Raw genomic sequence first — 224,937 nt, 5'->3', positions numbered from 1 at the left:
CTGCACCTTGCACCCACCCCACACATGCTCCGGCACCCCCGTACACACCCCTGCACCCTGCACCCACCCCCTCACACGCTTCTGCATCGTGCACCCCCCACACACGCTCCTGACCCCCACGTGCAGGTCACTGCCCCCCCCAAGTGAGGCATCACCAGCCCCGCCCCCACCGGCACCTGAAACTGCCCCCGCCCCCAAGGTACCTGACCCGGCGCCTCTTCCCCTCCAGGCTGTGACACGGAGCCGCCCCGCCCCCACAGGCAGCCTGCGGGGCCCAGGGAACCCCCCGCCCCCCGGGCCGTGACGTCACCCGCCCCGCCCCCAGGCCGCCCTCCCAGCACCCTGGTCCGTGACGTCACCAGCCCCGCCCTCCCAGCACCCCGGCCCGTGACGTCACCAGCCCCGCCCTCCCAGCACCCCGGCCCGTGACGTCACCCGTCCCCCCCAGGCCGCCCTCCCAGGACCCTGGTCCGTGACGTCACCAGCCCCGCCCTCCCAGCACCCCGGCCCGTGACGTCACCAGCCCCGCCCTCCCAGCACCCTGGTTCGTGACGTCATCAGCGCCGCCCTCCCAAGTTCCCCCGATCCGTGACGTCAAAGCCCCGCCCCCATCAACACCGCCGAGCCCTCCCCCCCCGCCACACCTCAACTCAACTCCTCAGGCCCCGCCCGGGAGGAACCGGAAGCGGAAGCCGCGGCGCGGCGAGCCCCGACGCCAACGGCCCCCTCAGAACGCGCGCCTCGGCGCCCGGCGCATGCGCACTACGCAGGGGACGGGACCTCGCGCTGCCTGGGGCGCAGGCGCAATGACCGCGGGGGCGGCTCCCGGCCCGGCCTCTGCCCGTCGCGCGGCGTCCGACGCTGCTGCGGGCTCCGCCCCGAGCGCCCGGCGCATGCGCAGTAGCGCGGCTGAGGCCACTGCCCGGTGCGCAGCCCGCCCGGGCTGGAACCTCCCCCGGGCAGCTGCGCCCCGCGCGACGGTGTCTCCTGCTGGCCCCGCCCTGGCCCAATGCGCGCGCCAGGCCGCCCGCCCATTGGCCCCCGGCCGCGTGCGGATTAAATTTTGCTCCGTGCACCCGGGCACGTGCGGATGTGCACCACCCGCAGCCCAGCACGGCACCTGGTCCGCTCCTGGGGGGCTGCCCCCCGTGCACAGCGTAGGGCAGGCTGCTTCCAAAGTGTAATCCCTGGAGAGCGCGTAAAACGCTTCCAGGCGGGGGGCTGCGGGACCTCTGCTCCGGTGTGCCAGAGTCGCCACAGCTAACCAAATTATGGCTAAAAAACCACACACGGTCTAGCAGCATGTTATAGACTAACCAACCATGTAGATCAGTGGTTCTGAAACTTTTTAAGACCGAGGAACTTGTGAGGTTCATTCCCCGAGCCTCCACCCATGTTCCCCCATGGCTGTCAAGCTCAGCTCAGCTGAAGAAGTCTTACGTAAGAATGGCCGGACTGAGTCAGACTAAAGATCCATCCAGACCAGTCTCCTGTTGGCCGACAGCCGCCAATGCCAGGTGCCCCGAGGGAGGGAACAGAACAGGGAACCATCTAGTGTTTCCTCCTGTCACCCATTTCCAGACAAACAGAGGCTAGGGACAAGATGTGGAGAAATTGGAAAGGGTACAGAGAAGAGCGACAAGAATGATTAAAGGTTTAGAGAACATGACCTATGAAGCCAGGCTTCATGAACTGGGCTTGTTTAGTTTGGAAAAAAGAAGATTAAGGGGGGACATGATAGCGGTTTTCAAATATCTAAAAGGGTGTCACAAGGAGGAAGGAGAAAATTTGTTCCTCTTGGTTTCTGAGGACAGGACAAGGAGTAATGGGCTTAAAGTGCAGCAGGGGAGGTTTAGATTGGACATTAGGAAAAAGTTCCTGTCAGGGTGGTCAAATATTGGAATAAATTGCCAAGGGAGGTGGTGGAATCTCCCTCTGGAGATATTTAAGAACAGGTTAGATAGACATCTGTCAGGGATGGTGTAGATGGAGCTTGGTCCTGCCTTGAGGGCGGGGGGCTGGACTCAATGACCTCTCGAGGTCCCTTCCAGTCCTATTATTCTATGATTCTATGACGCCCTCCCTGCCCATCCTGGCTAGTAGCCATTGAAAGACTGCCATGAATTTATCTACTACTTTTTTGACCTCTGTTAAAGTCCTGGTCTTCACAACATCCTCCAGCAAGGAGTTCCACCGGTTTGCTGTGCACTGTGTGAAGAAAAACTTCCTTTGGTTTGTTTGTTTTAAACCTGCTGCCTATTCATTTCATTGGGTTATTCCCCTCCCCCCCCCCAATTGTTATGTGATGGGAACAAAGTCAATCACTTTTCCTTATTCACTTTCTCCACACCTGTCATGATTTTATAGACCTCGCTCCTACCCCCCCTTGTTCTCCTCTTTTCTAAGATGAAAAGTCTCAGTCTTTTTAATCTCTCTTCATCACAAGACTGCTCTTTGTCCAGGAATTAGGACGCTTTTCCTACTTGGGTCATCATGGACCGGCCTTTTTCCTGTAGTGTCTTACTTTGTTTTTTCTTTCCTGTTTATCAGAGCAGCTATTCTCTGGCCCAGTTTGTGCGTGTTTTATTTGCGCCTGGTTTCATGGCAGCTGTCATAGGACTCAGCCCTGCCGGATGTTGAGCAATCTGGCCCAGAGCCCTTCAGTCACTTTCAGCGCCTGCTTAACTTTCAGCGCACGAGAAGTCAGGGGATGACTTTTTCTGCGGAGTAAGCGCTGTAGGAAGAACTTTCCTGGAGCAGGGCCAGCATGCTCCGAACCGGACGAATGTTTTGAATGTGCAGATTGCATGGATGTGGGCTTGGCCGGCTAGGGGGAAAAGGTGTCCTTTGTTAGGGGCGGGTGCTGTTTATTTTGCTTTCCAGCGTAGTGTGTGTGTTATTGTTTCGTTTTCTTCGCAGGTGCAAGTGGCTGCGTTTCTAATGTAATCCAGTACATCCTCTAATGTCATTACTATTAATATTATTTAACCAGTGATTTTCCCCCCCAGAAGAGTGCACGTGTATTGTTATTGATTGGCTTAGGGTTTTTTTCCCCATTGCTTTCCTGTGAATAAATGTCGCACCAGTGAGCTGCCATATATGTATAAAACCGAACGGTCTGTATATACTTTTATTTTCCTTTTGAGGGTAACCTAGATGGCACACATTTCAGTGTGCAGCGTTAAAAACACTAAAACCTATGGCTACGTTTACACTGTGCTGTTTTGCCCAAGAAATATGCAAATGAGGCGGTGTGGAATATCACCGTGCCTCATTTGCATAATTAATGAGCAGCCGCTTTTTGCGCAAGAGGCTTTTCAGGAAGAACGGCTTTTGCGCAAGAGGGGGTTTTTGCACAAAAGCCTCTTGCGCAAAAAGCAGCCCACTCAATTATGCAAATGAGTGGCGATATTCCATGCTTCGCCTCATTTGCATATGTAGACATAACCTTTATGTGCCCACAAGAAGCACAGCACAGCCTCACCCACCAAGATGTCCTGTAAACCGAATACTTGGGTGGCCCGCCAGGAGAGATTGAAATGCTGTCCGGCCGATTAGCAGAGCGCCCACAGCAGGCAGCAAGTGTTTCCACAGGTGGTGCACATCCACACATGCCTCGGTGCGCAGAACAAAATTTATTCTACACGCGGATGGAAACTTTAGAGCGGGGCTACTCAACTTTGGAAGCCCTGGGGACCACAATGATACTCATAGCACATAGCGAGGGCCGCAACGTAAGTGTGGTTGCATGGACATGCAAATATATATGCAAATATATACAAATAGCTTTTTCACACTGACGGGCAGGAATACAAGATGAAGGCAAGACTACACAACACGCAGGCCCCAATCAAGGCACTTCTGCTGATATTAATGCAATATTGACCCAATTTCCACCCACATGACAGCACTGCTAATGAGCAATGACAGTCCAGGAATTGAACTGCTAAAACGCATCTCAAGAGGAGACCGTGATCTTGACGACTTTTTCGATTTGGCACCGCGGGCCGTAGGCAGCCAGCGGGCCATGGGCCGAGCAGCCTGGTTGGAGACTAAGAAAGATACTGATGAAAACTGAATTTACATGTTTATTCCACGCCTATGCAAACATTCCTAAGGAACGCTAAAGTAGAAACTCCATACGTACGGGGGAAGGGAGGGGGGAAGGGGGCGAATACCGTTCCGGGGGGAGGGAGGGAGAATTCACAAGCCCACACACCCAAGCGACTCTCCCGGCCCGCAGCTGTCATTGTGTGTAATCCTCCGTGGGGTGGAGCCCCGGGACCACGGTGGCCCCGGGAGACACGTGGAAGGCGGGGGGGACCACGTAGGGCGGCCCCGGGATGCAGTTCTCGATGGGCTGCAGCGGGAGGCGGGCCCGGACGTGGTCGGCCTGCAGCTCGATGAGCGAGCGCAGCATGTCTGTCTGCTCCCGGAGCAGGGCGATCATCTCCTGCTGCCCGTTCCGCCGGTCCTCGCTGTCCCTCTGCATTTTGTCGTTGATCATCACCCGCCAGGCCCGCTGCTCCCGCTCCGAGGCGCGGGTGGCCCGCAGCACCTCCTGGAACATGTCCTCCCGCGTCCTCTTCTTCCTCCTCCGCTCCTGGCTCGGGGTCTCCTCGGGGGGGTCGGGGAACGCCTGGAAGGCCACGTTTGCCGCTGCTAGAGAAACAACGCACAGGGGCACCCGCCAGTCAGAGCGGGGCCTCCCCTGGAGAGGAGCAAGCGGCCGGGGCAACACCCGCTCGTCCTCTTGGGACTCCGAGCCGGGCTTGGGGGCGAGACAATGAGGGGGTAACGCCAGGGCAGGAGTACCAGCGGAGCCGGCTACTGTACTGCTTCCCACTGCCGGGAGCGAGGCCAGCCCATCCCTCAGGCCTGAGGGCAAGGCAACCTCCAGGCGGCGTGGCCAGGCGGCCGCACAGCTGCTCCGTGAACCCCGCCCAGGGGCTCAGGGCTCCGCCCACAGAGCGGCCTGGCTGGGGGAGGGCACTTCTCCCTCAACGACTCCCTGATGACGACAGAGCAGCATGTCTCTCCTACCCAACAGGGACAGCTCAGGGCCCCCCATCCAGAAGGGATGGGGATGCATTGGAAACAGGGTTGCCAACCCCCAGAAATTTCACTGCCGGACAAAATGGGAAAAATGTACGGACAGATGCATTTTTTTTGACCGACATAATTTCTAGACTATCTTAAGATGACGTCAATGGCCCGAAATGAAAAGTCATCGTTGTCATTCACACATCGGAAGAACAGGATGCTATGTGACTCGCTTTCATTGAGTTAGTCGTGGTCCTGGAAGTTTTCCATTTTGGGATCGGACATCTGAACACGGACAACTAAACAACTCAAACGTCCAATTTCCCCTGCTCCGCAGGAAAATGGCGGAAGCAGCACAGAATAAATGTAATTGCTATAGAAGAATTGGTGTTTTTTTATATTTTATTGCACTTTTATGAAATGTATGGACACCTAAATTTTTTTTTACGGACTTTACGGACATGTCCAATTTCGGCTCATTTTTTATGGACTGTCTGTAACTTTAATGACGGTTGGCAACACTGATTGAAAAGGGTCCAGCGGAGGGCGACCAAAATGATGCTGGAGCACATAACCTAGGAGGAGAGGCTGAGGGAGTTGGGTCTGTTTAGTCTGCAGAAGCGAAGAGTGAGGGGGGATTTGGGAGCAGCCTTCAACTTCCTGAAGGGGGGTTCCAAAGAGGATGGAGAGAGGCTGTTCTCAGTGGTGGCAGAACAAGGAGCAATGGGCTCAAGTTGAGGTCCAGGTTGGAGATTAGGAAAAACTCTTCCCCGAGGAGGGTGGGAAGCACGGGGGTGGGTTACCTAGTGAGGGGTGGAGTCCCCATCCCTACGGGTGTTTCAGTCCCAGCTCGACCAAGCCTTGGCTGGGATGATGGAGTTGGGGTTGATCCTGCTTTGGGCAGGGGGCTGGACTTGATGACTCCTGATGTCTCTGCCCACCCTGGGATTCTATGATTCACAGCTTTTGATGTGGAAATGTGAATATCAAAGGCAGGGAATTTGCCTTTGTTGTGCATTAAGCAGTTAATATCTTTATTCAAGCCTAAGCTGAGGTCCAGGTTGGACATTAGGACAAACGATCTCCCGAGGCGGGTGGGGAAGCGCTGGGACGGGTTCCCTAGGGAGGGGGTGGAGTCTCCATCCCTAGAGGTGTGTCAGTCCTGACCTGAGCAGAGCCGGGACTGGTGCTGCGTTGGGCCGGGGGCCGGCCCCGATGCCTCCCGAGCTCTCTGCCCGCCCGGGGGTTCTACTTACCGGAGGTCCCCTCCCCTGCGTCAGGCTCCCCAGGGCTGGACTGCTGGGAATGACTCGAGTGCTCGGGCGTCAAGAAGAGGTCCTGGCTCGCCGCACCGACGGTCACCCCGGCCGCCTGGCCCCCGTACTCCTCCTCCTCCTCATCCTCCTCCTTGATCAGCACCTCGATCTCCGGGTTCATCCCGCCGGCCTGGCAATCCAGCCCCCCCAAAGTATCCACCGCGTGCTTGGCCGGCGAGGTGGCTTCGCCGTCCAGGATGGCGTGCAGCTCCTTGTAGAAGCGGCAGGTCTGCGGCTCCGCCCCGGCCCGGGCGTTGGCCTCCTTGGCCTTCTGGTAGGCCTGCCGCAGCTCCTTGATCTTCACGCGACACTGCTGCGGGTCCCGGTCGTAGCCCTTCTCCTCCATGCCCCGGGCGATCTGGCTGTAGATGTCGAAGTTCCGCCGGCTGTTGCGCAGCTGGGCCTGCACCCCCTCCTGCCCCCACAGGCTCAGGAGGTCCACCACCTCCGGCGTGCTCCAGGCCGGCGCCCGCCTGCCGCGGGGCGCCGGCATGCTCTGGCGCGCAGGGGCTGGGGGAGCAAAGCAGAAGAGAGTGGTCAAACCCTCCCAGGGCTGACCCGGGGCCCGCTGGGCAGCAGGGTTCCACGCCAGGGGCTGGTGGGGCGCCGGGGGACTCCAGAGCTGGTGTTGACCCCGGCGCTGGCGCCCGAGGGGGACCGGCTAGCCTGGCGCAGCGGCTGAGTTACAGCGGTGGGAAGAACGCTGCCGGGTAGACACCTCTCGGGTTGCCAGCTGTCCGGTACACTCCCGTCTTTGGACTCTGTGTCCGGTAAAGAAATTGTGAAAATACCGGTATTTTCTAATTCAGTAAGTTTTTTGGCTCGGCACCCAATGGAAGCCTGTTCGGGACACAGGCAATTAAACAGGCTGTGACGTCTCTCTGGTTATTCCCCAGCGCAATTTTTTTTTTTTGCTCGATAAATTTTCGTCGGGTATTTTTTTTTAAACCATCTGGCAACCCTAGAGGGCTGTATCAGAGGCGGCAGCAGCCCCTGTCCGGGGGTGGGGGGAGAGCTGAACTCCCAGACCCAGCGGGCGCCAGGACCGAGCCGGGCTGCCCTGCTGCTAACACACTTTAAATGCAGAGCTACAGCGGGAGTAGCTCCAGGACCCGGCGGGAGCCAGGACCGAGCCGGGTTGCCCTGCTGCTAACATACTTTAAATGCAGAGCCGCAGCGGGGGTAGCTCCGGGACCTGGCGGGCGCCAGGACTGAGCCGGGCTGCTGGCCAGCCTGCTAAAAATGTACTGACGGGGGGGTGGGGAGGGGGGCAGTTTTGTCACTAGCATTAACCTGTCAGCTTTTGCTTCTCGGTTCATCGACTCCTCTATTACATCCCTAGGCGCCCTGTGTCATTCCCAGTCTGGAGCAGTCCCCAGCCCGGATCCTGCTAAATCGGTGAACCGGTTAATGGTTAGGTCAGCTTAACGTTTCACCGATGAACGGGGATTTTACACCCCTCGGGCGCACCACACCTCCGAATCTGGATCCTGCCTCTACGTCCCCTTTGCACACTCCCAGGGCCGCAAAGCCAGGCAGGAATTTCCGGCAGCGAACGGGACAGGACTGGGGTGGGGGAAAGCCAGGGCTGAGATGTGCCTTGGAGCTACGACGGGGCGGGACGCGGCAGAACGGACGGCTCTCGCTCATGGCTCATGTACGGGAGTCGAGACTTTTTCCTTCCCTCGCCGGACGGTTCCTGCGCCTCGCCCGTGCGCGTACCTTTCAGGATTTCTCTTTCCTGGGAGGCCGGGGGATCCCACGGCCCTCCCCCTCGTGCCAGCTGGGCAATCAGCGTGGTGCTGGAGGGGAACAGCCTGGGAGCACACAGGAGACTTTTCAGGGCCTCCGAGTCGGTGCTAGGATGAAAAAGAAGGCTCAGCAGTAGCCACTGTGAGAGGGAGGGGGAAGAGAGGAAAGCCACCCCCCACATCCCAGGCCATGCAGCATCAAAAAAATCAAGTCAAGGGACTCCGGCTCCTGCTGCCCACATGATGAGTCCAGGACAGGAAGGCAACCCCCACTGCCATCATGCCAATCCTTCCCCCCCCCATTAATCTACCGCTCCCTTTTATCCATAAGATTGCCGGGTCCCCAAAAGCACAGGGCCTGGGGTGGCCGCCCTGAATTGTCCTATGGCTAGTCAATCCCTGACTCAGTTCTGCTAGCAGATCAGCACAGCTGCAGTTGATTTAGAGGGTCTGGGGAAGACATGCTCAATCGATGGGAGAGGATCTTCCATCGATTTGTACACTTCACCTCTCTGAGACGTATAAGGGAAGTGGACAGAAGCATGTCTCCTGCTGACACAGTGCAGCGTCGGCGGTGGGGTAAGCTTAGGCACCGTGGTACGAGGATCTAACTATGTCAACTTCAGTTGCTTTTTTCACGAAAGTGAAGTTGCATAAGCTGTACCAATTTACCGCAGTTGTGTAGGCCAGAACTTGGTATTATTTAGACCATCCCTGAGAGATGTGTGTCCAACCTGCTCTTAAATGTCTGCAGCGAAGGAGATTTCACAACCTCCCGAGGCAATTCAGTCCAGCGTTTCATCACCCTGACAGTTACGTTTTTCCTGATGTTCAACTAAACCTCCCTTGCTGCACTTTAACCGCATTGTTTTCCAAGGTTAAGTAGAGAAAAAATTCTCACTCCTCCTTTTAACAAACTTTAACATACTTGAAAATTGTTCTTTGCCCCACTCGGTCTTCTCTTCCCCAGAATAACCAAACTCAATTCTTTCAATCTTTCCGAACCTTCAACTGCAGCAAGGGAGGTTGAGGTTGGACATGAGGAAAAACTTCCTGCCTGTCGGGGTGGTGAAACACTGGAATAAGTTGCCTAGGGGGGTTGTAGAATCTCTATCACTGCAGATATTTAAGAGCAGGTTAGACAGACACCTGTCAGGGATGATCTAGACCAGTGCTTATCAACCAGCCGTACAAGGACCCTTCGGGGTACTCAAGAGAAGTCTGGGGGGTATGTCAACACTAACTGAAATTTGGAGAAAACTGTTCTTGTGTGGTATGATCCCGTAAGTCATGTTTTCTAGACTTTTAATCGATTTTGTGGCTGTTCTCTAGACTTTCTCCAATTTGTCCCTATCTTCCCTGAAACGTGGTGCCCAGAACTGGACATACTAGGCCGTCATTCCCCACGCAACAGTTGTGCGCTTGGTTCTTCCTCCCCAAGCGGAGCGCTTGGCATTTGTCCTCAGACCAGACGCCGGCGGAACCTGCTCCCTCTGCCCTTCCAGCTTGACTCGGAACCACTGAGAACTCCTCTCCCCGAACCGTTTTCCAATCAGTTATGAAGCCCCCGGCCTCTGCGTTGTAATTCCCTAGTTGGGTTATGGGAATGTGACACGAGGCATTATTTAAAGGGTGACTAAAGATGAGATAAATCATCGCCCGTCATCCACAGAGCTTGTCCAAAGAAACTGTATTTGGTTGATTGAAATCTATAAGGGGCCACAGGGCTCCTCGTCGCTTTTGTATGTGGTTGGTTTGCCAGGCTTGGTTCCTGACACACCCCTACTGACTGTTACTTGCCCCCTTACTACTCTCTAGGGCTACGTTTACACTGCAGTGTTGCGCAAAAACTCAGAGAACGTCCACACGACAAGCACGTTCTTGTGCAAGAAAAAGTACAGTAAATCGTCAGAAGCAAGAGTTATTCCTCTTTCTAGGAGGAATAAGCCTTTTTGCGCAAGAGCTCTTGTGCAATAAGGGACGTGTGGCTAAAATGGCCATCAGAGCTTTCTTGCGCAAGAGAACAGCCACACGGCCATGACAAAAGAGAGGATTGTGCAGCACTTTAAAGACTAACAAGATGGTTTATTAACTGATGAGCTTTCGTGGGCCAGACCCACTTCCAGACCTAATAAACTCTCTTGTTAGTCTTTAAAATGCTACACAGTCCTGTCTTTTGTTTCAGCAAGATCAGACTAACGCGGCCACATCTCTATTACTATTCCACACTGCCATCGACGCACCCTTGTGCAAGAATGTTTTGCGCAAGAAGCGTGCAATGTAGACGTAGCTATTATCTTTTGGCTCCTGCAGACAAGGCGACCTCTGTGCGTGTACACGAGGGATTAAGGTGACACCTTTCTCTGATCGTTTCAGAGGGGCAGCCGTGTTCACGTCTGCACAGCGTCGCGCCCATTTCGAAATACATTCAAAATAACGGGCTTCTGAGTCCTGCAAACCTCGCTGCACGAGGATGAAGGAAGACGCCGGAGTAGCCCTTTACTTGGAAATGAGCACCGTGTAGGCAGCGCCAAATTTCGAAATAAGCTACGCAATTTGCCCAGCTCAAAGTGTGCAGCTTATTTTGAGCTACACGGTAATGTGTTGACGTACCCTAACCCAAAAAAATTTAAAAAACAACGACTAGTCCTGCAGCACCTTAGAGACAAAGAACACGTCGTGAGTTTTGGGAGCACGACCCACTTCAGTTTCATCGGCAGAAGCGGGCTCATAATTCCACAAAAGCTCACAACCCCATCTACACGTTTTGTTAACCTCTAAGGTGCTACAGGACGATTCGTTGCTTTTTAAGACCTTCCTCTGAGCAGTCTGCCACCCCATCAAATGCTTAAGCGGCCCTCTGTGTGCAAACGTTTAACTTTTCTCAGAGGTGGCTGGTTATTTCGAAATCTGGACTCCTGCTCTCCATGAGGCACAAAGCTTAATTCGAAATAGCAGTGGCGTGGAGTCATTCAAAGCCAGTACACCCCGGTACTTCCTAGGGCTCTGAGTCGAGGTCGCGTGTCCGCAGTAAGAGCCTGCCACGGACTCACTTTGAGGCTCGCCAGTAGCGTGGACATGCTATTTCAGTGTTGCTGTTTCACGAGTTACAGCCACTCCCGGACTTACGAACACACCCACTTACGACCATCCGTACTTACGACCAACCTCCCGTTATAATTTTTTCGAGTTGAGAACCACGTACATCAAGTTTTTCGAACAGCGCAGGCAGCGCATTTAAGGGTATTTCCGACTTTCCACCAAATGGAGTTACGACCAGGTGGTCGGAACGTAACCCATTCGTAAGTCGGGGACTGCCTGTATTTCGAAATAATTTCCTACCGTAGACAACCCTTTAGCAACAACCAGTCCCGTCTCCCCCACACACACACCCCTCCCATCAGGGGACCGTTCAGCAGCTGCGGGTTTCATCTGCCCAGAACGGAACGTGTGCGAACAGACGGAACGGGAACCAGATTTGAATCACAACTGGTTTCTTTCTCCCCGAACCTGAATTGAACTAGGGAGGGGGGGAAAGACAGTTACCAGTGGGAAAAAAGTTTCAGCAACTTTGCAGCTCAGAATTTGACCGAATACAACGAAAGCTGCTCTGATGTCGCTTTCGCGCTAGAAGGAGACAGAACAACACCCAGGCCTGCCCTGGGGGAAGGAGAAGAGAAAGAGGAACCCCACGAGAACAGGGAGGGAGGGGGCGGGGGGAAGGGCTTCCTAGACCCAGAAATCAACAATAACTCCTCAAGCCCCGGGAAAAAATTTGCTTAATTGTTAGACGGGCCTCCGCTCACCCATCCCCAACCCCGAGGGCGAGCGCCGCCCTGCCACTGCCACACCTGGCAAAGGCACCGCCCCCCCAGATTCAGTTCCCCATTCGAGAAGGCTGCAGCGCTGCCCAGTCTGGGGCGCGGCCTGGCCGCCAAGCCCTCCTGGGGGGTCCTGGAGACCCCCGTACCCAGCCCCACCCTCCACTCCCGGCGGCGCCTGGGGTTGGACCGAATCCGGATCGGACCAGCCCCAGTCTGCGCCCGAGCCACGGCTCCCCAGCCAGGAGCCTGTGTTTAAACACAAACTGGGCACAAGGGATGTGTGTGTGTGTGTGTGTGGGGGGGGGGGTTCCTTGTAAATTCTCAACTTTTTTGGGGGGCTTTGCCCTCCCCCCCGCTGGATCGACCACTGCGGGAGGTGGGGGTTCACCGGCTGCTGGGCAGGGCAGCTCCTCAGCCCTTCCCACCCCTCTGCCCCCTGCTCTGCCTTCCCCGGCCAGGCTGCCCTGGCTCCCACAGTCTCCCCACATCCCCCCTTCCGCACCCAGTGACCCCCTCCCAACCTTCCCTCTATTTCAGCCTCTGTCCCCACATCTCTCCACATCGCCCCATCCCCTCTTCCGCACAACCCCCACCCTCCGCCCCGGCCCACCCGGCCCCCACCCTCCCTTTTCCCTCTCCGCCACCCCCCCCGCTCATCTCCCCTCCGTTCCCCATCGCCTCCTGCCCCGTAATTGCCCCTGCACTCCCCGATCTCCCCACATTGCCCCATCCCCTCTTCCGCACAACCCCCCCGCCCTGCCCCCATCCCCCACATCCCCCCCGCCCTGCCCCCATCCCCCACGTCCCCCCTTTTCCCTCCCCACCCCCCCGCTCGTCTCCCCTCCATTCCCCATCGCCTCCTGCCCTGTAATTGCCCCTGCTCTCCCCGATCTCCCCACATCTCTTTCCGCACAACCCCCACCCCCTTCCCCATCTCACCCTCCCACATCCCCTCCCCCCACTTCCCCCTTTTCCCTCCCCGCTACCCCCCCATCTCCCCATCGCCTCCTGCCCCATACTTGCCCCTGCTCTCCCCGATCTCCCCCCACCCCCTTCCCCATCCCACCCTCCCACATCCCCTCCCCCCACTTCCCCCTTTTCCCTCCCCGCCCCCCCCATCTCCCCATCGCCTCCTGCCCCATACCTGCGCCTGCTCTCCCCGATCTCCCCCCACCCCCTTCCCCATCTCACCCTCCCACATCCCCTCCCCCCACTTCTCCCCTTTTCCCTCCCCGCTACCCCCCCATCTCCCCATCGCCTCCTGCCCCATACCTGCCCCTGCGCTCCCCGATCTCCCCCACCCCCTTCCCCTTCCTACCCTCCCACATCCCCTCCCCCCACTTCCCCCCTTTTCCCTCCCCGCCCCCCCATCTCCCCATCGCCTCCTGCCCCATACCTGCCCCTGCGCTCCCCAATCTCCCCCACCCCCTTCCCCTTCCTACCCTCCCACATCCCCTCCCCCCACTTCCCCCCTTTTCCCTCCCCGCTACCCCCCCTCATCTCCCCATCGCCTCCTGCCCCATACCTGCCCCTGCGCTCCCCGATCTCCCCCCAGCCCCTTCCCCATCCCACCCTCCCACATCCCCGCCTCCCCCTTTTCCCTCCCCGCCCCCCCACTCATCTCCCCCCATTCCAGCCGCCTGCCCCATAATTGCCCCTGCTCACCCCACATCGCCCCTCCCCCTCCTGCCCCCCAAATCCCTCCCTAGCCCCCCCCCGCACGCAACGGGCCGGGCTGGGGGTCTCTTACCCGCCCCCCAAGCGCTGGGGCCGCGGCCGGCCGGCGCGGGGCGCTGCGCGGGGAGCGGCTCCCGGGGAGCCGCGGGTCCCTGCCGGAGACTCCCCCTCCCGGCTGCAGCCCGAGCGGAGCCAGGCCCGGAACCCGCGATGTAGCCAGCCCCTCCGGAGCGCTGCACCCAGCCCCGCTCCGCCGCCCCATTGGCGCCCGCGCCCGCCCGTCCCCGCGCCCCGCGCCCCCATTGGCCGGCCCCCGCAGGGCCCGCCCCCTCATTGACACATCCCCGTTCCAAACGGGGGGGCCCCCACTTCCTCCCGGGGCGGCCGAGAGGCGCGTTCCCCGCGCGCTGATTGGCCCGGCGCGGAGGACGAGGCGGGGGGGAGGGCTGTGATTGGACGCCAGAGCAAGCCCCCCCCTCCTTTGTTAGGCTGGGCCACGTGGGGCGCGCGGGGGGGGGGTGCCTTGGAGCCCACCCCTGGTATAGACGCGATAGATCGACCCCCGCTGGATCGATTCGCTGCCCGTCGGCCCGGGGCGCCGTGTAGACGCTCAATCAGAGTGGGGGTGGAACTGGGTCCCCAGGCTGGGGGGTGCACCCAGAGGGGCAGAACAGGCACTAGCTCCCTGGGGACCCTGTGCCGCGAGAGGGGGGGTCCCCCAGGCCCGGATCAGGGGCGCCGCACAAGGGAGAGGGGAGAACGCATTGGGGCACCCTGAACGGGCTTTAGGGCTGGCTCTAAGCCGTGGGGGGCGATGCCCCCCGTGGGGCAGCAGGCTGGGGGCGAGCGAGTGAGGACTGCGTCCACAGGTGCCGTGCAGTGGCCCTGCCGGGGAGGGGACAGACCAGCCTTTTCTCGGACCATGTCGCGCTCTGGGGGCCCCCAGAGGAAGGGTCGGCCTCACCCCAGCTAGACCCACGAGAGATTTTGCTCTCCTTCCCGGAGTTCCTCTCGCTTTTCCGCCTGCCTGTCTCCAGTCTCCCCTGCCCTCTTCGCGATTTTACACCTCCCAGGGGCAGTCAGGAGCCTGGAGAGACGACTCCCCCAGCCCGGGCCAGTGGTGCCGATGTGATGACCCCCAGAATGCTCTGGACACCCCCAGGAACTTTAGTGGGGCCTCTGATTAGCCCTCAGTTGGAGTCTTGTGTCTAGTTCTGGGCCCCACATTTCTGGGCAGCTGTGGAGGAATTGGAGAGGGTCCGGAGAAGAGCAACAAAAACGATGCAAGGTCTAGAGAACAGGAGCTAGGAGGGAAGAATTGGGCTTGTTTAGTTTGGAAAAGAGAAGACTGAGGGGGGACACGAGAGCCGTTTTCAGGTATCTAAAAGGGCATCACAGGGAGGAGGAAAAATTGTTCTCCTTGGGCTCTGAGGACAGGACAAGAAGCAATGGGCTTAAACTGCAGCAAGGGAGGTTCAGGTTGGACATTAGGAAAAAGTTCCTGCATGTCAGGGTGGTGAAACACTGGAATAAATTGCCTAGCGGGGTTGTGGAGTCTTCATCCCTATTGAGGACAGGGTCAGAATTCAAAATGATCTGGACAAACTGGAGAAATGGGCGGAGGTAAACAGGATGAAGTTTAATAAAGACAAATGCAAAGTGCTCCACTTGGGAAGGAACAATCAGTTTCACACACACAGAATGGGAAGCGACTGTCTGGGAAGGAGTCCGGCAGAAAGGGATCTAGGGGTTATAGTGGACCACAAGCTGAATAGGAGTCAGCAGTGTGATGCTGTTGCAAAGAAAGCAAACAGGATTCTGGGCTGCATTAACAGGTGTGTTGTGAGCAAGACACGAGGAGTCATTCTTCCGCTCTGCTCTGCGCTGGTTAGGCCTCAGTTGGAGTATTGTGTCCAGTTCTGGGCACCGCATTTCAAGAAGGATGTGGAGAAATTGGAGAGGGTCCAGAGAGGAGCAACAAGAATGATGAAAGGTCTAGAGAACAGGAGCTAGGAGGGACGGCTGAAAGAATTGGGCTTGTTTAGTTTAGAAAAGAGAAGACTGAGGGGGGACATGAGAGCGGTTTTCAGGTATCTAAAAGGGTGTCACAAGGAGGAGGGAGAAAACTTGTTCATCTTGGCCTCTGAGGATAGAACAAGAAGCAATGGGCTGAAACTGCAACAAGGGAGGTTTAGGTTGGACATGAGGAAAAAGTTCCTACCTGTCAGGGTGGTGAAACACTGGAATAAATTGCCCAGGGAGGTTGTGGAATCCCCGTCTCTGGAGATATTGAAGAGCAGGTTAGATAAATGTCTATCAGGGATGGTCTAGACAGTATGGCTGCATCTAGACTGGCATAATTTTGCAGAAATACTTTTAATGGAAAAGTTTTCCATGAAAAGTATTTGCACAAAAGTATCGTGCCCAGTATAGACGCGCTTTTGCACGAGAAAGCTCCGTTGGCCATTTTAGCCATGGGGCTTTCTTGCGCAAAAAATGAAGGTGCCTGTCTACACTGGCCCTCTTGCGCAGGTATTCTTGTGTAAGAGGGCTTGTCCCTGAGCGGGAGTGTCAAAGTATTTGCGCAAGAAGCCCTGAATTCTTACAGGATCCCCACTTCTTGCAAAGTCCTGGTTCTCCAGCACTGGGGCTGCCGCACGCCGACCAGGCCCCGGAGAATCCCTGGGCACAGCTCTCCAGCCATAGGTCCGTCTCAGCTGCAGGAGGGGAGATCTGAGGCAGACATAGGGGGCGTTGGGAGGGGCTGGGGGATAGCCTCCGGACACCCAGAAAGAGAAGGTGACCCTAGTGGGAAGGTCTGAGGGGGGAGGGGCTCCTCAGTGATTGGCCACATCTCCCGGTTTTATCCATTGGCTGGAATCGCCTGAAGTCCTAGGCCTGGTCCTCACCGATTGGTGGCTGCCCGGCTCGCCTGTAGGGTTGCCAGATGGATTAAAAATACCGGACACAAATTTGTCAAGCAAAAAGAAAAAAAGGGGCCAGGGAGGAATCAGGGAGGGTTCGGGAGCTCCTCCAGGCCCTGGTGCTCCCAGCAGCCGGCGCGAGCTATGGAAAGAAGCAGGCTAAAAATAAAACCTCTAAAAATAAAACCTCAGCACAGCCATTGGGGAGGGGGGGTGAGTCAAACTCATTCACAATTTGGCTGGTAGTGAAGAGAGATTGCTCTCAGAACAGCCCCCCTCCACGACACAGACCTGGGGCCGCCGCACCGACTGCCGATGGGTGGTTGGAGCCTGGATGTCGCATTCATTAGCTGCCTGGGAAGGGGGCAGTTCCTTGCTGGAAAGGAAGAGCAGCACCGTAGGGCTAGCAGGGCCCGCAAGGCACTGGATTAGCCCTCCTAGTCGCTAGTGAAATCTTATAAGGACGTCAGAATGGCCCGATGGGGTCAGAGCAAAGGTCCATCCAGCTCAGTGTCACGTCTGCCCACAGTGCCCCAGAGGGAGGGAACACAACAGGGAATCCTCATGTGATCCCTCCCGTCGCCCATTTCCAGACAAACCGAGGCTAGGGACACCTACAGACATTGATGAACTTATCCTCTGTGAATTTATCTAGTCCTTTTTTGAACCCTGTTAAAGTCCTGGACTTCACAACATCCTCTGGCGAGGAGTTCCACAGGTTAACTGTGCACCACGTGAAGAAAAATGTCCTTTTGTTTGTTTTACACCTGCCGTCTATTAATTTGGTGACCTCCTATTAATTTGTGTTATGGGAACAAGTAAATAACTTTTCCTTATTCACTTCTCTGATTTTGGCTGCCTTTGCTGTCCCGCTTCAAAAGCAGACGGCCGCTCGCAGACATGTCTGCCAGCAAATAACTAGTAACCAATGACAACGGGCAAAAAGATAGGAGCGAGCAGCCTCTGCGCTCAAACATCCCCTCTCCTTTGCGTCCGTTACGTTTCCATAAACGTCATCCCATCCCGGATAAAACAAGGCCGCAGCGGCAGCGTGTGTCTGTGGGCGGTGCACATCCGCACACGCCCCGGTGCGCAGAACAAAATTTATTCTGTGTGTGGATGGAATCAATGAGAAGGAACGCTGCTCTCCCCCCGGGTGCAGCAACAGAGAGAGCTGGCTTCCGAGGGCGGCTGGAGCACACAAGTTCTACTCGTCTGGGGTGCGATGGGGAACATGGGGAGGGTCTCTCTGCTTCTAAATGGAGAGTTTAGGTCAAACTTAGCCACAGGAGGGTGATTTTTTTTTCCCTAAGCGAGCCCGCACCACCAAGCCCGTTCTGCGGTTTTTAAGAGCTCTGACAGTCGATTACGGTGCCCCTGCTTTTCCCGAGGAGTAACGCTACATTCGACCTGGCATGGGCGACTGGACGGTAGAGCAGCCGCAGCGCTGGGGAATTCAACACCCTTGGCCTCCAGTAGGTGTCCCATAGTGCCCCCTTGTGACCGCTCTGGCCAGCTCTTTCAACTCCGCTGCTCTCCCGGGTGCACAGGGAAAGCCCCGGGAAAGTTTGAATTCCTTTTCCCGTGGGGCCAGGAGGGACGTTAGGAAGTGTGCAGTTCGGTCCTCGTGCGGCCCACAGTGATTTTGTCGATTACACGATTAACTAATAATCGGCTCGGCATTGAAAAGTGCTAGGAAGCCGGCAGCCTGACGTTTTTGTGGGGCTGTTTTCCTGCCAGAAAGGGGGAAATCACCTTTTCTTCTGCTCCTCTCTGTCTCCAGAGGCTCTGCCCTATCAGCTGAGCTTTCTGATCTGGAAGGCAGAGAGGGAAGGTAAGTCCTGCCGGTATTTTCCTACGACCACGATTCGTTACGCTCTCCGGCTTCGTGTTCGGAAAAAGCTTCCGGCGGCTCGTGACTGGCGTGGTTTGGCCCGTGTCCTCGTGGCAAAATGGGAAGGGTGCCAGCCCAAGAGACAGTGGAAGCTCAGCTGGCCGGGGTGGAAAGTGCCACTGAACTCAAGCTAGGAGGGGGGGGGGGTCCGTGTGTCCGGGCAGGAAGGACATTGGGGTGAGCAGCGGGGTTTCCTATAAGCTGGCTGCTCGGGCGGCCGCTCAGGAGAGATTCAGGTGTCTCCCAGCTGATTAGCAGAGCGCCCTCAGTGGGCAGTGTGTGTGTCTCCTGGTGGTGCACATCCACACAGGCCTCGGTGCACGCAACAAAATTTATTCCACACACAGATGAAAAAAGGCAGCGGGAACACCGGTGAGCAGCCGAGTCCGTGCCTGGGTTAACTCTGCAGTGAGGACAGGGCTTAACCCTCTCCCCCTGTCTCTCTCTTCCTCCTCTCCCAGTGCAGGCCACTCCGAATCCAGACCTAGCGAACCCCTTGTCGCCTCTTGTCCAGGGACGAGACTGTGATGAACCAAAGCCACATGGACTTCGGCAGGGACAGGTTTCACCCTGCTGCCTGTGTGCTGGGCTGCAAGGCCTTCACTGCGGGGAGATGTTACCGGGGAGGAGAGGTGGGGGGCAGACAGCCGTGGGTCATGGGCATTGCCAAAGGGTCTGTGATACAGGAGGGAGCGTTAATCCTTTCCCCAGAAGGGGATCTGGGCTCTGCAGCGTGCCGGGGCGCAGTCCTGGGCCCTCACCTCCCCTAAGGCCATGCTGGACCTGCCTTGTACCTCCAGTCACATCGGGGCATATCTGGATTGCGAAGGGGAGCGAGTCACGTTTTACGAGGGTACAGCCGCCGGCGGGAAAACCCGTCTTTACTTTCCCACCTTCCGCTTTCGCCGGGACGCCTGTTCCCTTCTTTGGGAGCCGGCCCGTACAGGAGCCGTCCACCCAGCCTCCCTGGCTCGGGTGCAGATTTCCAGGAGAGATGGGTTGGTATCCCTCTCGGGAGGAGCAAGCCCAGAAGCAAAGCAGAGCTGTGGAAAAGAGGCATTTGACAGCTGTGTCAGGACACGGCCAGCCTGGAGCAGATGCAATGTGCCAGGCCCTGTATACGCACGAGATGGGCGCAAAGATCTGTTTTTTAACACGGTGTGGAGTGATTTTTTCCCCTGGACGCGGCGCTTTCGGGACGTGCTGGCGTGTTTCCAACTTTTCGACACCAACTCCTGGGCTAGAAACTTGCCTGTAGTCTGAGCGGCGCGTCCCTCGCCAGCGGTCTGCCCCCAGGGACGCCCAGGAAAACACCCAGTGCCAGGAAACTCGCACTCAGATGGGGAGGGAAAGTCTGGTCTGAGTCGCCCTCACCGTGGCTACGTCTACACCACGAGTTTTCTCGGCACAATATATGCTAATGAGGGACTCATTTGCATGAGCCGCGGTCTCATTTGCATATTTTCTGCCAATCCATTTTTGCGCCGGTGGGTTTTGCGCACAAACAAGCCGTGGGAACGTTTCCTTCTTGCACAAACCCCCCCCTTTTCCCGCAAGATCCTTACGCCCCAAAAAAGGAGGGAAAAGGGTTTTGTGCAAAAAGGAAACCCACGGCTTGTTTTTGAGCGCCACCTCCCCTCACCCCGTTCAAAGACGGATCGGCAGAAAACATGCAAATGAGACTGCGGCTCATGCAAATGAGTCCCTCCTTAGCATATTTTGTGCTGAGAAAAAACTCGTCCTGGAGACGCAGCCTGAGGGTCGTTTCGCAAAGTCCTCCGGGCTTGATTTATGCGTCTAACAACCAGAGGGACGGCCCCTCCCTCCCCCAGCTCAGTGCCCCCGGTTTGCTCTTGCGTCGCTGGGATGCGGTCGCATCGGGGGGCCACGGTTCACAGAGTAAAGTTAATTTCTGGCTTCTGCTCTTTCCTGCCCGGCGGGGCCTGCGCGATCCGTCCGGCCCTGCCTGGAAACGCTTGGCAGGCCCCCTTCCCGCCCTGAGCGAGAAAAGCAGCGGGGTCCCTCTTAGCGAGCGCTCCCCGGGCCAAGGCCTGAGCCCGAGAAATCCCCGAAGCAACTGGCACTTTCTCCAGCAGCGCCCCCCCGTGAGAAATAAGCCGGTGCCCCCCGGCTGTCGGACACGGGGAGCGGCCAGCTCCCATGATCCCCGGCGGTAACGTGGGCCAGTACCGCCCCCCGTGGGCTGGCAGGAACGTGGGCGGGCAAGCGGCGGAAAGCCGGAGTCCCTGGGAGGTGCCCTCTCCCCACCCCGGGAGCCCTCCTAGCAGAAGGGAAGGTGGATTTTTTTGGGGGGGGTCTCAAGGCCAGGCAGACCCTGGGGGGGCGAGGAGTGGAAGTCAGGACTCAGCCCCGGCTGCTATTGGATTCCACAGGGGTGGGGCAGGGTGAGCCAGGAGACCCCCCCCACAATAAAGGGGGCCCATGCCCCCCACTTCCCTCTGTGCAGAGGTCAGGGGTGGGGGGGCGGATGCAGCCCCGAAGGCTCAGGCCCCCCTCCCCAGCATTGGGGAGCCCATGTTGTTGCTCGGGGGAGGGGCAGGGGCTGGAGCCCACAAAATCTACCAGCCCCCCCCAGGTTGTGGGGTACCAGGGGGATGTGGGGAGCGTCTGTCTCCTTCTCAGTCTGGGGCCACGTCGGGGGGGGTCTTTTATTTTTTTATTTTTGCTTCGCACTTGTGCGCGGCCCCCAACTGATTTTTCTGTGGGTCTGTGCCCCCCCCAAAAAAAGCCCCCCCCCCGGCAGAGTTACTGGTTTCTAACGTTCCCCTAAAGTTGGGGAGAAGTGTCCCGCTCTGAGCCTCCCCAGACCCCCCCCATGCTCAGGTCTCTTTTTCTGGTGCCTGGATGTACGGCGGGCGCTAGGACCCAGCGGCCCCGGGCGGGCGGCCCGTCGGGGCTCCCTTTGTCCCTGGGCGCAGCCTGACTCCCGGCCTGGGCAGCGGCCACTGCGCATGCGCCGGGCTCCCCGCAGCACCGCCGGGAGGGGGAGTCGCCCGCAGGGTCCCGCTGCTCCCCGGGAGCCGCTCCCCGCGCAGCGCCCCCCCCAGCCGGCTCCGGCCCCAGCGCTTGGGGGGCAGGTAAGAGACACCCCTCTGCATGGGGGGGTGCAGATAAGGGGGTTGGGGGAGCAAGGGGGTGCAGGGGCAGGGTGGGGGGCAGGAGGGGGGGTGCAGGGGGCACTGAAGGGGCGGGGCGATGCGGGGGGGTCAGAGTTGACTTTTGGGGTGGGTGGGAGCAGGGCTGCATTAAAGGGGAACTGGGGGGGCACTGGGAGGAAAGGGGGGGCTGTCAGAGAAAGAACAGCCCAGCTGCGGAAGGGAGAGGCACAGGGAGCCGGGGTGGGGGGATACCTGGGCAGCTCCCCCCCATGGGGCAGGAGGGGCGGCCCCACCCTGCCGCCAGAGGGGAATTTGTCAGCCCCCCAGGCTTTGGGGGCAGGTGGGGGCTTTGCCTGGGGGCTGGGCAGCTCCAGGTCCAAAACCCAGCCCGCCCCCCGCACACACTCCCTGCTCCGGATGTGTTATCTCGCTATAGAAATAAGTTTTTCCTGCCGGGCGGCAGAATGACATCATCACGCTCGCTGGCCGCGAAAGCCCCCGGGGGGGGGACTGGGGAGCATGGGGCACGGCCCCCCTGGTTTTAGCAAAGCAACCTCGCCTCAGCTGCTTATCAATAGACTAGGGACACAACCTAGCTGGGGCCACCGTAAGGAGGGTGCGGTACCGGCTGGAGAACCCGAGAGTCGTTATGAATGATTCTCAATCCTGCTGGAAGAGCATAACGAGTGGGGTTCCGCAGGGGTCTGTTCTGGGACCGGCTCTGATCAGTATCTTCAGCAACGATTTAGATATCGGCATAGAAAGGACGCTTATTAAGTTTGCCGATGATCCCACGCTGGGAGGGGTTGCGAGGGCTTTGTAGGACAGGTCAGAATTCAGACTGATCTGGACAAACCGGAGAAATGGGCGGAGGGAAACAGGATGAAGTTGAATAAGGACAAATGCAAAGTGCCCCACTTAGGAAGGGACAATCCATGTCACACACACACAGAACGGGAAGCGACGAGTCCGGCAGAAAGGGATCTAGGGGTCAGAGTGGACCGCCAGCGAAATAGGGGTCAACAGGGCGACGTTGTGGCAAAAAAAGCAAACCCTGCTTCCGGGATTATTTGTCACCTGCAAAGTGGGTTGTGCCCACGAAGGCTCATGACAATATTTATATTTCTGTTAGTCTCTATGGTGCTAGAGGGCCATTGGTTTTTATGATGCTGGGCAGCGTGAACGGGCGTGTTGTGAGCAAGACCGGAAAAGTCGTTCTTCCGCTCTGCGCTGGTTAGGCCTCCGTTGGGGTCTTGGGTCCAGTTCTGGGCACCGCTTTCCAGGAAAGATGTGGAGACATCGGAGAGGGTCCAGAGAAGAGCAACAAGAAAGACGCAAAGTCGAGAGAACAGGAGCTAGGAGGGAAGGCTGAAGGAATTGGGTTTGTTTAGTTGAGAAAAGAGAAGATTGAGGGGGACACAAGAGCTGGTTTCAGGTATCTAAAAGGGTGTGAAGGAGGAGGGAGGAAAATTGTTCCCCTTGGCCTCTGAGGATAGAGCAAGAAGCAATGGGCTGACACTGCAGCAAGGGAGGGTGAGGTTGGACGTGAGGAAAAACTCTCTGCCTGTCAGAGGGGTGACATGCTGGGATAAGTTGCCTGGAGGGAGTGTGATATTGAAGAGCAGGGAGGGAGCATGGGGGGGGGCAGGGACTCCAGTGGACCCTTCTGTAACCTGACCCCCCCTCCTCTCTCGCCCCGACAGGCTGAGGGGTCCCGGCCCCGTGTGTCTCCCCGTCGGCCCAGGGACAGGGCCGGGCGATGGCTGGGATGGAGCCGGTTCAGGTAGGGGGCTTGAGGAAGGGATGGGGGGGGTCTGTATTTCAGTGTGTGTGGGGGGGGACGCACAAGGAGGAGGCGGGGGGGACAAACCTGCGGGGGCACATTCACACAGGGGCTGACTTTCTGCCCAGCTCCACAGGTCAGGAGTGGGGGGGGAACGTTCCCCCATTTCAAACCCTGCCCCATCCCCGGGCAGGGCTGGGAAGCTGGCCAGACTCCCCGGGCGGAGCTGGCCCCCCCTGGGGGGGGCAGAGGCTGCTGGGAACGGCCCAGGGACGCTGTCGGGGTCCCTGCCCCCCGGCTCAGAGCTCCGCTTCCCGGGGCAGCCTGGGGCCGGCAGGCGTGTGGGGTGGGAGCAGCCTGGCTCTGCTGGGGGGGCACAAGGAGCTCCCCCCTCACCTCCCCCATCTCCCTGGCTGCTCCCTCCCCTCCCCCCCCCGGTGTCGGGCTGAGCGGGGCTGTTGCCGTTGCAGGGGCCGGTGGCCTTCGAGGAGGTGGCCGTGTATTTCACCCCGGGGCAGGGGGCGCTGCTGGGCCCGGCGCAGAGAGCCCTCTACCGGGCCGTCATGCAGGAGAACTACGAGACGGTGACCTCGCTGGGTACGGCCCCCCCCCCCCCCCGCGGGATCCGGGGCCGGAAGGGGGGGGAGTCCGACTCGGTTCCTCCCTGGGGAGGAGGGGGGCGGGGCCCAGAGCTCCAGGGAGAGACACTTTCCTCTCCGAGCCCCGCGAACGGGACCGGGGAGCGAAACCCACCGGCCACGCTCAGCCGCCCCCGTCCCCGCGGCTCTGCCGGAGCTCGGAGCAGGGCCCGGCCCCGCCTGTGTTATCGCCCCGGAGCCGCCCTCAGCTCCCTTCCTGGGGCTCGCTCCGTCCTTGGGGGGGCTCCGCCGGCTGGAACCGGGCAGGAGTTCGGCACTCGAGGTGGGCGTCCGTCAGCAAGTCCCCCGGGTCTGTCTGTCCAGAGATCTCCCGGGGAGGGCGGGAAAACTCCCTGTCCCAGGGTCTGCTGCTCCTCCGGGGAACATTCCCTGTGACTCTCCCCATGCACCCTGACTTGGCCCGGTTTCACCCCCTGCGCAGGGTTCCCCGTCCCCAAACCCGAGCTGATCATCCAGCTGGAGCGAGGGGAGGAGCCGTGGGTGCCGGATCTCCAGGCCGACGCGGGAGGGGAGACCCCGAGAGGCGCCCGCCCAGGTGAGGAGCCGCGGAAACAGAGGGAGATAATCAGGCAAGTGGTGGGAAAAGCCAGGACTCCCCAAAACGTGCGAGGAACAAGGGCCCCTCGGTTCTGCCCCGTCTCGCCCAGGCCAGGGCGGCCGTCGGCCGGTGCCGTAGCCTCCGGGCAAATCTCAGCCCTGCCTCCTCCCCATCCCGTTCGCTGTGGGGAATTTCCTCTTTGGCGGAGTGTTTGGGTGGGGTGCGGAGGCAGAACCCAAAGTCTTCTCAGCAGAGACCTTGGGGAGTTTTCTCCCTTTGCTGTTCCCCTCTCGGTTCGTTCTGCCCTGTCTGGGCCGTGACTCTCCTCTGGGTTCTGTCTCTCCCAGCAGGCGGCGGGGCAGGGAATTGGATCAAGGAGGAGAATGAGCAGCCGGAAGGTCCTTGGAAAGTGGAACCACAGGAGATATTTTTGGGAGGAGCCGGAGGGAGTTTTCCTCTGTCCTTGGAAGAGGGAAATGCCTGGGGAGAGCTACACGGGGCAGAGAGGCAGGCGGGAAACTCTCCGGAGAAGAAACCGGATGTATCCACTCAACAAGGACGCCAGACGTCCCCCGTCCCACAGACGAGTCCCGGCGAAGAGAAATATCACCCAGGGGAGAGGCCGTATCAATGCCTGGAGTGCGGGAACCGTTTTCACGCGCGCTCAGCACTTCTTGCACACCAGGAAACGCACGGAGACGAGAGACCCTATAAGTGCCCGGAGTGCGGGAAGGGTTTTGGGAAGAGCTCCACCCTTTTTACGCACCAGCTCATTCACACCGGAGAGAGGCCGTACCAGTGCCAGGAGTGCGGGAAAGGGTTTATCCAAAGAGCCAAGCTGATCGTGCACCAGCGGACCCACACGGGGGAGAGGCCCTATCAATGCGAGCAGTGCGAGAAAAGATTTAGCAATAGTTCCGCCCTTTTCACGCACCAGCAAACCCACACGACCGAGGGGTGTTTTAAATGCCTTGAGTGCGGGAAGAGCTTCACACACCGAGTCCGGCTGATCGCCCACCAGCGAAGCCACACGGGGGAGGTACCCTACAAGTGCCAAGAGTGCGGGAAAAGTTTCAGCAAGAGCTCCGCCTTTTTTACGCACCAGCGAACCCACACGGGGGAGAGACCTTACGAATGCCCGGAGTGCGGGAAAAGCTTTCGACAGACGGCGGCACTCAACGTACACCAGCGAACCCACACGGGAGAGAGGCCCTATAAATGCCAGGAGTGCGGGAAAGGTTTTAGTCAAAGGTCGGTGCTTTTTCAGCATCAGCGCACCCACACGGGGGAGAGGCCGTATCAATGCCTGGAGTGTGGGAAGAGCTTCATCGCGAGATCGGTCCTGACCAACCACCAGAAAATCCACACCGGGGAGAAACCACACGAGTGCGTGGATTGCGGGAAAGCGTTCCGGGTGAAGTCCAAACTCAGCGCGCACGAGAGGATCCACACCGGGGAGAGGCCGTACGCATGCGCGGGCTGCGGGAAAGGTTTCCGGGTGAAATCCAAACTTCGTGAGCATGAGAGAATCCACACGGGGGAGAAGCCGCACGCATGCGCGGGGTGCGGGAAAGCGTTCCGGGTGAAATCCAAACTTCGCGCGCACGAGAAAACGCACGAGAGAAAACCCATCAGTGTCTGGGCTGGGGAAAAGCTTTCCGTCCGCGCTCAGACCTTGTTAAACGTGGGGGAGCCCGCAAGCGAGCGATCCTATCAATGCCGGGAGTGCGGGAAAAGCTTCAAGAAGAGCTCGTCCCTTGCCAATCACGGGAGAATCCACACGCGCGCGAGACCCTAGGAGCAGCCGGGCTGCAGGAGACGGTGCGATTGGACTTCACGGCTCCGTGACCCACCCAGCGGCCAGAGCTGGGGCCCCGGGGAGCTCCCTGCGCTGCGCCCGGAGCACCCGGCCCCCCCGGGGAAGGAACCTCGGAGCTGTTCGTAGCGTGGGAAATTTTCCCGGGGGCGCTCACGCCGTGTGGGACATCAGAGACTCCCCCCACGGCAGGGAAATTCTCACGGGGCTCCGGCTTGCACTGGCCAGCGAGACAGACCCCCCCCCCCTTGTCCCCGCGCCCAGAAGGGGCGTTTGGCTCCCAGCTGCCCCTGGCTGGGGTGAGGTTCCAGCAGCAGCCGGGCAGGGACCCTCTGGCTCTGCCTGGCCTCAGCAAACCCCCGGCCGAGGGGGAGATGCCCCCAGTAGGCGCTCTCCCCCACCCCCTGCTGCAGCCCTGCTACTGGGACACGGGGGGGGGCAGAAACTCCCCCAAACGCTGCCTCTGCCTGGCTGAAGTCCCCCCCTTCCTTCCCCTCCCAGCTGGCACAGGCAGCTGCTCCGCCCCCCCTTTCTTTAGTTCCCCTTTCCAGAGCGAGGGTTAGTGGCACTAAGTCCCCGTTCCCGGACACCCTCCCATGGCTGCAGGCCCGGCTGCCAGGCACGTGGCGGTCTGAGCCGTGTCTCTCTCATGCACTGGCCCTCAGCCGCCTCTCGCCGAGCTGCCGCGGGGAGTGGGAAGTAACAGGGGGTCTGGGCTGCTTGCGTGGGGCGGGGTGAGTCCTGCCCCCACCCGCCTCTGCTCAGAGCAACCTCTGCCCGACTCGCGAGGGGGGGTGTCTCCTTTTCCCCTTCCACCTCTCCCTCCCCTGCACCCCAGTGTCCTTTGCCCACCACGCCTAGGAACCCGGCTTTGGTGCGTCTGCCCCTCCGCCAGGCCCCTGCGTGCTAGAGAGGAATCCCTGCGGGGCTGGGGGATGCAGAGGGACTCCACAGCAGAGACTGGGGTATATCTGCAGCCCGGCAGGGGCAGATCCGGAGCCAGTCGGCTGGGTGGCCTGGCCGGCTCTCCGCACGGAGGGGATTGGCGCTGGGTCTCAGCTGGCGCCAGACCCCAGGTGCAGAGGAGGTGGCTGCCCCCACAGAGGAGCCTCCAGACCTGTGTCCCGCAAGGGGAAGCGGCGCTGGGGTCCGTTACGCTGAGCGGTTAGAAGGGGCGTGTGGCCGCCGGGGGCTTGGGAATTGGTTTGCTGCTTTGGGACTCTGCCGTGTGGCTTGGTTAGTGTTTTCTTTTGTGTCAATAAAAATCTCAGAGCTCTGCCATTGTCCTTAGCGCCCGTGGCCTGGCCACGCGCCCAAGATCTGTTCCTGGCGCAGAACCGTCAGTCTCCTCCCTGAACGAGGACACAAAGATAAAATCTTGGGTGGTCGTTGGGTCGCTCTAACAAAGTAGCTCCCGTCTCTTCAGGTCGACACATCACAGCTTCAACCTCTGGGGAAGGTGGCATTTGGCATTTTTCCCGCTGAATCCAGGGCTATGTCTAGACTGCAGGCTTCTTTCGAAAGAGCCTCTTTCGAAAGCATCTTTCGAAAGAGCCTCTTTCGAAAGATCGCGTCTAGACTGCAGGCGGATCTTTCGAAAGAGAAATCCGCTTTTTCGAAAGAGAGCACCCAGCGAGTCTGGATGCTCTCTTTCGAAGACGGCCTCTTTACATTGAAGAACGCCTTCCTTCGAAAGAGGAACTTTCGAAAGAAGGCGTTCTTCCTCGTGAAACGAGGTTTACCGCCATTGAAAGAAAAGCCGCGTTCTTTCGAAATAATTTTGAAAGAACGCGGCTTGAGTCTGGACGCAGGGGAAGTTTTTTCGGGAAAAGGCTACTTTTCCCGAAAAAACCCCTGAGTCTGGACACGGCCCAGGTCATTTGTAGATAGGAAATGTTTAGTTAGATTTGCCTTACTGGCCTCTTTCTTTAGTGCGGCAATGCTTAAAGCGCTGTCTGTGAATCGTAACGTTTTCTGGGATCTCCCTTCATGAATGGGGAGGTGGCGCCTGGCTCACCGTGCTTTGTCATTTTCCCTTTTGTAGAAGGCTGTTCCGCCCTGTACTTTGATACTCAGTTACTCTGGGTGGCTGTGTCTACACTGGCGCGTTCTTGCGCGAAAACGGCCGCTCTTGCGCGAAAACATACCGCCTGTCTACACTGGCCGCGTGTTCTTGCACAAGTAAACTGACGTTATGCTGTAGAAAATCAGGACTTCTTGCGCGAGAACTCTGACGCTCCTGCTCAGGAAGAAGCCATCCTGTGCAAGAGCTCTTCCAGAAGAGGCCAGTGTAGACAGGCAACACGAATTTCTGGCGCAAGAAGCCCTGATGGTTAAAATGGCCATCGGAGCTTTCTTGCACAAGAGAGCATCTACACTGGCATGGATGCTCTTGTGCAAAAGCACATGGCAGTGTAGATGCGCTCTTGTAGAAGAGTTTTTGCACAAGAACTCTTCCGCAAAAGAGTTCTTGCGCAAGAAGCTGCCAGTATAGACGTAGCCCGTGTGTCTAGACTATACCTCTATCGACAGAGGGATGTAGATTAGGCACATCGAAATTGCTAATGAAGCAGGGATTTAAATATCCCACGCTTCATTAGCATAAACATGGCTGCCACTTTTTTCGGGGGGAAAAAAGGCCGTCTAGACGCAGATTTGTCGAAAATAAACCCTTTTTCGAAAGATCCTTTGTTCCTCAAAAAATGAGGTTTACAGGATCTTTCGAAAAAGGGTTTATTTTCGACACATCCGCGTCTAGACGGCCTTTTTTTTTCCCCGAAAAAACTCCATAAAAAAAAAAAGCAGAGGCCATGTTTATGCTAATGAAGCACAGGATATTTAAATCCCTGTGTTGTTAGCAATTGCGACATGCTTGATTTAGAATCATAGAATCCTAGGACTGGAAGGGACCTCGAGAGGTCATCGAGTCCAGCCCCCCGCCCTCAAGGCAGGACCACGCTCCGTCTACACCATCCCTGACAGATGTCTATCTAACCTGTTCTTAAATATCTCCAGAGAGGGAGATTCCACCACCTCCCTTGGCAATTTATTCCAATATTTGACCACCCTGACAGTTAGGAATTTTTTCCTAATGTCCAATCTAAACCTCCCCTGCTGCACTTTAAGCCCATTACTCCTTGTCCTGTCTTCAGAAACCAAGAGGAACAAATTTTCTCCTTCCTCCTTGTGACACCCTTTTAGATATTTGAAAACCGCTCTCATGTCCCCCCTTAATCTTCTTTTTTCCAAACTAAACAAGCCCAGTTCATGAAGCCTGGCTTCATAGGTCATGTTCTCTAGACCTTTAATCATTCTTGTCGCTCTTCTCTGTACCCTTTCCAATTTCTCCACATCTTTCTTGAAATGTGGCGCCCAGAACTGGACACAGTACTCCAGCTGAGGCCTAACTAGTGCAGAGTAGAGCGGCAGAATGACTTCACGAGTTTTGCTCGCAACACACCTGTTGATACATCTATCGGCAGAGGGATGCAGTCTAGACATAGCCTCTGAGAGGATGGACTTCACAGTCATGGGGGACTTCCCAAATATTCCAGAGTGGTTTTGGGTTCCCCCTTCCTTGGCGTTTGCCGTGAGACTTTCCTGTCCTTAGAACAGGGCCCAGGACGTGTCTAGTGCCAGACACGCCGAGGGCGAGTGCCGGGGCCCGGCTCCGAGAGCCAGAGGCTGAAATGGGGAAGGAAGTTCCTGACTGAGGTTGGGGAGACGGTGGGTGGGTGGACGGGGCCTTGCAAGGGCACCGTTGGCTCTGGGGAGCCAGAGAGCTGAGAACGGTGAGCTCGGTGCACCTGTCCCACGAGGGCCGGGTGGACGCGAGAAGGCGGCCGGCGGTGCCCCGAGAGGCCTGACGCGGGGCCGGTGTCGACGTCTCCCCGTGGCTGAGGTAGGAGGCCGGGCAAAGGCCCCTCTTGTGGGCCGTGAGCGACTTCCCTCCTGGCTTTAACTCCTGCCCCTGTCCCTGGGGCCTGTGTGGGGCTGGCGCAGCATGGGGAGCGGGGGAGTAGGATTTTATTGGGGGCTCTGAAAAGAAGAAAGGGAAATGTAGTTTCTCACCCCCCCTTTGCTTGAATAATGGGGGGAAGGGGAGTGGTCTGTAAGGGACCCCCCCCAGGCTGTCTGACTGTCACCCATTGGCACAGCCGGAGGGTAGGGGGAGCTGTCTGGCTGTCACCCATTGACACAGCCAGAGGGTAGGGGGAGCTGTCTGTCTGTCACCCATTGACACAGCCGGGGGTAGGGGGAGCTGTCTGGCTGTCACCCATTGATACAGCCGGGGGTAGGTGGAGCTGTCTGGCTGTCACCCATTGACACAGCCGGGGATTAGGGGAGCTGTCTGGCTGTCACCCATTGACACAGCCGGGGCTTGGGGGAGCTATCTGGCTGTCACCCAATGACACAGCCGGGGGTAGGTGGAGCTGTCTGGCTGTCATCCATTGACACAGCCGGGGCTTGGGGGAGCTGTGTGGCTGTCACCCATTGACACAGCTGGGGGTAGGAGGAGCTGTCTGGCTGTCACCCATTGACACAGCCGGGGGTAGGTGGAGCTGTCTGGCTGTCACCCATTGACACAGCCAGGGGTAGGGGGAGCTGTCTGGCTGTCACCCATTGACACAGCTGGGGGTTGGGGGAGCTGTCTGGCTGTCACCCATTGACACAGCTGGGGGTTGGGGGAGCTGTCTGGCTGTCACCCATTGACACAGCTGGGGGTTGGGGGAGCTGTCTGGCTGTCACCCATTGACACAGTCAGGGGTAGGGGGAGCTGTGTGGCTGTCACCCATTGACACAGCCGGGGGTAGGGGGAGCTGTCTGGCTGTCACCCATTGACACAGTCAGGGGTAGGGGGAGCTGTCTGGCTGTCACCCATTGACACAGCTGGGGGTTGGGGGAGCTGTCTGGCTGTCACCCATTGACACAGCTGGGGGTAGGAGGAGCTGTCTGGCTGTCACCCATTGACACAGCCGGGGGTAGGTGGAGCTGTCTGGCTGTCACCCATTGACACAGCCGGGAGTTGGGGGAGCTGTGTGGCTGTCACCCATTGACACAGCCGGGGGTAGGTGGAGCTGTCTGGCTGTCACCCATTGATACAGCCGGGGGTAGGTGGAGCTGTGTGGCTGTCACCCATTGATACAGCCGGGGGTAGGTGGAGCTGTCTGGCTGTCACCCATTGATACAGCCGGGGGTAGGTGGAGCTGTGTGGCTGTCACCCATTGACACAGCCAGGGGTAGGGGGAGCTGTCTGGCTGTCACCCATTGACACAGCCGGCGGTTGGGGGAGCTGTCTGGCTGTCACCCATTGACACAGCCAGGGGTAGGGGGAGCTGTCTGGCTGTCACCCATTGACACAGCCGGGGCTTGGGGGAGCTGTCTGGCTGTCACCCGTTGACACAGCCGGGGCTTGGGGGAGCTGTCTGGCTGTCACCCATTGACACAGCCGGGCCTTGGGGGAGCTGTCTGGCTGTCACCCATTGACACAGCCGGGGCTTGGGGGAGTTGTCTGGCTGTGACCCATTGACACAGCCAGGGAAAAGGCTGGTGTCACCCTATGGCCATGCTACCCTGGGTGTTGCATGCCAGTTGCAAGAGGGCTGTGAGGGTGGGGGAGGTGGAAGCCCCTGGAGGGGGGGGGGGGGCTATTTCGCCACACGCTGCAGGCTCCAGCGGGGCTGTTTTCTCGGGGTGCCCGGACCAGGACGCTCCTTGCCACCCTGCCTGAGTACGAGGGGGACGTGCTTTTGGGGAGCTGGGTGTCACCCGTCACCCCCAGCCCTTTAGTTCCCCCCAACGCTGCTCCCCCGCAGATGGGGGTGGGCGACCAGTCGCGGTTCCTCTTGGTTGCCGTTGTCTCACAAATGGGGTTTGTTTCGCCCAGGCTGGGTGCGACGCCGGGGGAGCGCACAGAAGGGAGAGGGGCCCCCCACAGCAGGGCCCCCTTGCCCCGGCCTCACTGAGGGGGCAGCGAGCCCCCCAGGGGTCCTGTGGGGCTGCACAGGGACGGAAGGGGGGTGAGCCGGGGAGCCCGCACCAGAGAGTCCCCTCCCCCCCCGGGGAGTGGATCCACATTGGGCCCCGGGCTGCCCCCCCTTAAACTCGGTGGATAAGAAACCAGGCCTAGGAGGGACGCGGGGGGAGAGGCGGCGCTAGGACCCAGCGGCGGCCGCGGGCGGGGCGGGCCGGGAGCCGGGGCTGCCGTCGGGAGGGGGAGTCGCCCGCAGGGTCCCGCTGCTCCCCGGGAGCCGCTCCCCGCGCAGCGCCCCCCCCGGCCGGCCCCGGCCCCAGCGCTTGGGGGGCGGGTAAGAGACACCCCCAGGGCGCAGGGGGAGGGTTATGGGGCTGGAGGGAGGGGAGATGAGCGGGGGGGGGCGCCAGAGCAGCCTGGCTGGGGGAGGGCGGGGGGGGCAGACACAAGGCAGCCCCCCCGCCCCATAGAGAGGGGGAGGGGCTGCCCCACCCCGCAGCCAGCCGGGAATTTTCTCCCCCCCCGCCCTGGAAACTGGTCGGACCGGCCGGGCAGAGGCGGCGGGGGGGGGGCCCTGGGCTTTGCAGTGACAAGGCCAATACCCGCCCCCCCGCCCAGATCTCACCGCCCCCCAGCTGCTGGGTCCAGCCCCTGCCCCCCCCCGCTCCTTCCCAGCCTTTCCGCGTGCCCCTGGGGGGGAGGGGCTGTGGGGGTGTCGGGGGCGTCTGGCTGCAGGGAGCGAGCTGGGGGGCAGGGACCCCAGTGGCCCCTTCTGTGACCGGCCCCCTCTCGCCCCGACAGGCTGAGGGGTCCCGGCCCCGAGTGTCTCCCCGTGGGGCCAGGCCATGGCTGGGATGGAGCCGGCTCAGGTAAGGGGGTGACCGGGGAGGGGGCTGGGGGGTCTGTAGTTCAGTGGGGGGCAGGGTTGGTACAAATCGGCGGGGACACGTTCACACAGGGGCTGACTTTCTGCCCAGCCCCACAGCCCGGGCATGAGGCTGTGAGAGGGGGACGTTCCCCCATTTCTAACCTGGCACCCCCCCCCCGAGCAGGGCTGGGAAGCTGCCAGACTCCCCCGGGTGGAGCCAGCCACCCCGGGAGGGGCAGAAGCTGCTGGGAATGATCCAGGGACGCTGTCGGGGTCCCTGCCCCCCGGCTCAGAGCTCCGCTTCCCGGGGCAGCCTGGGCTGGCAGACGTGTGGGGCGGGAGCAGCCCAGCTCTGCTGGGCGGGGGGGGGGGCAAAAGGAGCTCCCTCCTCCTCCCCCCACATCCTCCTGGCTGCTCTGAGCTGGGGGGCTGCTCCCCCCGTGTCCGGCCGGGCGGGGGCTGAGTGGGGCTGTTGCCGTTGCAGGGGCCGGTGGCCTTCGAGGAGGTGGCCGTGTATTTCACCCCGGGGCAGGGGGCGCTGCTGGGCCCGGCGCAGAGAGCCCTCTACCGGGCCGTCATGCAGGAGAACTACGAGACGGTGACCTCGCTGGGTACGGCCCCCCCCCCCCGCGGGATCCGGGGCCGGAAGGGGGGGGAGTCCGACTCGGTTCCTCCCTGGGGAGGAGGGGGACGGGGCCCTGAGCTCCAGGGAGAGACACTTTCCTCTCCGACCCCCGCGAACGGGACCGGGGAGCGAAACCCACCGGCCACGCTCAGCCGCCCCCGTCCCCGCGGCTCTGCCGGAGCTCGGAGCAGGGCCCGGCCCCGCCTGTGTTATCGCCCCCGGAGCCGCCCTCAGCTCCCTTCCTGGGGCTCGCTCCGTCCTTGGGGGGGCTCGGCCGGCTGGAACCGGGCAGGAGTTCAGCAGCCGAGCTGGGCGTCCGTCAGCAAGTCCCCCGGTGTCCGTCTGTCCTGAGATCTCCCGGGGAGGGCGGGAAAACTCCCTGCCCCGGGGTCTGCTGCTCCCCCGGGGAACGTTCCCTGTGACTCTCCCCATGCACCCTGACTTGGCCCGGTTTCACCCCCTGCGCAGGGTTCCCCGCCCCCAAACCCGAGCTGATCGCCCGGCTGGAGCGAGGGGAGGAGCCGTGGGTGCCGGATCTCCAGGCCGACGCGGGAGGGGAGACCCCGAGAGGTGCCCGCCCAGGTGAGCAACGAGGGAAACTGAGGCAGACGCGTCTGTCCGGGGAAGGGAGAAGCTGGGTCCTGCAGAACGGCCTGCGAGCGAGAGCCCTCGGTTTGGGCCCCTCTCGCCCAGGCCGGCGCTGCCGCCAGCAGATCCCATAACCTCAAAGCAAAGCTCAGCCCTGCTTCCCCTCCCCCGTCCCGTTGGCTGTCGGGAATTTTCCCCCCCGGGGCGTGTCTGGGTGGGGGCAGGCTGAGCCCAGAGTCGCCCCCTCCCCACCAGACCTTGTGTCGTGTTTTCCCTCGTGGCTGGTCCCCTCTCTGCCCTTTCCCCCGGCACACTCAGTGACTCCTGCCTGGGTTCTGTCTCCCCAGCAGGCAGCGGGGCCGAGGGTGAGAACAAGAAGGAGAATCGGCAGCAGGAAGGTCCTGGGGGCGTGGAACCGCCAGAGACGTTCTTGGGAGGAGCCGGAGGGAGTTTTCCCCCGGGCGTGGCAGCGGGACGTGCCCGGGGAGCGCGACACGGGGCTGGGAGGCAGAAGACACCGGATGGATCCGTTCCAGGTGGAGGAGGATTGAAAGATGTCAAGGAAACGACAATCCGGCCGGCACGTCCCAAGGACGAGAAATCGTACAAATGCCCCGAGTGTGGGAAAACGTTCCGCCGGAGCCCAGCCCTCATGAACCATAGGGCAGTCCATAGACGAGACAGACCCAATAAATGCCTGGAGTGTGGGAAGAGTTTTGTGGACCAAGCGGGGCTTATGAAACACCAGACCATGCACACCGGAGAGAGACCCTATCGGTGCGGGGAGTGTGGGAAAGCCTTTTTTCGGAATTCCGAACTGAACGTGCATAAGCGAGTTCACACCGGCGAGAGACCCTTTAAATGCCTGGCGTGCGGGAAAAGTTTCACCCGCAATTCACAACTTGTCGCGCATCAGCATACTCACACCCGGGAGAAACCGTACAAATGCCTGGAGTGTGGGGAAAGTTTTATTCGGAACTCACGCTTCATTGTCCATCAGCGCAGCCACGCGGGAGAGAAGCCGTACAAGTGCCTGCAGTGTGAGAAAAGTTTTAAAAAAAGTTCCTCTCTCATTAAACATCGGAGAATCCACACCGGAGAAAGACCCTATAAGTGTCTTGTGTGCGGGAAAGATTTTATTTGCCGTTCGCACCTGAATACGCACCAAAGAATCCACACGGGTGACAGACCCTATCAATGCCATGATTGTGGGGAAAAGTTTGCGGAGAGATCAAAACTTACAGCTCATGAGAGAATGCACACAGGCGAGAGACCCTATAAGTGCGTGGACTGCGGGCGGAGCTTCATTCGGAAATCACACCTCCTTATACACCAGAGCACGCACACCGGAGAGAGACGCTTTAAATGTCTCGAGTGTGGCAGGAGCTTCATTCGGAAATCACACTTTATTATACACCAGCGCGTGCACACCGGAGAGAGGCCCTTTCAGTGTCTTGAGTGTGGGAAAAGCTTCATTCGGAAGTCCAATCTTGTTATACATCGGAGAAAGCACACGGCAGAGAGACCCTTTCAATGTCAGGAGTGTGGGAAAAGTTTTATTCAGAACTCCGTCCTCATTGCGCACCAGCGAATCCACACGGGAGAAGCCCCGTATAAATGCCAGGATTGTGGGAAAACTTTTAGGGGAAGATCTGTCCTTCTTCACCACCGGAGAATCCACACCGGAGAAAGACTCTATAAGTGCCTGGAGTGTGGGAAAGATTTCATTTTCCCCTCGCAGCTCACTGCACATCAGAAGATCCACACAAAGGACAAACCGTATCTATGCCACAAGTGTGGGAAAAGCTTTCTGCAGAGGATGTATCTTGCCAATCATGAGAAAATCCACACAGGAGAGAGACCCCATAAGTGCATGCACTGCGGGAAAGGCTTCACTTGGAAATCTAACCTTCTTATCCACCAGCGTGTGCACACCGGAGAGAGACCCTTTCAGTGCCGGGAGTGCGGGAAAAGCTTCATTTGTAACTCCGCACTTATTGTGCATCAGCAAACCCACACAGGAGAGAAACCTTATCCGTGCCCGGAGTGTGGGAAAAGTTTTCGGGGGAAGTCGGATCTTGCTAGGCACCGACGCACCCACACGGGGGAGAGACCCTATAGTTGCCTCGCATGTGGAAAGGGCTTTAAACAGCTCTCCGCCCTGATTGAACACAGGAGAATCCACACCGGAGAGAAGCCGTACACATGCCCGGAGTGCGGGAAGAGTTTCCGTTGGAAAGCAACCCTTAACACGCATCAGAGAACCCACACGGGCGAGGAACCCCACAGGTGCTCGGTCTGTGGGAAATCCTTCAGCCACCGCTCGAGCCTTATTCAGCATGGGAGAATCCACACCGGGGAGAGGCCTTACACGTGCCCGGAGTGCGGGAAGGGCTACAAGGCTCGCTCGGAGCTCACCAAACACAGGAGGATCCACACCGGGGAGAGGCCTCACCCGTGCCCCGAGTGCGGGAAGAAATTCAGGACCAGCTCGATGCTGTCCAAACATCGGAGAATCCACACACGCAAGAGACCCTAGGAGCAGCCTGGTTGCAGGAGACCGTTCGACTGGACTTCACAGCGGCAAGATATGGGGCAGGGGGGGGGGCTCCCTGTGCTGCTCCCGGAGCACCCGGCCCCCCCAGGGAAGGAACCTCGGAGCCGTTCACAGGGCGGGAAAATCTCCTGGTGGCGCTCACGCTGTATGGGACATCAGAGACTCCCCCTACAGCAGGGAAATTCTCGTGAGGTCCCAGGGAGACAGACCCCCCCCACGTCCCCGCGCCCAGCAGGGGCGCTTGGCTCCCAGCTGCCCCTGGATGGGGGGGAGGCCTGAGCAAGGACCCTCTGGCTCTGCCTGGCCTCAGCAAACCCCCGGCAGGGGGGAGCCCCCCCCCAGCTGCCTCTGCCTGCCTGAAGTTCCCCCCTGTCCACCTGCCCCACCTTCCTCCAGCCCCTGGGCCGGGCTCCCCGCTGCCCTAGAGCTGCTCCCGGCAGGGGGGTGGCCCTGGGGCCGGGTTGGGGGGTGTCCCTGCGGGCTCTGGGGTCGCTCACTTTCTTATTCACGTGGCGTGCCAGGACGTGGCACCGCATGACTGTGTTTGACTCCCCGGGGCGTGTGGTTTCTGTGTCCTCCTTAGCGGCTCTGGCTTGGGTTTGCCAGCCCGGAGGGGCTCTCCTGTGGGCTCCCTCTGGGGCCGCTTCCGAGCCCCCTTTTCTCCCCCAATAAAATGGCGTCTGGTTTCTAGGATCGCCCCGCCAGTGTGATTTCCCATGGGGGCGGGTGGGTCTCCTTTCCCGGGGGTGACGGGAGTATCCCTCTGCCGTTGCCCCCCAAGGAGGGGGATATGTGGGGGCTGGAGGGATTCCCGGGGGCCGTGCGCCCCGGCGCTGATCTCGGGGTCTGTGTTGGCAGTAAGGGGGGGCCTGGCCCGGGGGGGGGTTGGAGGGCCTGACGCTGCCAGATCCGGCATTGGGGGGCTCCGGGGTGTCTCAGCCCCTCGTGTGACATCACAGGACCCCCCTCCCCCGGTCTCTCCCATGGGCTGCCTCAGGTACCCCTGCCCGGCCCGCTGGCTGGCGTGGGACCCTCCTTGCCCCCCCAGTCTGTGTGGGGAGCCAGGGGGCTGGAGTCTGGTTCTGTGGGGCTGGTGAATTTTTCGACATGCCCAAGTGTCTGTCTGAGGCCCCAGCCCCGAGCCGCCGCCCCCCGCCGGTCCAGGGACAATGGCCGGGCAGGGTGGGGCCGGTTCCGAGATGACCTCCCTTTGGGGTTCCCCGATGCTCCCCAAATCCCCTGCCGGCCCCCGGCTCTTCTAATACTCATCATCTGTGTCTAATCCGCCTGCGTTGACGCATCTGCCTCCCTCCGCCCCCCCAGCCGAGGGAGGACCCCGGCTCGCCCAGAGCGGCCGGCCCCCCACCGGCTGCCCCGTGTGAGCGGCAGGCCCTGACCCCCACCCTGTCCCCCTGGGGGGGTTCTGTGCTGGGCAGCCCCACTCGGAGCCCTCCCCCACTCGCCTGCTCCCAGAGCCCAGCCCCCTCCTGGCTGGGCGACCCCCCCACGTCGCCCCAGCGCCCTCTGCCCTGTGGGGTCAGAGCCCCTGGACCCAATGATGAGGTGCTGCCAGCTTTGGGGTCCAGCCCCTCTCCATGGGCAGCTGCTGACCCCCTTGGCTTCGCTGGGGCCCAGAGCAGGGTGGGGGGCAGGCCTGGGACTGAGAGCGGAGCCCCGGGCGGCAGCTGGGACCCCTCGGTGAGGGGCGGGAACAGCTGGGAACACCTGAAAAATGTGGGGGTGCAGCAGCCACTCCCCCCCAGTTCCCCACAACTCTGGCTCCAGACTCTTCTGCCTCGCATCCGTCAGCGCGGTGTCCCGACCCCCCCCCCCCAGTGCCTGCACCTATGGCTCCTGCCCCACATCCCTCAGCGCAGCCTCCTCCTGACATCCCCCCCTAGTTCCCACCTCGCTGGCTCCTGCCCCACGTCCCACAGGCCCTGGGGGCGGAAAGGCAGGTTTTACAGGATACCTGCCCCCCCCATCAGAGCCAGGCTGCCCCCCCCCACCTGCCTTCCCGACCCACCCTGCTCCTTCCCAGCCGCACCCAGACCCGTCCTGCGCTGGGGTGGTACACACTGGGGGGGGGGGTTTGCTTCCAGCCTGCCTCAGTTTCCTGCCTGCGCTGCCCTTTGGGGTTCATCCCTCTGGGCTCCCCACGCTCCTGGGCTGCCCTTCCCCCTCCCCTCCTTTCCCCCCCTCTCGCTCCCTCCCCAAGTCCCCTCTCTGCTGTTTAATAGGAACCTGGAGCCGTTAGCCCCCCTCATCTGCAGAAGTGGGGTGGGGTCCCCGGTAGCTCGTGATCCCAGCTACGGCCTCCTCCCCCCAGACGTCTGTGGGCGCAGCTCTGGCCCCGACAGCCCCCTCCGCCGGCCGGACCCCAACGGGCCCCTGGAAGCGGGAGAAAAGGGAGGCACCTCTCTTCCCACCCACCCCCCTCTGTCCGAACGCCCCAGGAATTGCCCCTACCCCTTGGAGGCAGGGTGACCCAGCCAGAGAGAGACCCCCGCTCCGCCTCCAGCCCTAGGCCTGACGGGGAGGTGACAGGGGGCTGGGCTCCCCCCCCCCCCGGCAGCAGCCTCCCCAGGAATTGAAATGGGGGGTTTCGAATTTACAGGGGGGGTGTCAGGGCCGATGAGGGGGGAGACCCGAGGGTGAAGGTGGCCTGTATGGCACCATGGTTCACAAAGCTGGGGGGGTGTTGGGGAAATTCGGGGGGGGGTGTTGGGGAAATTCGGGGGGTAGGGAAATTCAGGAGCAGTTTGGGGGAAATTCGGGGGGGGTTGGGGAAAATCAGGGGGTGTACACCCCCATGGGGGGGAGGGGACTCCCGCAAGCCAGGGAAGGGTCCGCCGACCGGCCCTGGGGAGGGTCGGGTTTTGTGGAGCCCCGGACAGGGCCGTGGCCCCCGGAGCTGTCCAGCGTGGGGGGCCCCCGAGGGCCCGGCCGCGGGGCTGTGTGCGGGGGGGAGGGGGACGGGCTCTCGGCTGGGAACAGGCCGAGCGGGGCGGCGCTAGGACCCAGCGGCGGCCGCGGGCGGGGCGGGCCGGGAGCCGGGGCTGCCGTCGGGAGGGGGAGTCGCCCGCAGGGTCCCGCTGCTCCCCGGGAGCCGCTCCCCGCGCAGCGCCCCCCCCCGGCCGGCCCCGGCCCCAGCGCTTGGGGGGCAGGTAAGAGACACCCCCAGGGCGCAGGGGGAGGGTTATGGGGCTGGAGGGAGGGGAGATGAGCGGGGGGGGCGCCAGAGCAGCCTGGCTGGGGGCAGACACAAGGCAGCCCCCCCGCCCCATAGAGAGGGGGAGGGGCTGCCCCACCCCGCAGCCAGCCGGGAATTTTCTCCCCCCCCCCCCCGCCCTGGAAACTGGTCGGACCGGCCGGGCAGAGGCGGCGGCGGGGGGGGGGCCCTGGGCTTTGCAGTGACAAGGCCAATACCCGCCCCCCCCCGCCCAGATCTCACCGCCCCCCAGCTGCTGGGTCCAGCCCCTGCCCCCCCCCCCGCTCCTTCCCAGCCTTTCCGCGTGCCCCTGGGGGGGAGGGGCTGTGGGGGTGTTGGGGCGTCTGGCTGCAGGGAGCGAGCTGGGGGGCAGGGACCCCAGTGGCCCCTTCTGTGACCGGCCCCCTCTCGCCCCGACAGGCTGAGGGGTCCCGGCCCCGAGTGTCTCCCCGTCGGGCCATGGCTGGGATGGAGCCGGCTCAGGTAAGGGGGTGACCGGGGAGGGGGCTGGGGGGTCTGTAGTTCAGTGGGGGGCAGGGGGTACAAACCTGCGGGGACACGTTCACACAGGGGCTGACTTTCTGCCCAGCCCCATGGGCCAGGGGTAGGGGAGGGGACGTTCCCCCATTTCTGACCCTGCAAACTCCCCCCGGGCAGGGCTGGGAAGCTGCCCAGACTCCCCGGGCCGGAGCCGGCCCCCCAGGCGGGGCAGAGGCTGCTGGGAACGGCCCAGGGACGCTGTCGGGGTCCCTGCCCCCCGGCTCAGAGCTCCGCTTCCCGGGGCAGCCTGGGGCAGGGGGGGGGGCACAAGGAGCTGCTCCCTCCCCCCCACATCCTCCTGGCTGCTCTGAGCTGGGGGGGCTGCTCCCCCCGTGTCCGGCCGGGTGGGGGCTGAGCGGGGCTATTGCCGTTGCAGGGGCCGGTGGCCTTCGAGGAGGTGGCCGTGTATTTCACCCCGGGGCAGGGGGCGCTGCTGGGCCCGGCGCAGAGAGCCCTCTACCGGGCCGTCATGCAGGAGAACTACGAGACGGTGACCTCGCTGGGTACGGCCGCCCCCCCCCCCGCGGGATCCGGGGCCGGAAGGGGGGGGAGTCCGACTCGGTTCCTCCCTGGGGCGGAGGGGGGCGGGGCCCAGAGCTCCAGGGAGAGACACTTTCCTCTCCGACCCCCGCGAACGGGACGGGGGGGGGGGGTCAGAGACCCCTTGATTGCTCCTTATGGGGCCTGACAGTCTAGCCAGCTTTCTATCCACCTCACGATCCGTGTATCCCACCCAGACTCCCTTCGCTCGCTGGCAAGAATATTGTGGGAGACCGTATCAAAAGCCTTGCCAAAGTCAAGGTCTATCACATCCACCGACTTTCCCACGTCCACCGAGCCAGTTACCTCGTCAGAGAAGCTAATCAGATTGGTCAGGCATGACTTGCCCTTTGTGAATCCATGCTGACTATTCCTGATCACTTTCCCCTCTTCCAAGTGCCTCAAAATGGATTCCTTAAGGATCCCTTCCAGGAACCGAGGTCAGACTGACCGGCCTATAGTTCCCTGGATCGTCCTTCTCCCCTTTTTTGAAGCTGGGCACTACATTTGCCTTTTTCAGTCATCCACGATTTCTCCCGATCTCCACGACTTTTCACAGAGAATAGCCAAAGGCTCCGCAATGACATTTGCCAGCTCCCTCCGCCCCCTCAGATGCATTAAATCCGGGCCTATCGATTTGTGTACGTTTAGCTTTTCTAAATAGTTCTGAACCTGTTCTTTCCCCACCGAGGGCTGGTCACCTCCTCCCCATGCTGCGCTGCCTAGTGCATTTCTCTGGGAGCTAAGCGCCTCTGTGAAGACAGAGGCAAAGAAATCATGAGTGGTGTGGAGAAAGTGACTAAGGAAAAGTGATTGACTTGTTCCCGTAATAGAAGAACTAGGGGCCACCGAATGAAACTAATGGGCAGCAGTTTTAAAAGAAATACAAGGACGTTCTTCTTCACACAGCGTGTAGTCAACCTGTGGAACTCCTCGCCGGAGGAGGCTGAGAAGGCTAGGACTAGAACAGGGTTTAAAAGAGAACTAGATACATTTATGCAGGTTAAGTCCATCAATGACTATTAGCCAGGCTGGGTAAGGAGTGGTGTCCCCAGCCTCTGTGTGTCTGATGGACGGCAGGAGAGACATCGCTTGGTTGTTTCCTGTTCGGTTCACTCCCTCCGGGGCACCGGGTGCTAGACAGGGCACTGGGCTGGACAGACCTTTGGTCCGACCCTTATGTTGCAGCCCTCAGCTTGCTGCAAGGCTGGTCAGGGAGCGTGGGGGACCCTTACGGGACGGGGGAGGTAACCTCGTGATCGATGAGGGGAACAGCTGAGTTGTGGCCTTGCTCTCTTGTCGGGGAGGGCTCTAGCTTCTGCGGGCGCGGACGGAGAGAGACACACCCGCGTCCTCGTGTTTTCTGCGTCTCCCAAGCGGTTTGAGTTGGCCCCGACCCCTGTGGGAGCAGGTTAAAGGCAGGGAGTGCTCTTCATGACGGACACTCTCCCCCGCGCCCTGACTTTGCCCGATTTCCCCCCTGCGCAGGGCTCCCCGGTCCCAAACCCGAGCTGATCGCCCGGCTGGAGCGAGGGGAGGAGCCGTGGGTGCCGGATCTCCAGGCCGACGCGGGAGGAGACAGCCCAAGAGGCACCTGCCCAGGTGAGGAACGAGGGAAACTGAGGCAGAAACATCCGGCCAGGGAAGGAAAAAAACATGGGCTCCCGAAAGGTGCTGCGAGCAAGAGCCCTCAGTTCTGCCCCCACCTCGCCCAGGTCAGCCAGTGTCGTAGCATCAAGGCACATATCATGAGGGCAGGGGACTGGACTCGATGCCCTCTCGAGGTCCCTTCCTGTCCTAGTGTTCTCGGATTCCCCCGTTCCTGCTCACTGCCACAAATTTCCTCCCTGACTTCACGTCCCTGCGAGTGTTTGGGTGGGATGTGCAAGCAGGATTCAGCGTTGCCGCCTCCCCCCCAGTCGCTGTTTTGTTCCCCCTCCTTGCTCTTCCCCTTCCCGACCCTTCCTCCCCCCCGGCACGCTCTGTGACTCCTGGCTTTTTCTGTCTCTCCCGGCAGGCGGCAGGGCTGGGGATAAGCTCAAGGAGGAGACTCAGCAGCAGGAAAGCCCTGGGGGCGCGGAACCGCCGGAGACGTGCCCAAACAGAGCTGAAGGGAGTTTTTCCCTGGCCTTGGAAGAAGGAAAGGCCTGGGGAGAGCCGCACGGGGCAGAGAGGCAGCCGGAAAACTGTCCCAGGAAGAGACCGGCTGGATCCGTTCCACGCGGCAGAGGGCTGAAGGATGCCGAGGAAAGCGCAGCGCAGCCGAAAGAAATTAAACCCTACAGGTGCCTTGAGTGCGGGAAAAGCTTCCGTTTCCCTTCCAAGTTGATTACGCACCGGAGGACCCACACGGGCGAGAAACCCTACCAGTGCCCAGCCTGCGGGAAAAGCTTCCGTTGTAAGCGAGCGCGTGTTGTGCACCAGAGACTGCACACAGGAGAGAAACCCTACACATGCTGTAAGTGTGGGAAAGGCTTTACTGCCAGTTCCTACCTTACTAACCACGAAAAGACTCACGCCAGAACAAGGCCTTATCAATGCCTGGAGTGCGGGAAGAGTTTCCACGTGAAATCGCTCCTTCATGCCCATCAGAAAACCCACACCGGGGAGAAACCCCAGAAATGCCTGGAGTGCGGGAAGGGCTTCTTGCGGAAGTCGCAACTTCTTATCCATCAGCGAGTGCACACGGGAGAGAGACCCTTTCAGTGCCTTGAATGTGGGAAAAGCTTTGTCCGAAACCCGCATCTTATTAGACATCAACAGATCCACGCAGGAGAGAGACCGTATAAATGCCTGGAGTGCGGGAAACAGTTTTTGTACAACGCGTCCCTCACTCAGCACAGGAGAATTCACACTGGCGAAAGACCCTATACATGCCACGAGTGCGGGAAAGGTTTTATAAACCATTCATCCCTTATTATACATGGGCGAATCCACACAGGAGAGAGACTGTATACGTGCCTGGAGTGCGGGAAACAGTTTTTGTACAAAGCGTCCCTCGCTCAGCACAGGAGAATCCACACTGGTGAAAGACCCTATACATGCCACGAGTGCGGGAAAGGTTTTATAGACCATTCATCCCTTATTAAACATGGGCGAATCCACACAGGAGAGAGACCCTATACATGCCAAACATGTGGGAAAGGTTTTACTGCAAGCTCATCCCTTACGAGGCACAGAAGTATTCACACCGGAAAAAGACCGTATACATGCCTGGAGTGTGGGAAAAGCTTCCGTGTGAAATGCATCCTCAGTGCACACCAGAAAACCCACACCGGAGAAAAACCTGAGAAATGCTTGACCTGTGGGAAGTGCTTCCGCTGGAATTCACAACTTAGTACACACCAGACAGTGCACACAGGAGAGACGCCCTTTAGGTGCCTCGAGTGTGGGAAAAGTTTTATAAGAAAGTCGTCCCTTATTAGACACGGGGAAATCCACACGGGGGAAAGTCCGCATGGATGCCCGGAATGTGGGAAAATCTACGCTTCTAAATCGTCCTTTATTAGACATCTGAAGAGCCACACAGGAGAGAAAGCGCATAAATGCCTGGAGTGCGGGAAATCTTTCATTTATCGCTCAGACCTTACTAAACATGGAAGAATCCACGCACGAGACGGCGGGAAACGCTTCAGGGAGAGCTCGGCACGCACCAAACGTGAGAGAATCCACAAGCGGGCGAGACCCTAGGAGCAGCCTGGGGAAGGCGGTGATCGTAGGGACTTCTGTCTGCTGTGATGTGCAAGATGCTTAATGATGCAGTCGGGGCAGTAGAGAGAACTGTGCCAAATACAGCTGTCTGTACATGCAAGTCTCACAAACAGCGGAGGCTTTTGGGGGTAAAAGAAGAAATCAGATCTACCTAAGTGCCGCTCGCCCACTGAAAGCCGGGTCTTAACAATCCAGGAAATGAAACTGCCTCAAAATGGTTAAACACACGGCCCAACGGAAGACACTCGACTTCCCTGCAGATACCAAAGACTTAGCCCCTTCGCAGTAAAGACTCTAATCCGAATTCCATGCCCATCAGGCTGGCGGATGCTGCGCTTTTAATTTATAAGCCTATGTGAATTTATAGGCACGGAGTTTCTGACTAGCAGCTAATGCATTGTGGTAAGCTAACTGGAGAAATAAATTACACCCCCTCAGGGAAATGCAGTGGAGTGTTTGGGAGAAAAGACGCAGTGGGCAAAGCGTTATTCAAACAATAGTAAAGTTTAAAGCGAAACCTTTTAAATAGTTACAATCTAAAAATTCAACGTCTTTCTCGCCGTTTTGTCGCCTAAACAAACAAAGTGGCCATTGTAAATAGTTCATCCTGTAACGAGCTGTCCTGAAAAGGAAAAGAACGGAAGGAAAATACAAAGCAGAGCGGATAGGCTGGTGCGTGCCGGGAAAACAGGCGACCAGCTTCCCAGTCAATTTGTGGACACGTCTTCTGGCAGGTCGTGGGGCCCGGAGAAGTCTGAGGAGGCGCCGTCGTCGCGACTCCAAATAGCTTTTGTGTTTATTCCTCCACGCCAGCGTGGGGACTGAGGAGTTCCCAGCCCTGCACTGAACGCCTGATGCTGCCCTTCTCAGCAGCTTGGTTTTAATTTGAATCCGAAAGAGACTCAGGTGCGTGACCAACTCGCTTGTGGCGATGAATCCAGGGATTAAAGAGGCGAGGCAACGCGTCCGGCTCTGGATGCATCCACCAGGCCTCTTTTACAGGCCAATCCCCGTGTAAACCCAGAACCGTGGGAGGTTTCGACTCTTCGGCTTCCTGGATCTGCTTCCAGCGCCCTGTACGATTTGTTACAATTACTCGTCTGTGTTTTGACCGGGCTGTGTGTTGTGTCATGTGACCAAACTGTGTTTTGTGGCACTGGGTTGCCAACAACAGTTGTTGTTGTTGTTTTTTTTGTTTTTGTTTCCCATAACGTGCATATGAACAATGTCAATATGCCTGTGGCGATACGGAAGCTCTAACACCGCAGCGCGTGTCCCGATAAACCGCAGCCGCGGTTCCGTTTTCGGAGAGATCTGTTCTGTAGTTGCCCGCGGTGGCGGCGTGTCCTTGTAACTGTGCCATGGCAAAAGTCAGCGTGGCCCCGTTGAAACGCAGAGACGGTGCCGCATTCTTTAACAGCAGGGCTGTTGCGTCAGCGTCGGGTTAGTCGTACCAACCTTTTGTAAAGGGCAGCAAAATCTCTGGTCAGTGTGTGTGTGATTCTGCCACAAGAATCGTAAACAAACGTTCTCTTTAATTGCAGTTGGGCTGCTGGTTTTTATTTTCTAATTCATGGGTTCCCAAACTGGGGGGGGATGAAGAAATTCCAGGGGGGGCACGAGGCGTCCCGGTCCCATTAAGTTTTCTTTTCTTTTTTTTTTTTTTTTTTTTTGGGCTCAACAAGTTTTGCTGCTATTTTGGGGGGGAAGAGGGGGCGTGAGGGTTTTTCAAAAATCAAAAGGGGGGGGGCTGATGCCGAAAAGTTTGGGACCACTCTTCTAATTGAAAAAAGTACAAAAGGGAACTTCCCCCTCCACCCCGGATGTAACAGGGAAACAGGACGGGGGCTTGGCTGGGTTTTAGAACTTGTTGGCACTTGGAACTCCAGCTGCCGGGGAATTCCCGGGCCCTGCTTGGGCGGGGCCGAACGATCCCGGCTCTCGCCACCGGCCGTGGGGACTAGTTGTTGTGCTTAAAAGAAGCACTCGGGATCTTTTTCAGGGGGATAAGGCAACACGCCACATGTATTGACCATCCATAGATCAATCAATACTTATCAAATGCATATGACACCTCACACTCACGCACTCTCACACACACACACAAACACACTCCGTCTTGTTGTTACCAAAAGTTGCTCCCCCTAACTGCACTGGCCAGGAGAGTTAGATGGGGGAGGGGGGGAGCCGGGCTTCTGCTGATCCAGATCGATGCTCCCATGTTGACAAGACGAAAACCCGGGGTCCCTCTGCAGGATGCCTCCTATTTATCCCTCTCATGCAGCCAATTAGTCATCACCTCGCCTTTCCTAATGCTGCTCCAGAGAGAGTTCTTCCAAGGGCAGCACTTGCTGCTGGACTCCCAAGGCATCTGTCTGTCCAGTCTTCTTAATGAGCTCACTTTGCAGGTATTGTCTTGGGTCTGGCTCCCAGACCTTCTCCACCCTTGCAACTGCTGCTGGAGGGGCTCCCCTTTCAGTCTTCCCTCACACCTCATTCATTTCAACAGGGCAATCGAGGAAAGGGGAGAGCTCAAAAGACATTTTTTCTTACCAGATCTATGTACCTTAATACAAAGTTCTAGGAGAAATGTTCCAGAGATTCTATAAGAACACTTAACAGAGATATATCTAAAAGGACAAGATCTTCACACAAAATATCATATTACAGGGATTTATCTACCACGGAGCTGGGAGCCCAGCTGATGGCAGAACCCAAGCAGAGGTGGGAGCAGAGCATGGCTGGATGGTTTCCCCCTTCCCCCAGGCTGGCCCAGGTCCCATCATGCCTCACTCCCAGATTTGCCTCCCTGCTTTGCCCCAGGGCATGCGCTCCCCAATTCGGGGACCCCTGGACCAGGGCGGACTGGCCCAGCAGGATACTGGGAATTGCCAGCTGCCAGAGGAGGAGGGGGATTGTGACAGGGCGCAGCAGCCCCACACTTTAAATTCCCCGGCGCCGCGCACTGTCCCTCCCTCGGGGCACGGTGGGGCCAAGGGAGCGCCTGTGCGGGGCGCTCAAACGCTGCGCAACAGCTGAGAGGGGAGACGCCTGGGGGTGGCGTGACATCACGGCCCGGGACTTTAAAACCGCCCGGCACGGAGTTGCACCACGCGGCCCAGCTCCAGGCTCGGCACGTGGTCCAGAGCCCCGGAAGGAGCTGAGGCCAGGGCTGTGGGGACTGCTGGAGCCCGACCACAGACTCCAGCCCTGCAAACTGGAAGGCAGAAGGTGGGGGAGGGAAAGGGGGAAAATAAGGGGAAGGGGCTTTGTCCTGAGGGGAGGGGCAGAGCAGGAGAAGAAAGGGGAAAGGCACCAAGGGATGGGGTGGGGGAGACACAAATCCCAGGGGGCCAAGTGCAGACAATGAGGAAAAGGGGGGGAGGGGAGGTGTCAGTGGGAGGGGGACAAGGTGATGCTAGGAGAGGGGAAGGGCATTGGGGGCTAGAGGGGGAGGTGCTGGGTGAAGGTTTGAAAGAAGGGGTGGGTATGAGGAATACGGGGATGGAGCAAGGCATGTGTGAGGGCACAGAGGGGCAGGAGGGGAACGGGGGCAGAGGGTGGTGAGGGGGTGGGCATCAGGGAAAAAGAGAGCAAAGGGGACGGGGGCAGTGAGGGAAGGGGAGGCACCAGGAGGGTGCAGGGCTAAGGGAAGGGGGAGGTGCCAGGGGATTCTGGGGTGAAGCAGAAGGGCAGACACCTGCAGGGGAGGGACCAGCACCAGAGGACAGAGGCAGGGCAGGTGTGTAGAGGGAGGTGTTAGGAGAGAGGATGAGGGGGGAGCTCACATGATCAGAGTGGGGCTACTGGAGGAGTGGGCACAGGGGGGAGAGAAGGGCTGGGGGAGGGGGGCAGGTCGCAGGAGGGCTGAGGACAGTGAGAAGAGCAGGAGTCAGGACAGCAGAGGAGGGTGAGGGGTTGGGGGGCAGCAGGCACCAGGGGAGCTGATGGAGCGGGGGGGAGGAGACATGGCAGCAGAGGGAAAGGGTCGAGGTTTATAAGATATTTATTAATAACTTGGGTGGCACATCTAAACAAGCCACATGACCTCAGTGCTGGTGCACAACACAAAATTCATTCTGCTCATGGGAGGAAACTCTTAAAGGGGACACTTCCCTCAGCCTCTCCGCCCCCCCCCAGTTAATGTCACACACATTGGGGTTATGCAATTGCAGGACAGTTGCATGAGGGGGGTTTGGTGGGGGCCAAACTAATCCCTGTTGGTAGGAGGATGGTGGGAAAAGTCCTTAGAGAGGGGTCACATGTGTCCATCTTGCCCCAACAGTGTTACCTCCAGAGGCCTGGCTAATGGGAGTCAAGGGGTGTGGCTAATGGGAGTCAAGGGGTGTGGCTAATGGGAGTCAAGAGGTGTGGCTAATGGGAGTCAGGGGCGTGGTTAACAGGAGGCCAGGAGTGTGGCTAATGGTAAATTAGAGTAAATTAAAAAACAATTCTTGGATGTGAAAAAGTGGGCCATTCTCAACCGATTTCCAGGGCCTGTTTTGATTGCCAGCCTGCCCCTGCCCCTCCCCCTCTCGGAACCCTTTGGGCCCCCTCCCCCGCCGCACGACTGTGGTGCAGGGGACGTGTCGCACGCCCCTGCCTCATTAGTGCACGGCCCGACGTTCCCAGGACTGCGCCCCTGTCCGGGCCCTTCCCTGAAGTCCTGCCCCCCACTTGCTCCATCCCCGCTTCCTTCCCTCTCTCTCCATGCCCTCCCTCGCTTTCAGCAGGTTGGGCGGGGAGATGGGGGCGGGGGTGACATCCCAGAGTTTCTGCCCCCCCTCCGTGGCTGTCCGGGAGGGGGCCGGGGCGCAGGGCTGAGCGGGGCTGTTGCCGTTGCAGGGGCCGGTGGCCTTCGAGGAGGTGGCCGTGTATTTCACCCCGGGGCGGGCAGGACCAGTCGGGGTCAGCTTGTGTGCTTTTCTGGTACCGCGATGGCCACGCGAGGTGGTGGGCGTGGGCCTGTCCGGAGGAGGGGGGTGCGCTGGGATTTGACTCTCTCGGGCGGGAGAAGGGGGGGGGGCTGGTTGCAGGTTTCACGCCGATAGTGAGCTCCACGTGCAAAACTCGCGCAAACCAGCCAAACGCGGCGGGCGCTAGGACCCAGCGGCCCCGGGCGGCGCGGCCCGTCGGGGCTCCCTTTGTCCCTGAGCGCAGCCTGGCTCCCGGCCCGGGCCGCGGCCACTGCGCATGCGCCGGGCTCCCCGCAGCTCCGCCGGGAGGGGGAGTCGCCCGCAGGGTCCCGCTGCTCCCCGGGAGCCGCTCCCCGCGCAGCGCCCCCCCCGGCCGGCCCCGGCCCCAGCGCTTGGGGGGCGGGTAAGAGACCCCCCTCTGCATGGGGGGGGCAGGCTGGTGCATCTGGGGGGGCTGAAAGGGGAGGGGGATGCAGGGGGCACAGGAAGGGGGCGGGACGATGGGGGGAGACTTATGGGGGGCAGGGCTGCATGAAAGGGGAGCTCTGCATGGGGGGCGCACAGGGGGCAAAGGGGGGCGCTCCGTGTCTCTGGGGGGCTCAGAGCTGCTGCCCAGCAAGGGGCCAGGCCGAGGTTAGGGGGCAGGAGCCAGGAGGGGAAAAGGGGGGAGGGTCCCTGCACCTCCCCCCAGAGCGCCTGGCTGCAGGGAGGGAGCCTGGGGGGGGGGGGCAGGGACTCCAGTGGCCTCTTCTGTAACCTGCCCCCCCACCCCGCCCCTCTTGCCCCGACAGACTGAGGGGTCCCGGCCCCATTGGGACAGGGTCAGGACCAGGCCATGGCTGGGATGGAGCCGGCTCAGGTAGGGGGCTTGAGGAAGGGGATGGGGGGGGATCTGTAGTTAAGTGAGGGGAGGAAACACACTAGGGGGGCCGAGAGGGGGACAAACCTTCGGGGACACGTTCACGCAGGAGCTGACTTTCTGCCCAGCCCCACAGCCCGTGGGCGGGGGGGGGGGGGAGGAACGTTCCCCCATTTCCTACCCTGCAACCTCCCCCCGGCAGGGCCGGGAAACTGCCCAGACTCCCCGTCTCCCACCCGCCGCCCCCCCATGTTTGGCTGGGCTGAGTGGGGCTGTTGCCGTTGCAGGGGCCGGTGGCCTTCGAGGAGGTGGCCGTGTATTTCACCCCGGGGCAGGGGGCGCTGCTGGGCCCGGCGCAGAGAGCCCTCTACCGGGCCGTCATGCAGGAGAACTACGAGACGGTGACCTCGCTGGGTACGGCCCCCCCCCCGCGGGATCCGGGGCCGGAAGGGGGGGGAGTCCGACTCGGTTCCTCCCTGGGGAGGAGGGGGGCGGGGCCCAGAGCTCCAGGGAGAGACACTTTCCTCTCCGACCCCCGCGAACGGGACCGGGGAGCGAAACCCACCGGCCACGCTCAGCCGCCCCCGTCCCCGCGGCTCTGCCGGAGCTCGGAGCAGGGCCCGGCCCCGCCTGTGTTATCGCCCCGGAGCCGCCCTCAGCTCCCTTCCTGGGGCTCGCTCCGTCCTTGGGAGGGCTCTCGTCCAGGGCTACTCCACTTCGGAAGCCCCCGGGCCCACAGTGATACGCACGGCGCATGCCGAGGGCTGCCACTGAAGTGCGGTGGCCTGTACGTGCGAATATATATGCAAATATATGCAAATAGCTTCTTTCCCACTGACGGGCATGAATACAAAGACGAAGGCGGGACCACGCGACACGCAGGCCCCACGTAAGTCAGTTCTGAGGATAGAAATAAATTGCAATATCGACCCGATTGCCACGTGGAACGAGCAACGACAGCCCCGGAATTTAGAGCATAAGAACATAAGAACGGCCGTACTGGGTCGGACCAAAGGTCCATCTAGCCCAGTATCCTGTCTGCCGACAGCGGCCAGCACCAGGTGCCCCAGAGAGGGTGGACCGAAGACAATGATCAAGTGATTTGTCTCCTGCCAGCCCTCTCCAGCCTCTGACAAACAGAGGCCAAGGACACCATTTTATCCCCTGGCTAATAGCCTTTTATGGACCTAACCTCCATGAATTTATCCAGCTTCTCTTTAAATGCTGTTCTAGTCCTAGCCTTCACAGCCTCCTCCGGCGAGGAGTTCCACAGGTTGACTGTGCACTGTCTGAAGAAGAACTTTCTTTTATTAGTTTTAAACCTGCTACCCAGTAACTTAATTAATTTAACTACTAAAACGCATCTCGACCGAAGACCGTTCTATTGACTCCTTTTTTGTTTTGGCTCCCACCTCGCTCCATCCTTGGGGGGGCTCGGCCGGCTGAAAACGGGCAGGAGTTTAGCACCGGAGCTGGGCGTCTGTCAGCGAGTCCCCCGGTGTCCGTCTGTCCTGAGATCTCCTGGGGAAAATGGGAAAACTCCCTGCTCCTGGGGTCTGTTGCTCCCCAGGACTCTGAGTTAGCTCGATCCCATAGAGGGGCAGGTCCCGTGTGCCAAATCCTTTCCCTGTGCTCCCCACGCCCTGACTTGGCCTGGTTTCACCCCCTGCGCAGGGTTCCCCGTCCCCAAACCCGAGCTGATCGCCCGGCTGGAGCGAGGGGAGGAGCCGTGGGTGCCGGATCTCCAGGCCAACGAGGAGGGGGAGAGCCCGAGAGGCACCCACACAGGTGAGCAATGAGGGAAACTGAGGCAGAAGCATCTGGCGAGAGAAGGAAAAAGCCGGGACTCCCCTCAAGATGCCTTTGGTTCTGCTGTGTCTCACCCTGGCCTCGGCTTCCCTGGGTGGGATGTGGGGGCAGGCTCAAAGTCCCTTTGCCCTCCCCAGCGATCCTTGGGAGCTGGGCACTGGGGCGGCTGCTCAGGAGAGATTCAAAGGCCGCCGAGCTGGTTAGCAGAGCGCCCACCGCCAGGTTTTGTGGTTCGATTGGTGGTGCACATCCGCACGGCCTCGGTGCAAATAATATTATTCTGCACATGGATGGAAAAGCTTAGAGGGAACACTGGTCCCCGACAGTCACCTGGTTTTGTTTTCCCTTTTTCTAGTCCCCTTTCCGACTTGTCTCCTGCCGGCACACTCAGTGACTCCTGCCTGGGTTCTGTCTCCCCCAGCAGGCGACGGGGCCGGGGGTGAGAACAAGGAGGAGGATCGGCAGCAGGAAGGCCCTGGGGGCGTGGAACCGCCGGAGCCGTTCTCGGGACGAGCCGGAGGGAGCTTTCCCCCGGGCGTGGCAGCGGGACGTGAGCGACACGGGGCCGGGGGGCAGCAGACCCGGGACGGATCCGCGCTGTGCGGTGCAGAGGGGAAGGGGGCCGGGAACGGCGCGGCTCCATCGTCAGTCCTCACCGAAGGGAAGCCCTACAAGTGCCGGGAGTGCGGGAAAAGCTTCCGCTGCAGTTCCAGCCTCCTCATGCACCGGCAGATCCACACCGGCGACAGGGCGGTCAAGTGCCTGGCCTGCGGGAAGGGCTTCAGCCAGACGGCCACGCTGGTCATCCACCAGCGCAGCCACACCGGGGAGAGGCCGTACCCGTGCCCGGTGTGCGGGAAATCCTTCATGGACAGCACCTCCCTGATCAAACACGGGCGCATCCACACCGGGGAGAGGCCCTACAAGTGCCAGGAGTGCGGGAAAGGCTTCCTCGCCAACTCGGTGCTCACCATCCACCGGCGCATCCACACCGGGGAGAGGCCCTACCCGTGCCTGGTGTGCGGGAAAAGTTTCATGGAGAGCTCCTCCCTGCGGAACCACGGGCGCATCCACACGGGGGAGAGGCCCTATCGGTGCCACGCCTGCGGGCTGAGCTTCCGCCTGAAATCCACCCTGAACTCGCACCAGAAAACCCACACGGGCGAGAAGCCCTACGCCTGCCCGGCCTGCGGGAAATCCTTCCTCTCCAGGTCCACCTTCCGCGTCCACTGCAAAACCCACACGGGGGAGCGGCCCCACCGGTGCGCGGCCTGCGGGAAGGGCTTCATTCAGAAATCCGAGCTCACGATCCACGAGCGGCTGCACACCGGGGAGAGCCCCTTCCGGTGCCGGGACTGCGGGAAGAGCTTCCGCAAGAGCTCCTGGCTCACCCAGCACGAGCGAGTCCACGCGGTGAAGAGGGACGCTGAGCAGAGCTGGGGCGCGGGGGGGCTCCCTGCGCCGCGCCCAGAGCACCCGGCCCCGGCCAGCCCCCCCGGGGAAGGAACCACGCAGCCGTTCGCAGCGTGGGAAATTCTCCCGGGGGCGCTCACGCCGTGTGGGACATCAGAGACTCCTCCCACGGCAGAGAAATTCTCGCGGGGCCCCGACGAGGGCCGGCCAGGTAGACAGACCCCCCCTTGTCCCCACGCCCAGCAGGGGCATTTGGCTCCCAGCTGCCCCTGGCTGGGGTGAGGCTCCAGCAGCAGCCGGACAGGGACCCTCTGGCTCCACCTGACCTCAGCAAACCCCCGGCAGACGCTGGAGATGGAAGGGTGGGGGTTGGGGGCTGGAGCTATCGAATGTTCGGAGCACGGGGGTAGAGAGGGGGCTGCCTCCCCTCAGTGCCCCACCTCTGCCCCGTCTCCCTCGGCTTTCCCCCAGGCCTTGAGATGTCCTCCCTGCTCTGCTTTAGCAGCGTTGCCTAGTGGCTTTAGCATTGGGTCTCAGGGTGTGTCTAAATGACACCCCTCTGTCGGCAGAGGGATGTAGATTAGCCCCGTCGAAAGTGCAAAGGAAGCTGGGATCGAACATGCAAATATCCCGCACTTCATTTGCATAATGGCGGCTGCCGCTTTTTGTTCGAAACGGGGCTTTTAAAAAAAAAAACAACCCGGCAGTTTAGATCCTGTAAACTTCATTTTTTGAGGAGCACGAGATCTTTTGAGAAAGGGTTTTATTTTTGACAGATCCCCGTCTAAACTGCTGGGGCGGGGGGGGGGGTTCAAAAAAGCCCCATTTCGGAAAAAAGCCGCCGTTATGCAAATGAAGGGTGGGACATTTGCATGTTCGATGTGCCTAATCGACATCTCTCTGCTGACAGAGGGGTGTTGTTTAGACACCCCCTCGGGGCCTCCGCCCAGCTCCCGACTCTGCCGGCAGCGTGTTCGGTGTTCTCAGACCCATCAGTGCCTTCCAGAATCCATGGGGCAGTCGCCTAGCAGCCCCCCCGAGCGTCTGTCTCTTTCATTCCTGGGCCATTCCCTCCTGCCCCCGAAACTTCCCCGGCCCTCTCCTGACAGCGCGGCCCCTGCCCACGGCCCGAAGCGTTTCTCCATTTCTCCTCCCCCTTTACGGGCGTCGCTTCCCGCCGCCTCCTCGGCCCACCGGTGTGGGAAGCCGGCTCGGCTCCTCCGTCCCTGGAGGGGGAACTGACACGAGCCACCAAGCGGAGTCTCAAATCCCCCCCCCAGCCTCCTTCCCTGGCAGCTGGATTCTTCCAGCCGGTCTGGAGATGGGACGTTTGGGGCTTCATGTGGGGGGGGCTGGAGGGTTCCCTCTTTCTTTTGTGCCGCGGCTGCTGCTTGCCCTGTAGGGATGGGCCCGGCCGGAGAACGGGGCCGGGCTGACGAGAGCACAGGCTGAAGGAGGCGCGTAACGGTCCTCTCCGGGTGTGGGTTCGACGGGAGGAACGGGAAAAGGGGTTTTCCGCCCCGGAGACGGGGGCGGGTGGAAATATTAGCCGCATGGCCGGAGAGGCCTGGCTGGGCAGACAGAGAAGGACTCGGTCGCATGAGAGTCGAATTCGAAACGTGTTGGAGCAGCGCTGGGGGAGATGTTTTTTCGTGCCTCGCGCTCAGGGATGCGACGGGTTCGCTGGTCAGCCTCACCCGCCGGGCGTAGGGCTTACTGGTTCCGGTTAACCACTGGGGGTCGGATCAGCGCCCTGCCTGACGTGGGTCAGGGGCTGCTGCAGCCCCACGGAGCCCACGGCAGGCGGGGGCTCTTCCAGTCGCCCAGAGCAGCCCCTGTCCGCAGCGGGTCCGGGTGCACGCCTGCCAGCCCTCAGGAACGAGAGCCCAGGAGATCCGGGTATCCTCCAGTCGGCATCGACTTTGGGTCTGGGATCCGGAGGGCCCCGCAAAGCCGCACGCATCCCCTCTCTAGCCGTGGGTGCCCGAAGACGGTCCCCCGGCAAACGCCCCGGTAAGCCTGATGCTTTAGCAAGGAACCGGTTCACCATGGGCCTCCCCCTCTAGCGCCCTGCAGAGTGGCCGACACCCCCGGGGCATTTTCACCGATGCCGGTTTTAGGTCCGTGCAGGGCCCTTTCGCACCGGGGAGACCCAACCCCCCAGCACCACAGTCCCAGTCGCTGCCTGGACCCCCCGGCTGTGGATTCGGGACTGTCCCCCTAAATTCTCCAAGGACTTTTTGCAACCCCAAGATCCCCAGCTCCGTGGTGGAGCAGCCTCGGGTTTTTGCACTCGGGTCTGGCGGCGGGTGGGGCTTTTCACCAAGTCTTTCTCTCCTCTGCGGGGAGGTTTTAGGGTAGTGGAGACGAACAGGCTCGCGGGGTGTGTTTGGGAGAGGTGTGAAACGCCAGGTGGCCGGCAGGTGCTGCGTCCGACCCTTCGGGACGGGTAGAACTGTTGGTGTCCGGGCAGGTGCTGGCGACGTTGTCTGCGAACGCTGAAAGGCTGCTGGTGTCTCGCCATCGCTGGGAAGAGGCAGCCGGGCAAATGCGTCTCTCCTGGACCGTGGGCAACTTCTGCCCCCAACCTTTAACGCCTTCCCCTTTGCTGGGCCCATGTGTGGGGCTGGAGCAGCCACATGTAGGGCTGAGATGCACAGGGCCGGCCATCGGAAGGGGAGTGGGGGGGGGGACGATGCTGGTTTTACTTCTTGCCTTGAAAAGAATAAACTTGAATTTAGTTTCTCAAACTCCCCGTGTCCCTAGCCTTGAAGGAAGGGGGGGGGGAGGGAGGGGAGAGGTCTTCCGTGTTCTCTGAGGCTGTCTCCATCTACGCAGTGGGGAAAAGTCTGGTATCATTGGGGGGGGGGGGTATTTTTTTGTATTTGTTTTCCTTCTCTTTCCCGTCCCACCTCTCTTCCTGCAGTTTATGGGCCTATCGGCACAGCAAAGATAAAGCCGAAATAAGCTGCGCCACTCGAGCAACGTCAATTGCGTCGCTTCCGTCAAAATACAGTAATTCCTCATTTAACACATGCCGGCTTAACGCGTTTCCGCACTAGCACGATTTTTTTTTAGGGAACGTTTTTTGAATAACACAATCGTTTTTCGAAATAACACAAAAATCATCAAGTGGCGGACTACTTTGTGCGGCTCTGTAAGTTGGCGAAAACAGTGGTAATACGCACGAGTGGATGAATACACGTGGTCACAGCGCTCCTCTGCTCACTCACATGTGTATCTTTGTGTTGTAACAAACCGCGGTGACTTGTGTTGCTAGATAGCGAATGCTGACTTTGACCACCCAGCACCAACAAAAAATTGACTTTGCCACCACCACCTGAAATGCAACCCCCATCAGAGGTGTAGGTTGGACATTAGGAAAAAGTTCCCAACTGTCAGGGTGGTGAAACACTGGAATAAATTGCCCAGGGAGGTTGTGGAGTCCCCATCTCTGGAGAGATTGAAGAGTAGGTTAGATAAATGTCTATCAGGGATGGTCTAGACAGTATTTGGTCCTGCCTTGAGGGTGGGGGTCTGGACTCGATGACTCTCGAGGTCCCTTCCCGTCCTAGTATTCTATGATCTTTTCCATTATTTTGAATGGGAAAATTGACCCCACAAAGCACGTTTTCGCTTAGCACGAACATTTTCAGAAACGCATGTAGTGTTAAATGAGGAATTACTGAATTTGTTCCTATTTGTTTTCCTTCTCTTTCCCTCTCCACCCCCTCTGTTCCTGCTGTTTACGGGCCCGCCGGCACAGCAAACTGAAGCCGAAAGAAGTGGCACCACATGAGCGATGTCAATTGCGTAGCTGCCGACAAAACAGCTTGCTTTGGCTGTTGGCGCTGTCGACACAGCAGGAAGTCGGAGAGAAAGTGCCCTCTTCCTCCGACTCCCCTGACTCCTCGTACGATGACAGTTAAGGCGGCGGAGTAAGAATTCCTCCCGCTTGCCGTTATTTCGACACGATGTTGAACTAACGGCTTGCTGTGTCGACGCGGACTGTGTTATGTCAGAAAAAACGTCAACGTTATTCCAAACCGACGCTGCTGCAGTTTTTCCCGTTACAGGCTACCACCCCTCTGAGACGTTAAGACCACACTGGGCACCTATTTGAGAGCTGATTTTTGTGCATCTCTTTGCAACAATTTTATATTTCCGAGCCACCTCCACCTCTTAGAGCAGTGTTGCTTAAACTTTTTAAGACTGAGGAACGCCAAACAATACTTTTTTTTTTTTTGGGTGAGGAACGCAATGTTGAGGGGGGGAAAAAAAAGGTCGCCTGCCCCTTTAAGGGCGCCATTTTGAGCTCTGCTGTTCTCTGGGGCACACCTCTGACTGCCTCGGGGCACGCTGGTGTGCCTCCGAACCCAGTTTAAGAAACACTGCCTTAGAGCGATCACAAGTCTTGCTGATTCTTCTGCCTGACTCCGTGTTCCTTAATTTGTCTGCATCTCCACATCCCAGCCAGGCTGTTTAGCTCTGTGTCCTCCCCGGTTGGTGATCGCCGTCGCGGGCGAGTTTATACAGGGGTCAGACAGCAGTGGAATGGCTGGAAATTCACTAGCCCGCTACATTCCAGGGCCGTAAGCCAGGCGTGGTTATTGGTGGGCACGTTATCCTTTGGCTTTTCATCCCACCGTGTGGTTTGATTGATTCTGTATGGGCTGTTTTCCACGGGAAGGTTTCCCCGTTTTTATGTGGCTGCCACGATACAGCTGTTTTCCGCGCCTCTCGGGGGCTTTGCCAAAATCCATTTCCCTCTGATACTATTCATAGTACAGGTGGAACCTCTCTAGTCCGGCACACTCTAGTCCAGCACTCTCTAGTCCGGCACTCTCTAGTCCGGCACTCTCTTGTCCGGCACGCTCTAGTCCGGCACGCTCTAGTCTGGCACGCGCTAGTCCGCCACTCTCTAGTCCGGCACGCGCTAGTCCGGCACGCGCTAGTCCGCCACACTCTAGTCCGCCACGCTCTAGTCCGCCACGCTCTAGTCCGGCACTCTCTAGTCCGGCACGCTCTAGTCTGGCACGCTCTAGTCCGGCACGCTCTAGTCCGCCACGCTCTAGTCCGGCACGCTCTAGTCCGGCACTCTCTAGTCCGGCACTCTCTAGTCTGGCACTCTCTAGTCCGCCACTCTCTAGTCCGGCACACTCTAGTCCGGCACTCTCTAGTCTGGCACTCTCTAGTCTGGCACACTCTAGTCCAGCACTCGGCTCATTCAACTGGGCAGCTTCCGTTGTTTGGCTCCCCCCGGGGACTTGCTCCTGCAATTGGCCTGATAGTTAGTGACCTGGGTGTGGGTGGGCGAGGGGCCCTTAGCATAGGGAGCAGGGATAAAGCGGGCCACGCTGCCCCATGGTCGGTGTCCCGGTGCTCCGTGCGACGCTTGGGTTGGATTTTGTGTTCTCCAGGCTGTATAGGAAGGGAGCGAGGCGCGGGAGGCCAGGAAAGCGTTCAGGGAGCTATGGGGCGTCTGCCCCTGTGTCTGCTGATCCGCTTTGGTTGCAGCAGAGGCCGGGAGGGAGGCCGTAGGAAGAACATCAGAGCGGCCAGTGCCAGGTGTCCCAGAGGGAATCGTCAAGCAATCCCTCCCCTGTCGCCCATTTCCAGACAAACAGGGGCTAGGGCATCATTCCTGCCCATCCTGGCTAATTAGGGCCACTGTTGGACCTAACCTCTATGAATCTATCTAGCTCTTTTTGAACCCTGTTAAAATCCTGCCCTTCACAACCCCCTCCGGCGAGGAGTTCCACAGGTTGGCTGTGCGCTGTATGAAGGAAAAAAACGTCCTTTGGTTTGTTTTAAAGCTGCTGCCGGTTCATTATGTCTGGTGGCCCCTCGTTCTTACACGGTGGGACTCAGTCACTAATTAACTAAACAAGGTGGGGTTTTCCCTTCGTCGGCGTGCATGGATATTACGCCCTGGAGAAGGCAGGGCTAGAGCAAAACCAATCCAAGGGCGCGAGGGCCAGAAGAGGCTCCTGGGTAGCACGGCGACGGGCGGGAGTGGCTGTGGGCAGGGGCAGATAAAGCGAAGCCAGGCGGCCGGCCGCCATGCACCGCCCAGGGTACCACACGGGCCCACGTCTGCAGAGCAGCAAGGCCCCCCCCACAAGATTCCAGCCACTTTTGCATCTATCCCCCTGGTCACAGGTAGTCAGCAACAATGTCTCCTTGCCCCCTCCAGCGTTGAGTGTGACACACACACACACACACACTCAGCGCTGTGTGACACACACACACCCAGCGCTGTCACACACACACACACACACACACATACCCCCCCAGCGCTGTGTCACACACACACACACACACACACACACACACACACCCAGCGCTGTGTCACACACACACACACACACACACACACCCAGCGCTGTGTGACACACCCCCACACACCCCCAGCGCTGTGACACACACACACACCCAGCACTGTGTGACACACACACACACACACACACCCAGCGCTGTGTGACACACACCCACACACCCCCAGCGCTGTGTGACACACACACACACCCAGCGCTGTCACACACACACACACACCCAGCGCTGTGTGACACACACCCACACACCCCCAGCGCTGTGTGACACACACACACACACCCAGCGCTGTGTCACACACACACCCAGCGCTGTGTGACACACACACACACACACACCCCCAGCACTGTGTGACACACACACACACACCCAGCGCTGTGTGACACACACACACACACACCCAGCGCTGTGTGACACACACACACACCCAGCGCTGTGTCTCACACACACACACACACCGCCCCAGCGCTGTGTCACACACACACACACCCAGCGCTGTCACACACACACACACATCCAGCGCTGTGTCTCACACACACACACACACATACCCAGCGCTGTGTCACACACACACACACACCCAGCGCTGTGTCTCACACACACACACACACACCCACACAGCGCTGTGTCACTCACACACACACACACACCCCCAGCGCTGTGACACACACACACACACACACACACACACACACACCCAGCGCTGTGTCACACACACACACACACATACCCAGCGCTGTGTCACACACACACACACACACACACACCCAGCGCTGTGTCACACACACACACACACACACACACCCAGCGCTGTGTCACACACACACACACACATACCCAGCGCTGTGTCACACACACACACACACACACACACACACACACACACACACACACACCCAGCTTTAGCTCCTCTGAAAGCAAAGGGACTTAAACACATGCCAAAATATTACATACGCCTAAGGCTGTACTTTCTTGTATGGGCACGAGCCGCTGAAGCTGGAAAGTGACGTTTCTGGGAACCCAAGAGACAACAGATGAATAAATCACAGTAGCAAAATATTAATGGTCGTAACTTTATTTCCTGTTTTTCCAAATCTTTGAAAAGAATCACACCTCACTGGGGTCTTTCTCATGAGATTTGGAATTGGATCTATAAAGTCAGGATTTGCCACGGACAAACAGTGCCCGAAACATTAGACCTTTGATCAAGGGGGTTCTTTGGGATCTTTTTGTTGTTTGTTTTAAAAATACTTGGGAGATCTCTTTAGCGTCAAGTTTGATAATACCGAAATCAATATTCGTTATTTAACAGCGAGTTTGCAGAAATTTCCAATGTGTAGCCTTTGAAAAACAACTGCACGTTTCTAACTTTATTTCATGGTACTTTTCGTAGCACTTTTAACGAGAGAGGTTTGGACATTTTGCCCCATGAAGATTAATTTCCAAACGAAACCTGAAAATAAAAAATAGAACCACGAAGTGCTATATAGTTATAGAAAAATTTTGAAATGGGAAACATCCACATTTTTGTTACAAAAAATGAAACTTGTCATTCCAATTGGGACTTCAGCAGAAAATCTTGTTTCAAATTTGTTAGTGAAACGTTTCAGTGCCAAATGATATTTTTAACAGGCTCGTTTCTAAAAGTTGATTTACGTTTTTTTTTTAAATGTGGACATTTCCCCAGAGGAGAAAAAGATTTTTTTTTAAATTTTACCCACACGGGAATCATCATTTTTCCTCCAAAATGTACCCTTTCAATTAGATGATGTTGCAGGAAAAGTTCACACCCATTTTTGGCCAGATTTACGTACGACGATTTCCACGTACAACCTTTCTGCTCCCCCACATTTCATTCCATATAAAAGCGATGCCTCTGTTGAACGCAGTGTTCACGCTGGGGAGTTTTCATTTCTTACCGTTTTTAATTACAGGATGGAAAGACTGCCTTGCAGATGCAGGTAATAAATGTTCCCATTTTCCCAAACCCCACACCCCATCTCTGCTTGTGGTTCCTAATGTCCTGTTTGCTTTCTTCCACTGCTGCTGCACACAAAAATGGAGGGTCTGAACTCGCTCTGTGCTGGCTTCTGCAGTGACAGGCCCCCAAAACTTCTGCCTCTGGGTCTAGGCTCTGCTGGATCCCTTTATGCACCTAGGTGACTCTCTCCCCCCTAAGTCCCCATGCAAGCCAGGAGTCAGGGCAGACGGCCTATCTGGTAGGTGGGTTCAGAGGCCCCCTAGCTAGGTGTAGAACAGTTCCCGGAACATCAGAGTGGACAGACTGGGTCAGACCAACAGTCGATCCAGCCCGAGTCCTGTCCATGAATCGATCTAACTCTTTTTTTCAACCCTGTTAAAGTCCTGGTCTTCACATCCTCTGGCGAGGAGTTCCACAGGTTGATGGTGTGCTGAGTGGAGAAAACCTTCCTTTGGTTTGTTTTAGACCTGCTCCCCGTTAATTTCATTAGGTGACCCCTCATTCTAATACTGTGGGAATAAGTAAATAACGTTGTCTTGTTCACTTTCTCCACACCAGGCACGATTTTATAGACTTCTAGCCTAACTTCCCTTGAGTCTCCTCTTTTCCAAGCTAAAAAGTCCCCATCTTTTTAATCTCGCTTCACCTGGGCCCCGTTCCAAACCCCTCAGCATTCTTGGTGCCCTTTTCTGAACCTTTTCCAATGCCAAGAGAGCTTTTTTGAGACGAGGGGACCACAGCTGTATGTAGGACTCCAGATGTGGGTGTCCCGTGGTTTTATCTAGAGGCAATAAGATCTTCTCCACCTTATTCTCTATCCCGTTTTTAATGATTCCTAAAGTCCTGTTTGCTTTTCTGACGGCCGCTGTGCACGGAGTGGGTGTTTTCATACTCCTAAGGTTCCCGCGCTGAGTGTAATCCCCTCTCTGGAGCTAGGGTTCTCCCATCACACTGGGGGGCCTCGGGACTGAATGTCCCCCTCTGAGCCCTGCCCCTAGCGCTCTGCTTTCCTCTGCAGCGGATGTGACCCTGGATCCCGACACCGCAAACCCCTACTTGATCTTGTCGGCGGATCGGAAGAGCGTGCGCGTGGCAGACACTGACCAGAAGCCGCCCACCCACCCGAAAAGATTCGTTTACTCGCCCTGCGTGCTGGGCCAGGAGGGTTTCACCCAGGGGCGACACTCCTGGGGGGTGGACGTGGGGAGGAGGGGGGGCTGGGCCGTGGGGGTGGCCAGAGAGCCCGTGATCATGGGGGAAGGCGAGGTGAGCATGAAGCCCGACGCCGGCATCTGGGCCATCGAGCGACAGTGGTGGGGTAAGTCCTGGGCTCTCACTAACTCCAAGACACCCCTGGAACTAAGTCGGAACCCGCAGAGGATCCGGGTTTCTCTGGACTACGAGGCGGGGCTGGTGGAATTTTTCGATGCCGACCAGGCAAAATCGTTCTATGTTTTCTCCCCGGCCTCTTTTGGGGGGGAGCGACTCTTCCCTTTCTTCCGGGTCGGCGGGGGGGCGGTGCAGCTCAGACTGTGTCCGTGAACGCGGGAAGTCCTCCCCGGGGGGCTCTCGCTCTCCTAAAGAGCTCGCCAAGCTTGCGAGTGGCACCCCCAATACCTGCAGTTTTCAGTCACACGGATGGTTTTTCTATTATTGCCACACCTTTGTTTAAACAGCTTCATCGTCGCCAGGCTGGCGATGGACTTTTTGGGTGTAAAAAGAACAAAAATAATAAAGCGCCGTCAAACTTACCACAAAAATTCAGTTTTTGCCAGATTTCAGTGGTGCGGACGTACCCCCTGGACTTCTCGCGAGTCCCCCAAGGGTCCTCGTAGCCCTGGTTGAGAAACAGGGTCCTGGCCGGCGCGGGGGGGGGAGACTCAGCAAGGACACAGTCGGGAACGCTCTGTGGCCGGGGACGAGTCGGGGACACTGTCCCACCTCCAGTCTGAGAGCCCCAGTGCTCTTAAGGAGGATGAAAGTCTCAAGGGAAAAGAGCATTTAACGGGAGCAGAGGGAAACCATCCCGTAGTTGGGACCCTCCTCCCAGAGGATGTTGCGGTATCCTCTCGCACTGAGGATACCTCTGAGGGGGAGGGAATGCCAGCTAGGAAGAGGCAGGTGTTAGTAGTGGGTGATTCGATCGTTAGAAACATAGATAGTTGGGTTTGTGACGACCGGAAGAACCGTATGGTCACTTGCCTGCCTGGTGCGAAGGTTGCGGATCTCTCGAGGCATCTAGACAGACTTGTGTGTAGTGCTGGGGAGGAGCCGGTGGTCGTGGTACATGTAGGTACCAGTGACGTAGGGAAGGGTAGGAGAGATGTCCTGGAGGCCAAATTTAGGCTGCTAGGAAAGAGACTAGACTATCCCTGATAGACATTTATCTAACGTACTCTTCAATATCTCCACAGGCAACCTCCCTGGGCAATTTATTCCAGTGTTTGACCACCCTGACAGTTGGGAACAGCCCGGCTGCATCTACATTGGCAGGATTTTGCGCAAAATCTTGCCGCCTGTCTACACTGGCCGCGAGAATTTGCGTAAGAACACTGACTTTGTACTGTACGAAACCAGTGCTTCTTGTGCAAGAGGGCCAGTGTAGACAGCCGCGTTAATTTCTTGCGCAAGCAAGCACGGCCATCGGAGCTTTCTTGTACAAAAGAGCATCTACACTGGCGCGGATGCTTATGCGCAAAAGATATCTTTTGCGCAAAAGCATCCGTGCCAGTGTAGACGCTCTTTTGAGCAAATACTTTTAACAGAAAAAGTTTTCCGTGAAAAGTATTTGTGCAAAATCATGCCAGGCCTAACACAGGTGAGGGGTCTAGAACCCAATCTCACCTTCTCCAAACAACTTCTGTCTGGTTCCAAGAAACCAGCCACAGATCCCTGGTCAATTTACACTCTGGACTTTACCCACAAATCTCGCTGGGCCAATCCTTTAACATCTAACATCTAAAGCTTTATTACCACAAGAAAGAAAAGCCTGAGAGTGAGGTTGCTAAAGTATCCTACGTTACATGCACCGAATCTCCCAGTTCTCGAGGCAGGCTCTAGCAGAGATGTTACAGCTGCTGGCTTAAAAGTCCTTGGTGCACATCCTATGCCAGGATGGGTCCACAGTTCTTCCCGGCTTGTGATTCCGTGCGAGGCCGCATCTGGAGTCAGGAGCAGATCTGAAGACCAAGATGGAATCGGCCACATGGCCTATCTATCCCTCCTTCCTGGTCTCTTCTTGGCTGCAGCAGGTCACCTGGCCAGCGGCCTATCCCTGTGTCCCCCGCTAGTAGCCCTTAGGTGTCAGTCCCCATTCTTGAGGTGTGTCGTAGGCCTATGGAGGGCAATTGTTCCATGGAGCCTTGCTCCTTAGCATGTCCATAGGCCAAGCTCTGCCCATAGCTCAATCACATACAGAGAAACATTCAGTATGCACACAAAGCACATGCTTATAACTCCACACACAGACATTATACAGGTATATGAATAGCAGATAGAGAAGCAGTAGAAAGTAAGCTTTCATTTGACACCTCACATGGCCCCCTTTGCACCAACCTTTGGGGCAAACACCCCACCCCCATAGGTGCAGCAGCGATCTGGCTGCTTCCCTTACAATCCAGTCACATGACAGCCAGTCAGGCTAAGGGCTGACATGCCAGGTTACCGCACTGGAGAGAAAAGTGGGGCAGCGAACGGGCACGACGGAGGCAGTTCTCCTCAGCAGGGCGTGGAGGAAGTTCACTGTGAGAACGGTTGCTCCTGGCAGGATTCGTTTGTGCCCGGATGCCTGGCAGGAGATAATGCAAGGCCGTAACCCACAGATCATGAGAAGCACTTTGCGATTATGAGAAGCGATGCTTATCTCCCAGTCTCACTAGGCGCCGTCAGCAATTTCGGGGCGGTTCGCCCGCCCGGCTCGATAAAAGGCCGGCAGCGAAACGAGGGGCTCACTGGTGGACTCCCGCTGCATTCGGACATGGACGGGTTCCGTGAGTGACACTTCTCCTTGGGCTTGTTACAGTGAGGCGGGTCCCAACCTTCCTCCTGGCGCATCTTCCCGTCTTCTGCCTCTTTCGCTCGTGTCTCTTTCTCTTCTTCTTCCTTCCTTCCACACTCATGACCGACCGTCCCCCGGCGTCTCCGCCCCTCTCACCGGCGAGGTCCCAGAAAAGCAACGCCGTGTCCAGGGAACTTTTTTGGGAAAAAAAAACATTCAAAAGACCAGCTGGGCCCTTCCGCCATCCCTGCCACCCTCGTTCTAGGAGGAAGAAGGGACGGCGTGACAGAGCGCTCTGTTTCAAAATTTGGCCCCGTATAGACGCACCAAATTTCAGAAAAGCCTCTTCCATAAGTCAATCGGAAAAAGATCCATAAGAACGTAAGAACGGCCGTACTGGGTCAGACCAAAGGTCCATCTAGCCCAGTAGCCTGTCTGCTGACAGTGGCCAGCACCAGGTGCCCCAGAGAGGATGGACCGAAGACAATGATCAAACGATTTGTCTCCTGCCATCCCTCTCCAGCCTCTGACAAACAGAGGCCAGGGACACCATTTCGATCCCCTGGCTAATAGCCTTTTATGGACCTAACCTCCATGAAATTATCTAGTTCCTCTTTAAACTCTATTATAGTCTGGCGAGGAGTTCCACAGGTTGACTACACGCTGTGTGAAGAAGAACTTTCTTTTATTAGTTTTAAATCTGCTACCCATTAATTTCATTTGGTGTCCTCTAGTTCTTCATATGGGACCTGTTCCAAACCCCTAATCATTTCAGTTGCCCTTTTCTGAACCCTTTGGCTGCGTCTAGACTGGCCAGATTTTGCGGAAATGCTTTAAAGTATTTCCGCAAAAGAGCGTCTAGATTGGCATGGGTGCATTTGTGCAAAAAGTGCTTTTGCGCAAAAGCATCCGTGGCCAGTCTAGACGTAATTTTGCGCAAGAAAGCCCCGATCACCATTTTCGCCATCGGGGCTTTTTTGCGCAAGACAGTCCTCCCCTGTCTACACTGGCCCTCTTGCGCAAATACATTTGAGGAATAGGGCTTATCTCTGAGCGGGAGCATCATAGTATTTGTGTAAGAACACTGACAATCTTACATGAGGTCGTCAGTGTTCTTGCACAAATTCAAACGGCCAGGGTAGACAGCTGGCAAGTTTTTGCGCAAAAGCGCAAAATCTTACCAGTTTAGATGCACCCTTTATGTTTACGGAATGGAAAAGTGTTTGAGATTTTTAAGACCTTTCCTCCAAAACTCAAGTCCTGATGCAAGTCCTATGCTTTCAGGGAGGTCTTAGAAACACTTTCTGTGCGTTACTGCAGGTGGTTTTACTCCCGGAGTATGTTGAATGCCCTGTGTATTCTCCCCTTTTGGGAATGTGGATGGGAAAGACAGAAAGATGGTTTGGTGGTTTTTTTGTTACTGTACATTGGGTGACTGTTTCCACCTGCCACCGTTAAACGGTGGGGTGTACTTCACAGCCGAAGACCTCACCAAAAGTGCATTGAAAGGGCTACAAAACCGGAGCGAGGAGGGAAGGCTGACAAAACCTGGGTTTGTTTAGTCTGGGGATGTGATTTTTCAAGGACGTAAAAGATTCTTACAAGGACAAGGGAGAAAATGGGACAATATGGGAAAAATTTACGGACCGACAGAATTTTTTAGGGACATAATTTTTACACTCTCTTAAGATGGCATAGATGGGCAAAAAGTGAAAAGTCATCACTGTCCCTCACACATCACTAGAACAATATGCAATTCAACATGCCACTTAACTCGCTTTCATTTAGTGAGTCATGGTCCCGGACGTTTTCCCTTTTGGGATCGTTCAGCCAAACACAGACAACTCGACAACTCAAACGTCCGCTGTCCGCTGCTCCGCCGTAACATGGCAGACGCAGCACAGTAGAAATGTAATTGCTCTGGAAGAATTGCTGGTTTTTGAAATTGCCTTGCACTTTTACAAAATTTACGGACACCTACATTTTCTTACGGATGTTATGGACACGTCCAATTTCGGATCCTTTTTTATGGACCATCCGTAAATTTACTGGCGGTTGGCAACGCTGCCCCCTGTCCTGAGTCCTGCACACATACCCGGCCCTGAGCCATGCTGGAGAAACACTGTCATGTTCAGCCGTGGTTTGCCGGCTGCTTGTGTCTGATTGTCCCCACTTGCCCGGGGGTTTAATATCCCAACGTCCATGTGGAAGGCAGGGCGCTGTCAGTCGATGGTCAGGGCAGTGCGTGGTGTGTGTGTGTGCGCGTGTGTGTTATACACCCGAGTCTTCAACTGCTAGGATCGAGATTCCTACGCAGCAGGCAGCCTAGGGAAGGCTGACGGATGCCCCAAAGGGTCTGTCCAGTGGAGGCGACAGGACCCAAACGCCCAGCTCTCCCTCACTGTGTCTGCCCCTATGACCGGCTGGAGTTCCTTTAGTTGTGTCTGGTTCTTTTCCGTTAAAAGCATTTGCGGAAAATCATGCCAGTCTAGACGTAGCCTTACAGGTTTCTTAAAGAAGCTTACAAATCATATGGTTACAATGGCTATTGCTCTATTTCTTAACTGCTAGCAAATATAGATCTTAAAAAGTGGTTACAAAGGAAATAAAGATAGAAGGAAAATAACGGTACCAAGTGACAACTTAATCTTTAAAGAGCTCTAAGTCTATGTGTACACTAAGGACACATCCAGGTACAACTTTTACCCCCTTCTGTGCCTCTCGACTCCAGCGGGTCAGGCCAGGGCTGGTCCCTCAATTCCTAGGAAAGACGAATCCAAGGTGGGCGTCCCCGTGGAACCTCGGGAAGCCAATCGCCTAACCCGACCAGCAGATAGATGGTAGATTGACGCTCAGAGTGAGTGTGCTGCTGGGCCCATCTTGATACCCATAGGGGCCCATATCCTCTTTCTTATCTAAGATGCCAAATTGTGTTGGTCCGTTTTTGTGACACCAGTTCTTACAAGTATCAGAGGGGGAGCCGTGTTAGTCTGAATCTGCAAAAGCGGCGAGGAGTCCTGTGGCACCTTATAGACTCACTGAAGTGTAGGAGCATAAGCTTTCGTGGGCAAAGACCCGCTTCGTCAGATGCAAGGTGCCACAGGACTCCACGCCGCTTTTGCAGCTCTTACAAGGGAGTTTCAAGTAATTTACGCTTGTAAGAGAAAAATAACCGAATTAGGAATACTGGACATTCTTTACAGGGCAGGAGATTCCTCTCCCCCGGGCGAGTGTGTGATCGTATCAATATGGGTTTCAGTCAAGGGCAGTCCTCGGCAGCCTCCTGGTCAGTAATTAACTCGATCAGCCTCTTCTCTCTGCTTACAGTTGTCCAGGGTCACTGTGAGCTAGCATATCCGGGCCTCTTGTCAAGGCTTCGAAGACTATGCTGCTTTTACTTCTCTCTGCACCCCGTGTGTGTTTCCAGGCAAGAAAGATGGATGTTACGGGGGGAGATGTTGGGGGGGGTTCCTGTCTGGCTACAGGCGCCTGTCCCTCGGGCGGGACCGAGGAGTGATAGACCCACGGCAGGTGGAGCTGCCCAATCTCAGAAAATCAGTCTGCTTCACCCATGGGTGTTGTCTGTTTTCTTTTCTTTGATGGGTTTTTCTCCACTTTTGTCTGCAGCGCTGCTTCTGCTCTTCCTCCTGGCGGCCTTCCCGGGCTCGCAGAGTCTCCCTCTCCTGCGCCACGACTGGTTGGACTGCTTCGTGGACACCGACTACGAGAAGCTGGTGGAACTGGCCAAAAACGGCTTGAAGGGCAAGTGCTCCAAGAAAGTGGTGATCGTTGGGGCCGGCATCGGTGGCCTCACGGCTGCCAAGCTGCTGAATGACGCAGGCTGCCAGGTAATTGTAACGACCGAGGGGAGCCAGACACAGGCCGGGGCTCCTCTGGAACAGCCCTAGGGGGCTTTTCAGGACTGGAAATGATGCTGACGAGCAGAACCAAGTGGGCTTAAGTAAACAGGGTGAACTGAGCAAGAAAGACAGACGCTCGGAACAATTGCCTGAAATACTGTTAATGATCCGAATAGGCTGTATTTACAGGGGTGTTATTTTGCATTAAAAGAATAGTGATTTATCTCCAACACGGCATGGAAAATAAGCAAAAAAGTTGTTTATGGGGATAGATAGATAGAGGGAGTGTGGGGGAATAGATAGAGAGGGTGTGTGGGGATAGATAGATAGATAGATAGATAGATAGATAGATAGATAGATAGATAGATAGATAGATAGATAGATAGATAGATAGATAGATAGAGGAGGGTAGGGGGATAGATAGATAGAGGGTGTGTGTGGGAATAGATAGATAGAGGGTGTGTGTGGGAATAGATAGAGAGGGTGTGTGGGGATAGATAGATAGATAGAGGAGGGTAGGGGGATAGATAGACAGAGGGTGTGTGTGGGAATAGATAGATAGAGGGTATGTGGGGGAACAGATAGAGGGTGTGTGTGGAGATAGAGGGTATGTGGGGGAATAGAGAGATAGAGGGTATGTGTGGGAATAGATAGAGGGTGTGTGTGGGGATAGACAGACAGAGGGTGTGTGGGGAATAGATAGATAGAGGGTATGTGTGGGAATAGATAGAGGGTGTGTGGGGGGATAGAGAGATAGAGGGTGTGTGGGGATAGATAGATAGAGGGTATGTGTGGGAATAGATAGAGGGTGTGTGTGGAGAAAGAGAGATAGAGGGTGTGTGGGGATAGATAGATAGAGGGTATGTGTGGGAATAGACAGAGGGTGTGTGGGGGGATAGAGAGATAGAGGGTGTGTGGGGATAGATAGATAGAGGGTATGTGTGGGAATAGATAGAGGGTGTGTGTGGAGATAGAGAGATAGAGGGTGTGTGGGGATAGATAGATAGAGGGTATGTGTGGAGATAGATAGATAGAGGGTATGTGTGGAGATAGAGAGATAGAGGGTATGTGTGGGAATAGACAGAGGGTGTGTGGGGGGATAGATAGAGGGTGTGTGGGGGGATAGATAGAGGGTGTGTGGGGATAGAGAGATTTTATGGAAAAGAAAGAAAGGTTATTTTGATTGCTCAACAAAACGTCCATTTTCTTAAAGTGAAGGTGGTTAGCGAAAGCCAGGGCGTAGCTGTGTGGACGTGTGATCACCCGACCTGTGTTGTATCCTTAGATCACGATCCTGGAAGCCAGTAACCGGGTCGGAGGACGCATCTTGACCCACCGAGAAGGCGGCTGGTATGCGGAGCTGGGAGCCATGCGTCTGCCCACAGAGCACAGGTAATGTACGGTTTCCTGTTGTAGCCTGTCAAGTGACTTTCCTACCATGCTCACAATATGTTTGTGTTGATTTCGATTAATTCGGGAGGAGTTAAAATCTCGAATGCAAGAAATCTTCTACCAGCTTCCCTCAGCATTCCCGCAGCTCCTTTGCGTTAGCTGGACCGCTGTCTGCGTTCAGGTGTGATACACGAGGCCTTATGTCGGCCCAAGTTTGTGAAGGCTGCTAACGCTAACACCGCAGCGCTCAGCTCCTTGGAGGAGGGCTTGGCCATTAACCCACCTGGGTGCCGTACAGAAGGGTTACCAGGTAGGGTTAAAGAAAAAAAACCCCAAACTGGACACACTTGATCGGGGGAGGGACCGGCTGAGAGAGGAGCAGGGCTGGTTGGGAGGAAGGAGGGGGGCCGGAAAGCCGAACTTGGGAGTGGGGGGCTCCCCACGCCGATTGCGGGCCCCCCTCTCCCAGCCACTCCCTCGCCCCGGCCAGGCTTCCATCCGGCACCCAGCCGGCGAACCAGAAAACACCGGACATTGCACGTGTCTGCTATTTTCTGATTTTTTTTTACTGGAGAAAGGGCCCGAAAACTGGGCACCTGGCGACCCCTAGTGATGCAACATGTCAGCCAATACCATGAACCAGTAAGAGAAGGGCCGGTTATTGTGGTGGATTAAGTGCAAAAATAGAGTCAGTGGCTTCTGAACTAGCTACGTCTGCTGCTGCCTCCGTGTCTGCCCTCAGATAAGATGATCAACATCGCTGGGTTGCTTTGATCACTGCTAAAATGGGAATTATGCAACACACAAAAGAAAGAGCTACAGAAAGTTGTGACCAAGTCAAGATCAGTCCAATGCTTTACAGGACAAAAGTCATGAGAAAACGAATGCATTTAAAAAGCACGATCCCATGTTTCTGTTAGTCTGTAACCGACAGTTGTATTAGTGAAATGTTGTTAAGCTTGCTTGATTTTTCTTCATGATCATGGGCGGGGGCGTGGAAGGCTGGTGGCTGCGTCTAGACTGGCATGATTTTCCAGAAATGCTTTTAACAGCGACTAGTCCTGCAGCACGTTGGAGATGAGCAAAAGCTGTCGCTGGGATCCTGCACAGCCCGCTCCCTCAGATGACTGGAGTGAAGGGGTCCAGGTTGCCAAATAAATAGCAGAGAAAGAGGGAAAAATAGGGGGGGGGAATTGCCAGCCTGTCCACGCTAAATGAAGCGGATGGCGCGGGTTCAGAGTGCTCTGAGGTGCCCGGTGCTTGGCTCTGTACGTCTGTCAGACACGGACTGTAGCGGGTCACCCCGTTATTCCCTAGACCGGCTGCCCCCCCCACACCCTCGGACACACCCGAAACAGGGAGTGGCTCTCCCAGTGCAAGAAGTAATTTCCCATTCTGGTATTCCCCCTCCCTTCCCATCACTGTTGGAGACTAGCCACGCCCTGCGTTCACACTCCCATCTCTGTACCTTTCCTTTTTTTTTTCCGTACGGCCTCTGAGGAAGTGAGTTGTCGCTCACGAAAGCGTCTGCCCTGCTCGGTGTGTTGCTCTTTGTAATCCCGCTGGACTCCTTGTGGCTGTTGGGGAGAGAGACTCCCCCGGCGGCCGCTCGGATACCTCCCTTTTGACGCTTTCTCGCTCCTTCAGGATCGTGCGCGAATTCATCCGCCAGTTCAATCTTTTGCTGAGCACGTTCTACAGCAGCCACAACAACGCCTGGTATCTGGTGAACAACGTCCGGGCCAGGCATATCGACGTGGAGAAAAATCCCGACATCTTGAACTACCCGGTGCGTCCGGAGGAGAAGGGCAAATCCGCCATCGAGCTTTATAATCAGACGCTGGACAGGGTACGGACTCGGGCATGGGGGTTATGTCAAAAGCCAGCCTGCACTCAGAGACTCGGTCTACACGACGAGTTTCCTGGGCAAAAAATATGCTAACGAGGGACTTATTTGCATGAGTTGCAATCTCATTTGCATATTTTCTGCCGATCTGTTTTTGCACTGGGGATTTTTGCGCAAAAACAAGCCGACGGGATGTTTTCTTTTTGTGCAAACCCCTCTTTACAAATGAGTCCCTCATTAGCATAATTTTTGCCACGAAAACTTGTCGTGTAGATGTCGCCTTCCTAGGATGGTGGCCTTAAACCCAAAGCTGCCCCCATCCACACACAAAACCTGCCAGTTGACGTACCCTTCAACCCAGGGCTGGGGTCATAGGCCTAACCGAGGGTGTGTTGTAGCTACGGGTCTGTGTTTGGTTGAGTTAATGTAACCACCAGTGGGCAGATCTGAACCTGGAACCACTGGAGCTTAGTGTACGACAGTGTTTCTTAAACTGTGTGCCGCGGAGAACAACAGAATTCAAAATGGCCACCCTTAAAGGGGCAGGTGACTTTTTTTTTTTTTTGCTCAATAACTTTCCCCCGACTCTTTTTCTTCTGAATAACTTCCCCCCCCCACCCTTTTCCCCCCAACCTCTTTTTTTTTCCTTAACAAAAAATCCTTGGTGTTCCCCATTAAAAAAAAATTTTATTTGGTGTTCCTCGGTCTTAAAAAGTTTAAGAAACACTGTTGTAGGAGCTTCTACAGCTTCAGCGATAAAGCCAGCTGGCTCTCTGAGTAGGTTGTGGAGCTGCCTTGTTCTTATCGCCCACCTATCATAGCCGCCGCACGGCTGGTATGGTTTTGGTTGGGTTAAAGGCACGTGGCTAATTTTGAAAATCCCAGAACTCTCCTCGCTGCCTTTTCCGACACTGGTTTCAAAATCTGGCGCCTTTTCTCACTGCGAGGATGTGTCTACACTACCGCCAAGGTCTTCTCCGCTGAGAGTTCACCCACCAGCATAATTAAGCCACCCTGTGCTGCCTACAGATCACTGTCCACACCTGTGCTTATGTTAGTTTTTTCACCTCCTGGACTGACAAAAGTTTGATCAATTAAAGCTCTAGTGTAGCTGTACCCAGTGTTCCCCGTAAGCTGAGCACTTGGACGGCCACTCAGGAGAGTTTCAAATGCCGCCCAGCTGATTAGCACAGTGCCCACCGCCTGCAATGTGAGTTTCTCCGGGTGGTGCACATCTTCACCTGCCTTGGTGCAAGTCACAAAATTTATTCTGCACATAGATGAGGGCCCATGAGAGGGAATGTTGGACATAGCCTTGACCTAGTCACTGTATTGTTTATAAAACCAGACTGAAAGCAAGCTTGGTCATTTGGAGAACTGCGGGAATGGAAAACAAACAAAAAAATATCCCTCCCGTCTCCAGACCTTATGGACAACTCTTTCACCGGAGCTGTTGTGTTATGGCTTGTGGCGATAGCTGTGTTTTATGAAGAGAGATTAAAGAGACGGGGGCTTTTCAGCGTAGAAAAGAGGGGACTCATGGGGAGGATTCGATCGAGGTCTATAAAATCATGACGGATTTGGAGAAAGTGAACAAGGAAAAGTTATTTACGTGTGCTCATAATATACGAAATACGAGGTCACCAAATGAAATTAATCGGTGGTATTAAAGTAAGTATAAAGAAGTGTTTCTTTATGCAGCGCACAGCCAACCTGTGGAACTCCTAGCCACAAGAAGGCGAGGACTTTAACAGGGTTCAAAAAAGAGCTAGATACATTCATGGAGGCCAGGTCCAGCAATACTGTGGGCTAGATGGCCCATTGGTCTGACACAATGTGGCCATTCTCATGTTCTTATGGCACATGTCCCAGGATGGTGGCAAATCGGGAATACCGCCGATCTGCCAAGGGGCAGCCCCGGCTGTGGTTCACACGACTGCTTTCTTGCTTGCCCCCCAGGTGACCACAGACTGCAAAGTTTTGAAAGAGAAATACGACTCCTTTTCCACCAAGGTAAGTGATGCCAGCCGGCACTTTGTGCCTCACTCCCCAAAGCCGCGTGGGTCATCACAGGGCCTAGCTTACCTTCCCCAGTGGTATCCCGGGTTTGTTTGAGACCGAGGAAGGCTGGGAGTAGAAATGAGAGAGCTAGAAACAAAGGGTTACAAGACCCCCCCAAAAAAGCATACCATGCAACACTGAGTGTACCGTCCAACGGCACACCCGCTACCATGATCTCTGCCAGCCAGATCCCTCTGCTGCAGATATTGGCCAAACTACACAGTCCCTATGAGAAAGGACAAACGGACACAAATCAGACATTAGAAAGGGTCGCGCGCACACACCTGGGGGTGGGAGACATTTTAGCCTGCTGGAGCCCTCATCCGTGCATTTAAAAATAGCCGTTCTTCCACAAAGGAGCGTCCCCAGCCAACCACACAGAGGCCGTGTCCAGACTCAGGGGTTTTTTCGGGAAAAGTAGCCTTTTCCCGAAAAAACTTCCCCTGCGTCCAGACTCAAGCCGCGTTCTTTCGAAATTATTTCGAAAGAACGCGGCTTTTCTTTCGATGGCGGTAAACCTCAATTTACGAGGAAGAATGCCTTCTTTCGAAAGTTCCTCTTTCGAAAGAAGGCGTTCTTCAATGTAAAGAGGCCGTCTTCGAAAGAGAGCATCCAGACTCGCTGGGTGCTCTCTTTCGAAAAAGCAGATTTCTCTTTCGAAAGATCCGCCTGCAGTCTAGACGCGATCTTTTGAAAGAGGCTCTTTCGAAAGATGCTTTCGAAAGAGCCTCTTTCGAAAGAAGCCTGCAGTCTAAACATAGCCAGAGAGAGAGGGCGCAAAATTGATATTCATCTGTAAAGTTTATACTTCAACAAAGTCGTTCGTCTGCAAATTTGGGCTGGATCCAAGACAGGAGCTGGATGTCCCATTATAAAGCCAGCCCTCCCTGCATTTCACCCCACTTTTGTACATCAGAAGCTAAGCCTCTGGCCACTTAATTACCCTCATTAGCACCTGAAGAAGTGCGTTTTGCCCACGAAAGCTCATGATAATAACTAGATTTGTGTTAGTCTCTCAGGCTAACACTGCAGGCGTCTTGCACAAGAAGCTTTTTGCGGAAGAGCTCTTCCACAAACACTGCTTGCACAAGAGTGCATCCAGACTGCCAAAGCGCATCGGAAAAGCCATGCGCCTTTGCGCAAAAGCGCATCCGGACTGCGTGGACGCTCTCGCACAAGAAAGCACTGATGCTTTCACAGGGCCCCTGGGTTTCTTCTGATAGGCTGTTTTTGCGCAAAACCCCCTGTTTCCCATCCACACACACCTTTTGGCGCAAGAGCTCTTGCACAAAAAGGCGCTATTCCTTGTAGAAAGAGGAATACTTACCCTGGAAAAAAAAAACCTCTGTCCTGTCGATTCACTGTCAATTTTCAAAACACACTTGAGGTATGGACACTCTGCGGGTTTTTGCACAAAAACCCTGCAGTGTAGACAGCCTACAGAGCTACAGGACTCATGCCTTAAAAATCTGCTAGCGTTCTTTGACAGGGGTCAACAAACATGTGGACCAGGGGGATCCCGTGGATGTAGTGAACTTAGATTTCCAGAAAGCCAAAGGCTCTTAAGTAAAGTAAGTTGTCATGGGATAAGAGGGAAGGTCCTTTTATGGACTGAGAACTGGTTAAAAGACAGGAAACAAAGGGTAGGGATAAATGGTCAGTTTTCTGAAAGGAGAGAGGTAACTAGTGGTGTCCTCCAAGGGTCAGTCCTGGGACCAGTCCTTTTCACCTTCTTCACCCCTAGAGAAAGGGGTAAACAGTGAGGAGGCAAAATGTGCAGATGAAACCAAACGGCTCAAGAGAGTTAACACCAAAGCCAACTGCGAAGAGTTTCAAAAAGATTCTCCCCAAACTAAGCAGTTGGGCAACAAAAAGGCAAATGAAATTGAATGTTGAACAATGTAAAGTCCTGCCCATTGGAAAACATCCCAACGAGACATGCAATATGAGGGGGACTTTTCTGCAGATGCCGTACATGGTCCTCTTCATCGATAAGTATTCGGTCACGCGGCACACCATTAACCTGTGGAACTCCTCGCCAGAGGAGGTTGTGGAGACCAGGCCTTGAACAGGGTTAAAAAAAAAGCTAGATACATGTTAGCCAGGATAGGTAGGGACAGTGGCCCTGGCCTCTGTCTGAAAATGGACGACAGGGGAGAAATCACGTAATGATTCCCTGTTCTGTTCACTCCCTCTGGGGCACCTGGCGTTGACGACTATGGCCGTTCTAATATTCTTATGTTTTTCTTATGTAAGTAGCCCATAAGATGTTTTTATTATCATTAAAAATGAGTCGCCCCCTCTGGCAGCTACACTGAGGAGGAGATTAACCCTCTTCTAGCGTTTGACTTAGACCCCCAAGTTGAAAACCAAAGGCCTTAGAGACTCACAAATCTATACAGGCTCATGAGCTTTTGTGGGCAAAACCCGCTTCCTCAGATGAGTTGGAAGGGAAATAATGGAACCCGAGAGAGGTATCTAGCCGCAGAAGCGTCTGTCAAGGGTAGGACCCGTGTTGATGCGACTGATGAAGTGGGAGAGATGAGTCCCATTCATCGTGTTCGATGTGAATGTGCGGATGTTAAAGGCAGGGGAAATTGGCTGTGTAATGCGCCCGCCCGGGTATTCTGGCCCAGGGTCGCCGGGTCAAACTTGTAGATGAATTTCCGTTCCACAGTCTCTCTCTGTAATGGGTGTGTGACATCCTTCTTGTAGAAGGATAGTTACTTAGTTGGCCAGGTGTGAGATTCGAGACGTTTGCAAAGCGTTTTTGCGTCCATGGCTGGGACATCTACCTGACAGATCCCAAATAATTCCTGTGTGTGTCGGAACTGAAATCCTGGCCTTTCAACCCTGCCTCTCTTCCCGACCAGGAATATTTGATTAAAGAAGGCAACTTAAGTCGAGGAGCCGTTAACATGATCGGCGACCTGATGGATTTAGACGGCGGCTTTCACCTGTCTTTCCTTGACTCGGTCATGGGCCATGTGACGTTCCAGCAAGGGTAAGCCAAAGCAAAATCTTTCCTCCCTGGCTGCAGAGGAGGAGGAACATGTATCTCGAAGCAGGCACCAGGGAGCAGAGCTTCCTTAGTGGATGTCTCTAGCCATGCCGGGCAGGGGACACGCTCACGAGGCATAACTGAAAGTGGCCATCAGGGGGCTCTCGTGGGGAATTCAGTCATGAACTTCAGACCGAGAGTGTCTGTAATACCGATGCGGGTCCCCCGCTCTGGTCTGTTAAGGGAACCTTTGGGTTAATATGCAGCAGGTTGAAAGCAAACCAAAGGAAGTTTTTCTTCAGGCAGCATGTCATTAACCTGTGGAACTCCTCGCTGCAGGATGCTGTGACGGCCAGGACTTTAACAAGGTTCAAAAAAGCACTGGGATAGGTCCATCAAGATGGGCCAGGCTAGTATCCCTAGTTTCTGTGTGTCAGAGCCTGGGAATGGGCACCAGGGGAGGGATCACGTGAGGATCTTACTTCCTTCCACTTTTCTCTTGGGTCAGTCCACTCCCTGGCCCTGAATTCCTTGGAGGCAGGGTGGTCCCGCCTGGGGTTAAACCATTCTGTGTTTCTCCACCCCTCGTTTAACTCTCCCCCATAAAGAAAGCAGGCAGGGAATTTCTATCCAATTCAAAGTTCCACCCTCTATCTCGAGTGGTTCTCCGGGCCCTCTGGCCAACACCTTTGCTAGGTACTTGCGTTAACCCCTTAGTCACCGGGTGCTAGTCAGCTCTCCCCCTATTCATGTCTAGGAAGGAGTCCGGCAGAAAGGGATCATAGTGGACCACAAGCTGAATAGGAGTCAGCAGTGTGATGCTGTTGCAAAAAAAGCAAACCTGATTCTGGGCTGCATTGACAGCTGTGTTGTGAGCAAGACACGAGAAGTCATTCTTCCGCTCTACTCTGCGCTGGTTAGGCCTCAGTTGGAGTCTTGTGTCCAGTTCTGGGCTCCGCATTTCAAGAAAGATGTGGAGAAATTGGAGAGGGTCCAGAGAAGAGCGACAAGAATGATTAAAGGTCGAGAGAACATGAGCTATGAGGGAAGGCTGGAGGAATTGGGTTTGTTTAGTTTAGAAAAGAGAAGACTGAGGCGGGACATGAGAGCAGTTTTCAGGTATCTAAAAGGGTGTGACGAGGAGGAGGGAGAAAACTTGTTCACCTTGGCCTCTGAGGATAGAACAAGAAGCAATGGGCTTAAACTGCAGCAAGGGAGGTTTAGGTTGGACATTAGGAAAAACCTCCTAACTGTCGGGTGGTGAAACACTGGAATAAATTGCCCAGGGAGGTTGTGAATCCCCATCTGTGGAGATATTGAAGAGCAGGTTAGATAAATGTCTATCAGGGATGGACTAGACAGTATTTGGTCCTGCCATGACTCTCGAGGTCCCTTCCAGTCCTAGTGTTCTAGGATTCTATGACACCATCTCTTAGCTAGACCCGCTCATTCGAACCCTGGAAGACCAACAGCGGCCACTTTGCTCTTCCTCTGTAGTGCAGACGTACCCTCAGAGACCTGCAATTCTTCCACCGCCCTCTTCCCTCCATTCCTCCCTCATCTTTTCTTTCAGGCTTGACGAGATCGTGAATGGCTTCGATCAACTCCCAGAAGCGTTCTATCGGTATATCAAACCGAAGGCAGACATCCAATTCCAGGCCCTGGTGGTGAACATAACACAAGACGGCAAAGAAGTGAAGGTGTTCTACCGCAATCCAAGTACCTCTGTGCCCACGTTGAAGACGGCCGACTACGTCCTGGTGGCCACCGCGGCCAAAGCCATCCGGCTCATTAAGTTCTCCCCGCCTCTGTCATCCAACAAGACCCGGGCCCTGCGCTCCCTCCACTTCTCGAAGGACGTGAAGATTTTTCTGGCCTGCCAGGAGCGTTTCTGGGAGAAGGACGGGATCTTCGGCGGGAAGTCGATCACGGACCACCCGGCCCGAAACATCTACTACCCCAGCCACAATTTCTCCAACGGGGTGGGGGTGGTGCTGGCGTCCTACACAGGGGATGACGACGCAGACTTCTTCAACTCCCTCAGCGAGGAGAAGAGCGTGGACCTGGTGCGCGAGGACCTGGCCAAGATCCACAATCTCAACAAGAGCTACGTCCAGACGGTCTGCGACAAACACGTGGTCAAGAAATGGGGCGAGGACGAGTATTCCATGGGCGCCTACGTCTCCTTGACCCCCTACCAGTTCACCGACTTCGCCGCGGCGCTGTACCAGAACGAAGGGAGGGTCTACTTCGCCGGGGAGTACACCGCCCAGCCGCACGGCTGGATCGACACAGCCATGAAAGGCAGCATCCGGGCAGCCAGAGACATCCACGAGGCCATGGGCGCGACCCACGGCTGGCCCCGGGGCGAGAGGAAGGGAAATTAAGTGCTGTAACGGGGAGGAGGGAAGGGGAGACCGAGCAGGGAATTAAAAACCGTGCTGCTGATCCTCGAGCGACATTGTTCTGATTACTGGCGAGTAGCCACGTGGCGCCTTAGAGACTGACAGACATCGGTCCGTCCGTCTGTCTGTTATGTTCTCGCAATCTTTTTCAGGGGAGAAGGCAACTTGCTGTGTTTATTGGGAATACAGCAGAGAAGCAGTTAGCATCTGGTTCATAAACACACGCACACACGTGCGCTCGCACGCACACGCACACACGTGCGCTCACACACACACACGTGCGCTTGCACACGCACACATGTGCACTCGCACACGCACACATGTGCACTCGCACATGCACACATACGTGCGCTCGCACACACACCCCCTACAGATGGTGCGTAGTTACCCGTCCGTCATGACTCACGTCAGACTTACTGGCCAGGCCAGGCTGACTGCAGGACCTGTCCCTCTCCCTTGGCGGGGTCTCTCCCTCTCTCCGTGGTTCGTCAGTGCTGCCAGTTCAATTCAGCCTCAATACACAAGGCATGTGTCACAGTTCTCACTTCTGGATCACCTGGGCATCCCCGCGGGCTGTCCCCCACTCCCCGCCTCCACTCACTCCACACACCTGCACCGCGTTTCCGCCAAGACGCTAGTTACACAACTTAGTGCGTGAGGCAGACAAGGGGTACAACGTAATTTGCAACGCTCCCAGCGAGCGAGGTCTGACAGTAACACCCGCTACTCAAGAGAGAGACGGGAAGAGAAGCTACAGGACTGAGACGCGAGTCAGTAGACCACAGATCAACATGCATCATACTTGGCATCTTCTAACCAATGTGAAAAATTACATTTTAGCTACACGTCTGTTTATCTATCTCTCTCCACCCACCCCCTCTATCTAATCTATCTAATCTATCTATCCCCACACACATCCATCTAGCTATCCCCACACACTCCCTCTATCTATCTATCCCCACCCACCCACCCATCTATCCCCACACCCCCCATCTATCTCTCCCCACACCCCCCATCTATCTATCTCTCTACCCCTCTCCCACGCCCTGTATTTATCTATCTATCTAGCTGAGATCTGTCTGTCTGTGTCTGTGAGTCCCTGTGTCCAAGGACTCCTCCTACACAGTAAGAACTCGGACCCCCACATTTGATCTGCCGCTGCCTCTTACCCCAGGGTGAACCAAGGTCCGGGTCGGGCTGTGCCTGGAAAAGGGGCCGGGCCGGGGAGGGGACCGATTTCCACAACAACGAAAGGGAGGGGGCGGAGAGCGGAGGGACGGCGAAAGGGAGGGGCACAGGGGGTGGACACGGGGGGGTGGGAGGCAGCTGCAGCACAGAGAAAGGCCACAGGGCTGGGGTTCCACCATGTTGCCTGCCACTAGATTGGTTAAGGAGCCCCCTCCCCCCTCCCGTGGACAGGCTGAAGGGGGCTTACTGGAGGGGGGACCCCCAGAGCCTGCCCCCACCAGACAGCCTGCAGGATGGGGGGGCCACTGGAGGAGGGGGAGCCCCTGGAGCTGTGCCCCTCCCCAGACAGCCTGCAGGATGGGGGGCCACTGGAGGAGGGGGAGCCCCTGGAGCTGTGCCCCTCCCCAGACAGCCTGCAGGATGGGGGGGCCACTGGAGGAGGGGAGCCCCTGGAGCTTTGCCCCTCCCCAGACAGCCTGCAGGATGGGGGGGCCACTGGAGGAGGGGGACCCCCTGGAGCTGTGCCCCTCCCCAGACAGCCTGCAGGATGGGGGGGGCACTGGAGGAGGGGGAGCCCCTGGAGCTTTGCCCCTCCCCAGACAGCCTGCAGGATGGGGGGGCCACTGGAGGAGGGGGAGCCCCTGGAGCTTTGCCCCTCCCCAGACAGCCTGCAGGATGGGGGGGCCACTGGAGGAGGGGGAGCCCCTGGAGCTTTGCCCCTCCCCAGACAGCCTGCAGGATGGGGGGGCCACTGGAGGAGGGGGAGCCCCTGGAGCTTTGCCCCTCCCCAGACAGCCTGCAGGATGGGGGGCCACTGGAGGAGGGGGAGCCCCTGGAGCTTTGCTGCAGGATGGGGGGGTGGCTGGAGGAGGGGGGGCTGGTCGCCCCCACCCACGGCTCAGAGCTGAGCTCACCGCCCCCTGCGGAGCAAAACAGGCCCTGAAGTTCTACAGGTCGAGGAAAGTGCAGTTTGGGGGCCCAGCTCCCCGGGAAGCCCCTCCCCCAATGGGACCCGAACCCCACCTGATTTCTCTAGCTGAGCCCCCTTTGGGGGGACGTGCAGGCTGGCGCCCCCCCCTCCCTCCGGGGACCAGCCATTCGCGCTGGGCTGGGGAGTCAATCCACGTGAGTTTTATTAAGCACACGCTGCTGGATTTCTGCAGTCGCAGGGGAGAACCGGCCGAGCCAAGTGCATCGCCCGTCAAAGAACAACACAGGCGGGTCTATTGCTTCCGCTCACCACTCGCCCTAAAGCTGTTCTCATCCCCGCTACGCCTCCAAGCCAGGGCGGTCCCCCTGTGCCCGGGGGGCTTTCGTTATCCTCCTGGCTGCGCTTCACAAACAGCTCGCTTCCCGTTGTTGTAGGGATACCGCGTGGGGCGGGAATTCTTCCACCTTCCCCCCTTCCGTGGAAAATCACAGCTGGTCAGATGCTTGCCATGGGGGGGGGGCATGTGTGCGTGTTACGCAGCTCCCGAAGACCAACCACGGCTTAGACTCAAAAGACAAAAGGGACGAAAAGTCCTTGTGGCACGTTCTAGGCGAACAGATTTATTGGAGCATCAGCTTTCGTGGGCAAAGCCCCACTTCGTCAGATACACGGAGTGGACATTACAGAGGCGGCAGAAAGGAGTGCCAGTCGAGAGCAAGGTTAGAGCGAACGAGGTCAGTTCAGTCAGGGAAGATGAGACCCACTTCTAGCAGCGGATGTGGAGGTGTGAACACCAAGGGTGTGGCTAGACTGGCAAAATTTTGCGCTTAAACTTGCCAGCTGTCTACACTGGCCGCTTGAATTTGCACAAGAACACTGACTTTGTAATGTACAAAAATCAGTGCTTCTTGCGCAAATACTTTCACGCTCCCGCTCAGGAAAAAGCCCTCTTGTGCATGAATACTTGCGCAAAAGTTTTGCGCAAAAAAGCCCCGATGGCTAAAATGGCAATGGGGACTTTCTTGCGCAAAATCGCGTCTAGACTGGCCACGGATGCTTTTGCGCAAAAGCCTCCTTGCCAATCTAGAAACTCTTTTGCGGAAATACTTTTAACAGAAAAACGTTTCCGTTAAAAGTATTTCTGCAAAATCATGCCAGTCTAGACATAGCCCAAGGGTACGTCTAGACGATAGGCTTTTGTCGACAGAAGTTTTGTCAACAGATCCTGTCGACAAAGAGCGTCTAGACGACATCCAGTTCTGTTGACAAAGCAAGCCGCTTTGTCAACATGACAGTGTAGACGCAAAGGACAGTGTAGATGCAATCACGCCTTCTGGAGACAGAACTCTGTCGACAAAAGGCGTTATTCCTCGTAGAACGAAGTTTACCGCCGTTGACAAAACTGCCGAGTTCTGTGGACGTTATGTCGACAGAACTCGGCGGTAGCATAGACACAGGTATAGTTTTGTCGACAGAAGTCCACTTTTGTCGACAAAACCCTGTAGTCTAGACATACTCCAAGAGAGGAGAAACTACTTTGGAGTTGGCTAGCTATTCCCCGTCTTTGTTCAGTCCTAAACTGATAGGCTGTGTCTACACTGGCCACTTATTCCGGAAAATCAGCCGCTTTTCCGGAATAACTTGCCAGCTGTTTACACTGGCCCCTTGAATTTCCAGAAAAGCACTGACGATCTACTGTAAAATCATCAGTGCTTTTCCAGAAAAACTATGCTGCTCCCGTTCGGGCAAAAGTCCTTTTCCGGAAAACTGTTCCGGAAAAGGGCCAGTGTAGACAGCACAGATTTGTTTTCCGCAAAAAAGCCCCAATCGCGAAAATGGCGATCGGGGCTTTTTTGCGGAAAAGCGCGTCTACATTGGCACGGATGCTTTTCCGGAAAAAGTGCTTTTCCGGAAAAGCATCCTGCCCATGTAGACGCGCTTTTTCCGGAAATACGTATAACGGAAAACTGTTCCGTTTTAAGCATTTCCGGAAAAGGGTGCCAGTGTAGATGTAGCCCTAGTGTCAAATTTGCAGATGAACGGTAGCGCTGCAGTTTCTCTCTGGAGTGTTTTGGAAGTTTTTTGGTGGCAGGATGGCTACTTTCCAATCGGCTACTGTGTGTCCAGGGAGATTGAAGTGTTCTCCCGCAGGTCTGTGTCTGTTGCCATTCCTGATATCTGATTTGGGTCCGTTTATTCTTTTACGTAGGGCCTGTCTGGTTTGGCCGATGTACACGGCTGGCACAAAAGGGGCTGTTTGCAGAGGATCACCCCGACTTTCCGGGTCACCCCCCGGATGGCTTCCACTGGGCACAGGGCAAACCACACACCCTTCCCTCCCCCATAGCGCTAGCTTCACACGCCACAGCGACACCCACGCCCCGAAGCAGGAGGGACGAGTCCAGCCGCTTGAGACATGAAGCCGAACCGGTGACAGGAGGTGTCCAAGGCATCTTCGAGAGAGGCATAGTGGTACTCATCAGGCAATTTCATAAAGTGGGGGGGTTGGTCACAGGGGCGGGCCCTGGAGTCCAGACAGCCTGCAGGACTCCAGGGGCCTGCCACGGTCTCTCCCCCCCCCAACAGTCTGCGCGCTACAGGAGAGCCAATGGGGGCTGAGGGCAGCACACCGAGCGCCCCCCCAAACCGACTGCACGATGCAGGGGGCCGAGCCACTGAAGTGCCATCCCCACCAATGGGGATGGGTGGGGTCACTGCCCCACAGCAAGCCCCCCTCCCACCCCTGAGCAGCTGGCACCGTTTGCGCTGGGGCTGCTCGCGGCTCCCTGGCCCCGCGGTGTAGCCCTGCCGTCACCGCTCGGCTCCACGCTCCGGGGGAACCGCCGTGGCCTCGCGGGAGTCTCAGCCCCCAGGAACCGCCCGGGGGATATTTCTGCCTGCCAGCAGCCGCAACCCCCTTTGGAAACGGACCCCAGCGACGCTTCCCCTTGCAGGACACAGGCTTGGGGGCTCCTCTGAGCCACGTGCCCTGGGGTCCAGCACCGGCCAACCTCCCGGCCGAGACCCAGCACCAATCCCCTCCGTGTGGAGAGCCGGCCAGGCCACCCAGCCGACTGGCTCCGGATCTGCCCCTGCCGGGCTGCAGATATACCCCAGTCTCTGCTGTGGGGTCCCTCTGCATCCCACCCCACCCCGCAGGGACGGGCCATTTTCCTCTCCGGCCCACAGGGGCCTGGCGGAAGGGCAGATGCGCCAAAGCCGGGTTCCTAGGTGGGGTGGGCAAGAGGCATGGGGGAGAGAGAGGTGGAAGGGGAAAAGGAGACACCCCGCCCCATGCACAGAAGCCCAGACCCCCCGTTACTTCCCACTCCCTGCGGCAGTTCGGTGAGAGGCGGCCGAGGGTCGGTGCATGAGGGAGACACGGCCCAGACTGCCACGTGCCTGGCAGCAGGGCCTGCAGCCGCCGGAGGGTGTCCCGGTAGAAGACAGTCTCGCTGCAAACGGGAGATCGGGCGAGTTTTCCAATCACTCTGCCGAAGGGAGACTGGACCATGCTGCCCACGGACAGTTGGGACTAAAGAAAGGGGCGGAGGAGAACGCCCTGCGAACAGATCCCAGGTTTCTGCCTGCGACTCCGGAAACATCCCCACATTCACGGTCTCGCTGCTGCGTGGGTCACTGTGAAATCAAACCGCACCTTTCCCTGCGGCCCGGCTGCCTTGCTAGGGTCTCTTGCGCGCGTGGATTTTCCCGTGTTTGGTGATCTCGGAGCGTGTCTTGAAGCGCTTCCCGCACTCGGAGCACTGATGGGGTTTCTCCCCTGTGTGGATTCTCCCGTGCTGAGTCAGGTGGGAGCGCCGGCTGAACGCCTTCCCACACACCGAGCATTCGTGGGGTTTCTCGCCCGTGTGGCTTCTCCGGTGGGCAGTCAGCGTCGCTTTCAGACTGAAACTGGCCCCGCACTCGGGGCACGGATACGGCCGCTCTCCGGTGTGGATCCTTCTGTGCGTCTTCAGGGCTGACCACCGCTTAAAGCTTTTCCCACACTCGAGGCAGCGGTAAGGCCTCTCGCCCGTGTGGGTGCGCTGGTGTATAGTAAGCTTTGCATTCTCCCGAAAACTTTTCCCACACTCCAGGCACTGGTAAGGTTTCTCCCCTGTGTGGCTTCGCTGGTGTATTATCAGCCTCTCCTTCCGAAGAAAACTTTTCCCACACTCAAGACAGGGGAAGGGTCTCTCTCCCGTGTGCAGTTTCTGGTGTATTAGGAGGTAGGACTTCTGATTGAAGCTCTTCCCACACTCCAAGCATTTATGCGGCTTCTCTCCCGTGTGGATTCTCCGATGCTGAATTAGGCGTGAAGGATTCATGAAACTTTTCCCACACTCGAGACATTTGTGGGGTTTTTCCCCGGTGTGGACTCGCTCGTGCTGCCTAAGGTGTGAACTTTCCATAAAGCTTTCCCCACACGCAAGGCAATCGTACGGCCTGACTCCCGTGTGGTTTCTCACGTGGCATAGAAGGGTTGAACTTTCCCGAAAACTTTTCCCACACTCGAGGCATTTATACGGTCTCTCTCCCGTGTGGGTGCGCTGGTGTTTTTTCAGGTTTGTGTTCTGAATGAAGCTTTTCCCACACTCCCGGCACTGAAAGGGTCTCTCTCCTGTGTGCACGCGCTGGTGGATAACGAGACTTGATCTCCGAATGAAGCTTTTTCCGCACTCCACGCATGCATGTGGTCTCTCTCCTGTGTGGATTCTCCTATGCACCGTTAATTTTGATCGGTCGACAAATTGTTTCCCACAGTCGTGGCATTGATAGGGTTTGTCACCCGTGTGGATTCTCTGGTGAGTAATCAGGTGTGAACGGCAAATGAAATCTTTCTCGCACACAGGGCATTTATAGGGTCGTTCTCCGGTGTGGATTCTTGTATGCTTAATAAGGCATGAATTTTCCTTAAAACTTTTCCCGCACTCGAGACACTTATAGGGCCTTTCTCCGGTGTGGATTCTCCGATGCTGAGTAAGTAATGAATTTTGCAGAAAACTTTTCCCGCACACTAGGCATCTATAACGCCGGTCTCCCGCGTGGATACGCTGGTGGATAACAAGGTGTGAATTGCGTATGAAGCTTTTCCCACACTCCTGGCATTTATAAGGCCTCTCTCCAGTGTGCCGTCGCTGGTGGATAGCAAGTTCTCTTTTCTCAATAAAACCTTTCCCACACTCCCAGCATTTATGGAGTCTCTCTCCTGTGTGGATTGCCTGGTGCGTGATCAGTTTTGATCTGTCCACGAAACTTTTCCCGCACTCGGGGCACTGATACGGCCTGTCTCTGTGGATGCGCCGGTGTCTCGTAAGGTAGGAGCTCCGGCAGAACGTTTTCCCACAGTCCCGGCACGTGTAGGTTTTCTCCGCTGTGTGCACTCTCCGGTGAATAGTAAGACTCGACTTCTTACCAAAGCTTTTCCCACAGTCCTGGCATTTAAAGGGCCTCTCTCTCTGGTCCAAGGTGGTCTCCCCGGGGTGAGTTTTCCGGTGCACGCTGAGGTTGGCACTGAAACGGAATCTTTTCCCACACTCGGGGCATTTGTACGATTTCTCGTCCTTGGGACGTGCCGGCTGGATTGGCGTTTCCTCGGCATCCTTCAGTCGTCCTTCATCTGGAACGGATCCATCCGGTGTCTTCTGCCTCCCGGCCCCGTGTCGCTCTCCCTGGGCACGTCCCGCTGCCACGCCCGGGGGAAAACTCCCTCCGGCTCCTCCCGAGAACGTCTCTGGCGGTTCCACGCCCCCAGGACCTTCCTGCTGCCGATTCTCCTTCTTGTTCTCACCCCCGGCCCCGCCGCCTGCTGGGGAGACAGAACCCAGGCAGGAGTCACTGAGTGTGCTGGGGGAAAGGGCAGAGAGGGGACCAGCCACGAGGGAAAACACGACACAAGGTCTGGTGGGGAGGGGGGGACTCTGGGCTCAGCCTGCCCCCACCCAGACACGCCCCAGGAGGAAATTCCCGACAGCCAACGGGACGGGGGAGGGGAAGCAGGGCTGAGCTTTGCTTTGAGGTTATGGGATCTGCTGGCGGCAGCCCCGGCCTGGGCGAGAGGGGCCCAAACCGAGGGCTCTCGCTCCCGGGCCGTTCCGCAGGACCCAGCTTCTCCCTTCCCCGGACAGACGTGTCTGCCTCAGTTTCCCTTGTTGCTCACCTGGGCGGGCGCCTCTCGGGGTCTCCCCTCCCGCGTCGGCCTGGAGATCCGGCACCCACGGCTCCTCCCCTCGCTCCAGCCGGGCGATCAGCTCGGGTTTGGGGGCGGGGAACCCTGCACGGGGAGTGAAACCGGCCCAAGTCAGGGTGCATGGGGAGAGTCACAGGGAACGTTCCCTGGGGGAGCAGCAGACCCTGGGACAGGGAGTTTTCCCGCCCTCCCCAGGAGATCTACGGACCCGGGGGACTTGCTGACGGACGCCCAGCTCGGCTGCTGAACTCCTGCCCGTTTCCAGCCGGCCGAGCCCCCCCAAGGACGGAGCGAGCCCCAGGAAGGGAGCTGAGGGCGGCTCCGGGGCGATAACACAGGCGGGGCCGGGCCCTGCTCCGAGCTCCGGCAGAGCCGGGGGGATGGGGGCAGCTGAGCGTGGCCGGTGGGTTTCGCTCCCCGGTCCCGTTCGCGGGGGTCGGAGAGGAAAGTGTCTCTCCCTGGAGCTCTGGGCCCCGCCCCCCTCCTCCCCAGGGAGGAACCGAGTCGGACTCCCCCCCCTTCCGGCCCCGGATCCCGCGGAGAGGGGGGGCCGTACCCAGCGAGGTCACCGTCTCGTAGTTCTCCTGCATGACGGCCCGGTAGAGGGCTCTCTGCGCCGGGCCCAGCAGCGCCCCCTGCCCCGGGGTGAAATACACGGCCACCTCCTCGAAGGCCACCGGCCCCTGCAACGGCAACAGCCCCACTCAGCCCGACACCGGGGGCAGAAACTCTGGGATATTGCCCGTTCCCCGATTCCCCACCCCCAACCTGCTGAACGCGAGGAGGGCGAGGGAGGGAGGCAGGGGGATGGGGCACGTGGGGGGCCCAGCCCCGGGGAAGAGGCGGGGGTCCTAGGCAGGGCTCCCACCCACGTGTCCCGGCCCCGGGAACGTCAGGCCGTGCACCGATGCAGCGGGGGCGTGCGACACGTCCCCTGCACCACAGTCGTGCGAGGGTTCCGAGAGGGGGAGGGGGCTTAGGGCCGGGATACGAGGAGCGGGGGGGGGGAGGCTCTGGCGTGGGGCTGGGTCGAGGGGTTTGAGGAGATGGCGCCCCCCCAGCTCTCTCTGCTTGCAACAGCACTTGGGTGGATTGACTGTGGGCCCCTCCCCATCACCCCCCTGGTAGCCCCCTACCTGAGCCGGCTGCATCCCGGCCATCCCTGGGCCGACGGGGAGCCACACGGGGCCCCTCAGCCTGTCGGGGCGAGAGGGGGCAGGTCACAGAAGGGGCCACTGGGGTCCCTGCCTCCCCTGCATCCCCTCCCACCGGCACGGAGACACCGGAGGCATCCCCCCCGCTCCCCCCCCCCGCACGGCGTCCCCAAGAGAAATGCAGCGTCCAAGGGGCCGCTTTGGGGGCCCCCGGCCCGCCCTGCTCCACAGCCGCCTGCTCTCTGGGGGCAGGCAGCTCCAGCCGGCCCCCTGTCCCCTCCCCGGCCTGCCCCCTCCTCCCCCCTACTCCCTACCTGGTCTGCCCCCTGCCCCCTCTCCATCCTGCCCCCAACCTGCCCCATTCCCCCTCCCTGGCCCCGGCCTGCCCCCTGCCCCTGCCCAGTCACCCCCTCCCTTCCTCCCAATATCTCCCCCCAACCCTCCCTGTATCTCCCCCTTCCCCAGCCAGGCTGTTCTGTCTCCCCCAGCCCCCCTCCTTCCCTGTGGCTCCCCCCCCCCCCCCGGAGATTTCCAGCATTGCAGCCCCTCCCCCACCCGCCCCACAACTCTCCCCGGACCCCCCTGGCTCGCCCCGCCCCCTCAGCCCCCTTTAACTGGCCCCGCCCCGCCTCAGCCCCCTCCAGCCTCGCCCCCCACATCTCCCCGCCCTTCCCTGTGACCCCCTCAGAGTCCCCCCCATCGCAGCGCAGCCCCCACCCCATAAGTCTCCCGATCCCCCTGCAGCGCCCCACGGGGTCACTGCGCTCCCCCCAGCTGCCCCCCAAGTGCAGCCGCCGCCCCCCAGGGCTCCCCCCGCCCCTTTCCAGCCCCCCACCCCATGCACAGGGGCCGGGGGGGTCTCTTACCCGCCCCCCAAGCGCTGGGGCCGGGGGGGGGGCGCTGCGCGGGGAGCGGCTCCCGGGGAGCAGCGGGACCCTGCGGGCGACTCCCCCTCCCGGCTGCAGCCCCGGCTCCCGGCCCGCCCCGCCCGCGGCCGCCGCTGGGTCCTAGCGCCGCCCGCACTACCCTGCCCGGCTCTGTGGGGCTGCCCCGCCCCCTGCTCTGCGGTGAGGGCAGCTGGGGGGGGGGGCTGCTGCCGTTTATCCTGGGCCTCTGGGCAAAGCCCCTCCACGTCTGCCCCCCCCAGCAGGGATCGCTCCCCCCAGGACGCTGACTGGCTCCCTGCCCCACACGTGTACGTGGGCCGTGGGGCTCGGTCGGGGTCACACTGTGGGCCTAGTGCAGAGGCAGGCACCTGGTCTCCCCCCCCCGCCTCCACCCTCCAAGGGGGGAAAAGTGGGACCAGGGGGACGTCCCTGTCCCAGCTTGTGCGTGAACAGCACCCGTGCCTCAGTTTCCCCTACTGGTGGCACTGGTCACTGGGTGTGGGGGATCCAGGCCGGGCCGAGGCCTCCCTGGCTGGGCCCCGTGGGCCTGACCCAGACAGGCCTGCCGGGACACGGGTCCAGCTTGGTGGACGTGCTGCGGGAGAAAACAGCCGAGGGACCTTCCTGCCCCCAAAGCCAGGCCAGGCCGCACCGCAATTCGCCACAGCCGGGCCCCAAAGCCACCGGCAGCCACGGCTGGACCCTTCCCAGGGGGCCGAGCGCCTGCCCGGCTGGGCCACAAGCCACCGGATCGAATCCCCGTGCACGCCGCTCGCAATTGCCGCGGGAAAATAAACAACCACCTGGCAATGAGCCGATCTTGGCTCTGTCTGTGCTTGCTTTGTGCCTGGAGGCAGACACGGAGGCAGAGGTGAGTCTGACCCAGCCCCCTCCACTTCAAACCGTGTCGGCACCGAGCCTGGGTTGGTGACACCAAAACCGCGGCGGCCACGCACCGGGGAAACAACAACCGAGCGGTAACGTTTGCGGCAACAACCCGGAGACAAGACAAAAGCAGCCACCTGACACGCCCCACAGCCCCGCACCGAGATGCTCCGGGACACAGCTTACGATGAAAAGCCAGCGGGGCCCAGGGCTGGTACTTGGTCATAAGAACGGCCGTGCTGGGTCAGACCAAAGGTCCATCTGGCCCAGTATCCTGTCTGCCGACAGTGGCCAGCACCAGGTGCCCCAGAGAGGGTGGACCGAAGACAATGATCAAGAGATTTGTCTCCTGCCATCCCTCTCCAGCCTCTGACAAACAGAGACCAGGAGCACCAATTCTATCCCCTGGCTAATAGCCTTTTATGGACCTCACCTCCATGAATTTATCCAGCTTCTCTTTAAACTCTGTCATAGTCCTAGCCTTCACAGCCTCCTCTGGCAAGGAGTTCCACAGGTTAACTACACGCTGTGTGAAGAAGAACTTTATTTTATTCGTTTTACACCTGCTCCCCATTAACTTCATTTGGTGTCCTCTAGTTCTTCTATTATGGGAACTAATAAATAACTTTTCTTTATGCACCCTCTCCACCCCACTCATGATTTTATAGACCTCTATCATATCCCCCCTCCGTCTCCTCTTTTCTAAACTGAAAAGTCCCCGTCACCTTAGCCTCTCCTCATATGGGACCCGTTCCAAACCCCTCATCATTGTAGTTGCCCTTTTCTGAACCCTTTCCAAGGCCAAAATATCTTTTTGGAGGTGAGGAGACCACATCTGTACGCATCTGCTGTGAGGGCAGGGGACTGGACTCATAGAATAATATGGAGATACACCCTCTCATGGAATTGGAGGGGGCCTTAAGAGGTCAGAGAGTCCAGCCCCCGGGGAATATTCGGTAAATAACTAGATTATCCTAATTGAAATATTCCAAAAGTAGTCGTGTGAGTGGACACGACTCGGCGGATGACGAGGACCAGAAGGCTGCTGGCCTGTGTCCTCCGTGATGTGGGCCCTGTCGACTTGTGCGCTGACTCTCCCGAGAGGGCCCCCAAAGACCCCAAACCAGATAAGGATCGGAGGTCTTTATACCCAGGCACGTACAAATCACACCTCACTGCTGACATCGTCAGGTGACTGCCCTTGGATGTGTCTTGGATACTGAGTGAGACGAACAGAGAAGTAGTTTACTATGCTACTATTATATCACTTTTTTTTCAACCAATTTGCTTCCCTTTTCATGTTGCTTCCTGCCATCCACTTGATTTTTTTTTTTTACCTGTGTGTTGGTTAAACAGTTTAGCAAAGTTATGCACACTGTAAACGGTACACAACAGCAATACAATGCTGCAAGAATACAGTGCTACAGCAAGAATACAGGCGGTTTTACACACAATCCAAGTTTAAATGAACGAACAGTCCTTTGCCAGCTGAATTGTCCATATAAGGCGGACTGAAGTGTATGTGACCAGTCTCTGTTATAAAAGCATTTTTTTTCTTTTCCTGATGCTTGAGCATTTCATTGCTGTACACTGTTCTCTTCCCATGTCTTTGAGGTGTGATAGCTTTGGGTGTCTTCAGTCAGTAGGAAATAAACGTAAACAGCTTAAGTTAGCTAACACAAACAGGGTTTTTTGTTTGGTTGTGTGGCATTTCTCTTGTTTTTAGTAACTTAATACCCAGATTAATTTAGCGTGTTTATGATGTGATAGGCACCAAGTCTTTTCCAACACAAGCTATACTTTTGCAATTGTTGTATAGACATTGATTTGCACTTGAGGTGTATTACTAATATTTTATACAAAACGATAATGCTTAGCTGCTAAAATGGATACTTACAATCTTCCGGGGGAAGGTGTGTTGCTCTCCGTTGTTGAACACTGTCTGAACAAAAGATTTAGTGACATAATTTTGACCGAGCTTTTCAGCGTTAATTTGCTTGTGATACCAATTTCACTACTGTTCACTGTTTACAAGCACAAAACACTAACAAACTTTGACGTAATGTAACACAGTGCATACAATTAAACCAAGTATACAATTAGACCAAAATAAATGTTTAAATACTAGTTAATGCAAATCGTTTGAGGATATTAAACTTTCATGAAGCTTTGTTGTACCATGGTAGAAATCTATTGACATTTTTTGATTAACTTCATGCATAAATGGTTATTTTTGAACATTATTGCTCTGCCATTCCTAAAACCATTTTTAAAAGTAAAAACAAGTTTATAAAAACCTACAGAAGACATTGACATTTTGTTAATATTATCATAACCTTAACGTTTGGCTTTCCCTTACATTTTTCTTAATTAACACTTTAAAAACAAAGTTGTGATTAATAAGAACATTCTTTTTGTTTGCAATGGCATTATTTGCTGAGGTAAAATATATGTTTGATCTGAGGAAGTGGGTCTGGCCCACGAAAGCTCATCACCTAATAAACCATCTTGTTAGTCTTTAAAGTGCTCCATAGTCCTGTTTTTTGTTTCAGCTACACCAGACTAACACGGCTGCATTTCTATCACTATTTGTAACTGAGGCCTTTTTGAACTTTGCAAAAAAATAATTGGTGTTAATAATATAATTATACCCCAAACATGATAGTAATATAGTGTGTACCACTTTTTTTTCCAAAAAAGGTTATAAAATTGACTTTCGTTGCAACAAAATAAAAAAAGAATTAAAAAGTCGTCATGTGACACGGAACTTGCGACTAAACCTAAATGGTGCCAGAATTCTATTTATAACTATACAACATAAAAAAATAGAAGAAACAAAAGGGTTAAACATTTAAACGAGCCACTTTTTATGCTTATTTAAAGTTATTTAAAAACTTATTTAAAGTTTTTAATCAAAATGATACAGATTTATACTAAAATATGCCAACTGTGTTTTATTTAGTAACTTAAGGTGTTTTTCCTTACTTTAAACGTTGTTTTAAAGCTCTGCTCTGCTCTAGTGAAATAAGAAAAGTGCATGTTTCAAATATTAGTCAGCAATTAGGCTTAGAAGCAGAGTGTGCACGTCTGTTGCTTAGCAACCATATCTTCACGAAAGTTAGGAGAAATTCCAGCTGTTGCATTCCTGGAGGGAAAACTGGCTGTTGTCTAGACGCTCTTTGTCGACAATATCTGTTGACAAAGTCTCTGTCTACAAAAGCCTGTAGTTTAGATGTACCCAAGTGAGAAGCGGCAGGGAGGGAGGGTGAAGAGCAATTAAGGCAAATTGTGAGACCAGAGCTAAAAGAGAAGTGTTGCTTTTAGGCACCGGTGGCAGCAGTAACTTTAGCAAATGGAGGAAAATATTTGAGAGAGAAGGATACATTTTAGCTCAGCTTGGCGTGTGGTTCAAAAGAGCTGGGAATCCGCCAGTGTTGTCTTCAAGTCATCATTGTCAAGTCCAAGTCGAGTCTTAAGTCACTACAGTTCAAGTCTCAAGTCGAGTCTCGCGTCCCTAAAGTCACTTTTGCGTCAAGTCCCAAGTCGAATCTCGCGTCCCTAAAGTCACTTTCGAGTCAAGTCCCAAGTCAAGTCTCAAGTCACTACAGTTCAAGTCCCAAGTCGAGTCTCAAGTCTTAATTTAAAAATGTCAGGTCACTTTTGTACAAGCCATCGATATTGGCATTTTCAGACAATTTTTTCACCAAGTCGATTTAACACAATTAGCCAGTTTCAAGTCGAGTCTCAAGTCACAAACAAGGAACCCGAGTCGTGTCTCGAGTCGAGTCACGTAGGCGAGTTAAGTTGGACTCAAGTTCAAGTCGTGGGACTCGAGTCACCAACTCTGGAATCTCCTACTGGACACTGACTTGTCCTCATTCTGACAGTCTAGGTCTTCGTGGGACCGGAACCTGGCTTTGCGCGTGGGATTATGGCTGCAATGAGGTGGGCTCATCTTTTTATTTTGCCAGGGTCACCCTGTTTGATTTCTGTCCCCATTCGTCAGGCACCGGGGAGCTACCTGGAGGCTGTTGACCACCACGATGTATAACAGCCGACGGCACACGCCTCTGTTTTGTAGGTGTTTTACTGGTGTTTCCCCTGTTTTGTTCTGTTCCCGTGATTGCTGTCTCTGGATTTCTTGCTGCCATGCCGGAGGCGTGGGAGCATTCCAGGGCTGGGGTATGTCTCTCGCTGCTCTTTGTTCCTGTGACTTGCCCTGCTGGTTTTCTGGCGTGTTGTCTTAACCCGTGTTTCTCAACCAGTGGCACAAGGACCCGTAAGGGGTACATGAGCGACGTTTGGGGCGGTACGTCCCCACCACTGAAATGTGGAGACAACTGAATTTTTGTTTTACGTTTCACAGCGCTTGATGATTTTTGTACTTTTGACACCCCAAAATGGCATGGCCCGCTTGGCGACAATGAAGTTGTTTACACAAATGTGTGGCAATGGGAGAAAAAAAAGTGTGCGTGTCTGAAAACTGTAAGTACTGGGGGTCAGAGTTGTTGACTCGAGTCCCACGACTTGAACTCGAGTCGGACTTAACTCGCCTAGGTGACTGGACTTGAGACTCGACTCGGGTTCATTGTTTGTGAGCTGAGACTCGACTGGAGACTTGCTAATTATGTTAAATCGACTTGGGACAAAATATGTCCGAAAATGCCACTGTTGATGGCTTGTACAAAAGTGACTTGACATTTTTTTAAATTAAGACTTGAGACTCGACTTGGGACTGACTCGAAACTGACTTTAGGGACGCGAGACTCGAAATAGGACTTGACTCGAAAGTGACTTTAGGGACACGAGACTCGACTTGGGACTGACTCGAAACTGACTTTAGGGACGCGAGACTCGAAATAGGACTTGACTCGAAAGTGACTTTAGGGACGCGAGACTCGAAATAGGACTTGACTCGAAAGTGACTTTAGGGACACGAGACTCGACTTGGGACTTGACTCGAAAGTGACTTTAGGGACGCGAGACTCGAAATAGGACTTGACTCGAAAGTGACTTTAGGGACTCGAGACTCGACTTGGGACTTGACTTGAAAGAGACTTTAGGGATGCGAGACTCGACTTGGGACTGACTCGAAAGTGACTTTAGGGACGCGAGACTCGACTTGGGACTTGACTCAAAAGTGACTTTAGGGACACGAGACTCGACTTGGGACTGACTCAAAAGTGACTTTAGGGACGGGAGACTCGACTTGAGACATGAACTGTAGTGACTTGAGACTCGACTTGGGACTTGACTCGAAAGTGACTTTAGGGACGCGAGACTCGACTTGAGACTTGACCTGTAGTGACTTGAGACTCAACTTGGACTTGACAAGGATGACTTGAAGCCAACACGGCTGGGGGTACCTCTAATATTTTTTCGGAAAAAGGGGTACTTTATAAAAAAAGTTGAGATACACTGTTCTTAACCCTTCAACAGCCAGAATTACGCTTGCATGTCAAGGCGACCGTCTCTGCCCTGGCCTTACGAATTACAGTACAGCTTTCGGCTCCTCTACAGATTTTACACTCATATGGACCGTTTTCGCTAGCAACGCTGAGTGGCCACACCTCATTACACTCTGTGGGGGTTTTTAGGGAGGGGGGCGGCGGTTCTTTAGCGCCGTCATGTTAGATGACGATTCCTACAGAGGACCAGCTCGCTGGCTGACCGGAGCGGAGGTCGGGGGTCACCAATGCCGTTATGTAGGCGGGGTCGGGATTTACTGCCCAGGTCGATAATGAGAACCAGAGGGCTGCTTGTCCGTGCGCTCAGGGATCTGTGCCGTGTCAAGTCTCCATGGCTGACCCCAAGCGAGCCCCCCAGAGGCCACAAACCGGGTAAGGACCGGAGGCGCCCGGCCAGGTTTCTTGTGAAGCGACGTGCAGTCGTGGGAATAACTTTTACCCCTGACTGAGAGGCACAGGGAGGGGAAGGCGGACTGAGGGGGAGGGGTGAAGGGCAGCCCAGGAATGCAGGGAGCCCAGAGGGATGAACCCTGGCTGCAGAGCAGGCAAACTGAGGCAGGATGGAAGGGAACCCCCCCGTGTACAACCCCCGGCGCAGGACGGGTCTGGGTGCAGCTGGGGAGGAGCAGGGTGGGTCAGGAAGGCAGGTGGGGCCTTGCACCCCGGGGCGTCAGCCTGGCTCTGAGATGGGGGGGGCAGGTATCTGCTCCTATAAAACCTGCCGGGGCCGTGGGGGGCCGGGGCTGGTGGCACCTCGCCATTGGGTGCGGGGCTCTGACCCCACAGGGCAGAGGGCGCTGGGGCGACGTGGGGGGGGTCGCCCAGCCAGGAAGGGGCTGGGCTCCGGGAGCAGGCAGGTGGGGGAGGGCTCTGCCGGGCACTGAACCCCCCCAGGGGGACAGGGTGGGGCCAGGGCCGGCCGCTCACATGGGACAGCCGGTGGCGGGGGGCCAGCCGCTCTGGGCGGGCCGGGGTCCTCCCTCACTTGGGGGCCGGTTTGGGCTCTGGCTGGGGGGGACCGAGGCAGATGGGTCGGGGTGGATTAGATGCAGCTGATGAGTGTTAGAAGAGCCCGTCAGGGGATTTCGGGGAGAATCGGGGAACCCCAAAGGGAGGCAGGACAGCGTCTCAGAACCGGCCCCACCCTGCCCGGCCGTCGTCCCTGGACCGGCGGGGGGCCGCGGCTCGGGGATGGGGCCTCAGACAGACGCTTGGGCATGTAGAAAAATTCACCAGCCCCACAGAACCAGACTCCAGCCCCCTGGCTCCCCACACAGACTGGGGGGGCAAGGAGGGTCCCACGCCAGCCAGCGGGCCGGGCAGGGGTACCGGAGGCAGCCCGTGGGAGAGACCAGGGGAGGGGGGTCCTGTGATGTCACACGAGGGGCTGAGACACCCCGGAGCCCCCCAATGCCGGATCTGGCAGCGTCAGGCCCGCCAACCCCCCCGGGCCAGGCCCCCCCTTACTGCCAACACAGACCCCGAGATCAGCGCCGGGGCCGCTCGGCCCCCGGGAATCCCTCCAGCCCCCACATATCCCCCTCCTTGGGGGGCAGCGGCAGAGGGATACTCCCGTCACCCCCGGGAAAGGAGACCCACCCGCCCCCATGGGAAATCACACTGGCGGGGCGATCCTAGAAACCAGACGCCATTTTATTGGGGGAGAAAAGGGGGCTCGGAAGCAGCCCCAGAGGGAGCCGACAGCGCTTGGCAGGCGAACCGGGGGGGCGGAGTTACCAGCCCCAGGGACACCCCCTGGGGAGCCCGGCCCGGGGGCTGGAGGAAGACGGGGCAGGTGGGAAGGGGGGGAAGTTCAGGCAGGTAGAGGCAGCGTCTGGGCGAGTTTTCCCTCCCACCCTGTGGTCCAGCAGCCAGGGCTGCAGCGGGGGGGGGGGGGGGACACTGGGGGGGCATCTCCCCCTCAGCCGGGGGTTTGCTGAGGCCAGGTGGAGCCAGTGGGTCCCTGCCCGGCTGCTGCTGGAGCCTCACCCCAGCCAGGGGCATCTGGGAGCCAAACGCCCCTTCTGGGCGCGGGGACAAGGGGGGGGTCTGTCTCCCTGGGACCCCACGAGAATTTCCCTGCCGTGGGGGGAGTCTCTGATGTCCCATACGGCGTGAGCGCTCCGGGAGATTTTCCCGCCCTGCGAACGGCTCTGACGTTCCTTCCCTGGGGGGGGGCTGGGCTGGGCAGGGGGCCGGGTGATCCGGGAGCAGCGCAGGGAGCCCCCCCCCGCCCAGCTCTGGCCGCTGGGCGGGTCACAAAACGGTGAGGTCCAATCGAACCGTCTCCTGCGGCCCGGCGGCTCCGAGGGGCGGTCACGCGGGCGTGGATTCTCCGACGTCCGGTGAGCTCTGAGCGGACCCTGCTGCTTTTCCCGCGCTCGGGGCGTGCGCCAGGCCCCTCTCCCCGGCGTGGGTTCTCCCGTGCTGCGTCAGGTTGGCGCGCTGGCTGAAGGCTTTCCCACACACCAGACACGGGTGGGGTTTCTCTCCCGTGTGGGTTCTCTGGTGCGTGTTGAGGACGGACTTCAAGCGGAAACTTTTCCCGCACGCCGGGCACGTGTACGGCCTCTCCCCCGTGTGGATTCTCTTGTGCGCAATAAGGGCGGAACTTTGAATAAAACTTTTCCCACACTCGAGGCAACTATAGGGTCTCTCTCCCGTGTGGGTGCGCCGATGTTTATTAAGGTCTGAGTTCCCGCCAAAGCTTTTCCCACACTCCAGGCAGCGGTAAGGCCTCTCTCCTGTGTGGGTTTGCTGATGGGAAAGGAGATTTGCGCTACAGATAAAACTTTTCCCACACTCCTGGCATTGATACGGTCTCTCTCCCGTGTGGGTGCGCTGATGTGTAACAAGCTTTGCCTTCCGAATGAAGCTCTTCCCACACTCCAGGCATTGATACGGCCTCTCCCCAGTGTGAGTTTTCTGATGTCTGGCGAGCTTTGAACTCTCAATAAATCTTTTCCCACACTCCAGGCATTGATACGGCCTCTCTCCCGTGTGGGTGCGCTGATGGGTAATGAGTTTTGCCTTACGGACGTAGCTTTTCCCACACTCCAGGCATCGATACGGCCTCTCTCCCGTGTGAGTTTTCTGATGTCTGGCGAGCTTTGAGCTCTCAATAAAGCTTTTCCCGCATTCCAGGCACTGAAAGGGTCTCTCTCCCGTGTGCACCCGCTGGTGGATAAAAAGTTGGGACTTCCAAATAAAGCTTTTCCCACACTCCAGGCAGACGTGGGGTCTCTCCCCGGTGTGGGTGGCCTGGTGTCTGTTAAGTCTGGTTCTGTTAGTGAAAACTTTCCCACAGTTGAGGCATGTGCAGCGGGCGTCGCCTGTGTGGATTCGCTGATGATTCACGAAGTGCGAGCGGTGAATGAAATCTTTCCCGCACGCCTGGCACTGATAGGGTCTCTCCCCCGTGTGGACCCGCCTGTGAATGGTGAGCAGGGAATTGGTGATAAAAGCTTTCCCGCAGTCCTGGCATTGGTAGGGCCTCTCCCCGGTGTGGATCCGCCCGTGTTCAATCAGGGACGAATTGCGCACAAAACGTTTCCCGCACTCAAGGCACCGGTGGGGTTTCCCGTCTCCGGCGCCTCCCTGTGCCACGCCCTGGGGAACACGCCCGCCAGCTCTTCCTGAGCACATCTCCGGCCGTTCCACGGTCCCCGGCCCTTCCTGCTGCCGATTCTCCCCCTTGTTCTCAGCCCCTGCCCCGCCGCCTGCTGGGAGGGGCAGAATCCAGGCAGGTGTCGCCGACTGTGCCGGGGAGAAAAGCCAGAAAGGGGAATAGCCCAGGAGGAAAACGTAACACGAGACATTTCCCTGTTCCACGCCCGGGGGAGAACTCCCTCCGGCTCCTCCCGAGAACGGCTCCGGCGGTTCCACGCTCCCACGGCCTTCCTGCTGCCGATCCTCTTCCTTCTTCTCACCCCCTGCCCTGCAGCCTGCTGGGAGAGACAGAACCCAGGCAGGAGTCACTGAGTGTGCCGGGGGGAGACAAGTCGGGAAGGGGACGAGAAAAGGGGAAAACAGACCCAGGTGACCGTCGGGGACCAATATAACCTCTAAAGTTTTCCAGCCATGTGCGGAATGATTTTATGTGCACCGAAGCCGTGCGGATGTGCACCACCAATCAAAACACAAAACCTGGCGGTGGGCGCTTTGAATTTCTCCTGAGCAGCCGCCCCACTGCTCAGCTCCTGGGGAACACTGGGGAGGGCAAAGGGACATTGGAGGCTGTCCCCACATCCCACCCAGACAAGTCAGGGAGGAAATTCCCAGAAGCGGACAGGACTGGGGGGAAGCCAGGGCTGAGATTTTCTGTGAAGCTACAACACCCACTGAAACACCCGGGCCTGGGTGAGATGGGGCAGAACCAAGAGCACATTCGGAGAGTCCCGTCTTTTTCCATCCCTCACCGGATGCCTCAGTTTCCCTAGTTCCTCACCTGGGCAGGCGCCTCTTGGGCTCTCCCCTCCCGCGTCGGCCTGGAGATCCAGCACCCACGGCTCCTCCCCTCGCTCCAGCCGGGCGATCAGCTCGGGTTTGGGGCCAGGGAACCCTGCACAGGGGGTGAAAGCAGGCCAAGTCAGGGTGCAAGGGGCACAGGGTGCAAGTTTAGCACGCCCCCGCCCCCGTGCACAAACTCTCCCTGCAGCCCTGAACCGGCAGCACCGAGGTAGACCACAGAGGAATGTGCTTAATCAGAGAAACATAGACCACGAGAACGGCAAGGGACCTCGAGAGCCACTGAGTCCAGTCCCCGGCCCTCGCGGCCGGACCCGGCATTGTCTCTGTTCCAAACTGACATTTGGAATATTCATGCTTGAATTTGACACTTTACACCTAGGTCTTAACAAGGACACTAATGACCTTCCCCATTACAAAGCTAGCGTCCCCAGTTATCACCTCTAATATCAATAGCTCACAGACATTTACCCCTCCCCCCCATCTCCCTTCTGTTCTGCAATGTGATTTGTCCTTTTCACATGTGTCCATTTTTTTAATTGGATCCTTTGGTATATCTGGTTGTGACAATTTTCTTCCACTATTTGATCTGAGAAGTGGGTCTGGCCCACGAAAGCTCATCATCTAATAAACCATCTTGTTAGTCTTTAAAGTGCTACATTGTCCTGTGTTTTGTTCCAAATTGACGTCTGTCCAACCTGCTCTTCAATATCTCCAGAGATGGAGACTCCACAACCTCCCTGGACAATTTATTCCAGTGTTTGACCACCCTGACAGTTAGGAACTTTTTCCTAATGTCCAACCTAAACCTCCCTTGCTGCAGTTTAAGCCCATTGCTTCTTGTTCTGTCCTCAGAGGCCAAGATGAACAAGTTTTCTCCCTCCTCCTTGTGACACCCTTTTAGATACCTGAAAACGGCTCTCATGTCCCCCCTCAGTCTTCTCTTTTCTAAACTAAACAAGGCCAATTTTTTCTGCCTCCCCTCCTAGCTCCTGTTCTCTAGACCTTTAATCATTCTTGTCGCTCTTCTCTGGACCCTCTCCAATTTCTCCACATCCTTCTTGAAATGTGGTGCCCAGAACTGGACACAAGACTCCAACGGAGGCCTAACCAGCGCAGAGCAGAGCAGAAGAATGACTTCTCGTGTCTTGCTCACAACACTCCTGTTCATGCCTCCCAGAATCATGTTTGCTTTTTTTGCAACAGCATCACACTGCTGACTCCTATTTAGCTTGTGGTCCACGATAACCCATATAAAGAATAGATAGTAACTTTCAGCAACAACAAAACTTAGGGTGTGCATTTGTGTGTCAGTGTGTGGCGTGTCTGTGTGCGTTTGTGTGTCAGTGTGTGGCGTGTCTGTGTGCGTTTGTGTGTGAGTGTGTGGCGTGTCTGTGTGCGTTTGTGTGTCAGTGTGCGGCGTGTCTGTGTGCGTTTGTGTGTCAGTGTGTGGCGTGTCTGTGTGCGTTTGTGTGTCAGTGTGTGGCGTGTCTGTGTGGCGTGTCTGTGTGCGTTTGTGTGTCAGTGTGTGGCGTGTCTGTGTGCGTTTGTGTGTCAGTGTGTGGCGTGTCTGTGTGGCGTGTCTGTGTGCGTTTGTGTGTCAGTGTGTGGCGTGTCTGTGTGCGTTTGTGTGTCAGTGTGTGGCGTGTCTGTGTGGCGTGTCTGTGTGCGTTTGTGTGTCAGTGTGTGGCGTGTCTGTGTGCGTTTGTGTGTGAGTGTGTGGCGTGTCTGTGTGCGTTTGTGTGTCAGTGTGCGGCGTGTCTGTGTGCGTTTGTGTGTCAGTGTGTGGCGTGTCTGTGTGGCGTGTCTGTGTGCGTTTGTGTGTCAGTGTGCGGCGTGTCTGTGTGCGTTTGTGTGTCAGTGTGTGGCGTGTCTGTGTGCGTTTGTGTGTCAGTGTGTGGCGTGTCTGTGTGTGCGCTGCTGCAAGCTGCTTTTCCAGGCTGTTCTCCATAAATGGGGCCTGTTGCCTTTTGCCCTGAAAAAGATCCCGTGTTTCCTAGTCGTGTAACACCTGCCTAGGGCCGGCACCCAGAGCGCCGGTGAGTGGTGCATGCAGGAGAAATAACCCAGGCGGGGCCGGGCCCTGCTCCGAGCTCCGGCAGAGCCGCGGGGATGGGGGCGGCTGAGCGTGGCCGGTGGGTTTCGCTCCCCGGTCCCGTTCGGGGGGGTCGGAGAGGAAAGTGTCTCTCCCTGGAGCTCTGGGCCCCGCCCCCCTCCTCCCCAGGGAGGAACCGAGTCGGACTCCCCCCCCCTTCCGGCCCCGGATCCCGCGGAGAGGGGGGGCCGTACCCAGCGAGGTCACCGTCTCGTAGTTCTCCTGCATGACGGCCCGGTAGAGGGCTCTCTGCGCCGGGCCCAGCAGCGCCCCCTGCCCCGGGGTGAAATACACGGCCACCTCCTCGAAGGCCACCGGCCCCTGCAACGGCAACAGCCCCGCTCAGCCCCGTGCCCCACCAGCCATGGGGGGGCAGAAATTCTGGGATTTCACCCCTGCTCCCACCCCAATCTCCCCACCCAACCTGCTGAAAGCGAGGGAGGGCAGAGAGTGAGAGGGAGGGAGGCGGGGGGATGGGGTACGTGGGGGGCAGGACTTCAGGGAAGGGCCCGGACGGGAGCGTGGCCCCGGGGAAGAGGCGGGGGTCCTAGACAGGGCTCCCGCCGACGTGTCCCGCCCCTGGGAATGTCGGGCCACGCACCGATGTGGCAGGGGCGTGCGACACGTCCCTTGCACCACAATCGTGCGGTGGGGGCGGGGTTCCGAGAGGGGGAGGGGGCTTAGGGCCGGGATACGAGGAGCGGGGGGGGGGGGGAGGCTCTGGCGTGGGGCTGGGTCGAGGGGTTTGGGGAGACGGCGCCACCCCCAGCTCTCTCTGCTTGCAACAGCACTTGGGTGGATTGACGGTGGCCCCCTCCCCATCACCCCCCCGGTAGCCCCCTACCTGAGCCGGCTGCATCCCGGCCATCCCTGGGCCGACGGGGAGCCACACGGGGCCCCTCAGCCTGTCGGGGTGAGAGGGGGCAGGTCACAGAAGGGGCCACTGGAGTCCCTGCCCCCCCCCCAGCTCGCTCCCCACACATCTGGGAAGCCCCCCACTTGCTCCCCCAGCCTCAGCGAGTCGGGGCTCAGCCAGGGTTCCCCTCGGGCTGCTGGGGGGCAGCCCCTCGCCCCGGCCAACAGGGAGGGGCACCTGTCGGGGGCACGGGAGCTGGTGCCCCCCAAGTGCTGCCACCGGTCCCCTCTGCTCGCCCCCCTCCTGCCCCATGGGGTGGGGGGTGGGGGTGGGGGGGTGCTGCACGGGTCTCTCCCCTTCCCCAGCCAGGTTGCTCTGCCCCCCCGTCTCCCCCCTTCCCTCCCTGCGACCCCCCCAGACTTCCCCCCATTGCACCCACCTGCCCCATAAGTCCCCCCTGAACCGCCCCCCCACATCCCTGTTCCCCCCTTATCTGCACCCCCCCATGCAGAGGGGGGGTCACTTACCCGCCCCCCAAGCGCTGGGGCCGGGGCCAGCCGGGGGGGGGGGGGCGCTGCGCGGGGAGCGGCTCCCGGGGAGCAGCGGGACCCTGCGGGCGACTCCCCCTCCCGGCGGAGCTGCGGGGAGCCCGGCGCATGCGCAGTGGCCGCGGCCCGGGCCGGGAGCCGGGCTGCGCCCAGGGATAAAGGGAGCCCAGACGGGCCGCCCGCCCGGAGCCGCTGGGTCCTAGCGCCCGCCGGTCTCCTCCGGGCCCGGCTCGCTCCACGGCCGGGGCAGGGAGAGATTTTGGGGTACAGGGCGCCCCGCAGCAAGTGTCTCGCGGAGAAGGCCGGAGACCTGCCAGCTGTGGGGGACCCCCAGGACTGGGCCCAGAGACAAGGGGTTGGGGGAATTGGGAAGGGGGGAGAAACAGAGGCGGGAACAGAGGGGGGGGGGGGCTACAGGGTATGGGGGGAACAGGGATCCAGCAGGCCATGGGTGACGGTACGGCTAGTGGGGGGCCAGACCCCAGCCCCACCTGACCCCCCCAGTGGGAATGTCCTGTTATAGTTTTGTATGCACAGTGCGCGCCTCAGTTTCCCCTCAATGCAGCACGGGTCATGGGTCATCCTTGCAGCTCCCATGGCCCCCACCCACGTTTCAGGGAGGGAGGTGGGACCTGGGCAGGGACCCTTCCCCCGCACCTTGGATACCCACCGCCCGCGACCTCCCATCCGGGGCAGGGGGCCGCTGCCCCACCCTGGCCGGGAAGGGGGTCTCAAGGAGGCCAGAGGGCGCCTGTGCACACAGCCCTGGGCCAATCAGGGTGAGGCTCGCGGGGGGCAGCCCTCTAGAAAAGGAGCTGCCCAGCCGAGAGAGAGAGAGTCACGACTGTGGGACCCCTTTGGGCGAGCGGGGTAGGGGGGCTCGAAGCGGGGGGCTCCCACCTAACCTCTGCCAGGCAGCGGCCTGGCCCTGAGGAGCAGCAGGATGCAAGGGGTCCCAGGCGGTGGGGGGCAGGACAAGGCTGCCACCAGAGGGTCCCTGGGTCTGGACCCAGAGACGTGGGGGGGCTAGGTCCCCCCCTTGCACTGCGTCTGGCCCCTAGGGTTGCGAGCCCTGGAGGGGCTAGCTCAGGGGTGGGGAACCTCCTGCGGAGGGGCTCAGTCACCCCCCAGCAAGGCCCCCTCCCCTTCCAGCCCTCCCCCGGCCCCCAGCCCCCACTGATCAACTCCCCCTGTGCCGGCGAGAGGGGAACGCCAGCTGGTGGGTGGGGAGCGGCCCCCGCCGATCGCGAGTCTCCGCGGCCCCTCGCTGGCGTGCAAACAAACCTGCGGAGATGCTGGGGGCCGGGGCTAGCGGCTTCCCGGCCAGCCCCCCGGTTCCTTCCCCGCGGTGGGCAAGACGGCGGCCGCTGGGAACGGGAGACGCTGCACCCCCCACGACACTCCCCGCGACACCCCCCGCGACACCCCACCAAACTGAGCTAAGACCGGAGCGAGGGAGCAAACAGCCTGCGGGCATAGGAACGAACCCCACAGCTTGGGGTGGGATACACGACGTTTCCACTCTCCGAAAGGGAAACCCCAGAGAGTCGCACGCCACTGGCCACTGCTATCGGGACAAGAGACGCCCCGTCTCCTTCTGAGCAGGGTCAGCCGGCACCAGTACACGGCTGGTCGCTTGGTTGGAAGGAAGAAAGAAGTTTATGGAAATTAGATAGATAGATAGATAGATAGATAGATAGATAGATAGATAGAGGGGGTGGGTGGGGATAGATAGATAGATAGATAGATAGATAGATAGATAGAGGGGGTGGGGTGGGGATAGATAGATAGATAGATAGATAGATAGATAGATAGATAGATAGATAGATAGATAGATAGAGGGGGTGGGTGGGGATAGATAGATAGATAGATAGATAGATAGATAGATAGATAGATAGATAGATAGATAGATAGATAGAGGGGGTGGGTGGGGATAGATAGATAGATAGATAGATAGATAGATAGATAGATAGATAGATAGAGGGGGTGGGTGGGGATAGATAGATAGATAGATAGATAGATAGATAGATAGATAGATAGATAGATAGATAGAGGGGGTGGGTGGGGATAGATAGATAGATAGATAGATAGATAGATAGATAGATAGATAGATAGAGGGGGTGGGTGGGGATAGATAGATAGATAGATAGATAGATAGATAGATAGATAGATAGATAGATAGATAGAGGGGGTGTGAGGGGATAGATAGATAGATAGATAGATAGATAGATAGATAGATAGAGGGGGTGGGTGGGGATAGATAGATAGATAGATAGATAGATAGATAGATAGATAGATAGATAGATAGAGGGGGTGGGTGGGGATAGATAGATAGAGGGGGTGGGTGGGGATAGATAGATAGATAGATAGATAGATAGATAGATAGAGGGGGTGGGTGGGGATAGATAGATAGATAGATAGATAGATAGATAGATAGATAGATAGATAGATAGATAGATAGAGGGGGTGTGAGGGGATAGATAGATAGATAGATAGATAGATAGATAGATAGATAGATAGAGGGGGTGGGTGGGGATAGATAGATAGATAGATAGATAGATAGATAGATAGATAGATAGATAGAGGGGGTGGGTGGGGATAGATAGATAGAGGGGGTGGGTGGGGATAGATAGATAGATAGATAGATAGATAGATAGAGGGGGTGGGTGGGGATAGATAGATAGATAGATAGATAGATAGATAGATAGATAGAGGGGGTGTGGGGGGATAGATAGAGGGGGTGTGTGGGGGGGATAGATAGATAGATAGATAGAGGGGGTGGATGGGGATAGATAGATAGATAGATAGATAGATAGATAGATAGATAGAGGGGGTGTGTGGGGATAGATAGATAGATAGATAGATAGATAGATAGATAGATAGATAGATAGATAGATAGATAGATAGAGGGGGTGTGTGGGGGGGATAGATAGATAGAGGGGGTGGATGGGGATAGATAGATAGATAGATAGATAGATAGATAGATAGATAGATACACTGTGTGGGGATACATAGATTGATTTTATGGAGAAGAAAGAAAGAAAGAAAGAAAGAAAGAAAGAAAGAAAGAAAGAAAGAAAGAAAGAAAGAAAGAAAGAAAGAAAGTCCCCGCGTGCAGAGGGACGAGCCGAGCGGGCGCCTGACAGGAATTGGTCCCGAGAGCTGCAGAAAGCCGCAGACTCTGCACGCTCAACGTGCACTTTCTCGTGCAGCCCTCGGGAGTCTGATTTGGGATCAGGCATCTCAAGCTGAGATTCCCGAGCACAGAGAGCCAAGGACACTGCGGCAAGTGACACCCCAGGAGGTGGAGGGGTGGAATCTCCCCGAGGCTGGGACTGAGGCTGCCGTGTCCCGGTGCAGCCAGACACCGATGGAGAAGGAGGGAATCCCTCACTCTCACCCCGTCGTGCTCAATGAACAGAAGCTAAACACCACATCTTACTGTCCCCGCAGTAAATTCTGGTAAATAAGGGATAAAATGTGCAAAACGTAAATGCTTTAACACAAGAACTGGGGGGGGTACCCCCTGACCTGAGTAGGCAGCAGGTTCAAAATAAACCAAAGTTAGTTTTTCTTCACACAGTGCACAGCCAACCTGTGGAACTCCTCGCCGGAGGATGCGGTGACGGCCAGCACTGTAACAGGGTTCAAAAAGGAACTAGGATAGCTCCATCAGTGGCTGCTAGCCAGGACGGGCAGGGATGGTGTCCCAGGCCTCGTATGTTTTCAGCATAATGCAGAGCAACACGAGGCGAGACTCAGTCTAGACTTGCGGGTGGGCCTGAGGAAAGGTTCAGCATGGTGTGAGCGCCCCCTGGCGCCGAGTGGAGGGGATCACGTTTGATTTTGTGGGAGCAGCAACTGAAGATCCCCCCCCATGGAATTTCTCTCTCTCCGCCGGGTCACGGGTGAGTAATAACGAGCGAGGTCGGGCAGCCTCTTGTCCCGTGTGCGTCTCTCCCTCCCGTGTGGATTCTCCGGTGTTTCGTGAGGTTCGAGCCGTTATTGAAGCTTTTCTCGCAGTCCCCGCATTGATGGGGTCTCTCTCCCGTGTGGATTACCTGGTGCGTCGTCAGGGCCGACCGGCGACCAAACGTTTTCCCGCAGTCCGGGCACGCGTGGGGTTTCTCCCCCGTGTGGATTCTCCGGTGCGTGACCAGGGCCGACCTGACTTTGAAACTTTTCCCGCAGTCCGGGCACGCGTGGGGTCGCTCTCCCGAGTGCGATTTCTGGTGCGTGACGAGGTTCGATCTCTGAACGAAAGCTTTCCCACACTCGGCACAGCGATACGGCCTGTCGTCGGTGTGCATCCTCCCGTGGATAATAAGAGATGAACGCTGGCTGAACTGTTTCCCGCACTCCAGGCACGTAAAGGGCCTCTCTCCTGTGTGCACGCGCTCGTGTTTAGTAAGGGACGAGCTTTGACTGAAGGTTTTCCCACAGGCCAAACACGTGTGCGATTTCTTTCCCGTGTGGACGGCCTGGTGCGTCACAAGGCTCGACCGGACGGTGAAACTTTTCCCACAGTGCAGACACTGAAAGGGTTTCTCGCCCGTGTGCGTCCTCTGATGGGTCCTCAGGGCTGGACGCTGACTAAAACTTTTCCCGCAGTCCAAGCAGACGTGGGGTTTCTCCCCCGTGTGAAGTCTCTGATGGCTCCGCAGGGCTGATCGGACAGTGAAACTCTTCTCGCAGCACAGGCACGGGTAGGGTCTCTCTCCCGTGTGGGTTCGCTGATGCGTGATGAGGTTTATATTCTGATTGAAACTTTTCCCGCACTCCCGGCACGTATAGGGCCGCTCGCCCGTGTGGATTTTCCCGTGTTTCACGAGGGAAGATCTTTGGCTGAAGCTTTTCCCGCAGTCGCGGCACGTGTGGGGTTTCTCGCCCGTGTGGGTTCTCCCATGAGTCACTAGGTTCGACTTCCGATTGAAGCTTTTCCCGCAGGCGAGACACTGGTAGAGTCTCTCCCCCGTGTGGATCGTCTGGTGTTTCGTGAGGTTCGAGCTGTCCCGGAAGCTTTTCCCACAGTCCAGACACGGATGGAGTTTCTTTCCCGCGTGGCTCGCGTGATGGAGAACGAGGGCTGACTTCCCCGTAAAACTTTTCCCGCATCTGCGGCATTTATACATCTTGTCTCTCGTGTGGATTCTCTGGTGGGTAACAAGGGCTGACTTCTGACTGAAACGTTTCCCGCACTGCGGGCACCCGTGGGGTTTCTCGCCCGTGTGGACCCTCTGATGCGTGATCAGGGCGGATCGCTGGCTGAACCTTTTGCCGCACTTCCCGCACGGGTGAGGTTTCTCCCCCGTGTGAATTCTCTGGTGCGTGGTCAGGTTGGAGAGCTGATGGAAACGTTTCCCGCACCCCCCACAGGCGTAGGGTCTCTCTCCGGTGTGCTTTCTGCCGTGGATAACCAAGGAAGCCTTCTGGCTGAAGCTTTTCCCGCAGACCGGGCACCGGTGCGGTTTCTCGCCGCTGTGGATCCTCTGATGCGTGAGAAGGTTGGATTTCTGAGCGAAGCTTTTCCCGCAGTGGAGACATGGGTAGGGTTTCTTTTCCGGCAGGGCTGTGGTTACCTTGGGATCCGGGCATCCGGGCATCTTTTCCGAGGACGGGGGGCAAATCCCGTCAGCTCTTCTCCAACAGCTCCCCGGCGGGTCGGCTCGCTCGGGACCTTCTTGCCGTGGAGTTTTCTCCTTGTCCTCACCGCCTGCTGGGGGAGAGAGAAAGAGAGAGAATCCAGAGAGGAGTCACGCCCCAGGCCGGAGGAAAGGACAGAACAGGGAACAGCCCACAGGGGAAAACACAGCAGGAGAATTTGGGGGGAAACTGAGGCCAGGGCTACATCACACTGCTGATGTAAGGCCTTGTCTGTGCTAACCCCTCGCTGTCGATTTAGTCCAGCTAGGCAAAGAGGCTGGTGGGGTTGCTGTTTAGGGTTGCTGTCCGGTAAAAAAAAATTCAGAAAACCTCAGACACCTAAAATGTCCGGGACTTTCTGATTTTTTCCTGGCCAGGAGGTGAAAATCCCAGGCTTTCCGGCTCAATACGGAGACAGCCTGGTAACCCTAGTGCTTACCAGGTTCTGCAGGGGAGCTGTCTGGCGCGGTGTAGGGAGACCTGCCTGTTAGGCCAAAAAGCCTCATCACATGGTTTTTAAAGGGGCCACGGTTATTTTTATTTATTTTTTTTTGCTTAACAACTCTCGGGATCAACAAACGTTTTCCTGGCCTGGTTTTCTTGTTGTTGTTGGGTGTTTTTTCTGAAACCACCTGGCACACCTGGAAAAGTATAACAAGGGGGGTTCTGCAGGGGTCTGTTCTGGGACCGGCTCTGTCCAATATCTTCATCACTGATTTAGATATCGGCATAGAGAGGAGGCTTATTAAGTTTGCCGATGATCCCACGCTGGGAGGGGTTGCGAGTGATTTGGAGGACGGGTCAGAATTCAAACTGATCTGGACAAATTGGAGAAATGGGCGGAGGGAAACAGGATGAAGTTGAATAAGGACAAATGCAAAGTGCCCCACTTAGGAAGGAACAATCAGTTTCACACACACAGAACGGGGGAGGTGAATACACAGCCCCCGCGCCTCGCTAACCCTCCCCCCCTTGGGCAGGTGCCAGCTGGTGGTTCCTCACCTGTGCGGCTGCCTCTGGGGAGCGCCCCTTCCTCGTCAGCCTGGAGATCCGGCACCCACGGCTCCTCCCCACGCTCCAGCCGGGCAATCAGCTCGGGTTTGGGGACGGGGAACCCTGCGCGGGGGGAGGGGAGGAAATCATGATGGGGGGGAACGCAGCAGGCCAGTGAGCGGGCCACGTGGGTGCCCCTCCCTTCCTGGGCCTGGCTTCCTGGGCTTGTCACTGGGGGCACCCAGAGCCAGCGGGGGGGGGGGGGGGCGGGGGCCTGCTGGCTCCCTGGGAGCCGGGTGTGGGAAGGAGGCTGCCAGCTCCCCGGGAGCAGGGCGGGAGGGGGGGCTGCTGGCTCCCTGGGAGCCGAGTGTGGGGATGAGGCTGCCGGCTCCCTGGGAGCTGGGCGGGAGGGGGGGCTGCTGGCTCCCTGGGAGCCGAGTGTGGGGAGGAGGCTGCCGGCTCCCTGGGAGCCGGGTGTGGGAAGGAGGCTGCCGGCTCCCCAGGAGCTGGGCGGGAGGGGGGGCTGCTGGCTCCCTGGGAGCCGGTGTGTAACAGTTAATGGTAACCCACATGCCCAGGCTTTTCGGTGAACCCCAGCGCAGCTGCCCTGATACACGTGTTCGGTGCTGACGTGCTGCCAGACGGCCTGACCCGGCTCCCTGTCTCAAACGTCAGGAGTGGCATTTGCTCCAGGATCTGGACCTTGGTCAGACATAAGGGACTACCCAGGGGTACGGGGATGCAAATCTCTCCCCAATTGGATGTGTGGACTTGGGGATCCAGCCCCACCCCCCATCGAACTGAGCAGGGAGGAACCGGACCCGAGTCGGACTCCCCCCCCTTCCGGCCCCAGATCCCGCGGGAGGGGGGCCGTACCCAGCGAGGTCACCGTCTCGTAGTTCTCCTGCATGACGGCCCGGTAGAGGGCTCTCTGCGCCGGGCCCAGCAGCGCCCCCTGCCCCGGGGTGAAATACACGGCCACCTCCTCGAAGGCCACCGGCCCCTGCAACGGCAACAGCCCCGCTCAGCCCCCGCCCGGCCGGACACGGGGGGAGCAGCCCCCCCCAGCTCAGAGCAGCCAGGAGGATGTGTGGGGGGAGAAGTGGAGCTCCTTGTGACCCCCGCAGGCAGAGCCAGGCTGCTCCCGCCCCAGGCTGCCCCGGGAAGCGGAGCTCTGAGCTGGGGAGCAGGGACCCCGACAGCGTCCCTGGGCCGTTCCCAGCAGCCTCTGCCCCGCCCGAGGGGGGCCGGCTCCACCCGGGGGAGTCTGGGCAGCTTCCCAGCCCTGCTTGGGGGGAGTTTTCCGGGTCAGAAATGGGGGAACGCCCCCCCCCCCCACCAGCCTGTGGGGCTGGGCAGAAAGTCAGCCCCTGTGTGAACGTGTCCCTGCAGGTTTGTCCCCCCTGTCCCCACCGGGGGTGTTTCCCTCCCCCTCCCCGCCCCCCAAACCTCCTACCTGAGCCGGCTTCATCCCAGCCATCCCTGGGCCGACAGGGAGCCAGTCGGGGCTGGGACCCCTCAGCCTGTCGGGGCGAGAGGGGGCAGGTCACAGAAGGGGCCACTGGGGTCCCTGCCATCCCCCCACCCTCCTGTACAAACAGATGCTCCCAGGCGTCCTCCCAACAAATCCGCTGGCGGCCGCTCTGACAAATTTCCCCAAAATACTTGGCGAGCTTTAGGGCCAAACGCAACCCGCACGCACCCACCCATGGCCGGGGGCCACGTCCCGGAGGGAGCGGGGGGGGGGGTGGGGGCTGGTTTTGGGTGACCCAACCGTACAAAGCAAGTCCAGCTGTTCTTTGGTGCCTGCGGTGGGTTTCGCTGTTGACCGACATCAAGCCAACACAACCAAATGCGGCAGAACAGCCCTTACTGCAGCCCCCCCCCGGCCTTTTGTGGGGGGGCAGCGAGACCCCGGTTGCACTGAGCACAGGCGGCTTCTCTCAGCATTAGGGGACCAGAGAAGAGCAGCAAGAATGACGCACGGTCTAGAGAACAGGAGCTCGGAGGGACGACTAAAAGAATCGGGCTCGTTTAGCTTGGAGAGGAGGAGATGGAGAGGGGATGTGAGAGCCGCGTTCAAGTGACATGGGGTCACCAAATGAAATGAACAGGCAGCAGGTTTAAACCAAACCAAAGGAAGTTTTTCTTTGCTCAGTGTGCAGTTAACTTGTGGAACTCCTCGCCAGAGGATGCGGTGAAGGGCAGGACTTTAACAGGGTTCAAAAAAGAGCTGGATAGATTCATGGAAGTGAGGTGCATCAATGTCTAGTAGCCAGGATAGGTAGGGAGGGTGTCCCTGGCTTCTGTTTGTCTGGGCATGGGCGACGGGGAGGGCTCATGTGCGGATTCCCTGTTGTGTTCCCTCCCCCTGGGGCACCTGGCACTGGCCACTGTGGGCAGACAGGACACTGGACTGGATGGACCTTTGGTCTGACCCTGTCTGGCTGTTCTCATGTTCTTATCTAAAAGGGTGTCATGAGGAAGAGGGAGAAAACTTGTTCATCTTGGCCTCTGAGGACAGGACAAGAAGCAATGGGCTTAAACTGCAGCAAGGGAGGTTGAGTTTGGACATGAGGAAAAACTTCCTACCTGTCAGGGTGGTTAAACACTGGAATAAATTGCCCAGGGAGGTTTCTCCTGGTGGTGCACCTCTGCCCAAGCCTCAGTGCGTGGAACAAAATGAATTCCGCACACGGACGGGGAAACGTTAGCGCATTCCCCTCACACGCTGCTACTTCTCCTCTTTCCCCGTCCTCCGCCTCTCCTGGTCCAAGCACAGCACAGAGCGATGGATAGAAGTTTGCCTGTCACAATCTACTACCTGTATCTTTCCCCACGCCCGGGCCCAGAAGTTGCGACCGACAGGGGGCCGTACCTGTCTCAGGTTCCTACGCAGGTAAAATCACTCCATGCGGGCACAAGCTAAGAAAGCTCTTTAGGCCACTTGGAAAAGCTCCGGACAGAGGTGAACCTCGGGGCTGCTGTATGCAAAAGCCGGAATAGGAAGGCTGCAGTATGTATTCCTCCCTTCCCACCGGCGGTCAGGGTGCACACTTTCTATTGTAAACCCACACATCACGCCCACGAAACACTGACGCGAACGCCAATGGTAGTTCAAATGCTGGACAATATCCCCTCCAATTCTCTCCAGCCGGGTGCACATTTTTCCAGCCCGGTGCGGAATAATTTTATGTGCACCAAGGCAGGTGAGAATGTGCACCACCAGTAGAAACACACCACCGAACTGGGGGCGGCACCGGAATCTCCCCCAAGCGCCCGGCTTCCAGGGGACGCTGCTTCTCAAAGTCTTTTAAGCACAAGGTTTTCAAGAAGACAAGCTACGGCTGTTCTTTCTACAGGCGTACACCCCCCTCCGTACCTCCAACGCCACAGCTGTGTGTCCTGCACAAGTTCCCGGTACAATATCCGCACTGTTGCACTCTGGCGCACGCAGGCGTGGATGCCAATAAAGTGGCCCAGGAGGGGAACAAGAAAATATTTGATATTTTCCCCCCTCTGATCTTATTTCTGAAGCATTTTCTCGGGCCTTTTCCTCACGTCTAACACGGTGCCCTGTCCTCACTGTGGTGCTAATCTCCGAATGAAACTGCGCTTTAGTTACCCCGGGGTAAAAACAAACAAACAAAAGAAAAGAAAAGAAAAGAAAAGAAAAGAAAAGAAAAGAAAAGAAAAGAAACACCACAGCGGGCAGCCTGTGTGTTTCCTGGTGGTGCACATCCGCACATGCCTTGGTGCACAGAACAAAATTTATTCTGCACATGCATGGGGGAAAAAATGGAGCGGGACCACACAGAGTTGGCAGCAGGAAGGGGAGCCCCACTAATGTTTCCTGAGCTAAGCCAGAGTCTCATCTCCCCCCCACCCCAACCAGCCAGAGAAGGAGGCCGGGGTGGTCCGCACTCGCCCGGTTCACATCCCTTGGCCTCCGTTGCGGTTGTGTAATTGTTTGATTTTATTTTTGGGGGTGCCAATGGCACAGGGGTCCCCTACATCCCAGGCTGCCTCAGTGGAGGGGGGAGACGCTGCCTGCACCGGGGGAGTGGGGTCCCGGGCGGGACGGGGTTGGGGGATTCGCTGCACAGCTCTGTCGGCCAGGCCAGGTGCTCCGTGGGGATCGCAGACTGGGGGGGGGGTATTGCCCAGAATTTGGGCTCCCCTTGCAGCTCCGTCCCCCCCCCCCGGGGCCTTGAGAGCCCCGGGTGAGAACCCAACCCCCCTCCCGCCCCATGTTCCCCATCCCCACCTCCCGCCCCCTGCCTCCTGCCCGGAGTCTGCCCCCCACTGGACTCCTCTGCCCCCTCGAACCCCAAAGAGCCCCTTGGCCCCCCAGGCAGCAGCAACCAGGGAGTAGGTCCCCCCCCACCGGCCCCTCCACCCACAGCCAAGCAGCACCTGGGGCAGAGTCCAGTCTAGCACCCTCTGCCCCCCCCATGTGGTGGCCCCCCGACTCCATCCCCCTCTGCCCCCTCCCACATCTGGTAGCCCCCCACTTTCACTCCCTCTGCCCCCATGTGTGGCTGCCCCCCACTTCCACCCTCTCTGCCCCCCTCCCACTTGTGGCGCCCCCCCCCAGCTCCAGCGGGGCCCGGCTGACTAACCCTGCCCCGCCCACGCTGGGAGCAGCGCGGGGGGGGGGAAGAGGGGTGGGGGGGTGTCTCTTACCTGCCCCCCAAGCGCTGGGGCGGCGGCGGCTCTCGGGGCGCAGCGGGACCCTGCGGGCGACTCCCCCTCCCGGCTGGAGCTGCGGGGGGTCGAGCGAGCGAGCGCTGCCCCCGGCTCCTCCCCGCGGCCGCTGGGTCCTAGCGCGACACCCGCCTCCCGGCCCTGCCTCGGGCACCGGCCGCCAGGGCTAGCCCCGGAGGTGCCCGCTGTGTTCGTGTTTCCCCTCGTGTGCCCCGCAGCGAGGGGCCCCCCCAGCCAAGGGCGCCGCGCAGAAACCCCCCCGGCTCCAGCCCCGCGAGCCCCGAGCGCCGCGCACCCCGGGGACACCTGCCCCTCGCAGGGGGGCGCAAGAAGAAAGCGGCGCCTCCGGGGTAGAGGGGGGGTTATGTACAGAAACCAGGGGTTTAAACACGCTGGACTAAATTCCCCGGGGGGGGGGGTTGTGGAGTCTCCATCCCTGGAGATATTGCAGAGCAGGTTGGACACACACCTGTCCGGGATGGGCTCGGGCGGTGTTTCTTCTCTTAGAAAGTACCCCTTTCCCCAAAGACGAGGAAATGCTTATTTCGGGCGTTAATATTTGGAAATAACTCCTTTTGAAATGGAGACATGCCCCCTAGAGCAGCGGTTCCCAAGCTTTTCGGCATCACGCCCCCCTTTTTGAGTTTCGAAAAACCCTCACGCCCCCCCACCTCCCTCAAAAATAGCAGCAAAACTTGTTGAGCAAAAAAAACAAAAACAAAAAAAACTGACTAGGGCAGCCAAACTTAATCTGCGTCTAGACTGGCAGGATTTTCCACAAAGGCTTTTAACGGAAAAGTTTTTCCATTAAAAGCATTTGTGGAAAAGCGCGTCTAGATTGGCAAAGACGCTTTTGCGCAAAATCACTTTTTGTGGAAAAGCGTCCGTGGCCAATCTAGACGCGGTTTTGCGCAAGAAAGCCCCGATCGCCATTTTCGCCAGCGGGGCTTTTTTGCACAAAATGAGCCCTAGTATTTACAAAAAAACGCATTTGCACAAGAGGGATTTTTCCCGAATGGGAGAGTGATTGTATTTGCGGCAGAACACTGACAATCGTACGTTAGCTCCTCAGTGCTCTTGCGCAAATTCCAAGCGGCCAGTGTAGACAGCTGGCAAGTTTTTCTGCAAAAGCGCCTGCTTTTGCAGAAAAACTTGCCAGTCTAGACGCAGCCAATGGGTGGGGCCCAGACTGCTTCATGCCCCCCCTTGAATTTTTTCTTGCCCCCCCCAGTTTGGGAACCCATGTCCTAGAGCATGCCCCCCCCTCCCCCTTTCCCTTCTCCTATCTATTTCGAGTTTTCATTTCCCCTACTCATAACTCCGGTCATCTGAAGACGTGGGCTATACCCACGAAAGCTCGTGATGCCGGCTACATGCTTTGGTAGTCTAGAAAGTGCGACCAGGCCGTTGGGTCTTTGTTAGTGTTTCGTAACCATTTTTTATGAAGTACCCCTTTAAAAAAAATTAGAAGTACCCCTAGGCTGTGTCTACATTGGTGCGATCTTGCACCAAAACGTGCTGCCTGTCTACACTGGCCGCGAGTTCTTGCACAAGAACACTGACGTTCTACTGTATGAAATCAGGGCTTCTTGTGCAAGAACTCTGACGCTCCCGCTCAGGAATAAGCCCTTTTGCACAACTGTTCTTGTGCAAGAGGCCAGTGTAGACAGGCAACAGGAATTTCTTGTGCAAGAAAGGCCTGTGGCTAAAATGGCCATGAGAGCTTTCCTGTGCAAGAGAGTGGCTACGTTGGCACGGATGCTCTTGAGCAAAAGCACTTGGCTGTGATTATTCGGGACGGAGTGGACACCAGGATACCTGTGTTATTTCCTGGAGACCTCTTCTTTCGAAAGAAGTCCTCTGAAACAAAAAGGCAAATTCAAAGAACCCACCATTTTATTATTATTATTATTATTTTTAATTTAATGACTTTTGGATACATAACTCCACATTTTTTAACTCTTGTGGCTGCCGGTTTAGAATTCAATAGGCAGCAGGTTTACCGCAAAAGGAACTGGGTTTTTTTTTCCACGCAGCGCACCGGCAACCTGTGGAACTCCTCGCCAGAGGATGGTGTGAAGGCCAACCCGCATGCGCCTCACACAAGCCCACGTTTGGTGTTTCATCCTTGTGGCTGCGATAAGCGTCAGCGTTGTAAAATCCCCGTCTGGCCGCTAAACGTGTCTAAACGTTTCTAAATTGTCCCGTCCGCGTGCGGAATCAATTTTGCTCCATGCACCAAGGCGTGTGTGGGTGTGCACCACCCGTAGAAACACAACTTCCCTGGACTGCCCTGCAGCCCCCAAGGTCCAGCCCCCAGAGGCTGCTCCCCCCGGGAGCCCAGCCGCCCCCCTCCCCCCCAGAGCCAGCAGTGACTCTGGTCTGGCCCAAGTGTGGGGGCAGCTGCATCCGGCCCGGCCATCAGAGAAGGGCCCTGGGCCCCCCCAGACCTCAGGGCCCCCCCAAACCTCAGGGGCGGGGCTGCAAATCACTGAGCATCACACATGGGGGGCAGAGGCTGTGTGTGGGGGGGGGGGGGGGTTGGATATTTGACTTGCAGCCTCCCCACTCGCCCGGCTGGTCCGACCAGTGTCCAGGGGGGAGAAAATGCCCGGCTGGCTGCGGGGTGGGGCAGCCCCATGGGGCGGGGGGGGCTGCCTCGTGTCTGCCCCCCCAGGCTGCTCTGGCTCCCCCCTCCCTTCTAGTGCCCCCCTTCATCTCCCCTCCAGTCCAGCCCCATAACCCTGCACCCCCCCCTCCTGGCCGCACCCCCCCCCCCGCAGCCCGGGGGGGTCTCTTACCTCCCCCAAGCGCTGCGCGGGGAGCGGCTCCCGGGGAGCAGGGGGACCCTGCGGGCGACTCCCGGCCCGCGGGGGGGGGGGGGGGGCTCCTGTTTATCTTCCTGGGTCAGGAGCCGCCCCCGCCTCCGCCCCCCCGCTCCTGCCGGCCGGGGCGGAGCCGCAGCCCCCGCCCCCCCCCAGCCGGGAGCCGGACCCCGGGGAGCCGCCCGGGCGCTGCCCACCCCGGCGGAGCCTGCAGGTGAGGGGGGGAGGGAGCCTTTGCCGGGGGCTGTCTCCTGCCCCCCCCCTTTGTGCGGGGCCTGGGGGGGCAGAGGGCGGGGCCGAGAAGGGGGGCCGCCTGGGCTTCCCTTGGACCCCCCCATTTCCCCGTCCTGCCTCCCAGCTCTGGGGGCGCCCCCTGAATCCGCGGGGACCCAGCGCCCTGGAGCGTGGGAACCAAGCGCTGTCTGCCTGGGACTGGGGGGCTGGCATGGGGGACCCCGGTTCTGTCACCCCCCTGGCTGCCCCTGGACTCCCCCCCCCCGCCTCCCAGGGTGTCGCTCAGTGACTGTGAGAAACCCCATTTCTTATCGAATGTGACTTTAAAACCCCCATTTCTCATTGAATTTGAGTTTAAAACGCAACCCTATTTCTCAGTGAATTTGGACACAACCCTAATTTCTCATTGAATTTGGACACAACCCTAATTTCTCATTGAATTTTCATATAAACACTCTTTCTTATTGGTTTTGGGTCTAAAACCCTATTTCTCATTGAATTTGGACATAAACCCTATTTCTCATTGGATTTGGGTCTAAAACCCAACCCTATTTCTCACTGAATTTGGATACAAAACTCTCTTTCTCACTGAATTTGGACATAAATCTAATTTCTCGTTGAATTTGGATATAAAACCCAACCCTATTTCCCACTGATTTTGGTTATAAAACTCTCTTTCTCATTGAATTTTGATATAAAACCTATTTCTTATTGGATTTGGGTCTAAAACCTTATTTCTTATTGAATCTGAATTAAAAACCTTCTTTCTCATTTAATTTGAGTCTAAAACCCAACCCTATTTCTCATTGAATTTGGACACACCCCTAATTTCTCTTTGAATTTTGATATAAAACCTATTTCTTTTTGGTTTTGGGTCTAAAACCTTATTTCTCATTGAATCTGAATTAAAAACCCCATTTCTCATTTAATTTGGGTCTAAAACCGTATTTCTTATTGGATTTGGGTTTAAAAACTCATTTCTCATTGAATTTGAGTCTAAAACGCAACCCTCTTTCTCACTGATGTTGGATATAAAACCCATTTTCTCATTGAATTTGGACATAAAACCCTATTTCTCATTGGATTTGGATATAAAACCCAACCCAATTTCTCATTGAATTTGGATCTAAAACCCTATTTGATTTCCATCTGCTTCGCCCTCGGTACAAACATTGCTCAAACATTGCGTATTTTTCCTCTCAGTCGGTGTTAGCAATGTAACAACCCACCCCATTCTGCCATTGGTTCTGTTCCATCCGTGAAGAGACGTCACTTTGCCTCAGTTTCTCACTCGCGTCTCATACCGGTTTAAAAAAAAATCTCCTCATTCACTGATGTTTTGCCACCTGTCATTACTGAATTGTAGACAATTCCCTCGATTTTGTGGTGCTGTTGCCCTGAAGGATTGACTTGATTACGGGGAGAAAATATCGGGCGCTTAACACGATTTTCGTTGAGCAGGAAAAGGCAGAACAAGAACTGATAGTGGGAAGTTAAAAGCCAGAGAAGTTCGGCTTAGAAATAAGGCCCAAGTGTTTAACATTAAAAGCCCTTCCTGAGGCTTTGTCTACACTACCACTTGGTTGCGAAAACTTTTTTTCAGTCAGGGGTGTGAAAAAAAAATCACACCCCTGACCAAAGTTCCCTCTCAGCTTTTTCCATCCACGTGCGGATTTTTTTCCCATCTGTGTGCAGAATATTTTTTTTATGTGCACCGAGGCATGTGCGAATGCGCACCACCAGTAGAAACAAAACGTAGCTGGGGTGCGCTTTGCTAGTCAACTGGTCTGTGTTGGAAGCTTTCCGGATTGGCCGCGCCTGCCTTATAGGGAACGCTGCCCCGAGACCAACGTATGTTTCACCAGCAGAAGTGTTGGTGTGGATAGCTAAGGCTGCTCGTTAGGGGTCATTTAATTATGCCAGCCAGAGAGCTCTTTCTTGCTGGCACTGAGTGTCGACTCAGGAAACCTTGCCCTTGTAAGATCCATAGTGTAGACAGCGTCTAACTTTGTGTCTCTCTGGGCATGTCTGCCCTGGGGCGTCATTTCATTTAAAAATAACAACTCCCTGAAATAACAATTCTGAAATTGCGTGATTCCTCTTCACAAGCGGGAGTTGTTATTGCCCAGTAACAAGCCCCTTCTTTCGAAATGACTCGGCAGATGCCCACGCTACCAAGCCTGGGATATGTCTAGAGTGGCATGATGTCCCGCAAATGCTTTTAACGGAAAAGTTTTCCGTTAAAAGCATTTGCGGAAAAAAGCGTCTAGATTGGCATGGATGCTTTTCCGCAAAAGCACTTTTTGTGGAAAAGCGTCCGTGCCAATCTAGACGTGCTTTTGCGCAAAAAAGCCCCAATCGCCATTTTCGCAATCGGGGCTTTTTTGCGGAAAACAAATCTGAGCTGTCTACACTGGCCATTTTGCGCAAAAGGACTTTTGCCCAAACGGGAGCAGCACAGTATTTGCGCAAGAAGCACTGATTTCTTACACGAGATTGTCAGCGCTCTTGCAGAAATTCAAGCAACCAGTGTAGACAGCTGGCAAGTTTTTCCGCAAAAGCAGCCGCTTTTGCGGAAGAACTTGCCAGTCTAGACACAGCCCTGTTGTTTTGAAATAAGGGGCTTGTTAGTGTGAAACAACAACTCCCGCTTGAGAACAAGAGGAATCGTGTGATTTTGAGATTATTTCGGGTGTGATGATTTCAAAATATCTTCTATTGAAATGACTCCCTAGCCTAGACATGCCCCCTACAGCAGAGTTTCTCAACCTTTTTTTATAAAGTACCCCTTTTTCAAAAAAATATATAAGTACCTCCTTTTAAAAAAAAAATTAGAAGTACCCCCTTTTTAAAAAATTATAACTTCCCCCAGAACCTACAGTTTTCAGACACACAACATTTTTTTCTGCTGTTGCAACACATTTGTTCAAACAACTTCAGCGTCGCCAGGCAGGCGATGACAATTTTGGGGTGTAAAAACTACAAACATAATAAAGCGCTGTCAAACTTAAAATAGTGATAAAAAAGTGGGTCCGGCCCACGAAAGCTCATCCCCTAATAAACCATCTTGTTAGTCTTTAAAGTGCTACATAGTCCTGGTTTTTGTTCAAACTTAAAATAGACCTTCACTTTTCTCCAAATTTCATTTGTTGACTTCTCTCGAGTACCCCTGAGGGTCCTAGTACCACGGGTTGAGAAACACCGCCCCGGAGTGTTTGCACGGAGATGTGCAGGCAGAATCCGGTCCCTCAGTTTCGCCTGCAGGTTCTGATGTCGTCTTTCTCTTTACGACCCAGGGAACGACTCCCGTGTGGATTGCGTTTCTCTCTCTTCCCCCTGCAGGTGATTGGGCCTGTGAGTGAGAACGAAGGAGGAGAATTATAAGGAGAAAGCCATCAAAAAGCGGAGCCGCCCGAGATGTTCCCAGGAAGGATTGAAGGGAGTTTCTTGCAGAGTCGTAAGAGAGGCAGCTAGAAAAAAAAACGCAGGTTGATCCATTTGTGGGGGGAGAGAATATCAAGGGGACCGACACAGGATCCGGATGGGAGGGAATAAAACCGCACCCGCTGAGTCCAGGAAAGGTTTGAACGGCGGCTCACGCCGGCCTGGCCCTCCGGGGACGCTCCCGGGAGAAAGGCCCTTCAAATGCGCCGAGTGCGGGAAAAGCTTCCGCCTCAGCTCCAACCTGCTCACCCACCAGAGAACCCACACCGGGGAGCGGCCCTTCCCCTGCCCGGACTGCGGGAAACGCTTCGGCCTCAGCTCCAACCTGCTCACGCACCGGCGACACCACACGGGCGAGCGGCCCTTCCCCTGCCCGGCCTGCGGGAAGCGCTTCGTGCAGAGCTCCGACCTCCTGTCCCACCAGCGGCTCCACACGGGCGAGCGGCCCTACCCATGCCTGGCCTGCGGGAAACGCTTCATTCAGAGCTCGCACCTGATTCGGCATCAGGGTCTCCACTTGGGCGAGAAGCCCCACCGGTGCCTCACCTGCGGGCGGGAATTCACCCAGAAGTCACACCTCATCAGGCACCAGGGGATCCACACCGGGGAGGAGCCCTACACCTGCCCGGACTGCGGGGAGACCTTCCTGCAGAACTCCCGCTTCCTGGTGCACCGGCGAAGCCACACGGGGGAGAAACCTTTCAAGTGCTCGGACTGCGGGAAAGGCTTCGGCCGGCGTTCCCACCTCGCTGTGCACCGGAGAACGCACACAGGCGAGAGGCCCTACCAGTGCCTGGCCTGCGGGAAATGCTTCAGTGTCAACTCCAACCTGGCTGCGCATCAGAGGACCCACACGGGCGAGAGGCCCTATAGGTGCCTGGCCTGTGGGAAAAGTTTCCAGCGGAGCTCACATCTTAGTAAGCACCAGAAAACCCACGCGGCAAAGCGGGCATGAATGTGGGTGACTCTTCACGTGGGGCCAGGATTCCCCGGAAGCTGAGCCCTTGGGCGGCCACCTAGGAAAGATTCAAATGCCGCCCGGCGGATTGGCAGAGCGCCCGCGGCCGGCCGCCTGTGTTTGTCCTGGTGGTGCACACCACCCCTGTCTTGACGCACAGAACAAAATGTATTCCGCACACAGAATGTGCTCCAGCCCCCTAATCATTTTGGTCGCCGTCCACTGGACCCTCTCCAATGCACCCACATCCTTCCTGTAGTGGGGGGCCCAAAACTGGACAAAACACTCCAGATGTGGCCTCCCCAGAGCCCAATAAAGGGGAATAATTGAGGGGAGGGGTGGAGCTTCAGGGGAGGAGGCGGAGCCCGTGTGTGACACCCGCTGGCAGACCCCAAAGTCAGCGCCTGTGAAAGGAGACAAAACACGCCCTCCCAACCTAGGGAAGGACCGTAGAAAAGCCAGCACACTAGCCTGCTACCCGTAGTTCCATCGCTGATTCTTGATAGGAGACCTCCGATCGAAAGAAACGCGTGTCCAGCCCCGATACCGGTTGACCTCCCTTTTTGGGGCATAAGGATCTGTGGGAAAAGGGGTTTTTGCGCAAAAAGAAAATGGCCACATGGCTGGTTTTTGCACAAAAACGGCTCGGCAGAAAATATGCAAATGAGATTGTGACTCATGCAAATGAGCCCCTCATTAGCATATTTTTTGCCAGGCTAACTCGTAGTGTAGACGTAGCCTGTGAGAAGGAATCTGAACCCGGGTTTGGGCCTGAGGTTTCAGCCAATGAAAAATCTGAATCGCATTTTTGATTCAAAGAAATTTAGTGACATTTTTGTTTCAAAATTTTAGGACTATAAAAAAAAGGGGGGGGAGAAGGTGGTGGAGAGGTATGGGGGGGGATTCATTTCAAAGCCTTCCAGCGAGAAACAACTTGAACGTTTCGTTTTTTATTCGTGGAGTTAATGTTTCCTTTACACGGGGTGCCAAAAAGAGCCCGTGGAAAAGGAGGCACTCCTACCCGAGTCCAACTTGTGAACAAGCAGAGACATGAAGACTGGGGTGTAACCAAGAAGGGAGATATTCCCTGTGCTGCTCTTGGAGACAGAAAAACGTCTCCTCTTCATTTTTGGTGCTGGACCTAACCTCCATGAAATTATTTAGCTTCTCTTTAAACTCTGTTCTAGTCCTAGCCTTCACAGCCTCCTCTGGCAAGGAGTTCCACAGGTTGACTACACGCTGTGTGAAGAAGAACTTTCGCTTATTCATTTTAAACCTGCTACCCATTAATTTCATTTGGTGTCCTCTAGTTCTTCTATTATGGGAACTAATAAATAACTTTTCTTTATTCACCCTCTCCACACCACTCATGATTTTATAGACCTCTATCCTATCCCCCCTCAGTCCCCTCTTTTCTAAACTGAAAAGTCCCAGTCGTTTTAACCTCTTTTCATGAAAGGGCGGGCACTTTAAAAACGGATACAAGGAAATGCATTTTCACAAATAGTTAACTTTTGAAATCAGTTGTCACAATCATTAGGGGAAACCAGAGGTTTATTGGAGTCAAAGGACAAGTAGTCAATGGGAGGATAATGAAAACAATTAGTTAGAGATAGGGTAAAAATTACCAAGGACATTCTGCTTCATGGTCTAAAGTATAACTGCATTCAAAAAAGCCACAGAGGGGTCGCTGTGTTAATCTGTAACTTTAAAAATTACGAGCAGTCCCGGGGGACCTTCGAGACGAACACAAATATATAAAACACAGGACTATGTAGCACTTTAAAGACTAACAAGATGGTTTATTAGATGATGAGCTTTCGTGGGCCAGACCCACTTCCTCAGATCAAATAGTGGAAGAAAATTGGCACAACCAGATATACCAAAGGATACAATTAAAAAAATGAACACATATGAAAAGGAAAAATCAAATTTCAGAACAGATGGGGGAGGGGGAGGTAAATGTCTGTGAGTTAATGATATTAGAGGTGATAATTGGGGAAGCTAGCTTTGTAATAGCAGCGAGGAGTCCTGTGGCACCGTATAAACTAACTGAAGTGTTGGAGCATAAGCTTTCGTGGGCAAAGACCCACTTCGTCAGATGCATTACTATCTTTGTAATGGGTAAGATAATTAATGTCTTTGTTTAAGCTTAGGTGTAAAGGGTTGAATTTAATTTTTTTAAATTGTATCCTTTGGTATATCTGGTTGTGACAATTTCCTTCCACTATTTGATCTGAGGAAGTGGGTCTGGCCCACGAAAGCTCATCACCGAATAAACCATCTTGTTAGTCTTTAGAGTGCTACATAGTCAGCTACACCAGACTAACACGGCTACATTTCTATCACAAATATATAACGTATCGTGAGTGGTCATGGGCAAAACCCGCTTCCTCGGGTGTGTGGAGAGAAAGGGGGAAACCTACCTCACAATATAGAACAATAGATAATTACGTCTTTTTCTGCTACGGCTATACTGCCGTTTTTTCGCGGAATAGGCTACACAAATCACACGCGCATCTGCATAACTTCCGATTCATGGAGGACAGGTCCCTCAATGGCTGTTGGCCAGGATGGGTAGAGACAAAGCCCCATGTTCTGGGTGTGTCCCTAAATCTTTGGCGATGGAATAACTCCATATATTATTATTATAGGCTCATAGAATACTAGGACTGGAAGGGCCTTCAAAAGGTCATTGAGTCCAGCCCCCAGCCCCCATGGCAGGACCAAATACTGTCTAGACCAGGGGTTCCCAACAGGGGGTACGTGTATTTCCAGGGGGTATGAGAACTTGTCAAGGGGATACAGGGAATATTCGGTAAATAACTAGATTACCCTAATTGAAATATTCCAAAAGTAGTCGTGTGAGTGAAAAAAGTTGCGGATTCCAGAGTCTAGAATTTATTTCCGTTCCTATTGAATAGGAGGTACTGGAAGGTTTCCTAAAAGGCCTCCAGGCCTGGGAGAGTCACAGCCCGACCCCAGGGCTGAGCAGTGTGGGGTGGGGTACCTCGCGACACTCACTGATTTATTAAATCAACTCCCTCCGTGACCGTGGTTTGATCATGAGCTGTTAGCCCTAGCAGGAAGTTTGTTAGATTTCTATTTGTTTCTTAACTTTTAATGAGACCCAAAAAAGCAGGCAGAGATTTTTTTCCCTTACAAAATAACAAGACCGGGGACGTGGGCACAGCAACACAGAGCAGCCGGGAATCGACCATAACACGACTTCACTCTTCATTCACGAGACTACACTGGCCTCATTCCCAGTCCTTGACACGGCAGATTTTTAGCGGAGCAGCATTTTTCCCTTCTCCACTGTACCAAGGACTGAAAAAGGGCCGGACAGGCCCGGTGAACTTGGCACTGAACGTGTACATGTGCGACCCGTCGGTCACATTGTAAAACGAGACCTTTCCTTCTCCGCAGTCCAGGAAAACCCCTATCTGCTTTGGCTTCTCATTCACAAGTATAGTGGTCCGCTCTTCCGTGAGGGCCATGTACGTATCTCCAGCCCGTTGCACGATTACCCAGTAGCCTCTCTCAGGACTTGCTATGACCTTCTTCTTCCTGTCCACGGTCTCCAGACAAACACCCAAGTCCCAGTCAGTCTTGTCTTTCACCTCGATCTCCCAATAATGTCGCCCATCTGTGAATCCCTCGCTGCCCAGCACAATGGCCGAATAATTAAATCTCTCAGGGTTGTTGGGCAGGTCCTGCCGCACGTCTCCGTGGTGCACGCTTTTCCCGTCCTCGGACAGGATGAGCTCTGGGTGAGCCGTGTCCGGATCCAGGGTGACGTTCACTGTAGAAACGAGAACAAGAAACGAGGAGGCCCGATGGTTAGAGATGTCGGGGACCTACAACGTCCATGAGAGTCACAGGCGAGCGCTAGGGCTGGTTAAACATTTTCTGCTCTGCGCTGATCAGGCCTCAGTTGGAGTCTTGTGTCCAGTTCTGGGCTCCACAGATCAGGAGAGAGGCGGAGAAATTGGAGAGGGTCCAGAGAAGAGCAACAAGAATGATTGACGGTCTAGAGAACAGGAGCTAGGAGGGGAGGCTGAAGGAATCGGGCTTGTTTAGTTTGGAAAGGAGCAGACCGAGGGGGGACATGAGAGCCGTTTTCAGGTATCTAAAAGGGTGTCACAAGGAGGAGGGAGAAAACTTGTTCATCTTGGCCTCTGAGGATAGAACAAGAAGCCATGGGCTTAAACTGCAGCCAGGGAGGTTGAGGTTGGACATTAGAACCTGTAGCTCAAAATAAGCTACACAATTTGAGCTATGCAAATTGCATAGCTTTTTTTGAGTGTATTTCAAAAGAGCTCATGTCATACTCTGGTGCTGTCTACAGAGAGCCAAATTTAAAAATAAACCACTATTCTGAAATGTCCCTTATTCCTTGTGGAACAAAGTTTACAGGGATGTCGGAATAGCGAGCCCGTTATTTCAAAAGCTATTTCAAAATAACGGGCTTGTTTAAAAGATGGGGAATAGCTATTTCAGGGTACTGGAAGGAGATGGTGTGAGGTCTGAGAGGGAGTTTAGGTGAAGGAGGGTGTTGTGACCTGGGCCACAGGATCGGGGTGTAGGGTCAGAGAGGAGGTATGGGTGCAGGAGAGGATTTTGCCCTATTCAGTTGGGCTTTTATTCTGCAGAAAAAGAAATGCTTTGCATTGAAACATTAAAACCTGAAAGGAAAAAGAATCAGCTTTCAGCCAGAAGCTGCTAGAAAAAATATTTAGCAGTGAAAACTGGCAAACACGGGAGAAAAAATGGTTTTTCCCATATTGCTAAAAACATCTACACTGGCATGATTTTCTGAAAATGCTTTTAACGGAAAAGTTTTCCGTTAAAAGCATTTTCAGAAAAGCACGTCTAGATTGGCATGATGCTTTTCTGCAAAAGCACTTCTTGCGGAAAAGCGTCCGTGGCCAATCTAGACGCGCCTTTCCGCAAAAAAGTCCCAATCGCCATTTTCGCCATCGGGGCTTTTTTGCAGAAAACAGTACTGTGCTGTTTACACTGGCCCTCTTGCGCAAATGATTTGCGCAAGAGGGCTCTTGCCTGAACGGGAGCAGCATAGCATTTCCGCAAGAACACTGACAATCTTACATGAGATCATCAGTGTTCTTGCGGAAATTCAAGTGGCCAGTGTAGACAGCTGGCAAGTTTTTACGCAAAATCAAATGATTTTGCGGAAAAACTTGCCAGTCTAGACACAGCCATATATTTTTGGCCAGAACATGGAAGAAATGTAATTGACGGGTTTTCAGTTTTCTGACAAAAACATGAAGGCTACGTCTACACTGCAAGCTTCTTGCGTAAGACTGTTTTGTGCGAGAGTTCTTGAGCAAAACTTCTTGTGCAAGACTGCGTCCACACGGCCATGTACTTTTGCGCAAGAGCATCCATGCCAATGTGGACACTCTCTTGAGCAAGAAAGCTCTGATGGCCATTTTAGCCATCGGAGTTTCTTGCACAAGAAACCCGTTTGCCCGTCCACCCTGCAAGAAGCCCTCTATTCCGACGCTTTACTGGAAATGTACTTGTGCAAGAACGCACGAGCAGTGTAGATGCTACGCAAGAAGCCTACAGTGTAGACGTAGATGAAAAGTTTCAAGACATGCAGATACATTTCCTTGAAAATGTGCTGAGCTTTGCGTATTTGGAAGAACCTCTCCTTTGGAACCAATAACGGAAGGGAACGTTTCTACCACCCTTAGCTTCGCCCCATTCCTTCGGTAGCTCAGATACTTGACAGCAGGAGGACAGAGAGTGTCAGGTCTCGGGAACGCTGGGATTTTGACAGTGATAAAACACCGGCGTTGGTTACCTGCGTAGCCGCGAAATTTTCTCCACTCTGAAACCAAGAGCATACGTAGAGCGGGTGAGAACGTGCACCAGGCTGAGTGTTAGGGAGAGGATACAAAGACGGGAAGGGAGTAAAAATGAACTTACTAATTTCTTCCTGGAGTGTCCCTGGAAAGAAAGAATCAGACACAAATATAAGGTGGAGAGAACGCAGCCAAACACCCATGGGCCCTCCAGAGGCTCCGGCCCACGGCATTTAGGGGGACGTGGCGCCTTGGGCCTTCCTCACGAGGGCATGGCTCAGTGGAAAGGCTGGCGGTAGGCAGGCGGGACAGGCGTGCACGCGATGCAGACCCCCAAACCGCAGCTCATGGAGTTGTCGCTAGGCCAGGGTGGGCTAGAATTTGTGATGGGGGGGCCCACGCTGAGATTTTGGTAAGTGGCCAAGGGCTGCACTTTTCTATAGAGGGGGGTACAGCAGCTGGGAGGGAGGCTGGTGCAGAGAGGAGCTTGGGTCTAAGAAGCAGTTCGGGGGAAGGAGAGGGTTGTGACATGGGGCAAAGCAATGGGGTGCGGGGTCTGGGAGGGGATATTGGGGCAGGAGAGGATTCTGGCCTGGGGGAGGAGTGTAGGAGGGGATGCGTGGTCTGGGAGGGAGTTGTGACGTGGGGCATGAGGTGCGGGGGGCGGAGAGGAGAATGCAGAAGGTTTGGGTGCTGGGTCAGTGGATTGGGGTGCAGGGTCCAGGTATTGCTCAGAAACTGGCCAATGGGAGCTGAGAAATGGTGCTGCACTGCCCCCGCCCCCAGCAAAATCTCACTGCTCCCATTGGCCCGTTTCCAGCCAATGGGGGATGAGAGGTTTTGCTAGGGGCTGGGACAGAGGCAGTGTGAAAAGCTGCCCCCCTTCTCCCCACAGGGAGCCGCCAGCCACTTGGAGAAGTTGCTGCTCTGTGCCACGGGGGCGTCCGTGGGCTGGATTAAAAGGCCTGACCAGTCCTAAGAGAGGGGAGACTCGTTGCCCTTTAGAGGAGGGAGAAACGGACACGGCACTTACTTATTTTTTCACGGAGTCGCACTGAAAAGAAAGAAAGCGACGTGAGTCTGAGGTAAAGGGTCGTGGAAACGTGGGGCTGGGAGAGACCCTGCGAGGCCACCTAGCCCAAGGGATTCTCACACTGCCCGGCACCATGACTCCCTTCGGGTGCCAAACGTTACCACACAGCTCAGGGCAGGGGGCCGAAGCCGGAACCAGCGCCCCGTCCCCATCGCCCTGGGCAGCGAGGCACAAGGCCGAGGGCTCTTCAGCCCCAGACTGGGAGAGGTCGGTGGCCCCACGTATAGGACCAGCCCTACCATGAGGCAAACTGAGGCCCCAGTGCCTCCCCACTTCCCCCGACTCCTCTGCCCCAGCACGCCCCCACTTCCCCCGACCCCTCCTCTGCCCCAGCACGCCCCCACTTCCCCCGACCCCTCTTCTGCCCCAGCACCCCCCCACTTTCCCCGACCCGTCCTCTGCCCCAGTGCCCCCCCACTTCCCCTGACCCCACCTCTGCCCCAGCACCCCCTCACTTCCCCGACCCCTCCTCTGCCCCAGCACCCTCCCCACTTCCTCTGACCCCTCTTCTACCCCTGCCCCATAGCTCCCCCCCACTTTCTCTGCCTTCTCTCCCTCCAGCGGGGGGAGAGGAGAGGGCTGGGAAAGTGGGGGGGGGACGCTGTGGGGCGGGGCGAGAGGAGGGGGTGGGGGGAAGTGAGGGGGTGCTGTGGGGCCGGGTTGGGCGCAGGCGGTCTCACCTCAGACTGTGTGTGTGTGTGTGTGTGTGTGAGGGGGTACCACTGGGACCCAGAGTGTAGAAAATGGTGCAGATGTATTCTCTCTGCTCTAAATGCACAGACAGGGTGGAGCGCTGGGCTGGAGGAAGGAGGGCACAAGAGATGCAACAGGCAGGCAGGAGAAAGGTGAGAGGCAATAGCAGAAATCAGCAGGTACTGCAGGGAGAGAAAGGAGGAGGGGGAGCCTCTTATGCCCCTCTCTAGCACCCCCGAGAGCCTGGACTGATTAGCACCAGCTTCTCAGGGAACTTCCCGTTTCTTGCTGCTTTCCTGAACCCACTTGATGTGCCGACAGTGTCCGTCTGCGATGGACATTGGACAGACGTCTCAGACACGTCACCAAAAGATCAATGCCCACAAAACAGACATCAGACAGTTTCACATAGAAAAAACAGTTTCTTGCCATTTCAACCAGACTGGGCCTGACGCCTGCATCCTGCTTCAAAGAGACTTTAACACCAGACTACAAAGGGAAGCCTCCGAACTGTCATTCATGCGTAAATTCGACACTTAGCGCACGGGTCTTAACAAGGATGCTTTTTTTGATTGAATTCCTTTGCTATATATGGTTGTGACAATTTTCTTCCACTATTTGATCTGAGGAAGTGGGTCTGGCCCACGAAAGCTCATCATCTAATAAACCATCTTGTTAGTCTTTAAAGTGCTACACAATCCTGCCTTTTGTTACCAATGTTCACGGCCCCAGTGGGGATGTGAGTGGTGAGGAGATGCGTGATCTTCCAGTGAGTCAGAGTACAGGTGACCTGGCAGCTACTGCAGCATCCATCTCTCCATCTCAAAGGGATGGAACCATTCACATTCCCGAAAAAAAGCGTAATGCAGAGAAGAGTATGGTGGAGGTGCAAGAAACAGCTGCTACTGAGTTTACAGAGGGTAGGAGAGCTCAGTGGTGTGAGCATTGGCTTACTATACCCTGCATTGCAAGTTCAATCCTTGCAGAAGCTATTTGGGGCAAAAATTTGTCAGGGATGGTACTCAGTCCTGCTGTGAAGGTAGGGGACTGGACTCAATGACCTTTCAAGGTCCTTTCCAGTTCTAGGAGATAGGCAATCTCCATTCATTTAAAATTTATTTAGTTCCTTAAGTCTAGATGATCCAGGACTGTGGACCCACTTGAGCGCTAGCCTGAGGGACTTCTCTGTTTGTTAACATTACCATGTTCCTTGTGTTGGTTCCAATAGAAGTAAATCACAAGAAAGATGAAAATAACCAGAAAAGCCATCACGTGGAGCAGCGCTATGAACCAGGGAGAAGCTCTGGGGAAAAACACATCTGGAAAACAAAGTCGTATTAATTGGGAGACGCTGGTAGGGTTCATTGGTTTTCTTCTGAACTGAAGACTCATTTTGCGACAACATGGCTACGTCTACACTGGCACCCTTTTCCGGAAATGCTTAAAATGGAACAGTTTTCTGTTATAAGTATTTCCGGAAAAAGCGCGTCAACATTGGCAGGATGCTTTTCCGGAAAAGCACTTTCTGCGGAAAAGCGTCCGTGGCCAATGTAGACGCGCTTTTCCGCAAAAAAGCCCTGATCGTCATTTTCACGAGCGGGGCTTTTTTGCGGAAAACACTACTGGTCTGTCTACACTGGCCCTTTTCCGGAACAGTTTTCTGGAAAAGGACTTTTTCCCGAATGGGAGGAGCATAGTTTTTCCGGAAAAGCACTGATGATTTTACAGGAGATCGTCAGTGCTTTTCCGGAAATTCAAGCGGCCAGTATAGACAGCTGGCAAGTTATTCTGGAAAAGCAGCTGATTTTCCAGAATAAGTGGCCAGTGTAGACACAGCCCATGTGTTTCCTAAGTATAACAATAACAAGAACCACCTCACCTATTACAGAAAGACGCAGCACTTGGAAAGGAAAGCTTCCGCTTCTCTCCAGCCACAAGCTGTGCGGCTGCTCCCCTGCGATCTTTTGCTTATACTCATGTTGCTCATGGCCACTTGGTGAGTGGGGGTTGGTCACACCCTGCAGGGGAGGGGTTAGGTGATGGGGCTGGGGATGGCTGGAGCCCAGAGGTCATACCCAGCTGCATAGGGCACCTGATTTCATGGTGCCCCACGTATCAGCAGCATCCTGAGTTTTCCATGTCAAGAATATATTAATAAAAACTCTCCATTGAAGCAAGCCGTGTTTCCTTGTGTTTGTTGCACAAGCGACAAAGAATCTCACCTGATATGTACACACTTGACACCTTTTCTTCTTTCAAAACACTGTTTCTGACCGCGCAGGAGAGGTTTCTGATCGACTTTTCTGTGACGACGAGAACGGCCTCAACATTAAACATCCCATTTTCGCTTTGGGATTTTTTTCCAGCAAGGGAAGGCTGAGGGTTTCCACTGAGATCTGTCCACTGCAGCTTAGGCTCTGGGTACCATCCAGTCGACTGGCACGCAATTCGGATCCCTTCGTCTTGGTAATCCTCAACAGAGATCAGAGGCGCTAAGCCGGACACTAATAAAGGAATAAAAGGAATAAAAATCACAGTGTGTCTAGAATCTAGATGAATAAATCCAGTAATATTAAGTTTGAGATTTTAAACATGCAAAAGTTAGGAAACTGAGCCAGACTCTACTCTACACAGTAACTTTACTGCATGGCTGCATTCACACTTTTACTGAATCTCTCGCCCAGTAAAAAAATGTCCAGTTCTCACAATTTAGTTCTCTCTCTTGCAAGTGTAAATTAAGTTGAAACTTGCTTGTAAGAACTGGTGCCACAAAAATGGACCAGTACAATTTGGCATCTTAGATAAGAAAGAGGATACGGGCCCCTATGGGTATAAAGATGGGTCCAGCAGCACACTTACTCTGAGTGTCAATCTACCATTTATCTGCTGGTCAGGTTAGGTGTTTGACCTCCTGAGGTTCCATGGGGAAGCCCACCTCGTATTCGTCTTTCCTAGGAATTGAGAGACCGGCCCTGGCCTGACACGCTGGAGTCGAGAGGCACAGAAGGGGGTAAAAATTGTACCTGGATGTGTCCTTCGTCTTAAGTGTACACATAAACTTAGAGCTCTTTAAAGATTAAGCTGTCACTTGGTACCATTATTTCTATTTTCTATCTTTATTTTCTTTGTAACCATTTTTAAGATCTATATTTGCTAGCAGTTAAGAAATAGAGCAATAGCCATTGTAACCATATGATTTATAAGCTTCTTTAATAAACCTGTAACTGTTTAAGCTGTAACCTGACTCCTTCAGTTGCTGTAACAGACCCAAGCACAGTTTAAAAGAACTTCAGCCGGTCATAAGGGACAGGTATAGGGGGAGCTCGAGCGTTGGATCTTCCAGAGGACAGATCTATTGGGGCATCTCTCAGTCTTCCCTAAACTGCCCACTGCGGAGGGATCCTGTATCCTAGCAGTTAAAATCTGAGCTGTAATAAGCTCTTCCTATAAACTCTGGTGTGTCTGTCAGCCTGTTGGCTGCCCTCCGCGACGGAACCCCATTCCTAGCGGTAAAGACATGGACGTTAAACCTTTTCTTGGGGCGCCCTTCAGCCTCCTAGGCTGCCCACTGCGACGAGACCTTGCGTCTCAGCAGTTGAAGACTTGGGTGTGACACACACACACACACACACACACACACACACTGCCCTGACCATCGGCTGACACAGACCCTGCACCCCAAGCCTTGGAGACTCACAGAGCTGGATTTAGCACTTCAACAGGAATGCAAGGAACTTCCAGGCCAATGTCGGCTTCAGCAGTTGGCATAAGGTCTTGAGATCTATGAATTTGGCCTAGATAAATGGTCCATAATGACACTAGCCAACCACAAGAACATGAACTAACTCCCCCTCAGGTCTTTCCTTTTTATAGGGGTGTGTGGCTTCAGGGAGTGCCCAACCAATCTGGGGATACAAACCTGTCAAATCTCACATTAATAACCAAGAAATCTTAAGTAATCAGTATCAATAGATCAGGTTACAATTTCTATATGCTCCCTGAGGAGGAGAGAATTGCAGGAGAGAATTGTGATCCCCTAAAATAACTAGAAGTAAACTTGAAGTAACTGTCATGGCCTTGCAACTGTGAAACACCGAAAGTCATCTCCGTATAAAAGACATGACACCATTCGTTACATTGTGAAGGCGCCCAAGCACTCGAGAATGTAATTAACCTGCTATCTTCAGTTCTACTAAGGCTTCCTCATAAGAGACGTTGGACCGAAAGAAACAGCTGTACTGCCCGGCGTCAGAGAAGCGGACACCGCGAATTTTCAGGGCCACTCTTCCATCCACCATGCCATCTTTCAGAAGTTCCGTCCGCCCTCGATAGTCTGGCGTCTGCTGCTCAAGATGATCTGTCCGATCCCGGTACAGGTGGACGGGGGATGAGAACTTGGAGCGGAACCACCTCACCTCCATGTGCTCCAGGTTCATCTTGGGGGAGAGGTGGCAGTGTAAAACGGCTTCGTTGCCTATTGAGGCCGTGACAGCTTTGTCGGGCCCGATCACGGTGAAGTGGGCTGCAAAACAGAGTTGCCCATGGAGACAATGACGCCTTCTTGCACCCCAACCCGCCAACGGGCAGGGGTCAAGGTGGCAACTGCACCAGAGCCTGGCCCAGGGTTGCAGAGCTACAGGGGTGGGAGCTAGTAGGTGACCTCTGAGCATGTGGACCAGACCAGGGCCCACAAACGAGATAGGCAGGGGAATGCCCACCTTTCCCCGGGCACTCTAGGAGTCTGGATGCCTGGCCTGGCACGACAGCGCACATACACAGAGGCAAAACTGTGGGTGCCTGGGGACCTCTGGCTTCAGAAATGTCGGCATCGAGCACGTTAGGTACCTTCAAATGTCGGGGAGAACCACGCAGTGGTTTTGTGAATCCCACAGAGGCCTGATTCTAGGACTGAGCGGCCTCAGGTGGCTGTCCTTCCGTGACTCTAGCTCAGGGGCGGGCAATAATCTTTGCAGGGGGGCCACTTCATGAACTTTGGCAGAAAGGGTGATTTTCTCTAGGTGCCACGCCCTCTGGCAGGGGGAGGAGACTTTGCACAATCCCCCGCCACAGGCCAATCAGGACCTTGAAGAAGGAGAGCATGTGAGGAGTCTAGCCTCCACTTCTGCCCTTCCAGAGGGATTTGCTAGCCATTTTTTACAGCTGGTGGTTCCCCCTAGTTGCTGTGCACCCCGGTAGGGGGAAGTAACATCTATCCTGTGCCTGTAGGAATTCTTACCTGAGCCCAACTTGTGAACAAGCAGAGAAGTGAAGAAAACTATGTAGCCAAGGAAGGACGCGCTGACCAAGCTCTTAGAGAAAGCAAAATGCATCATCTTCAATTTATCTGGCACTGGATAAAAGGAGGAAAAAAAAGAAGTAAACGTGAAGCTGGTGATTTGAGATGAATGCAGTGAATTGTAGCCAAGAGACCCAAGACATTAGCATTTGATGGTTAGGAAGGACACGTTCCATACAGAAGGAGAACACCGCCTCTCGTTGGTGTGTTTGTGCGTTCTCTTCTCTCACCTCCACTTCATCTCTTTGAATATCACTCACCCACCTCCGCCAGCAAATCAGCTAACCGGCCCTTTTCGATTTCCAACAAATCAACGTCCATGATTTCTGTGCTGCTTCCGCCCCTCCCTTACCCACACAAACACAGAGTCACTTGTAGAAAATATCCATTGTGCCTAAAGTTTATAAACGTGCGTTCATTCTGGTTCTCTTCCATTCTCCTACCCTCTGTATGTTGCTTCTCTTTGTGAAAGAAAGAAAGAAAGAAAGAAAGAAAGAAAGAAAGAAAGAAAGAAAGAAAGAAAGAAAGAAAGAAAGAAAGAAAGAAAGAAAGAAAGAAAGAAAGAAAGAAAGAAAGAAAGAAAGAAAGAATGGATCTGCCTATCATTATCTTTCCACCTGCGTTTAACTAAAGCTGGTCAAAAATTCAAAATTCCACCTCATGGGAAATTCGGAGATTTCAAACTCTGGTTTGGGAAACTCAAAATGTTTTGATTAAACTTTATATTATATCTTCTTGTGATATATTTTAGAACTGAATGTTTGTCTGCCCATCTATCTATGAGTCTGTTTTTTCAAGGACTCCTGCATGGTAAGAGCTAGCAACACCAAATTCAGTAGGCAGCTTTCTCTTATCGTAATGTAAAGCAAGGTCAGAGTTGGGCTGTGCCGGGACATTAGGACTGGTTCTCATAACATGGAAAGGGAGGGGTCTGGTAGGCGAGACAGTTCTACTGTGGAATGACCACAAGGGGCCAGCGATGGGGACTGGGACAGCGATAACCCCATTGGGCCAGCAAGGGGAAGAGGTGGAGATAAGGACAGCTATCTTTCCTCGGGAAGTTGTGAATCTGGTTGCTAAGGTCAGACTGGACAAGCACTTTATGTTTGTCAGTGACTCATGCTCCTCACGGGCTAGACTGTGACATGGTAATAAGAACTGGTGAATAAATGATGTTTCTCCCTAGTAATTTTTTCCCCATTTCTGCTCAAAAAAATAATTTTAAAAAGTTTTGTTTTAGTTTTTTTTTAATCCCATCCCATTCCAACTATTCCAGAAAAGCACACATTTTTCTGGAATGTTAACGTTTCATCATGCTGCCAAATTATACCCATGATCTGGAGATGTAGTAAACCAGAAGTGGGCAAACTATAGCCCATGGACTGTATCTGGCCCTTTGGACCTTTTCATCTGGCCCACGAGCTCCCCCTGGGACGTGGGGTCAGGGATTGCTCTGCTTTGCCCACAGCTCCAGCTGGGGAGCGGGTCCAGGAGTCAGAGACGGTGGTGGCCTGGGGGCATCCATTTTCTGGGGCTGCCCAGTTAGCTGGGGCCAAAGTTTGCTTGAAGCTACGTGACAGCATGGCCACGCAGCTACTTAATGCGCCCCACCCAGCCAAGGGCTCAGGGCTCGGTGTACGGAGCTGCCTGGCCGAGAGAGGGGCATTTCTCCCTCAGAGACCACAGCAGCTCCCTGCTGAGGACAGAGAAACGAGTCCCTCCCAGCCAGCAGGGAGGGGAAGAAATAATAGATTGCCTTTTACACCTTTAGTCCTTTACTGCAGCAGTCAGGATCCTGTGAGTATGATGAGTATCCCATGAGTATCGCATGGGTATGATGAGTATCTGCTGGGTATCCCATGGGTACGATGAGTCTCCCATGAGTATCGCATGGGTATCCCATGGGTACGATGAGTATCCCATGAGTATCGCATGCGTATGATGAGTATCCCATGAGTATCACATGAGTATCCCATGGGTATGATGAGTATCCCATGAGTATCTCATGGGCATGATGAGTATCCCATGGGTATGATGAGTCTCCCATGAGTATCGCATGGGTATGATGAGTATCCCATGAATATCCCATGGGTATCCCATGAGTAAGATGAGTATCCCATGAGTATCCCATGGGTATGATGAGTATCATTTCAGCAATTCATTCTAACAAAGATAAATATATCTCCTCTCGTTTAGCACTGTACGTTCAAGACTGTTCATGAGACAACTGGCTTTAAAAAAGGTGTTTCTCTACTCGGTCTACATTCTGGCAGGGGATCAATCCATTACTGAGAGACAAGTAACAAGAAAAGGAAACCCTACGAAATAACCTAACCTAACCAGAGAGTGAAATGAGGTATTAAAACAAGCACACGACGACATGAGGGTCATAGTGTACCAGCAGTCCTGACTCAAACTGTGCCCGGATTTCACCATGGACTTCTGCTTGAAAACAGATGTTATGAGATAACGCGCGGTCAGTAAGACAAAGCATAACAGCAAGAGACAGCATTAACGTGATTCCAGCAGCAGCATCTCTAGCATATCATGAAAACCAGACCTCAAGTAGTATTTTGCATATATCTGTCAACTGCAATATTTAAATTCCAAATAACTGATTCTTGAGATCTTTGGGAGAGTTGTCTGTTCATAAGAGTTATCCTACAGCAGGGTATATACAAGACTACATAGAAAGTGGCAATTTAAATATCGTTCAACGTAAACAACATACCTGACGAATACTGGCCAAAAAAATGTTCTGCGTTGTTTCAATGTTTCAGAATCTTCCCAGCTTTTCTACCATCCCGTTCCAATCATTAACAATTCACTACAATTCCAGCGACTGTTTCAGCTGATGAGGAAGCATCATTAATGCCACAAATAAGATCATAGAACATGGGCGCTGGAGGTTAGCCCGAATGCATTTTCCCGTTCAATTGAATGTACTAAATTGAAATGGATGCCTCCGCACGGCATTTACCAGCTTCAGAAATGGAAGTAGACGAGTAACTAGAACACATATCACGTGCTGATTATGTTAGTGAAAGATAAGTCCTATCTAGAAGAAGAACAAAAGAGCCAATAATACTGTCAGCAGTTTCACTGTTGACAGAGCAATTTCACTGTTAGAGTTTTTCCAAGGGTTCCTGTTTGCTGGAGAGCAATTTAAGATTTCAAAACTTTCTTCATTCCCAGAAGTCACTGGGGATTGCTAGAATCAAAGAAAATTGTTCTCTGGTATGGCAACTATCAAGCACGTCCTGACAGAAAACGATGCTTCACAAAGCCATGTTGAACCAAACATGGAGAAAAAGTTTGGCAACCGCAGTTTTCAAAATAGCCAAGTGTTTTTGTCACAAAAGTGCATCCCACACTGTAAAAAACATCATTTTTGACTGATTGAGCTGGCTTTGAAGTATGAGCGTAAAGTCATTTCTGAAGGGAGAAGTTAGCCTCCTTTTCCGACAAATTAGTTTAAAAATATTTCAGCGTTAACCCTTTAAAATGAAGATATTATGGAGTCTGGGAAGAATTAATCGAGGTTTAAATAAGGAAATGTTATGAAAAATTATTCCTTAATTGACAAACTTCAAAATAACCATGAAAATTGTCACTGTTTCCAGTGTAACTATCAAATTGATTAATTAAACGACTTACTCATATCAGTGACTAAAGTCTCTTTGGACACTCCTAAACCGTTGGCCTCCTTAGTGCCTAATGATACTGAGTTTCAAAGGTTGATCATAAATTGTGTAAATAATATTTTCCCTTTGACCAGTTTTAAATTGGCTGCCGTTTGATTTTGCAGATAGCTCCTTGCTGAAAGTATAGAGCCTGGTCAAGTCTCTTTCCTCATGACTGACAAATACCGTGGTGTCCAACCAGTTCCAAAGCAGTAGCCACGATAGCAAACTAGCCACGTTATTCTGAAAATGTAAATAATGTTGCGAGACTCTCCGAACACACCAATTCTTGTCTTTTAATGTCAACAGAACACTTTAGCAGTGGAATTAATCAACTGAAATCAACACATTTTGCAGGAATTCAACCAATGGGACACTTGACCATTTTGTTTCACCTCTGAAATCAGGCAAAAACTTTTCACTGATAGTGCACTTCAACTTGGCCTCCATATTTTCATCTGGTAACACAGCTGCGTAGGGGCATCTGAAAATTTGGGGCACCGATGCATCTTAGGGTGTGTCTAGACTATAGGGTTTTGTCAACAAAACTGGACTTTTGTTGACAAAACTATACCCGCGTCCACACTGCCTTTGAGTTATGTCGACATAATGTCGACAAAACTCAGCAGTTTTGTTGACGTATGTAAACCTCATTCTACGAGGAATAACGTCTTTTGTTGACAGAGTTCTGTCGATAGAAGGCATTATTGCATCTACACTGTCCTTTGCATCCACACTGTCATGTCGACAAAGCAGCTTGCTTTGTCGACAGAACTGGATGTCGTCTAGACGCTCTTTGTCGACAGACGCTTTGTCGACAGTATCTGTTGACAAAACCCTGTAGTCTAGACACACCCTTAATGTCCACCCTTCTGCCTCTTCCTATTCCTGCTTCCGCCTGGACAAAGTTACTTCTTTTCCCTTGTTTCTGGACATTCGGATGTAACATCAAATGACAGGATCACATGCTGCCGTTCTCATTAATATAGCATATCTCTACTGGAGCAAACATGCCATTGTGAGCATTTACAGCTGGGGAGATTTACCATCTCTAGAACTCAAACTTCTCCCAGGGAAGCCATGAGGTCAGATTAGTAGATGAATAATCCTCAGAGCAAATACATGCTCTTCTCTGCTGTGTGTCATCTGCCTGGCTCTGCTCCGCCTTCGGGCAAAACACCCTGAAAAAGCCACATGTGGTGTTAGTGAGGGCCACAAATTGTTCCCTTGTCTTTTCTGGTTGTGGTTTCGAACTGCCTCAAATCTGGCTTTTCTGAGGCTGCGGAATGGGCTTGAGGTGAGCAGGACACTCGGAAGTCATAAAACCGACCACCAAAAAAGGCACGTCTACAGAACTCTTCACATTCCAGGTGAAGACGGGCGAAAATAGTGATTGGCCCGAGTCAGAATCATCCCTTGGCAAATAGGATACAACTTAAAAATTTTTTAAAAACACTGAGCAGTAACTTGTTCCCAGGACTGATTTTATGCCAGGAAGTCTGACAGTCCCTGAGTTGGGAGTTTTAGGCTGTTCAGTGTCTAACACGGCACAACCAGGCTGGATCAACACACAAAACTCTCACGATTCATAGCTGTGTGGTCTTAATTCACCCCATTCATCAGTTCTGGGTAAATCTATATGGCTTTGTCTAGACTGGCATGATTTTCCGGAAATGCTTTTAACAGAAAAGTTTTCCGTTGAAAGCATTTTCGGAAAAGCGCCTCTAGATTGGCAGGACACATTTCCGCAAAAGCACTTTTTGCAGAAAAGTGTCCGTGACCAATCTAGACGCGCTTTTCCGCAAAAAAGCCCCGATCGCCATTTTCACAATCGGGGCTTTTTTGCAGAAAACACGACTGTGCTGTCTACACTGGCCCTTTTGTGCAAAAGTTTTTCGGAAAAAGACTTTTGCCCGAACGGGAGCAGCATAGTATTTCCGCAAAAGCACTGACAATCTTACATGAGATCATCAGTGCTTTTGCGGAAATTCAAGCGGCCAGTGTAGCCAGCTGGCAAGTTTTTCTGGAAAAGCAACTGCTTTTCCAGAAAAAGTGGCCAGTCTAGACACAGCCTATGTGTCTGAGACACTTGTTTCAGATTGAGAGCACCCTAAATTTGTTTCTTTTCATACTCATCACCCACATTATCCTCCCCCGACTCTTTCCACCTCTTTTTTAGTTCTCTACACTCTCCGGCTACGTCTACACTGGCACCCTTTTCCGGAAATGCTTAAAACGGAACAGTTTTCCGTTATAAGTATTTCCGGGAAAAGCGTGTCTACATTGGCAGGATGCTTTTCCGGAAAAGCCCTTTTTCTGGAAAAGCGTCCGTGGCCAATATAGACGCGCTTTTCTGCAAAAAAGCCCCGATTGTCATTTTCGCGATCGGGGCTTTTTTGTGGAAAAAACTACTGTGCTGTCTACACTGGCCCTTTTCTGGAACAGTTTTCTGGAAAAGGACTTTTGCTCGAACGGGAGCAGCATAGTTTTTCCGGAAAAACACTGACAATTTTACAGTAGATGGTCAGTGCTTTTCCGGAAATTCAAGGGGCTAGTGTAGACAGTTGGCAAGTTATTCCAGAAAAGCGGCTGATTTTCCGGAATAAGTGGCCAGTGTAGACACAGCCTTCCAATCCCATTTCTTATCTTTTCCCTATTCCTTCTCCCATCCTCTTCTTGTTCTGCACCATCTGCTCCTGGGTGACACAACAGCTGACAGCAAGCCAGGCAAGAACCTTCCATTATCAGCAAAATCACTTATGGCACAGAGAAGAAGGCAGACATAATGGAAGGGCTTCAGGGACTTCTGATCAGAAACTCCAAGAGGAAACCAAATGTCCCATCTACACAGCCTGAGACACAGGGACGGAGGGGGACTTTGACGCTTTGTGCTGCTCCTTCTGCAGAACCCAGATCCAGAAGAACCACCTCCGGCCCCACTGGAACCTGGCAAAATGAATAGAAATAGTTCAAGGAAGGGATCTGTATAAGAAACACCAGGGCTTCGTCTAGACTGGCATGATTTTCCTCAAATGCTTTTAACGGAAAAGTTTTTACGTTAAAAGCATTTGCGGAAAAGAGCGTCTAGATTGGTCTGTTTTTTTGACGTTTTACTGGTGTCTGGAATGGGCTCGGAGGCGAGCGGTACACTCAGAAGTCATAAAACCGACCCCCAGAAAAGTCATGCCTACAGAAATCGTCAAGTTCCAGGAGACGACGGGAGAACGTACCAACTGGCCCCAGTCAGATGTTTGCAACTGAACACTGATGTAATACAGTTTAGACACGGTACTGTGTGGATAAATCCCTGGAATATTATATTTTGTATGAAGATCTTGTCCTTAATCTCTGGAACATTTCTCCTAGAACTTTGTATTAAGAGATCTAGATCTTATAAGAAAACAATGTCTTATAAGTCTCCCCTTTCCTTGATTGCCCTGTTGAAATGAATGAGGTGTGAGGGGAGACTGAAAGGGGAGCCCCTCCAGCAGCAGTCGCCAGGGTGGAGAAGGTCTGGGAGCCAGACCCAAGACAATCCCTGCAAAGTGAGTTCGTTAAGGAGACTGGACAGACAGACGCCTTGGGAGTCAAGCAGCAAGTGCCTGCCCTTGGAAGAACTCTCTTTGAAGCAGCATTAGGAAAGGCGAGGTGATGACTAATTGGCTGCATGAGAGGGATAAATAGGAGGCATCTTGCAGAGGACCCCGGGTTTTCGTCTTGTCAACATGGGAGCATCGATCCGGATCAGCAGAAGCCCGGCTCCACCCCTCCCCCATCTAACTCACCTGGCCAGTGCAGTGAGGAGGAGCAACTTTTGGTAACAACAAGACGGAGTGTGCTTGTGTGTGTGTGTGAGTGCATGAGTGCGATGTGTCCTATGCATATGACAAGTGTTGATTATTCTATGTGTGATCAATAAATGTGGCGTGTTGACTTATCCCCCTGAAAAAGATCCCGAGTACTTCTTTTAATACAACAACTGTGGAGAAGAAAAGTGCAGTTTTAATCATCTTAATGGAAATGAAACAAGCGTAGTTGGCTTATGTCCTTTTTTTTTTGAGTGCTGCTGCTGCCTGCTTGCCTGCCCCCAAACGAAGCGCGTGATTGCCTTGTGAGTTCGTAACCTCTGAGGGCCCGCGGGAGCTACCAAATCGCAATGGTAATTGTGACGGACAATGTGCCCTTCATTACCAGTCTGTGATTGGGCAGATGATCAGGGGAACATCTTCTTTAGATCCATGTATACCTGGACTGAAAAAAGGCCGGAGTGACCTCCTACAGAAGATGCATCTGTTGAAAGTGTAGATATGGGATCCATTAGGCAAACTGAAAAAGGAGACTTCTTCTCCCTCGTAGTCCAGAAAAACCCCAACCCTCTGTGGTTTAATTTCCAAGATGATTGTCGTCCGAGGCGTGGAGAGGGCTTTGTACTCTCCGTTCCACAACCTTACGGCCCAGTACCCGTTTTCAGGTGCAATGCTTTTGTACTGCTCCCTGTCGTCTGAGTCAGCACAAACCCCCAGGTGCCACACGGTTTTCTTTTCAAGCTTCACTTCCCAGTAATGTCTCCCGGAGTCAAATTTCTGAGCGCCTAGGACACAGCGATAAGAATCAACAAGATCCGGATTGTTAGGTTGCTCTTCTGCTGCATTTGCACATTTCACGCTTTTTTGGTCCGGTGACACACAAAGTTCAGGGTGTGCTGTTGTGGGATCCAGAGTCACGTTCGCTGGAAGGAAGAAAGTGAGAGTTTCCCTTTTAGTGTGAAGAATCCAAAACTAACCCTCATATAGTCACAACTCGGCATTTTGAAATGTGGTATTCTGGGATGTTAATAACGTTGGGGAAGCCATTGTATTTGGGTAGTGATCAATGGCTCCATGTCAGGTTGGCGGTCGGTTTCTAGCGGAGTGCTCCAAGGTTCGGTTCTAGGACCGGTTTTGTTCAACATCTTTCTGAATGACCTGGTTGAGGGGATGGATTGCACCCTCAGCAAGTTTGCGGATGACACTAAGCTGGGGGGAGAGGTAGATACGCTGGAGGGCAGGGATAGAGTCCAGAGTGACCTGGACAGATTAGAGGATTGGGCCACAAGAAATCGGATGAGGTTCAACAAGGACAAGTGCAGAGTCCTGCCCTTGGGACAGAAGAATCCCAAGTATTGTTACAAGCTGGGGACCGACTGGCTAAGTAGCAGTTCTGCAGAAAAGAACCTGGGGGTTACAGTGGATGAGAAGCTGGATATGAGTCAACAGGGGCCCTTGTAGCCAAGAAGGCTAATGGCATATCAAGGTGCATTAGGAGGAGCGTTGCCAGCAGATCCAGAGATGTCATTATTCCCCTTCATTCGGCTCTGGCGAGGCCACATCTGGAGTGTTGTGTCCCCCACTATAGAAAGGATGTGGACGCATTGGAGAGGGTCTAGCGAGGGTGACAAAAATGATTCGGGGGCTGGAGCACATGACCTATGAGGAGAGACTGAGGGATTTGGGTTTGTTCAGTCTGCAGAAGAGATGAGTGAGGGGGGATTTGAGAGCAGCCTGCAACTTCCTGAAGGGGGTTCCAAAGAGGATGGAGAGAGGCTGTTCTCAGTGGGGGCAGAACGAGGAGCAATGGTTTCAAGTTGCAGTGGGGGAGGTCTAGGTTGGATATTAGGAAAAACGATTTCCCGAGGCGGGTGGGGAAGCGCTGGGCTGGGTTCCCTAGGGAGGGGGTGGAATCTCCATCCCTAGTGGTGTTCAAGTCCCAGATAGACCAAGCCCTGGCTGGGTTGATTGAGTTGGGTTGGTCCTGCCTTGGGCAGGGGGCTGGACTTGATGACTCCTGAGGTCTCCGCCCGCCCTGGGATTCTGGGAGTCTATATTCCACCCAGCCCCTGGCAATTGTATCATAAGAAGTAGCCGAGTTTTATTGTCTTTGTGTAGGAAATGAGCAGGTTTGGAAGCGTGTTGTTATTGATTTGAATAGCCTCCTCATTCCTTACACCGGCCCATGGGTGTGCCGGGGCGGGGGCACCCGTGGGAAAAGCTGAAAGTCGGGGTCTGTGTGAAGTTCATGAGTAGTGTTTCATCCCCTCTAGGGATTTAGAGAAAGAGGTTTACAATCCATCCGCCCCCTGCAGAAAGAACTACCTCCTTTCCCGTCTCTTCCAGCCACCCACGAAGGACAGCGAGTGAAAACCTCAGGAATGGGAATATTATCTCTCTCTATATATAACAGTTTTTTTCCTGCGGGATAACATCATTACATCATCTGCGTCCACAGGCTGGGTGGAGGGCATAGGCGGTAAAAGCCTGTAAAGAAGAGTTGAGGATAACAGGAAAGGCAGGAATGCAATATCCCTGGGAATAAGGGAAGAGGAGGGTATAATGACCAATACTATTTTACTCGGATAATTTTGAGAAGAGAAGGGCGCAGTCCTCTTTGAAAGAGAAGTCTTTAGTAGCACGGCGATTTTAATTACCTGAAAATCTTCGGGCTTTTCTGAGCACTGAAACAAAGATACAAAAATAGCTGAAAACTTGTCCAAATACATGCAGTCCTCACATAATACAACTTGGAACTGATGTTATGGGGAGGGGAAAATTTGTTGTTAAACCCAAATCAGAAATCAGAATCCTTACGAGAATGTTGTGACTTCAAACTATGGTCGCTACCCGTTTTTCTGTGTTGTGGAGCTCAAAAGTTCCTTCTCTCAAATAATCTCAAATTCATTCATATTTCCTCTGACCAAAGACCATGCATCTATGTATAAAGCTAAAATACCTTTCACTTGGTACAGTGTATTAAAAAAGGGGAGAGACCCATGCTTATAATGGCAGGAATATTCTAACTTCACTCATAATAATAGAGGAAAATGGAACTTACGAGATGATGCAAGATAGTTTTCTGAAACAAACGAAAAACAAGACCAGAAATGAGTAATACTGGAAAGAAAGTGGGAAAAAACCCCTCTAGCTCTGTGTTTACTGCCATTTTAATTAGTTTAATTACATAACATCTAATTTAGTTGATGAGTGGTTAAAAGATGCATTCACCCTTTTACCACTTAAAACAAAATAAGGTTTAAGCGGGCTAGAAACAATGTGTTGATCCTAATTCCCTTGTGGGTGGTGACACCCACTGTACCCCGCCACTCCACCTCTTCCCCCACACCCCTACTCCTGCCCCACCTCTTTACCTTTCTCTTTCTCCACTTGAAATCGTAGGTTCTCTAGAAGAAGAGGAGAATGAAACATGAGACTCCAGCTTGTCCTAGTTTTGGTCAGAGTTCTGCCGTTATCTCACATAATGATGCCAAAATGATTCAGGACAATATGAGATAGAAAATTGGAAAAGCTTTTGGAACCCACACACCTGGGTGTGGGGTTCTGTCCCACCTAGAATCCCACAATCCCAGAACACTAACCCGAAAGGGACCTCAAGATCAAACTCGAAGCCGACTGAAGGCTGCACAAATGAAAACTGAAAGCTTTCAGGGCCACCTACGGTTCCCAGATGGTTTGTCGAGAGGAAAAAAAAAAAGGCAGAATACAGGTCACAAGACAACGCTAGGGCCACCAAAGAAAATGTACTTTGTCAGAAAGTTGTAGTTATATATTAGTATAGATTATATTTTAGGTATATTTTAGAATATTACATTAATTTGAGGTGTAAAATTGTTATTTGCTCATATTAAATAATTTTTAAATTCATCTTACATAACTTTCAATTTAAATATAAATGTACGGTACTTTCAGATTCTGTATATGATACACAACTCGTTTTGTTGAAATAAAAACAAGTATAGACCATGGTCAACGGAATAGAACAGGCTTCTGTGAAAATTTCAGATACTTTGTAAGTTTGAGATTTTGCATAAAGCTATAATTATTCATTCAATTGCAACAAATTGACATTTATTGATATAAAATGAATATACATTTTGTGATTTTATTTGGGAATAAATAAAAAACAAAATAGTTGCCGGCAGCTCATCTAGGGCCGCTCCTGGCTGTGAGCACCTGGTGGAGAGCCCAGAGCAAGTACTCGGCCATGGGCTCTGAGCTGCCAGCAGGTTGCGCTTCATTCTTTTATAGGGGCCACAAAAAATGTCTATCAGGCTGCATCTCGCCCCCCCCCCCCCCACACACACCTCTCAAACTCCAATTTGACGTGCCTGATCTAGACCATCCCTGACAGGTGTGTGTGCAACCTGCTCTTCAATATCTCCAGGGATGGAGACTCCACAACCCCCCGGGGAATTTATTCCAGAGTTTCACCCCCCGGACAGGCAGGAACTTTTTCTTAATGTCCAACCTAAACCTCCCTTGCTGCAGTTTAAGCTCATTGCTGCTTGTCCTGTCCTCAGAGGCCAAGAACAATTTTTCTCTCTCCTCCTTGTGACACCCTTTTAGATACCTGAAAACTGCTATCTTGTCCCCCCTCCGTCTTCTCCTTTCCAAACTAAACAAGCCCAATTCTTTCAGCCTCCCCTCCTAGCTCCTGTTCTCTCGACCTTGCATCGTTCTTGTTGCTCTTCTCTGGACCTTCTCCGATTTCTCCACCTCTCTCCTGAAATGTGGAGCCCAGAACTGGACACAAGACTCCAACTGAGGCCTGATCAGCGCAGAGTAGAGCGGAAGAACGACTTCTCAGTCTTGCTCACAACACTCCTGCTAATGCCGCCCAGAATCAGGTTTGCTTTTTTTGGAATGGTGTCACGCCATTGCCACCTATTTAGCTTGTGGTCCTCTCTGACCCCTAGATCCCTTTCTTCAGGACTCCTTCCTAGACAGTCAGTCACTGTCCGTTCTGTGTGTGTGACACCGATTGTTCCTTCCTAAGTGGGCACTTTGCATTTGTCCTTATTCAGCTTCATCTTATTGACCTCAGACCATTTCTCCAGTGTGTCCAGATCAGTTTGAATTCTGACCCCGACTCCAAAGCACTCGCAACCCCTCCCAGCTCGGGATCAGCTGCAAACTTAGGTGTGTCGGTTCCACAAGCACCGGAGAGAGAAAAGGGAACAGGCTTAAACCATGTTCCTGCTAGAGATTACATGATATAAGTGTTGTGGTTTTCATTTACTTTATTTCATGGACAATATCAGACAGTTCACTTGTGCCATACAACCCAGAGACTTACCTTCAAAGCTTTTCAACTGTGAGCGCAGTTTATCTATTGGAAGGATAAGATCAGACATATTAGATGTCAGCCTTTCATATTTATGGGGACATTTTGACTGATTTTTGCTATGTTTGTGATAGAAACGGACATACTTTAGGGGGGAGGTAATTTAGAATTAACCAGAGACCAAAAAAAAAAAGGTTAAAAGACTTGTTGTTTTTTAAATCTCGTGGTAAGTGGATGTATGCTTGGATCACTTTCCATACCAAAAATCGGTATTCAGTTTGGTTTCATTATGTGTATGTCACTCCAGGCAGTGCCTACATCTTCCGGTTTTCATTCATACGCCAAAGGGATAGGAAGGGGAGAAATTCAAATAGTATAAACATGATTTTTTACTATTTCCATTTCATAATAAAACTTGGAAGCTGAAATGATTTTTTTCCCAACACCTTCTGCAGACCTTCCCACACTAACCCTTCTCCATCTTCCAGAATAAGAGGGGCAGTGGGGCTTTTGCCCTGCAGTGGGGTGATGGACCTAGAGATTTCTGTCCAACATGGAGGGGGATCTTCTAGGACAGTGTTTCTTCAACTGTGTTGTGTAGCACCGAGGCAGTTGGAGGTGTGCCGCAAAGAGCAACAGAATTCAAAATGGCCACCCTTAAAGGGGCAGGCAACTTTTTTTTTTTTTGGCTCAATAACTTCCCCTGACCTGTTTCCCCCCGACCTTTTTTTTTTTCTCAACCAAAAATCCTTGGTGTTTCTTGGTCTTAAAAAGTTGAAGAAACACTGTTCTAGGAGCATGGAGCCTGCCCTCTGCATCTTGCCCAGAGGTGAAGCGAGGCGGTCCACTCCCCAGTCCAGCAGGTACCTCCTGTGGTGCAGAATCCCCTAGCCCCACTGCCCCCCACAGGGTAGGAGCCCTGGCAGGTGTGCCCCACCATGCAGAAGCCCCAAGCCCCGAACTTCGGAAAATTACTATACGTGCCTTAGAGGGCCGGTACGTTTGTCCACCTCTGACATTGTGTCAAGATTTCTCTTCCAGAGGGAAGAGTTTCACCATCAGAAGGCTCTTGTCTCTCTGACAAAGACACAGAGCTTCCAAATAACCCTCCCACAGTTAATGAATTATCCCCAGTGAACAGAAAGCACAAAGTCGACTACCGTCCTGAAATCCTCTGTTAATCCCTTTACACCCCCACCCTCTCTCGTTTTCCAAGACATCCGTATGGTCCCCGTTACCTGTGTCTTTGCTTTGCTTCCACAAATAATAAATAGCACAAGGAATGAAAAAAGCAAGAACCAAGAGGTTTAGTGTCAGGCGAATCACAGTCACGTAGGAGGTCTTTGGGAAAAAAGCATCTGAAAAAGAAATGCACATTGTTTATGCTAAGTGGCCAGAATCTATAAGAGAGCCCTAGGTTGCAGGTCAGCGGGTCTAGGACTTCCGCATTTTGGCTTAGTGTGGGGTATGCATACCCTATCCCACTCCCCTTTTTCCAATAGCAGCATCCCATTGCAAACTCCCATGTCAACCCTCTGTCAAGTAGTAGCAATTACCCGGAGCCTTGCACATCAGTTTCCAGCAAAGGGAAAACCCGGTGACATGAAGTCCGGGTCTATTCTAAGGATACGTCTCAACTACGTTCTATTTTTGAAAGAGGTTAAGCAAATTCTGCAGGCATTTGCGTATCTTCTTCCGATCTCACTTTCGAAAGCAGCGCTTTCGAAAGTGAAAGTAGTCTGGGTGCGTTTTTTTGGGGGAAAAAACCCTTTTTTGAGCCCCCCTCCCCCCGCGTAAACCTCATTTTTTAAGGAAGAGTGGGTGGTTTTGTTTTGAAAAAGGGGTTTTTTTCCCAAAAAATCCACGTCCAGATCCGCTTTCGAAAGTGAGATCAGAAGAAGATACGCCAATTCTCACGGAATTTGCCTCTCCTCTTTCAAAAATAGAATGTAGTCGAGACGTACCCTAAGGCTATCTCTACACTGCTACTGTTAGGCGGAAGAAATATGCAAATGAGGCGAAGCGTGGACTATCACCGTGCCTCATTTGCATAATTAATGAGGCTCCGGTGTTGCTCAAGAGGCTCCTTTTTGCGCAAAACTCCCCTCATGCACAAGAGCCGTTTTTCTGCATTTTTTTAGGAAGAACGGCTCTTGCGCAAGAGGGGGTTTTGGCACAAAAATGGAGTCTCGTTAATATGCAAATGAGGTGCGGCGATAGTCCACGCTTCGCCTCATTTGCATATTTCTCGAGCCAAACGGGCGCAGCATAGACATAGCCTAAGTGTCATCTTACACGTAATCTGCCAAACCTGGGGGCCTGCGGACGGCAAGTGGGAAACCACTCAGATAGCACAAATAGCTTCTTGAACCGCCCGCGAAATCAGCAGCCGCATGAGCTGACCTGCGAGATAAACACGCGAGACTCCTTCTTGGTTCAGGACGCTGTTTCTGACGGCGCAGGTCAGATTCTGGTTGGACTTTTCGGTGACGATCAGAACAGACTCCGTCTGAAACAGGCCGTATTCATCCCGGACGCATTTTGCAGGCAGGGACGGAAGAGGTTGGCCCTGGAGACCTTTCCACAGCGACTGAGGCTCCGGGTACCACCCTCCCGATCGGCACACCAGTCGGACGCCTCCGTCCTGGTAAGCCTCAATCGAGATCAGGGGACTAGTACCTGAAACTGGAGAAAGGAGAGAATCTGGATGAATGGTATATCCCTTGACCCAAAACCAGAGCCTGCATCCTTCTGCCCCAGCCTGATGAAAGTACGTGAGGATGCGGGAAGGAGGAAGGATGGAGTGAGCGGGGGAAGGGCTTTGGAGAGGGGTGTGACTGCTTCTTGGAGCATCTAGCCCCAAAATGCACAAGGGGAGAGGCAATTCTTGTTTCAGACCCAAGTGGAGCGCAGGACCTGGTGTAAAAGTTGACTGTTGTTGAACTTAACTACATTGCATGAACAGGTGTGTTACGATCTAGGGGTCAGAGCGGACCACAAGCTGAATATGAGTCCCCAGTGTGATGCTGTTGCAAAGAAAGCAAACATGATTCTGGGATGCGTTAACAGGTGTGTTGTGAGCAAGACACGAGGAGTCATTCTTCCGCTCTACTCTGCCCTAGTTAGGCCTCAGTTGGATTATTGTGTTTAGTTCTGGGCACCGCATTTCAAGAAAGATGTGGAGAAATTGGAGAAGGTCCAGAGAAGAGCAATGAGAATGATGAAAGGTCTAGAGAACAGGAGCTAGGAGGGAAGACTGAAGGAATTGGGTTTGTTTAGTTTAGAAAAGAGAAGACTGAGAGGGGACATGAGAGCTGTTTTCAGGTATCTAAAAGGGTGTCATGAGGAGGAGGGAGAAAACTTGTTCATCTTGGCCTCTGGGGATAGAACAAGCAGCAATGGGCTTAAACTGCAGCAAGGGAGGTTTAGGTTGGACATTAGGAAAAAGTTCCTGTCAGGGTGGTCAGACACTGGAATAAATTGCCCAGGGGGGTTGTGGGATCCCCATCTCTGGAGATATTGAAGAGTAGGTTAGATAAATGTCTATCAGGGATGGTCTAGACAGTATTTGGTCCTGCTATGAGGGCAGGGGATTGGACTCGATGACCTCTCGAGGTCCCTTCCAGTCCTAGTATTCTAGGATTCTGTGAACCTCAGCAACCATAATGTAATTCAATTTAACATCCTCATAGGGGAGAAAACACTCAAGAAGCCTTCCCCACAGTATCATTTCACTTCCAAAGGGAGGAACGACACAAAAACGAGGAGGCCCCAGTTAAACAAAAATGATAAGGAACACGCACCAAAGTGAAACGCCTGCAAATTGCATGGCAACGCTCTAAAATACCACCACAGAGGCTCAAACGATATGTACACCCCAAATTTAAAAAAAAAATAGTAAGAGGACCAAAAAAAAATTATTCCCATGGCTAAACTAGTGAGTAAAGGAGACAGTTAGAGACAAAAATGGGAAGTTTAATCCTACAGAGGAAATTAAAAAGGAATGTGCAAGTCAAGTGTAAAAGATAATTAGGCAGGCCAAAAAAAAAAAAAAAAAAAAGACTTTGAAGAACACCAAGCAAAAGATACAGAAAGGCATAGGCAGCAGGCAGGAGGCATTCAGGGAATCATAAAATCCCAGGGCAGGCGGAGACCTCAGGAGCCATCAAGTCCAGCCCCCTGCCCACGGCAGGACCAACCCAACTCCATCAACCCAGCCAAGGCTTGGTTCATCTGGGACTTGAACTCCTCTAGGGATGGAGACTCCACCCCCTCCCTAGGGAACCCAGCCCAGCGCTTCCCCACCCGCCTCGGGAAATAGTTTTTCCTAATATCCAACCTGGGCCTCTCCCACCACAACTTGAGACCATTGCTCCTTGTTCTGCATGTGTCACCACTGAGAACAGCCTCTCTCCAGCCTCTTTGGAACCTCCCTTCAGGAAGTTGAAGGCTGCTCTCAAATCCCCCCTCACTCTTCTCTTCTGCAGACTAAACAGACCCAAATCCCTCGGCCTCTCCTCCTAGGTCATGTGCTCCAGCCCCCTAATCATTTTGGTCGCCCTCTGCTGGACCCTCTCCAATCAGCGTTGCAACCATCAGTAAATTTACAGATAGTCCATAAAAAATGAGCTGAAATTGGACATGTCCACATCATTCCTGGGGGGGGAGGGGCCCAGAACTGGACACAGCACTCCAGAGGTGGCCTCACCGGAGCTGGATAAAGGGGAATAATTGAGGGGAGGGGTGGAGCTTCAGGGGAGGAGGCGGAGCCAGTGTGTGACACCCGCTGGCAGACCCCAAAGTCAGCGCCTGTCAAAGGAGACAAAACACGCCCTCCCAACCTAGGGAAGGACCGTAGAAAAGCCAGCACACTAGCCTGCTACCCGTAGTTCCATCGCCGCTTCTTGATAGGAGACCTCCGATCGAAAGAAACACGTGTACCACCCCGCATCGGAGAGGCGGATATTGCGTATCCTCAGAGCGACGCTTCCGTCAGCAATGTCCCCAGCCTGAAACTCTGTCCTTTGGCGATATTCCGACATCTGCTCCACATACTGATCCTTCCCTTCCCGGTACAGGTGCACAACCGAAGAGAACTGCCCCCGGTACCACCGCACCTCCATGTTCTGGGCACTCATCCTGGGGGACAGGCGACAGGCGAGGAGGACTTCGTCCCCTACAGTAGCAACGAGAGGCTGGTCCGGGCCAATCACCGAAAAGTGTGCTGTGAAACGAAACAGCCGGCTAAAGCTCTTTTTGCAGAAAAGCGTCCGTGCCAATCTAGACGCACTTTTGCACAAAAAAGCCCCGATCGCCATTTTCACCATCGGGGCTTTTTTGCACAAAACAAATCTGAGCTGTCTACACTGGCCCTTTTGCGCAAAAGGGACTTTTGCCCGAACGGGAGCAGCATAGTATTTCTGCAAGAAGCACTGATTTCTTACATGAGATCGTCAGTGTTCTTGCGGAAATTCAAGAGGCCAGTGTAGACAGCTGGCAAGCAAGTGCTTTTGCGGAAAAACTTGCCAGTCTAGACACAGTCCAGGAGTATAGCGTTCAAATTCCGCGGCCTGTGATTTCTTTTGTTCATGGAATTAATATTTCCTTTACACGGGGTGCCAAAAAACCCATGGAAAAGGAGGCATTCCTACCTGAGTCCAACTTGTGAACAAGCAGAGACATGAAGACTAGGGTGTAACCAAGAAGGGAGATATTCCCTGTGCTGCTCTTGGAGCCAGAAAAACGTCTCCTCTTCATTTTTGGTGCTGGGCAAAAAAGAAAAAGGGAGTGTGAGCTGGTGATTTTTGATGCAAATATGAATTCAACACTAAACACTCTGCCTGTTTGATATGCTTTGAGGCTTGAAAAGAAGATCCCCAGAGTAGCTTCTGAATATTTCTCTTACCACCTGTATGCAGTGTACCCTGCAAGCTGGCTGTGTGCGGATGCTCGGGAGAAATTCCAGAGCCATTTAGCAGATTAGCAGAGCGCCCACAGTTAGGTTTCTGTTTCTGTTTGTGGTGCACATTCACGCCTGTCTCAGTGCATGGAACAAAATTTATTCTGTGCATATATGGGGAAAAACAGCCAGCCAGGGATGGAAAAGATTAGAGGGGATGCTGCCTGTATCCAGACTGGATGTCAAATTGGATATTATGAGATTGTGTGTCTTTATACGCCTGGGATTACTTGGATTGTAAACTTTTGGGAGTCAGAGCCGTCTTTATGTTCCAGCCCCTGGCACAACGAGTCTATGACGGGGCCCCATGAGCAGTGAGTGACCTTCTGTTGGGGGGGACTGTAGCCAGACAGGAACCCCCCCTTGTAACATCCATTTTTGCTTGCCTGGAGCATACAGGGCACACAGAGCAGAAGGCCAAGGCTGTGTGACCGTGAATGGCTGCAAACAGAGATACGCCAATTGCTGACCAAGAGGCTGCCAAGGAGTGCGCTTGACTGAAACCCATATTGATACGAACACACAGCCGTCCGTGGGGGGAGGAATCTCTCGCCCAGTAAAAAAATGTCTAGTGCTCACAATTTAGTTATCTCTCTTGCAAGTGTAAATTAACTTGAAACTTGCTTGTAAGAACTGGCGCCACAAAACGGACCAGTACAATTTGGCATCTTAAGATAAGAAAGAGAATACGGGCCCCCAGGGGTATATAGATGGGTCCAGCAGCACACTCACTCTGAGTGTCAATCTACCATCTATCTGCTGGTCGGGTTAGGTGTTTGATCTCCCGAGGTTCCACGGGGACGCCCACCTCGTATTCGTCTTTCCTAGGAATTGAGGGACCGGCCCTGGCCTGACACACTGGAGTCGAGAGGCACAGAAGGGGTAAAAATTGTACCTGGATGTGTCCTTTGTTTAAGTATATATATACATAGTCTTAGAGCTCTTTAAAGAGTAAGCTGTCACTTGGTACCATTATTTCTATTTTCTATCTTTACCTTTTTCCTGTAACCATTTTTAAGACCTATATATATATATTTGCTAGCAGTTAAGAAATAGAGCAATAGCCATTGTAACCATATGATTTATAAGCTTCTTTAATAAACCTGTAACTGTTTAACCTGACTCCTTCAGTTGCTGTAATAGAACCAAGCACTGTTTAAAAGAACTTCAGCCGGTCATAAAGGGACAGACATAGGGAGAGCTTGGGCGTTTGGATCCGTGTCACTCCCAGGTGACAGATCCGTTGGGGCACTTTCCAGCCTTTCCTAGGCTGCCCGCTGCGAAGGAACTTTGTGTTCTAGCAGTTAAAATCTAAGGTGTAATAAGCTCTTCCTATATAACGGGGCGTCTGTTGGCCTGCTGGCCACCCTCTGCGATGGGACCCCGGTCCTAGCAGTAAAGACACGGATGTTAAACCTTTTCTCGGAAGCACACACACACACACACTGCCCTGACCGTCGGCTGACAGGGACAGGTCCTCAGCCCCAACCTGTTGTGTCCAAAGCCCCCCCCCACCTCTTCTGCCAGGTTCCCCACTGGAGCCCCAAACTCCACACTACAGTTGGAAGAGCTTTGCCCCAGCTGCCCTGAGACCTAGTCCCTCTGGTAGTGGGGGAGGTGGTTCTACAAGCAAAAACTTCCAGATCTGCTCTAGGTTTGGGACAGTCGGTGTGTCTGCTGCGGTGACCGAGGGCAGCCGGAACCCCTCACTCCCACCCCCAGCCCCAGAGCAACGAATGTAACAAACTTTGGACTTTTTCGTTTTCATTTCCAAAACAGAACAATGTGCTGAATTAAGGGGCCCGAGCAGAAAACACCCGGCCACAGGGCGCAACTCTCCTCTGTGCCCCTTCTTTGAGACCGCGAGGAGAAAGTAGCTTCCCGGAAATCCCATAAAACATCCCCCGGTAACGTACCAAGAGCGCAGCAGAAGAACGTCGTTTCCTATGGCTCCCCCGTCTTCCTGCAGCCCGCTGGGCTAGTGACGGTAGAGGGTTCTGCTCCCGGACCCCACGCGAGTGGCCAGCGAAAGAAAGCACACACCTCCGGTCTCAGCGAATAGCTCTAGCATCATTTGCAGGCAAAGTACGAAACGGACGGTGGTTTAGCGGTGGCCCTCCGAGGACCAGGATCCATTTCACATGAAACGTTTGGCTAAAGAATAAAGGCCGCAGAGTGAGTCCGGGGGAGAAAAACCCAGACCAAACGGTATGTAGAGGAGCAAAGATCACCTACCTGAATACTGCTGAACAACGTGAGACTCTCCACATAACATCCACGTCAAGGCAAATAAGTTTATTGCATGCTGTTAATACTGGAGAGATAAAGAGTTATCTGAAAGAAATACCATGGTACGAAACTGTTTTTCCAAGGGAACTGTTTCAGTTTCTTTGCCTCCCAGTATTACTAGGCTAAAACTGGTCTATGCCAGTGCAGCGAGGAGTCCTGTGGCACCTTATAGACTAACTGAAGTGTAGGAGCATAAGCTTTCGTGGGCAAAGACCCACTTCGTCAGATGCATGTAGTGGAAATTTCCAGAGGCAGGTATAAATATGCAGGCCAGGATCAGGCTGGAGATGACGAGGTGGATCCAATCAGGGAGGATGAGGCCCACTTCTAGCAGCTGATCTGGAGGTGTGAATAGCAAGAGAGGAGAAACTGCTTTTGTAGTTAGCCAGCCATTCACAGTCTTTGCATAATCCTGAGCTGATGGTGTCAAACTTGAAGATGAACTGTAGCTCAGCATAGTGATAGAAATAATAATAATAATAATTATAATAAACCATCTTGTTAGTCTTTAAAGTGCTACATTGTGCTGTAGCTCAGCAGTTTCTCTTTGAAGTCTGGTCCTGAAGTTTTCTGGTCCTATGCCAGTGATTCTCAATCTTTTTGTATGAAACAAAACACAGGACTGTGTAGCACTTTAAAGACTGACAAGATGGTTTATTAGGTGATGAGCTTTCATGGGCCAGACCCACTTCCTCAGATCACATAGTGGAAGAAAATAGTCACAACCATATATACCAAAGGATACAATTAAAAAAATGAACAAATATGAAAAGGACAAATCACGTTTCAGAACAGAAGGGGGATGCGGGGAGGAGGGGTGGGGGAGAGGACCCCTTTTAAAAAAATTGTAAGTACCCCCAGTACCTACAGTTTTTTCAAAACACAATGGTTTTTTTTTTTACCATTGCAACATGTTTAAACAACTTCAGCGTCACGGAGGGGGTGATAAAATGTTTCAGTGTGAAAAGTACAGAACGAATACAACGCTGTAAAACTTAAAACAAAAATTCAGTTTTCTCCACATTTCAGTGGTGCAAACTTACCCCCCAGATGTCTCTCGAGTACCCCTGAGGGGACTCATACCCCTGGTTGAGAAACGCTGGTCTAGACGGTGCTGGGTCCTGCTGTGAGGGCAGGGGACTGGACTTGATGGCTCTCGAGTTCCCTGCTGGGTCTAGGGTTCTGTGCTTTTATTCCTCCGTTCCTCTGCGCTGGTTAGGCCTCAGTTGGAGGATTGTGTCCAGTTCTGGGCACCGCATTTCAAGAAAGATGTGGAGAAACTGGAGAGGGTCCAGAGAAGAGCAACGAGAATGATGAAAGGTCTAGAGAACAGGAGCTAGGAGGGAGGCTGAAAGAATTGGGTTTGTTTAGTTTGGAAAGGAGAAGACTGAGGGGGGACATGAGAGCCGTTTTCAGGTATCTAAAAGGGTGTGACAAGGAGGAGGGAGAAAACTTGTTCATCTTGGCCTCTGGGGATAGAACAAGAAGCAAGGGGCTTAAACTGCAGCAAGGGAGGTTGAGGTTGGACATTAGGAAAAAGTTCCTGCCTGTCAGGGTGGTCAAACACTGGAATAAATTGCCCAGGGAGGTTGTGGAATCCCCATCTCTGGAGATATTGAAGAGCAGGTTAGATAAATGTCTCTCAGGGATGGTCTAGACAGTATTTGGTCCTGCCGTGAGGGCAGGGGGCTGGACTCGATGACTCTTGACATCCCTTCCAGTCCTGGTATCCTAGGATTCTATGATTTCCTCTCTCTCATATCAAAGAAGGAGAAAGAGCAACTAATGAAATGAAAGGGCGGACACTTTAAAAACAGGAACAAGGAAATGCATGTTCACAGATAAACTTCTGAAAGCAACTGTCGCAGCCATTACGGGAAGCCAACGGTTTATTGGAGTCAAAGGACAATTAGTAGGATGGATTATGAAAACACTTAGGTTATAGCTACACTCGCGGCTTCCTGCGCAAGTGCGGCTGTTCTTGCGGAAGAATCCGCAAAGCGTCCACACGGCCCGCCCGCTCTCACGCAAGGGAATTTACAGCACGGCGTGGGAAGAGAGGGCTTCTTGCACAAGAGCTACACGCTCTTCTAACAGGGGTAAGCCCTCTTCCACAGGAGCTCTTGCGCCAGAGGGCAGTGTGGATGCTGAATTATTTTACATATTCCGCATGCTAATTAGCTCGCCTATTTTGCATGCTAATTAGCTCTCACATTTGCATATTCACCTGATGATTAATTTGCATATTCATCGTGATCATTAATTGACTAGAATTAATCAGTGGATTAAAATTAATTAATTAACATTAATTAATTTTAATTGGCCCCCTGCTATTTCACGTGGCCTTTGTAACCAGACCACAAGACCCAGCTCCCCCACCCCCACGTGGGAAAGGGCTGTACGGAAAAGGAACCAAGATGGCCGCCCCCATGGCTCCGCGGCAGACGTCGCTCCCATTAGAACGCCGCCATCTTGCGGGCGCTCGTCCCGCCCGGGGGGGCGGCCATCTTGCCGTACGGAAGCAGCCGCGGCTCCTTCCGCTTCCGGGGCAGGCCGGCGCTTCCTTTCCGCTCTCGCCGTCGCCGGGAGCAGGCCCAGGCCGGGGGGAGTCCGGCTCCGCATCCGCCGCCATCCGCCGCCATGACGGAGCAGATGACGCTGCGCGGGACGCTGAAGGGCCACAACGGCTGGGTGACGCAGATCGCCACCACCCCGCAGTTCCCGGACATGATCCTCTCGGCCTCGCGCGGTGAGCGGGACCATCGGCCCCGGCCCGCGGGGGGGGCCTTGGGCGAGACCATCTCCCCCGGCCCGCGCGCGCTCCCCTCGCCGGGCGGCCGTTGGGAGAGACCATCTGCCCCCGCGTGCGCCACGGGCGGTTGGGCGAGACCATCTCCTTAGCCGAGCCCCCTCCCCTCCCGGGAGAGACCATCTCCCCCCCGGCGCGGGGGAGACGGGAAAGACCACCCGGGGGGGGGACACGTGGGGGAGCGGCAGGGAGAGACCAACTCGCCCACGTGGCGGGGGAGGGACCATCTCAGTGCAGAGGGGGGCAATGGGGGAGTCCATGTGCGGGGGGGGAGGGGAAAGAACCATCCAGCGGGGGGGTCAGTCTTGTGGGTCAGACCACGTGGCTGGGGGGAGGGGCACAGAGTTGGGGTGCCTGGGGGAGGGGCCCCAGGGGATGGGGGGCAGGGCAAGGGGGCACCTTGGGGCGTGGGGGAAGGGGCTATGGGGCGGGGGTGCACCTTGGGGCGTGGGGGAGGGGCTATGGGGCGGGGGTGCACATTGGGGTGTGGGGGGAGGGGCTATGGGGCGGGGGTGCACCTTGGTGCGTGGGGGGAGGGGCTATGGGGCGGGGGTGCACATTGGGGTGTGGGGGGAGGGGCTATGGGGCGGGGGTGCACCTTGGGGCGTGGGGGAGGGGCTATGGGGCGGGGGTGCACATTGGGGTGTGGGGGGAGGGGCTATGGGGCGGGGGTGCGCCTTGGTGCGGGGGGGAGGGGCTAAGGGGTTGGGGGTGCACCTTGGGGCGTGGGGGGAGGGGCTATGGGGCGGGGGTGCGCCTTGGTGCGTGGGGGGAGGGGCTAAGGGGTTGGGGGTGCACCTTGGGGCGTGGGGGGAGGGGCTAAGGGGTTGGGGGTGCACCTTGGGGCGTGGGGGGAGGGGCTAAGGGGTTGGGGGTGCACCTTGGGGCGTGGGGGGAGGGGCTATGGGGCGGGGGTGCACCTTGGGGCGTGGGGGGAGGGGCTATGGGGCGGGGGTGCACCTTGGGGCGTGGGGGGAGGGGCTAAGGAGTTGGGGGTGCACCTTGGGGCGGGGGGGTTAAATTCCCCCCGGGGGTGGTTCGGGGGCTCCAGGCCGGGCCTCTGGGCGCTTGGGTTCAGTGCCCGGCTCTTCTTTCCCCTCCTCCCCTTGCCGGGGGCCTGCCCGCCCACCTGTCCCCCATTCCCTCCCCCCGCCATGCGCCTCTCAACCTCGGAGGCTCCTCCTGGCCCTGGGTGCCTCCGGGCCGCATTTCCCCCCAGCCTCAGTTTCCCCATCAGTGAGGCCCGTCCTACCTGGGAGGCAGTGACTGGTAGAGCTGCTGGGATGGGGCCGAGTTGGGGGGCGCCTCAGGTAGCTGACGCAGGGGGGCTGGGCTGGGGGTGGAGACCCAAACACCATGGGGGGGGGTGGCCCCGTAGAAAGGGGCCCTGGGGCCTTCCCGAGTCCGCCTGCCCGGAGCTGTGCCAGGCCGCGCTGACCCGGTTGCTGGTGGGCTCTGCCCAGGTGGGCCCGGCTGCTCTGCGCCCCTCCTCCCAGCCCCGATGATTAAACTAGTCGTCCGTTGACCCTGCTGGGGGCTGAGGATCATGAAGGGATGATCTGAGGGTGCCGGGACGGAGCGGGAGCAGAGCGCCATGGGAAGAGCCGCAGGTTGGGGAGACAAGGGGGCCCCAAAGCCCCCTGGGAGTGAACTAACGCCCCCCCCGCCCCGGGCGCAGACAAAACCATCATCATGTGGAAGCTGACGCGGGACGAGACCAACTACGGGATCCCGCAGCGGGCCCTGCGCGGCCACTCGCACTTCGTCAGCGACGTGGTCATCTCCTCCGACGGGCAGTTCGCCCTGTCCGGCTCCTGGGACGGCACCCTGCGCCTCTGGGACCTCACCACGTGAGTGCCGAGTCCGATGGCCTGGCTGCCCTGCCCTTCACGGGGGGAGGCTGGCAACCGGATCCCCCTCCCAGAGCCCCTTGGCTTCTGGGTCCCCTTAGTCATGGGGCAATTAATTGGGGGGGGGGGGGTTCGTCATGACCCATTGAAATGTACAATCTAAAACACGAGGGAGACTCCCGCACACCCGCTGCTCTGGGTCCCCGGAAACGTGCGTGCGGCCGTTAGGGGTAGCGGGACCGGCACCGCCCGGGGGGCTGCGGATGGTTTGGAGGTCGGCTCAGAGCCCCTGCCCCTGAAGAGGCCGTGCCGCCGAGACATGGCCGGTCTTGGGGACATCCAGGCGGGGGGGGGCATCGGGATTTTCGGAGGCGCCTCCCCCCAGTCCCAATGATTAGACCTGGTGTGTCTGTGCCGACCCCCCTCCGGGGGCGTGACGACATGTCCTGCAATTATGACGGGGCTGTGATGGGGGGACGGCGCCGGGGCCTTTTCCTTCTCCCGCCCGGAGGAGCCAAGTCACGGCCCGTGTGCTGTTAGCGCCCCGCCTGGCTCTCGCCGGGCCGCCCCGGGTCCCAGGTGTGCCGGCCGGTCCCTGTCTCCGGGCTCCCTGGGCGTCAGGACGCTGCCCTCAGCTCCTGTCTGGGGCGGTGGCTGGGCGAAGGAACATAGAAGTACAGCGCCCCCCCACCCCCCTCCAAACATGCCCCCCAGCCGGCGGCTCTGAGCCACTGGCCAGGGCACGGAAGGCAGGGACCCTGCTGACTGGGTCGCCCAGGTACCCATCCCAGACTCTGCACCCCAGCCCCCTGCCCCAGGTTAGCCCGGGTTAACCAGGTTAGTGTCTGGTTAGCCCGGGTTAACCGGAGGGAGCTGCACCGGCCCCACAGGGCCCCAGTGGAGGGGGGGCAGCGCCCGGCCACCCCCGTTTAATCCCTTAGCTGGCTAAACCGAGTGTTTGGTTAAGTGGAATTTTACTTCCCTGGTCGCAGCCCCCCGCTCCCTTACCCCGAGCTCCCCTCTGCACCGGCCCCTACACCCCTCTCCTGCCCCCCCGTCCTGAGCTCCCGTCTGCACCCACCTCCCTCCCAGCCCCATCCTGCCCCCGTCGCCTGTCCTGAGGTCCCTTCTGCTCCTGCCCCACAGTCCGGTCCTGAGCTCCCCTCTGCACCCGCCTCCCTCCTGCCCCCCAATCCCATGCCCCAAGCTCCCCTCTGCCCCAGCCTCCCTCCCAGCCCCCCAGTCGCCTGCCCTGAACTCTCTCCTGCTCCAGGCCCCTCATCTCCACTCATACTGGAATTGATAACCAATAAATACAACTTTGATATCATTGGTATTACAGAAACCTGGTGGGATGGGACGCACGATTGGAATGTTGGTATGGAAGGGTACGGCTTGCTCAGGAAGGACAGACAGGGAAAAAAGGGAGGAGGGGTTGCCTTGTATATTAAAAATGTACACACTTGGACTGAAGTGGAGATGAACGTAGGAGATAGCCGTGTAGAGAGTCTCTGGGTTAAGCTAAAAGGGGTAAAAAACGAGGGTCATGTCATGCTAGGAGTCTACTACAGGCCACCTAGCCAGGTGGAAGAGGTGGATGAGGCCTTTGTTAAACAATTAACAAAACTATCCAAAGCCCAAGATTTGGTGGTGATAGGGGACTTCAACTATCCAGACATATGTTGGGAAACTAACACAGCGAGGCACAGGCTATCCAATAAGTTTCTGGACTGCATTGGAGACAACTTTCTGTTTCAGAAGGTTGAAAAAGCTACCAGAGGAGAAGCTGTTCTGGATTTGGTTTTAACAAATAGGGAGGAACTAGTTGAGAACTTGAAAGTGGAAGACAGTATAGGGGACAGTGATCACGAAATAATAGAGTTCATGATCTTAAGGAAAGGTAGAAGGGAGACCAGCACAATTGAGGTTATGGATTTCAGGAAGTCAGATTTTGATAAGCTCAGAGAACTTGTAGGTAAGGTCCCATGGGAAGCAAGACTGAAGGGAAAAACAACTGAGGAGAGTTAGAAGTATTTCAAAGGGACGTTGTTAAGGGCCCAAAAGCAAACAATTCCGCTGTGTAGGAAAGATAGAAAATATGGCAAAAGACCAGCTTGGCTTAACAAGGAGATCTTGCATGATCTCAAAATAAAAAAGGAGTCCTATAAAAAATGGAAACTAGGACAACTAACAAAGGATGAATATAGGCAAGCAACACGGGAATGCAGGGGCAAGATTAGAAAGGCAAAGGCACAAAATGAGATCAAACTAGCTACAGGCATAAAGGGAAACAAGAAGACCTTTTATAAATACATTAAAAGCAAGAGGAAGACCAAGGACAGGGTAGGCCCACTGCTCAGTGAGGAGGGAGAAGCAGTAACAGGAAACTTGGAAATGGCGGAGATGCTCAATGACTTCTTTGTTTCGGTCTTCACCGAGAAGTCTGGAGGTGTGCCTAACGTAGTGAATACAAGCAGAGAGAGGGTAGGTTTAGAAGATAGGATACACAAAGAACAAGTTAAAAATCACTTAGGAAAGTTAGATGTCAGCAAGTCACCAGGTCCTGATGAAATGCATCCCAGGATACTCAAGGAGCTGATAGAGGAGGTATCTGAGCCTTTAGCTATGATCTTTGAAAAATCATGGAAGACGGGAGATTCTAGAAGACTGGAAAAGGGCAAATATTGTGCCCATCTATAAAAAGGGGAATAAGAACAACCCAGGAAATTATAGACCGGTCAGTTTAACGTCTGTCCCAGGGAAGATAATGGAGCAGGTAATTAAGGAAATCCTATGCAAACACTTGGAAGGTAATAAAGTGATAGGGAATAGCCAGCATGGGTTTGTGAAGAACAAGTCATGCCAAACTAATCTGATAGCTTTCTTTGATAGGATAACGAGCCTTGTGGATAAGGGAGAAGCGGTGGATGTCATATACCTAGACTTTAGTAAGGCATTTGATACGGTCTCGCATGATATTCTTATTGATAAACTAGGCAAATATAACTTAGATAGGGCCACGATAAGGTGGGTGCATAATTGGCTGGATAACCGTAGTCAGAGAGTTGTTGTTAACGGTGCTAAATCCTGCTGGAAAGGGATAACAAGTGGAGTTCCTCAAGGGTCTGTTTTGGGACCCGTACTGTTCAATATCTTCATCAATGATGTAGATATTGGGATAGAGAGTACGCTTATTAAGTTTGCGGATGATACCAAACTGGGTGGGGTTGCGACTTCTTTGGAGGATAGGGACATAATTCAAAATGACCTTAGCAAGTTAGAGAAATGGTCAGAGGTAAACAGGATGAGGTTTAATAAAGAGAAAGGCAAAGTGCTCCACTTAGGAAGGAACAATCAGTTCCATACATACAAGATGGGAAGCGACTGTCTAGGAAGGAGCATGGCGGAAAGGGATCTAGGGGTCATAGTGGACCACAAGTTGAATATGAGTCAACAGTGTGATGCTGTTGCAAAAAAAGCAAATATGATTCTAGGTTGTATCAACAGGCGTGTTGTAAGCAAAACTCGTGAAGTCATTCTGCCGCTCTACTCTGCACTAGTTAGGCCTCAGCTGGAGTACTGTGTCCAGTTCTGGGCGCCACATTTCAAGAAAGAGGTGGAGAAATTGGAAAGGGTACAGAGAAGAGCGACAAGAATGATTAAAGGTCTAGAGAACATGACCTATGAAGCCAGGCTTCATGAACTGGGCTTGTTTAGTTTGGAAAGAAGAAGATTAAGGGGGGACATGATAGCGGTTTTCAAATATCTAAAAGGGTGTCACAAGGAGGAAGGAGAAAATTTGTTCCTCTTGGTTTCTGAGGACAGGACAAGGAGTAATGGGCTTAAAGTGCAGCAGGGGAGGTTTAGATTGGACATTAGGAAAAAATTCCTAACTGTCAGGGTGGTCAAATATTGGAATAAATTGCCAAGGGAGGTGGTGGAATCTCCCTCTCTGGAGATATTTAAGAACAGGTTAGATAGACATCTGTCAGGGATGGTGTAGACGGAGCTTGGTCCTGCCTTGAGGGCGGGGGGCTGGACTCGATGACCTCTCGAGGTCCCTTCCAGTCCTAGGATTCTATGATACCACGGAGGAGCGTGGCCCTCGACCACTAGCCACATTTTAGGAGTGGGCCCCCAGCAGTAATTCTTGCCCCCGCTGCCCTGGGCGGAGGGAGGCAGAGGCGGCTGCAGGGAGGTGCCCGGGGCTGGCCTGGGCCTGACGTTGGGGCGTCTCCCCCTCCCCCCCACGCAGAGGCACCACCACCCGCCGCTTCGTGGGCCACACCAAGGACGTGCTGAGCGTGGCCTTCTCGTCCGACAACCGGCAGATCGTCTCGGGCTCCCGGGACAAGACCATCAAGTTGTGGAACACCCTGGGCGTCTGCAAGTACACCGTGCAGGTGAGCCCTGGGCCGGGGGGGTTCCCTCGCCACTCTAACCACTAGGCCTCCGTCCCTTCTCCCAGCTGGGCACAGCCCCCAGGAGACCGGAGGCAAAGTCTAGCTGGGGAAGGGGGGGCTTTCCTCCGGCCTTGGGGGAGGGGGGGCTCCTGGGGGCAGTCTCCCCGAGTGAGGCCAAAGTAATGGCCCCGGGGGTGCCGGGGCTCCAAGCTACCCTCCCAGTCCCAATGATTAGATCTGACACGTCTGCCGACCCCTTGGGGCATGAGGACATGTCCTGCAATTATGATGGGACTCGGGGGGCTGGCAGAGCCCTGGGGGGGTGAAGGACAGAGCCCGGAAGCGGGAGGTCACTGGTGTCTGACCCCTGGCTCCCCCCTCTCTCCGCAGGATGAGAGCCACTCGGAGTGGGTGTCCTGCGTCCGCTTCTCCCCCAACAGCAGCAACCCCATCATCGTCTCCTGCGGCTGGGACAAGCTGGTGAAGGTGAGCCGGGCAAGGTTGCCCTTGAGTCAGGGGAAGGGCTGAGGATGGACCAGAAGAAGAAGCGGGCGCTCCGCTGTGGGGCCGTAACAACTCGGCGGCCTGGGTCGGGCGGCTCCTGAAATCCCGCGCGTGGGGGGCAGGCCAGCTTGGGGGTCTCTGCTGATCCTGGTACCTTCTCCCGCCCCCCAGGTGTGGAACTTGGCCAACTGCAAGCTGAAGACCAACCACATCGGGCACACGGGCTACCTGAACACCGTGACGGTCTCCCCCGACGGCTCCCTCTGCGCCTCCGGCGGCAAGGTGGGCCCCCTGCGGCGGGGCTGGGCTCTCGCTGTTCCCGGGGGCAGCCGGGCGTGCCTTGCCTCCCGGGGCCGCCTCCGAGCTCCCCCCGACCCAGCCGAAGAGGCAACGCGCCTCCTGTGGATACTCATGGGTGTCGGCCTCTGTCTGTCTGGTCCCTGCTTCCTTCTGCTCCTCTGTCCGGATCTGCCGGCCGCTCGCCTGCCTTGAGCCGCCTTCTGGGACCCTCCCTGGACTCCCACCCAAAGCTCTGCGACTGTCCACCCCAAGCCTGCTTCCCCCTCTCTGCCGGCTGAGCTCCTGGGCCTCTGCCCAAGGGAAACCTTCTTGGGTTTGAATTTGAGGTGGTTTTCCACCCCTCCCTTCCCCCCCATCTCTGAGACTCCCTCGGGCGTCGGACGGGCACGTAGCAGGGATCGTTAGCAGTATCGGTTGCCCTTTCTCTCTGTGCTGTCCTGCAGCAAGGAGTTCCGCAGGTGAACCGTTTGCTGCCTGGCCACCGAAGTGCGTCGTTTCCTCGCTTCAAAGTTCAGTTGGGGTGGGGGCTCTTCCTTTGTCTGACACGTTCTCCCCCTGCCCCCCCAGGATGGCCAGGCCATGCTGTGGGACCTGAACGAGGGCAAGCACCTGTACACGCTGGACGGCGGCGACATCATCAACGCCCTGTGCTTCAGCCCCAACCGCTACTGGCTCTGCGCCGCCACCGGGCCCAGCATCAAGATCTGGGTGAGCGGCGCCCCCGGCTGGCTGGGGAAGGGGGGCGTGTCACTCCTGTGGGGCAGCGTACCCAGAGGCCAGGCCGTGATGAAACACACGATGCAATCTGACTGCTTCTCCGTGCGGAAACCCAGAGGCTGTTTCTGAGCCGGCAGAGGGTTGTCCTGGGCTGGTGAGGGGTTGTGGGGTTGTCCTGGGCCGGGGGGGGGCCCCGGCGGCCGGCTCCTTTCTCTGACCGCGCCCCTCTGCCCCACAGGACCTGGAGGGCAAGATCATCGTAGACGAGCTGAAGCAGGAAGTGATCAGCACCAGCAGCAAAGCCGAGCCGCCCCAGTGCACCTCGCTAGCCTGGTCCGCGGACGGGCAGGTAACCGGCGCCCGGCCTTTTAACGCCCCCTCCCCCACCGTCCTAGGGCTGGGGGGCGGGGCGGGAGAGCCTGACCCATTAGCTTCAGCCCCTCCCTGGGCACCTGGAGAGGGCAGATCTGTCCCCGTCAGGCCCTAGCCCACCTGTGACTGACTTGTCTTTTCTCTCCTCCCCCCGCAGACCCTGTTCGCCGGGTACACGGATAACCTGGTGCGCGTCTGGCAGGTCACCATCGGGACCCGGTGAGGGGCCCGGGGCCCCGCCTGCCTCTTGTGTAAAGATACCCAATAAAAAGTCGATTTTGGAGGTTTGGGGGGCCTGTGCTTGTCGTCTCTGCCACGCCGAGGCCTCGGCTGCAGGGGCTGGGGTGTTGGAGGACACAGGGCCCGTAGCTCCGGCCGCGGGGCCCATCCTGGCTCGGCGGGGGCTCCCGTCTTGCCGGCCTGGCTGTATAAAGATATCGTGGCGGTGTTGTGCCGAAGGCGACTAAAATTGCACCTAGACGTGGGCTGGGGCGCTGCGTAATGAAGGCCGAGGGGGGCTACGTTTCCCCCAAACTGCCCCCACTGGCATCTACTCAGGAGAGATTCCAGGGCTGCCCTGCAGATCGGCAGAGCGCCCACCGCTGGCAGCGTGTGCACCGCCCGGAGAGACATTCACCTGCACGCCGGTGCACATAGAAATTTATTCCGCACATGGCTGGAGAAAATTAGCGGGAACATGACCGGGGAGGGTGGGGACCATGCTGGATTGGGGGCCCTGGGGATTTTCCTGCTTTGTTCCCTGGGTAGCAGGGGCTCTTCAGAAAAATCTCACCGGGCGGCTAATTTCTCAACGTCTGGCCTCCGGCGACTCGGAATTCCGTTTTCACAAGCAGCGCGCCTGGGAAGGCCAATGGGACGCTCCGGGCTGCGAACAACTCGGCAATGGATTGTCCCCGCCTCAGTGGCTTGGTGCACGCTCTCACACGCAGCTGTGGGGCACAGCTGGCCCCCAGGAGCCCTGGCCTGCCCTTCTCTGCCTTGCTTTCCCCTCCCATCCTTCTCTGGGGCGAAAGTCGAGTTAGACCCGCTGCCAATGGGACTCATAACCAGCACGAGGCCGTGTGCGGCCACTCTGCCGGGTCTCAGCCTGCTTTATAGCAGGTCCTGTTCAGGCTCTCCTCCGGGGGTGGGCACTCCGTAAGCACTCATGGAACCCCCCTCCCCATGAAGGCGGTGGGACGTAGACTGGGTGCAGCAGTGCCTGGGCAGGAGTTGGGGTGAAGGAGAGATCTTAGCAGCCTGGCCCCCCTCCCTCCTTCTCTCTCACTGTCCTGTTGCCCTCTGTGGTCACCTCTGATGGGTTAACGGCTGGAGAGTTTTTACGACCCCATTAAGGGTAAAGGTGGGGGGGTCGCGTCCTGACCCCAGCCCGGGGGAAACCCTGAGGATTCTTCCCCCCCCCCCCTCCCAGCCCCGGGAGAAATTGAGGCAGCTCGCTCTGCCATGGGTCGCTGGGGAGTAGCAGCGGCAAGGAACTGAACTCTGCCTTTCAGAGCACTAGGAAGCCCTGAAAAAGGGAGTGCGAATAAGACAGAATCTCTTATGGCTTCTGTAGAAAACAATGGGATGCCTACAGCCGTGGGCGCCGTGTCTCAGAAAAGATACAGGGGCATTGGAAAACGTTCTGAGAAGGGCGACAAAAATGAGGGGTTGGGAATGAAATGAAGAGGCAGTAGGTTTGAAACAAACCAAAGTTTTTCTTGACGCAGCCAACCTGTGGAACTCCTCGCTGGAGGATGGTGTAAAGGTCAGGACTGTAACAGGGTTCAAAAGAGAGCGAGATGGATTCACAGAGGTTAGGTCCAGCCATGGCTAGTAGGGTGCGAGTGAACCTGTAGGCCACTGGTCTCCATCCTTTTTTTACGTACGAGCTCACATGCTGAATTCACTATGATTGAAGCGCAACCTTCAACCCAAACACCCTCCCCCGACTCTTTTGTGCCCCTTCTCTGAACCCTGCCCACGCTCGCTCCATCCTCCCTACCTCCCCCGTTACATGAGAACGCCCGCACTGGGTCAGACAAAAGGTCCATCTAGCCCAGTATCCTGTCTGCCCACAGTGGCCAGCACCAGGTGCCCCAGAGAGGGTGAACCGAAGACAATGATCAAGCGATTTGTCTCCTGCCATCCCTCTCCAGCCTCTGACAGACAGAGGCCAAGGACACCATTTTATCCCCTGGCTAATAGCCTTTTATGGACCTAACCTCCATGAAATTATCTAGCTTCTCTTTAAACTCTGTTATAGCCCTAGCCTTCACAGCCCCCTCCGGCAAGGAGTTCCACAGGTTGACTACACGCTGTGTGAAGAACTTCCTTTTATTAGTTTTAAACCTGCTCCCCATTAATTTCATTTGGTGTCCTCTAGTTCGTCTATTATGGGAACTAATAAATAACTTTTCTTTATCGGCCCTCTCCACACCATTCATGATTTCATAGACCTCTATCATATCCCCCCCTCAGTCTCTTGGGGGTGGCGCAGTGGAGCTAAGACAGGCTCACTTCTCTGGCCATGTACCGCTCGCAACAGCAGGCGGCAAATTCCATCCCAAGACCTGTCGTGCCCCCTTCTCGGCTCTGCGGAGCTGGGAGAAGTGAAGATAGGGAGGTGGGGTGGGGTCTGGAGTGGACATTGGGACGGAGCATCCACCCACGGTCATGCTGCACCCGCTCACTGCCTCAGAGACGGGCATGGGGGGAGTTTAACAGTGCAAGTCTGTCTGACACACACACCGAGTGTGTCCGTTATTCTCACCCACACACAGGCTGCGTCTACACTGGCATGATTTTCCGGAAATGCTTTTAATGGAAAAGTTTTCCGTTAAAAGCATTTTCGGAAAAGCGCGTCTAGATTGGCAGGACGCTTTTGTGCAAAAGCACTTTTTGTGGAAAAGCCTCTGTGGCCAATCTAGATGCGCTTTTCCACAAAAAAGCCCCGATCGCCATTTTCACCATCGGGGCTTTTTTGCGGAAAACAAATCTGAGCTGTCTACACTGGCCCTTTTGCACAAAAGGGACTTTTGCTCAAACGGGAGCAGCATAGTATTTCCGCAAGAAGCACTGATTTCTTACAGTAGGAAGTCAGTGCTTTTGCGGAAATTCAAGTGGCCAGTGTCGACAGCTGGCAAGTTTTTCCAGAAAAGCGGCTGATTTTCCGGAAAAACTGGCCAGTCTAGACAAGGCCACATTGTCCTTGCCTCTCGTCTACTGCCCCACAACCTAGATGGGAGGTTGTGCCAACTTTCACTGCGTGCAAAATGTGGTTTTAGTTGTCGACTGGCGTGTGCACGGCCTAACGTCCATTTCTCTTATGCTTACATTTAATTCGAGTAATAATTTCTAAAAAGCCGAACCAGTCATGGCCGGAGTCATCGTCCTGAGGGTGGTTGGTTTGTCCCCGCGGCCCCCAGGCGGGTCAGCAGAGGGGGTCTGTCTGCATGTGCTGTCCTTGCTGCCAGACACTGCTCCTGCAACTCCCGTTAATCGGTGGTGGAGTGCTGCGGTCGGTGGAGACTGTGGGGTTGGGACCTGTTGTAGATGGGGGGGTAAGGTGCTTTCGGAGGTGGGGGGGGGGGGGGGATCAGGACGGGACCTGCTTTGGACTGCCAGCAGCAGAGTTCACTGCTCCCAGGCTTGGTGGGATTTGAACTCACCACCCTCCACTCCCCAAATGCTCCTGCAGCTCCCATTGATCAGTAATGAGCTGTGGCCAGCAGAGGGTTTGTGGGTTGGAGCCTGTGGATCAATGGGACTTACACCTCCACCCTCTCCCAGGCCGACGTATCCATTAGGCACAGGGTCTGGGGCCCACGCTACTTTCAGGGGCCCGCGAAAATGTTTTAATTTCTTTTACAATCAGAAGGGAGAAAAATGAACGTTTAGGATCGAAGAAAAGGTTTGCATTTTTTTTCTCACACAGAAAACAATGAAACTTTTAGGGCTCACGAAAATCTACGAAATTTTGCCTAAAGCAGAAGTATTTCAAGTTACATCAAAAAATAACTTTTAGGCAAAAGTTTCTAGGGCCCACGAAGGTCATAATGCAGCCCTGACCCTCTCCTGTAATGCCAGCTGCTTTTGGGAGTGCTGGGGGGTTAGCTTGCTGTGGCTCTAAAACTCACCCTAACCCCAGCCCCTCCACCACCCCCGAAAGCACCAGGCCTGCAGTACCACCCCCTTCCACAACAGCCCCCGACCGCACAGCCTCTGTGGGCCACAGCGCTCCACTACCGATCAACGGGAGCTGCAGGAGCAGCGTCTGGAGGCAAGGATGGCACGTGGAGACCCCCTGAGCCGCCCTGCCCGAGGGCTGCCGGCTGCCTCCCAACCCTCAACCAGCATCAGGACGATGACTCCGGACGTGACCCGTTAGGCTTTTTAGAACTCACTCCTCAAAGAATTCAATTTAAGCATCACAGACAGGGCTGGACCAAAAATGCAATCGACTCACCCGTGGGTGCAAAATATAAATGTGTGTGTGCGTGTGAGAGAAAGAGAGATTCTCAAAAAGGGGGCGTGATGCCGACCGAAAAGTTTGGGAACAACTGATCTAGGCCATGGCAGGCGTCTGTCGAACCCGCTCTGAAAGTGAGAGAGATTCCACAACCTCCCCGGGGAATTTATTCCGGTGTTTAACCAGACTGGACATTAGGAAAAACTTCCTACCTGACCTCCTCCTGCTCCAGTTTAAGCCCACGGCTTCTTGTCCTGGCCTCAGAGGTGACAAACCACCATTTCTCTCCTCTCCTCTCATGACACCCTTTTAGATACTTGAAAACCGCTCTCACGTCCCGTCTCGGTCTTCTCTTCTGCAGACTAAACAAGCCTGATTTTTTCCATCTTTCCTCACGTCTTCTAGACCGTCAGTCGGTTTTGTTGCTCTTTGCTGGACTTTCTCAGGCTTTCCCGAAACGTGGCACCAGGGCGGGACACGAGACTCCCGCAGAGGCCGGATCGGCGCAGAGTAAAGCGGAATGACTTGTGTAGCTTTGGAAACGAATTGAATCTCCTTCCCGGACCCACTTTTGGTTGTACCCTGCCCCCAGCTCAGGCAAGACCAAAGAGGCGACGACGAAACTGTACAATCCTCTCTTTATTAATTATCAACATTTCAAAAAACTAAATCTCCATTTCAATCTCGGTTTAGCCAAAAATATTTCAACCTAGCTTTGTAACGGCAACAGAAACGAAACCACCACCAAAACGCAACGCACACAGCAGGGGCGGGCAGAGGGTTTCTAGTGGGGGGGTGTCGCTGGAGACTGGAGCACGAAAGGAAGAAGGGCGGAACAGCATAGACAATAAAATAAATACCCAGCGACCTCGGTGAGAGATGGCAACAGCCTTCCGCAAAGCAGGACTCGCCATGCCAAGAATCGCGTGAGAGTCGTTTAACTCCGGACTTTTAGCTGGTGATTCGCTGGCAGCATCTCACGCTTGCAGGGGGAGTTTCCCGTTGTCTGCCTCGCCTGCGCAGGCTGTTTCGCGCACCCACCGATCAGCGGGCACAGTCCTGTACAGGGTGGCGAAGGGAGCCGGTCCCGGGGAAGTGCGATTCAGGAGCGCACGGCCAACGTGCCTCCCTGGCTGCAGCAGTGCCCTGACGCCCAAGAGCAAGAGGACGGAGGGAAAGTGTGTGTGGGGGGGAACAGGAGGACACGAGGTGGAAAACGCAGGGCTCTGGAGGTTGGATCCAGGGAGGGCAGTGGGGAGCAATGGTTCTGCCGGGCTGGGCTTGGTCCGAACACCTGCGGGGAAGGAAGCGGCGGGGCAGTTGTGCTGGCCGCAGACGAGAAGAGACGGCCGGGAATTAGACCAGCGCACCCGCCGAGGGCCGGGGAGGCGTCAGCTGGCCGGGAGTCTTGCAGCGGGGCCAAAAGCTCCCCGAAAATGTGGGGCGAGCCGAGGAGCAGCACAAGGGGGGCCGGCCCGTGTGTGGGCGAGGGGGCTCGCAATTCCCTGTCTGGGTCTCCACCTCGGGCCAGAGACAGGCTGGGGGGGAGCGGCAGGATGGCGGAGGCAGCGGTGCGAACGCCGCTTGGAAGCGGGGCGGCGGCGCAGCAGGCTCCCGAAGGCCGGGCCGGGCGACGGCGGAGGCAGCGGTGCGAACGCCGCTTGGAAGCGGGGCGGCGGCGCAGCAGGCTCCCGAAGGCCCGGCCGGGCCGGGCGGCGGCGGAGGCAGCGGTGCGAACGCCGCTTGGAAGCGGGGCGGCGGCGCAGCAGGCTCCCGAAGGCCCGGCCGGGCCGGGCGGCGGCGGAGGCAGCGGTGCGAATGCCGCTTGGAAGCGGGGCGGCGGCGCAGCAGGCTCCCGAAGGCCCAGCCGGGCCGGGCGGCGGCGGGGTCAGGTGCAGATCTTGATGCGGGTGCCCTTGGCCAGGATGCGGAAGAAGGGGAAGATGCGCTCGCGGAAGGTGGCGTTGAAGGTGTGGATGTGGGCCATGCTCTCGGCGTTGTAGAAGCACAGCTGGCCCCGCTCGTAGTCCAGGTAGACGCCGAAGCGCCGCAGTTTCTCCCCCGCCGGCAGCGCCGTCTGCTCCGTGGCCGTCAGCGCCTGGTACTTCTTCCCGTTGGCGCCCACGCACCAGATCTCCCGCTTCTGGTAGGGGCCGCCGGTCTTCTCCTTGCGCCGGGCCGTCTCCCGGGCCGCCCCCACCGCCCAGCCCCGCCGGCCGCCCACCTCCACCTCCCAGTAGTGCCGCCCCTCGCTGAAGCCGTGCGAGCCCAGCACGCAGTAGTCGGAGTCGAAGCGCTTGGGGTTGTCGGGCACGTCCTGACGGCGGTCGCCCAGCCTCACGCTCCGACGGTCCAGGGACAGGCTCAGGTGCGGGTGGGCCGTGTCGGGGTCCAGGGTCACGTCGGCTACGGAGAGAGCAGGCAGGGGAGTGAGAGGGGCCACGGGGGGCAGGGTCTGTCCCTCCCTGTGTCTGGGCAGCGCCCGGCCCCACAGGGCCCTGATCCCAGCCGGGACAGGGCCTCTCTCTCGCTGTGTCTGGCACCACGGGGCCCTGATCCCAGCCGGGACAGAGCTTGGCAGGACAGAGGCCATGGGTCAGGACTGCAAGGGAGCAGCAGAGGCCAGGGCAGGTGAGGGCCGAGGCAGGCGGGCCGGGACGCCCACGCGGACACGCCGTACCGCTCCACGCAGGTGGGGCACCCGGGGCGGGGTCCGGGCTCCCCCAGCCGGTCTCCTTTACCTTGCGGGACCTTCTTGAAGACTTTCTCCATCTTCCTCATCACCACGTCCTGCAGGAAGTAGTTGCGGGATTTCTTCCCCACGTCCACCGGCACCGGCTCCGGCTCCTGGAACTTGACACTCTCGCACCTGGCAAGGGGAGCACGGCCGTGAGTCACAGACCCGGAAGGGACCTCGAGGTCGGCACCGTCCCCGGCGCTCGCGGCAGGACCCAGCCCCGTCTGGACCCTCCCTGGCAGGCGTCTGTCCAACCTGCTCTGAAATATCCCCAGGGGTGGAGACAACACAACCCCCCCAGGCAACTTATTCCAGTGTTTCACCCCCCAGACAGGCAGAGTTGAGGACCCCTCCTGTGTCCCCTGGGGGCAGGACGTCTGTCACGGCGGGGGCGGGCCGACCATCACCCGTCCAATCTTTCGCAGCAGAAAAGTCGATTTTCGAGAGAGGAATTTTCTCCTCTCCTTGAAAGATTCTGATTTCTCTCAACCCCCCCCCCAATCGAAATAGTCGACTTAGAAGTCGCACGGCCTCCTGGGAGTCGGAACGCCGGTTCCCTTCTCCTCTACAGGCCGAGCTCTCAGGCAGACTGTATCACCTCACGAGAGTCTCCGAGCACGCCGCCTCACCTCCCCTCTCCGAGAGGAGAGACCGTGGTGCATCATGGGGATCCCGGGAGCAGCGGAACCGCATCCCATGAGCCACTGGGACGGCCCTGCCCCACGGAGTTTTCTGGTATTCAGGTTTTCCAGAAGAAAACATCCCCAAGAGGGGAAAAAAAAAAAAAAGACACGTTTCCCCCCGGCTTTACTCCTTTCACACGTCCACTGTGCCCTCCTCTCAAGAGCTACAAGAGAGAGAGAGATCTCCGAAAACATCCCCTCCGTGCGCAGCGGCCGTCAGAAAAGCAAACTGCACGTTAGGGATCGAGAAGAAGACGGAGAACATCTTACTGCCCTTATCTAAATCCATGGGACGCCCACATCTGGAATACTGCGTCCAGCTGTGGACGCGTCATCCCAAAAAAGATCTACTGGCCTTGGAAAAGGTTCAGAGAAAGGCAATAAAAAATGCGGAGGGGTTTGGAACGGGTCCCATCTGAGGAGAAATTAACCAGACGGAGACTTTTCAGCTCGGAAAAGAGGAGACTCGGGGGGGATAGGAGAGAGGGCGATAAAACCATGACGGGTGCAGAAAAGGTGACACAGGAAAAGCGATCGACTCGTTTCCACAGTAGAAGAACGAGGGGCCACCCCATGAAACGAAGAGGCAGCAAGGTGAAAACAAACCGAAGGAAGTTTTTTCTTCGCAGGGCACATAGTTAACCTGTGGAACTCCTCGCCGCAGGACGCTGCGAAGCCCAGGGCTTTAACAGGGTTCAAAAAAAGAGCTGGATAGATTCCTGGAGGTTAGGTCCAGCAACGGCTGTTAGCCAGGATGGGTAGGGAGGGTGTCCCTGGCCTCTGTTTGTCAGAGGCTGGGAATGGGCGACAGGGGAGGGATCATGTGACGAGTCCCTGTTCTGTCCCCTCCCTCTGGGGCACCTGACCTTGGCCACCATGGGCAGACAGGACACCGGGCTAGATGGGCCTTTGATCTGACCTCGTCTGGCTGTTCGGATGGTCTCTGCCGGAGGTCTCAGCACACACATTCAAAATTCCTGAAGACTCCTGGCCTACCGCCCCCCCAGGACCCCAAGTGACACACCCCGTCCCTCCGATCAGAGAAGGCCGCCAGTCAACCTGTCACACCCCTCGCCGGGATCTGGTTTGGAGGGTCACGTAAAAACATCTGGCACAAAGGGGGCCAGATGGGGGGGAGGGAGGCGTGCGGGCGGAGCCCCAACGGGCTGCCGGTGTGAACAGACTCACTGAGCAAGACTGAAGAGGCCTGGATTCTATTCCTGGCCCTGCTATGTCAGTCACGCCCCGCCCCCTCCTCGTGCCTCAGTTTCCCCAGAGGGGCGCGCCTCGCCAAAGGAAGGCCCGAAGAGCTCGTGAGCGTGCCGGGTCGGTGCTAAGTAGGGCTCATCGGTTTCAACAGACGCAACCTCCCGAGGGGCAATCGGGGGGCGGGGGGATGTTGACGGAAGTACCGCAGAACTGACCTGGTGAAGGTGTCTTTGATGTCCTGAAAAGGGGAAGAAAAAAAAGAAAGCGATTGCACACGAGCGGCCGCCGGACACCGCGCCCACGCTCCGCTCGGCCACGGTTCAGCGAGAGCTCCTTGGCGTTAGGACCCCAGCCTCCCGGGGCTGGAAAAGCCCCCAGGAGGGCAGCCAGTCCAGCCCCCTTGCTTTGAGTACGGGAGCGGCCCCACTGCAAATTCTATTTCGGGCCCAACTGCCTCTCCCCGGAGTGGGCTGGGGGGTGTATCTGTGTCACCGGTCCCTTGGAGACAGAGAGAGGGCAAAAAAAACTGCGCTGCCCAATGCGCCCTCTCATCGTGGCCGCCCATGTGCGGAATAAATTTTAAGCACCCCCAGGCATGCGCGGGTGCGCACCACCAGCCAGCACACGAACCTAGCTGGGGCACTCTGCGAATCGCTGGCTGGGACGCGGGTGGAGGCGGCTTCTGCGGTGGGGCCGCCCATCAGGCAAGGGGCAGGGCCAGGCACAGGGGGCGGAGCCGGGGAGCGCTCACCTTCAGGAGCTGCAGCCCGTCCTGCCGGCTCTTGTCCTCGGCCTCGGCGATGAGGCGCCCGAGGGTGGCGCCCTGCTCCTCCAGCTGGCTGATGTTGCTGCGCTGCCGGGCCAGCAGGGCCTCGCTACGCTCCTCCAGCTGGTGCAGCAGCAGCACCTGCTCGCCGATCAGGAACTGGTGCAGCAGCTCGAAGTCCGACTCCAGCTCCTTCACCTCCTGCTTGGTCTTGTTCTGGGGCGGGGAGCAGGAGGGTCACGGGCGGCGCCGGGCCGAGGCCACGGGGCAGCGGGTCCCTCAGCCCACGCCGCGCCGGCTCAGCGCCTCGGAGCTACCGGCCCTGGGGGCTCCGGGCCGGCTATGCCAGCCACCGGCCCGGCCTGGCTGCAAAGCCGAATCCGCCCCGGCTTCCCCACGGTTTAGGGGTGGTGGGAACATTCCCGCAGGGCAAAGGCCCACAGAGGAACCGGGATCAGGGCTACAGGTGGGTTGGCACACCCCAGAGGGGGGCAGTTTGCAGGAAAAGGCTCTGTCTCCCGCCAGCTGGCCGCCGATTCAATTTCAGCCGCACGGAGCGAGCCGTTTTCTTTCCTTTCTGTAACTACCGGAGGGTTTGGTTTTTTTTAAATCGCCTACATTTCAGCCAGGGACAGGAAGAGATCTGACCGCTGTCGTAGCAGGAAGTACAGCCGTTTCTCAGATGGCTTAAACACGGTTTGTTTTACTCTCTGGGTCTGAACTCCGCCGGTAACAGATTCACTGTTTTATTAGAAGGAGCGCGAGGGAACCGGTCTCTGTTCGCAGACAGGAGCGGGGTATACATTGCCAAAGACAACGCCAGGAGGGGGATGCAAGAGAACTAGCCCCCTGCAGCCAGGACGGGGTAACCTAGTCCAGGGGTTCTCAAAATGTGAGATACTGCGACCCCCCTCTAAGTTGCTCGTGACCCCCCAGGGGGGTCGGGACTCACAGTTTGAGAAATGCGAGCCTAGTCAGTGACACGATTCACAGATGCGTTATCGGTTAACGCGACCAGCGAACGCTCCCAGTAAGTCTGTTACGAACGGAATTCAGACACAAATCGTTATCGGTTAACGCGACCAGTGAGTCTGGTACTAACAGACGTCAGACACACAAATCGTTATCGGTTAACGCGACCAGTGAGTCTGGTACGAACGGACGTCAGACACACAAATCGTTATCGGTTAACGCGACCAGTGAGTCTGGTACGAACGGACGTCAGACACACAAATCGTTATCGGTTAACGCGACCAGCCAACGCTCCCAGCGAGTCTGTTACGAACGGACGTCAGACACACACAAATCGTGTTTGAACTGCGTGAGAAACGGCTGTACTTCCTGCTACGACAGCAGTCTGATCTGTTCCCGTCCCTGGCTGAAATGTCAGTATTTAAACACCCCTCCGCTAGTTACACAGGGAAGAAAACCCCTCGCTTTGTGCGGCTGAAATTCAATTGCCGGCCGGCTGGTGGGGACAGAGCCTTTTCCTGCAACTTTCCCTGCTCTCCACGTGGCTCTGCATTTAACGGGTTTTGAGAGCGGGCAGGAACGCACGCCGGCTCAGCCCCGGCAGCTGGTCCCCGCTACCGCTGTAACGCCCAGCGGCAGGAGGGGTCCCGGGACTGAGCCGGCTCTCCAGTCCCTTGACGTGCAGAGCCGCTTATCGGTCATCGTGTAACCGGCGAGATGCCTGTGGCTTTCGAACATCCCTTGCCCGCAGGGCTCCGGGACAGGGTGCCCAGTGAACACACAGCTGGGGACCCCGGGGAAGGCCGGGCTGTGGGAAAACCAGGGCGCTGTGACCTTGGGCAGCAGGCTACAGATGAAGTCCAGCCCTACCCCGCCTGCAAGGCCATCGGAGACAGTGGGGAGAGGCAAGGGCACTTGGTAGAGACATCGGCTAGAGTCGGAGCGAGTCCCGGCTTGGACTGCCCCGACACGGCCGCCGGCTCAGAGGAGGGCTGAGTTTTCCTGGCCCCGCTTCACCGCCTTGGAGCATCCACTCGGAAGGGGCTGAGAGCGACCCCCCACGGGGGGCTCACGGACACGTAGGGTACCTGGTCCCTGGACGTGACCTCCCACTGCCTAAGTGCCAGGGTGGAGAGCAAACAGAGGATGGGCAGGCGGGGGAACCGGCACCTGCCTTCAGTTCAGCGATTTTCTCCTCCTCGCTCGACTTCTGTTTCAGAACCGCGTCCAGCTTCTTCTTCAGCGGGTCCAGGTGGGCCTGGAGTTTCATCTAGGAAGAACCGACAAATAAACAGTTTTCCCTCGCCCCTGACAGCTCTCTCCCCAAGTCTCCCCCCCCCCCCCGGAGGTTTTCCTTGCTGGGTTTCGAGGCCAGCCAGTCTGACCGCCACGGGCCTGGTCTAGCGGGAAGGAGCATCAGACCGGGAAACCAGGGCTCAGTTCCTGGCGCTGCCGCAAACGCCCTGCGTGAGTTAGAGCGAGCCGCGTGATTTCTCTGGGGCTCAGCTCCCCATGTGCAAAATGGGGCCCAATTCTCCCCTGGTCTGGCCTGTGTTTTGACTGGTGGGCCCAGGAGGTATTTTCTTTACCGACCGGGGTGCCAGATCCTGCACCCTACCGGTGTTACTGATGCGACACGCTCGTCAAGCCAGGGCCCATACCGGGAGGCGTGTGCCGAGGGCACCCCACGCTGGCCGGGAGAGCCGTGCGCTTGCTCTGCGGCCAATCCCAGCGCTGCCACGGCCTCAGCCGGCACCGCCCGCACCTCTGAAGCCAGCCAGCGCAGGGAACAAAACAGCTCTGTCCCCAGGGACACACTTGAGGGTCGCCAGCCTGCGACACGCGGCAGCGCGGCGCTTGGGGGTGGACACTGCGGGTGCCTCCAGAGCATGGGTCAGCATCGGCCACCCGCTTTTTCAAGGGGTGCTCGCTAGATCCATCGACGGACATGCCCCGGCAGCCACCTACCCGGGGGCCAGGACTCTTGTAACTCCGAGGCGTGAGTTGACTGAACTTTTTAGCCTAGGCTAGGCTCATGCCTCCATGCGACTGGAATCAGGGAGGTTAAAACGCGGCGACTTTCCTAAGCGAGGAGTCAGTCGAGGTCTTTACCCATCAGCCGAGAAGGGCAGGCCGTCCCGGCGCCCAGCCTGGCTCGCACCGGTGCGCGGCATAACCTCCCCGAGCGGCCGCTCTGCGCTGTACAGCCCAGGGAAAACCGCTGGGTCAGCCCTCCGCCGTCGGTCTCAGTACGAGACCTCCCCAGGCCGCACAACGCAGAGCGGTAGCTGGGAGAGAAGAGACCCACCAGACAGGGACTGACCCAGCGTCTCCGCTCGCCGGTTTCCCCAAGGCCATACGACGCAGGGCGGCAGCTAGCCAAGTGCCTGCGTATCGGCCTGTCGACGACATCCCGAACCGACGTAGCTGCGATGCGACAGACATTGGTCCGACAAAGCTCTGCCTTTGCCCTCCTTGTCTCTCCGCTATCCCGGGCCCAACGGGCTAACCCCACGGCAAACCCACTCCAAGCCTCGTTAGCTTCCGAAAGCCCATGCAAGGCGCTTTGAGATCCCTCCCTGCCTGGCGTCAGGCGCCGGCCACGCACACAGGAAAAGCTGGCGAGAGAAATAAAATACACGCGCTCGCCGCTCCCAATCGCCTCTAGTTACAGGACTATTCGGCCTGGCTCCTGCCAACCTTCGAGGCGGCAATTTTACCCCGCCCTCTGGGCCCTGATTTGCAGGGCCACGCTGATCGGTATTTGTGATTCGAGCTACGAGAGGACACACAGCCCCCCCAGAGAGCCCAGCACGGATCCAGAATTTCGATCCCTCCGTGGAGGTGCCCCGGAATGAGCACGGAGAAGGCCGGCTCACCCTCGTGACGCTGGGCAACAGAGCCGTAAGCCGACGGCGTCCCTCTAAAGCCTTCTGCGATGCTCGGGGCCTGGCGTCTTCCTGCCTGTCTCAGGTTTGCTGCCGGCTGTCCCCGGGTCTAATGCCTGGATGTGCGCTCAGGGGACCCTCTGTGCCCAGCAGCGCTGGCTCTGGACACGCTGTGATGTCCACTCTGGCTGGGCATTCCCGGGTTGCTGGGTCGGGCTGTGGGTGACCCCTACCGCCCCGTGCTGCTCTGCAGAGACTGTGTGTGTGTCCGTGTGCACCGCCCAGCGAGGGGTGGTCCCTGAGGGCAGGCACGAAGGCCATGGCCTAGCTCAGTGGTCCCCAACCTTTGGGGGCTGCTGCGCGCCAGGGGGCGGGGCTGGCCCAGATAGTTCAGCGGGCGCACATAAATGCCTCGGTGGGCCTAGCCATTGCTCACCCGGCACGGGGAAGGAGTTTGATCAAAGGAAGGGGTGTGGCTACTTGGGGGGAGTGGGTGAGCAGTGGCGGAGAGAGGGGCTGTCTCGAACAGACTGAGTCGAGTCCGGGGGGGTTCAGGGGCCTGTGTACCCCTGCCCCCCAAGAGGTCGAAGGCTGCCTGCCCTGACTCTTAGGTCCGCATCGAGTCTGCGCTGTGCTGTATCTCCGAAGAGCAGCAAAACCTTCTACTCCACTCCCATAGCTCCGCCATCTGTCCCAGCCCCGCGCGAGCCGGCACCGGCAGCCTCCCCGAAGGACGCCATCCGAGAGCCGCAGCCCACGGGAGACCCAACCAACCCTGCTCCCCCAGTCCTGGTCAACCCCACAGCTCCCAGCCGACCCTCCACGTTGTCACCCGCCAGCCAACGAACCCCCCTTGGCCTCCCGGAGCCAACGCGGTACCTCCAGCCACGCGCTGGCCTTACCGGACCCACTGGGGCCCCGGCGCCTCCCCCGGGCACGCCAACGGCTCCCAGACACCCCACCAGGGACGTTAAAAAGCGTGTAACTCGTCAGTCGTGAAGTCGACTTGTCACCTCCGCCACAAGTCCTCAGTCCCAGCATGCGCAGGGTCCCAGGAGAGCGGTAGCTCCCGGGACCCAGCGCAAGGCAGCCTGCCAACGTACGTCCTGGCGGAAGGGATGCGCGTTAGGCAGGTTACATATCGGTTCACTGAATAGTCGAGCAGCCTCATGAATTCTTCTCAGTTACTTAACCATTCGATAGTCCCCGTGGGCAGGGCCGGCAGACGCCCGAGGAGCCCCCCACACTCCGCGCTGCTGCCGCTGTATCAGAGGCAGCAGCGGTGGTGCCAGGCGGGAGCTGGTCTCGGACCCAGCTGCTCTCGTGGACCGACTGCCTGTCTGAGCCGCAGCGGGAGCAGGTCCCAGACCTGTCCCAAGCCAGGACTGAGCCGGGCTGCTGGCCAGCCTGCTAAAAGTGTACCGGCCGGGGGAAAGAGGGAACGACGCACGTCGTCTGCAGCATTAACCGATACGCTTCGGTTACGGGTTAATCGACTACGCCATTACATCATAACGCGTGTAGCCGATAGCACGGACGCGTTCGCATCCGCTTCTCGGTTAACCGGCTGCACTTCTACAGCCGCGCCCGGCCCAGCGGACTCCGGCGACCCTTCCCCACCGGCGTACCTTGTAATCCTGCACCACCTCCTCCAGCGGCACCACGCTGTGGTGCTTGTGGCTCCGGGACTCCCGGCACACCACGCAGATGGCCTGCTCGTCCACCTCGCAGAAGAGCTTGAGGGGCTCTTGGTGTTTCTCGCACAGGGCTCGTCTCTCCAGCGCCACCGGCGCCACGGCCCCCTCGGGCCTCGCCGAGGTCCCCACAGCAGCCGGGGACGCGAGCCGCTGCGGGAGCGGGTGCATCTGTCGGATGATGTGCACCATGTTGGCCAGCTGGAGGTTGGGCCGGAAGTTCCTCTGGGAGAAGGTCTTGCGGCACTGGGGGCAGGTGAAGGGGGGGAGCGGTCGAGGCCGGGGCGCCACGGCGGCCGGGGGCGTGGGCGTCAGCAGCTCCTCCTCCTCCTCCTCCTCCTCCAGGTCCTCCTCCTCCTCCATCACCTCCTCGGCGTAGTCGTCCTCCTCGAAGTACAGCTCGTCGCCCGCCTCGTCCTCCCACATGTCGTCCTCCCCCGGGTCGTCCCAGAAGTCGGCTTCCTCGTCCTCCTCGCTCCACATGTCATCCTCGTCCTCGGCCCCTTCCTCCTCCTCCTCCTCCTCCTCATCGTTGTAATCGGCCTGGTCGTCCAGCTCGTCCTCTGCGCCGCCCAGCCCCGCCGCCTCGGCCGCGTAGCCGGCCCGGCCCTCGCCCGCCTCCTCGCCCCCCCAGAGCTGGGTGATGCAGACGCGGCAGAAGTTGTGGCCGCAGCCGATGGAGACGGGGTCGGTGAAGTAGTCCAGGCAGATGGCGCAGACGGCCTCCTCCTGCAGCGTCTCCACCGCGCTGGGCTGCCCGCCCGGCATCCCCCCGGGGCCGCCTTCCCCGGCCACCGCCGCCATGGGCCCCCCCCGCCCTCAGCTTCCCCCTGCGGGCCTCAGCCCCCCACTTCGCCCGGGGGTCCTCAGCCCCCCTGCTTCCTCCTGGGGGTCCCCCGACCCTCCTGCTTCCTCCTGGGGGTCCTCAGCCCCCCTGCTTCCTCCTGGGGGTCCCCCGACCTTCCTGCTTCCTCCTGGGGGTCCTCAGCCCCCCTGCTTTCTCCTGGGGGTCCCCCGACCTTCCTGCTTCCTCCTGGGAGTCCCCCAACCCTCCTGCTTCCTCCTGGGGGTCCCCCAACCTTCCTGCTTCCTCCTGGGGGTCCTCAGCCCCCCTGCTTCCTCCTGGGGGTCCCCCGACCTTCCTGCTTCCTCCTGGGGGTCCTCAGCCCCCCTGCTTCCTCCTGGGGGTCCCCCGACCTTCCTGCTTCCTCCTGGGGGTCCTCAGCCCCCCTGCTTTCTCCTGGGGGTCCCCCGACCCTCCTGCTTCCCCCTGGGGGTCCTCAGCCCCCCTGCTTCCCCCTGGGGGTCCCCCGACCTTCCTGCTTCCTCCTGGGGGTCCTCAGCCCCCCTGCTTTCTCCTGGGGGTCCCTTGACCCCCCTGCTTCCTCCTGGGGGTCCCCCAACCCTCCTGCTTTCTCCTGGGGGTCCCTTGACCCCCCTGCTTCCTCCTGGGGGTCCTCAGCCCCCCTGCTTCCTCCTGGGGGTCCTCAGCCCCCCTGCTTCCTCCTGGGGGTCCTCAGCCCCCCTGCTTTCTCCTGGGGGTCCCCCAACCCTCCTGCTTTCTCCTGGGGGTCCTCAGCCCCCCTGCTTCCTGCTGGGGGTCCCCCGACCCCCCTGCTTCCCCCTGGGGGTCCCCCGACCCCTCAGCCCCTCCCCCACTAGGGGCCCTGCCCGGCTGCCCGAGGACGCTCTACCCGCGCGCTCTATGGTGGCTGTCAAGGCAAGCGGGCGGCGGGGGGGAGGGAGGGGGGAAGAAGAAGCAGCAGGAGCCTTATTTCCGTTTCCGCCGGAAGTGGCGGCGGGACCTTTTTACCGCTCCGCCACGGGCGCGCGGCGGGGCATGTGACCGGAAGTGGCCCCTCCCCCCGGCGGGCGTTCCGCCGCTCTCCGGCAGGGAGGGGGGAGAAGGAGGAGGACAGCGCGTCATGTGACCGGAACTGCCGGCCCCACGCTCCATTCTTTTCCCCCCGCCCGTTGGGAGGTTCTGCGCGCGGCGCTCCGGCTCGGATCCGCCCCGCCTCCCCGTGTGACGTCACACGCCCGGCCTCCCTCTCGCCCCTAGGGTCCCAGGGGGCGGGGCCTACTTCTGGAGGGGGCGGGACCGCTCCTAAGCTCCGCCCCCAGTGGGGTGGGAGGTGCTGAGGGGGGGGACGCGCTCTGGCTCCGCCTCCTTCTCGCCCCTAAGTTCCAAGGGGGCGGGGCCGATGAAGCTCGAGGGGGCGGGGCCGCCCCTAAGCCCCGCCCCCGGTGGGGTAGGGGCGCTCTGGCTCTGGCCTCTTTCTCACCCATAAGTTCCAAAGGGGCGGGGCCTACGTTTGTGGGGGCGGGGCCGCCCTAAGCCCCGCCCCCAGTGGGGTGGGAGGTGCTGAGGGGGGGCACGTTGCGGAGGGAGGGTGTGTGTGGGGGGGAGTGGCCACCCAGGAGAGAGCTGGAGCCCCCCCCAGCCAGCAGTGCCTCGGGGGTGGTGCACATTGGCATGCGCCTTGGTGCACTGCACAAAATTTATTCCACACCGAAAGAAAAAATTGCGGAAGGGAGGGGGCCCTGCTGAAGAGGCATTTGTGGAGCCTGCCTGGAGCCGGGGGTGGCGAGCCGGGAGGAGACCCCCTGGGGGAAGCAGCGGTGGGTAGGTAAGAGTGCGCCCGTTAGGGGTGCACAGAGATCTTCCGGGGACCGGCCCCGAGTTTGACCACCGGCTGCTCGGCGCGGCGCCCGGGAAGCCTGTCCCCACGACACGCCTAGCGCCCCGCCCCGCCTAGTGTCCCCGGACGCGCCCGTCCCACCCGCCCGGAGCCGTGGATTTCCCGGAGCAGCGTGCGACCGCGAGGGAACAGCCGGCCCACGGCACGGTAAGAGCGCACGGCGGCGCTTTTGCGGCTCGCCGCGGGAGCGAGGCGTTTTTAAGTGCGGCGGGGCCCACCCCAATTTCTAGCACGAGGCTCTCCAGTCCTCTGCTCGCGAGGCCCCTCGGTTCCTGTAGTCGAAGGCCTGGTGCAGGCAGGGCTGTCCCGGGAGGGCCGCCCCGCAAGGCCTAACTTGGAGGTGTCCGGAAAAAACTCCCCGAAACAACTCTGAGGTCCAGCCATGCTGAATGAACCATGTGGGATCCTTGGAGGCACTGGAGGCTGAGATCCATAAAAAGCCAGGGCACGAGGGGCCGTGTTTAACCCCTTTTCACGGGGGCGGACGTATTCCTTCCATCCCAGGTGGTTCCCTCACTGCTGGGAGCCCTCGCCAGCCGGCCTTCCCTGGACGCTGAGCCCTCGGCCCAGGTACGTTTGCGGGAAAAACATTGGGTGAGCAAAAAAACCCCCCCCCAAAAAAAGGCCACGAGGACCAAAGTTGTTGAGAAAAAAAAAAAAAACTTAACAACAACCTCACAAAACAGTTACGGCGCCTTTATATCATCTCGCTTTCCCCATGCCCACCAGAGGCAGAGGGGAAGACTGTCCCAAGCGGCCTTCTGTCCCCGAAAAACAGAAAATACCCGACATTTTACATGTCCGGTATTTTCTGTTTGTTTTACTGGACAGAAGTTGCAAATACTGGACTGTCGGGGGCCAAAACCGGACACATGGCCACCCTGGAGAGCTCCAAATGCCGCCCAACGGATGAGCAGAGCGCCCGCGGTCTGCTGGTGGTGCACATTGCCACCGGCCTCGGCGCACCGCACAAAATTTATTCCACGCGCCAATGGGGGGAAAATGGAAGGGCCCATTTTGAAGCAGTTTCGACAACCTCTCTGGGAGGCAGCCGGCGGAGAGGGGGAGGAAAGAGGGGGGCTGATTTTAACCGGCCACTCTTAGCCCGGGCGCTGGTGGTATCCCCCTGGGGAGACAGAGGCGAGGAACAAGGGGTTTCCTACAGATCCCAGGCCAGACTTTTCCCCCGGGGATGGAAGTTTCTGGGTAGGAAGCAAGTCTGGGGTCAGTACAATATAGGGCTGGACAGTTGGCAAAGCCCAGACTGGAAAAGGAGACAGGCCTATTTTAGGTGAAATTGCATCAACAGCCCGGCTAGCTCAGTCGGTAGAGCATGAGACTCTTAATCTCAGGGTCGTGGGTTCGAGCCCCACGTTGGGCGGCTGAAAATTTTTACCCCAAGTTTTTTATTTTAAACTCTTTTTTCCTCCCTGGCTGTAAAGTTGTGTCTGTTTCCAGGGTCTGGCTGGTCTTGTAAAGGCAGCTAAGTCAAGGAGGGCTCATGTTTCCCCCCCCCCACTCCAAAGCCAAGTTCTGAGCTGGTCTGTCTGCCTGTCTGCTAAACCCAGACCAGCTGCATTTCCTCAGCAACTCAGGGAACTGGGCTGATTTTTAAAGGGGATTGGTCTGGAGACAGGCCAAGAACTGATGGAGCATTTGAATCACAAGCCAAAAGTCCAGCAGCGAAAGTGAGTCCATGTGGTTTTCCTACCCAGCACCATGGGGGCAAAAAAGGGAGGAATGTTGTTGGTGTTAATTCTTTTTTTTTCCTGTGCTTTTCTCAGACATGCCAGGATGTACATTTCAAACACCAGGACCTAGCAAAAGTTTAGCAGTTTATTATTCTTAATTGGATTTACAACCATTTGTTTCCAGCATGATATTGATTAATAGTAATTGCAATTGTAACATGACAGTCAGTATTAATGAACAACAATAATCATTCATAATACATATGCTTGACACAATGGCTCTCACAACTTGGCTAGATTTGCTCCAGGGCTGACTTCAGCCTAACATTGGATACAAGATAAACTTCAAAAACACCAAAAGGTCTGGTAGCACTTTATAGACTAACGTAACATGGAGATGGGATCATGAGCTATCCTGGGCACAGCCCTCTTCTTCAGATGACCAGAGCTTTGAGTTTAGGGTGGGCAGACCCAAAATAAATAGGGGAGAAGCGAGAGGGGGGAAGGAGGAAAAAAAAGGGGGGGGGGAGGAACAAGGAGCAGAAGGTATGAAAATATCTACGTGTCTAGAGTACAGGGATTTTTCGAAAAAAGTGGCCTTTTCTCGAAAAATCTTTACCTGCGTCTAGACTGCTGCCGCGTTCTTTCGAAAGTCAATCGAAAGAACCCGGCGGTGTTTTCGACCGCAGAAAATCTCATTCTATGAGGAAGAACGCCTTTTTTGAAAGTGCTCTTTCGAAAAAAAGGCTCTAGAGGTAATGCAAACCGGGCTTTTTCGAAAGAGAGCATGCAGACAGCCCGGGTGCTCTCTTTCGAAAAAGCGGCTTGCTTTTTCAATAGTACCAACGGTCGTCTAAAAAAAAAAAAAACCCCACAAATGGTCTGGTAGCACTTTATAGAATAGACTAACAAAACATGTGGATGGTTCGTCTATGAAATGCTACCAGATCACTGATTGTAGTCTAGACGCTTTTTTTCGAAAGAGGCTTTTTTGAAAGTATCCTTCAAAAAAGCCTCTTTAGAAAAAGGCTTCCAGTTTAGACGTAGCCAAAGGGAAAACCAAATAAAAGCAGAACTAGTAATCTATAAGCACCTAAAGATCAGAGAGTTAAAAGAAGCAGATAAGGATAAAAGAATATACAAGGTTCAGAGAAAAAAGACCCTTTGGTTTATCGGGAGGTGCATTGCAGTGACTTTTCCGTGCTCTGAGTTTTATAACTATTTATTGAGTGTATCTTGTGTTTGCTGAAGATCTGAAAAGGAGGCTCAAGTTGGGTTTTTAACCTATTTCGAATCTGGTTTTTGAGGGCATTAACTAGCCCTGTGTTTCTCCAGCAGCGGTACAAGTGCCCTTCGGGGTACTCAAGAGAAGTCAACACCACTGACATTTGGAGAAAACTTGAATTTGTGGTTTGAAGTTTGACAGCACTTTATGACTTTTGTACTTCTGACACCCAAAAAGGTCATTGCCCGCCTGGTGACGATGAAGTTGTTTAAATAAATGTGTTGCAAGGGTAGAAAAAAATGGTGCGTGTCTGAAAACTGTAGGGACTGGGGGTACTTCAATTTTTTTAAAAGGGGGGTACTTTTCAGTATTATTTCCCCTGCTCTGTGATCCATGGTTTTTCTCCGTTATTTCCTCTACACTAGGATCAACGTGGTTTCACTATTATTTCCCCTGCACTAGGATCCATGGCTTTACACTTTATTAAAAAAAGGTTGAGAAACAATGGAAAGTGTTTTTAATGAAAGTGCAAGGCAGCCCCCCTGTCTGATGAATGGTTTCAGGACCAGAGCATCTGACTCAATAACAAATTCAGAATGAAATTGGCTAGCCACAAACTCGTGGAAAGCAAGACGTGAACGCACTGAAAACAACCTTGAAGGCCTGTGGAATTTGAACTGCGTTTTATCCTCTGGAACGCACCACTGGTGCGATTGACGTTTCTTCAGATTCACCGCAACTTTGTGGGAAATAAACTACGAGGGGCGGATTGGATTCTTGAAACTGCTTTTCGTTTAGCAGACGCTAAACCGGAGCTAGAAAACCTGGGCAGTTACGTCCTGGACGAACGAACGCGTTACTTTGTCAAAGCCACGGATGTGTACAGTATTTAGGCCGATTAAAAACAATCTACGTGGGGAAAGAGTTTTATTCCGCACAGCAGCGGTTTTCCTGCGCCGCGCAGCTCCACAAAACCCCTTGTTTAAACCCAAGAGGATGACTTTGAATAGACTTTCCCCTTTCCTTTAATATGCCCCTCTCTGTATAGCCATGAAGCTGATACCCCAAATAAATTCAGTTCTTAATCTTCCGCCATTCCGAGTTGAAACTGCATATCTAGTTTCAAACCCGGCCACGCTGGTCGTGTGATGTCTTTTGTAGTATTTAAAAACAGCCCCACAGAGTATCGGGTGGCCAGGTGTCCGGTTTTGAACCAGACAGTCCAGTATTTGAGGTTTCTGTTTGGGAAACAAATTAAGCAAATAGGCCTGTTTGGTATTTTCTAAATCAGATGGAACGTCGATTGTGGTGTCATGTCAAGCGCATCCGGTATTTTTGTTACTTCTAGAGCAGGGCTTGGTTACGTGTCTCTGGACGCTGGAGTTTGCCAGACTTGCCCTGTGCGCATTTTTCTTTGGCCAGGCGTTTGCACGCGTAGTACCTGGAGCCTCGATTCTGTTCCTAGCCTACACCGTGACGTCTGTCCCTGAACTTTCAGGCAACTGGATGTGTTTGTTCAATCTTGCTGGGTTATTCGGGCACAGACTGGGTGGGGAGAGAGAAATCGAGGCAGCCTGGGTTTGAAAACGGCGGCCTACACCAAGGGACAGCTCTGGTAGGGTGGCCAAATGGTGTCAACAAAAATACCAGCTTTCTGATTTAGAAAATCCCGGACATTTCTATTTGCTCCTTGATATTTTCTCAGTTTGTTTCCCGGACAGAACGCTCAAATACTGGACTGTTTGGTTCAAAACCGGACACCTGGCAATACTCCGGCCAAACTAGCGGGCCAGATTTCGTAACGAAAAGCAGGTGTGTTTTCACGAAAGGCTTTGTCCCCACGCTGCCACAGGCAGGCCCAGAAGCGAACGGCCTGGCTGCGGAGGGCTTCAGGCGTCTCACACGCCTGGGGCGTGCCAGACTAGCGGGAGCCCAGAGGTTTTCACCAGTGCTGGGCCCGACGCTTGTGCGACACCAGGGCCTTGCACCAGCCGCCTGGCCGGAATGGAGTCTGCTTCCTGGGGCACACGCTTGTGCCGGACACGTGCATCTGCAAGTTTGCCACCCATGAGTGTGTGGGAAATTTCTGCATTCCCCTAGGGGAGCCTGTTCCACCCCCTCCCTCCAAAAAGCAGGAAAGCAACAGGGGAGCGCTAGGGCTTCCCTTTCAGTGGCTGTGAGCCTTTTGCAAGGAGCAAAAAGCCAGTCGGTTTCTGTAGTGTAGTGGTTATCACGTTCGCCTCACACGCGAAAGGTCCCCGGTTCGAAACCGGGCAGAAACAGCTGCTCAGTTTTTTTTCCCTCCTCCTCTCAAAAAATTGTCTCGTTTCTTAGACTTTAGAAAAAAAATGGCTTGTTCTTCCCTCCCTATCCCCCCCCCCCAGAATTGCGTCAGTGTCACGTGGATTATTATGAAGTGATTTTTTTTAGTGATCACTTCCTCTGCACTGGGATCCACGTCTTTTCACCATTATTTCCCCAACACTAGGATCTCCGTGTTTTCACTATTATTCCCCCTGCTCTGTGATCCATAGGTTTTCTCCATTATTTCCCCTACACTAGAATCAATGTGGTTTCACTATTATTTCTCCTGCACTAGGATCCATGGCTTTACACCATAATTTCTGATGCACTAGGATCAGTGTGTTTTCACAATTGCTTTGTGATCCATGGGTTTTCACCATTATTTCCCTATACTGGGAGCTATTGTTTTCCATCATGATTTCCCCTGCACTAGGATCAGTGTTTTCACTATTATTTCCCCTCCACTAGGATCCAGGATTTTCATCACGATTCCTACACACTAGGATCCATGTGTGCTTTCACCATTATTTCCCCACCATATTTCTCCCTCACTAGGAATCCATGTGTTTTCACCATTATTTCCCCTGCCCTGGAATCCATGGATTTTCACCGTTATTTTTCCTGCTCTGTAATCAATGGGTTTTCACCATTCATTCCTATACTAGGAGCCATGGTTTTCCACCATGATTTCTCCTGCATTGGGAATCCATGTGTTTTTACCATAACGTCTTCTTCCTTTTGGATCCTTGTGTTTTCACCATGACTTCCCCTGCACTGGGATCCGTGTGTTTTCACCAGTGTTTCTCCTGCTCTGTAATCCATGGATTTTCACCATTTGTTCCCTGTACTAGTAGCCATCGTTTTCCACCATGATGTCTCTTACACTGGGAATCCGTGAGTTTTCACTATTATTTCTCTTCCACTAGGATCGATGTTCTTTCACCATTATTTCCCCACCATATTCCTCCTGCACTAGGACTCCATGTGCTTTCACCAAGCTTTCCCCTGCACTAGGACTCCATGTGTTTTCACCAAGCTTTCCCCTGCACTAGGACTCCTTGTGCTTTCACCATGCTTTCCCCTGCACTAGAACTCCGTGTGCTTTCACCAAGCCTACCCCTGCACTAGGACTCCATGTGTTTTCACCAAGCTTTCCCCTGCACTAGGACTCCTTGTGCTTTCACCATGCTTTCCCCTGCACTAGAACTCCGTGTGCTTTCACCAAGCTTTCCCCTGCACTAGGACTCCATGTGTTTTCACCAAGCTTTCCCCTGCAGTAGGACTCCATGTGCTTTCACCATGCTTTCCCCTACACTAGGACTCCATGTGTTTTCACCAAGCTTTCCCCTGCACTAGGACTCCATGTGTTTTCACCATGCTTTCCCCTGCACTAGGACTCCATGTGTTTTCACCATGCTTTCCCCTGCACTAGGACTCCATGTGTTTTCACCAAGCTTTCCCCTGCACTAGGACTCCTTGTGCTTTCACCATGCTTTCCCCTGCACTAGACAAGTGTGAAAGGCGCCCTGCAGCCCAGAGGCAATGCACCTGTCAAGGCTTCTCCAGCAAACTGCCAAGAGGCACAGGGCTAACCCCCCCCCCCCCAGCCATTCCTTCCTCCCAGGGTGATGCTAGTGAGATCCTTGTGCCTGGGGCGTATTTTGCAGCCGAGAAACCAGAAAACTCCGCCGTGCAAGAAATCCCCCGCATGAAAAACCCTGCAGCGCGCTAGCTCGGATCCGCCTCTAGCAAGCCTCTAACCGGCCTGCCCGGCTAGCTCAGTCGGTAGAGCATGAGACTCTTAATCTCAGGGTCGTGGGTTCGAGCCCCACGTTGGGCGAGTTGCTTTTTTTTTTTTCCCTGCCCCTGCTGTAAATGAGTCCAGCCTCCCTCCCAGGCCCCTCTGCTCACGGTCCTCAAACCCCCCCCCCCTTTCCTGACCTCCCTCCCTGGAAAAGCTGCTGTGAAAAGTAGGGGAGAGGAAGGGGAGCTGAAATAGTGCTTCCCCTCCCCCTGGTTTGTAGTCCTGTGCAACCGATTGTGCAAGTGTTGCTGAGCGGGAGGGGGTGCCGAGAAGCAGGGGGGGAAAATATCGTGTTTTCGGACACGACAAGCAGCATTTTTCTGCAAAAAAAGAAAAAAAGTTACCATTTCCAAGCTAGCGAACAGGGTGCCGACGTGGATTTTTGGTATCTAAAAGGGTGGCCTAACATAAGAACGGTCGTACTGGGTCAGACCAAAGGTCCATCTAGCCCAGTAGCCTGTCTGCCGACAGTGGCCAGCACCAGGTGCCCCAGAGAGGGTGGACCAAAGACAATGATCAAGCGATTTGTCTCCTGCCATCCCTCTCCAGCCTCTGACAAACAGAGGCCAAGGACACCATTTTATCCCCTGGCTAATAGCCTTTTATGGACCTAACCTCCACGAATTTATCTAGCTTCTCTTTAAACTCTGTTCTAGTCCTAGCCTTCACAGCCTCCTCCAGCGAGGAGTTCCACAGGTTGACTGTGCGCTGCGTGAAGAAGAACTTTCACTTATTAGTTAAGTTCTTATGTTTTTTTGGGCCACGCATCCATTCTCCGAACCGTCGGCCAGCTTTGTAAGCGGAAGAGAGCAGCAAACACAGAGACTTTGGTATGGAGAGCTGTGCCCATTCGCTTCCAGCATCAGAGCTGGGGAAGTGGGCCTAGCCCAGGAAAGCACATAATCTAATAAACCATCAGTGTGATGCTGTTGCAAAAAAAGCAAATATGATTCTAGGTTGTATCAACAGGTGTGTTGTAAGCAAAACTCGTGAAGTCATTCTGCCGCTCTACTCTGCACTAGTTAGGCCTCAGCTGGAGTACTGTGTCCAGTTCTGGGCGCCACATTTCAAGAAAGAGGTGGAGAAATTGGAAAGGGTACAGAGAAGAGCGACAAGAATGATTAAAGGTCTAGAGAACATGACCTATGAAGCCAGGCTTCATGAACTGGGCTTGTTTAGTTTGGAAAGAAGAAGATTAAGGGGGGACATGAGAGCGGTTTTCAAATATCTAAAAGGGTGTCACAAGGAGGAAGGAGAAAACTTGTTCCTCTTGGTTTCTGAGGACAGGACAAGGAGTAATGGGCTTAAAGTGCAGCAGGGGAGGTTTAGATTGGACATTAGGAAAAACTTCCTAACTGTCAGGGTGGTCAAATATTGGAATAAATTGCCAAGGGAGGTGGTGGAATCTCCCTCTCTGGAGATATTTAAGAGCAGGTTAGATAGACATCTGTCAGGGATGGTGTAGACGGAGCTTGGTCCTGCCTTGAGGGCGGGGGGCTGGACTCGATGACCTCTCGAGGTCCCTTCCAGTCCTAGGATTCTATGATTCTATGATCTTGGCTGTGTCTAGACAAAAAATCAGCCGCTTTTCCGGAAAAACTTGCCAGCTGTCTACACTGGCCGCTTGAATTTCCGCAAAAGCACTGACTTCCTACTGTAAGAAATCCGTGCTTTTTGCGGGAATACTATACTGCTCCCGTTCGGGCAAAAGTCTTCTTCCGAAACATTTTTGCGCAAAAGGGCCAGTGTAGACAGCTCAGATTTGTTTTGCGCATAAAAGCCCCGATGGTGAAAATGGTGATCGGGGCTTTTTTGTGCAAAAGCCACGTCTAGATTGGCCACGGACGCTTTTCTGCAAAAAGTGAGCCTGGAATGGGACTGGTTTCCATCGCATAGATGGAGGGGGGGGGGGCTGTGTTACGCTCTACGGGGAGGCCACGAGGGCAGGGATAGCTGTACCACAGAGAGGGGGTGGGGACACACGGGCCCCTGGAAAACCCTCCGCACCGGGCCAGCACTGCAATTCAGCCGCACGGCGCTCCAGCGCACGGTACCGGCGTGAGCAGCGGGTATCAGAAGCAGGAGGTGTGCCCCCCCCCCATGCTCTGCCCTCCTGCACTACGCCCCTTCAGCACGGCTCCCCCAGTCTCCTGGGCTTCAGCTGTGCCACAAGCCCTCCTGTGCTCCTGGAGCCAGGTGCTGCCCGCTCAGGGTGGGGTTGGGGGGCGGGGCTTGGCTCCCCGGGGTGGGGAGGGGCTTAATCAGCAGGAGCAAGGCCCCAATCTTCCCTCTAATATTTTCCATTCACGTGCAGCATTTTTCCATCCACGTGCGGAATAATTTTTTTCAGTGCACCAAGGCCGGTGTGAATGTGCACCACCCTCAGAAACCCAGCCTGGCGGTGGGCGCTCGGCTAAGCCACTGGGCAGCACTGGACGCTCTCCTGGGGGGGCCGCCCGAGCGCTCAGTGTACGGGGAACGCCGGCTGTTGGAGTCAGTCCAGCCCTGCCCCAGAAGAAGTCCTGGAAAGTCCCAGGAGCCGTGAGAGAATCATAGCCCTAGAAATAATTTACCCCACACCTCACTCGCAAGGGGGCTGGATATGAGTGTGGGGGGGGGAGGGGCGGCAGATTTCGAAAGGTCTTTGGGAATCGGCGGGGGGGGGGGGAATGAAATCTTATTGGATCCACTTTTGAGATTTACCTTTTTGTCCGACCCCCCGACTCCTGGGTGACACAATCGGGCGCCAGAAGGGCAGCAGGACTGAACTTGGGAATTGGGGTTGCGGCTACTCCCCCCCCCCCGCTGACGTTTCTCTGCACCCCCTTCAGGGCAGTGTCCCCCCCCCCCCCCCAGTTTGGGGGCTGTCGCACTCCAGGGAGCTGTCCTCCTCTCCTGGGGCGGGGGGCAGCCTGCTGGGTCTCGCTCTACTTTGGGGTTTTGGGGACTATTGCTCTAGAACATGGATTCCCAAAGTAGGGGGCGGAGCCTGAAGAAATTCCAGGGGGGGGCATGAGGCGACCCAGCCCCCCCACCCATCAAACTTTGTTCCCTTTTTTTTGCTCAACAAATTTTGCTATTTTTGGGGGGGCAGGAGGGGTTTTCAAAAATCAAAAAGGGGCCGAAAAGTTTGGGAACCGCTGAAGAGGCTGACTGTCTGCAGACTGGCCGGGCTCGGTTTCGGCTGCCCCGTAGAGCCCCTAACCTCCACGTGTCCCCGAGAAGCACTCTGTAAATCTCGAAAGCAGATCCAATCAGATTTCATCTCTGCCCCCCCCGTCCGATTCCCAGAGACCTTTGGAAATCCCCCCCTCCCACACACACACACACTAAAATCCAGTCCCCCGGCGAGCAAGGAGAGGTGTAAGTTATCTCCCAGGCTACGGATACCGGGACTTTCTGAGTCTACTTCTGGGGCAGGCCCGGACTGACTCCAACAGCCGGCGTTCCCCGTATGCTGAGCGCTCGGGCAGCCCCCCCAGGAGAGTGTTCAGTGCTGCCCACTGGCTTAGCCAGGCTGGGTTTCTGTGGGTGGTGCACATTCGCACCGGCCTCGGTGCACATACAAAAAATTATTCCGCACGCAGATGGAAAAATGTCAAGAGATAACGGCCTCTTTGACAAGTGTCTGTAGGGGTTTTCTCCTGGCATCGGGGTGAGTGCTAGGCACACAGCACCGCCCCTTGCTTGTTGTGCAGGGCACAGGAAGAAGAGGAGGGGGTGCTGATGTCAGAAGGGTGCCCCTTACTCCACAGAGGGGGGACAGGGATGGAGAGAGTTTGCTGGCTGCTTTTGGGAGTGGGGCAGGGCCAGAGTAGGGGTAAATCGACCTTCGTCCCCTGCACCACCACCCGGAAGCCACCTGTAGTAAGTGGTGCCCAGCTGGAGCCCACATTCTGAACCCCAGCCCTGGTCCTGAACCCCTCCTGCACCCCAAACCCTGAGTCACCCTGCACCCAAACTCCCTCCCGGAGCCAGCTCCCTGAACCCCCTTCCTGCACCTCCACTCCCTGCCCCAGGCTCAGCTCAGAGCCGCTCTCACACTCCAAATCCTTTAGCCCTCCTTGGCACCCTCGTCTTCTGCCCCCGGCTTGATAAAAGTGCGGCAGGATGGGAAGATAGAGCGAGCAGGGGCGGGGCCTTGGAGAAGGGGCGGGAAGGAGGCGGAGCTAGAGCGAGCAGGGGCGGGGCCTTGGAGAAGGGGCGGGAAGGAGGCGGAGCTAGAGCGAGCAGGGGTGGGGCCTTGGAGAAGGGGCGGGAAGGAGGCGGAGCTAGAGCGAGCAGGGGCGGGGCCTTGGAGAAGGGGCGGGAAGGAGGCGGAGCAAGGGCGTTTCGGTTTGAGGTCGATCCTGGATTATGTGAAAGTAGAAAGAATCCTACTGTAAGAGAAAGATGAAATGTGCTGTAATAATTGCATCACGTCTAGATTGGCAGGGTGCTTTTCCGCAAAAAAGCCCCGATCGCTATTTTCACCATCGGGGCTTTTTTTGCGGAAAACAAATCTGAGCTGTCTACACCGGCCCTTTTGTGCAAAACTCTTTCGGAAAAAGACTTTTGCCCGAACGGGAGCAGCATAGTATTTCCGGAAAAGCACTGATGATTTTACAGGAGATCGTCCGTGTTCTTACGGAAATTCAAGTGGCCAGTGTAGACAGCTGGCAAGTTTTTCCGCAAAATCAGATGATTTTGCGGAAAAACTTGCCAGTCTAGACACAGCCTAGGTGTTAGGGAGAAAGCAATTGAGATAACCAGGGAGATATGGACAGGAGATTGCTGGGTGCTGATGTGGGAATGAAGATACTTGATTAGCCTCACACTAATCATGTGAAGTTTTGCCCCTCTTTTAATCCTGTTAATTTTGACTTTCTTGTGACTGTATAAATCAAGGGGTTTGAACCTTGCGGGGTACTCACATTTTCTGGGTGCATTTAGCAGAGCGGCTTTGCTAATAAACAGAGCGGTCTGACAAATCTGTGAGTCCCGTCTGACTTTGACAATTGCATTTAAATTCAAAACGTGATCCCATGCTTCAAAACGTTGGAGACCCCTGAGCTAAGCGGTAGGATGTTTTCTTTCCCCAAATGCTTGATCCCGCCGCCTGGCTGACACGCCCCACCGAATCAAGCGCAGCGGGTCGTTCTTTGCGGAAATATTTGCCTGACAGAACCCCTTCTCCGAGCAAAACGTCAGCCGCGGGAGGCAGAAAACCCGGATTGACCGGTTTTCACGTGGGGCGACTTCTGCGTGTGCACAACACTTCCGTTGCCAAACCTTCCCAGTGGAGACGCGGCCCTAGGGGATAGACCGGACCCGAACATGTGGCGCGTGGGACGATGCTGGAGGAAATGGAGACGGCTCGCTTACACGCTTTGTTACGGACACATTTATTATAAGTTCATAGGACTCACAGAGCGTGTCAATAAACCCGCTGGCTGAGCGTACACTCGCGCGCGCATTTCTCCCTCCGCGCGCCAGTCGGAAGGCGGCAGCGTCCAAACGCCACGTCCGATCGCTTCCGACACAGATGGGAACGTTCCCCACATTTCTCCCTCCGCGCGCCGGTCGGAAGGCAGCAACGTCCAAACGCCACATCCGATCGCTTCCGACACAGATGGGAACGTTCCCCACATTTCTCCCTCCGCGCGCCGGTTGGAAGGCGGCAACGTCCAAACGCCACATCCGATCGCTTCCGACACAGATGGGAACGTTCCCCACATTTCTCCCTCCGCGTGCTGGTCGGAAGGCGGCAGCGTCCAAACGCCACGTCCCATCGCTTCCGACACAGATGGGAACGTTCCCCACATTTCTCCCTCCGCGCGCCGGTCGGAAGGCAGCAACGTCCAAACGCCACATCCGATCGCTTCCGACACAGATGGGAACGTTCCCCACATTTCTCCCTCTGCGCGCCGGTCGGAAGGCAGCAACGTCCAAACGCCACATCCGATCGCTTCCGACACAGATGGGAACGTTCCCCACATTTCTCCCTCTGCGCGCCGGTCGGAAGGCAGCAACGTCCAAACGCCACGTCCCATCGCTTCCGACACAGATGGGAACGTTCCCCACATTTCTCCCTCCGCGCGCCGATCGGAAGGCGGCAGCGTCCAAACGCCACGTCCGATCGCTTCCGACACAGATGGGAACGTTCCCCACATTTCTCCCTCCGCGCGCCGATCGGAAGGCGGCAGCGTCCAAATGCCACGTCCGATCGCTTCCGACACAGATGGGAACGTTCCCCACATTTCTCCCTCCGCGCACCGGTCGGAAGGCGGCAGCGTCCAAACGCCACGTCCGATCGCTTCCGACACAGATGGGAACGTTCCCCACATTTCTCCCTCCGCGCGCCGGTCGGAAGGCGGCAGCGTCCAAATGCCACGTCCGATCGCTTCCGACACAGATGGGAACGTTCCCCACATTTCTCCCTCCGCGCGCCGATCGGAAGGCGGCAGCGTCCAAACGCCACGTCCGATCGCTTCCGACACAGATGGGAACGTTCCCCACATTTCTCCCTCCGCGCGCCGATCGGAAGGCGGCAGCGTCCAAATGCCACGTCCGATCGCTTCCGACACAGATGGGAACGTTCCCCACATTTCTCCCTCCGCGCACCGGTCGGAAGGCGGCAGCGTCCAAACGCCACGTCCGATCGCTTCCGACACAGATGGGAACGTTCCCCACATTTCTCCCTCCGCGCGCCGGTCGGAAGGCGGCAGCGTCCAAACGCCACGTCCCATCGCTTCCGACACAGATGGGAACGTTCCCCACATTTCTCCCTCCGCGCGCCGGTCGGAAGGCGGCAGCGTCCAAACGCCACGTCCGATCGCTTCCGACACAGATGGGAACGTTCCCCACATTTCTCCCTCCGCGTGCCGGTCGGAAGGTGGCAGCGTCCAAACGCCACGTCCCATCGCTTCCGACACAGATGGGAACGTTCCCCACATTTCTCCCTCCGCGCGCCGGTCGGAAGGCGGCAGCGTCCAAACGCCACGTCCGATCGCTTCCGACACAGATGGGAACGTTCCCCACATTTCTCCCTCCGCGCGCCGGTCGGAAGGCGGCAGCGTCCAAACGCCACGTCCCATCGCTTCCGACACAGATGGGAACGTTCCCCACATTTCTCCCTCCGCGCGCCAGTCGGAAGGTGGCAGCGTCCAAACGCCACGTCCCATCGCTTCCGACACAGATGGGAACGTTCCCCACATTTCTCCCTCCGCGCGCCGGTCGGAAGGCGGCAGCGTCCAAACGCCACGTCCCATCGCTTCCGACACAGATGGGAACGTTCCCCACATTTCTCCCTCCGCGCGCCGGTCGGAAGGCGGCAGCGTCCAAACGCCACGTCCGATCGCTTCCGACACAGATGGGAACGTTCCCCACATTTCTCCCTCTGCGCGCCGGTCGGAAGGCGGCAGCGTCCAAACGCCACGTCCCATCGCTTCCGACACAGATGGGAACGTTCCCCACATTTCTCCCTCCGCGCGCCGGTCGGAAGGCGGCAGCGTCCAAACGCCACGTCCGATCGCTTCCGACACAGATGGGAACGTTCCCCACATTTCTCCCTCCGCGCGCCGGTCGGAAGGCGGCAGCGTCCAAACGCCACGTCCGATCGCTTCCGACACAGATGGGAACGTTCCCCACATTTCTCCCTCCGCGCGCCGGTCGGAAGGCGGCAGCGTCCAAACGCCACGTCCGATCGCTTCCGACACAGATGGGAACGTTCCCCACATTTCTCCCTCCGCGCGCCGGTCGGAAGGCGGCAGCGTCCAAACGCCACGTCCGATCGCTTCCGACACAGATGGGAACGTTCCCCACATTTCTCCCTCCGCGCGCCGGTCGGAAGGCAGCAACCTCCAAACGCCATGTCCGATCGCTTCCGACACAGATGGGAACATTCCCCACATTTCTCCCTCCGCGCGCCGGTCGGAAGGCGGCAGCGTCCAAACGCCACGTCCCATCGCTTCCGACACAGATGGGAACGTTCCCCACATTTCTCCCTCCGCGCGCCGGTCGGAAGGCAGCAACGTCCAAATGCCACGTCCCATCGCTTCCGACACAGATTGGAACGTTCCCCACATTTCTCCCTCCGCGCGCTGATCGGAAGGCGGCAGCGTCCAAACGCCACGTCCCATCGCTTCCGACACAGATGGGAACGTTCCCCACATTTCTCCCTCTGCGCGCCGGTCGGAAGGCGGCAATGTCCAAACGCCACGTCCGATCGCTTCCGACACAGATGGGAACGTTCCCCACATTTCTCCCTCCGCGCGCCGGTCGGAAGGCGGCAGCGTCCAAACGCCACGTCCCATCGCTTCCGACACAGATGGGAACGTTCCCCACCAAGTGACGGATTTGGGGGAGCCAAACAACCACGAACACAAGAAGGGGGAACGGAGGAGAGGCGGGAGCCCCTTCCAGCTGAGTCGCCACTCCACCCCTTCAGACGCCTTCTCGGCAAACTCACAGCTCAAACAAGACACGGCAACTCTTAACACCTTCCCGCGTAACATTCACGCCCCTGCTCCCAAGGGCTCTGACTGTGTTGCTGCCACGAATGGCTCGTTCCCCGGGCAGAACTGACCAGGAAGGCAGGAAAGTGACAAGGAATCGCTGACATAGAGGGGAAGGGAGGGTGGGCTGAGCATGCCAGGGGGTCTCTCCTGTACAACGAACTCAGCCTGCAGAAGAACGAGGGACGCGACCCCCTGGTCGTATTTCGACAGATCAACCGTTGGCTAATAAACATTTGTATTGACTCCTATGGACACGCGTGTTTGGCCGACAGCAGCTGCGCTTAGCCCTGCCTAATCACGCATGCTAAGCACGCCTGTCACATGCTTCTAACAGCTAGTCGTCCTTTAGTCAAGACTTTCAGGCCCCACCGTGCAGCCCGGGAAGGGTTTCTGGGCCGGAATGGGACTTTTTTCGAGTATTTGAGCACCTATAAGCACTGCCCCGTGGGGCTCAGGGGTCACAGTCACCAGGCCCAGCCAGCGGGGAAGTTATCAGACCTGCTTGGAAAGTGAGATTTTGTCGATTACATTTTAAGGCTGAGAGCGGGGGGGTGGGGAACTTAAGGCCCGAAGGTGCCGGATGTGGCACCCAACTTGCCTGGGTCCAGCCCCTGAGGTTCGGGGTCCCCTCCCACCCCACTGCTGCGCTCTCCCTCCCGCTCAGACCCCACGCCGGCTTCCCGGCAGCCCCTTCCCCCACACTGAACCCCCCCAGAGCCTAGGGGGCCCCACAAAATCCAATAACCCCAGTCCCCTTAGACTCTGGTGTGGGACGGGAACATGGGGAAGGTCTTTCTCTTTCCCCCCCGACCGAAACATGGTTCTGGCAACCGCTGCACTCTGGGTGACGTGAATTTGGGAACAGCCGTGCTATGGACCCTGGCACAACGGGGTGCACGCTGCCACGCCCCCGGGGCGTGCGGTGCCAGAGGACGGTGTGGGGGGGGGGGCCGATGCATCAGGTAAACGCCTTACCTCCCTCCTCCTCCCTCCTTCCCCGGCCCGGCAAAATCCTTCATCCGGGAAACCCTCTGTCCCCACGGGCCGCTGGATTAAAGCGCTTCAAGAGTCTCAGAAAAGAGGAAGCGAATCCTAGCGGCTCAGCTTCCCGACCAGCGGGAAATTCCAGAGGATGGTGTTTTCCCGGGGGGCGGGGGGCGTTGCTTTTCGGGAAGGGCGTAACTTGACTTGAGCTCTCCCCGGTTTGCAACCTCCCCCCCCCCCCCCCAGGCACGGATCGTCTTAGGCGACGTGATTCTTAGTCACAGGGAAAGAAGCGAGGGGGATTTTGCCCAGAAACTGTCTCACGCGTAAGGGGAGTTTGCCTCTGGACCAGGCGCACGAAGGACTCTCGCCCATTGCAGATTTTTAGGATGAGGCCAGACGAACACCGAACAGGAGAATTTGGCTCTGCCTCCACCGGCGGGGCTGGACTTGATGCCCTCTGGAGGCCCCGTGCAGCCCGACACGTCCACCACTGCGCCCTCTAAGTTTTTTTTCCCACCTATGTGCGGAATAAATTTTATTCAGTGCACCGAGGCAGGTGCAGACGTGCACCACCCGTAGAAACAGCGGGTGTCCTGCTAATCCCCTGGGCGGCCCCTGCCCTTCTCCCGGGCGCCCGGCGGCTATGCCACGTGGCTCCCTTGGTGGGCCAGGAGGTGGGAGCTGGTGCTGAAGGTTTTCCCGCAGTCCACGCATTTGTAGGGCTTCTCCGCCAGGTGGGAGCGCTGGTGGGCGCGCAGGCTGGTGCGCTGGCCGAAGCGCCGCCCGCACTGGGCGCAGGGGAACGGCCGCTCCCCGCTGTGCGTCCGCTGGTGGGCCCGGAGGGTGGCGCTCTGGGTGAAGCCCTTCCCGCAGAGGGGGCAGGGGTAGGGTCTGGCGCCCGTGTGCACCCGCCGGTGCGTGAGCAGCACCGCGCGGTCCCGGAAGCGGCGCCCGCACTCGGGGCAGGCCCGCTCCCCGCTGTGGGTCCGGCGGTGCACCGCCAGCGTCGAGCTGCTGTGGAAGGCCCGGTGCTTGAGCAGGCTGGCGCTCTGGCTGAAACGCCGCCCGCACTCGGCGCAGGGGAAGGGTTTGGGCGCTGGGTTCGAAACGGCGTCGCCCTTGGAGCAAGATCTCTGCCGCGCAGCCGGGTCGGAACCGGTGGACGGGGTGCCGGCGAGCTCCCCCTCCAGCGGGGGGTGGGGATGGCTCGTGGGGGGCTCCGGCGTCGCCTCCCATCCTTCCCCCCCGTCCGCATTGCCCTCCGGGGCCTCGCCAGCATGGGGCCCCGGAGGAGACGTCTCCTCGCGCCGGTGCCCGTCGCGCTGGGGGTCGGCACCCAAGTCCTCTCCTCCGGGGCCGGGAGGGGGAGTCCCCGGCCAGCGGGTGCCCCCCACGTCACCCTCCGCCCCGCTCCGGGCTTCCTCGCCGGGGCCGGCGCCCGCGGGACGTTCCGGGCCCCCTGCCGGCTTGCCTTCCCGGTGGAGCCGCTTGTGGGTCATCAGGTGGGAGCTCTGGCTGAAGCTTTTCCCGCAGCTGGCGCAGCGGAAGGGCCTCTCGCCGGTGTGCACCCGGCGGTGCTTGTTGAGGTCCGAGCGGCGGGTGAAGCCACGCTGGCACTCGGGGCAGGCGTAGGGCCTCTCCCCGGTGTGGGTGCGCTGGTGGGTGACCAGGGCGGAGCGGCTGGGGAAGCTCTTCGGGCAGTCGGGGCAGGGGTGCGGCCGGGCGCCGGCGTGGCCCCGGCGGTGCGCCAGGAGCTGGGCGCCGGAGCCGAAGCCGGCCCCGCACTCGGGGCACAGGTGGCTCTTCTCCTCCAGGTGGGTGCGCTGGTGGGAGATGAGGTTGGACTGCTGGCTGAAGCGCTTCCCGCACTCGGCGCACCGGTAGGGCCGCTCCCCGGTGTGCACGCGCCGGTGGGCGCTGAGGTTGGAGCTGGTGCCGAAGCGCTTCCCGCAGGCGGGGCAGGGGTAGGGCCGCTCGCCGGTGTGGACCCGCTGGTGGGCCCGCAGGTTGGAGCTCTGGCTGAATCCCTTCCCGCAGTGGGCGCACTTGTAGGGCTTCTCGCCGGTGTGGGTGCGCCAGTGCTTGATGAGCACCGAGCCCTCGCTGAAGCGGCGCCCGCAGTCGGGGCAGCGGTAGGACTTCTCCCCCGTGTGGGTCCGGCGGTGCACGATGAGGGCCGAGCTGGTGTTGAAGCGCTTCCCGCAAGTGGGGCACTGGTAGGGCTTCTCCCCCGTGTGCAGCCGCTGGTGGGTGAGCAGGTTGGAGCTCTGGGAGAAGCTCCGGCCGCACACGCCGCATTTGTAGGGCTTCTCCGCGGCGTGGGGTCCCGGGGGCGCGCGCTGCCGGCGGCTGGGCGGCTCCGGCGGCTTGGCGGGGGGCTGCCTCCGGGCCCGGCGCCGGCTCTCCCCCTGCTGGGACGCGATCCCTTTGGATCTTCCCGAGGGCGCCGCGCGGGTTTCCGCGGGGTCCGGACCTGCCCGCCGGGCGTCCGTCTCCTCCTTCAGCCCTGCCGGATCAAGAGAGAAAATCTGGTTACGGGTCGTTCTCTGGGCTGGGAAGGAAGGAGGCTCTCCTCACCTCCAAAAAGATATTTTGGCCTTGGAAAGGGTTCAGAAAAGGACAACTACATTGATGAGGGGTTTGGAACAGGTCCCATATGAGGAGAGGTTAAAGCGACTGGGACTTTTCAGTCTAGAAAAGAGGAGACTGAGGGGGGATATGATCGAGGTCTATAAAATCATGAGTGGTGTGGAGAGGGCCGATAAAGAAAAGTTATTTATTAGTTCCCATAATAGAAGAACTAGAGGACACCAAATGAAATTAATGGGGAGCAGGTTTAAAACTAATAAAAGAAAGTTCTTCTTCACACAGCGTGTAGTCAACCTGTGGAACTCCTTGCCAGAGGAGGCTGTGAAGGCTAGGACTATAATAGAGTTTAAAGAGAAGCTGGATAATTTCATGGAGGTTAGGTCCATAAAAGGCTATTAGCCAGGGGATAAAATGGTGTCCTTGGCCTCTGTTTGTCAGAGGCTGGAGAGGGATGGCAGGAGACAAATCGCTTGATCATTGTCTTCGGTCCACCCTCTCCGGGGCACCTGGTGCTGGCCGCTGTCGGCAGACAGGATACTGGGCTAGATGGACCTTTGGTCCGACCCAGTACGGCCGTTCGTATGTTCTGATGTGCTGTGAGTCTCGCTGTGGGGAACCGGGACACCTCTTCTGGGCAGCAGGGGCCAGGCTCAGGATGCCGGGGGGGCTGGCCCCCACCGTCTTAGGGGGCCAGGCTGCAAAGGGACCAGCTGGGGGAACTGACCCACATCAGGGCTCTGGGGCTGGCTCCCCACCCCTCCCCTTGCCGGCACTTACCTGGCTCCATCCCGAAGGACCAAGGAGGCGCTGGGGCCGGCCTGCCAGGGATGCTGTTCCGATGCACTGGGGGGGGGGGAGTGTTCCAGCACCTGCATCCCAGACGCCTTTTGTGTTCCCATCCCTGGTGCATTATGGGAAATGTAGTTCCCACCCAGCCAAGTGGCACTGTGGGGTGTGCAGTTGTCCTGCAGGATGGGGCAAGCGTGTGTGTGTGTGTGGGGGGGGGCTTCTCGCCGCAAGGCCTTCTGGGAGATGTAGTCTCTGCTCCGAAGGGTGGTCCATAGGGTGCAGCGTGGTGGGGGACGAGCCTTACGCAGGGCTGGGGGGTCGGGGGTGGGGGAGGGTGCCTTGCAGAGCAGGCTGGGAGGGGAATTGGTGGGAAGCGGGGGGGGGGGGGGGAGGGTTTGCAATGAGCCCCACCCCCACCCGCAGTTGCCAGGAAGCAAGCCAGGCCTCGGCGGGGAATTTTCTCAGCCAAAAAAAAAAAAAAGAAATGCTAATGAGGGCCTCATTTGCATAAGCCGCGATCTCATTTGCATGTTTTCTGCCGATCCCTTTTTGCGCTAGGGGGTTTTTTGCACCCAACTGTCTGAGCAAAACCCCCCTTTTCCCGCACGCTCGGGAGCCCTCCTTTTCGGGGGCAGGAGAGTCTGGCGGGAAAAGGGGGGTTTTGTGCCCAAAAAGGAAACGTCCCCACGGCTGGGTTTTGCACAAACCCCCCCCTTCCCCCGCGCAACAACGGAGCGGCAGGAAATATGCAAATGAGACCGTGACTCATGCAAATGAGGCCCTCGTTAGCATATTGGTTGCTGAGAAAACTCAACGTGTAGAGCACAGGTTCCCAAACTGGGGGGCGGGAAGGAATTCCAGGGGGGGCGCAAGGTGACCCAGACCCCCCCCCCCCCGTCAATCCCCTTGCTAGTTTTGTTTTTCGGCCCCGGGTCAGTTCCTTTTTTTTTTCTTTGCTCAACAAGTTTTGCTGCTGGGGGGGCGGGGGAGGCGCGAGGGTTTCTCAAAAATCAGAAAGGGGACGTGATGCCGAAAGGTTTGGGAACCGCTGGTGTAGAGGTAGCTAAAGGGAGGAGTTCTTTGCCTGCCGTGAACTCACCACTAGTGAATCCATGCACTAATTCACCACTAGTGGATGTATGCACTAATTCACCACTAGAGAATTCATGCACTGATTCACAAGTGAATTTACGCACTAATTCACCACTAGTGAATCCACACACTAATTCACCCCTAGAGAATTCATGCACTAATTCACCACTAGTAAATGCACACACTAATTCACCACTAGTGAATTTACACACTAATTCACCACTAGAGAAGTCACGCACTGATTCACTAGTGAATTTACGCACTAATTCACCCCTAGAGAATTCATGCACTAATTCACCACTAGTAAATGCACACACTAATTCACCACTAGTGAATTTACACACTAATTCACCACTAGAGAAGTCACGCACTGATTCACAAGTGAATTTATGCACTAATTCACCCCTAGAGAATTCATGCACTAATTCACCACTAGTACATGCACACACTAATTCACCACTAGTGAATTCACGCACTAATTCACCCCTAGAGAATTCATGCACTAATTCACCACTAGTGACTTTATGCACTAATTCACCACTAGGGAATTCTCGCACTAATTCACCACTAGTGGATTCATGTACTAATTCAACCCTAGAGAACTCATGCACTAATTCACCACTGGTGAATTTATGCACTAACTCACCACTAGAGAATTCTCGCACTAATTCACCACTAGAGAATTCACGCACTAATTCACCACTAGTGAATTCACACACTAATTCACCCCCAGAGAATTCATGCACTAATTCACCACTAGTGGATTCATGCACTAATCAATGCACTAATTCACCCCTAGAGAATTCACGCACTAATTCACCACTAGTGAATTCACGCACTAATTCACCACTAGAGAATTCATTGTAGGCGCCCGCTCCTAAGCGGCTGAATGCCGGCCCTGTGAGGAGACCGCAACACACAACTCAACCGCACACTCTCCCCCGTTCTCTCTCAAGCGAGCCCCTTTACTTCACTTAGGGTCCGTCGACACGGCAACGCTATTCCGAACTAACGTCGCCCGCGTCTCCGCCGCCGGCAGATTTCGAAAGTGTCGAAATCTTGTCCCACGGGTGGGCGTCTTCCCCCGACCCCTGTGACCCTCCTTGCCCGAGGAGGGCGGGGGAAGGGCGCCCCGTTTCGAAAGCCGTGCTGCCTAGAGGCGCCGTGTTGCGAAATCAGCTCTTTCGAAAGAAGCGCCGCCATTCCCAACGGGCGTGGCTCCTGGCGGGGGGGGGGGCCCTGTGGAGCGGACGGACGCCCGCCCGGCGAGACGCACGGACGGTGGCGACGGGACCGAGAGCCCATGTGGGCCTGGCCTGCTCCTTCCGGTTCCAGGACGCGCGCCGCTCCCCTGGGGAGGACACATTTCGAAACCGCCGGCTGGTTGGGGGTCCTGGCTCTCCCCACAAGCTGGGCTCAGACTGGGGGGGGGGTCACAGCTCCCCCCACAAGCCGGGCTCAGCCTGGGGGGGTCACAGCTCCCCCCCACACGCCGGGCTCAGCCTGGGGGGGGTCACTGCTCTGGTTGGGGGTCACAGCTCCCCCCACAAGCCGGGCTCAGTCTGGGGGGGTCACAGCTCCCCCCCACAAGCCGGGCTCAGCCTGGGGGGGTCACTGCTCTGGTTGGGGGTCACAGCTCCCCCACAAGCCGGGCTCAGCCTGGGGAGGGTCACTGCTCTGGTTGGGGGTCACAGCTCCCCCCACAAGCCGGGCTTAGCCTGGGGGGGGTCACTGCTCTGGTTGGGGGTCACAGCTCCCCCCACAAGCTGGGCTCAGACTGGGGGGGTCACCGCCCTGGTTGGGGGTCACAGCTCCCCCCCACACGCAGGGCTCAGACTGGGGGGGGTCACTGCCCTGGTTGGGGGTCACAGCTCTCCCCACAAGCCGGGCTCAGACTGGGGGGGGTCACTGCTCTGGTTGGGGGTCACAGCTCCCCCCACAAGCCGGGCTCAGCCTGGGGGGGTCACTGCTCTGGTTGGGGGTCACAGCTCCCCCCACACGCCGGGCTCAGCCTGGGGGGGGTCACCGCTCTGGTTGGGGGTCACAGCGCCCCCACAAGCCGGGCTCAGCCTGGGGGGGGTCACCGCTCTGGTTGGGGGTCACAGCTCCCCCCACAAGCCGGGCTCAGCCTGGGGGGGGTCACAGCTCTGGTTGGGGGTCACAGCGCCCCCCACAAGCCGGGCTCAGCCTGGGGGGGGGTCACAGCTCCCCCCACAAGCCGGGCTCAGCCTGGGGGGGGTCACAGCTCTGGTTGGGGGTCACAGCGCCCCCCACAAGCCGGGCTCAGCCTGGGGGGGGTCACAGCTCTGGTTGGGGGTCACAGCTCCCCCCACAAGCCGGGCTCAGCCTAGGGGGGGGTCACCGCTCTAGTTGGGGGTCACAGCTCCCCCCGCAAGCCGGGCTCAGCCTGGGGGGGGGTCACTGCTCTGGTTGGGGGTCACAGCTCCCCCCTCAAGCCGGGCTCAGCCTCGGGGGGGGTCACCGCTCTGGTTGGGGGTCACAGCTCCCCTCACAAGCCGGGCTCAGCCTGGGGGGGGTCACCGCTCTGGTTGGGGGTCACAGCGCCCCCCACAAGCCGGGCTCAGCCTGGGGGGGTCACAGCTCCCCCCCACAAGCCGGGCTCAGCCTGGGGGGGTCACAGCTCCCCCCACAAGCCGGGCTCAGCCTGGGGGGGGGTCACTGCTCTGGTTGGGGGTCACAGCTCCCCCCACAAGCCGGGCTCAGCCTGGGGGGGGTCACTGCTCTGGTTGGGGGTCACAGCTCCCCCCACAAGCCGGGCTCAGCCTGGGGGGGGTCACCGCTCTGGTTGGGGGTCACAGCTCCCCCCACAAGCCGGGCTCAGCCTGGGGGGGGGGTCACTGCTCTGGTTGGGGGTCACAGCTCCCCCCACAAGCCGGGCTTAGCCTGGGGGGGGTCACTGCTCTGGTTGGGGGTCACAGCGCCCCCCACAAGCCGGGCTCAGCCTGGGGGGGGGTCACCGCTCTGGTTGGGGGTCACAGCTCCCCCCTCAAGCCGGGCTCAGCCTGGGGGGGTCACAGCTCTGGTTGGGGGTCACAGCGCCCCCCACAAGCCGGGCTCAGCCTGGGGGGGTCACCGCTCTGGTTGGGGGTCACAGCTCCCCCCCACAAGCCGGGCTCAGCCTGGGGGGGTCACAGCTCCCCCCCACAAGCCGGGCTCAGCCTGGGGGGGTCACAGCTCCCCCCACAAGCCGGGCTCAGCCTGGGGGGGGTCACAGCTCCCCCCACAAGCCGGGCTCAGCCTGGGGGGGTCACAGCGCCCCCCACAAGCCGGGCTCAACCTGGGGGGGGTCACAGCTCTGGTTGGGGGTCACAGCTCCCCCCTCAAGCCGGGCTCAGCCTGGGGGGGGTCACAGCTCTGGTTGGGGGTCACAGCTCCCCCCTCAAGCCGGGCTCAGCCTGGGGGGGTCCCAGCTCCCCCCACAAGCCGGGCTCAGCCTGGGGGGTGTCACCGCTCTGGTTGGGGGTCACAGCGCCCCCACAAGCCGGGCTCAGCCTGGGGGGGGTCACAGCTCTGGTTGGGGGTCACAGCGCCCCCCTCAAGCCGGGCTCAGCCTGGGGGGGTCACAGCTCCCCCCACAAGCCGGGCTCAGCCTGGGGGGGTCACAGCTCCCCCCACAAGCCGGGCTCAGCCTGGGGGGGGTCACAGCTCCCCCCACAAGCCGGGCTCAGCCTGGGGGGGGTCACAGCTCCCCCCACAAGCCGGGCTCAGCCTGGGGGGGTCACAGCTCCCCCCACAAGCCGGGCTCAGCCTGGGGAGGTCACAGCTCCCCCCACAAGCCGGGCTCAGCCTGGGGGGGTCACAGCTCCCCCCACAAGCCGGGCTCAGCCTGGGGGGGGTCACAGCTCCCCCCACAAGCCGGGCTCAGCCTGGGGGGGTCACAGCTCCCCCCACAAGCCGGGCTCAGCCTGGGGGGGGGTCACAGCTCCCCCCACAAGCCGGGCTCAGCCTGGGGGGGTCACAGCTCCCCCCACAAGCCGGGCTCAGCCTGGGGGGGTCACAGCTCCCCCCACAAGCCGGGCTCAGCCTGGGGGGGGTCACCGCCGCGCCTGGGCCAATGAGACCGAGGGAGGAAGGGGAACCACCCAGTTCCTGTCCCAGCCTGCTGGAAATTGAAGCCGCCTTTGTGTGTCTGCTCGGCTCCCCGCCCGCAGCCTCCGCCGAGCGTCCCCCGGGCCCGGCGCGCACCGCCGGCCACTTGGCTCCAGCCCCGGGGCTTGGCGAGGGCGCAGGAGACGCGCAGCGCCGCCCGGCCAGGAGGCCGCCTGGGTAGGAAGGCGCCGCGCTGGGCCCCCCCCCCTCCCCAAGAGCCAGGTCTGCGCCCGGCCTGGCGCCTTTCCCCGCCTCTCCGGGGCGCTCCCTGCGCGCACGCACCGCGCTCAGGGCGCGCCGGGGCTCTCCGTGGGGCCTGCGGGCCGCGGCGGCTGCTTCCCGGGGGGCCCTGCAGCGCGCAAGAGCGTGAGAACCGGGCGACCCCCCCCCTTCCCCGCGCGCTCTGGAGCGCGCAATCCCGGCGCGGGGCGCGCAAGATCGGGAGAACCGGGCGCCCCCCCCCCCCGGCAGCGCGCAATCCCGGCGCGGGGCGCGCAAAATCGGGAGAACCGGGCGCCCCCCCCCTGCAGCGCGCAATCCCGGCGCGCAAGATCGGGAGAGCCAGCGCGGGGCGCGCAAGGTGGGGGAGAGCCGGGCGCTCCGCCTGCGCGCAAGGGACCCCTCCCGCCGCGGCCACCCCCCCCCCCCCCAGGGGCCCGGCCACCCGCAGGGCGCTCTTTCGAAATCGCCCTCCGCCCGTGCAAACCACCAGGCCCCGTTATTTCGAAACGATTTTGCAACCAGGGGTGTGTGTGTGTGTGGGGGGGGGGATGTCGAAATGAAAACTCCTGATGCTGGGGGAGGAAGGGGGGGGCGAAGCTCCCTTTTCCAAAGGCGTTATTCGGAAAGCGGGGCCGGGGGGGCCGCTCTGTCGGAGACCTGGCTCCCCAGCGAGTGCCGTGGGGGGGTCCTGGCTCTTCGAGTGCCAACCGATAACCCCCCCCCCCGTCTCTTTCCCCAGGGCTGGGCGCAGAGCCGGCGGACGGAGGGAGAGAACCGGCCGGCGCGAGGAGAAACCGGCAGTACCCGGTAGGTGCCCGGCAGGGCCGGAGCGGGTGGTGGGTGGGGTGTGTTCCCCGCAGCTGGCTGTGGGACCTTTGTGTGTCCGTCCAGAGCCACCCACAGGGCGAGGTCCCGGCTGCAGGATCCATGATTTGGGTTTGTCCTCCCCCCCCCCCCCCAGAGCCACTGCCGGGCCCTGGCCCCCGCTTTGGGGAGAGGGGGCACAGACAGAGCTAAGGGGGTGCAAGCTACGTTTGGGGACCCCTGGCTTTCGGCAACGCCCACCCCTCCACAAAAAGTGTCGCCACACCGCTGTGGGTTGCTGATCTCGTGTGTCCGTGTCTGGCACTCTCTGCCGCGGTCTCTGGGCAGCCAGGGTTCCCTCTGATCTTTGTGTGGAATAAGTTTTGTTACGTGCGCCGAGACCCATGGGCATGTGCACCACCAGCCAAAACACCAACCTAGCTGAGGGCAGTTTAATCAGCTGGGTGGCACTGGACTCGTTCCTGAATGGCCGCACACACGCCCTGCTTACCGCTGGACCGTCCCAGGAGGTGGGGGTGCAGGGCCGGAGGCAACTCCCCCTCCCTTCCCCCAAGCCCGGCCCTGCTGTACCCCCACCCTGCCTCATATCTCCTCCCCCAGGGTGTATGGGGGCCTAGGTTTTGTGTTTCTCCTGGCGGCGCCCTCTTCGCGCACACCTATGCGCACGTAAAAATTTATTCCGCACGTGGACGGAAAAGAACACTGGCCACTGCGGAGCATCACTGGCCCCCCACAACTCACCGGTTTCTTTGCTCATAGGATGGTTGGGACCCCCCTAAAAAAAGCGCAGGGCCGGGGGCTGGCCACCCCGATGCGTCCGACAGGCCCTGGCCTTGCGCACTTCCGCCGACGCCCCCTCCCCTCGCACTGTTCCCATGTTTTCTCTGTTCGGCGCAGGGCGCTCGCCGGACCGGCCGAGGATGCTGGGCCCCCGAGCCAAGCGGGCGCCGGCCTGGAGCGAGCGGGAGGTGCTGGCTCTCCTGGGCCTGTGGGGGAAGGACGCCGTGCAGGCCCGGCTGCGGTCCAACCGGAGGAACCTGGTCGTCTACGAGCAGATCTCCCGGGCCATGGTGGAGCGGGGCTTCCACCGAGACGTGCAGCAGTGCCGGGCCAAAGCCAAGGAGCTGCGGCAGGCCTACCTGAAGGTCAGGGAGGCCAACGCCCGGGCGGGGGCCGCCCCCCAGACCTGCCGCTTCTACACGGAGCTGCACGCCATCCTCGGCGACCATCCCACTCCTGCCACCACGAGTCGGCAGGAGGAGCCGGAGGCCCCGGCCGCCGGGGCCTGGAAGGAGGAGCGGCTGGACGAGGATGAGGAGGCGGCGACCGGGAAAGCCGGCATTTTGGAGAACCGGGAGCTGTTCGCCGGCCAGGCGCCACTGCGGTGCAGCGGGGCCGCGCAGGACGCCGGGGAGGGGACGTCCGGTGAGTACGTGCCGTGGGGGGGGGGGGGGGGGGGCGCACACATGCTGATGAATAGCCGGCGGTCCTTGCGAGGGCAGGGAACCTGTTTTGGGTCGCGGGGGAACCGCTGACCCACAGAAAAATCAGTCGCGGGCAGCACACAAGTGCGACACACACACGTCCCTTCACACACCAGAGACTCGGGGACTCAGGCTAGTAGTGGGGGCCCCTATGCCACAACCGAGGGGTTCAGCTTGTGGAAGGGAGCTGCTGGGAAGCCGGCTTGGGGTGCTGGGACCTAAATTTCTGCCCTTCAAGTCCTGCGGTGGCTTCAATTTCTTCCTCTCGGTTCCCAGGCGTTGATCCGCAAGACAGGTGGGCAGAGGTCCCAAAAGAGGGGGCAGGGGGTCACTTCCAAGCCCCCTACTCCAAACACAAGAACTAGGGGTTGCCCAAATTAAAATCATCGGCAGCAGGTTTAAAAGAAATCAAAGGAAGGTGTTCTTCGCGCCGCGCACAACCTGTGGAACTCCTTGCTGGAGGAGGTAGTGAAGATCAGGATTTTAATAGGGTTCAAAAAGGAGCTAGATACATTCCGGCCAGCAGGAAACCTCCCAAGCAAAACCCGTCTGACACCCCAGCTTTCCCTGGGCCGCAGTTGGGCCCAGGCCTGAGACACAGGTGAGGGGCTAGAGAACCAATTTCACCCATCCCGAACGGGTCCTCCTGGTCCCAAAGAACCAGGCACAGATCCCCGGGCAGTTTACACTCTGGATCTTACCCCCAAGATCGCGCTGGGCCGATCCTTTAGCAGCTAAAATCGAAAGGTTTATTACTAAAGGAAAGAAGAGGTGGAGAGAAAGGTGGTTAAGGAGAATACGTCCCATGCAGCGAATCTCCCAGCTCTTGATGCCGGCTCTAGCAGAGATGTTGCCAACAGCCAGCTTAAAAGTCTCTGGTGTACGAGAGTTCTCGGCAAAAAATATGCAAACGAGGGCCTCATTTGCATGAGCTGCAATCTCATTTGCATATTTCGGCGGCGCTGCTTTTGCGCACACACACGGCGTGGGGATGTTTTCTTTCTGCGCCCGCCCCTCCCCCCTTCTCCCCCGAAACGCAGGGCTGGCGGGAAAAGGGGCTTTTGTGCCAAAAGAAAACGTCCCCCACGGCTCGGTGTTTGGGCCCCACCGGAGCGGCGGCAAAGATGCAAATGAGATCGTGACTCATGCAAATGAGGCCCTCATTTGCATCCGTTCCGCAGAGACGGGGCCGGGCTCCTTCCCAGCTGCAGGCTGGCGAGGGACAAAGAGCCGGGGAAAGAGGCAGAAGTGGAGACAGGATTTTCTATCCCTGCTGGTGTCTCCCCAGTCGGCCCCGTGTCCCACGCCGGCGGCGCTGACGCTGGCCGGTGGGCAGGTCCCAGAGCCGTCCCTCGGGGGCGGCCCGGCACCTCGAGAGCCATTGTCCCTGGAGCCGCACGATTGCAGGCCCCCGAGAACACCCCCCCCGTGCATAACTCCGCACGCAGACATCGCACAAGTGCACGGGTAGCGCACTCAGAATCAGGAGGACGCGAGCTTTTGTTTGACACCTCACATGGCCCCCGTTGTACCGACTTTGGGGCCACCCCCGAGCCCCTCCCCCCCCCGGGTGCAGCTGTGATCAGGCTGCTCCCCTTAAAGTCCAGTAGTGTAACGGGAGGGAGGGGGCAGGAGTAGGTGAGTGGGAGGGGCAGGAGCCGAGTGGGGGCAGGGTCTGGGCGGGAGGGAGGGGGTATTGGGGGCGAGGGGGGGCAGGAGCGGAGGAGGGGGTGGGGGGTTTGGACAGGAAGGAGGGGCAGGAAGAGGTTGGTGGGAGGGCGCAGGAGTGGAGAGGGGGCACAGGGTCTGGGAGGGAGGGGTGGGGCTGGTGGGGGTGGGACGGGACAGGAGCAGAGTGGGGGGCCAGGGGGTCTGGGCGGGGGGGAGGAGGGGGTTGGTGAGGGTGGGCGGGGGCAGGAGCGGAGAGGGGGCACGGGGTCTGGGAGGAAGGGAGGGGGCATGTGGGGGTGGGAGGGGGAGGAGCAGAATGGGGGGGCAGAGGGGGTCTGGGTGGGGGGGCAGGAGGCGATTGGTGAGGATGGGAGGTAGCAGGAGCGGAGAGGGGGCACGAGGTCTGGGAGGGAGGAAGGGAGGGGGCTAGAGGGGGTGGGAAGGGAAGGAGCAGAGTGGGGGGGCGCGGAGTGTGGGCAGGACGAGGGGGGCTGCAAGGCTGGACCCCCAGCCCCCCAATGCTGGAGGAGAGCCCTGAGACTCGGGGACCGAACCCAGGAAGGCCAAGGGCCACATCTGGCCCCCGGGCAGCGGGTTCCCCGCCCCCGATCTAGTGCCCGTTTCCCTCCCCCCATCACCGGACGGTGCCCCAGAGCCCAGGGGCCCAGTGGGGGAAAGGGCGGACGTCCCTGCTGCCTATTTCTGACTCCGTTTCCAAGCGCGACCAGCTGCTTGAAAAGGAAAACTGCCTTTAGGACGTTGGAGGGAAACTGAGGCACCCAAGGGGGAGGGGTGAATACAGCCGGACCCAGAGAGAGAACCCAGGAGTCCTGGCTCCATTCGCCCCCTGCGTGCTCCGAGCCGTAGCCCACGCCGCCCGTGTCCGCTAACTCGTCCCGCTCACGTGCGGAATAAATTTATTCTGCGCACCGAGGCATGTGCACCACCCATGGACACACGCGCTTTCGGTGGGGCTGCCGGGGAAAGTGGGGGGTGTCGCCCCGCTGACCGAGCTTCCTTTTTCCAGCGTTCGCAGGCGGCAGCGCGGCGGAGGGGCCCTTCCCGGGTGGCCGAGGGCCCAAGAGGCGGCGGGACGATGCGCCGCCCGACGGGCTGGCCGAGGCGGTGTCGAGGCTCTGGGAGAAGCCGGCGCCGGCCCGCGCCGAGGACCAGGACCGGAGGACGCAGCGGGAGATGCTGGGGCTGCTGCGGGAACAAACCGACATCCTGCGGTGCCTGCTCGAGATGATGGAGAAATACCTCAAGTCCCGCGTCCCCCTGCAGCCCCTGCAGAACAGCTCCCCCGCGCCGGCCGGCTTCCCCACCCCCCCGCACACGCTCTCCCCCTGGCGCCGGGCCCCGGCGCACCACCCCTTCCGCGCCAGCCCCGGGGAGGCCGCCCGCATCCACCGCCGCCCCTTCACGGACGCGTGACCGGGCGGCTCCTCCCTCCTTCCGCCCCCGCCCCTCCGAATGGCGTCCCCCCGGGGTCTCCGCGCGTCGCTCCCCTGGCGCCTCGTTCTGTCTCTCTTCCCGTGTGCAATAAAGGTTCGCTTCTTGAACAGGCCAATCGCCTTTCTGGCGGCGGAGGGAAACTGAGGCAGGCGAGGGTGAATGCAGGCCGGCGGAGAGTTCTGGCGCCACGCCTCCCCTGCTGGCGCCGAGCGTTAGCCCACGCTGCCCGTCTTCGCGGCAGCCCCTGGAAGCAATGGGCCTAGTTTTTCCATCTGCGTGGGGAATACATTTTGTTACGTGCACCGAGGCCGGTGCAAATGTGCACCACCCACAGACGCGCAAGCTGCTGGCGGTGGGCGCGCTCAGCCTGCCAGGTACATGGTGTTGGTTGACGTCCCATGCCCCGGGCCCCGTTTCCCCTCCTCCCCCACACTGGGCAGGCCTTTTTGGGAGGGGTTTGCTCTCCCCCACGGCAGCAAGGGAGGGGGCTCTGTGGGTCACAGCAGGTGGGGCTCGGATTCATTCTCAGAGCAAAGCAGGAGGGGTCTTGCTGAAGGTACGTTCCTACCCCCCCACAGCACGGGGGGCAGGCGGGTCTCTCGGTGTCAGTGCCCCCGGGTGGGGGTTGGGTTTTTTTAAACAAGGAAAGTCCCCCGATGGGGGATTAAGGCCGGGAGCAGAGGGACTCGGAAGGGTCCTGCCGACCGACTGCTGGAATATTTCGGGGAGGAGAGGCCAGGCAGAGATAGATAGAGGGGGTGTGTGGGGATAGATAGATGGGGGTGTGTGGGGATGGATAGAGGGGTTATGTGGGGATAGATGGGTGGGGGTGGGGATAGGTAGGGTGTGTGAGGATAGAGGGGGTGTGTGGGGATAGATGGGAGGGGGTGTGGATAGATAGAGGGGGTGTGTGGGGATAGACAGATGGGAGGGGGTGTGGATAGATAGAGGGGGTGTGGGGATAGATTGAGGGTGTGTGGGGGTGTGTGTGGGGATAGATATAAGAACTAGGAGTCACCCAACGAAATGAAGAGGCCGCAGGTTTGAAACAAGCCAAAGGAAGTTTTTCTTGACGCAGCGCACAGCCAACCTGCGGAACTACTTGCTGCAGGATGTGGGGAAGCCCAGGCATTTAAGAGGGTTCAGAAAAGAGCTAGATTCATTCATGAAGGTTAGGTCCACCAAGGGCTGTTAGCCCGGATGAAACCTGCCTCTGCCAAGCCAGCCCCCTCGTCATGGGGGAGGAGATAAGGGAGGGCTGGGGGGGAGCAGGGGTGGGACCTGCATCAGGCGGGTTGTCCCAGGGTCTGCACTCCCCTCAGAGGACAGCCCTGACCTCAGGGGAAGGGGCGGAGCCTCAGAGGAGAGCGTGACCAAATTTCCATTGCCGTTGGGTGAGTAAACTCGTCACCACGCTGTGGGGCCCAGTCTGGTCGCTGGGCTCAGAGCCTGCACGATGGGGAGAAGGGTTCATACACCCCCCCCTTTCCCTGGGGTGGGCGGTGAAGGATTTAAAGAGGGGGTCCCCCCCACCAACGTTCCCACCCATGTGCAGAATAATTTTTCGATGGGCACCGAGGCATGCATGAGTGTGCACCACCCCACATCAGCTGTTGGCAGATTGGGAGCCTTTCGCGAGGGGAACACCCAGACACCCAACTTAGGGGGCCCTGCGGCCCCACCCCCTTGGGAGATGGGCAGTGCAAGGTGTGGGCCTCCTAATCAAACAACTATTCAGTTATTTAATTCTGCCTCCAGAGAGCACGTCCTCCCCTTCGAGTTCAGCACCAGGGCAGGCCCCTCTCCTAGCCCGGCCATTAGCCCCCCCAGACACGCTGAGGGGCAGAGGGTCCGTCCCACAGCACGGGTGGGGGGGAGACGCCCTGCCCCTCTCACACACGTCACACTCAGCGCCTGGCACGTCCTCTCCCTCCGGCTGTCGGCCTGCACTGAACTGGGTTGCTCCCTTTTATAGCCCGGGCGTGCCCAGTAGGGGAAGGGGGCGTGGCCTTCTCCGCCCTCAGGGCTGGGTTAACCCCCTCCTGGCCAGGGCCCTCCCGGCTCCCCCTCCCTCCCCGTCCCAGCTCCTCCAGGGGGGGGAGTCCCAGGCCAGCTGGGCAATATAACCCCCCCGCCCCCGAGTATCCTTATCAGTGGCCTGAACCAACTTTGTCTTTTCCAGGGGGGGGGGGGGAGGTCGAGCGGTGCACTAGACCTCTGCTTTTGCCCCAGACTCCGCCCCCCCACACCCGCTTCTTCCTGCCCCAGGGCCCGCCTCTTTCCAAATGCCCCGCTCCCACCCCACCCCGCCCTCAAGCTCCAACCTACCCCGCCCTCACTCCTGTCCCTGTCCCCCCACACCCCTCCAGCCTCCCTCTGATTTCAACCGCTCAACCCTGGGTGCGTGCCTCAGTTTCCCTGGGCACGGCGCCAATACCTAGCTGGGGGTGGGAATTCCAGGGGGGAGGGCTCTGTTCCCTCCTCACCCCCACAAAGCCAGGCGCTGCCCCGCTCCCGAGCCAACCCCCCGGCTCCCTGCCCCACTCCGCAGACAGAGGCAGGGTCCCTCCCCCGGCGCGTAACTCAGCCTGTGACTCCCTGCGCAGCCAGAGCCAGGCCGGCCCCGAGTCCCTGTCGCAATCCCGCCAGGGTCCGGAAAGTCCCCTTTTCTCTAACAGCCGCTGCCCACGGGACGCTTTTCAGACAGGCTGAAACTTTGGAAACTTTTCAGGTGGCTTCCCGGGCCTGGGGGGGCCAGGCTGGGCAGGGTAGCCCCCCCCCCCACTGCCCTGCAGCACGGAGACCCAGGGCGTGGCCGTCTGCAAGGCGCACTTTGGAAACTGCTTCCATCCCGGCAAACTGCCAGCCGGCGTTTCCGACACCTGGCAGACGGGGAGAAGGCAGGTCAGCCGGCGGATAGCAGGGATTTCTTCAAAACGCAGCGGTCAGGGTACGGCGCAGGGCAGGGCTGGCCAACCTGTTACAGACGTGGAGCCAAACTAGCAGCGGATACAGCGCAAAGAGCCGGGGGAAAGAAGTTATTGAGAAAAAAAACCCCAAAATGCTGCCCCTTTAAGAGCCGTGTCTGGCCCAGGCAGGCTTCCGTGGGCCGCAGCGTCAGATCTCGCTGCGCCAAGTGGGAGGTTGTTGATCAAAAAGCGAAAAATAACCACCACCCCTTTAACTGGCCCAGGCAGGCTTCCGGCCGCAGCGCCAGAGCTCGCTGCGCCAAGGGGGAAGTTGTTGAGCAAAAAAAAAAAAGCCAAACGCTGCCCCTTTAAGAGCGGTGTGTGGGCCCCGCAGCGTCAGATCTCGCTGCCCCAAGCGGCGCCCTGCCCGGAAAAACCGGTCCAAGCAGGGGCCCACAGGAAGGGTCGCGGGTGTGGGTGCGGGAGTGACAATTTTTCCTTTGAAGAGCCGCCCCCGGGCGTAGGGGTCACCGGCCGAGTGGCGGCCGGCGTGGGCTGGGCCCCGGCACCCAGACGGACGTGGATCGCACCCGGCTCGGCTCTGCCCCGGACGGGGGCGGATTCTCCCGGGCCGCGGAGAGGCGCTGGATTCGAGGCTCGGAGCCGAAGCGGGCCCGGGTCGGCGTTTCCGGCTCGTTGTTTTCAATCGCGTCCGATTGTGGGTCCGTTTTCCCAGCGGCCTTCCTGGCTCTGCTTTTGTCTCTCTCTGCGCCGGGTGCCAGAGGCCCGATCCCGTCCCCTTCCCGCTTCCCGGCTCCTTCCCACGTGGCCAGCAAGAGGCAAACCAGGCCGAGTCTGTATCGGCGTTCGCTTCCCGCAAGCCTGGATCCAGCGCCCTTGGTTTTTCCGGCTTTCCCTCCTGCTCGCTCCCTCCTTGTCCCAAGCACATCCAGGGCGTCCCCGCTAGACAGCCAGGGACGTTCCCAAACACGCGGGCGGGTCGCGGAACGACGTCAAACGGGCAAGTTTTGTTCCCTCCGTGGCTGATTTCCATTCGCGCCACTTGGGCTTTTCTTTTTTTGGCACGTGCGACTTAAGAGCGGGGAATGGTCGTGAAACCGTAACCCGTCATTGTACGGAAATCGAACTAGCCCGTCCCGACATCCTGCGACCTGATCCCCTAGCCCAGGGGTTCCCGACCTTTTTCGGTCCCCGTCCCCCCTTGGCTTTTAGCAAACCTTCCCGTACCCCCTATTCAATAGGAACGGAAAGAAATTCTAGACTCTGGAATCCGCAACTTTTTTCACTCACACGACTACTTTTGGAATATTTCAATTAGGATAATCTAGTTATTTACTGAATATTCCTGCACCCTCACTCCTGCCCCGACCTTGCACCCCCACCTGCACCCCACCTCCCATCCAGCCCCCCACCTCCTGCCTGCTCCTGCACCCTCACTCCTGCCCCGACCTTGCACCCCCACCTGCGCCCCACCTCCCACCCAGCCCCCCACCTTCCACCTGCTCCTGCACCCTCACTCCTGCCCGGACCTGCCCAGACATTGCTTTTGCGGAAAAGTGTCCGTGCCAATCTAGATGCTCTGTTCCAAAAATGCTTTTAACGGAAAGCTTTTCCACTAAAAGCATTTCCGGAAAATCCTGCCAGTCTAGACCTAGCCCATGAGTCTACCAATAAAGAAGAGAAAAACAATGTGAGTGTATCTATCAGTAACAGAAATACGTGATTGTACCAGGAAATAACAGAAATTCAACACAAGTGTACCAGGAAATAAAGAACAGAAATACAATACGAGCGTACCAATTAATCACAGAAACACAACATGAGCGTACCAGTAAGTAACAGAAACACGTGAGTCTACCAATAAGAAACATGAATACAACAGGGCTGTGTCTAGACTGGCCAGTTTTTCCAGAAAATCAGCCACTTTTCTGGAAAAACTTGCCAGCTGCCTTCACTGGCCGCTTGAATTTCCGCAAAAGCACTGACTTCCTACTGTAAGAAATCAGTGCTTCTTGCGGAAATACTATTCTGCTCCCGTTCTGGCAAAATACAATGTGAGCGTACCAATTAATAACAGAAATACAACATGAGCATACCAGAAAGTAACAGAAATACAATGTGAGTGTACCAATTAATAACAGCAATACAACATGAGCATACCAGAAAGTAACAGAAATACAATGCGAGCGTACCAGTAAGTAACATGAATAGACCGTGAGTATACCAGAAAGTAACAGAAATACAACGCGAGCGTACCAGTAAGTAACATGAATACAACGCGGGTATACCAGAAAGTAACAGAAATACAACGCGAGCGTACCAGAAAGTAACAGAAATACAATGCGAGTATACCAGAAAGTAACAGAAATACAATGCGAGCGTACCAGTAAGTAACATGAATACAACGCGGGTATACCAGAAAGTAACAGAAATACAACGCGAGTATACCAGAAAGTAACAGAAATACAATGCGAGCGTACCAGTAAGTAACATGAATACAACGCGGGTATACCAGAAAGTAACAGAAATACAATGCGAGCGTACCAGTAAGTAACATGAATACAACGCGGGTATACCAGAAAGTAACAGAAATACAATGCGAGTGTACCAGTAAGTAACATGAATAGACCGTGAGTATACCAGAAAGTAACAGAAATACAATGCGAGCGTACCAGTAAGTAACATGAATACAACGCGGGTATTCCAGAAAGTAACAGAAATACAACGCGAGCGTACCAGAAAGTAACAGAAATACAATGCGAGTATACCAGAAAGTAACAGAAATACAATGCGAGCGTACCAGTAAGTAACATGAATACAACGCGGGTATACCAGAAAGTAACAGAAATACAACACGGGTATACCAGAAAGTAACAGAAATACAACGCGAGCGTACCAGTAAGTAACATGAATACAACGCGGGTATACCAGAAAGTAACAGAAATACAATGCGAGCGTACCAGTAAGTAACATGAATACAACGCGGGTATACCAGAAAGTAACAGAAATACAATGCGAGCGTACCAGTAAGTAACATGAATACAACGTGGGTATACCAGAAAGTAACAGAAATACAACGCGAGCGTACCAGTAAGTAACATGAATACAACGCGGGTATACCAGAAAGTAACAGAAATACAACGCGAGCGTACCAGAAAGTAACAGAAATACAACGCGAGCGTACCAGTAAGTAACATGAATACAACATGGGTATACCAGAAAGTAACAGAAATACAACGCGAGCGTACCAGTAAGTAACATGAATACAATGCGGGTATACCAGAAAGTAACAGAAATACAACGCGAGCGTACCAGTAAGTAACAGAAATACAACGCGGGTATACCAGAAAGTAACAGAAATACAACGCGAGCGTACCAGAAAGTAACAGAAATACAACGCGAGCGTACCAGTAAGTAACATGAATACAACGCGAGCGTACCAGAAAGTAACAGAAATACAACGCGAGCGTACCAGTAAGTAACATGAATACAACGCGGGTATACCAGAAAGTAACAGAAATACAAAGCGAGCGTACCAGAAAGTAACAGAAATACAACGTGAGCGTACCAATAAATAACATGAGTACAAGGTGAGTGGCCCAGCGGTGAGAAATTGAAGACCGCGCTGGACGGAAAGGCCCGGTGGGTGGAAGTAAGACAGGCAGTTGGAGCTACGCCAGTGGTGCGGCGTGTTTCCACGTCTTTCGGAACAGCGGGTTATTTCGTGCGGTGGCGCTGGCTTTGGGAATACCCGCCGTCCCGAAACGTCCCTCACTCCCGGTGGAACGAGAGCGGCAGGGCCGTCGGAGCCGCGCGCCCGAAATCCCGGGCTGGCTGGGAGGACGTGGCATAGCTATTTCGGGGCACGCCGGTGTCCCCACACAGCGCCGCCGTGTCGACGGAGCCAAATCGGCTCCGC

At 56.4% G+C, this 224,937-nt stretch overlaps 15 protein-coding genes, 2 long non-coding RNA genes and 3 other non-coding genes across 31 annotated transcripts; 12 read left to right on the top strand and 8 right to left on the bottom strand.

The window, feature by feature from the left end:
• Positions 1-4,075: 4,075 nt before the first annotated feature.
• Positions 4,076-13,842, bottom strand: LOC142823165 (uncharacterized). The gene is made up of 4 exons (XM_089771381.1): positions 13,685-13,842; positions 8,082-8,218; positions 6,300-6,869; positions 4,076-4,662 (listed from the first exon to the last, which is right to left on the bottom strand). The coding sequence occupies exons 3-4, from the start codon at positions 6,850-6,852 to the stop codon at positions 4,247-4,249; spliced, it is 969 nt and encodes a 322-aa protein (XP_089627507.1). The 5' UTR covers positions 6,853-6,869; positions 8,082-8,218; positions 13,685-13,842; the 3' UTR covers positions 4,076-4,246.
• A 7,547-nt stretch (positions 13,843-21,389) lies between these two features.
• Positions 21,390-27,622, top strand: LOC102453642 (uncharacterized). 4 transcript variants are annotated; one of them, XM_089771321.1, is made up of 5 exons: positions 21,390-21,527; positions 23,252-23,331; positions 23,802-23,928; positions 24,412-24,525; positions 24,879-27,622. In XM_089771321.1, exons 2-5 carry the CDS (start codon positions 23,308-23,310, stop codon positions 26,324-26,326), a joined length of 1,713 nt encoding a protein of 570 aa, XP_089627447.1. In that variant the 5' UTR covers positions 21,390-21,527; positions 23,252-23,307; the 3' UTR covers positions 26,327-27,622. The 4 variants fall into 4 exon arrangements, with proteins under 4 accessions (XP_089627447.1, XP_089627444.1, XP_089627445.1 ...); XM_089771318.1 differs by having other exon boundaries at positions 24,876-27,622; XM_089771319.1 differs by lacking the exon at positions 21,390-21,527 and adding an exon at positions 21,798-22,887 and having other exon boundaries at positions 24,876-27,622.
• Positions 27,623-32,506: 4,884 nt separating this feature from the next.
• LOC149523131 (uncharacterized) lies at positions 32,507-37,644 on the top strand. Of its 3 annotated transcripts, XM_089771255.1 has the most exons (5): positions 32,507-32,652; positions 33,120-33,187; positions 33,671-33,797; positions 34,280-34,393; positions 34,747-37,644. In XM_089771255.1, exons 2-5 carry the CDS (start codon positions 33,164-33,166, stop codon positions 36,936-36,938), a joined length of 2,457 nt encoding a protein of 818 aa, XP_089627381.1. In that variant the 5' UTR covers positions 32,507-32,652; positions 33,120-33,163; the 3' UTR covers positions 36,939-37,644. The 3 variants fall into 3 exon arrangements, with proteins under 3 accessions (XP_089627381.1, XP_089627382.1, XP_089627380.1); XM_089771256.1 differs by lacking the exon at positions 32,507-32,652 and having other exon boundaries at positions 32,955-33,187; positions 34,750-37,644; XM_089771254.1 differs by lacking the exon at positions 32,507-32,652 and having other exon boundaries at positions 32,956-33,187.
• A 2,725-nt stretch (positions 37,645-40,369) lies between these two features.
• On the top strand, positions 40,370-56,705 carry LOC112544050 (uncharacterized). Its single transcript, XM_089770534.1, has 8 exons — positions 40,370-40,650; positions 41,084-41,210; positions 42,736-42,849; positions 43,265-44,935; positions 50,114-50,277; positions 51,021-51,147; positions 52,408-52,521; positions 52,898-56,705. The coding sequence occupies exons 1-8, from the start codon at positions 40,627-40,629 to the stop codon at positions 54,235-54,237; spliced, it is 3,681 nt and encodes a 1,226-aa protein (XP_089626660.1). The 5' UTR covers positions 40,370-40,626; the 3' UTR covers positions 54,238-56,705.
• A 4,948-nt stretch (positions 56,706-61,653) lies between these two features.
• LOC112544049 (butyrophilin subfamily 1 member A1-like) lies at positions 61,654-64,029 on the top strand. The gene is made up of 2 exons (XM_089771423.1): positions 61,654-62,249; positions 63,288-64,029. The coding sequence occupies exons 1-2, from the start codon at positions 62,054-62,056 to the stop codon at positions 63,809-63,811; spliced, it is 720 nt and encodes a 239-aa protein (XP_089627549.1). The 5' UTR covers positions 61,654-62,053; the 3' UTR covers positions 63,812-64,029.
• A 2,084-nt stretch (positions 64,030-66,113) lies between these two features.
• LOC102461938 (L-amino-acid oxidase-like) lies at positions 66,114-81,104 on the top strand. Its single transcript, XM_075913616.2, has 7 exons — positions 66,114-66,258; positions 69,894-70,114; positions 71,412-71,518; positions 73,166-73,367; positions 75,324-75,377; positions 78,299-78,429; positions 80,000-81,104. Exons 1-7 carry the CDS (start codon positions 66,114-66,116, stop codon positions 80,811-80,813), a joined length of 1,674 nt encoding a protein of 557 aa, XP_075769731.2. The 3' UTR covers positions 80,814-81,104.
• Positions 81,105-83,539: 2,435 nt separating this feature from the next.
• On the bottom strand, positions 83,540-105,628 carry LOC142823136 (uncharacterized). Of its 3 annotated transcripts, XM_089771260.1 has the most exons (6): positions 105,480-105,628; positions 104,941-105,001; positions 104,291-104,417; positions 101,982-102,095; positions 99,931-101,511; positions 83,540-88,501 (listed from the first exon to the last, which is right to left on the bottom strand). In XM_089771260.1, exons 1-6 carry the CDS (start codon positions 105,608-105,610, stop codon positions 86,634-86,636), a joined length of 3,882 nt encoding a protein of 1,293 aa, XP_089627386.1. In that variant the 5' UTR covers positions 105,611-105,628; the 3' UTR covers positions 83,540-86,633. The 3 variants fall into 3 exon arrangements, with proteins under 3 accessions (XP_089627386.1, XP_075769665.2, XP_075769666.2); XM_075913550.2 differs by lacking the exons at positions 99,931-101,511; positions 101,982-102,095; positions 104,291-104,417; positions 104,941-105,001; positions 105,480-105,628 and adding exons at positions 89,111-89,224; positions 89,697-89,823; positions 90,277-90,337; positions 91,161-91,255 and having other exon boundaries at positions 83,543-88,759; XM_075913551.2 differs by lacking the exons at positions 99,931-101,511; positions 101,982-102,095; positions 104,291-104,417; positions 104,941-105,001; positions 105,480-105,628 and adding exons at positions 89,111-89,224; positions 89,697-89,823; positions 90,277-90,422 and having other exon boundaries at positions 83,543-88,756.
• A 3,310-nt stretch (positions 105,629-108,938) lies between these two features.
• Positions 108,939-117,517, bottom strand: LOC102462421 (uncharacterized). The gene is given in 6 exon segments (XM_089771282.1): positions 108,939-109,456; positions 109,458-111,216; positions 112,146-112,259; positions 113,013-113,139; positions 113,593-115,120; positions 116,823-117,517. Coding segments are annotated over 5 exon segments (2,187 nt in total). The 5' UTR covers positions 113,617-115,120; positions 116,823-117,517; the 3' UTR covers positions 108,939-109,293.
• Positions 117,518-119,769: 2,252 nt separating this feature from the next.
• On the top strand, positions 119,770-126,120 carry LOC102461713 (uncharacterized). Of its 2 annotated transcripts, none has more exons than XM_075913741.2 (2): positions 119,770-119,882; positions 123,199-126,120. In XM_075913741.2, exon 2 carries the CDS (start codon positions 123,444-123,446, stop codon positions 124,299-124,301), a length of 858 nt encoding a protein of 285 aa, XP_075769856.2. In that variant the 5' UTR covers positions 119,770-119,882; positions 123,199-123,443; the 3' UTR covers positions 124,302-126,120. The 2 variants fall into 2 exon arrangements, with proteins under 2 accessions (XP_075769856.2, XP_075769858.2); XM_075913743.2 differs by having other exon boundaries at positions 119,777-119,882; positions 123,245-126,120.
• Positions 126,121-127,564: 1,444 nt separating this feature from the next.
• On the bottom strand, positions 127,565-137,541 carry LOC149523130 (butyrophilin subfamily 1 member A1-like). Its single transcript, XM_089770533.1, has 4 exons — positions 137,481-137,541; positions 137,161-137,274; positions 136,099-136,446; positions 127,565-128,109 (listed from the first exon to the last, which is right to left on the bottom strand). Exons 1-4 carry the CDS (start codon positions 137,539-137,541, stop codon positions 127,565-127,567), a joined length of 1,068 nt encoding a protein of 355 aa, XP_089626659.1.
• A 10,519-nt stretch (positions 137,542-148,060) lies between these two features.
• Positions 148,061-160,741, bottom strand: LOC102443643 (butyrophilin subfamily 1 member A1-like). The gene is made up of 7 exons (XM_089770532.1): positions 157,893-160,741; positions 155,669-155,782; positions 154,894-155,241; positions 152,421-152,702; positions 151,256-151,375; positions 150,030-150,062; positions 148,061-148,116 (listed from the first exon to the last, which is right to left on the bottom strand). The coding sequence occupies exons 2-7, from the start codon at positions 155,772-155,774 to the stop codon at positions 148,061-148,063; spliced, it is 945 nt and encodes a 314-aa protein (XP_089626658.1). The 5' UTR covers positions 155,775-155,782; positions 157,893-160,741.
• Positions 160,742-160,813: 72 nt separating this feature from the next.
• RACK1 (receptor for activated C kinase 1) lies at positions 160,814-169,508 on the top strand. The gene is made up of 8 exons (XM_075913735.2): positions 160,814-161,014; positions 162,753-162,924; positions 167,180-167,327; positions 167,718-167,813; positions 168,003-168,113; positions 168,699-168,839; positions 169,087-169,197; positions 169,378-169,508. Exons 1-8 carry the CDS (start codon positions 160,906-160,908, stop codon positions 169,441-169,443), a joined length of 954 nt encoding a protein of 317 aa, XP_075769850.1. The 5' UTR covers positions 160,814-160,905; the 3' UTR covers positions 169,444-169,508.
• A 4,802-nt stretch (positions 169,509-174,310) lies between these two features.
• TRIM41 (tripartite motif containing 41) lies at positions 174,311-186,297 on the bottom strand. Of its 3 annotated transcripts, none has more exons than XM_089771301.1 (7): positions 186,281-186,297; positions 184,575-185,837; positions 181,233-181,328; positions 179,072-179,302; positions 178,536-178,558; positions 176,433-176,560; positions 174,311-176,097 (listed from the first exon to the last, which is right to left on the bottom strand). In XM_089771301.1, the coding sequence occupies exons 2-7, from the start codon at positions 185,442-185,444 to the stop codon at positions 175,580-175,582; spliced, it is 1,866 nt and encodes a 621-aa protein (XP_089627427.1). In that variant the 5' UTR covers positions 185,445-185,837; positions 186,281-186,297; the 3' UTR covers positions 174,311-175,579. The 3 variants fall into 3 exon arrangements, with proteins under 3 accessions (XP_089627427.1, XP_089627426.1, XP_075769697.2); XM_089771300.1 differs by lacking the exon at positions 186,281-186,297 and having other exon boundaries at positions 184,575-185,659; positions 185,720-186,218; XM_075913582.2 differs by lacking the exon at positions 186,281-186,297 and having other exon boundaries at positions 184,575-186,218.
• Positions 186,298-186,431: 134 nt separating this feature from the next.
• On the top strand, positions 186,432-191,344 carry LOC142823187 (uncharacterized). Its single transcript, XR_012898484.2, has 3 exons — positions 186,432-187,489; positions 187,847-187,912; positions 190,684-191,344. It is a non-coding gene; the product is annotated as an uncharacterized LOC142823187 (long non-coding RNA).
• On the top strand, positions 188,651-188,723 carry TRNAK-CUU (transfer RNA lysine (anticodon CUU)). Its single transcript has one exon. It is a non-coding gene; the product is annotated as a tRNA-Lys (tRNA).
• Positions 191,345-192,467: 1,123 nt separating the features above from the next.
• Positions 192,468-192,540, top strand: TRNAV-CAC (transfer RNA valine (anticodon CAC)). The gene has a single exon. It is a non-coding gene; the product is annotated as a tRNA-Val (tRNA).
• Positions 192,541-194,329: 1,789 nt separating this feature from the next.
• TRNAK-CUU (transfer RNA lysine (anticodon CUU)) lies at positions 194,330-194,402 on the top strand. Its single transcript has one exon. It is a non-coding gene; the product is annotated as a tRNA-Lys (tRNA).
• Positions 194,403-202,256: 7,854 nt separating this feature from the next.
• Positions 202,257-207,393, bottom strand: LOC142823138 (uncharacterized). The gene is made up of 2 exons (XM_075913576.2): positions 207,218-207,393; positions 202,257-206,357 (listed from the first exon to the last, which is right to left on the bottom strand). Exons 1-2 carry the CDS (start codon positions 207,348-207,350, stop codon positions 204,493-204,495), a joined length of 1,998 nt encoding a protein of 665 aa, XP_075769691.2. The 5' UTR covers positions 207,351-207,393; the 3' UTR covers positions 202,257-204,492.
• A 5,041-nt stretch (positions 207,394-212,434) lies between these two features.
• On the top strand, positions 212,435-218,203 carry LOC142823151 (uncharacterized). Of its 2 annotated transcripts, none has more exons than XM_075913705.2 (4): positions 212,435-212,608; positions 213,393-213,460; positions 214,376-214,903; positions 217,661-218,203. In XM_075913705.2, exons 3-4 carry the CDS (start codon positions 214,399-214,401, stop codon positions 218,065-218,067), a joined length of 912 nt encoding a protein of 303 aa, XP_075769820.2. In that variant the 5' UTR covers positions 212,435-212,608; positions 213,393-213,460; positions 214,376-214,398; the 3' UTR covers positions 218,068-218,203. The 2 variants fall into 2 exon arrangements, with proteins under 2 accessions (XP_075769820.2, XP_089627525.1); XM_089771399.1 differs by lacking the exon at positions 212,435-212,608 and adding an exon at positions 212,922-213,011.
• On the bottom strand, positions 217,814-221,210 carry LOC142823188 (uncharacterized). The gene is made up of 2 exons (XR_012898486.2): positions 220,672-221,210; positions 217,814-218,360 (listed from the first exon to the last, which is right to left on the bottom strand). It is a non-coding gene; the product is annotated as an uncharacterized LOC142823188 (long non-coding RNA).
• Between the last annotated feature and the right edge of the window lie 3,727 nt (positions 221,211-224,937).

Source organism: Pelodiscus sinensis, chromosome 19, assembly GCF_052426305.1.
Source record: "Pelodiscus sinensis isolate ZL-2025 chromosome 19, ASM5242630v1, whole genome shotgun sequence".
Taxonomy (NCBI): domain Eukaryota; kingdom Metazoa; phylum Chordata; order Testudines; family Trionychidae; genus Pelodiscus; species Pelodiscus sinensis.
This window is presented reverse-complemented; position numbering and strand designations above follow the sequence as displayed.

Coding starts and splice junctions, on each gene's coding strand:
- LOC102461938 (XM_075913616.2), top strand. CDS start 66,114: ATGAGAAGCGATGCTTATCTCCCAGTCTCACTAGGCGCCGTCAGCAAT. Junction 73,368..75,323: donor ATAATCAGACGCTGGACAGG/GTACGGACTCGG, acceptor CTTGCCCCCCAG/GTGACCACAGACTGCAAAGT. Junction 75,378..78,298: donor ACGACTCCTTTTCCACCAAG/GTAAGTGATGCC, acceptor CTTCCCGACCAG/GAATATTTGATTAAAGAAGG.
- LOC112544049 (XM_089771423.1), top strand. CDS start 62,054: ATGATGTTGCAGGAAAAGTTCACACCCATTTTTGGCCAGATTTACGTA. Junction 62,250..63,287: donor AGACTGCCTTGCAGATGCAG/GTAATAAATGTT, acceptor TTTCCTCTGCAG/CGGATGTGACCCTGGATCCC.
- LOC102461713 (XM_075913741.2), top strand. CDS start 123,444: ATGGGAGGGAATAAAACCGCACCCGCTGAGTCCAGGAAAGGTTTGAAC.
- LOC102453642 (XM_089771318.1), top strand. CDS start 23,308: ATGGCTGGGATGGAGCCGGTTCAG. Junction 23,332..23,801: donor CTGGGATGGAGCCGGTTCAG/GTAGGGGGCTTG, acceptor TTGCCGTTGCAG/GGGCCGGTGGCCTTCGAGGA. Junction 23,929..24,411: donor CGAGACGGTGACCTCGCTGG/GTACGGCCCCCC, acceptor CCCCCTGCGCAG/GGTTCCCCGTCCCCAAACCC.
- LOC142823165 (XM_089771381.1), bottom strand. CDS start 6,852: ATGCCGGCGCCCCGCGGCAGGCGGGCGCCGGCCTGGAGCACGCCGGAG. Junction 4,663..6,299: donor CGCAGGGGAGGGGACCTCCG/GTAAGTAGAACC, acceptor TTGTTTCTCTAG/CAGCGGCAAACGTGGCCTTC.
- LOC149523130 (XM_089770533.1), bottom strand. CDS start 137,541: ATGGACGTTGATTTGTTGGAAATCGAAAAGGGCCGGTTAGCTGATTTG. Junction 136,447..137,160: donor TGTTCACAAGTTGGGCTCAG/GTAAGAATTCCT, acceptor TCTGTTTTGCAG/CCCACTTCACCGTGATCGGG. Junction 128,110..136,098: donor AGTAGAACTGAAGATAGCAG/GTTAATTACATT, acceptor TCGTTTCTACAG/TGAACGTCACCCTGGATCCG.
- LOC149523131 (XM_089771255.1), top strand. CDS start 33,164: ATGGCTGGGATGGAGCCGGCTCAG. Junction 33,188..33,670: donor CTGGGATGGAGCCGGCTCAG/GTAAGGGGGTGA, acceptor TTGCCGTTGCAG/GGGCCGGTGGCCTTCGAGGA. Junction 33,798..34,279: donor CGAGACGGTGACCTCGCTGG/GTACGGCCCCCC, acceptor CCCCCTGCGCAG/GGTTCCCCGCCCCCAAACCC.
- LOC112544050 (XM_089770534.1), top strand. CDS start 40,627: ATGGCTGGGATGGAGCCGGCTCAG. Junction 42,850..43,264: donor CCCAAGAGGCACCTGCCCAG/GTGAGGAACGAG, acceptor CTCTCCCGGCAG/GCGGCAGGGCTGGGGATAAG. Junction 44,936..50,113: donor CCACAAGCGGGCGAGACCCT/AGGAGCAGCCTG, acceptor TTTGTCCCTGAG/CGCAGCCTGGCTCCCGGCCC.
- LOC102443643 (XM_089770532.1), bottom strand. CDS start 155,774: ATGAAGAGGAGACGTTTTTCTGGCTCCAAGAGCAGCACAGGGAATATC. Junction 151,376..152,420: donor CTCGCGTGTTTATCTCGCAG/GTCAGCTCATGC, acceptor TTTCTTTTTCAG/ATGCTTTTTTCCCAAAGACC. Junction 150,063..151,255: donor GAAGCAAAGCAAAGACACAG/GTAACGGGGACC, acceptor TCCTTCCAATAG/ATAAACTGCGCTCACAGTTG.
- RACK1 (XM_075913735.2), top strand. CDS start 160,906: ATGACGGAGCAGATGACGCTGCGCGGGACGCTGAAGGGCCACAACGGC. Junction 162,925..167,179: donor CGCCTCTGGGACCTCACCAC/GTGAGTGCCGAG, acceptor CCCCCCACGCAG/AGGCACCACCACCCGCCGCT. Junction 168,114..168,698: donor TCTGCGCCTCCGGCGGCAAG/GTGGGCCCCCTG, acceptor CTGCCCCCCCAG/GATGGCCAGGCCATGCTGTG.
- LOC142823151 (XM_075913705.2), top strand. CDS start 214,399: ATGCTGGGCCCCCGAGCCAAGCGGGCGCCGGCCTGGAGCGAGCGGGAG. Junction 214,904..217,660: donor CGCCGGGGAGGGGACGTCCG/GTGAGTACGTGC, acceptor TCCTTTTTCCAG/CGTTCGCAGGCGGCAGCGCG.
- LOC142823136 (XM_089771260.1), bottom strand. CDS start 105,610: ATGCGCCGGGCTCCCCGCAGCTCCGCCGGGAGGGGGAGTCGCCCGCAG. Junction 105,002..105,479: donor CCCCAGCGCTTGGGGGGCGG/GTAAGTGACCCC, acceptor TCACCCCGACAG/GCTGAGGGGCCCCGTGTGGC. Junction 104,418..104,940: donor CCGGGATGCAGCCGGCTCAG/GTAGGGGGCTAC, acceptor TTGCCGTTGCAG/GGGCCGGTGGCCTTCGAGGA.
- LOC142823138 (XM_075913576.2), bottom strand. CDS start 207,350: ATGCACCAGGGATGGGAACACAAAAGGCGTCTGGGATGCAGGTGCTGG. Junction 206,358..207,217: donor GTCCTTCGGGATGGAGCCAG/GTAAGTGCCGGC, acceptor TTGATCCGGCAG/GGCTGAAGGAGGAGACGGAC.
- TRIM41 (XM_089771301.1), bottom strand. CDS start 185,444: ATGGCGGCGGTGGCCGGGGAAGGCGGCCCCGGGGGGATGCCGGGCGGG. Junction 178,559..179,071: donor ACGGGCTGCAGCTCCTGAAG/GTGAGCGCTCCC, acceptor TCCCCTTTTCAG/GACATCAAAGACACCTTCAC. Junction 176,561..178,535: donor ATCAAAGACACCTTCACCAG/GTCAGTTCTGCG, acceptor TCCCCTTGCCAG/GTGCGAGAGTGTCAAGTTCC.